The sequence below is a fragment of the Loxodonta africana genome, chromosome 4, assembly GCF_030014295.1.
Source record: "Loxodonta africana isolate mLoxAfr1 chromosome 4, mLoxAfr1.hap2, whole genome shotgun sequence".
NCBI lineage: Eukaryota > Metazoa > Chordata > Mammalia > Proboscidea > Elephantidae > Loxodonta > Loxodonta africana.
This window is the reverse complement of record NC_087345.1, coordinates 17,167,414-17,455,771: the sequence shown is the minus strand read 5'-3', so window position 1 is coordinate 17,455,771 and position 288,358 is coordinate 17,167,414. Positions and strand designations below refer to the sequence as shown.

Here is a 288,358-nt window from a genome sequence, read left to right as displayed (position 1 = left end):
CTGAGTACAACCGAACACTTCGACTTCAAAGGCAAGAGTAGCAGGTGTGGGGATCTGGCGACCATGGTTTCAGGGGACATCTAGGTCAATTGCCATAACAAAATGTATGAAGAAAACGTTCTGCATCCCACTTTGGTGAGTGGCTTCTGGGTCTTAAACGCTAGCAAGCGGCCATCTTGTTGTTGTTGTTGTTAGGTGCCATCGAGTCATTTCCGATGCATAGTGAACCTGTGCACAACAGAACGAAACACTGCCTGGTCCTGCGCCATCCTTACAATCGTTGTTATGCTTGAGCTCATTGTTGCAGCCGCTGTGTCAATCCACCTCGTTGAGGGTCTTCCTCTTTTCCGCTGACCCTGTTCTCTGTCAAGCATCATGTCCTTCTCCAGGGACTGATCCCTTCTGACAACATGTCCGAAGTATGTAAGATGCAGTCTCGCCATCCTTGCCTCTAAGGAGCATTCTGGCTGCACTGCTTCCAAGACAAATTTGTTCGTTCTTTTACCAGTCTTTTACCAGTCCATGGTATGTTCAATATTCTTCACCAACACCACAATTCAAAGGTGTCAACTCTTCTTCGGTCTTCCTTATTCATCATCCAGCTTTCACATGCATATGATGTGATTGAAAATACCATGGCTTGGGTCAGGTGCACCTTAGTCTTCAGGGTGACATCTTTGCCCTTCAACACTTTGAAGAGGTCCTTTGCAGCAGATTTGCCCAATGCAATGCATCTTTTGATGTCTTGACTGATGCTTCCATGGCTGGTGATTGTGGATCCAAGTAAAATGAAATCCTTGACAACCTCAATCTTTTCTCCGTTTATCATGATGTTGCTCATTGGTCCAGTTGCGAGGATTTTTGTTTTCTTTATGTTGAGGTGCAATCCATACTGAAGGCTGTGGTCTTTCATCTTCATTAGTAAGTGCTTCAGGTCCTCTTCACTTTCAGCAAGGAAGGTTGTGTCATCTGCATATCCCAGGTTGTTAATGAGTCTTCCTCCAATCCTGATGCCCCATTCTTCTTCATATGGTCCAGCTTCTCGTGTTATCTGCTCAGCATACAGGTTGAATAGGTATGGGGAAAGAATACAACCCTGACGCACGCCTTTCCTGACTTTAAACCAATCGGTATCCCCTTGTTCTGTCCGAACAACTGCCTCTTGATCCATGTAAAGCTTCCTCATGAGCACAGCTGAGGAATTGGAAAGAAGTGAAACTCTATGGCTGTCTGGGAATGAAAAGAAGGGAGAAAGGAAGACTCTCAGGAGCTCTTGGTAGGGAAGGGGAGACCTTGATCCACTTGTCTATCTACAAGATGGGGATGAGTAGGGAGACTAGGCTTTTGAGTAAAACACACTGTAAAATACCACCTGCTAGTAAAACTCACCCCTCCTTGACTTCAGGGGCTGACCAAGGAGGCTTGCTGCTCCTCCTCCCAAAAAGAGATACTAGGAAGGGAGGTGGTCCAGGGGTTAAAGGTCCTACTCCTCTGCTGCCCCCCACGGGGATGAGCAGGAAGGACCTGCAAAGACCTCGATTAGGACCCTAATCGACAATTCCGCCTGGTGCCATGCCCCTTATGTACCCTGTCCCCAAGCCATGGATGATGGCTGTAAGGCCCCCCTTGGACCAATCAGAGTCTCTCCCCAGGAAATGTGAAATCAGAATGAAAACTCTCCCCCAGGCAGAATGCCATGGATCTGAGGCCTGGAGGGATGCTCGGCTCCTGCTGCTGAGATCCCTAATGCTTTCAAGGCCCCTGCCCTTCCCAAAGCCTGTTCTTAAAAGTGTGTGTGCATATGTGCACACACAAGTGTGTGTATTCATAATTCTTTAATTCTGTGAGCTTTCTTTCTGGATCATTCCAATACCCAAAACTACCCCTATTCTTGAATCAGCCATAGTGTTGCCCAATTAGGGTCTGTACCCTGGAGTGGATGAGCCAATGAAACGTACTCCAACTCAGAGAGAGAAAGTTTATTAGGAGGTGACACCAACGGGATGTCCAACGGAAACGGGCTGTCTTCATGGAGTCCCAAAAGGCAATTTCTATATCAGAGCTCATATGTCATCTTTGCAAAGGTTACATAGTGTCTTCAGGCACATAGCCCACAGATGGTTGGATGAGTATACATCACAAGACATTTAAAAGAAACTCTTTACAAGACTGAAGATATGCATGCCAGACATCTGGACTCTAATCTTTATGTTTGTATGTCAGAAGTTACAGATGGATGAACTGAACAAAACAAAGGCTTTAATAAAAGCATATGGAAAGGAGAAGACCGGCAGAAAAAAAGAAAAAACAACTTATACAGGCAAAAAAAAAAAAAAACTTATAGGTTACTTAGATTATCATTATGGCATTTGTTATGTGAAGCTCTCAATCGCCCATTTTGAAAAGGAGAAAATATGTCAAGGAATATTAGGGTCACATATTCCCCCCTTTTGAAGCTCTGATGACCACATACGTCTATCCCGAGTTTACACCTAGTCCCTTAGATCAGAATATTTCAAGCAAAAGGATTGGGCCTTCTGTCTGTGACAGGTTTGAGCCATCCGCTGGATGGTCTGATTCGGGAGGGAGAATGCCATCCCGCATGTAGGCATGAACTGGAGACAGCAACAGATTAATAGGTCTATAACAACCACTCCAATTCCGCTAATGAATAAGGTCCTTAGCCAAGAAAGATTGGGCAGCCAAGAGGTCAGACAAGAAAAATCAAATCTTTCATGAATCTTTATTTTTTGTAGCTCATTTTGTATATAATTCGCCATTTGCTCAATGAGTTCAGAGTTATCACCAAGGTAGAAATGACACATTCCTTTGAATTCCTGACACCTGTGGTTGTGTCATAGAAGCAGGTAGTCCAAGGTGGCTCTACTTTCTAAAACAGCTTTCCTGACTTGTCCTAGTGCCTGGGTAATAGCATTTATGGCTTGTGATGTGGCATTCCACAATTTTGTAGTGAGGCAAGCCAGATATTCTACTAAACCTGGGATACCAACCAAGAGTGCACTATAGGAGATATATTCAACTTCACTTAAAAAGCACAGATTGTCATGACAGGCTGCATCTAAGACAAGTTTCGTAGTGATCCTCTTTTGAAGGAATCTCTTTTTTTTTTTTTTTTTTTAATTTTTATTAAGCTTCAAGTGAACATTTACCATTCCAATCAGTCTGTCATATGTAGGTTTACATACATCTTACTCCCTTCTCCCACTTGCTCTCCCCCTATTGAGTCAGCCCTTACAGTCTCTCGTTTCGTGCCAATTTTACCTTCTTCCCTCTCTCTCTATCTTCCCATCCCCCCTCCAGTCAAGAGTTGCCAACACACTCTCCTGTGTCCACCTGATTTAATTAGCTCACTCTTCATCAGTATCTCTCTCCCCCCCACTGACCAGTCCTTTTCATGCCTGATGATTTGTCTTCGGGGATGGTTCCTGTCCTGTGCCATCAGAAGTTCTGGGGAGCATTGTCTCTGGGATTCCTCTAGTCGCAATCATACCATTAGGTGTGGTCTTTTAATGAGAATTTGGGGTCTGCATCCCATTGGTCTCCTGCTCCCTCAGGAGTTGTCTGTTGTGTTCCCTGACAGGGCAGACATCGATTGTGGCCGGGCACCAACTAGTTCTTCTGGTCTCAGGATATTGTAGGTCTCTGGTTCAAGTGGCCCTTTCTGTCTCTTGGGTTCTTAGTTGTCGTGTGACCTTGGTGTTCTTCCTTTGCCTTTGCTCCCGGTGGGTTGAGACCAATGAATGTATTTTAGATGGCTGCTTGTTGGCATTTAGGACCCCAGGTGCCACAATTCAAAGTGGGATGCAGAGTGTTTTCATAATAGAATTGTTTTGCCCATTGATTTAGAAGTCCTCTCAAACCAAGTTCCCCAGACCCCAGCCCCTGCTTCGCTGACCTTTGAAGCTTTCATTTTATCTCGGAAACCTCTTTACTTTTAATCCTGTCCAATTAGGCTGACCTTCCATGTTTTGAGTGTTGTCTTTCCCTTCACCCAAAGCAGTTCCCATCTACAGATTGATCAATAAAAAGCCCTCTCCCTCCCTCCCTCCCTCCCTCCCCCCTTTGTAACCACAAAAGTATGTGTTCTTTTCCGTTTTTTCTATTTCTCAAGATCTTATAATAGTGGTCTTATACAATATTTGTCCTTTTGCAACTGACTCATTTCGCTCAGCATAATGCCTTCCAGATTCCTCCATGTTATGAAGTGTTTCAGAGATTCGTCACTGTTCTTTATCGATGCGTAGTATTCCATTGTGTGAATATACCACAATTTATTTACCCATTCGTCCGTTGATGGACATCTTGGTTGCTTCCAGCTTTTTGCTATTGTAAACAGAGCTGCAATAAACATGGGTGTGCATATATCTGTTTGTGTGAAGGGTCTTGTATTTTTAGGGTATATTCCGAGGAGTGGGATTTCTGGGTTGTATGGTAGTTCTATTTCTAACTGTTTAAGATAACGCCAGATGGATTTCCAAAGTGGTTGTACCATTTTACAACCCCACCAGCAGTGTATGAGAGTTCCAGTCTCTCCGCAGCCTCTCCAACATTTATTATTTTGTGTTTTTTGAATTAATGCCAGTCTAGTTGGTGTCAGATGGAATCTCATCGTAGTTTTAATTTGCATTTCTCTAATGACTAATGATCGAGAGCATTTTCGCATGTATCTGTTGGCTGCCTGAATATCTTCCTTAGTGAAATGTGTGTTCATATCCTTTGCCCACTTCTTGATTGGGTTGTTTGTCTTTTTGTGGTTGAGTTTTGACAGAATCATGTAGATTTTAGAGATCAGGCGCTGGTCTGAGATGTCATAGCTGAATATTCTTTCCCAGTCTGTAGGTGGTCTTTTTACTCTTTTGGTGAAGTCTTTAGATGAGCATAGGTGTTTGATTTTTAGGAGCTCCCAGTTATCTGGTTTCTCTTCATCATTTTTGGCAATGTTTTGTATTCTGTTTATGCCCTGTATTAGGGCTCCTAGGGTAGATCCTATTTTTTCTTCCATGATTTTTATCGTTCTAGTCTTTATGTTTAGGTCTTTGATCCACTTGGAGTTAGTTTTTGTGCATGGTGTGAGGTATGGGTCCTGTTTCATTCTTTTGCAAATGGATATCCAGTTATGCCAGCACCATTTGTTAAAAAGACTATTATTTCCCCAATTGACTGACACTGGTCCTTTGTCAAATATCAGCTGCTCATAAATGGATGGATTTATATCTGGATTCTCAATTCTGTTCCATTGGTCTATGTGCCTGTTGTTGTACCAGTACCAGGCTGTTTTGACTACTGTAGCTATATAATAGGTTCTGAAATCAGGTAGGGTGAGGCCTCCCACTTTCTTCTTCTTTTTCAGTAATGTTTTGCTTATCCGGGGGTTCTTTCCTTTCCATATGAAATTAGTGATTTGTTTCTCTATTCCCTTAAAGTATGACATTGGTATTTGGATTGGAAGTGCGTTGTATGTATAAATGGCTTTTGGTAGAATAGACATTTTTACTATGTTAAGTCTTCCTATCCATGAGCAGGGTATGTTTTTCCATTTAAGTGTGTCCTTTTGAATTTCTTGTAGCAGAGTTTTATAGTTTTCTTTGTATAGGTCTTTTACATCCTTGGTAAGATTTATTCCTAAGTATTTTATCTTCTTGGGGGCTACTGTGAATGGTATTGATTTGGTTATTTCCTCTTCGGTGTTCTTTTTGTTGATGTAGAGGAATCCAAGTGATTTTTGTATGTTTATTTTATATCCTGAGACTCTTCCAAACTCTTCTATTAGTTTCAGTAGTTTTCTGGAGGATTTCTTAGGGTTTTCCATGTATACGATCATGTCATCTGCAAATAGTGATAGCTTTACTTCCTCCTTACCAATCTGGATACCCTTTATTTCTTTGTCTAGCCTAATTTCTCTGGCTAGGACTTCAAGTACGATGTTGAATAAGAGTGGTGATAAAGGGCATCCTTGTCTGGTTCCCGTTCTCAAGGGAAATGCTTTCAGGTTCTCTCCATTTAGAGTGATATTGGCCGTCGGCTTTGCATAGATGCCCTTTATTATGTTGAGGAATTTTCCTTCAATTCCTATTTTGGTGAGAGTTTTTATCATAAATGGGTGTTGGACTTTGTCAAATGCCTTTTCTGCATCAATTGATAAGATCATGTGGTTTTTGTCTTTTGTTTTATTTATGTGATGGATTACATTAATGGTTTTTCTGATATTAAACCAGCCTTGCATACCTGGTATAAATCCCACTTGATCAGGGTGAATTATTTTTTTGATGTGTTGTTGGATTCTATTGGCTAGAATTTTATTAAGGATTTTTGCATCTATGTTCATGAGGGATATAGGTCTAAAATTTTCTTTTTTTGTAATGTCTTTACCTGGTTTTGGTATCAGGGAGATGGTAGCTTCATAGAATGAGTTGGGTAGTATTGCGTCTTTTTCTATACTTTGAAATACCTTCAATAGTAATGGTGTTAAGTCTTCCCTGAAGGTTTGGTAGAACTCTGCAGTGAAGCCATCTGGGCCAGGACTTTTTTTTGTTGGGAGTTTTTTGATTACCGTTTCAATCTCTTTTTTTGTTATGGGTCTATTTAGTTGTTCTACTTCTGAATGTGTTAGTTTAGGTAAGTAGTATTGTTCCAAGAATTTATCCATTTCTTCTAGGTTTTCAAATTTGTTAGAGTACAATTTTATGTAGTAATCTGATATGATTCTTTTGATTTCATTTGGTTCTGTTGTGATGTGGTCCTTCTCGTTTCTTATTCGGGTTATTTGTTTCCTTTCCTGTTTTTCTTTAGTCAGTCTAGCCAATGGTTTATCAATTTTGTTAATTTTTTCAAAGAACCAGCTTTTGGCTTTGTTAATTCTTTCAATTGTTTTTCTGTTCTCTAATTCATTTAGTTCAGCTCTAATTTTTATTATTTGTTTTCTTCGGGTGCCTGATGGATTCTTTTGTTGCTCACTTTCTATTTGCTCAAGTTGTCGGGACAGTTCTCTGATTTTGTCTCTTTCTTCTTTTTGTATGTGTGCATTTATCGATATAAATTGGCCTCTGAGCACTGCTTTTGCTGTGTCCCAGAGGTTTTGATAGGAAGTATTTTCATTCTCGTTGCTTTCTAAGAATTTCCTTATTCCCTCCTTGATGTCTTCTATAACCCAGTCTTTTTTCAGGAGGGTATTGTTCATTTTCCAAGTATTTGATTTCTTTTCCCTAGTTTTTCTGTTATTGATTTCTAGCTTCATTGCCTTGTGGTCTGAGAAGATGCTTTGTAATATTTCGATGTTTTGGATTCTGGAAAGATTTGTTTTATGCCCTAATATGTGGTCTATTCTAGAGAATGTTCCATGTGCGCTAGAAAAAAAAGTATATTTTGCAGCAGTTGGGTGGAGAGTTCTGTATAAGTCAATGAGGTCAAGTTGGTTGATTGTTGTAAGTAGGTCTTCCGTGTCTCTATTGAGCTTCTTACTGGATGTCCTGTCCTTCTCCGAAAGTGGTGTGTTGAAGTCTCCTACTATATATGTGGAGGTGTCTATCTCACTTTTCAATTCTGCTAAAATTTGATTTATGTATCTTGCAGCCCTGTCATTAGGTGCGTAAATATTTAATATGGTTATGTCTTCCTGATCAATTGTCCCTTTTATCATTATATAGTGTCCTTCTTTATCCTTTGTGGCGGATTTAAGTCTAAAGTCTATTTTGTCAGAAATTAATATTGCTACTCCTCTTCTTTTTTGCTTATTGTTTGCTTGATATATTTTTTTCCATCCTTTGAGTTTTAGTTTGTTTGTGTCTCTAAGTCTAAGGTGTGTCTCTTGTAGGCAGCATATAGATGGATCGTGTTTTTTTATCCAGTCCGTGACTCTCTGTCTCTTTATTGGTGCATTTAGTCCATTTACATTCAGCGTAATTATAGATAAGTAAGTTTTTAGTGCTGTCATTTTGATGCCTTTTCATGTGTGTTGTTGGCCATTTCATTTTTCCACATGCTTTTTTGTGCTGAGACGTTTTTCTTAGTAGCTTGTGAGATCCTCATTTTCATAATGTTTAACTTTGTGTTTATTGAGTCGTTACGTTTTTCTTGGCTTTTTTCTTGAGTTATGGGATTGATATTCCTTTTTGTGGTTACCTTTTTATTTACCCCTATTTTTCTAAGTAAAAACCTAACTTGTATCCTTCTATTTCGCCTTGTATCACTCTCCATCTGGCAGTTCAATGCCTCCTATATTTAGTCCCTCTTTTTGATTATTTTGATCGTTTATCTATTGTTTTCCATGATTTCCTGTTGTGTGTATTATTTTGTTTATTTATTTATTTTTTAGAATTAGTCTTAATTTGTTTGTTTTTGTGCTTTCCCTGTTTGAGTTGCGTTGATATCAGTACGTTCTGTTTTGTGACCTTGTATTGTGCTGGTACCTGATATTATTGGTCATCCGGCCAAACAATCTCCTTTAGCATTTCTTGCAGTCTTGGTTTAGTTTTTGCAAATTCTCTAAACTTGTGTTTATCTGTAAATATCTTAATTTCTCCTTCATATTTCAGAGAGAGTTTTGCTGGATATATGATCCTTGGTTGGCAGTTTTTCTCGTTTAGTGCTCTGTATATGTCGTCCCATTCCCTTCTTGCCTGCATGGTTTCTGCTGAGTAGTCTGAACTTATTCTTATTGATTCTCCCTTGAAGGAAACCTTTCTTTTCTCCCTGGCTGCTTTTAAAATTTTCTGTTTGTCTTTGGTTTTGGCAAGTTTGATGATGATGTGTCTTGGTGTTTTTCTTTTTGGATCAATCTTAAATGGGGTTCGATGAGCATCTTGGATAGATATCCTTTCTTCTTTCATGACGTCAGGGAAGTTTTGTGTCAGGAGTTCTTCAACTATTTTCTCTGTGTTTTCTGTCCCCCCTCCCTGTTCTGGGACTCCAATTACTCGCAAGTTATCCTTCTTGATAGAGTCCCACATGATTCTTAGGGTTTCTTCATTTTTTTTAATTCTTTTATCTGATTTTTTTTCAGCTATGTTGGTGTTGTTTCCCTGGTCCTCCAGAAGTCCCAGTCTACATTCTAATTGCTCGAGTCTGCTCCTCTGACTTTCTATTGCGTTGTCAAATTCTGTAATTTTATTGTTAATCTTTTGGATTTCTACATGCTGTCTCTCTATGGATTCTTGCAACTTGTTAATTTTTCCACTATGTTCTTGAATAATCTTTTTGAGTTCTTCAACAGTTTTATCAGTGTGTTCCTTGGCTTTTTCTGCATTTATCCTAATTTCATTTGTGATATCTTTAAGCATTCTGTAAATTAGTTTTTTATATTCTGTATCTGATAATTCCAGGATTGTATCTTCATTTGGGAAAGATTTTGATTCTTTTGTTTGGGGGGTTGGAGAAGCCGTCATGGTCTGTTTCTTTATGTGGTTTGATATGGACTGCTGTCTCCGAGCCATCACTGGGAAACTAGATTTTCCAAGTAGTCAGCTGGTGCGCTGGCTCCTAGTTCTGAAAACAGTCGCTGTCTGCCCGTATTTGTTCGTTTTCCGTCTCTAAGTCTGTGCTTGTTGTTCAGAGTTCGTAGATTGTTATGTATGTGATCGATTCCCTTGTTTTTCCGAGTCTTTGTTGCAAGAGGGATCCGCGGTAGCGTCCACCTAGTCCGCCATCTTGGCCCCCCGCCAGGAATCTCTTTTGAGGTGAGGTCATACCTAAGGGCCCCATTGAACAGGGCCCATTGGTAGCATTAGCACAGATACGAGAATACACATAGTTCTGTAGAGTAGGAACCAACCCGAAGGGAGCTTAACTTCAGCAGTTGCATACGTCACTCTGTCAATGAAACCACAATTCATATGGTTGTTTTCCTTAATCAATAGCTTGACACCTCAAGAACATCACACAATTACAGGCATTAGTTACAAGGAAACCTGAACAGTATACATCTCTCTGTCTCTGAATCTTCTAACAAGCCTCCAACTACAAATATCAGAATATTGTAACTCTTTCTTTATGTGTTTAAAAATGGTGATATTTCTCAAAGTCTCTACAGGAATACAAACCCTATTGAGACAGAATCTGAGGGCAGAGTTGGCATGTAATCTCCCATCCAGACAGAAATCTGTAATGTTTAACACTTCTCTAGCAATATAGATCCAAAAACTTCATTCTTTAAACAAGGGATCAGGGGGAGTGTCTATTTCAGGCATAGGGATTCTCTGTGTGGAAGTCTCTCCAGTACCTAATAGTAATCCCAACCAAGCTAGTATCACAGACATTTTTACTTCTTAACCCTAGAAAGTCTTAACTTCAGGCCATTGATGGGTTGGGCTTTCCACTCCCTCTTGTCACTATAGGTTGGATAAGGCTTGAGTCAGGAATGATAGATCCACAGGCACCTCAGCCCAGAAGGCCAAACTCGTTGCCATGATAAGAGCCTTGGAACTGGCAGAAGGTAAGAGAATCATGGCCATATGAGTGGTGAGTAGTAGGTTGTAAAGGGAGGCCCTTCCATGTCTGAAAAAGCACCTGATCACTGGGCTGGTCCAAAGTAAATTTGTCAGCCTCTTTTAAGATAATGCTAGCTGTGGCAACCACTCAAAGGTAGGCCTGCCAGACTTTTGAGACTGTGTCCAGATTTTTAGAGAAATAGGTGACAGGGCATCTCCATGGTCCCAACAACTGTGATGATACAACAATGGCTACTCATCTTCTTTCATCAACGTATAATTCAAAGGGTTTTTGATAATCGGGTGGCCCTAGGGCTGGGGCCTTCATCAACTGGGATTTTAAGTCACTAACGGCTCATTGACAGTCAGAAGTCCATTAGAAAGGATCTCTCTCTGCGCCCTGAGTAGCCTGATAGAAAGGTTGTGCCAAGACTCCAAATGTAGAAATCGAGATGCTACAGAAACCCTCCATTCCTAGAAATCCGCTGAGTAGTTTACATGTCTTAGGAGGGGCTAGGTGGCAGATGGTTTCTATCCTTTCAGGTAGTAAGTGCCTTTGTACTTGGCAGATGAAGACTCACTTCCTATTAGGAGGTCATCCATGTATTGCAGGACCACCCCTTGGTTGAGGAAAGGTAGCTACTCTAGGTCTTGGGCCAGTGCTGGTGCAAAAATAGTGGGGGAATTCTTAAGCCCCTGGAGTAGCACAGTCCAACAGAACTGTTTCTTTCCTTTTTCCATGTCCCATTTGAAAACAAAGATCAGCTGGCTCTCAGCAGCCAGTGGGATACAAAAGAAAGCATCTTTCAAGTCCAAAACAGTCAAGTGAGTACAGGAAGGTGGGAGGGTCGTTAGTAAGTTATATGGGTTTGGAACTAGTAGGTGTAGGGTCTTTACAACTTTGTTAACAGCCCACAGATCCTGAACAAAATGATACTTACCAGTTGACACCTTCTTCACTGGCAGAACAGGAGTGTTGAATGCAGACTGACACTCTTGCAACAGGCCTCACTCCATGTATCAAGTGATTACTCCCTGCAGTCCCAGATGAGCGTCAACTCTAAGCAGATACTGTTTAATCCAAGGAGGCATGACATTTGGTAACAGCCCCACGACCACAGGGATGACAGTCCAAGCCCATCCTGGTCGAATACTGGCCCAAACCCACCGGGCTACAGCATCAACCGCTCTTTGAATCATGGGTGAGACAGACGGTGGGGGTAGCACCAGCTGGTTGAGGGCTAAGAGAGCTGCTTGCACCTTCCAGGCATTTGCTGGCGGCGCTGTCAGGAAAAAGCCTTTTTCATCAAAACAGATTTCGACATGCCCTTTACTCAGAAAATCCCGTCCCAAGAGGGTGACCAGGCATTCTGGCATGTATAGAAACAGATGGAAAAGCTTAGTTTCACCTATTTCACAGTCTATTTGTTGTTAAAAAAAAGGTTGAGTCACCTCTTTTCCAGTTACCTTGACAGCTTGTGTACTGCTGGTCGAGGAAGTCCCTTTAGGCTTCCAGGTAAGTACCGAGAATGCTGCCCAGATATCAATTAAAAAGTCTACTGGTTGTCCTTGTACCATAACTTTTACCAGGGGATCAGTATGAGGGAAGTTACAAGTTGTCTCCACGGTCCCTGTCATTCAGAGTCTTCTTCCTGGTCTTTCATAACTCCTTGAAAAATCTCCCCCCACCCCTTTAAATCTAGCCAGGCCCTTTTCCATCCTTTCTTTTGGGGCACTCATTTTTCCAGTGTCCCTCCTCAGAAAACGCACATTGGTTTTTCTTTAGTTGGGGCCCATCTTTACTTTGCTCTCGTCATCTTCTTCTAGACCATCCGAGAGCAGTGGCTAACAGATTGGCTCATTTCTTCGTATCTTGGCCTTTTGCTTTCTTTTTCTCAGCTTTTTTAACCTGATCTCTGTTGATGAAGACCTGAAATGCAATTTCAACTAGTTGAGTTTGAGATAGGATCTCTAGTCCTCCTCCCACCTTCTGTAATTTTCTTCAGGTGTCAGGAACACTCTGCCCAATAAAAGTCATACTGATCAGATGACCATTCTGGGGCATTTCAGGATCAGCATTTGTATCCATACAGAATCCCACCATGAGCTGTTCCAGAAAGGCCGATGGGTTTTCTTCTACCGCTGAATGATCTCTTTGATCTTACTGAAGTTCATCTGTCTAGGTGCCCCATGTTTTAGCCCATACTGAAGGAATCCTCAGTAAGCTATGAGGCTCTGTCTGTCTGCCGCTATATTCTTGTCCCACACTGGCTCCTTAGCCAGTACCGTTTCATGCCCTGGTGTATTTTCTTCTTCACTGTATATTCTTCTGTCTTTTCTTTTGCTTTTTCTGAGACCATCCATCTTTATTCGGGTGCAAGGGGTGCATCTAATAAAGCCTGACAATCTGCCCATGTAGGACGGTGGGTAGAAAAAATGTGAAAAAAAAATGTTCAGTCACAGCATGTGGCTCTCTGACTGATACTCTGGAAGGTTGTGTTTCCAACGTTACAAATTCAAAGCCGGGAACAGATTATGGACCCACATCATCTGAGGCGGCCCTTCTGCAGCAGAGACTGGCACCTTCTAGAGTACATAAAGCCCTCCTGGTGGGCCTAGGCTGAATTGTACCACACTCCTAGTATGGAGTGAGTGGAGAGACCTTATCTGTCCCACCTCCTTGACCCTCCTTCAATGCCTTCCCATTCTCATCCTCTGATACCTACTGGGGAGGGATCACGAATACGTGCAAAGGGGGCTTTTTGAGGTGGGGGAATAAGAAGAGCATCCAATGGTTATTCATCCCTTTATTCATCTTCATCTTTGGTCTGCATAAGAGAGGCTAAATCAGAAGATTTATCCTTTTTATCATGCCATAACATCGTAAAACCTTCTAAATACAGCTTTTCATCTCACTTGTTAGATCAAGTACAAAACAGATCGAACTGCAGAATAGTGTCCAAATCCTGGGAACTATTCATAGGCCATCTGATCCCATCAAGGAGTTGGTACTGAGGCCACACTTGATTACACAAAATTTTAAGACATCTCTTGGTTAAGAGGTCCCCTCCAAAATAAGTCCAGTTAGAAAGAATAAGGCCTAGTGAACTCTCGGCTACAATCTTACTTCCCTGGGTACTCACTGGCAATAGGAGCCACACGGGACTCTCAACCAACCTCACGGGTCCTAGTCACCCATTCTTGGATGGAGTCTATGGGAGCCAACACCCCTATGGCTTTTATAGATGATCTTATACCTGAAGCCCAAACAACTACCATAACACAGCTGAACTTTCTCCCTCTGTCCAGAGCTTGCCGCTGTGGAGTCATCTCCTGTCACTGGACATCCAGGCCACCACAGGTTGAGAGACCTCCACAATCCAAGGAAGGGTACATCTTGTCTCTTCCCAGGTCCTTCCTGGGAGCTCAGTCCTTAGGGAGATGGAACCAGGAGCACGGTAATTCCAGCTCCACACTGGGCACCAAAATTTGTTACCCAATTAGGGTCCATGCCCTGGAGCTCTTGAGCCAATGAAACATACTCTAAGTCAGAAAGAGAGAGAAAGTTTCTTAGGAGGTGACACCAAGGGACCATCCAACAGCAACATTGGCTGTCTTCATGAAGTCCTGAAAAGCAATTTCTACATCAAAGCTTATATATCATCTTTGCAAAGGTTACATAGTGTCTTCAGGCACAGAGCCCACAGATGGTCGGATGAGTATACATCACAAGACAATTACAAGAAACTCTTTATCAGACTAATGATATGCATGCCAGACATCTGCACTCTAACCTTTATGTCTGTACATCGAAAATTACAGATGACCGAACTGTATAAAACAAAGTCATTAATAAAAGCATATGGAAAGCAGAAGACGGGCAAAAAAAAAAAAAACTTATACAAGCAAAAAAATAAGTAAATAACTTATAGGTTACCTAGAGTATCATTTTGGCATTAGTCATGTCAAGTTCTCAATCACCCATTTTGAAAAGGAAAAAATCTGTCACAGAATATTAGGGTCACAATAGGATGTTTTGGTTTTTTCTAGTATTTGCTCTTGTCTTTGTTTTATTTTGTAATTGTTGATTTGCTCACAACCAAAGGATCATAATTAACAGAGAAATTGGCACCGAAGAGTCGGCTCCAGACGACAGACCCTCAAGAGAATTTGTATACTATGAATTGATTTTCTGGCAGAGGTGCAGGACAAGGCAGTGGTGAAACTCCTTTCCTCAGCTTTCTGGGTAGCAGGGGCTGTCAAGCAGTGAAAAGGGAATGAGGAGCGCTGGGACAGGAGTAAGATGGTTGCTTCTAGGGCTATTAACAAATGCCTGGCTGAAATCTTCAAAATTCCCGTCAAGACATGGAATACATTCTGGCTGTTTATGTTTTCAGCTGAAAGACTCCCCTATAAAAACCGGATTCAGAAATTGATTCACATGATGAACTCAGCCTTCACTAGACCTGTTAAGTGAAAATTAGGGCACTGATGGGGAAGGAGTATTCATTTCCTATTGCAGCTATAACAAATTACCACAAACTTTTTTGTTGTTGTTGTTAGCTGCCATCAAGTCATCGCCGAGTCATAACGATCCCATACAAAATGGAACAAAGTGCTGCCCAGTCCTGCATCATTCCCATGATTAGTTGGGGATGTGACCGCTCTGATCCATAGGGTTTTCACTGGCTGATTTTCTGAAACAGAGTCCCAGGCCTTTCTTCCGAGTCTGTCTTAGTCTGGAAGCCCCACTGAAACCCATTCAGCATCGTAGCAACACACAAGCCTCTACTGATAGACGGGGTGGTGACTGCACATGAGATGTGTTGGCTGGGAATCCAACCCAGGCCTCCAACAAGAAAGGGAAAAATTCTACCATTGAACAACCAATGCCTTATACCACAAACTTAGTGACTTAAAACAACACAAATTGATTCTTTTAGGCTTCTAGAGGCCCAAAGTCCTAAAATTAAGGTATTTGCAGGACTGTGTTCCTTCTGGAGACTCTAGAGAAGAATGTCTTTCCTTGCCCTTTCCAGCTTATAAAGGCCACCCACATTCCTTAGCTTGTGGTACCTTCCTCCATCCCGTAGCATGGCATCTACCAACCTCTCTTCTTCCATCTTCACCTTACCTTATCCAGTCGATTGTAACTTATAGCAACCCTACAGGACAGAGTAGAACTGCCCAATAGGGTTTCCAAGGCTGTAACTCTTTAGGGAAGCAAGCCAACTACCACATCTTTCTCCCACAGAGCGACTAGTGGGTTTGAACTGCTGGCCTTTTGGTTAGCAGCCGAACACTCCAACCACTGTGCCACCAGGACTCCTCAATCACCCACGGGGGGAGCCAAATCAAGAACATGTCCTTGTTTTAACATTCCTCTTTCACTACTTCAATTCCTCAGCCCTTCACTCCTGCATCCAGGGATCACTTCCCAAATAAACCATCTGCATGTGAGCCTTACTTCCAGCTCTGCCCTCTGGGAAACACAGACTACAACTGGCTATTTCAGGCTCATGGAGGCTTATGGGTTTCTGTGCAAAGGCTAATGGGAAACCATTGAAGAGGTGGAGGCAGGTGCTTGATGAGATCTATATTCTTTAAGGGTCATTCTGGTCCAGTGTGGAGAATGGGCAGCAGGCAGGGATGGTCCCAAGTGTGTAATCACAGGGAGGCTATTCTAGAAGCTCTGAAAAGAGTCTAGGTGAAATGTGAGTGTAGCCTGGATGAGGATATTTGCTGCCTGGCTGTCTCTCTCTATCCCTTCATCTTTGACCCTCCCTCACACGTGCACACAGGCTATTTGGATTCCTAATTAGACTCATGTGCTGTGTGTGTCGATCCTGGGCCCTGACTGCTGGACCAAAAACACACCTGTAGTCAGCCCAAGTCAGACATGCACAAGCTTCTCCAGGGTCCCCCAGTGGGGCTTGCTGGGTGCTGGGCCTGAGGGAAATGACTGGATGGGAGAGTGGAAACCCAGGGAGTGAGCAGGAGCAGCATGGAGGACTTGCTCCCTGAGATCATGGAAGGCAGGCTCATGGGGAAAGAAAGTCAGGCATCCAGGGCCCAAGTGGAGCAATCAATCAACAGAGCAAGAGATCAGCACATTTGCCAATATTTATTGAACCAAAGTCTATAGAAGCCAAGATGGGGAGAGCCAGAAGGATCTGAAATCGTGTCTTCTCCAAACCTCCTCCTCACAACTGATGAGGAAATTGAGGCTTAGAGAGATTGTGTATCTTCATTCCAAGCTGGCTGTTCTACATGACATACCACAAGGTTCCTTGGAATGCTCCTGTCATCTATGTTCACACTTTTTTTTAAAAACAACCATTGTCCCAACATAGCATTTGGAGTTTCTTTGGAACTTCATTGGTTCTTCAGGGCATTCTTGCCCCAAAAAGTGTTCGTGACTTGACAAATGCTCCACTCACTCTGTTGTCACCACCACCATCACCATCATCATTATCATCATGATCAAGAAGTCACTGCCTGACTGAGATAAACCCCCAGAAAGACAAGTGTGAGTAGATACTGGAAAGATAGGGCTAGAGACCACCACCTGGGAAAGTCTTCACTCTTGCTAGGACATCAAACCATGGGGAGGGTCAATAATGGAGCCACGCTACCTCTCTATATTCCAACAATTCTAACTCTGGCTTTCTCCCATTTCCAACTCTTTAATTTTCTCATTGCTTGTTCCCTCATGTCTCCCTCTCCACTCATGCTCCCGATGTCTCTTGTAGTACAAAATAAACTTTTTCTTACCATTCCTCTCACTCTATAGTCCCCTCTCCTCTCTTATTTCTGCCACAGCTTACACGCCTTCTCTTTTTTTATTATTATTATTTTTGTTGTTGTTGAGAATATACCCAGCAAAATATACACCAATCCAACAATTTCTACATGTAGAATTTGGTGGCATTGATTACATTCTTCAAGTTGTGCAACGATTCTCGCCTTCCTTTTCCGAGTTGTTCCTCCCCCACTGGCATAAACTCACTGCCCCCTAAGGTTCCTGTCTAATCTTTTGAGTTACTGTTATCTATTTGATCCCATATACATTTTTTTTTTTTTTTTTTACATAGATCTTAAAAGAGCACAATGCTTAAGGCAGACAACCTTTACTAGTTAAGCTAAACTATTGTGTGGTTTTAAGAAGACTTGAGGGAATATTTTTTGGTTTGAGGTTTAAAGATTATTTCAGGGCAATAATTTTGGGGCTTCATTCAGCCTCCATGGCTCCATTTCCTGCCTTGTCTTGAACCTACTTTCCATCTGCATTAACACTTCCCTTGCTGTACTCAGCTACAGAAAGGCCAAATTCCTTAACACTCAGTTGTGTAAAAAATCTCTCCCTCTTTTTCCCTTGAACAAAATGCTTGCACACTGGTGACAGCCTCCCCTGCTCCCAGCACTGTTAAGGGGGCATTGGGTCAGTCCCTACTGCAGATTCTTATGGATCTGGGTGAGCTTTTCTAACTTCCTCTCCAGATCCTGAGCCTGCTTCCTCAGCTCTTCAGCTGACTCCGCCTTCGCCCCCTCGTGTAAGTGCTTTGACTCTTGCACAAGGCTGACCACATCCATCAGAAGGGAGACACCTGTGGTGGCCATACCCATGACCCGGGCTCCTTTGGTCATTGCCAGAGTGGTGCCTCCAAAGGCTTTCTGCACCTGCTTACTCCTCCAGATCGAGATGTTCCCAGTGGTCATTAGAAGCCTGGCACTGGCTACTAGGCGAGGGTTGGCTTTGGCTAGCTTTATGGCACGGACAGTCTTCCCGATGTTTGACAGTACTTCGATGCAATGCTTCGTGATGGAAACAAATGGTGGTAGCACACCTTTCACAAGATCTGCACAATCGCCAGTTGCCACCAGTTTCCTGGCTTTGGCTTTTGCTGAGAAACTGTTTGAGTAGTCCACGATGCTGGTGGAAGCACTGGTGATAGCAGCCGCTGTTCCAAGCCCCATCCCGGTTGCTGAGAGTGCCAGACTGACCCCTGCTGTTACGGGTGCCAGGCCGAAGCCAATGAAGGTCAGGATGCCAGAGATGATGCCGGTGGAATTTGCCACCACATGGGAGATGGTGCAGTCTCTGTGTATCTTGTCAACCTTGTCTGCAAGGGCGTGAAGCTGTCTTATACGTGACTCAAGCTCCATTTTCACCTGAGGAAACTTGTCCAAAAACCTGTCTCTATCCTGCTGTTCTTTTTGAAGCATGTCTTTGTCTTCTGTGGCTTTGTCTATTCTGAGCTTGTTCAGAGCTTCATATAGTGCATCTGCCTCATCCCTGCAACAACGAAGATCACATAATTAAGACAGTTTGCTTAGCTGTAAAATGCGTATGATAAGATCTATCCTCCATAAATCATAGAGATTTTACTAAAAATCAAATGGAAAAGAATTCTACAACTGCAAAGAATTTTTCTTCCAATTGTAGCGCATGTTTTGTACGTCATAGGTGCTCCATAGAATGTATTCAATAACGGAATGAATAAGCAGATATCATCTTTGGATGCTGTGGCAGAGTAGGTAAAGATGTTTTCTCACTCAAAGGCAGGTCAAAACCTTTGTGAAAGGGTCAGTCCCAGCACCGCCTGCCGCCTTTCCTGTGACCCATGAATGGACCTTGTGATTAGGACCAGCTGTGTTGGCCTGGCTTTTTGGATGAGATGAGAGTGTGGGCTGACACCTTTTCTGGGTCGTTTTGATCCACACACATCCCACAGCAGGTAATGGCCTATTAACACATTGGTCTCCTCCTGCCCTGAACTCATGTTAACTTTCCCAGGAACAGCTTAGCTAAGTGTGTGCATTATATGGCACCTGGCCGACCCCACTGCTCTATCTGTTCCCTGTGGGGAAGAAACGGGGTCATTCTCCTACATCACAAGGGGGTGCCTGCAGACCATCTCCTTGTGTTAGCTGAGGAAAGAGACCCTCTGGCCATGGGGGACCAACACCCACTATGGAAGCTGACCTTGCTCTGTCTCTTCTCTACATGAGTAAAATATTGTTCCATCCAGTGCCCGTGTGGGAGACATGTCTTCCTTGGAAACCCCAACACCTGCATTGTACCTGTTGACAAGGAAGCGGAAGCCCGGGCTATGAACCATCAGGGCCTTACTCTCAGATGCCACCAGCCTCACACCCTAACTGATGACTGCTTAACACGTGTGCACTCCAAGGTAATGAACAATTTTGAGGAACTTTCAACAATGCCAGAGACTTGAAAAGCCAAATACATGAATTCTTCAGCCTACAAAAACCTGCATTTGGACAAACTGGAGGAGGAAATATTTTCCTCTCAGGTGGGAACTTACAAGGACAAGTAGGGGCAAGTGTCTCAAATTACCAAAATTTGTAAGCTGCCCACTCTGAAAGTTGTCACAAAGTCATACTGCCTTACTGCTGGTCAGGGTCTACCCTATGTCTGGTAGAACCAAACCCATTTCCATTGAGCTGATTCCGACTCACAGTGACTGCATAGTACAGATAGAACTGCCCCACAGGGTTTCTAGCCATGGAGTTCACCTGGACAAGTCCGCCTCGATCAGGAATCTCTCCCAGGCTTGGTCTTCAGCCGGCAGGAGTTGCAGCTCCTCCTGGCTCAGACTGTTCTTGAGATACTCAATGGCATCCTCAATGAAGCCTTGGCTCTCTAGATGGAAAGAAACAGAATATGGTTAGAGGAAATGGTAGCAGAACATAAATCATCCTGAGCAGCTGTCACCTGGGGTACTTTCGATAGAGTCACCTGGGAAGTATCTTGGCACTTTGTGGATGAACCAGTCATTGTCAGCTCAGAGCAATCAGAAAACAAGACTTCCAGCCTTCTGAAAATGCAAGAATTCCACTGATAGCTTCCATTTACCTTGTGCCTACTGTGTGGCAAGCGCTTTATATCAGTGTCTTCCAAATGTGAGTTGCAACCTATCAGTGGGTCATGAAATTAGTTTACCGGGTCAAGGGCAGCATTTTACAAAGAAAATGGAATGAAAATTATCAATATTTTGACTAAAAGGTCAGCAGTTCGAATCCCCCAGGCGCTCCTTGGAAACTCTATGGGGCAGTTCTACTCTGTCCTATAGGGTCACTGTGAGTTGGAATCGACTCCACGGCAGTGAGTGGGTTAAGGAGAAGTATTGTTTTTGTGAATTATTTCATATGTAATTTGTTGTTGTTGTCTTGCACTTTCGAGTTGTTTCTGACTCATGGTGACACCCATGTGTTACAGAGTAAAACTCGGCTGTAATCAGTATGGAAGCAGTTCACCAGGCCTTTCCTCTGCAGTGCCACTGTGTGGGTTTGAACTGTCAACATTTCAGTTACCAGCCAAACACAAATGGCTTACACCACCCAGGGACCTTATATGTGTATACGTGTGTGTGTGTGTAATGGGTCTAAGCAGCACCCTATAGTCAAACACATTAATGTTTAATTAATTAATTCAGCAGTGAAACAAATATTCACTAAACCAAAAAAACAAATCCGTTACTGTCCATTCCGAATCACAGTGACCCTGTAGGACAGATTAGGACTGCCCCATAGCATTTCCAAGGCTATAATCTGTACAGAAGCAGACTGCCACATCTTTCTCCCCCAGAGCAACTGGTGGTTTCAAATTATCGACCTTTTGATTAGCAGCGAGCTCTTCTAAACCACTGGAGCAAACACTGTAATGAATAGAAGTAGCCTGAGGTTAGTTCCGGTCAGGAGATTCGTCCAAATGAGCCACCACAGAGATGTCTGGTTTTTCAAGCTTTGGGGGATTACGGAATTGCAGATAAGGGACTGGGGCCAGAGGCACACTAAGGAGGTGCAGGGCTGCAGGCTGCACAGGGTGACACCGTGAGAGCGAATGACACCAAAATGATTGTTTATGAAATTTTTGTGCAGTGTTTCAGCAGAAATTAATTACTTTTTATAAAAATGTCCCTGCAGCTAGTTATAACAAAACATTTTTCGTAAAGCCAGCTTACATGCATCAGTATACCTAAAAGGATAGAATTCTACGCAAACTTACTTTTCTAACCTTCTAATATGCTCTGGTCAGAGCTGTCATTACAACCCAACTACACTGACGCTTTGAATCACGTGGTTTCATCTGCATGTGCTATGAACACATGCTGTTGTTTCATTGCTGCTGGTGGGTATTTTTTGTTTTGTGGGGGGGTTTTCTTTGCACTTTAGATAAAAGTTAACAGAGCAACCTAGTTTCTCATTAAACAATTAGCACACATATTGTTTTGTGACATTGGTTGCCACCCCCAGGACATGTCAACACTCTCCCTTCTCCACCTTGGGTTCCACATTACCAGCTGTCTTAGTCATCTAGTCCTGCTGTAACAGAAATACCACAAGTGGATGGCTTTAACAAAGGGAAATTTATTCTCTCACAGTCTAGTCGGTTAGAAGTCCAAATTCAGGGCATCAGCTCCAGGGCAAGGCTTTCTCTCTCTGTCGCCTCTGGAGGAAGGTCCCTCTCGTCAATCTTTCCCTGGACTAGGAGCTTCTCCAAGCAGGAACTCTGGGTCCAAAGGACATGCTCTGCTCCTGGTGCTTCTTTCTCGGTAGTATGATTTCCTAACTCTCTGCTTGCTTCCCCTTTCTCCTTTTTTTTTTTTTTTTTTTAATTTGTATTGTGTTTTTAAGTGAAAGTTTACAAATCAAGTCAGTCTCTCATACAAAAATTTATATACACCTTGCTATATACTCCTAATTGCTCTCCCCCTAATGAGACAGCCCGCTCCTTCCCTCCACTGTCTCTTTTCGTGACCATTCCGCCAGCTTCTGACTGCCTCAGCCATCTCATCTCCCTTCCAGATAGGAGATGCCAACATAGTCTCAAGTGTCTACTTGATCCAAGAGACTCATTCTTCACCAGCATCTTTTTCTATCCCATTGTCCAGTCTAATCCCTGCCTGAAGAGTTGGTTTTGGGAATGGTTCCTTTCTTGGGCTAACAGAAGCCCTGGGGGCATGACCACCAGAGTCCTTCTAGTCTCAGTCAGACCATTAACTCTGGTCTTTTTTACAAGAATTTGGGGTCTGCATCCCACTGCTCTCCTGCTCCCTCATGGGTTCTCTCTTGTGTTCCCTGTCAGGGCAGTCATCAGTTGTAGCCGGGCACCATCTAGTTCTTCTGGTCTCAGGCTGATGGAGTTTCCGGTATATGTGGCTTTTCCTGTCCCTTGGGCTCATCTTTACCACTTGTCTTTGGTGTTCTTCATTCTCCTTTGCTCCAGGTGGGTTAAGACGAATTGATGCATCTTAGATGGTCACTTGCTAGCATTTAAGACCCCAGACACCACTCTCCAAAGTAGGATTCAGAATGTTTTCTTAATAGATTTTATTATGCCAATTGACTTAGATGTCCCCAGAAACCATGGTCCGCAAACTCCCGCCACTCCTACACTGGATTTCAAAGCATTCAGTTTATTCTGGAAACTTCTTTGCTTTTGGTTTAGTCCAGTTGTGCTGACCTCTCCTGTATTGTGAGTTGGCTTTCCCTTCACCTAAAGTAGTTCTTATCTACTATCTAATTAGTAAATATCCCTCTCCCTTCCTCCCTCCCTCCCCACCTCGTAACCATCAAAGCATATTTTCTTCTCTGTTTAAACTATTTCTCGAGTTCTTATAACAGTGGTCTTATTCGATATTTATCTTTCTACATCTGACTAGTTTCACTCAGCATAATCCCTTCCAGATTCTTCCATGTTATGAAATGTTTCACAGATTCATCACTGTTCTTTATTGATGGGTAGTATTCTATTGTATGAATATACCATAATTTATTTATCCATTTGTCTGTTGATGGGCACCTTGGTTGCTTCCATCTTTTTGCTATTGTAAATAGTGCTGCATATATCTGTTCGTGTAAAGGCTCTTATTTCTCTAGGATATATTCCAAGGAGTAGGGTTACTGGATCATATGGTAGTTCTACTTCTAGCTTTTTAAGGAAGTGCCAAATCGATTTCCAAAGTGGTTCTATCTTTCCTTTTATCTCTTGTAAGATAAAAGGTGGTGGAGCCCACACTCCAGAAAAACTCCCTTTACGTTGCATCAGGGATGTGACCTTAGTAAAAAAGGGTGTTACAATTCCACCCTAATCCTCTTTAACGTAAAATTACAATCACAAAATGGAGGATAACCACACAATACTGGAAATCATGGCCCAGCCAAATTGTTACACACGTTTTTGGGGGGACACACTTCAATCCATGACATCAGCTTTCCTATCCCCTCCTTCTTGCCCCTGGGCTGGTGTGACCATTTAGTCTCATTTTGTTTTATGGGCCTGACTAAACTTTGGCTCCCCTGCATGTGTGTCAATTTGTTGTACTGTGGGAGCTTGCATGTTGCTGTGGTGCTGGAACCTATGCCACCGGTAGGTGTTCAGATACCAGCAAGGTCACCCAAGGAGAACAGGTTGCAGCTGACCTTCCAGACTAAGACATACCAGGAAGAAGGACCTGGCAGTCTACTTCTGAAATAAACTAGCCAGTGAAAACCTTAGGAATAGCAGTAGAACATTGTCTGATAGTGCCAGAAGATGAGCCCCGATGTTGGAAGGCACTCAAAAGATGACTAAGGAAGAGTTGCCTCCTCAAAGTAGATTTGGCCTTTACGTCATGGATGGAGTCAAGCTTTCGGGACCTTCATCTGTTGATGTGGCATGACTCAAAATGAGAAGAAACAGCTGCAAACATCCATTAATAATTGGAACCTGGAATGTACAAAGTATGAATCTAGGAAAATTGGAAACCATCAGAAACAAACTGGAATGCATAAACATTGATATCCTAGACATTAGTGAACTGAAATGGACTGGTATTGGCCATTTTGAATCAGACAATCATATAGTCTACTATGCCAGGAATGACAACTTGAACAGGAATGGTGTAGCATTCATTGTCAAAAAGAACGTTTCAAGATCTATCTTGAAGTACAACGCTGTCAGCGATGGGATAATGTCCATATGCTTACAAGGAAGACCAGTTAATATGACTATGATTCAAATTTATGAACCAACCACCAAGGCCAAAGGTAAAGAAATTGAAGATTTTTACCAGCTTCTGCAGTCTGAAATTGATGGAACATGCAATCAGGATGCATTGATAATGACTGGTGATTGGAATGCAAAAGTTGGAAACAGTGAAGAAGGCTCGGTAGTTGGAAAATATGGCCTTGGTGATAGAAACAATGCTGGAGATGGCATGATAGAATTTTGCAAGACCATCAATTTCTTCATTGCAAATACCCTTTTTCACCAACATAAACAGCGACTACACATGGACCTCATCAGATGGAACACACAGGAATCAAACCCACTACATCTGTGGAAAGAGATGATGGAAAAACTCAAATCATCAGTCAGAACAAGGCCAGGGGCCGACCGTGGAACAGACCATCAAATGCGCATATGCACGTTCAAGCTGAAACTGAAGAAAATCAGAGCAAGTCCACAAGAGCCAAAATACGAACTTGAGTATATCCCACCTGAATTTAGAGACCATCTCAAGAATATATTTGATGTTTTGAACACTAATAACCAAAGACCAGACAAATTGTGCAATGACATCAAGTACATCATACCTGAAGAAAGAGGTCATTGAAAACACAGGAAAGAAAGAAAAGACCAAGGCGGATATCAGAGGAGACTATGAAACTTGCTCTTGAACATCGAGCAGCTAAAGCAAAAGGATGAAATGATAAAGTAAAAGAACTGAACAGAAGAGTTGAAAGGGCGGCTAGAGAAGACAAAGTAAAGTACTATAATGACATGTGCAAAGAGCTGGAGATAGAAAACAAAAATGGAAGAACATGCTCGGTGTTTCTCAAGCTGAAAGAACTGAAGAAAAAATTCAAGCCTCGAGTTGCAATAGTGAAGGATTCTATGGGGAAAATATTAAATGACGGAGGAAACATCAAAAGAACTGGAAGGAATATACAGAGTCATCATACCTAAAAGAGTTAGTCAATGTTCAACCATTTCAAGAGGCAGCACATGATCAGGAACCGATGGTACCGAAGGAAGAAGTCCAAGCTGCACTGAAGGCACGGCAGAAAAGGCTCCAGGAACTGACGGACTATCACCTGAAATGTTTCAACAAACAGATGTAGCACTGGAAGTGTTCACTCATCTACGCCAAGAAATATGGAAGGCAGCTTCCTGGCCAACAGACTGGAAGAGATCCATATTTATGCCTATTCCCAAGAAAGGTGATCCAACCCAATACGGATATTATTGAACAAACTCATTAATATCTCACGCAAGCAAAATTTTGCAGAAGATCATTCAAAAGCCACCTGTAGCTGTATATCGACAGGGAACTGCAAGAAATTCAGGCAGGATTCAGAAGAGGACGTGGAACCAGAGATATCGTTGCTGATGTCAGATGGATCCTGGCTGAAAGCAGAGAATACCACAAGGATGTTTACCTGTGTTTTATTGACTGTGCAAAGGCATCCGACTGTGTGGATCATAACAAATTATGGATAACATTGAAAAGAATGGGAATTTCAGAACACTTAATTGTGCTCATGAGGAACCTGTACATAGATCAAGAGGGAATTGTTCAGACAGAACAAGGGGATACTGAGTGGTTTAAAGTCAGGAAAGGTGTGTGTCAGGGTTGTGTCCTTTCACCATATCTAATTAATCTGTATGCTGAGCAAATAATCCGAGAAGCTGGGCTATATGAAGAAGAATGAGGCATCAGGATTGGAGGAAGACTCATTAACAACCTGCGATATGCAGATGACACAACCTTGCTTGCTGAAAGTGAAGAGGACTTGAAGCACTTACTGATGAAGATCAAAGACCACAGCCTTCGGTATGGATTACACCTCAACATAAAGAAAACAAAAATCCTCACAACTGGTGTCACGGATTGAATTATGTCCTCCCCCAAAAAACATATGTATCATCTTGGTTAGGTCATGATTCCCAGTATTGTGTGGTTGTCCTCCATTTTTTTTATTGTAATTTTATGTAAAGAGGATTAGGGTTGGATTGTAAGGCCACCATTGCTCAGGTCACCTCCCTGATGCAACGTAAAGGGAGTTTCCCAGGGGTGTGTCCTGCACCACCTTTTATCTTAAGAAATAAAAGGAAAGAGAAGAAAGCAGAGAGTTGGGGGCCTCATACCGCCAAGAAAGAAGCACCAGGAGCAGACCTGGGGTCTCTGCGCCTGAGGATCTCATCGACCATGGGAAGATTAAGGACAAGGACCTTCTTCCAGAGCCAACAGAGATAGAAAGCCTTCCCCTGGAGCTGACCCCTTGAATTTGAACTTTTACCTACTTTACCGTGAGGAAATAAATTTCTCTTTGTTAAAGCCACCCACTTGTGGTATTTCTGTTATAGCAGCACTAGAGGGCAAAGACAACTGGACCAATAAACAACATCATGATAAACAGAGAAAAGATTGAAGTTGTCAAGGATTTCATTTTACTTGGATCCACAATCAACACCCATGGAAGCAGCAGTCAAGAAATCGAAAGACTCATCGCGTTGGGCAAATCTGCTGCAGAGGACCTCTTTAAAGCATTGGAAAGCAAAGATGTCATCTTGAAGACTAAGGTGCGCCTGACCCAAGCCATGGTATTTTCAATCGTATCATACGCATGTGAAAGCTGGACAATGAATAAGGAGGACTGAAGATGAACCGATGCCTTTGAATTTGGTGTTGGCGAAGAATATTGACTATACCATGGACTGCCAAAAGAATGAACAAATCTGCCTTGGAGAAGTACGACCAGAATGCTCCTTAGATGCAAGGATTACATACTTTGGACATGTTGTCAGGAGGGATCAGTCCCTGGAGAAGGACATCGTGCTTGGTAAAATACAGGGTCAGTGGAAAAGAGGAAAACCCTCAACAAGATGGATTGACACAGTGGCTGAAACAATGGGCTCAAGCATAACAATGACTGTAAGGATGGTGCAGGACGGGTCAGGGTTTCATTCTGTTGTGCATAGGGTTGCTATGAGTAGGAAGCAATTTGACATCACCTAACAACAACACATCAACAGCAGCAACAACACAATCTTTGGCTAAAGGGTGAACTTCAGGAGTGTTTACTGGCGGTGTTTTTACAGTGCTGTTTTTGTCAAAACTTCTGGTGTTTTAGCTACAATATTGTAGTAATTAGCATGCAGGGAGGAGGGCTGACATCATGAGTTACCGCACTGGGAGTTACTGCACTGGGTGACACCAACCCTAGTGACACCTCTGACTGGGGACCATATATATGTATGTGTGTGCTGACACATCTATAAAATGTGTTGCCTACTATGTTCACACAACCCAGACGCTATTCTTATTTCACAGAAAAAGAATGTGAGACACAGAGAGAGAAAGCCAGTGCCCAGAGCCAGCAAGCAGAGGGCTTCAGATTGGAATCCAAGGCTGCCTGGCAAGCATTTCTTTGACGTGACTTTGAAGTCTTATGTTTTAAAATTTCCTGGGATTTCTACATTCACCTCTATAGTGTAGCTGTGGAGTTTTTATTTTAAACAACATTTCAAACTACACATGATTGAGGACAACCACCATACAAGGAGATACTACCACTGACCATGTGTGGCCCTGAAGGATGGTATATGGGGAGGGCAGTCCCTCCTTCAATAAAAGCAAATCTGAAAGTTCCTAGATGGGCATTAGAGGGAGTTTTCAGGTTAGGGTTGTGGACTGGACCCTCGACCCTGATCTTTTTCATCTCTCCATATTACCTCTCTCTCCTCCAGGCAGGCTCGGGGACACTGTTCCCCATAAGCACCTAGGAACCCAAGTGGCCCACAAGGTTTAAACCAGGCTTTATGCAACAAGAGATCATCTTGTTTCCACCAGTGAAAAAAGTTGCCATCAAGTCAGTTCTGACTCAAGGCAACCCCAATATGTATCAGAATAGAACTGCGCTCCATAGGGTTTCAATGGCTGATTCTTTGGGAGTAGATTGCAAACCTTTTGGTTAGCAGCTGAGCACATTAACTGTTGATTCTCAGCCAGCCCTTGTCTTTCGTCAAGGATCCCAGGGACGTCTGGGGAGCTCCTGGCTCCTAATCTTTCCACCCCTCCCTTATTCTTCAACATAACTGAGACACAGTTTGCTCTAAAGAGCAGTTCCTGAGAGAATCTGATTTGGTGCCAAGGCAGTTCGGGGAGGGGGAGGAAAGCAGTCCTAAAGAAACAGGCTTGAGGAACTTCATGCTGACTTGGGAATCAGGAGTGGTTTTCTTGTTTCTTTTTCCTGCTTTATTGAAGGGAGAGAGGAAATTAGGGCTCAGATGAAAGGAACCCACATCTCTGTATCTGTGTATTTATAGGCGAGAGCCAAGTCTCTGCGGGGGGTGGAATCATTTGAGATTATTAGGATGAGACCTTACCCAAGGATTTCACACCTGGGAAACAGGTGCTTGTAATTGGGAGCACAGGGCAGGTGTCCTAACACAGCCACACTGATGTTGGGGGTGGTTCCCACCTGGAATAACAGGTTCCAAGTAGAGGGGACAGGAACGAGCACTTAGTGAGGACCTATTGTGTGGCAGGCACTGCCCCAGGCCGTGGGCACACATCGTACTTGATCTTCAGAGAAGAACAGGGAAAGATTATTGTCATTTGACAGGTGAGGTTAGGTAAGGAGCTCCAGATAACATCAATGGAATGTGGTTTTGCCAGTTGAGTGGATTCCGAGTCCCTCACTGTTCCTGCGGACCCACCCACACAGAGAAGTTGGGCTGGCAGCAGGGCAAGAGCTGGAGGAGACGGCCTCTGTTTGTAAAGTCCACGGTCAGCCACGAGCAGAGAGAGAGGTTGCCATGAATGGAAGCTTAGGCTAGGTGAGAGGGCAGAAGGCGCTCGAGGTTGCTGGTCTACCTCATCTCCTCTCCCCTATTGCCTCCCCCACCCACTTCCTTGTGGGCTGTCCTTACCTTGCTTTGATGGGTGGCTGGAATAGGGAGAAAGTGAGCACCTTGGCCAGGCCACCCTTAGGAGAGGACCAGGAAGGAGATGCCCCCACAGACTGTGGCGAGGCTCCACTTGGTCTCTCCTGGGACTCAGAGGCAAGCTCATCCAAGCCCCTTCTTAATTTTGATTTCTCTGTAGGTTAACTCACCTTTGGAGGTGCCACCCTCAATTCCAGGTGCCAAGAAGAGGAAAAATGCCTACCTGAGCTGAGTCCATGGGGTTCTGGTTTCATGGTGGCAGCAGTGGACTCTGAGTTTTTCTTACAGCTGACCAGTCTGTGTCCAGGCTGGAAGGAGGCTTCGCTTTACCCTTGGGGAGGAGAAAACAACTTAAAGGATGGAATGTGAGCCAGCCTTGGCAACAGGGACCAGTGAGGGGCCAAGTCTCCAGCGATTTCCTTTGGGATGGCAGCAAGTGTAGAAGTAAAACCGAATTGACCACAAGTGTTTGTCTACAGGGCTCAGCCAGGTGCTATTTAAAGTAAGTTAGTCAGCCTCATTCCAGCTCCCTCTGCCCTCCCAAGCCAAGTCAGTGAGTCCTGTTGGGTTACAAGGAGAAGATACTCAGATTCCATGTGTGTCAGAGATTCACATCCCCAGATGCCACAGAGCAGAGGTTCTCAGCGAAGCATCTCCCACCAGATGTCTGGAGGTCATGTTCCTCAGGCAGGGTAAAGAGGTTAAGATAGTGTGTTCCTGCCAAGTAATCTTTAGTGACCTCCCAGGACCAAGTTCAAGGAACCCTGGTGGTGCAACAGTTAAGCGCTGGGCTGTAGTTTGAACCCACCAACTATACCAGGGGAGAAAAGACCTGACAATCTGCTCTCATAAAGATTACTGCCTAGAAAACCATTTAGGGCAGCTCTACTTTGTCATATTGGGTCATTATGAGTCATAATTGACCTGTCAGCACCTAAAAACAATGACGGGACCAAGTATAAACTCATTAGCCTGGCCACAGGCCCTCCTGACCTGTTCCACCTCCTCTCTTCCCCACCTTATCTAGACTCCCCACCTCCTTGCACCTGTAGATGCCTTTGCTCCTGCTGTTTCCTCCACCTCGAATGCCTTCATCACCTTTCCTGCCATGTGGAAGCTCACCCAGTCTTAGAGGGACAGCACAAAAGCACCTCCTTCCCTTCTGGCTTTCCCCAGCCCTGTTCCCACTGCGTGTGGTGCTCTCCTAGTTGTAGTCCTATCTGTGTAATGGTTCTGGAGGCGACAATCTCCTCCATTCAACTCTGAGCATCCCAGGACAGGGCCTGCTGTATTTTCTGCTGCACCCTCCTGTGCCGGTGTCTACCGAGGTACCCCCACCCACCCAACCATTACCTGGGTAAAAATCACATGGGTGGGAATCATTAACTAGTTTCCTCCATCAAGTTGACTCTGACTCATCATGACCCCATGTGTTTCAGAGTAGAACTGTGCTCCATAAGGTTTTCAATGGCTGGCTTTTCAGAAGTAGATCACCAGGCCTTTCTTCCAAAGCACCTCTAGATGGACTCGAATCTCGACCTTTTGGTTATCAGCCAAGATTGTTGACTGCACTACCCAGAGGTTCCATGGGAGGCATTACTTGGACACAAAAGCAGACAGCCTCTCCACGACACAGCACAACCCCAGTGTGACTCACTGTGGATTAATTCCAATGGTTTTCCTTTTCTATCTTGACAAGATATTTCTGTCAGAGAACAGGTAAGACTATGACTCAGAATCCATACAAATTACCTCACCTCACTGATCTAATGTACTTTTTTTATACACTGATGTAATGTATTCTTTTTTTATAAAATAGTTTTGTTGTTTTTATTGAGAATATATACAGCAAAACATACACCAATCCACTGGTTCTACATGTACAATTCAGTGACGCTGATTACATTCTTGCTCTGCTTTTCTGAGTTGTTCCTCCCCCATTGACATAAACTCACTGCCCCCTAAGTTTCCTATTTAATCTTTAAAGTTGCTCTTATCAGTTTGATCCCATACACATAGATCTTAAAAGAGCACAGTGCTCAAGGAGGAGAACCTGTACTAGTTAAGCTGAACTATTGCATGCTTTTAAGAATAGTCGAGGGGATATTTTTGGTTTAAGATTTAAAGATTTTCTCAGGGAAATATTTTTGGTTTGTCCAGCCTCCATGGCTCCAGAAAATCTGGATTCCCTGAGAAATTTTTTTTTTTATATTTTTTTGTGAGGCGGAGCCAAGATGGTGGAGTAGTCAGATGCTTCCAGTGATCCCTCTTACAACAAAGACCTGGAAAAACAAGTGAAATGATTATATTTAGGACAAGCTAGGAGCCCTGAACATCAAAGGCAAAGTTAGAAAATGGACTGGTTGGCAGGGGGAGGGAGAGACAGCTTAGAAACAGAGAGAAGTTGCTGGCCCTGAAGTGCAGGGAACTCTCAGGCACCATTCCCTGAACCAACCACGGCAGGGCTGGTGGTAGCGTTTTGGACTCAGTTTCCTCAGGGAGAAACAGCCAGACACACAGCCTTCTCAAACCTCTGGAACCAAAGAAGAACGACGCTCTCAGCAAAAGCTAAATACTTGCGTGTATTTTACCACGCCTCCAGCTCCCAAACCAGCTTCAGTGGCTGTTGATTTCCCTGGACCTGAGATTGGGCCTGCTGAGCGTCCTGAGCCATTCTGCCGGCCTTGGAGAAGGAATAAATTCACAGCTGGGAGAAAAAAATAATCTGCCAGATCCACTAAGTTGGGGAGCTCAGGACAGAAGCGGCTCCTGCCCAGACATAAACAGTCCATGGTCTTTGAGTACTTTTCCCCCTGCATGGACCTGAGTGGGCCTATTTCAGGGGAATAGGCCCTTGTTGGCAGACTGCAACTGTTTCAGCTGTGCAGTGGAGAGAGGGGTGTTTGATGTTTGACACCACTTTTCCTATTAAAAAGTGTTCTCACCTACCCCCATCAGGGGCCTTAGGACCGGTGGCTCCACCCACATCACCTAGCCACCTGCGACAGGGGTCCAAGGATGAGTGATGCCTCCCAGTCCTTACAACCAAAATCATTGGGTGCCCACGGCCCATCTGCAGAACCCACCTACCTGTGCGCTATAGGGAACAGGGACTCACTTTCCTCACAGACACTCGGGGGACAGTTGTCTGACCCTGCCTTGTTCACACTGTGACTGTCTGCTGCTACCAGATACCTGTGCCTACACCAATCACCTTGCCCCTCTAGGACTGTACAACATAGCCTGTACCACACACTTACTGACCAACTACCTGGACACCTGAGCTGATTCCATACAAGAAAAGTGAATGGACTCCTAGGTTCATATACCTGATAATAGCTCTAGCCTTCTGGTGACAGGACGTTAGAGCTTCAAAGTCAAAAGTAATCAAACTAGCTCACTCAAGCAGCCTATTTGGGCATATCAAAACAAAACCAAGCAAGAAGCTAGGATACAGTAAGCAAACAAAATAAACTAATAACTTATAGATGGCTAAGAGACAACAGTCAATATCCAATGACATAAAGAAGCAGACAATGATCACTTCAACAAGCTCTCAAAACAAAGAGTCAAGAGATCTTCTGGATGAAGATGTCTTCCTGGAATTACCAGATGCAGAATACAAAAGATTAATATACAGAACTCTTCAAGACATCAGGAACGAGATCAAGAAGAAGATCAGGCAATATGCAGAACAATCCAAGAAACTCAAAGATAAAGCAATTGAAGAAATTTAAAGGGTTATTCAAGAACATAATGAAAAATTTAATAAGCTGCAAGAATCCATAAAGAGACAGCAATCAGAAATTCAGAAGATTAACAACAAAATTACAGAATTAGACAACTCAATAGAAAGTCAGAGGAGCAGGATTGAGCAAGTAGAAGGCAGAACTGGGGAGATTGAAGACAAAGCAATTGGCACCAATATATTTGAGAAAAAATCAGATAAAAGAATTAAAAAAATGAAGAAACCTTAAGAATCATGTGGGACTCTATCAAGAGAAATAACCTATGAGTGATTGGAGTACCAGAACAGGGAGGGATAATAGAAAATAGAGAATTGTTGAAGATTTGTTGGCAGAAAATTTCCCTGATATGAAAGATGAGAAGATATCTATCCAAGATGCTCACCGAACTCCACGTAAGGTAGATTTTTAAAAGAAAGTCACCAAGACATATTATAATGAAACTTGCCAAAACCAAAGATAGAGAATTTTAAGAGCAGCTAGGGTTAAACAAAAAGTCACCTACAAAGGACAGTCAATAAGAATAAGTTCAGACTACTCGGCAGAAACCTTGCAAGCAAGAAGGCAATAGGATGACTTACATAAAGCATTGAAGGAGAAAAATTGCAAGCCAAGAATCATATATCCAGCAATACTCTCTCTCAAATATGAAGGCTAAATTAGGACATTTCCAGATAAACAGAAGTTTAGGGAATTCATAAAAACCAAACCAAAACTCCAAGAAATACTAAAGGGAGTTCTCTGGTTAGAAAATCAGTAATATCAGCAATCAACCCAAGACTAGAACACAGGACAGAGCAACCAGATGTCAACCCAGATAGGGAAATCACAAAAATAAATCAAGATTAAAAAAACGCTCAAACTAGGGAAACAGCGATGCATCACGTAAAAGAAGACAACATTAAAACAACAAAGAGGGTCTAAGAAATGTAGTTACAGATCTTTCATATGGAGAGGAAGACAAAGTGATATAAAGAAATAAAAGTGAGGTTTAAACTTAGAAAAATAGGGGTAAATATTAAGGTAACCACAAAGGAGACTAACAATCCTACTCACTAAAATAAAATACAGGAAAAAAATTAAAATATTTTATTGTGTTTTAGGTGAAAGTTTACAGAGCAAATTAGGTTTCCCGCTAACAATTTTTATACAAATCGTCCCATGACATTGGTTACAATTTTTACAATGTGTCAGCATTGTCAAGATTTTCGTTCTGTTTGTTCTGTTTCCATTGATCTAGCTTCTCTTCTCCTCTGTCATGGATTGAATTGTTGCCCTGAAAATACGTGTCAAATTGTTAGTCCATGATTCCAGGTATTGTGTGATTGTCCACCATTTTGTGATCTAATGTGGTAAATCCTACCTCTACGATGTTGATGAGGTGGGACGAATGGCAGTTATGTTAATGAGTCAGGACTCAGTCTAAAAGATAAGGTTGTACCTTGAGTCAATCTCTTTTGAGATATAAAAGAGAGAAGTAAGCAGAGGGACAGGAGGACCTCATACGACCAAGAATGTAGAACCAGGAGCACTGTCCTTTGGACCTGGGGTCCCTGTGCTGAGAAGCTCCTAGAGCAGGGGAATATTGATGACAGGGACCTTTCCCAAGAGCCGACAGAGAGAGAAAGGCTTCCCCTGGAACTAGCACCACGAACTCAGACTTCTAGCCTTCTAGACTGTGAAAGAGTAAGTCGCTCTCTGGTAAACCCATCCACTTGTGGTATTTCTGTTATAGCAGCACTAGAAAACTAAGACACGCTCCTTGGTTCTCTGCTTTTGGCTAAATGTTGACCATTTGGTCTCATGTAGTTTGTTGTCTAACGGAGCACATTACTCGTGGGTGATACTGTTTATTTTATAAGCCAATCTATTATTTCGCTGAAGGGTGACTCACTGAAATAGCTGCAATTCCAAGTTCAAAAGTTATCTTAGGGCGATACTCTCAGGGGTTTCTCTCTCTAGTCTCTATCAATTCAGTAGATCTGGCCTTTTTAAGGAATTTGAGTTTTGTCCTATTTTTTAATTCTATTCTACTGGGGACCTTCTATACTGTTCCTCATCAGAATGGTAGGTATTGGTAGCTAGGCACCATCTAGTTCTTCTGGTCCCCTGTTTGAAAAGGTTGTGGTTCACATGGGATATTAGTCCTGTGGATTAGTTTCTTCTTTGAACCTTTGATTTCCATCTTATTCTTTTGCTCCACTACAGTAAGGACCAACAGTTGTGTCTTAGGTGGCCAGCCGGTCACAAGCTTTTAAAACCCCACATGCTACCCACAAAACTCAGTTGTAGAATATTATCTTTGGGAAGTATGTTATGCCCATTGACTAACTGTTCACAGAGAGTATGGTCCCAAGGCCCTTCAGCCAGTAAACTAATCCTGTGAGTTGTTTGGATATGACTAGGAAGACTCCGCAACTGTGCCCCCATGTGGTTTGCTATAAATGTATGGATTCTATGAGAATTTGAAATTCTGTTCTGAATTTTCCCCCTGGATCTAATGTACTTTTTATTTTCTTTTTATTATTGTACTTTAGATGAAGGTTTACAGAAAAAACTAGCTTCTCATTAAGCACTTAGTACACATATTGTTTTATGACATTGATTACCAACCCCACGACATGTCAACACTCTCCCCTTCTCCACCTTGGGTTCCCTATTACAAGCTTTCCTGTTCCCTCCTGAGTTTTAGTCCTTGCCCCTGGGCTGGTGTGCCCCTTTAGTTTTGTTTTGTTTTGTTTTATGGGCCTGTCTAATCTTTGGCTGAAGAGTGAACCTCTGGAGTAACTTCTCTACTGAGCTAAAAGGGTGTCCGGGGCCATACTCTTGGGTTTCTCCAGTCTCTGTCAGTCTTTTTTTGTGAGTTAGAATTTCGTTCTACATTTTTCCCAGCTCTGTCCAGGACCCTCTATTGCGATCCCTGTCAGAGCAGTCAGTGGTGGTAACCGGGCACCAGCGAGCTGTGCTGGACTCAGTCTGTGGTACTTGTGGTCCATTAGTCCTTTGGACTAATCTTTCCCTGTGTCTTTGGTTTCCTTCATTCTCCCTTGCTCCAGACAAGACGAGACCAGTGGAATATCTTAGATGGTCACTCACAAGCTTTTAAGACCCCAGATGCTACTCACCAAAGTAGAACGTAGAGTGTTTTCCTTATAAACTATGTTATGCCAATTGAGCTAGAAGTTCCCCAAGACCATGGTCCCCACAGCCTCAGCCCAGTAATTTGGTCCCTCAGGGACTTTGGATATGTCTATGGAGTTTCCGTGACCTTGCCTTGGACAAGTTATGCTGGCTTCCCCAGTATTGCATACTGTCTTATCCTTCACCAAAGTTACCACTTATCTGTCATCTATTTAGTGTTTTTCCATCCTCACCTCTCCCCTCCCTCGTGACCATCAAAGATTGTTTCTTTTTGTGTGTAAACCTTTTCATCAGTTTTTATAGTAGTGGTCTCATACAATGTTTGTCCGTTTGTGACTGACTTATTTCACTCAGCATAATGCCCTCCAGATTCATCCGTGTTGTGAGATGCTTCGAAGATTCATCATTGTTCCTTATCATTGTGTATGGACCATAGTTTGTTTATCCATTCATCTGTTGATGCGCATCTGGGTTGTTACCATCTTTTTGCTATTGTGAACAATACTGCAATGAACATGGGTGTGCATATCTATTCGTGTGACATCTCTTATTTCTCTAGGATATAGTCCCAAGAGTGGGTTTGCTGGATCATATGGTATTTCTATTTCTAGCTTTCTAAGGAAGCACCATATATGGTTTTCCAAAATAGTTGTACCATTTTACATGCCCACCAGCAGTGCATAAGAGTTCCAATCTCCCCACAGCCTCTCCAAAATTTGTTATTTTCTGTTGTTTTGATTCGTGCCAGTAATGCCAGAGTAAGATGGGATCTCATTGTGGTTTCAATTTGCATTTCTCTAATGGCTAGTGATGGCAAGAATCTCCTAATGTGTCTGTTAGCCGCTTGAATATCTTCTTTGGTGAAGTGTCTCTTCGTTTTCCTTGCCCATTTTTTAGTTGGATTGTTTGTCTTTTTGTTGTAGAGGTGTTGGATTTTCCTGTAGGCTTTAGAGATTAGACCTTCGTTGGATTTGCCATAGCCCCAAATTTTTTCCCAGTTTGTAGGTTCTCTGTGTACTCTTTTGGTGAAGTCTTTTGATGAGCACAAGTGTTTAATTTTTAGAAAATCCCAATTATCTAGCTTATCTTCTGGTGTTTGTGTGTTGTTAGTTATGGTTTGTATCCTGTTAATGCCATGTATTAGGGTCTCTGACATTGATTCTATTTTTTCTTCTATGATCTTTATAGTTTTCATTTCATATTTAGGTCTTTGATCCATTTTGAATTTGCTTTTGTGTATGGTGTGAGGTACGAGTCCCTTTTTTTTTTTTTTTGCAGATGGACATCCAGTTTTGCCACCACCATTTGTTAAAAAGACCATCTTTTCCCCATTTGAAGGACTTTGGGCCCTTGTGGAAGATCAGGTGACTTAAGTGGTGGATTTACATCTGGGTTCTCAATTCTGTTCCATTGGTCAATGTATCTGTCGTCGTACCAGTACCAGGCTGTTTTGACTACCATAGCTATATACCTCAGTAGTCAGCCGAGGTCAGGCAGTGCGAGTCCTCCTACTTTACACTTCTTCTTCAGTAGTGCTTTACTTATCCAGGGCCTCTTCCCTTTCCGCTCTAATGTACTTTTTAGAGTTCTATCATGAGTCACTATAACTCAGACTCAACTCCCTGGCAACCAACAACAGACGACATTTTTTTCTGAGTGTTTTTTCATTTGTTTCCTTGTGTCTCCTTCCTCCAGCCGTAATATTTTTATATCAGGAGGAAGAGGAAGAGAGAATTGTGGAAAGACAGGGGTCTCAGCTAAAATTTGAATATTCAAATATTCCAAAGCCTCACTGAAGCCTTAGAGCCCAGGTCCAGGTGGGGACTTGGGCCCCTTCAGTCTCATTCCATTCTCCGTCACTAATTGCTTGCAGGAACTTTTTGAGGGAGAGGGTGGAAATCCTTTCCTACTGCACTGGAGGCTCCTTTGAAGGCATGAAACAAGTCTTGTTCCTTTTTGGTTCCAGTAGGTGCTCACTAAATATGTCCTATATTAAAAAAAAAAAAAAACTTCTACTAGAAAGAATTAAAGGGATTCAAGATTGAAACATAAACCAGAAAGAAAAAGCTTACAAATGTGCTGGAAGAAACAATAAAAATAATGTTGAGTTGGGAAAACATTTCTAATCAAGGCACAAATCCCACAAGCCATAAACGGAAAGTGTGACAGATCTGAGCTCTTCAAAATAAAAATTGCAAAGGATACCATAAACAAAACCAGAATACAATAAACTAAGAGAAAACACTGGCAATACTCATAGTAGACTCTACGCAACCAAAACCAAACCCGCTGCCGTCGTGTCGATTCCGACGCATAGCAACCCTATAGGACAGAGTAGAACTGCCCCCGTAGAGTTTCCAAGGAGCCTCTGGTGGATTTAAACCGCCGACCTTTTGGTTAGCAGCCATATCTCTTAACCACTATGCCACCAGGTTTTCCAATCTGTGCAAAGATCCTGCAAATCAACATGGCAAAAACTGATACCAATTTTTAAAAAGCAGGTAAGAGATATAAATTGAAAATTCTCAGAAGAAACACAAATGAATACTAAACATAGGAATATGCATTTCCACTTGAAATTCAAAAAACACAAGTTAATACAGACACATTTTTGAAACCTAAAAGGACTCACGATATCCAGTTGGCAAGGGGGTAGGTGGCACTCCCTCAGCCCGTGTAGACGGGAGTGTAAAATGTTTCAGAGTTTTGGAGGATAGCCTAGCAATGCCCAAAAATCCTACTCTCTGGCCCAACAACCCACCCCCCTCCCCCGGTCTCTAAGCTACAGAGACCACAGGCTAAGTGTGCCCGCACATGGATTTTAGGATGTTTAGTGCAACATTGTATTTAGCACCAAAAGAGAGGGAAATAACTAAAAGCCCATTCCTAAGGGAACAGATGAGGAACGCTGGTGGTGAAATGCTTAAGCACTGGGCTGCTAAACCAAAGGTTGGCGGTTCAAATCCACCAGCCACTCAGCAGGAGAAAGATGCGGCAGTCTGTTTCCCTAAAGATGACAGCCTAGGAAACCCTATGCGGCAGTTCCTCTCTGTCATATAGGGCCACTGTGAGTCGGAATCGGCTAGAGGATACACGGCAACAAGGTACATTAGGGGCCATTCATACTAGGGAAAACTCTGAGCCATTGAAAAGAATGAGGAGGAAAAAGAAGCTACACATAATAAGATTCCCTTAGTAGTCTGCAGGAGGCCCTGGGTAGCACAAATGATTAAATGCTCAGCTGCTGGCCGAAAGGTTGGAGGTTCAAGCCAACACAGAGGTGCCTTCGAAGAAAAGCCTGGTGATCTACCTCTGAAAAACCAGCCATTGAAGACTCTACAGAGCACAGTTCTACTCTGACACACATGGGGTTACCCTAAGTCAGTATCAACTCAAGGGCAAGTGGAAACCGGGAGCAGCCTGACACAGAGAGGTGAAAATTCTAGACTCCACAGAGCTAGGTCTCCCCAGTGGGGTATGGGAGGAGGAGAGGGGCAGAGAAGTGAGAGGGGGAGGGGGAGGGGAGGTGAAGGGGAGCCATATGCAAGGTTTAAGTTTTTTTATTTCGTTGTCAACATTTAAAACTTAGAAATATTTATATCAAATAATCTATGATTTTAAGAATCTCTTAAAATGAGAGATCTGGTAAATTAGGCCCACACTTTACCCAGCAACCCTTATCGGATTTGAGGGTGCTTCCATTTCACCCCAGGTCCCCATAAACCCTGATTTCCCCTCACTCCCACTGCCCAGGCATTGCCAGAAGTCTCCTGGGGGGTCACCAGAGCACAGAACTCTAACCCCATTTATAAGGTGAAGAAACTGAGGCCCAGAGAGGGAAAGTGATTCACCCACGCTCACACAGCTCTTGGTGGCCTGAATGGAAGGCCAACACCAGGCCTTCTGACTCCGGGATTTAAGACAAATTTTCTAAAGACGAAAGTGAAAGTTTATTCCACCCTCACAGAGGTCCTTACCTCTGGTAACAGCTTGGTCTCTGCCTTCCGGGTTTGTCTCTGCTTCTACAAACACACAGATCTAAGCACACACTCCAAAGGTTATACTCACTCATGTGGAGTTTGGTCTTTGATTTAAAGGTCACAAAGACGGGATCGCACTGGGGATACCATTCCACAGCACGCGCTCCTCACATCCTATGTCTGGGCTGTCTTTTGAATTCGGACACGCAGGACTTCCTCTCTCTTCTCCCGTCATCCTGCAGTCCTGAACAGGGGGCTGGTGGGGTTCAGGAGCTGGAGTCCTGCCATTTCTCTGCTTAGCCTCTATCATGTAGGCAAGGCACCCTGGCCCAGTCACTGCCCTCTCAGGGCCTCAGTTTCCCCTAAAGAGCCAGGCACAGAGCAGGTTCTCAGACAGTGTAGGTGGAACAACCTCCGGATTCCTTGTACCTCCAAAGAAGTCCTTTGCCCCCACCAGGCCTCAGTAGCAGCACGCTGGGGGCAGCCTCAGGGCTTAGCTCACCACCCCTTTTCCACCTCCTCTGCTTGCTCCAAAGTGCCCAAAGGGTCAAACACACCAGCACCTACCTTCATCCTGTGGTCACCTGGCCATGTCTCAGGCAGCTAGGAACACATGCTAAGAGCCCAGGAGAGCTTTGTAACCCATCTAAGCCATCCTTCCCCGCTCCCCCCACTGCTCAGGGACATAGAGGGCAGGAGGGGGGCAGACAAACCTGGGTTCAAATCCAGATGTTGCTAGGACTTAGCTGTGTGACCTTGGGCCCTTTCCCTAGCCTCTATGAGCTTTGGTTTTTCCTTCTCTATAAAAGGATGAAGATAATCCTTTTCTTATGGAGTTGTTGTGAGGATGAGATGGGGGGCTATAACCCTCACCCTCTCACCCTACCCCCAACTTACCAAGGAATCTTCCTATTGTCAAATAAATACGAGTAAGATCAAGCTGTTCTTAGGTGTGTGGACCCGGATGCCAGCCTGAGGGCCAGAGTAGTTGTGTAGTCACCAGACACATCCTCTCTGCCTCCAGATATACTCGAGAATCCAAAAATGAAACCAAAAGCCACACCCTCAGAGCAGCTCAGGACAAACAAACACATTAGAAAGCAAACCTGCGGGTAACACCGCCTTCAACCCAGGCCTGACATTGCAGGCCCTTCCAGACTCAGCCCATTCTGCCTTGCTTCCTGGGGATCTGTGAGGTTTTCAGGAAGGAGCGACACCCTGGAGCCAGGCCCAGCCTTGCCACTAACTGGCTGTGCTGGCTGTAGCAAATGACTCTCCCTGCCCCCTGTGGACTCACCCCCAGCCCCACCCTCCTGCACCCCTCACTCAGCATCCCTGCCTATTCAGCTCTGGGTCACCAGCGCTCAGCACCGTCCCGCACATACCAGGTGCTCCCTACATTCCTGTTGGATTGCTGTCCTTGAATGCCATGGCCCTGAAGCTCCGAGATGTTTGTAAATGCAGGTCCCACCTGCCAGGAGTACCTACTTTTGGTTAGTTACCATCGAGTCAATTTCAATGCTTGGAGACCCCGTGCGTGCAGAGTAGAACTGCCCTATAAGGTTTTCAAGGGTGTGGCCTTTCAGAAGGAGATCACCAGGCCTGTCTTCTGAGATGCCTTTTGGTAGGTTTAAACCACCAACCTAATGGCTAGTAGTTGAGCACTTAACCCTATGCAACACCCAGGGCCTCCTCCAGCCTGGAAAAACCATGCCCATCCTTCAAAGCCCAGTCAGGCATCACCTCCTCTGAAAAGTCCTCCAGCACCCTCCCTGTCACTCTGCACCATGGCACCCTGGGGGGACACTTTAAGTCCAGCTTCATGGACTGTGTCCTGCACCTAACCCTTTAAGTCACGTGTCTCTCTAGACTAGTTCTTGATGGCAGGGACCACATCTGGTTCCCAAGGCACATCCTGGGTGGTCAAGCAGTTTGGATGGACCCAGAAATGTGTGGGTATATCCACAGAGAAAACTGCTGTTTTCTGTCCCGGTTCATTTCCACTTGACAACAGAGCTTCTTCACACCAACAGAGATGCTTTACAGGAAGGTCATTTTCCTAGCAATTCAGACAGTCCTGAAAGCATCAAACAAACCTGTCTTCTTGCCTGGTTCCCACTGACAGAGGGCTAACTGTGAGCAGGGCCCCGTGCAGGCCCATTACAAGCATTTTCTTGTTTAATGCTCACACCAATGCTAGGAGTTATCCCCATTTTACAATCAATGAAATTGAGAAGAAGAGGTCCATGGCTAATAAATCATGAAGGTGGAATTGCTATCTGACTTCTCTGCTTTGTCCAGCAAAGAGGCAAAGTCCACCCCCCAGGGTGGATTTCTCAACAAGCAAGGTTAAGCACGGGCTTACTTGTGCTTACTTACTAATCTATAGTGAACAATTTCACATTTTTCACCTCATCAAAGATTCTGCTTCTAGGTATGACTGGCATCTGTCTCTCTCCCAGCCCCACAGCACCTTCCTACAGATTCAAAGCCTCTTTTCAAACACGATACCTGACATGGATAGATTACCCCGTGAGCCAAGCTAAGTACCAACCACTTATCTGTCAGCTTGTCATACTGTGGTGGCTTTCATGTTGTGACACTGGAAGCTATGCCACTGATATTTCAAATACCAGCAGGGTCATCCATGGTGGACAGGTTTCAGAGAGCTTCCAGGCTAAGACAGACTGGGAAGAAAAGCCTGGCAGTCTACTTCTGAAAAAACTGGCCAGTGAAACCTTACGAATAGTGGCAGAACACTGTCTGATATCGTGCCAGGAGAAGAGCCCAAAAGATGACCAGGGAAGAGCTGCTTCCTCAAAGGAGGGTTAAACTTAATGATATGGGTAGGGTCAAGCTTTCAGAACCTTCATCTGCTGTTGTGGCAAGACTCAAAATAAGAAGAGACAGCTACAAACATCCACTAATGATCTAAACGCGGAATGTACAAAGTATGAATCTAGGAAAATTGGAAGTCCTCAAAAATGAAATGAAACCCATAAGCATTGATATCCTAGGCATTAGTGAGCTGAAATGGACTGGTAACATCCATTTTGAATCAGACAATCATACGGTCTACTATCCCGGGAATGACGAATTGAAGAGGGATGGTGTTGCATTCATCGTCAAAAAGAACATTTCAAGACCTATCCTGAAGTACAGCGTTGTCAGTGATAGGATAATATCCATACTTTACAAGGAAGACCAGTTAATATGATCACTATTCAAATTTACACACCAACCACTAAGGCCAAAGATGAAGAAATTGAAGCTTTTCACCAACTTCTGCAGTCTGAAGTTGATTAACCATGCAATAAAGATGCATTGATAATTGCTGGTGATTGGAACGTGAATGTTGGAAGAGAGGAAAACCCATAGATGGAAAACATGGCCTTGGTGATAGAAAGACACCAGAGGTCACATGATAGAATTTTGCAAGACCAACAACTTCTTCATTGCAAATACCTTTTTCAACAATGTAAACAGTGACTACACATGTGGACCTCGCCAGTAGGAATACACAGGAATCAAATCAACTACATCTGTGGAAAGAGATGATGGAAAGGCTCAATATTATCAGTCAGAACATGGTCAGGGGCCAACTGTGGAACAGACCATCAATTGCTCATATATAATTTCAAGCTGAAGCTGAAGAAAATTAGAGCAAGTCCATGAGAGCCAAAGTACGACCTTGACCCAATTGAATTTAGAGACCATCTCCGGAATAGATTTGATGCAATGAACACTAATGACTGAAGACTAGATGAGTTGTGGAATGACAACAAGGACATCATATATGAAGAAAGCAAGAGGTCATTAAAAAGACAGGAAAGAAAGAAAAGAGCAAAATCGATGTCGGAAGAGACTCAAAGTTGCTCTAGAACAAGGAGTATCTAAAGCGAATGTAAAAAATGATGAAATAAAAGAGCTGAAGAGAAGATTTCAAAGGGCAGCTCAAAAAAGACAAAGTATTATAATGAAATGTGCAAAGACCTGGAGATAGAAAACTGAAAGGGAAGAATACACTTGGCTTTTCTCAAGCTGAAAGAACTGAAGAAATACTGGAAGAATCTACAGGGAAAATATTATATGACCAGGAAGCATCAAAAGAAAATGGAAAGAATACACAGTCACTGTACCAAAAAGAATTGGTTGACATTCAACCATTTCAGGAAGTAGCATGTGATCAACAACCAATGGTACTGAACGAAGCGGTCCAAGCTACACAGAAGGCATTGGCGAAAAAAACCCTCCAGGGATTGACCGACTACCAACTGAGGTATTTCAACAAACGGATCCAGCGCCGAAAGCACTCACTCATCTATGCCAAGAAATTTGGAAGGCAGCTACCTGGCTGACAGACTGGAAGAGATCCATATTTGTGCCCATTCCGAAGAAAGGTGATCCAACGAAATGAGGAAATCATTAAACGATATCATTAATATCACACACAAGTAAAATTTTGCTGAAGATCATTCAAAAGCATTTCCAGCAGTACATTGACAGGGAGCTGCCAGAAATTCAGGCCAGTTTCAGAAGAGGACGTGGAACCAGGATATCGTTGCTGATGTCAGATGGATCCTGGCTGAAAGCAGAGAATACCAGAAGGATGTTTACCTGTGTTTCACTGACTATGCAAAGGCATCCGACTGTGTGGATCATAATGAATTATGAAGAACATCATGAAGAACGGGAATTCCAGAACACTGAATTGTGCTCGTGAGGAACCTGTACATGGACCAAGAGGAAGTCAGTTAAACAGAACAAGGGGATACTGATTGGTTTAAAATCATGACATGTGTGCGTCAGGGTTGTATCCTTTCACCATACTTACTCAATCTGTATGCTGAGCCAATTACCCGAGAAGCTGGACTGTATGAAGAACAGGGCATCAGGATTAGAGGAAGACTCATTAACAACCTGCATAATGCAGATGACACCACCTTGCTTGCCGAAAGTAAAGAGAACCTGACGCACTTATGATGAAGTTCAAAGACTACGGCTTTCAGTCTGCATTGGACCTCAACATAAACAAAAATCCTCGCAACTGGACCAATTAGCAACATCATAATAAATGGAGAAAAGATTGAAGTTGTCAAGGATTTCATTTTACTAGGCCCTACAATCAACACCCATATAAGTAGCTGTTAGGAAATCAAACTTCATGTTGCAGTGGGCAGATGTGCTGCAAAAGTCCTCTTTAAAGTGTTAAAAAGCAAAGATATCACCTTGAGGACTAAGGTGTGTCTAACCTAAGCCATCATATTTTCAATTGCCTCATATGCATGGGAAAACCGGACAATGAAAAAAGAAGACTGAAGAATTGATGCCTTTGAATTATGGTGTTGGTGACAAATATTGAATATACCTTGGGCTGTCAGAAGAATGAACAAATCTGTATTGGAAGAAGTACAGCCAGAATGTTCCTTAAAAGCGAGGATGGCAAGACATCACCTCACATACTTTGGACATGTTATCAGGAGAAGGAGGACATGTTTAGTATAGTACAGGGTCAGCGAAAAAGAGGAAACCCCTCAACGAGATGAGCTGACACAGTGGCTGCAACAATGGGCTCCAACATAGCAATGATTGTGAGGATGGCACAGGACTGGGCAATGTTTCATTCTGTTGTTCGTAGGGTCACTATGCGTCAGAACCAACTCACCTACATGTGTACCACCGAAAACTCTATGTCCATTGAGGTGGAAACGAGGGGAAGGGACTGAATTGCACACCTGGGCCCCCGTGTTTGGAACAGGGAGCATTTAGGGCAGCAAGAGCTTGGAGCTGACTGTGCCTGGGAGGACCTAAGACCACCTGAGAATGCTCAAACATCTTGGGGGAGGCATTGACTTCCCACCAGTAGCAAGTAGGAGGATGGGTTTCAGCCGGTCTTGTCTGTATCCTAAAGGGCCACAGACACCGGGCTATGTGACACAGCAGGCATTGTGCTGGCTGGGTGGCTGACGCTGGCCCCACAGTCTGTCACTGTCCTGGGCACTGCCCCACAGTGTAAACCCCTCTGCACCAATCTGAGGAGCAGTCAGGAGGAGTTGCTACATCAACCATCCCTGGGTACAATGGTGGACTGCAGAGGCACAAAGAGCTGTGCCAAAGACAGAGCAGCCTCTCCTGGGGTTCCCCACTGGCTCTGGGGCCAAGAGTCTAGCACAAACCATAGGTTTGGGCAGGCCCCTAGGGAACATTCTTGGGGGCTGAGGATGGTCAAGATGGTGGCAAAATGCTTTAAGGTCATCTAGGGGATCTTGTTAAAACACAAGTGCAGATTCAGAGGGCTTGGGGTGGGGCCCCAAATTGTTTCTAACCAGCTCTCACAGGCAGCCGATGCTGCTGGTCCAGGCACCACACTTGGAGTAGCCAGGGTCTAGTGCACTTTACCTGACAGATAAGGAAGCTGGCCAGAGAGACAGTGACGTGTCCAGGGTGACAGGGCAAGGAGGACCACATTAAGCAAATGGTCCCCGGGGCACGTGTCTAATTGTTTTGCCAAAAGTGGACCCCCTTCTTAAGCTGGTCCCCAGAAAAACCACTCCCGCTCCCCTGGGCTCCCACCGCTGCTGTCCTCGGTCCTCAGGACAAAGGAGTTTCTCACTCCATGGAGACAATGAGTGGACAAGACATGAAGAGTGTACATTCCTCCTTGTCTTGCTACTTTTCAGATCGTGGTAGTTGCTGTCGAGTCAGATGCGCTCATCCCGACTTTATAACAGAACTAAAGCTGCTCGGTCCTGTGTTATTTCCATGACCACCGGTACATTTGGGTCCACTGCTGTGGCTATTGTGTGATGCCTTGCACCCTAGGGTGCTCACCTTCCAGCACTGTATTGGACAATGTTCTGTTATGATCCATATGGTTTTCATTGGCTAATTTTTGGCAGCAGAGCACCAGGCCTTTCTTCCTAGTCTGGAAGTCTGCTGAAACCTGCCTACCATGAATGACCCTGCTGGTATTTGAAATACAGGGCATAGCTTCCAGCATCATAGCAACACGCAAGCCACCACAGTGTGACACACCGACGGGTGGTGGGCTCAACAAATCACATAGTGACAAATACTTGTGGAGAGTTTTGCAGCTGGCATTTTTTTCAGCCAGCTCTGCCTCTATCCTCCCAATGAACCTGAGGAGGTAGCAGGGCCAGGATCATTATATAGGTAACATGGTATGGGTATGGGCCCCTTTGGGTACCAGGCACCAGGCTGGGTGCTTCGTTCGCCCTTGTCACCTACTCCTCCCCACAACCTAAGTGACAGCTGCTCTTTTCCCATCTTACACATACAGTAGTGAGACAGAGGGTGGGCAACTTGTCCAAGTCCACCTGGGAGGACAGAGAGCCGGCATTCCAGCTTCAGGGTCCCTGAGCCTCTCCCTTAACCTTGGACCCTGCTGAGGAATATACTCAGAGAAGCAATGCCCTTGCCCAAACACAAATTCCAACTCATAGCGACCCTAAAGGTCAGAATAAAACTGCCCCGTGCTGTTTCCAAGGAGCAGCTGGTGAACTTGAAGTGCAAGCTCTCAACCACTGCGCCACCATCGCTCCCCCCTTGCCCAAGGAAGGACACAGAAAATGGCAGAGGTGGGACCCAGGCCAGGAGCGCCTGATGGCTGCTTATTACGTATGTACGTGTGAATGCTCGGACGGATGTATGGGTGGACTGGCTGGGAGGGAGGGTTAAGAGACAGCTGTGTGTTAACAAGAATTTTAGTGTATAAATTGCTGGAACATGTTACCAATGAGAGATTTAAGATGCATTTTGGAAAGGATGCACCAGTTAGTTCTCTAAATTAAAAATGAATACGCTGAGTTTGCTGAAATTGTTTGAAAATGTCTTCTGTTTCTGAAATCGTACCTCTGGGACACTCTACTAAGGATGTTATTAAAACAAAAGTTTCGATATACGTTGTCTCCAGTAAGTGACACTGTTATCGGTGTAAACTGAATTCATTAGTTAAAAACATTAATCTTGACATACACGGATATATTCCAAGTGTCCACACTGCATTTAATATAGGGAATCACTCTTTTCCTCATAACTTCGTTTAAGTTCAATTGTGGAAAGACAAAAAGTTGAATGTATGGCAGTTATATCAATCATGTGGCGCAGTAGTCAAGAGCTACAGCTGCTAACAAAAGGTCAGCAGTTCGAATCCACCAAGCACTCCCTGTGGGGCAGCTCTCCTCTGCCCTTCCTGTAGAGTCACCAGGACTCCAAAGCAACAGGTCTGGGTTTTTTAGTTTATAGGCATATTCAGTGAGCACGTGGTTTTTTTTTTTCCCTATATGATGATGTTTTGGTTATTTTTGTTGAAATGTAATTTTTTGCCTGTGAATCTAAAACGGAAAGAAAAACTGGGCTTGTGAAACAACAAACAGCTGGGTGGCCAATGTCCCAAAAGATGAAGGCAGCTGTCCCTCTGCACCAGCACAGTTCACAGTGATGGGGAGACCCACAGTGGATGGTGAGACATTGAGAAAAGGGGAAAGTTCTTCAAAAGGCACTATGGCACTTTTCTAGCCAGAAAACCCTAAGTGACATGAAAAGGGAGAAGCACACAGCCCTCCAGTGCCCGGCCCCACCTATCTTTCTAGGGGCTGAAGTGGAACCTGCTCAGAGGCGGCCCAGGGTTGCTGTTGGAGGCCTGGGGTGCACTGGAGAAGCTCTGTCCTGCCAGGGGGATGTGATAGTCCCTAGAAACCTTGACGGCCAAATGAGGCAGCCCAGGGGCACCCACATGCAGCCTGCTGTTCCCGAGCACTCCTTAATTCAGGTGGACGACACATCCCTTCTCAGAGAAAGGTCTTCCCTCCCTCCCCTCCTTCTGGCCTCTGCAGAACACCTGTCTTCTACTGCCTTGTACTCTCAGCATCTGGCAAGGGGCCTGGTTTAAGCTCGGCACTTGGGAAAGGGATAATTGAATAAACAAAAGCTTTGGCAGCTGTGTGAAGTGCCTCCCACTCCAGCAGTCACTGACTCCCTCCTTCCTGCTTCTACAGCACTGGGGAAGCACCTCCACAGGGCAGGCATTGCATTGTTTGATGATTAAGGGAGCTCCTGGAAGTCAATACTTGGAAATCACTAGCGTCTCTATCCCTAGTGCCAGCTCAATGTCGAACACATAGTAGGTGCTCCATAATGGAACTAAACCAAGAGGTTTACTTAAGACACTCTTGTTATATAGTGACCCCACCTGACAGTGTAGAGCTATTCCTAGGGTTTTCTAAGCTGTATCTTTACAGAAGCAGATCATCAGGTCTTTTCTCCCACAGAGCTGCTGGGTAGGCTCGAACCGCCAGCCTTTGGTTAGCAGCTCAGCGCTTAACTACTGTGCCACCAGGGCTCCACAATAGGCACATGGAAAGAAATACAAGGCTAGGTTACTAATGTTGGGGAAAAGAAAGGGACTATAGTGTGGTAGCTGTCCACTTTCGAGTGGTGCCTGCAGAGCCATCCCTAAACCAGGCCCAGGTTTTCTCTTCTTCAGTCAACATAAAGAACTCTCCATGAGGCTATAGGTCCAGACTGGGTGATGGAGGGTAATGTGACAGGAGTGGAGACCATGGGCATTTGGGCCACTTCTTCGTTCAACTGACTTGTGCCTTCAGGTCCGGCTCAGGCCCGATCTCATATATACCACTTCCATTTAATGACGGAGTGCTGCTGCGCACGTCCAAATTTATGACTCTGGGGGTCAGACAACGCCCAGTTCATGATGGCCAGTTCAGGCCAAATAGTGACTTGGTGGCCCAAGGTTAAGCACTGAGTCTCTACTAAGGCCCAGTAACAAGCCAAAAGCTGTTTCTCAAAAGAAGAGTAGTTATCTGCAGAGGATGGCAGGGCTTTGCTCCAGAATCCTAAGGGTCTGGGCTGTGATTCACCAACAGGGTCCTGCCAAAGACTCCAAACAGCATCTCTATCTGCCACTGACACTTCAAGCACCATTGGATCAGCCGGATCATGTGGCCCAAGTGGCAGAGCGGCTTGCACAGCACCCTGAACCGGTTGTAGAGCCTTCTCTTTTGCTGGGCTCCACTCAAAATTAGCGTTAGCAACTTTTCAAGTCTCTTGATAAATAAGCTGGAGTAGCACACCCAAATGAGGAGTATGTTGCCTCTAAAATCCAAAGAGTCCTCGCAGATGTCGTGCCTCCTTTTTAGTTGTGGGAGCAGCCAGATGCAATAACGTATCCTTCCCTTTAGAAGGAATATCTCGACATGCCCCACACCACTGGACCCCTAGAAATTTCCCTGAGGTGGAAGATGCCTGAATTCTTGTGGGATTAATTTCCCATTGTCTACCACAAAAATGTTTTACCAATAAGCCCAGAGTCCTTGACACTTCTTCCTTACTAGGTCCAATCAGCATAATGTCATCTATGTAATGGACCAGTGTGACATCTTGTGGAAGGAAAAAGTGATCAAGGTCCCTTCAGACTAAATTATGACATAGGGCTAGAGTTGATGTAGCCCTGAGACAGGCAAGTGAAGGTACATGGCTGGCCTTGCCAGCTGAAGGCAAACTGCTTTTGATGGTCCTTCAAAACAGGTGAGGAGAAAAAGCCATTAGCCAGATTGATAGCTGCACACCAGGTACCAGGAGATGTGTTAATTTGCTCAAACAATGAAACCACATCTGGAACAACAGCTGCAGTTGGAGTCGCCACCTGGTTAAGTTTTTGATCAGCCGTGGTCATTCTCCAAGATCCATCTGTTTTTTGCACAGGCCAAATAGACCAGTTGAGTGGGGATATGGTGGGAATCACCACCCCTGCATCCTTCGTGTCCTTAACTGTGACAGTAATCTCTGCAATCCCTCCAGGAATGTGGTATTGCTTTGGTTTACTATTTTCCTAGGTCTAATGGCTTCCTCTTGGCTTTTCCTACCATAATAGCCCTTACTCTATTTGTCAGGGATCCAATGTGGGGGCTCTGCCAGTTGCTGAGTGTATCTATTCCGATTATGCTTTCTGGAACTGGGGAAATCACTACAGGATGGATTCACGGACCCACTGGACCTGCTGTGAGATGGACATGAGCCAAGACTCCATTAATAGCCTGACCTCCATATGCACCCACTCTGAGTGGTGGGCCACAGTGATGTTTTGGGTCTCCTAGAATTAGTGTCAGTTCAGGGCCCGTATTCAGTAATCCCCCAAATTCTGATTATTTCCTTTTCACCAGTGAACAGTCACTCTCGTAAAAGGCCATACATCCCTTTGGGGAAGGTGGGGAGAAAGATTAAGAGTCAAAAATTTTGGCCATATATTGGAGTTTTTCCTCAAGTGGACCCAGCCTCCCCTTCATTCAAGGGGTTGTGAGTCTTTAAACTTGATTAGATCTGGGAATTGATTGAGGGACCCTGACTCTGTTCTGGCGATTCAAGTTAGGCTGCTGCTCACCTGACCCAGAATTCATCCCTTTGTACAGATCAAGTAAATATTTAGTAGATTTCCTATCTATTTCACTCTTAGGGACACCATGACTAAGTAGCAAAGGCCATAAGTCCATACGAGTAAGACTACTCTGATTACTGCTTTGACTCCGTGGTCCATTACTGTAACCACACCCACCTTGTCTTTGTCGATTGAGTGCAGCCACTTGGCCCCCTACTACCAAGGAGTCCAATCAGCCCCATTGTAGTTAGGTGTCTTAATTCAGTTAGGGCAGTTCCCACTGTCAAATTTCATTTACATAAAATAGCAATCACAGCTGTCTTCAAGGATGCTGCAGCTCCCTTCACAAATTTCTTCCTCACAGTTGTGGTAAAAGGTGTGTCCTCTGGGCTCCATGTGTGGGTCTGTGGGTCTAACCTGATAAATCCACTCTAGGATGCAATTTCCCTAAGCCTTTGGATACCTTCTACAGTACACCAAGGCAGGTCTGGTACTTCAACTTGATTTAGTGTAGGCCACCTCTTAATCCATGCTTCAGCAACCCAACCAAGTAAACTATTAGATCCTTTCCTAACTTCTCAAGCTGAAACACTGAATGAAGAATCTGTGCTTAGTGGACCCATATCAGTAAGCTCAGACTGATCATCCATCTTTATGTTCCTTTTACCATTACCCAACACACATAATAGCCATCCCCACACATGTTCCCCAGGTTTCTGTTTGTACATATTAGAAAAGTCAAGCAGTTTTTGGAGTGTAGCATACCTCCTCCTGGGTCACACTTTGTACTTCACCTTTTTGGGCTTGCTAGGACTTAAGTCTAGTTATAGGTCTAGAAGCCAGAATCGGCAGTGCGGAATTGTTTTGAGAACATTCAGCATTGTCTTGTAAAACATCAGCCCCAGGCAATGCCCCAGGCAGTGACTCAGGCAAGGGCTCTTTAAGGCAGCTGGGCTGGGGCTAATCTCATTAGATGGGAGTGGAGGGGCTAATGGTTTTTCTGAGAGGGTGATTTAGCAGACAAACATGAAGTAACCTCTTCAGATGGGAGTGGTTCTTCTGGCAGGAGTGATTCAACAGAATTTAGGGGCCCAATGTCTCCAGCTTTCTGATTATCTCTCCATATGTCCCCATCCCAAGTTTCAGAATCAACTTCTTCCCAATCAATGCCCTTATTTTAACTTCAGATGCCTCTCGAGGCTAGCAATTCAGCTGGCATTGTGAATCAACCACTCTTACAATAATGCTCTGGGTTTGGTTTTCAGCAATTTCAGCTCCGTTACCAGAAGAAATAAGGCTTTCTTTCAAAGCACAAGTGGAAGCCTTAAGGTTGTTTATGCAGAACTTGAGCTTTGACTCTGAAGCCCTGAGCTCATCACTTTCGTTCACCAGTTTGTCTAGCGAAAGTAGGACCAACCAACCGGCCTCCTCATACTTCTCATTCTGGCAAAACTGTAAAAAGATATCACACATGTGTTCACCCAGAGCCTCACCTTTCACCAATACCTGATCTACTGGTGGTGATATTTTTCGTAATTGTATCACCACCTCATGCCATGGATTAGCAGGGCCCTCTTTACTGCTGGAAGCAGCATCGTCAACATCTTTAAGACTAACCAGATTGAGTACCAATTTCAAAAACTCAACTTTATGATTTTGTTTCTCTAGAACCACTCTAGGTTTCAAATATCTTAGGCTGGGTTCTCTAGAGAAGCAAAACCAGTAAAGCGTGTAAATATATACATAGAGAGAGATTTATATCAAGGAAACGGCTCATGCGATTGTAGAGGTTGGAATGTCCTAAGTCCTTGGATCATGATACAGGCTTCTCTTGATTCACGTAGCCTCAGGGGTTGGCGAACCCAAGATCTGCATGTCAGAGAGCAGGGCTCCTGCTCTCAGGCCTTGAAGATGGATGAATTCCAATATCTGCCAATAAGCTTATAACTCAAGTCCCAAGAGCCAGGGATCAGACGAACAGGAGGCAGCTGCAAGATCCAAGCTCAAGATCTGCAGATAAGCTGATAGCTCAAGTTCCAAGAGCCAGAGGTCAGACAAAGAGGAGGCAGCTGCAGGATCCAGAGTAAGCAAAAAAGCCAGAACGTCTACTTGTATTTGGATGCAGGCCACACCCTCAAGGAAGCTCCCTTCAACTGATTGGCTGCTCATGGGAGTAATCACATATAAACAGTGAGAATTATGACCCAACCAAGTTGACATACAATCTTAACCATCACAGTAGGCAAGGGGAAGCTTTGATCTACTTGTCTATTCACAAGGTGGGTTTGAGGAGGAAGTCTGGGATTTTGAGAAAAACATACTATGAAATACCACTCACTAGTAAAACTCAGCCCTCCATGACTTCAGGGGCCGACCCAGTAGGTTCCCGGCTCCTCCTCCCATAAGGAGATACTAGGAAGGAAGGTGATCCAGGGTGAAAGCTCTTACTCCTCCACTGACCCCCATGGGGATGAGGAGAAACCCCTTGCAAAGGCCTCGATGAGGATCCTCATTGACAATTCTCCCTAGTGCCATGCCCCTTATGTACTTGGGCCCTGAGACATGGATGATGGCTATGAGGCCCCACTTGGACCAATCAGAATTTTTCCTCAGAGACTGTGAATCCAGAAGTAAAACTCTTCCAGGCAGAACACTGTGGATTTGAGGCCTGGAGGGATGTTTGGCACCTGCTGCTAAGCTCCCTAATAGTTTCCAGACCCCTGACCTTCCCAAAGTCTGTTCTTAAAAGTAGGTGTGCACACGTGTGTGTGTGTGCACATGCACGCATGTGTGCACACATGTATTTGTAATTATTTAGTTCCGTGAGGTTTCTCTCTGGATCATTCTAACAACTACCTGTATTCTTGAATTAACCATAGTGTTGCCTGATTAGGGTCTGTGCCCTGGAACAGTCAAGCCAATGAAACGTACTCCAAGTCAGAAAGAGAAACTTTATTAGGAAGTGACACCAATGGGCTGTCCAACAGTAATGTTGACCGTCTTCCTGGAGTCCTGAAAAGCAATTTCTACATCACAGCTCATATATCATTTTTGCAAAGTTTACATATTGTCTTCAGGTACGTAGCCCACAGATGGTCAGATGAGTATAGATCACAAGACAATTAAAAGAAACTTTTTATCAGACTGAAGATATGCATGCTGGACATCTGGACTCCAATCTTTATAAATCAGAAGTTACAGATGTCTGAACTGTACAAAACAAAGTCATTAATAAAAGCATACAGAAAGGAGAAGACAGGTAAAACAAAACAGAAAACTTATAGAGGCAAAAATAAATAAATAACCAATAATCTCATAGGTTACTTATACTATCATTATGGAGTTAGTTATGTCGAGCTCTCAATCACCCGTTTTGAAAAGGAGAAAACATGTTGCAGAGTATTAGAGTCACAATAGGATGTTTTGTTTTTGTTCTAATATTTGCTTTTGTTTTTGTTTTATTTTCTTATTGTTGCTTTGCTCACACCAAAGGATCTTAACAGAGAAATTGGCACCAAAGAGTTGGCTGCAGACAACAGAACCTCAAGAGGATTTGTACACTAGGAATTGATTTTCTGTTGGAGGTGCAGGGCAAGGCAGTGGTTAAACCCCTTTCCTCAGCTTTCTGGGTAGCAGGGGCTGTTAAGCAGTGAAAAGGGAATAAGGAATGCTGGGATGGGAGTAGGATGGTTCCTTCTAAGGCTGCTGACAAATGCTTGGCTGAAATCCTCAAAATTCCCCTCAAGACATGAAATAAATTCTGGCTGTTTAGGTTTTCAGCTGAAAGACTCTCCTATAAAAACCAGATTTAGAGATCGATGAACTCAGCCTTCACTAGATCTGTTAAGTGAAAATTAGGGCACTGATGGGGAAGGATTATTCATTTCCTATTGCAGCTATAACAAATTACCACAAACTTTGTTTTTTTTTTTTTGTTGTTGTTGTAGCTGTTACCAAAAAACCCCAAACTCGTTGCTGTCGAGTCGATTCTGACTCATAGTGACCCTATAGGACAGGGTATAACTGCCCCATAGTTGTAGTTAGCTGCCACTAAGCTGGCCCCAACTCACAGCAATCCCATAAACAATGAAACAAAACGCTGCCCGGTCCTGCACCATACCCATGACTGGTTAGGAATGTGACCACTGTGATCCACAGGGTTTTCATTGGCTGATTCACTGAAGCAGAGTGCCAGGCCTTTCTTCCTAGTCTGTCTTAGCCTGTCTTCCTAGTCTGTGTGGAAGCTCCACTGAAACCTGTTCAGCATTGTAGCAACACACAAGCCTTTACTGATACGGGGCGGTGACTGCACATGAGATGCACTGGCTGGGAATCCAACCCAGGTCTCGCACATGGAAGGGGAGAATTCTGCCACTCAACCACCAATGCCTTATTCCACAAACTTAGTGGCTTAAGACAACATAAATTTATCCTTTTATACTCCTAGAGGCCAAAAGTCCTAAAATTAAGGTATTTGCAGGACTGTGTTCCTTCTGGAGTTTGTATGGGGAGAATGCCTTTTCTTGCCCTTTCCAGCTTCTAGAGGCCACCATATTCTTTGGCTTGTGGTACTTTCCTCCATCTTCAAAGCCTCTGCTTCCATCACCACATTTCCCTTTCTTTACTCTGACCTTCCCATTTCCTTCTTACAAGGACCCTGTGATTACATTGGATTCATCTGGATAATTCCTAAGAGTCTCTCCATCTCAAAATTCTTAGTTTAGTCTCTTTTTCCATGTAAGATAACATAACTACAGGTTCTGAGGATTCAGACCTGGGCATCTTTGGGGAACCATTATTCAGTATAGAATTGCACCACAAGGGCAAAATATGTGCAAAATATCAAGACAGGAGCCTAATGGAACAAAAGTAAAATTGACATCATGCTGAGGACCTTTCACTCTATGACATAATTTTAGGACTGTGATGGTTAAGATTGTGTGTCATCTTGGCTAGGCCATGGTTCTCAGTGTTTTGGCAAGTGTATAATGTTGTGATCGCTTCCATGTTGAGATCTGATATGTCATCGCCCACATGATGAGATCTGCCTCAAGTATCCAATTAGCTGAAAGGGATTTTCCTTGGTTTTTTATATGGTCTGCATCAAATATAAGTAGACATTCTGGCAATATTCAGGGTCTTTTTGCTCAAGCTGCGTCCTATAGCTGGCTCCTGTTTGTCTGAACTCCAGTTCTTGGGACTTGCCCTACCAACTTACTTGTGGTCTTGCAGGGCAGTCTTGGCATTCATTCTGCAGTCTTCCCAGCCTGTGAGCAAAAGCCCTGTTCTCTGACCTGCCATTCTTGGGTTCCCCAGCCCCTGCAGCTACGTAAATCAGGAGAAACCTCTATCCTGACCCACAGACTTGGGTTGTTCCAGCCTTTACAATCGAGTGAGCCATTTCCTTGATATAATTCTCTCTCTCTCTATATATATATATATATTTATACGCTTTACTGATTTTGCTTCTCTAGAGCACCCAGTCTAACACAAGGATTTAGTTGAAGGGGAATATTTGGATTTGACTTGAGTTGGGAAAGTTATGAGCACATTTGCTATTGTAAATGGGGCAGTTGAATCTAAGACAGGTTAAGGAGACTCATTTTTGTTTCTACGAGAAGAATGGTGCATAGCAGCATATAGTAAGTACAAATTCAGGTGGCTACTTGAACTGAGACTTTCCCCTCAGGGTTTATGTTCCTATTATCCATTCCTCTTCCTGGTCCTTGGCCTGGCTGATTGGCCCAAGAATATAATCAACTGACCCAAGCTATTCTATCTCCTGGGAATTTGAAATTTTAATCAAATACACTAAGATTCAAGGTGGATTCAATGTGTTTGAACGTAGGCCAAATTATGGCAGGGCACTTGAGAGGCAGACTGTATGTTCCTGATGTTGGATCTGCCCTGGTTCCTGTCCTTCCCCAGTTGTGTAGATTTAGTGCTTCCTTCCACTCTCTGCAATATCCTTGCTCCATTCCAATATATTCCATTTTTTGCCTGTGTTAGCCAGACTCACTCTCTGTTGCTTGCGGACAAAAGAATCTCAGCTGATGGAAGAATTGCAGTAGAATAGTGTCAAATACACTTTCAGCAGCATGAAATTCAACTCTAGAGATTCAGAGGGGGAAAGGATTCATGGATTACTAAACAACTCAGTTACTAATTGCTCAGTGCCTGAAACTCTCAAGGCCCAGGTAAAATCTATGAAAGGATGTTGCTTATCAAAGGATTGATGAAGAATTGACAAAGAAGTAAGGCACATTTTTCAGGTGATCAGGCAAGTGGATGGCCATGGCTATGTTGACTTCTTCAGGAAGAAATTAAAGAAATTTTCGAAGGCTTCAGGGAAACATCTACTGATAGAGAGCTAGAGGGACTGAGAAAAGTCCTCCAAAGGATTCCACAGACAAAAGGGAATAAACGATTACTGAAATGGCAAATTTCTGTTACAATTATATTTACCACAATCGAAACAGGACAAAATAAGGCACCAAATGCACTTTATGAGTGGCTTAGATTCTCCAGGACGATTTTGCATGGCTTGTGTCTCTTTTGTCCTGCCCTGGGCTCCAGAAATGGGAATCGACTCAGCACCCACATGCTCCACAACATAGAAATACAGAGCATTAATGCCCGTTGGAGGTGGGAGCAGTGGTTAAATGCTTCCTCTTTCCTCGCTGGAGAGGACAATTCTGAGGACATCCTCAGAAGGTCCTGACAGACTCAGGCACCAATCGCCCACAAAATCCCACTGCTGTCCAGTCAATTTCAACTCACAGCAAACCTACCGACAGAGTAGAACTGTCCCATAGGGTTTCCAAGGCTGTAAATCTTTATGGAAGCAAGGGAATTGCCACATCTCTGTCCCACAGAGAGGCTAGTGGGTTCAAATCACGAACCTTTTGGTTAGCAGCCAAGTGCTTTAACCACTGTGCCACCAGAGCTCCTCAATCACCCACATGGGTAACCAAATCAAGAACATATCCTTGCAGTAACATCCCTTTTTTCTTGCTTCGCTTCCTCAACCTCTCACTCCTGCATCCAGGGATCACTTCCCAAATAAACCAGCCTTACCTCTGGCTCTGCCTTCTAGGAAACACAGACTACAACTGGCTACTTTAGGCTCAGGAAGTCTTATGGGTTTCTGTGAAAAGGCTAATGGGAAACCATTGAAGAGGTGGAGAGAGGTGCTTGATGAGATCTGCATTCTTTAAGGGTCATTCTGACCCAGTGTGGACAATGAGTATCAGGCAGGGATGGTGACATTGTGTAATCACAGGAATACTATTCTAGAAGCTCTTAAAGGGTCTAGGTGAAATGTAAGCATAGCCTGGTTGAGGATATTTGCTGTCTGGCTGTCTTTCTCTGTCCTTCCATCTCTGACCCTACCTCACACGTGCACACAGACCCTTCTGATTCCTCTGTAGACTCACGTGCTGTGTGCCCTGACTGCTGGACTAAAAACAAGCCTGTGTTCAGCCCAAGTCAGACATGCACAAGTCTCTCCAGTGTCCCACAGTGAGGCCTGCTGAATGCCAGGACCTGAAGAAAATGACTGGGTGGGAGACTGGGAGCCCACGGTGCTAACAGGAGCAGCATGGGGTGCTTGCTCCCTGAGTTCCTAGAAGGCAGGCTCGTGGGGAAGGGAAGCCAGGCAACCAGAGCCCAAGTGAGGCAATCAGTCAAACACGAAAGAGCTCAGGGCATCCATGAATAATTATTGAACCAAAGTCTGTAGAAGCCAAGATGGGGAGAGCAGGAAGGGTCTGAGACAGTGTCTTCTCCAACCCTGCTGCTCCCAACTGATGAAGAAATTGAGGCTCTGAGAGGCTGTTTATCTTGATTGCAAGCTGGTTGATCTCCATGACATACTACAAGGCTCCTTGGCATGTTCATGGCACCTACTTTCACATTCTTTTCAAATCAACCGCTATTCCAACATAGCATTTTGAATTTCTTTGTAACTTTATTGGTCCTTTCAGTACACTCTTGCCCCAAAAAGGGCTGGTGACTTGCCAAATGCTCCACTCACTCTGTTGTCACTACCACCACCATCATCATTATCATCATCATGATCAAAAAGTCCCTGCCTGACTGAGATAAACCTGCTGAAAGACAAGGGGAGTTGATACTGGAAAGATAGGGCTAGAGACCACCACCTGGGAGCCTTCACACTTGCTAGGACATGAAACCATCAGGAGGGTCAATAATAAACCACTGCTACCTCTCCTATATTCCAACAATTCTAACTCTGGCTTTCTCCCATTTCCAACTCTTTAATTTTCTCATTGTTTGTTCCTGCACGTCTCCCTCTCCACTCAGGCGCCCAATGTTTTCTTTAGTCCAAAATACACTGTTTCTTCCCATTCGCCTCACTGTCTAGTCCCCTCTCCTCTCTTATTTCAGCTGTAGCTTACTTGCCTTAACTTCTTTTTAAATGTTTATTATTTCTGTTGTTGAGAATATACACAGCAGACCATACACCAGTCCAACAGTTTCTACACGTAGAATTCAATGACATTGATTATATTCTTCGAGTTGTGCACCCATCCTCACCTCCCTTTTCCGAGTTGTTCCTCCCCCACTGACATAAATTCACTGCCCCCTAAAGTTCCTATCTAATCATTTGAGTTACGACTGTCAGTCTGATCCCATGTAGATAGATCTTAAAAGAGCACAATGCTTAAGGCAGACAACCTTTACTAGTTAAGCTAAACTATTGGATGGTTTTAATGAGACTTGAGGGGATATTTTTGCTTTAAGGTTTAAAGATCATCTAAGGGCAGTAATTCTGAGGGTTCATTCAGCCTCCATGGCTCCATTTCCTGCCTTGTCTCGAACCCACTTTCCATCTGCATTAACACTTCTCTTGCTGTACTCAGACACAGAAAGGCCAAATTCCTCAATACTCAGTTGCATAAACTATCTCTCCCTCTTTTTCTTTTGAATAAAATGCTTCCACACTGGTGACAGCTTCCGCTGCTCCCAACACTGTTAGGGGGCATTGAGTCAGCCCCTACTACAGATTCTTATGGATCTGGGTGAGTTTCTCTAACTTCCTCTCCAGATCCTGAGCCTGCTTCCTCAGCTCTTCAGCTGACTCCACCTTCACCCCCTCGTTTAACTGCTTTGACTCTTGCACAAGGCTGACCACATCCACCAGAAGGGAGACACCTGTGGTGGTCATACCTATGACCCGGGCTCCTTCAGTCATTGCCACAGCTGTTCCTACAAAGATTTTTCACACCTGCTTACCCTTCTTGATCAAGGGGCAAACGGCTTTCATGACACAGATGGGAATGGCTACTGTGAATTCGAATACATTGGTTTTCTGCTTCCTGGTGTATGACAAGACTTTGTTGCAAATCTTTCTGATAGAAACATGTGGTGGAAGCACAGCCTTCACACCACCTACACAATCACCAGTTGACACCAGTTTGCTGGCTTTGGCTTCTGCTGACAACCTGGTTGAGTGGTCCACAATGCTGGTGGAAATACCGCTGATAGCAGCCGATGCTCCCAGCCCCACTCCAGTTGCCCAGACTGCCAGACTGGCCCCTGCTGTTACAGGTGCCAGAGCCAAGCCAAGGATAGTCAGGACACCAGAGACAATGCAGGTGGAATTGGCCATCACGTGGGAGATGGTGCAATCCCTGTGTATCTTGTCGACCTTGTCTGCTAGGCAGTGAAGCTCTCTTATACACTCCTCAAGCTCCATTTTCACCTGAGAAAATTCACCCAAAAACTTGTCTCTATTCTGCTGTTCTTTTTGAAGCGTGTCTTTGTCTTCCATGGCTGTGTGTATTCTGAGCTTGTTCAGAGCTTCATGTAGTACATCTGCCTCATCCCTGTAACAACGAAGATCAAGTAATTAAGAAAGACAGTTTGCTTAGCTGTAAAATGGGTTTGATAAGATCTACCCTCACTAAATCATAGAGCTTTTACTATAAATCAAACTGAAAAGAATTCTACAAATGCAAAGAATTTTTCTTTCAAAGTTAACACATGTTTTGTACATCACAGATGCTCCATAGTACGTATTCAATAAGGGAACAAATAAGTAGAAATCATCTTAAGATGCTGCTTCATTGTAGGCAAAGATGTTTTTTCCACTCTAGGGCAGGTCAACACCTTTGTGAAAGGGTCAGTCCCAGCACTGCCTGCAGCCTTTCCTGTAACCCGTCAATAGACCTTGTGATTAGGACCAGCTGTGTTGGCCTGGCTTTTTGGATGAGATGAGAGTGTGGGCTGACACCTTTTCTGGGTCATTTTGATCCACACACATCCCATAGCAGATAATGGCCTATTAACACATTGGTCCCCTCCTGCCCTGAACTCATGTTAAAATTCCCAGGAACAGCTTAGCTAAGTGTATAGGTTATATGGCACCTGGCAACCCCATTGCTTCCTTGGGAAGAAACGGGATCGTTCTCTTGCATCACAAGAGGGCTGCGTGCAGACCATCATCTCCTTGTGTCAGCTGAGGGTTGAGACCCACTGGTCATGGAGCATCGATGCCCACTATGGAAGCTGACACTGCTCCGCCTCTTCTCCGTGTGAGTGAAGTGTTATTCCATCCTGTGTGTGAGGCATGTCTCTCTTGGAAACCCCAACACCTGTATTGCCCCAATTGACTGGGAAGCAGGAGCCCAAGCTATGAACCCTGTCTCCATTCTGACTCTGCACCCCAACTTTATCGACTCCTGAGCCAGAAGCCAGCACCCCCAACCTTCAGGGCCTTACTCTCAGATGCCGCTAGCCTAACTCACACCTTACCTGATGGTGGCTTAACACATGTGCACTCCAAGGCAAGGAGCAATTTTATAGAACCTCTTAAACACGCCAGAAACTTGAAGAGCCAAATACATGGATTGTTTAGCCTGCAAAGACCTGCATTTGGACAAAGAGGAGGAGGAAGTATTTTCCTCTCTGCTGGGGACTTGAGAGAACGAGTAGAGGCAAGCCCCTCAAACTACAAAAATTTGGTAACCAACCACTCTGACTTTGGAAGTCATCACAAAAACATACTGCCTCCCTGCTGGTCAGGGGCTACCTTATGTCAAATAGAACCAAATCCATTTTCATTGAGCCAATTCCGACACATAACAACCCTATAGGACAGACTAGAGCTGTCCCATAGGATTTCCAAAGCTGTAATCTTTACAAAAACAGACAGCCACATCTTTCTCCCATGGAGCAGCTGATGAGTGTGAACTGCCAACCTTTTTGTTAGCAGGCAAGCACTTAACAATAGTGTCAACAGGTCTCCTTACATCCAATAGAAGAGGGTCCCAAATGGCAGTCGAGAACCCCTCAGCTCCCAGAAGAGTGTGAAGGAAACAACCACCCACAGCCCTCGAAGTCAAATCAGGGAGGGGAGAAATGTTCCCTCCCACTCAACTGTCCTCTGCCAGGCCCACAGCCTCCTTAAGTTTGTGCCCTAGACACCTCACTCACATTGCCCTGGACCCGCCCTGCTGCCCAAGCCTTCTTACCCCTCCTACACCCCCGGCTTTGACCCTGTGTCCAGGCCTCCCTGGGCCTTTGGACAGGATGAACCGAGGTTCCCCAACTTTGACCTGCCATTCACTCCAAGCCTTCACCAAAATCCTATAAGACTGATTCCTATTCCCATTGCACAGTAACAAATCCAAGTCTCTAAGATACAACATAACTTGTCCAGAGCTACAGAGCTGGGTGGGGCCAGAGTCAGGATCCCACCCTGCTCTGTCCAACTCTGCCCCAGCCTCTCTGCCTTGTGGCCCAGGAGAAGGATCCTGTAGTGTCTTTATAATGGCTTGGATGGGGAGAAACAGAAGTCTAGCCTGACCTCCCAGGAACACAAGTTGATCATGTCAGAATTTTTCTCAGTTGCCCCAGAGGAAGTCATGCTTGACTCTTTCATTGTGGAAGAAGATCGTAGGGACCTGTCTCTTCCCAGCAACTTTGTAATTGAGCATGTACTATGTGTGAGTCATTATCCTGAGCACTTTACATGTATTATCTTATTCTCCTCACAATCAAGCTCAGCAGATAAAGAAATTGGTGGATAGTGGTGAAGTCTCTTGCCCAATGTCACACAACACTCAGATGGCGGAAATGATCCAGCTCCACGCAGGTTTCATCTCTTCTCAAGCCGAGACCCTTCACTGCCAGTGAATACCAAACCAAACCAAGGCTGTTGCCGTCGAGTTGATTCTGACCTATAGCAACCCTACAGGACAGAGTAGAACTGCCCCATAGGGTTTCCAAAGAGCAGCTGGTGGATTTGAACTGCCAACAGAACTTTTGATTAGCAGCTCTATCACTTAACCACTGAGTCATCAGGGCTGTGCCGGTGAATGGCACGGAGGAAATGGTCCTCATGGATTGCTGAGAAGGGATATCTTCAACCCCAACCACAGGAGATTGCCTGGAGGATGTGTGTCTGCCAGGAGGCAACAAGCCCAGCAGAAAGATCGGGGTGCCATTCCTTGGACACTGTGCAGGTTACCTGGACAAGTCTGCCTCAACCAGGAATCTCTCCCAGGCTCGGTCTTCAGCCAGCAGGAGTTGCAGCTCCTCCTTGTCTCAAACTGTTCTTGAGATATTCAATATCATCCTCACTGATGCCTTGGCTCTCTAGTTGGAAAGAAACAGAATATGGTTAGAGGAAATGGTGGCATATCATAAATTGCATTATTATAAGGTGTTAAACGTACATCTTTCAGAGTAGCTGTCACCTGGGGTAATTTTGATAGTTACCTGGGAAGTGTCTTGGCACTTTGTAAAGGAACCAGTCATTGTCAACTCAGAGTAATCCGAAAACAAGCCTTCCAGCCTTCTGAAAGTGGGGGAATTCCACTGATAGCTTCCATTTACCACGTGCCTATTGTGTGGCAAGTGCTTTATATCAGTGTTTTCAAAATGTGAGTGGCAACCTATTAGTGGGTCATGAAATCAGTTTATTGGGTCAAGGGCAGCATTTTACAAAGAAAATGGAATGGTGAATATCAATGTTTTGAACATAGTAAGGACATGTGTTGTTTTGTGAAATATTTCATATATAATGTGTTGTTGTTGTTGTTGTTGTCTTGTGCCATCCAGTCGATTCCGGCTCATGGTGACCCCCATGTGTTACAGACTAGAACTTGGCTGTAATCATAACAAAAGCAGTTCACCAGGCCTTTCTTCCACAGTGCCACTCTGCAGGTTTGAAATGCTCCTACCCTTTCTGTTATGAGTCCAGCACAAACGGTTTGTACCACCCAGGGACCTTATATATGTATATATATGTAAGTGTGTGTGTGTTTGTGTGTGTATAAAATGGGTCTAAGCAGCACCCTATAATTAAACACATTACTATTTAATTAATTAATTCAGTAGGGAGAGGAATATTCACACTAAAGCACAAAACCAAATCCGTTCCTGTCAAGTCAATTCTGACTCATAGTGACTATACAGGATGGAGTAGGACTGCCCCATTGTGTTTCCAAGGCTGCAATCTTTCCGGAAGCAGACCGCTGCATCTTTTTCCCTCAGAGCAGCTGGTGGTTTCCAGTCGTCCACCTTCCGATTAGCAGTGAGCTATAAACTACTGGGACAAATACTGTAATGAGTAGAAGTAGTCTGAGGTTAGTTCAGTTCAGGATTTCTGTCCAAATGAGCCACCAAAGAGATGTGTGGTTTTTCAAGGTTTGGGGAATTACGGAATTGCAGGTAAGGGACTGGGGCCAGTGGTGTCACTAGGGAGGTGCGGGGAGCGGGGGGGAGAACCCATGGCATGACACCGTCAGAGGGGATGACACCAAAATGAAAAACGTTTGTGCAATGTTTCAGCAGAAATTTATTACCTTTTATAAAAATATCCCTGAAGCAATATAACAACAAAACATTTTTATGTAAGCCCAGCTTAAGTGCATCAATATACCTAAAAGGCTGGAACTCTATTCTGATTTACTTTTTTAACCTTCTAATATGCTCTGGTCAGAGGTGTCGTTAGGACCCAATTACAATGAGGCTTCGAATCGTGTGGTTTTGTTTGCATGTGCTACAATCACACGTTGTTGTTTTTGTTGCTTCCGGTGTTTTTTTTTTTTTTATTGTACATTAGAAGAAGATTTACAGAGCAAACTAATTTCTCATTAAACCATTAATACACGTATTGTTTTATGACATTGGTTGCCAACCCCACGACACGTCAACACTCTCCCCTTCTCCACCTTGGGTTCCCCGTTACCAGCTTTCCTGTCCCCTCCTGCCTTCTGGGCCTTGTCCCTGGGCTGGTGTGCCCATTTAGTCTGGTTTCATTCATGGGCCTGTCTAATCTATGGCTGAAGGGTGAACTTCAGGAGTGTTTGCTGCCGGTGGTTTTACGGTATTGATTTTGTCAAAATTCCTGGTGTTTTAGCTACAATATCGTAGTAATTAGCATGCGTGAGGGGGGTGAGTGACACCAACCCTAGTGACTCCACTGACTGGGGACCATATATATGCATGTGTGTGCTGACACCTCTATAAAATGTGCTGCCTACTATGTTCGCACAAGCCAGGTGCTGTTCTTATTTCCCAGAAGAAGAAGGTGAGACACAGAGAGGGAAAGCCTGCGACCAGAGCCAGCAAGCAGAGGGCTTCGGATTGGAATCCCGGCTGCCTGGCAGGCATTTTTCTGACATGACTTTGAAACCTTATGTTTTAAATTTTCCTGTGATTTCTTCATTCAGCTCTGTAGTGTACCTGTGGGGTTTTTACTTTAAAACAACATTTCAAACTACACACCATTGAGGACAACCACAATACAAGGAGATCCTCCCGCTGACCATGTGTGGCCCCTGCAGGATGGCATAGGGGAAGGGCGGTCCCTCCTTTAATAAAAGCAAATCCAAAAGTTCCGAGATGGGCGGTGGAGGGAGATTTCAGGTTGGGGTTGTGGACTGGACCCTTGACCCTGATCCGTGTAATCTCTCCATATTACCTCTCTCTCCTCCAGGCTGGTCTTGGGGACACTGAGTGACCCACAAGGTTTAAACCAGGCTTTATGCAACAAGAGATCATCTTGTTTCCACCAGTGATAAAACAGTTGCCATCGAGTCGATTCCAACTCAAGGCAACCACAATACGTGTCAGAAAACTGTGCTCCATAGGGTTTTCAAAGACTGATTCTTTGGAAGTAGATTGCCAGGCTTTTCTTCCAAGGCACCTCTGGGTGTACTTGAACTGTCAACCTTTTGGTCAGCAGCCAAGCATACTAACTGTTGATTCTCAGGAATCTGCCATTCCTAACCCTTCGTCAAGGATCCCAGGGATATCTGGGGAACTCCAGGCTCCTAATCTTTCTACCCCTTCCTTATTCTTCAACCTAACTAAATGAAACACAAATTGTGGTTCCTGAGAGAATTTGATTTGTTTCCAAGGCAGTTCAGTGATGGGGAGGAAAACAGTCCTAAGGAAACAGGAGCAGGAGACCTCATGTCGATTTGGGGATGAGGGGCTGTTTTGTTGTTTCTTTCTGCTGCTTCACTGGAGAGAGGAAATCAGGGCTTAGACGGGAGGAAACCACATCTCTGTATCTGTGTATTTCTAGGTGAGAGCCAAGGATCGCTTCCCAAATAAACCACCTGCATATGAGCCTTGCCTCCAGCTCTGCCTTCTGGGAAACAGACTACAACTGGCTACTTTAGACTCATGGAGGCTTATGGCTTTCTGTGCAAAGGGTGACGGCAAACCATTGAAGAGGTGGAGGCAGGTGCTTGATGAGATCTATGTTCTTTAAGGGTCATTCTGGCCCATTGTGGAGAATGGGCAGTGGGCAGAGACAGTGATCACCTTACAAGAGTCTAGGTAAAATGTGAGGGTAGCCTAGATGAGACTGTTTGCTATCTGGCTGTTTCTCTCAGTCCTTCCATCTCTGACCCTCTCTCACATGTGCACACAGGCCCATCTAATTCCTGATTAGACTCATATGCTGTGTGTTGATCCTGGGCCATGACTGTTGGACCAAAAGCACACCTGTGTTCAGCCCAAGTCAAACATGCACAAGCTTCTCCAGGGTCTCCCAGTGGGGCCTGCTGGGTACTGGGGCCTGAGGGAAATGACTGGGTGGGAGACTGGGAGCCCAAGGGCAAGCAGGAACAGTATGGGGAACTTGCTCCCTGAGACCCTGGAAGGCAGGCTCTTGGGGAAGGGAAATCAGGCATTCGGGGGCCAAGTGAGGAAATCAGTCAACACAGCAAGAGCTCAGGGCATCAATCAATATCTATTGATCCAAAGTCTATAGAAGCCAAGGCGGAGCCAAGATGGCGGACTAGGCAGACACTACCTCGGATCCCTCTTACAACAAAGACACGGAAAAACAAGTGAATCGATCACATACATAACAATCTACGAACCCTGAACAACAAACACAGATTTAGAGATGGAGAACGAACTAATACGGGGAAGCAGCGATTGTTTCCAGAGCCTGGAGCCAGCGTACCAGTCAGGTACGGCACAAGCACAGAGAGCTGCTCCACCACCCTGAACTAACCCCGGGAGGGGGACCAGCCGGTTCCACGGGCGGCGTGGGACGCAGCCGGTAGGAGAAGTCCCCGGGAGGCAGTGACTGGTCTTGGAGCAGGAAGAGCAGCGTCCCAGCCGGGGAACCGTCCTGCAGGGATTTGGACTGGACGCAGGTACAGCATAAACACGGAGAGTTGCTCCACCCCCCTGAACTAACCCCGGGAAGGGGACCAGCCGGGTCGCGCGGGCGGCGTGGGACGCAGCCGGTAGGAGAAGTTCCCGGGAGGCAGCGACTGGTATTCAAGCGGGGAGAACAGCGTCCCAGCCAGGACACTCGGTCACGGCACAAGCACGGGGAGCTGCTCCACCCATCTGAACTAACCCCGGGAGGAGGCCCAACTGGCTCTCAGGTGCGGCACGGCCACGCGGCTGGAGGGACGAGAAGTCCCCGGGAGGCAGCGACTGATTTTGGAGTCGAGAGTGCACCGTCCCAGTAGGAGAGCCTTGACGCTGGGCATGGGGCTGGAAGCGGAGGATCTGACCGTGACTCCAGCGGGCCAGACCCCCCGGGGGCAATCTCCACACAGCCAGCACACATAGGCGACGCGCCCCGCGGGAATCTCAGATATAATAGTCATTCCAAGCAAGACAAGCAACTCTGGCTATATTCTGAGGTGCTACTCTCCTATCTCTCTGTTCCCTCCCCCACCCTCCCCAGGCGGCTTCATTAACATCTGAATAGCCTGAGCCAGAGGGAGAACTCTGATAGGGATCTGACTGCATTTTTTTTTAGCGGATTTTCTGGAAAAACTAGTTTCCCAGTGATGGCTCAGAGACAGCAGTCCATATCAAACCACTTAAAGAAGCAGACCATGACAGCTTCTCCAACCCCCCAAACAAAAGAATCAAAATCTTTCCCAAATGAAGATACAATCTTGGAATTATCAGATACAGAATATAAAAAACTAATTTACAGAATGCTTAATGATATCACAAATGAAATTAGGATAACTGCAGAAAAAGCCAAGGAACACACTGATAAAACTATTGAAGAACTCAAAAAGATTATTCAAGAACATACTGGAAAAATTAATAAGTTGCAAGAATCCATAGAGAGACAACATGTAGAAATCCAAAAGATTAACAATAAAATTACAGAATTAGACAATGCACTAGGAAGTCAGAGGAGCAGACTCGAGCAATTAGAATGCAGACTGGGACATCTGGAGGACCAGGGAATCAACACCAACATAGCTGAAAAAAAATCAGATAAAAGAATTTAAAAAAATGAAAAAACCCTAAGAATTATGTGGGACTCTATCAAGAAGGATAACCTGCGGGTGATTGGAGTCCCAGAACAGGGAGGGGGGACAGAAAACACAGAGAAAATAGTTGAAGAACTCCTGACAGAAAACTTCCCTGACATCATGAAAGACGAAAGGATATCTATCCAAGATGCTCATCGAACCCCATTTAAGATTGATACAAAAAGAAAAACACCAAGACACATTATCATCAAACTCACCAAAACCAAAGATAAACAGAAAATTTTAAAAGCAGCCAGGGAGAATAGAAAGGTTTCCTTCAAGGGAGAATCAATAAGAATATGTTCTGACTACTCAGCAGAAACCATGCAGGCAAGAAGGGAATGGGACGACATATACAGAACACTGAAGGAGAAAAACTGCCAGCCAAGGATCATATATCCAGCAAAACTCGCTCTGAAATATGAAGGCGAAATTAAGATATTTACAGACAAACACAAGTTTAGAGAATTTGCAAAAACCAAACCAAAGCTACAAGAAATACTAAAGGATATTGTTTGGTCAGAGAGCCAATAATATCAGATATCAGCACAACACAAGGTCACAAAACAGAACGTCCTGATATCAACTCAAATAGGGAAATCACAAAAACAAACAAATTAAGATTAATTAAAAAAAAAAATACACATAACAGGGAATCATGGAAGTCAATAGGTAAAAGATCACAATAATCAAAAAGAGGGACTAAATACAGGAGGCATTGAACTGCCATATGGAGAGTGATACAAGGCGATATGGAACAATACAAGTTAGGTTTTTACTTAGAAAAATAGGGGTAAATAATAAGGTAACCACAAAAAGGTATAACAACTCTATAGCTCAAGATAAAAGCCAAGAAAAACGTAACGACTCAACTAACAAAAGGTCAAACACTATGAAAATGAGGATCTCACAATTTACTAAGAAAAACGCCTCAGCACAAAAAAGTATGCAGAAAAATGAAATTGTCAACAACACACATAAAAAGGCATCAAAATGACAGCACTAAAAACTTATTTATCTATAATTACCCTGAATGTAAATGGACTAAATGCACCAATAAAGAGACAGAGAGTCACAGACTGGATAAAGAAACACGATCCATCTATATGCTGCCTACAAGAGACACACCTTAGACTTAGAGACACAAACAAACTAAAACTCAAAGGATGGAAAAAAGTATATCAAGCAAACAATAAGCAAAAAAGAAGAGGAGTAGCAATATTAATTTCTGACAAAATAGACTTTAGACTTAAATCCACCACAAAGGATAAAGAAGGACACTATATAATGATAAAAGGGACAATTGATCAGGAAGACATAACCATATTAAATATTTATGCACCCCATGACAGGGCTGCAAGATACATAAATCAAATTTTAACAGAATTGAAAAGTGAGATAGATACCTCCACAATTATAGTAGGAGACTTCAACACACCACTTTCGGAGAAGGACAGGACATCCAGTAAGAAGCTCAACAGAGACACGGAAGATCTAATTACAACAATCAACCAACTTGACCTCATTGACTTATACAGAACTCTCCACCCAACTGCTGCAAAGTATACTTTTTTTTCTAGCACGCATGGAACATTCTCTAGAATAGACCACATATTAGGTCATAAAACAAACCTTTGCAGAGTCCAAAACATCGAAATATTACAAAGCATCTTCTCAAAGTCTATAGAAGCCAAGATGGGGAGAGCCAGAAGGATGTGAAATCCTGTTTTCTCCAACACTCCCTCTCCCAACTTATGAGGAAATTGAGGCTCAGAGAGGTTGTGTATCTTGATTCCAAGCCGGTTGATCTCCATGACATGCTTCAAGGTTCCTTGGCATACTCCGGCAACTACTTTCACATTTTTTTCAAATCAACCACTGCTCCAACACAGCACTTGGCATTTCTCTGGAGCTTCATCGGTCCTTCGGTGCACTCTTGCCCCCAAAAGGGCTGGTGACTTGCCAAATGCTCCACTCACTCTGTTGTCACCACCACCACCATCATCATCACCATCATCATCCCCATGATCAAGAAGTCACTGCCTGACTAACATAAAGCTACTGAAAGACAAGGATGAGTTGATACTGGAAAGATAGGGCTAGAGACTACCACCTGGGAAAGTCTTCACTCTTCCCAGGACATCAGACCATGGGCATCATCAGTAATGGAGCCACTGCTACTTCTCCTGTGTTCCAACAGTTCAACTCTGGTTTTCTCCCATGTCCTACTCTTTCATTTTCTCATTGCTTGTTCCTGCATGCCGCCCTCCCACTCATGCTCCCGATGTCTTCTTTAGTACAAAATGAACTGTTTCTTACTATTCTTTCTCTCTAGTCCCTTCTCCTTTCTTATTTCAGCCCCAGCTTACCTGTCTTCTCTTTTTTAAATTTTTATTGTTTTTGTTGTTATTGAGAATATACGCAGCAAAACACACACCAATCCAACAGTTCCTATCTACATATAGAATTCAGTGACATTGATTACATTCTTGGAGTTGTGCAAACATTCTCCCCTTCCTTTTTCTGAGTTGTTCCTCCCCCATTGACATAAACTCACTGCCCCATATGTTTCCTATCTAATCTTTCAAGTTACTATTGTCATTTTGATCCCATGTAGATAGATCTTAAAAGAGCACAATGCTCAAGGCAGACAACCTTTACGAGTTAAGCTAAGCTATTACATGGTTTTAAGAAGAATTGAGGGGATATGTTTGGTTTAAGGTTTAAAGATTATCTTAGGGCAATAATTTTGGGGCTTCATCTAGCCTTCATGGGTCCATTTCCTGCCTTGTCTTAAACCCACAATCCATCTGCATTAACCCTTCCCTTGCCATATTCAGCTACAGAGAGGCCAAATTCCTTAATACTCAGTTGCATAAACTATCTCTCTCTCTTTGTCCCTTGAATAAAATGCTTCCACACTGGTGACAGCCTTCCCTGCTCTCAGCACTGCTCTGGGGGTCCTTGAGTCAGTCCCTACTAAAGACTTATAGATCTGGGTGAGCTCCTCTAACTTCCCCTCCAGCTCCCAAGTGTGCATCCTTATCTCTTCAGCTGACTGTTTTCGCCCCCTCATACAAGTGCTTTGAGTCTTTCACCAGGTTGACCGCACCCAACGGAAGGAAGACGTCTCTGGAGGCCCTACCCATGACTTGGGCTCCTGTCTTCACGAGATGCCTGGCATTGGCTACTGGCTGAGGGTTGCCCAGCCTGATGTCAAGGATAGCTCTCCCAATGTTTGCTAAGACTTCCATGCTAATCTCTGTGATGGGAACAGATGGTAGCCTAGGCTTCACAATACCTTCACAAACATCAGTTGACATCAGCTTGCTTGCTTTGGCTATTGCCGATGACTCAGCTGAGCTTTCCATGAAGCTGGTGGAAACACTAGTGATAGCAGCCACTGTTCCGAGCCCCACTGCTGCTGGAAGTGCCAGACTGGCCCCTGTTGTTGCGGGTGCCAAAGCCAAGCCAAGCAAGCCCAGGATGCTAGAGAAGATGCCGGTGAAACTGGCCACCACCTGGAAGATGGTGCAGTCTCTGTGTTCCCTCTCACTGTTGTCTACAATTCTATGAAGCTCTTCTATATGCTCCTCAAGCTCCATTTTCACCCAAGGAAATTCATCCAAAAACCTCTCTATATCCTGCTATTCTTTGTCTTCTGCAGCTATGTCTATCCTGAGCTTGTTCAGAGCTTACTGTAGTACAACTCCCTCATTCCTGTAACAATGAAGAGCAAGTAATTAAGAAAAACAGTTTCCTTAGCTGTAAAATGGATTTGGTAAGATCTATCCTCCACAAATCATACAGCTTTTACTATAAATCAAATGGAAAGAATTCTACAATGCAAAGATTTTTCTTTCAATGTTACTCATGTTTGAACATTATAGATGCTCCATAGTACTTATTCAATAAGGGAATAAATAGGCAAAAATCATCTTAAGATGCTGTTTCATGGTAGGTTAAGATGTTTTCTCACTCAGGGTGGGTGACCACCTCTTTGAAAGGGTCAGTCCCAGCACAGCCTGTTCCCTTTCCCTGTGTCACATGAATGGACCTTGTAATTAGGACCAGCTGTGCTGGCCTGGCTTTTTGGATGAGACGAGAATATGGGCTAATTCCTTTTCTGGGCCATCTTGACGCAAACACTTCCCATACCAGATAATGGCCTAATAACGCATTGGTCCGCTCCTGCCCTGAACTCATGTTAATATTCCCAGGAACGACATCAGCTAGGTGTGTGCATTACATAGCACCTGGCCAACCCCACTGCTCCATCTGTTCCCTGTGGGGAAGAAACCGGATCCTTCTCCTGCATCACAGGAGGGGTGCATGCAGATCAGCTCCTTGTGTCAGCTGAGCAGAGAGATGCACTGACCATGAGCGACCGATGCCCATTATGGAAGCTGACGTTGTTCTGTCTTTTTTCTATGTGAGTAAAGTGTTGTCCCATCCAGTGCCTGTGGGGGAGGCTTGTCTTCCTTGGAAACATGCCCCTACTGACGGGCATTCAGGAGCCCCGGCAATGAACCCTGGCTCTACTCTGACTCTGTACCCCACCTATACTGACTCCCAAGCCACCAGCCAGTACCCTCAACGTTCAGGGCCTACTCTCAGATGCCACTAGGCTCACACCTTAGCTGGTGATGGCTTAACACGTGTGCACTCCAAAGCAATGAGCAATTTTATAGAACCTCTTAAAGATGCCAGAGACTTGAAGAACCAAATACATGAATCGTTAAGCCTACAAAGACCTGCATTTGGACAGACTTGAGAAGGAGGTATTTTTGTCTCCAGTGGGAACTTGGGAGGACAAGTAGGGGCGAGTTCCTCAAATTACAAAAGTTTGGTAGCCACCCACTCGGACTTGTTACAAAATCATACTGACTTCCTGTTCATCAGGGGTGACTGTATGTCGAATAGAACCAAACCCATTTCCATCAAGCTAATTTTGACTCATAGTGACCCTACAGGACAGAGTAGAACTGCCCCACAGGGTTTCCAAAGAGCAGCTGGTGGATTTGAACTGATGACCGACCTTTTGGTTAGCAGCCGTATCACTTAACCACTGAATTCATCAGGGCTCCGCCAGTGAATGGCATGGAGGAAATGTCCCTCATGGATTGCTGAGAAGGGATATCCTCAACCCCACAGGAGATTGCCTGGAGGATGCGTGTCTGCCAGGAGGCAACTGGCCCAGCGGGAAGAATGGGGTGCCGTTCCTGGGGCACCGTGGAGGTTACCTGGACAAGCCAGCCTTATTCAGGAATCTCTCCCAGGCTTGGTCTTCAGCCAGCAGGAGTTGCAGCTCCTCTTGCCTCAAACTGTTCTCTAGATACTCAATGACTTCCTCAATGAAGCCTTGGCTCTCTAGTTGGAAAGAAACAGAACATGGTTAGAGGAAATGGTGGCAGATCATAAATTGCATTGATTATATAAGGTGGTTATATATACATCTTCCTGAGTAGCTGTCACTTGGGGTACTTCTGATAAAGTCACCTGGGAAGTGTCTTGGAACTTTGTGGACAAAAGAATCATTGTCAGCTCAGGGCAATCAGAAAACGAGCCTTCCAGCACCAGAAAGTGAGAGAATTCCACTGATAGTTCCCATTTACCCTGTCCCTATTGTGTGGCAAGCACTTTATATCAGTGTCTTCAAAATGTGAGTTGCAGAGAGGCGGAGCCAAGATGGCGGACTAGACAGATGCTTCCAGCGTGCCCTCTTTACAACAAAGACCCCAAAAAACAAGTGAAACGAGTATATTTGTGACAAGCTGGGAGCCCTGAGCTTCAAAGGCAAGCTTAGAAAATGAACTGAGTGGGAGGGGGAGGAAGAGACCATTCAGAAATGGAGAGGAGTTACTGGACCTGAATAGCAGGGAGCCCTCAGGCACCATTCCCAAAGCAGTGGCTGGTGGGCTGGTACTAGCATTCCGCTGCAATTTCCTCAGGGAGAAGCAGCCAGCCACACAGCACACTCACACCTCCGGGAACCTGAGGAGAATGGTGCTCTTGGCAAAAGCTAAGTACTTGCATATGTTTTAACGCCCCCCCCACCCCCAAACGGGCTTCTGCAGCTGAATTCTCTGGGCTTGAGATAAGCTCTGTTGAGCGCCTAGAGCCATCGTCCCAGCCTTGGAAAGGAAAATAATTGCATTTAGGGGAAAAGATAACTTGCTAGCTCCACTAACTGGGGGAGCTCAGGACAGAAGCGGCTCCTGTCCAGGCATGAACCGCCTGTGGACCTTGAGCACCTTTCCCTTCTGCATGGACCTGTGTGGGCCTATTTCGGGAGAATAGGCCCTTGTTGGCAAACTCCAACCATTTAGGCTGTGCCGCAAAGAGGTGGGTGTTTGATGTTTGACATTGCTTTCCCTATTAAACAAGGTCCTCACCTACCCACATCAGGGACCTAAGGACTGGTAGCTCCAAGCAGGTCACCCAGCCACCTGCAACAGGGGTCCAAAGAAAACTGGTACCTCCCAGTCCTTACAACCAAAAACTTTGGGTGCCCATGGTCCCTCTGCAGAACCCATCCACCTGCATGCTCTAGAGAACAGGGACACACTTTCCTCAGAGACACTCAGGGGTCGGTTCTAAGCCCCCTGCCTTGTTCAGAGTGTGACCTCCTACTGCAATCAGATACCAGTATATACGCCAACCACCCCTGCCCCCCTAAGACTGTAGGACAGAGCCTGTACCACACACTTGATCATCAGCTACCTGGAAACCTGAGCTGAATTCATACGAGAAAATTGAGTGCACTCCTAGACTGATATACCTGATAACAGCTCTAGACATCTGGGGACAGGACACCAGAGCTCCAAAGGCAAAAATAATCAAGCAACCTCACTCAAGCTACCCGTAGGGGTATAACAAAACAAAACAAAGCGAGAAGCTATGACACAGTAAGCAAGCATAAACTAATACAATAACTTATAGATGGCTTGGAGACAACAGTCAATATCGAGTCACATAAAGAAACAGACCATAATCACCTCAATGGGCTCTCGAAGCAAAGAATCCAGGGATCTTCTAGATGAAAGTGCATTCCTGGAATTACCAGATGCAGAATACAAAAGTTTAATGTACAGAACCCTTCAAGACATCAGGAAGAAAATGAGACAATACACAGAACAAACCAAGGAACACACAGATAAAGTAATTGAAGAAATTAGAAAGACTATTCAGGAATATAATGAAAAATTTGATAAGCTGGAAAAATCCATAGACAGACAGCAATAAGAAATTCAGAAGATTAACAATAAAATTACAGAATTAGATAACTCAATAGAAAGTCAGAGGAGCAGAATTCAGCAAGCAGAAGCTAGAATTTCTGAACTCAAAGATAAATCACTTGGCACTAATATATTTCAAGAAAAATCAGGTAAAAGAATTTAAAAAAATGAAGGAAACTTAAGAATCAAGTGGGACTCTATTAAGAGAAATAACCTACAAGTGATTGGAGTACCAGAACAGGGAGGCATAACAGAAAATACAGAGAGAATTGTTGAAGATTTGTTGGCAGAAAACTTCCCTGATATTCTGAAAGATAAGATATCTATCCCAGATGCTCATTGAACTCCACACAAGGTAGATGTTAAAAGAAAGTCTGTTAAAAGAAAGTCACCAAGACATATTATAATCAAACTTGCCAAAACCAAAGATAAAGAGAGAATTATAAGAGCAGCAAGAGAGAAATGAAAAGTCAGCTACAAAGAAAAGCCGATAAGAATAAGCTCAGACTACTCGGTAGAAACCATGAAGGCAAGAAGGCAATGGGATGACATATTTTAAAAATTGAAGGAAAAAAAAATGCCTGCCAAGAATCATATATCCATCAAAACTGTCTCTTAAATATGAAGGTGAAATTAAGACATTTCCAGATAAATACAAGTTGAGGGAATTCATAAAAACCAAACCAAAATGACAAGAAATGCTAAAGGGAGTTCTTTGGTTAGAAAATCAATAATATCAGATATCAACCCAGGACTAGAACACTGGGCAGGGCAACCAGAAGTCAACCCAGACAGGGAAATCCAAACAAACAAAGCAAGATTTAAAAAAAAAAAAAAAAAAAAGCTCAAAACAGGGTAACAGTGATGTTATTATATAAAAGAAGACATTAGAATAAGAAAGAGGGACTAAGAAATGTAAACATACACCTTCCATATGGAGAGGAAGATATGGCAATACAAAGAAATAAAAGTTCGGTTTAAATTTGGAAAAATAGGGGTAAATAATAAGGTAACCACAAAGGAGACAAACTATCCTACTCATCAAAATAAAATACAAGAAAAAAATAGAGACTCAGCAGAAACAAAATCAACAACAACAAATATGAGGAAAGGACAATATATAAAGATAATTACTCAGCACATAAAATTAAGTGGGAAAAAGAAACTGTCAACAACACACCAAAAAAGACATCAAAATGATAGCACTAAATTCATACCTATCCATAACTACCCTGAATGTAAATGGACTAAATGCACCAATGAAGAGACAGAGAGTGGCAGAATGGATTAAAAAACAAGATCCGTCCATCTGCTGCTTACAAGAGACACACCTTAGACTTAGAGACACAAACAAACTAAAACTCAAAGGGTGGAAAAAAATATATCAAGCAAACCACAATCAAAAAAGAGCAGGAGTGGCAATATTAATTTCTGACAAAATAGACTTTAAAGTTAAATCCATCAGAAAGGATAAGGAAGGACACTATATAATGATTAAAGGGATGATACACCAAGAAGATATAACCATATTAAATATTTATGCACCCAGCGACAGGGCTGCAAGATACATAAAACAAACTCTACCAGCATTGAAAAGTGAGATAGACGGCTCCACAATAATAGTAGGAGACTTCAACACACCACTTTCGGTGAGCGACAGGACATCCAGAAAGAAGCTCAATAAAGACACGGAAGATCTAAATGCCACAATCAACCAACTTGACATCATAGACATATACAGAACACTCCACCCAACAGCAACCAAGTATACTTTCTTTTCTAGTGCACACGGAACATTCTCTAGAATAGACCATGTATTAGGTCATAAAGCAAGCCTTAGCAGAATCCAAAACATTGAAATATTACAAAGCATCTTCTCTGACCATAAGGCCATAAAAGTGGAAATCAATAATAGGAAAAGCAGGGAAAAGAAATCAAACACTTGGAAACTGAACAATACCCTGCTCAAAAAAGACTGGATTATATAGATGACATTAAGGATGGAATAAAGAAATTCATAGACTCCAATGAGAATGAAAACACTTCCTATCAGAACCTTTGGGACGCAGCAAAAGCAGTGCTCAGAGGCCAATTTATATCAATAAATGCACACATCCAAAAAAGGAGAAAGGGCCAAAATCAAAGAATTATCCCTACGACTTGAACAAATAGAAAGAGAGCAACGAAAGAAACCCACAGGCACCAGAAGAAAATATATAATAAAAATTAGAACTGAACTAAATGAAATAGGAAACAGAAAAAGAATTGAAAGAGTTAACAAGACCAAAAGCTGGTTTTTTGAAAAAATCAACAAAATTGATAAACCACTGGCCAAACTGACAAAAAGTGTGAGTTGCAACCTATCAGCAGGTCAGGAAATGAGTTTATTGGATCAAGGGCAGCATTTTACAAAGAGAATGGAATGGAAAATATCAATGTTTTGAATATAATAAGGACGAGTATGGTTTTTGTGAATGATTTCATACGTAATTTGTCGTTGTTGTCTTGTATCATCGAGTAGATTCTGCTACATATTGATCCCCACATGTTACAGAGGAGAACTTGGCTATAATCTGTAAGGAAGCAGTTCACCGGGCCTTTCTTCTGCAGTGCCCTGTGTGGGTTTGAACCGCCAACCTTTTGGTTACCAGCCCAGCACAAGTGGTTTACATATGCACATATATGTACATATGTGTGCATGTGTGTGGGTGTGTATGTCTATAATTGTTGTAAGGAGCATCCTGTAATCATACACATTTTTAATTTATTAAATTAATTAATTCGGCAGTGAAACCAATATTCACACTAAATCAAAAAACCGAATCCATAACTGTCAAATCAATTTCAACTCATAGCGACCCTATAGGACAGAGTAGGACTGCCCCATGCGGTTTCCAAGGCTACAATCTTTATGGAAGCAGACTGCCACGTGTTTCTCCCTCAGAGTAGCTGGTGGTTTCGAATCATCCACCTTCCTATTAGCAGGGAGCTCTAAACCACTGGGGCAAATACTGTAAGGAACAGAAGTGGTCCAAGGTTAGTTCAGGTCAGTGTTTCTGTCCAAGCGAGCCACCAAAGACATGCACAGTTTTTAAAGGTTTGGGGGATTATGGAATCGCAAACAAGCGACAGGGGCCAGTGACGTCACTAGAGAGGTATGGGGGTTCAGACCCCACGGGGTGACAATGTCAGAAGGGATGACACAAAAACGACTGTTTATAAAAATTTTTGTGCAGTGTTTCAGCAGAGATTTATTGCATTGTATACGAATATCCCTGCCATTATTATAACAACAAAACATTTTTTCGTAAAGCCAGTTTACATGAATCAATATACATAAAGGGTAAGAATTCTATGCAGATTTACTTTGCTAACCTTCTAAAATGCTCTGGTCGGGGCTGTCATTTTAACCCAATTACAATGATGCTTCGAATCATGTGGTTTCATGTGCATGCACGCTCATCCAACTCCCTTCTCAATTCTTGATTCCTCTGTAGGTTAACTCAGCTTTGGAGGGCCAATCTCAACTGCACGTCCTAGGAAAAGGAAGGACTACCTGAGCTGAGTCCATCGGGTTCTGGGTTCATGGTGCCAGCAGTGGTCTCTCGGAGTTTCTCCTTACAGCTGACCAGTCTGTGTCCAGGCTGGAAGGAGGCTTTGCTTTACCCTTGGGAGTGCGAGGAGAAAACAACTTATAGGATGGAATGTGAGCCAGCCATGGCAACAGGGATCACCTAGGGGCCAGATCTCCAGCAATTCCCTCCAGGATGGCAGCGATCCCCTCCAAGAGATAGAAATGAAACGGACTTGAGCCAAAGTGTTTGTCTACAGGGCTTGGCCAGGTGCTATTTAAAAAAACTTACTTAGCCTCATTCCAGCTCCCTGCCCTCCCAAGCCAAGTCAGCGAGTCCTGTTGGGGTACAAGAAGATACTCAGACCCCATGTGTTTCCCCAGATGCCACAGGACAGGATCCCAGCAAAGCCTCTCCCTCTAGATGTCTGGAGGTCATGTTCCTCAGGCAGGGTAAAGAGGTTTGGATAGTGTGTTCCTACCAAGTAATCGTTAATGACCTCCCAGGACCAAGTTCAAGGAGCCCTGATGGTGCAACGGTTAAGCACTGGCCTCCTAATGGAAAGATCGGCACTTCCAACCCACTAGCCGCTCCATGGGAGAAAAGACCTGACAATCTCTCCTGTAAAGATTACAGCCTAGAAAACTCTATGGGGCAGTCGATTCTGTCTCATTGGGTAACTATGAGTCGGAATCGACTCAGCGGACCTAACAACAACGACGGGACCGAGCTCAAACTCATTAGCCTGGCCACAGGCCCCCTGACCTGGTTCCACCTCCTCTCTTGCCCACCTTATCACTCACCACTCCCTGTCTCCACCTACGCCTGGTGCCAGTCACATTCGAGGACTCTCAGTCCCCTTGCACCTTTAGATGCCTTTGCTCCCGCTGTTTCCTAAGACCAGACAAGTTGTGGAATGACATCAAGGGCATCATACATGGAGAAAGCAAGAGGTCATTAAAAAGACAGGAGAGAAAGAAAAGACCTAAATGGATGTCAAAAGAGACTCTGAAATTGCTATTGAATGTCAAGTAGCTAGAGCAAAAGGAAAAAATGATAAAGTAAAAAGCTGAACACAGGATTTCAAAGGGCGGCTCAAGAAGACAAAGTATTATGATGACACGTGCAAAGACCTGGAGATAGAAAACCAAAAGAGAAGGAATCGCTCAGCATTTCTCAAGCTGAAAAAATTCAAGCTTTGAGTTGGAATACTGAAGGAGTCTACCAGGCAAATATTAAACGACATAGGAAGCATCAAAAGAAGATGGAAGAACACACAGAACCACTGTACCAAAAAGAATTCGTCGACACTCAACCATTTCAAGAGGTTCCATATAATCAGGAACCAATGGTATTGAAGGAAGAAGTCCAAGCTGCACTTGTGGCACTGGCGATAAGCAAGGCTCCAGGACTTGACAGAATACCAATTCAGGTGTTTCACCAAATGGATGGCACACTGGAAGTGCTCACTCATCTATGCGAAGAAATTTGGAAGACTGCTACCGGGCCGACCGACTGGAAGAGATCCATATTTATGTCTATTCCCAAGGAAGGTGAGCAATCTAATTCAGAAATTATTGAACAATATCATTAATATCACTCACAAGTAAAATTTTGCTGAAGATCATTCAAAAATGGCTGCAGCAGTATATGGACAGGGAACTGCCAGAAATTCAAGACAGATTTAGAAGAGGATGTGGAACCAGGGATATCATTGCTGATGTCAGATGGATCCTGGCTGAAAGCAGAGACTACCAGAAAAATGTTTACCTGCGTTTTATTGACTATGCGAAGGCATCAGACTGTGTGGATTATAACAAATTATGGATAAGATTGTGAAGAATGGGAATTCCAGAACACTTAATTGTGTTCATGAGGAATCTGTACATGGATCAGGAGGCAGTCATTCGAATAGAACAAGGGGAAACTGCACAGTTTAAAGTCAGGAAAGGTGTGCATCAGGGTTGATTCCTTTCACCACACCTATTCAATCTGTATACTGAGTGAATAGTCCAAGAAGTTGGACTATATGAAGAAGAACAGGGCATCAGGATTGGAGGAAAACTCATTAACAACCTGCGTTAGGCAGATGACACAACCTTGTTTGCTGAAAGTGAAGAGGACTTGAAGCTCTTACTGTTGATAATCAAAGACCACAGTCTTCAGCATGGATTACACCTCAACATAAAGAAAACAAAAATCCTCACAACTGGACCAATAAATAACGCCCTGATAGATGAAAAAAGATTGAGCTTGTCAAGGAATTCATTTTATTTGTATCCACAATCATCAGCCATGGAAGCAGCAGTCAAGAAATCAAAAGGCTCATTGCACTGGGCAAATGGGCTGCAAAAGACCTCTTAAAGTGTTGAAAAGCAAAGATATCACCTTGAGGACTAAGGTGGGCCTGACCCAAGCTTTAGTGTTTTCAATCTCTTCTTATGCCTGGGAAAACTGGACAATGAATAAGGAAGAGAGAAGAAGTTTGACACCTTTGAACTCTGGTGTTGGCGAAGAATATTGAATATACCACGGACTGCCAAAAGAATGAATAAACCTGTCTTGGAAGAAGTGCAACCAGAATGCTCCTTAGAAGCAAGGATGGGGAGACTATGTCTCACATACTTTGAACATGTTATCTGGAGGCAGCAGTCCCTGGAATAGGACATCACGCTTGGTAAAATAGAGAGTCTGCGGAAAAGAGGAAGACCCTCAACCAGGTGGATTGACCAGCGGCTGCAGCAATGGGCTCAAGAATAGCAACAATTATGAGGATGGCTCAGGACCTGGCAGTGTTTCGTTCTGTTGTGTATAGGATCGCCATGAGTCAGAACCGGCTAACAACGGCAACAACAAAAAGATGCGTGATGTCCAACCGGCGAGGGTGTGTGTGCACTCCCTCATTACTTGTAAACAGAAGTGTAAAATGTTTCAGAGTTTTGGAGGACAACCTGGCAATGGTCCAATATCCTAACACCTGCCTATTCTCTGCTCCAGCAACCCACTCCTAGGTCTCTAAGCTACAGAGACCATAGCCTACCGGTGCCAGCACATGGATTCTAGGATGTTTAGTGCAGCATTGTATTTAGCACCAAAACTGAGAGAAATAAGTAAGTGCCCATTCCTAAGGGAGTAGATGAGGAACGCTGGTGGTACAATGCTTGTGCACTGGGTGGCTGAGCCAAAAGTCAGTGGTTCAAACCCACCAGCCGCTCCACAGCAGAAAGATGCGGCAGCCTGTTTCCCTAAAGATTACCACCTAGGAAACCCTATGGGGTAGTTCCACTCTGTCATATAGAGCCACTGTGAGTCGAAATTGGCTAGAAGACACACGGCAACAGGCAACAGATAGGTACATTAGGGTCCATTCATACTAGGGAATACTCTGAGACATTAAAAAGAATGAGGAGGAAAAAGAAGCTGCATATAATAAGATACCCTTAGTAGCCTGTAGGAGTCCCCGGGTGGTGCAAATGGTTAAAACCTCAGCTGCTAACCGAAAAGGTTGGAGGTTCAAGTCAACACAGAGGTCCCTCATAAGAAAGACCTGTTACTCTACAAATGAAAAATCAGCCATGGAAAACCCTATGGAGTCCAGTTCTACAGTGATACACGTGGGGTTGCCCTAAGTCACTATCAGCTCTAGGGCATGTGGACACTGGGAATAGCCTGTAACAGGGAAGTGAAAATACAAGACTTCACAGAGTTAGGCCTCTCCAGTGGGTCGTGGGTGGGAGGAGAAGAGCAAGGGAGGAAGGTGGGCAGAAGGAGGGGAAGACAAGGGAGCCCTATGCAATGTTTAAATTTTTTTATTCGGTGTCAATATTTAAAACTTAGAAACTTTTATACCAAATAATCTATAATTCTGAGACTCTCTTAAAATGAGAGATCTGGTAAATTAGGCCCACACTTCACCCAGCAACCCTCACCTGGATCTGAGGGTGCTTCCAGTTCACCCCAGTCCACCATGACCTCTACTTCCCCCTCACTCCCACTGCCCAGGCATTACCAGAAATCTGCTACAGGGTCAACAGAGCAGAGAACTCTAACCTCATTTATCAGGTGAAGAAACTGAGGCCCAGAGAGGGAAAGTGATTTACCCAGGCTCGCACAGCTCTCAGTGGACTGAGTGGAGGCCCCCACCAGGCCTTCTGACTCTAAGATTTAAGACAAAATTTCTAAAGATGAAAGTGAAGGCCTATTCTATCCCCACAGACACCATTACCTCTGATAACAGCTTAGACTGTGCCTTCCGGGTTTGACTCTGCTTCTACAAACACACAAATCTAAGCACACATTCCAAAGGTTATATACTCACACACATGCAGTTTTGTCTTTTTATTGAAAGATCACAAAGCCAGGATGGTGCTGGGGATACCATTCCACAACATGACCCCCTCACTTCTTATGTCTGGACCATCTTTTGCTTCCGGAGACACCGGGCTTCCTCTCTCTTCTCCCATCATCCTGCAGTCCTGAATAGGAAGCCAGTGGAGTGCAGGGTCTGGAGTCCTGCCATCTCCCTGCGCCGCCTCTCATCATGTGGGCAAGGAACTCTGGCCCAGTCACTACCCTCTCAGGGCCTCAGTTTCCCCCAAAGAGCCATTCACAGAGCAGGTTCTCCGATAGGATAGGTGGTACAACCTCTGGACTCCTTGTACTTCCAATGAAGTCCTTTGCCCCATCAGGCCTCAGCAGCAGCACACTGGGGGCATCCTCAGGGCTTGGCTCACCACACCTTCTCCACCTTCTCTGCTTCCTCCAAAGTTCCCAAAAAGGTCAGACACGTCACCACCTACCTTCCATCTGGGGTCACCTGGCCAGGTATCAGGCAGGTGGGAACTCTTGCTGAGCCCAAGGGAACTTTGTAATCCATCTGAGCCATCCTTCACCACTGCTCAGGTGCACAGGGGGAAGGAGGGAGAAGACAAACCTGAGTTCAAATCCAGAAGGTGCCACAACTTAGCTGTGTGACCTCAGGCCCATTATCTCTCTGAGTTTTGATTTTTTCCTCCTTTATAAATGCACCCACATGTCTGTCAGTTTGTCGTACTGTGGGGGCTTGTGTGTTGCTGTGATGCTGGAAGCTATGCCACCGGTATTCAGATATCAGCAGGGTCACCCATGGAGGACAGGTCTCAGCTGAGCTTCCAGATTAAGACAGACTAGGAAGAAGGAACCATCAGTCTACCTCTGAAAAGCATTCATTGTCAAAAAGAATGTCTCAAGATCTATCCTGAAGTACGACACTGTCAGTGATAGGATAATATCCATACACCTACAAGGAAGACCAGTTAATACGACTATGATTCAAATTTATGCAACCACTAGCGCCAAAGGTGAAGAAATAGAAGACTTTTATCAGCTGCTGTAGTCTGAAATTGATCAAACGTGCAATCAAGATGCATTGATAATTACTGGCATTTGGAATGCAAAAGTTGGAAACAAAGAAGGATCAGTAGTTGGAAAATATGGCCTTAGTGATAGAAACAATGCCGGAAATCGAATGATAGAATTTTGCAAGACCAACGACTTCATGGCAAATACCTTCTTTCACCAACATAAACGGCAACCATACACATGGACCTCGCCAGATGGAACATAGAGAAATCAAAACGACTACATCTGTGGAAAGAGACGATGGAAAAGCTCAATATCATCAGTCAGAACAAGGCCAGGGGCCGACTGTGGAACAGACCATCAATTGCTCATATGCAAGTTCAAGCCGAAACTGAAGAAAATCAGAGCAAGTCCACGAGAGCCAAAATATGACCATGAGTTTATCCCACCTGAATTTAGAGACCATCTCAAGAATAGATTTGATGCATTGAACACTAGGGACCGAAGACCAGATAAGTTGTGGAATGACATCAAGGACAACATCCATGAAGAAAGCAAGAGGTCACTGAAAAGACAGGAAAGAAAGAAAAGACCAAGATGGATGTCAGAGGAGATTCTGAAACTTGCTTTTGAGTGTCGAGCAGCTAAAGCAAAAGGAAGAATCGATGAAGTAAAAAAACTAAAGAGAAGATTTCAAAGGGCCTCTCGAGAATACAAAGTAAAGTATTATAATGACACGTGCAGAGAGCTGGAGATGGAAAACCAAAAGGGAAGAACACGCTCGGCATTTCTCAAGCTGAAAGAACTGAAGAAAAAATTCAAGCCTCGAGTTGCAATAGTGAAGGATTCCATGGGGAAAATATTAAGTGACACAGGAAGCATCAAAAGAAGATGGAAGAAATACTCAGAGTCATGATACCAAAAAGAATTAGTCAATATTCAACCGTTTCAAGAGGTGGCACATAACCAGGAACCGATGGTACTGAAGGAAGAAGTCCAAGCTGCTCTGAAGGCATTGGAGAAAAACAAGGCTCTAGGAATTGATGGAACGTCAATTGAGATGTTTCAACAAACAGATGCAGCACTGGAGGTGCTCACTCGTCTATGCCAAGAAATATGGAAGACAACTTCCTGGCCAACTGACTGGAAGAGATCCATACTTATGCCTATTCCCAAGAAAGGTGATCCAACTGAATGTGGAAATTATAGAACAATATCATTAATATCACACACAAGCAAAATTTTGCTGAAGATCATTCAAAAACGGCTGTGGCAGTATATCAACAGGGAACTGCCAGAAATTCGGGCTGTTTTAAGAAGAGGACATGGAACTAGGGATATCATTGCTGATGTCAGATGGATCCCGGCTGAAAGCAGAGAGTACCAGAAGGATGTTTACCTGTGTTTTATTGACTATGCAAAGGCATTCGACTGTGTGGATCATAACAAACTATGGATAACCCTGTGAAGAATGGGAATTCCAACACTTAATTGTGCTCATGAAGAACCTTTACATGGATCAAGAGGCAGTTGTTTGGACAGAAAAAGGGGATACTGATTGGTTTAAAGTCAGGAAAGGTGTGCATCAGGGTTGTATTCTTTCACCATACCTATTTAATCTGTATGCTGAACAAATAATATGACAAGATGGAGTATATGAAGAAGAATGGGGCATCGGGATTGGAGGAAGACTCATTAACAACCTGCCTTATGCAGATGACACAACCTTGCTTGCTCAAAGTGAAGAGGACCTGAAGCACTTACTAATGAAGATGAAAGACCACAGCTTTCAGTATGGATTACACCGCAACATAAAGAAAACAAAAATCCTCACAACTGGACCAATGAGCAACATCATGATAAACAGAGAAAAGACTGAAGTTGTCAAGGATTTCATTTTACTTGGATCCACAATCACCAGCCACGGAAGCAGCAGTCAAGAAATCAAAAGATGCATTGCATTGGGCAAATCTGCTGCAAAGGACCTCTTCAAAGTGTTGAAGAGCAAAGATGTCACCCTGAAGACTAAGGTGCGCCTGACCCAAGCCATGGTATTTTCAATCACATCATATACATGTGAAAGCTGGACAATGAATAAGGAAGACCTAAGAAGAGTTGACGCCTTTGAATTGTGGTGTTGGCGAAGAATATTGAATATACCATAGACTGCCAAAAAAAGAACAAATCTGTCTTGGAAGAAGTGCAGCCAGAATGCTCCTTAGAGGCAAGAATGGCAAGACTGCGTCTTACATACTTTGGACATGTTGTCAGAAGGGATCAGTCCCTGGAGAAGGACATCATGCTTGGCAGAGTACAGGGTCAGCAGAAAAGAGGAAGATCCTTGACGGGGGGGATTGACACAGTGGCTGCAACAATGAGCTCAAGCATAACAACCATTGTAAGGATGGCGCAGGACCGGGCAGTGTTTCATTCTGTTGTGCATAGCGTCGCTATGAGTCAGAACCAACTCGACAGCACCTAACAACAAGAACAACATAAAAGGATGATGATAATCCTTTTCTTACAGAGTTGTTGTAAGGGTTAGATAGGGGGCCATAAACCTCCCCTCTCACCCTAACCCCAACTTACCAAGGAATCGTCCCCTTGCCAAAAGTAAGATCCGGCTGTTCCTGGGTGTGTAGGCCCGAACGCTAGCCTGAGGGCCCGAGTGCTGGTGCAATCACCAGGCACATTCTCTCTGCTTCCATACATACTGGCGAACCGGAAAAGGAAACTGAAAGCCACAACCTCAGAGCAGCTCAGCAAAAACAAACATATTAAAAACACGCCTTTCAAACATTCTGCATCCCACTTTGGAGAGTGGCCTCTGGGGTCTTAAACACTAGCAAGCGGCTATCTAAGATGCATCAATGAGTCTCAACACACCTGGATCAAAGGAGAGGGAAGAACACCAAGGACACAAGGTTATTACGAGCCCAAGAGACAGAAAGGGCCACATGAACCAGAGACTACATCAGCCTGAGACCAGAAGAACTAGATGGTGCCTGGCTACTACCCATGACTGCCGTGACAGGGAACACAACAGAGAACCCCTGAGGGAGCAGGAGAGCAGTGGGATGCAGACCCCAAATTCTCATAAAAAGACCAGACTTAATGGTCTGACTGAGACTGGAAGTACTCCAGTGGTCATGGCCCCCAGACCTTCTGTTGGCCCAAGACAGGAACCATTCCCGTAGCCAACTCTTCAGACATGGATTGGACTGGTTAATGGGTTGGAGAGGGATGCTGGTGAGGAGTGAGCTTCTTGGATCAGGTGGACACTTGAGACTATGTTGGTTATCTCCTGCCTGGAGGGGAGATGGGAGGGTAGAGCGAGTTAGAAGCTGGCGAAATGGATATGAAAGGAGAGAATGGAGGAAGGGAGGGAGCGGGCTGTCTCATTGAGGGGAGAGTAATTGGGAGTATGTAGCAAGGTATATATGAGTTTTTGTGTGAGAGATTGACTTGATTTGTAACCTTTCACTTAAAGCACAATAAAAACTATTTAAGAAAAAGAAAAAACACCTGTCAGCAGCACTACCCTCAGCCCAGCACTACCCCCTTGCCTGACCACTGAGAGGAGCAAACCCAGGCCTGACATTCCAGGCCCTTCTAGACTCAGCCCATCCTGCTTGGCTTCCTGGGAATCTGTGGGTCTTCCGGAAGGAGCGGCACTCCGGAGCTAGGCCCAACTTGCCACTAACTGGCTGTGCAGGCTGTAGCAAATGACTCCCCTGCCCCTTGTGGACTCATCCCCAGTCCCACTCGCCTGCGCCCCTTCACCAGCATCCCTGCCTATTCACATCTTGGTCACAAGCTCTCAGCACCATCCCGCACATACATACCAGATGCTCCCTGCGTTCATGTTGGATTGCTGCCATGCCCCTGAAAAAAAGCTTCTAAATATTTGTGAAGTCCATCTGCAGGAGTATCTGTTTCTCTTGCTGTTAGTTACCATTGAGTCAACTGCGACTCATGGAGACCCTGTTTGTGCAGAGTAGACCTGCCCCATAGGCTTTTCAAAGGTGTCACCTTTCAGAAGCAGATCATGAGGCTGTCTTCTGAGCTGCCTCTGAGTGGATTTCAACTGCCAGCCTTTCAGCTAGTACTCAAGCACTTAACCGTGTGCACCACCCAAGGACTCCTGCAGCCTATAAAACCATGCCAATCCTTCTAAGCCCAGACAGGCATCACCTCCTCTGAGAAGTCCTCCAACATCCTCCCTGGCAGAGTCCACTGCCAGAGGATCTCCCTTTATCTTTTACCCTCAAACTCTGACTTCTGATTTTTGTCTCCGGTGAGGGATTCAGCCTCAAGAACCATAAGACCTGGTGTTGGTCTATGGTGAGGGGCCCGGCCCCAACATGTGTGAGACCTGTTAAATCAGGAGTGCTTAATAGACACTCTTCAAAGATTGAGTTGAAATGCCACTGCCTGGACCTGCACAATCCAGGAGTCTCACGAATGGAGTGATTCCCCCTCGATTGAGACCTGGTATAGTCTGCAGTGAGGGACTTAACCCCATCACCCGTGAGACTTGGTGTAGTCTGTGGACCTGGTAATTGGTTTTTCTTTCTTCTCTCTCTTCTTCTCTAGTTCACTTCCCTCTCCATCTTATTTTCCCTTTGATTAAGTACCGGCTGGTGGGTGAGGGCCCTGGTGTTTTGCCCAGTTAGTGCATCTCTAATCTCCCATTATTTTTTCCTTCCTGTGTCCCCACTTATGAGGGCCCCAAGTCTGTGATTACTTTTGTAGGGTTTCAAATTTTAACTGTCACCCAGTTCAGTCCCATTATTGCATTTGTGATCACAAGGAAAGACTCTTGGTGACTATATAATTTGGACAGATGTATGAGTGTGTGGTGGCTATCATTTTTGTGTGTCTGGATGTTGCCTGTCTCTGGTTGGTGCACCCTGCTTCTGGGGAGTGGATGTAGACATCTCTGTGTGTTTAGACTGGGAGATAGAAGCCCCTCCGTCTGGTACTGGGGATAGGAGATATCTGGAGGACTGAAGTGGAGATTCAGATATTGCTAGTAATGTGTTAGACCTCACTAAGATAATCTTCTTTCACCATACCTATTCAAACTGTATGCTGAGCAGATAACACGAGAAGCTGGACTACGTGAAGAAGAACGGGGCATCAGGATTGGAGGAAGACTCATTAACAACCTGCGTTATGCAGATGACACACCCTTGCTTGCTGAAAGTGAAAAGGACTTGAAGCACTTACTAATGAAGATCAAAGACCACAGCTTTCAGTATGGATTACACCGCAACATAAAGAAAACAAAAATCCTCACAACTGGACCAATGAGCAACATCATGATAAACGGAGAAATGATTGAAGTTGTCAAGGATTTCATTTTACTTGGATCCACAATCAACAGCCATGGAAGCAGCAGTCAAGCAATCAAAAGATGCATTGCATTGGGCAAATCTGCTGCAAAGGACCTCTTTAAAGTGTTGAAGTGCAAAGATGTCATCTTGAAGGCTAAGGTGCACCTGACCCAAGCCATGGTATTTTCAATCACATCATATGCATGTGAAAGCTGGACAGTGAATAAGGAAGACCGAAGAAGAATTGATGCCTTTGAATTGTGGTGTTGGTGAAGAATATTGAATATACCATGGACTGCCAGAAGGAAAAAGTGCAACCAGAATGCTCCTTAGAAGCAAGGATGGTGAGAATGCATCTTACATACTTTGGACATGTTGTCAGGAGGGATCAGTCCCTGGAGAAGGACATCATGCTTGGCAGAGTATAGGGTCAGCAGAAAAGAGGAAGACCTTCAATAAAGTGGATTGACACAGTGGCTGCAACAATGAGCTCAAGTGTAACAATGATTGTAAGGATGGTGCGGGGCTGGACAGTGTTTTGTTCTGTTGTGCATAGGGTCACTATGAGTCGGAACTGGCTCGACGGCACCTAACAACAACAACAAGAAGATCGTCTTCATTCCTCCTTTCCCTTTCTGGCTTGTCTGGTCTGAGCGCTCTCGGTTTGTCTGTACCTCTTATGTGTGACTGGGACTGTCTGGGAGGCTGAGACTGCAAGATTATCTCCATTGCCTCTGTGGCTTACGTGTAATTTATGTGTAATGCATAGAAATTAATTGGTGAAAAGTAATTCAGGTTAAATTGGAACATACTTATACAGACTCCTGAGAATTTATTGATTGGGCTGAAGAAAGAGATGCACAGGGAGAGCAGATTTTCACTCTAGACTGGGCTTTGAATCACAATACAGAGAACACTCCAAGCAGAGTGTTAAGACTTTAAAAAGGGGTTCTCTCCCAGAGCTGAGAAAACTCTTGGCTGCAGGGTGAAAGACAAACTCCTCTTGCACTAAAAGAAAGAGCCAGTGGTATCGACTACCCATAAAAATAAACAGCCAGGTTCTTAGGAACAGTTAAATTGGACACAACGAAAAATCAAGGGAACGTATCAGGAGAGTCACCCCTAGGGTGCATTCTTAAACATTGGCAATTCTTATGATCAATTTAAGAAATAAAAAAAACTTCAGAAAAAGGAGGAAGTATAGGGTTAAAAAAAACCTCTCGGCTAATCAAACTGACCTGCCAAGTTTACTCTGAGGTTCAAGAAAAAAAAGACTTACAGACCTAACTGCAGCCTTGCAGGCTAAAGGCCATCCCCCAAGAAAACAAAGAAAAAGAGGGTGATCAAGGCCACAGGAACCAAGAAGGCTCCACACCCCTTAGAAAGAAAGAGACCAGTGCAGCCAGTGTAAAGAAAAAAAGTTAATTTTGTCTTAAGGTAAAAGTTACAGTTCCAAGAACAGTAAAAGGGAAAGAAATCAGTTATCTTCTGTCTTTCAAAAATGTCTGATTAAACTTTAATGATTTAATTTTACGAGATTTTTAAGAGCTTTAATGTTAAATTGCATGTAAAAGAAAGAATAAGGTTTCTTGCTGTTAAAATAACAAAAATTTCTTTAATTACTGAGTTGAAGGGTTAGTCTCTTCTTTGTGTAATCTGGCTTCAAAAAGAGATGTTTGGTCTGTCATTAGAATGAGATTCCTGAGTCAGAAACCAAGCCACGTGGCTTCAGAAAAAAAGAAAAAAAAAAACTAAGGTTTTTACTTTAAGACTTTTGGTTAAATAACTAAAGTATTGTTTCTTGGTAACTTATGATAAACTTCTGACAAGTTGGGAAACCACAAAATTTTTATAAAGGAAAAGTGCTAAAAAGATTTACTTAGCGTGTTATAAATCACATGGAATGTGTTGTTAAAACCAAGAGGAGTGACTGATTCTTTCTCTTTGGGTTAAAATTTGTATGTTAGTATTTCCTTTTGTGTTTTTGCCTAATATTAGACAGCAAACACATAATATTATGTCATAATTTTATTACTATTTATTGATAACTTAGTTGCAAATTTACTTGTTTTGACTCTAACATCATTAAAGCCAATGGTTTGATTAGGAATTCACATCATTTACCTATAAAGTTATTTTTATTACTCTTCAGGTATTTAGAGACTTAATAATCTTGGTATATTCTTAATATGTCCTGACTATATAATATTATGTCTCAAAATTATAATGTATTATATCTAAAGCTCTTTAAAAATATGGTTAACACTCTTTTGTGGTTATGAGAGGGGGGAGAGAGGGAGGGTGAGAAAGGGGTATTCACTAATTAGATAGTAGATAAGAACTACTTTAGATGAAGGGAAAGACAACACACAATACACACAATACAGGGGAGGTCAGCACAACTGGACTAAACCAAAAGCAAAGAAGTTTTCTGAATAAACTGAATGCTTCGAAGACCAGCGTAGCAGGAGCAGGGGTTTGGGGACCATGGTTTCAGGGGACATCTAAGTCAATTGGCATAATAAAATCTATTAAGAAAACATTCTGAATCCTACTTTGGAGAGTGGTGTCTGGGGTCTTAAATGCTAGCAAGTGACCATCTAAGATGCATCCATTAGTCTTAACCCACCTAGAGCAAAGGAGAATGAAGAACACCAAGGACATATGGTAAAGATGAGCCCAAGAGACAGAAAAGGCCACATATACCAGAGACTCCATCAGCCTGAGACCAGAAGAACTAGATGGTGCCCGGCTACAACTGATGACTGCCCTGACAGAGAACACAACAGAGAAACTCTGAGGGAGGAGGAGAACAGTGGGATGCAGATCCCAAATTCTCAAAAAAAGACCAGACTTAATGGTCTGACTGAGACTGGAGGTACCCTGGAGGTCATGGCGCCCAGACCTTCTGTTAGCCCAAGACAGGAACCATTCCCAAAGCCAACTCTTCAGACATGGATTGGGCTGGACAATGGGTTGGAGATGGATGCTGGTGAGGAGTGAGCCTCTTGGATCAGGTGAACACTTGAGACTATGTTGGCATCTCCTGCCTGCAGGGGAGATGGGAGGGTAGAGGGGGTTAGAAGCTGGTGAAGTAGACACAAAAAGAGAGAGTGGATGGAGGGAGCGGGCTGTGTCATTAGGGGGAGAGTAATTGGGAGTATGTAGCAAGGTGTATATAAGCTTTTGTGTGAGAGACTGACTTGATCTGTAAACTTTCACTTAAAGCACAATAAAATTATTTTTAAAAATATGGTTAATGATTATATTTAGAAATATTTTTACCTAAAGCTTTTTTTAACTGATTTTATTTGGCCTTTACATTATGCTTGTAGTTAATTTCTATCAGGTCTTTCTCTTTTAAGAGTTATGTTTATAAATTAATTATGGCCATATTAAGTTTTGTCATCTGCAGATAAGTTTTCATTTTACCGATTTTCTAAAAACATTTGACCAGAATATCTCAACAAAAAGGATGAACTATATTGGACTTATGAAAGGGACCATGGCTAGACTCAATCAAGATTTCCAGAACTGCTATGCAGAAGTCAATGGGTTCGCAGACTGCGATCGATCCAGAATCACCTGGGACAGAAATTAACTACGTGAAACCGAGTGAACGAAAAGATACTATGAGTTTTATGTGAGAATATTGCTAATGTTTTAAAGCCTTTCATTCTAAAAATGAGAAATGCTTTAAGGTCCTACTTTCTAAATATGAGAAACCATTTTCCTCCTTTTTTTTATGTGGTTAGGATCCATGCCCTGGAGCAGTGGAGCCAATGAAATGTACTCTAAATCAGAAAGAGTGAAAAGGTTTGTTTAGGAGATGCGTACATCACCTGGGACCCAGCAGCAGCACAGGCTGTCTCTGTGGAGTCCAGGGAACGATTTTGCATTAGAGCTTATTGGGGTTCTATAAGAGTTAGAAATGTCTTTGTAGCCTCCAGATGGCTGGAAGAGTTTTTCATGGCAGAATAGTGACAAGAGACTCTTTTTCGGACTGAAAAAACACATGCCAGAACATCTCTTTTTCAGGCTAAGGGCAGGAATATCAGACACCTAGGCTCTAATCTCCACTTGGGGGGTTGTAAGTCACAGGCAGACAGAACAAAACAAAGTTGTTTGCATCAGACTGAAACAAAGAACAAAGTCATTAACCAGGGCATGTGAAGGAGGAGGCGGGCAGAGGAAAAGGAAAAACTTACAGGCTTATCATGGCCTTAGTTATGTCAGCCTCTCAGTTCCCCATTTGGGGGAAAAAAAAAATGCTGGGGAGTATTAGAGTCACACTCCTTTCTCCTAAATTAGCTAACTACTGGGTTTAGATGTTGTAACTCTTAAATTAGAAGTTCCTGCTGGTAAACTTAACAAAGTTATAAATCTCATCACCAGAGAAGTGTCTGAAATTTAAGCTATGATTTTACAAATTAGAATAGCATTAGATTTCCTATTAACTCTCTCAAGAAATAGTTTGTGCCTTAATAGATAAACATTGATTATCTTGCTAATCATGTATTCTTTAATTAAAACTTATTTGTCACATGTAAATTTTTAGGTACGTTCTGTTTTCTCTAAGGCAAACTTTGTGTGCCTTATGGATTTATGTTTTTTGTGTGTGTGATAGATTCAACTAAACTAATTTAGATGATCCTTTTCCAACTGACAGTTAATTCACGTGAGTAATATCTTTTTTAGAGTTCTGACAAATGTGTGAGACAATGCACTTTGAGAACCTTAAGATTACCTTTACATATTCATAGTAATGATGCTAGTAAATATCAAAAAGGGAATGCAAAATTCTCGCCCACTGAAAAACTAGTCAGAAGAAAGCCCATTGGTCCAATGCTCAGAGTGCGGTTGGTATTTTAATCCCTACTTATAATATAGTTCAATTGAAAAAAAAAAATCTTTAACAAATATCCCAATTAAAAAATGGGCAAAGGATATGAATAGGCACTTCACTAAAGAAGACATTCAGGCAGCTAACAGATACATTAAGAAATGCTCACAATCATTAACCGTTAGAGAAATGCAAATCAAAACTGCAATGAGATTCCATCTCATTCCAACAAGGCTGGCATTAATCCAAAAAACACAAAATAATAAATGTTGGAGAGGCTGTGGAGAGACAGGAACACTTATATACTGCTGGTGGGAATGTAAAATGGTACAACCACTTTGGAAATCCAGTTGGCACTTCCTCAAAAAACTAGAAATAGAACTACCATGCGATCCAGTAATCCTACTTCTTGGAATATATCCTAGAGAAGTAAGAGCCTTTACTCGAACAGATATATGCACACCCATGTTCATTGCACCAGTGTTTACAATAGCAAAAAGGTGGAAGCAACCAAGGTGCCCATCAATGGATGAATGGATAAATAAATTATGGTATATTCACAGAATGGAATACTACGCATCAATAAAGAACAAGGATGAATCCGTGAAGCATTTCATAACTTGGAGGAATCTGGAAGGCATTATGCTGAGTGAAATCAGTCAGTTGCAAAAGGACAAATATTGTATGAGACCACTATTATAAGAACTCAAGAAATAGTTTAAACAGAAGAAAATATTCTTTGATGGTTACGAGAGTAGGGAGGTAGGAAGGGAGGGAGACAGGTATTCACTAATTAAATAGTAGACAAGAACTATTTTAGGTGAAGGGAAAGGCAACACACAATATGGGAGAGGTCAGCACAGCTGGACTAAACCAAAAGCAAAGAGTACAACCGAACACTTCGACTTCAAAGGCAAGAGTAGCAGGTGTGGGGATCTGGCGACCATGGTTTCAGGGGACATCTAGGTCAATTGCCATAACAAAATGTATGAAGAAAACGTTCTGCATCCCACTTTGGTGAGTGGCTTCTGGGTCTTAAACGCTAGCAAGCGACCATCTTGTTGTTGTTGTTGTTAGGTGCCATCGAGTCATTTCCGATGCATAGTGAACCTGTGCACAACAGAACGAAACACTGCCTGGTCCTGCGCCATCCTTACAATCGTTATGCTTGAGCTCATTGTTGCAGCCGCTGTGTCAATCCACCTCGTTGAGGGTCTTCCTCTTTTCCGCTGACCCTGTTCTCTGTCAAGCATCATGTCCTTCTCCAGGGACTGATGCCTTCTGACAACATGTCCGAAGTATGTAAGATGCAGTCTCGCCATCCTTGCCTCTAAGGAGCATTCTGGCTGCACTGCTTCCAAGACAAATTTGTTCGTTCTTTTACCAGTCTTTTACCAGTCCATGGTATGTTCAATATTCTTCACCAACACCACAATTCAAAGGTGTCAACTCTTCTTCGGTCTTCCTTATTCATCATCCAGCTTTCACATGCATATGATGTGATTGAAAATACCATGGCTTGGGTCAGGTGCACCTTAGTCTTCAGGGTGACATCTTTGCCCTTCAACACTTTGAAGAGGTCCTTTGCAGCAGATTTGCCCAATGCAATGCATCTTTTGATGTCTTGACTGATGCTTCCATGGCTGGTGATTGTGGATCCAAGTAAAATGAAATCCTTGACAACCTCAATCTTTTCTCCGTTTATCATGATGTTGCTCATTGGTCCAGTTGCGAGGATTTTTGTTTTCTTTATGTTGAGGTGCAATCCATACTGAAGGCTGTGGTCTTTCATCTTCATTAGTAAGTGCTTCAGGTCCTCTTCACTTTCAGCAAGGAAGGTTGTGTCATCTGCATATCCCAGGTTGTTAATGAGTCTTCCTCCAATCCTGATGCCCCATTCTTCTTCATATAGTCCAGCTTCTCGTGTTATCTGCTCAGCATACAGGTTGAATAGGTATGGGGAAAGAATACAACCCTGACGCACGCCTTTCCTGACTTTAAACCAATCGGTATCCCCTTGTTCTGTCCGAACAACTGCCTCTTGATCCATGTAAAGCTTCCTCATGAGCACAGCTGAGGAATTGGAAAGAAGTGAAACTCTATGGCTGTCTGGGAATGAAAAGAAGGGAGAAAGGAAGACTCTCAGGAGCTCTTGGTAGGGAAGGGGAGACCTTGATCCACTTGTCTATCTACAAGATGGGGATGAGTAGGGAGACTAGGCTTTTGAGTAAAACACGCTGTAAAATACCACCTACTAGTAAAACTCATCCCTCCTTGACTTCAGGGGCTGACCAAGGAGGCTTGCTGCTCCTCCTCCCAAAAAGAGATACTAGGAAGGGAGGTGGTCCAGGGGTTAAAGCTCCTACTCCTCTGCTGCCCCCCACGGGGATGAGCAGGAAGGACCTGCAAAGACCTCGATTAGGACCCTAATCGACAATTCCGCCTGGTGCCATGCCCCTTATGTACCCTGTCCCCAAGCCATGGATGATGGCTGTAAGGCCCCCCTTGGACCAATCAGAGTCTCTCCCCAGGAAATGTGAAATCAGAATGAAAACTCTCCCCCAGGCAGAATGCCATGGATCTGAGGCCTGGAGGGATGCTCGGCTCCTGCTGCTGAGATCCCTAATGCTTTCAAGGCCCCTGCCCTTCCCAAAGCCTGTTCTTAAAAGTGTGTGTGCATATGTGCACACACAAGTGTGTGTATTCATAATTCTTTAATTCTGTGAGCTTTCTTTCTGGATCATTCCAATACCCAAAACTACCCCTATTCTTGAATCAGCCATAGTGTTGCCCAATTAGGGTCTGTACCCTGGAGTGGATGAGCCAATGAAACGTACTCCAACTCAGAGAGAGAAAGTTTATTAGGAGGTGACACCAACGGGATGTCCAACGGAAACGGGCTGTCTTCATGGAGTCCCAAAAGGCAATTTCTATATCAGAGCTCATATGTCATCTTTGCAAAGGTTACATAGTGTCTTCAGGCACATAGCCCACAGATGGTTGGATGAGTATACATCACAAGACATTTAAAAGAAGCTGTTTACAAGACTGAAGATATGCATGCCAGACATCTGGACTCTAATCTTTATGTTTGTATGTCAGAAGTTACAGATGGATGAACTGAACAAAACAAAGGCTTTAATAAAAGCATATGGAAAGGAGAAGACCGGCAGAAAAAAAGAAAAAACAACTTATACAGGCAAAAAAAAAAAAAAAAACTTATAGGTTACTTAGATTATCATTACGGCATTTGTTATGTGAAGCTCTCAATCGCCCATTTTGAAAAGGAGAAAATATGTCAAGGAATATTAGGGTCACATATTCCCCCCTTTTGAAGCTCTGATGACCACATACATCTATCCCGAGTTTACACCTAGTCCCTTAGATCAGAATATTTCAAGCAAAAGGATTGGGCCTTCTGTCTGTGACAGGTTTGAGCCATCCGCTGGATGGTCTGATTCGGGAGGGAGAATGCCATCCCGCATGTAGGCATGAACTGGAGACAGCAACAGATTAATAGGTCTATAACAACCACTCCAATTCCGCTAATGAATAAGGTCCTTAGCCAAGAAAGATTGGGCAGCCAAGAGGTCAGACAAGAAAAATCAAATCTTTCATGAATCTTTATTTTTTGTAGCTCATTTTGTATATAATTCGCCATTTGCTCAATGAGTTCAGAGTTATCACCAAGGTAGAAATGACACATTCCTTTGAATTCCTGACACCTGTGGTTGTGTCATAGAAGCAGGTAGTCCAAGGTGGCTCTATTTTCTAAAACAGCTTTCCTGACTTGTCCTAGTGCCTGGGTAATAGCATCTATGGCTTGTGATGTGGCATTCCACAATTTTGTAGTGAGGCAAGCCAGATATTCTACTAAACCTGGGATACCAACCAAGAGTGCACTATAGGAGATATATTCAACTTCACTTAAAAAGCACAGATTGTCATGACAGGTTGCATCTAAGACAAGTTTCGTAGTGATCCTGTTTTGAAGGAATCTCTTTTGAGGTGAGGTCATACCTAAGGGCCCCATTGAACAGGGCCCATTGGTAGCATTAGCACAGATATGAGAATACGCATAGTTCTGTAGAGTAGGAACCAACCCGAAGGGAGCTTAACATCAGCAGTTGCATACGTCACTCTGTCAACGAAACCACAATTCATATGGTTGTTTTCCTTAATCAATAGCTTGACACCTCAAGAACATCACACAATTAGAGGCATTAGTTACAAGGAAACCTGAACAGTATACATCTCTCTGTCTCTGAATCTTGTAACAAGCCTCCAACTACAAATATCAGAATATTGTAACTCTTTCTTTATGTGTTTAAAAATGGTGAAATTTCTCAAAGTCTCTACAGGAATACAAACCCTATTGAGACAGAATCTGAGGGCAGAGTTGGCATGTAATCTCCCATCCAGACAGAAATCTGTAATGTTTAACACTTCTCTAGCAATATAGATCCAAAAACTTCATTCTTTAAACAAGGGATCAGGGGGAGTGTCTATTTCAGGCATAGGGATTCCCTGTGTGGAAGTCTCTCTAGTACCTAATAGTAATCCCATCCAAGCTAGTATCACAGACATTTTTACTTCTTAACCTTAGAAAGTCTTAACTTCAGGCCATCGATGGGTTGGGCTTTCCACTCCCTCTTGTCACTATAGGTTGGATAAGGCTTGAGTCAGGAATGATAGATCCACAGGCACCTCAGCCCAGAAGGCCAAACTCGTTGCCATGATAAGAGCCTTGGAACTGGCAGAAGGTAAGAGAATCATGGCCATATGAGTGGTGAGTAGTAGGTTGTAAAGGGAGGCCCTTCCATGTCTGAAAAAGCACCTGATCACTGGGCTGGTCCAAAGTAAATTTGTCAGCCTCTTTTAAGATAATGCTAGCTGTGGCAACCACTCAAAGGTAGGCCTGCCAGACTTTTGAGACTGTGTCCAGATTTTTAGAGAAATAGGTGACAGGGCATCTCCATGGTCCCAACAACTGTGATGATACAACAATGGCTACTCATCTTCTTTCATCAACGTATAATTCAAAGGGTTTTTGATAATCGGGTGGCACTAGGGCTGGGGCCTTCATCAACTGGGATTTTAAGTCACTAACGGCTCATTGACAGTCAGGAGTCCATTAGAAAGGATCTCTCTCTGCGCCCTGAGTAGCCTGATAGAAAGGTTGTGCCAAGACTCCAAATGTAGAAATCGAGATGCTACAGAAACCCTCCATTCCTAGAAATCCGCTGAGTAGTTTACATGTCTTAGGAGGGGCTAGGTGGCAGATGGTTTCTATCCTTTCAGGTAGTAAGTGCCTTTGTACTTGGCAGATGAAGACTCACTTCCTATTAGGAGGTCATCCATGTATTGCAGGACCACCCCTTGGTTGAGGAAAGGTAGCTACTCTAGGTCTTGGGCCAGTGCTGGTGCAAAAATAGTGGGGGAATTCTTAAGCCCTTGGAGTAGCACAGTCCAACAGAACTGTTTCTTTCCTTTTTCCATATCCCATTTGAAAACAAAGATCAGCTGGCTCTCAGCAGCCAGTGGGATACAAAAGAAAGCATCTTTCAAGTCCAAAACAGTCAAGTGAGTACAGGAAGGTGGGAGGGTCGTTAGTAAGTTATATGGGTTTGGAACTAGTAGGTGTAGGGTCTTTACAACTTTGTTAACAGCCCACAGATCATGAACAAAATGATACTTACCAGTTGACACCTTCTTCACTGGCAGAACAGGAGTGTTGAATGCAGACTGACACTCTTGCAACAGGCCTCACTCCATGTATCAAGTGATTACTCCCTGCAGTCCCAGAAGAGCGTCAACTCTAAGCAGATACTGTTTAATCCAAGGAGGCATGACATTTGGTAACAGCCCCACGACCACAGGGATGACAGACCAAGCCCATCCTGGTCGAATACTGGCCCAAACCCACCGGGCTACAGCATCAACCACTCTTTGAATCATGGGTGAGACAGACGGTGGGGGTAGCACCAGCTGGTTGAGGGCTAAGAGAGCTGCTTGCACCTTCCAGGCATTTGCTGGCCGCGCTGTCAGGAAAAAGCCTTTTTCATCAAAACAGATTTCGACATGTCCTTTACTCAGAAAATCCCGTCCCAAGAGGGCGACCAGGCATTCTGGCATGTATAGAAACAGATGGAAAAGCTTAGTTTCACCTATTTCACAGTCTATTTGTTGTTAAAAAAAAAGGTTGAGTCACCTCTTTTCCAGTTACCTTGACAGCTTGTGTACTGCTGGTCGAGGAAGTCCCTTTAGGCTTCCAGGTAAGTACCGAGAATGCTGCCCAAATATCAATTAAAAAGTCTACTGGTTGTCCTTGTACCATAACTTTTACCAGGGGATCAGTATGAGGGAAGTTACAAGTTGTCTCCACGGTCCCTGTCATTCAGAGTCTTCTTCCTGGTCTTTCATAACTCCTTGAAAAATCTCCCCCCACCCCTTTAAATCTAGCCAGGCCCTTTTCCATCCTTTCTTTTGGGGCACTCATTTTTCCAGTGTCCCTCCTCAGAAAACGCACATTGGTTTTTCTTTAGTTGGGGCCCATCTTTACTTTGCTCTCGTCATCTTCTTCTAGACCATCCGAGAGCAGTGGCTAACAGATTGGCTCATTTCTTCGTATCTTGGCCTTTTGCTTTCTTTTTCTCAGCTTTTTTAACCTGATCTCTGTTGATGAAGACCTGAAATGCAATTTCAACTAGTTGAGTTCGAGATAGGATCTCTAGTCCTCCTCCCACCTTCTGTAATTTTCTTCAGGTGTCAGGAACACTCTGCCCAATAAAAGTCATACTGATCAGATGACCATTCTGGGGCATTTCAGGATCAGCATTTGTATCCATACAGAATCCCACCATGAGCTGTTCCAGAAAGGCCGATGGGTTTTCTTCTACCGCTGAATGATCTCTTTGATCTTACTGAAGTTCATCTGTCTAGGTGCCCCATGTTTTAGCCCATACTGAAGGAATCCTCAGTAAGCTATGAGGCTCTGTCTGTCTGCCGCTGTATTCTTGTCCCACACTGGCTCCTTAGCCAGTACCGTTTCATGCCCTGGTGTATTTTCTTCTTCACTGTATATTCTTCTGTCTTTTCTTTTGCTTTTTCTGAGACCATCCATCTTTATTTGGGCGCAAGGCATGCATCTAATAAAGCCTGACAATCTGCCCATGTAGGACGGTGGGTAGAAAAAATGTGAAAAAAAAATGTTCAGTCACAGCATGTGGCTCTCTGACTGATACTCTGGAAGGTTGTGTTTCCAACGTTACAAATTCAAAGCCGGGAACAGATTATGGACCCACATCATCTGAGGTGGCCCTTCTGCAGCAGAGACTGGCACCTTCTAGAGGACATAAAGCCCTCCTGGTGGGCCTAGGCTGAATTGTACCACAATCCTAGTATAGAGTGAGTGGAGAGACCTTATCTGTCCCACCTCCTTGACCCTCCTTCAATGCCTTCCCATTCTCATCCTCTGATACCTACTGGGGAGGGATCACGAATACGTGCAAAGGGGGCTTTTTGAGGTGGGGGAATAAGAAGAGCATCCAATGGTTATTCATCCCTTTATTCATCTTCATCTTTGGTCTGCATAAGAGAGGCTAAATCAGAAGATTTATCCTTTTTATCATGCCATAACATCGTAAAACCTTCTAAATACAGCTTTTCATCTCACTTGTTAGTTCAAGTACAAAACAGATCAAACTGCAGAATAGTGTCCAAATCCTGGGAACCATTCATAGGCCATCTGATCCCATCAGGGAGTTGGTACTGAGGCCACACTTGATTACACAAAATTTTAAGACGTCTCTTGGTTAAGAGATCCCCTCCAAAATAAGTCCAGTTAGAAAGAATAAGGCCTAGTGAACTCTCGGCTACAATCTTACTTCCCTGGGTACTCACTGGCAATAGGAGCCACACGGGACTCTCAACCAACCTCACGGGTCCTAGTCACCCATTCTTGGATGGAGTCTATGGGAGCCAACACCCCTATGGCTTTTATAGATGATCTTATACCCGAAGCCCAAACAACTACCATAACACAGCTGAACTTTCTCCCTCTGTCCAGAGCTTGCCGCTGTGGAGTCATCTCCTGTCACTGGACATCCAGGCCACCACAGGTTGCGAGACCTCCACAATCCAAGGAAGGGTACATCTTGTCTCTTCCCAGGTCCTTCCTGGGGACTCTGTCCTTAGGGAGATGGAACCAGGAGCACAGTAATTCCAGCTCCACACTGGGCACCAAAATTTGTTACCCAATTAGGGTCCATGCCCTGGAGCTCTTGAGCCAATGAAACATACGCCAAGTCAGAAAGAGAGAGAAAGTTTATTAGGAGGTGACACCAAAGGACCATCCAACAGCAACATTGGCTGTCTTTATGAAGTCCTGAAAAGCAATTTCTACATCAAAGCTTATATATCATCTTTGCAAAGGTTACATAGTGTCTTCAGGCACATAGCCCACAGATGGTCAGATGAGTATACATCACAAGACAATTACAAGAAACTCTTTATCAGACTAATGATATGCATGCCAGACATCTGCACTCTAACCTTTATGTCTGTACATCGGAAATTACAGATGACCGAACTGTATAAAACAAAGTCATTAATAAAAGCATACGGAAAGCAGAAGACGGGCAAAAAAAAAAAAAAAACTTATACAAGCAAAAAAATAAGTAAATAACTTATAGGTTACCTAGAGTATCATTTTGGCATTAGTCATGTCAAGTTCTCAATCACCCATTTTGAAAAGGAAAAAATCTGTCACAGAATATTAGGGTCACAATAGGATGTTTTGGTTTTTTCTAGTATTTGCTCTTGTCTTTGTTTTATTTTGTAATTGTTGATTTGCTCACAACCAAAGGATCATAATTAACAGAGAAATTGGCACCGAAGAGTTGGCTCCAGACGACAGACCCTCAAGAGAATTTGTATACTATGAATTGATTTTCTGGCAGAGGTGCAGGACAAGGCAGTGGTGAAACTCCTTTCCTCAGCTTTCTGGGTAGCGGCCAAGCAGTGAAAAGGGAATGAGGAGCGCTGGGACAGGAGTAAGATGGTTGCTTCTAGGGCTATTAACAAATGCCTGGCTGAAATCTTCAAAATTCCAGTCAAGACATGGAATAAATTCTGGCTGCTCATGTTTTCAGCTGAAAGACTCCCCTGTAAAAACCAGATTCAGAGATTGATTCACATGATGAACTCAGCCTTCACTAGACCTGTTAAGTGAAAATTAGGGCACTGATGGGGAAGGAGTATTCACTTCCTATTGCAGCTATAACAAATTACCACAAACTTTTTTGTTGTTGTTGTTACCTGCCATCAAGTCATCGCCGAGTGATAACGATCCCATACAAAATGGAACAAAGTGCTGCCCAGTCCTGCATCATTCCCATGATTAGTTGGGGATGTGACCGCTCTGATCCATAGGGTTTTCATTGGCTGATTTTCTGAAACAGAGTGCCAGGCCTTTCTTCCGAGTCTGTATTAGTCTGGAAGCCCCACTGAAACCCATTCAGCATCGTAGCAACACACAAGCCTCTACTGATAGACGGGGTGGTGACTGCACATGAGATGTGTTGGCTGGGAATCCAACCCAGGCCTCCAACAAGAAAGGGAAAAATTCTACCATTGAACAACCAATACCTCATACCACAAACTTAGTGACTTAAAACAACACAAATTGATTCTTTTAGGCTTCTAGAGGCCCAAAGTCCTAAAATTAAGGTATTTGCAGGACTGTGTTCCTTCTGGAGACTCTAGAGAAGAATGTCTTTCCTTGCCCTTTCCAGCTTATAAAGGCCACCCACATTCCTTAGCTTGTGGTACCTTCCTCCATCCCGTAGCATGGCATCTACCAACCTCTCTTCTTCCATCTTCACCTTACCTTATCCAGTCGATCGTAACTTATAGCAACCCTACAGGACAGAGTAGAACTGCCCAATAGGGTTTCCAAGGCTGTAACTCTTTAGGGAAGCAAGCCAACTACCACATCTTTCTTCCACAGAGCGACTAGTGGGTTTGAACTGCTGGCCTTTTGGTTAGCAGCCGAACACTCCAACCACTGTGCCACCAGGACTCCTCAATCACCCACAGGGGGAGCCAAATCAAGAACATGTCCTTGTTTTAACATTCCTCTTTCACTACTTCAATTCCTCAGCCCTTCACTCCTGCATCCAGGGATCACTTCCCAAATAAACCATCTGCATGTGAGCCTTACTTCCAGCTCTGCCCTCTGGGAAACACAGACTACAACTGGCTATTTTAGGCTCATGGAGACTTATGGGTTTCTGTGCAAAGGCTAATGGGAAACCATTGAAGAGGTGGAGGCAGGTGCTTGATGAGATCTATATTCTTTAACGGTCATTCTGGCCCAGTGTGGAGAATGGGCAGCAGGCAGGGATGGTCCCAAGTGTGTAATCACAGGAAGGCTATTCTAGAAGCTCTGAAAAGAGTCTAGGTGAAATGTGAGAGTAGCCTGGATGAGGATATTTGCTGCCTGGCTGTCTCTCTCTATCCCTGCATCTTTGACCCTCCCTCACACGTGCACACAGGCCATTTGGATTCCTAATTAGACTCATGTGCTGTGTGTGTGGATCCTGGGCCCTGACTGCTGGGCCAAAAACACACCTGTAGTCAGCCCAAGTCAGACATGCACAAGCTTCTCCAGGGTCCCCCAGTGGGGCTTGCTGGGTGCTGGGCCTGAGGGAAATGACTGGATGGGAGAGTGGAAACCCAGGGAGTGAGCAGGAACAGCATGGAGGACTTGCTCCCTGAGATCATGGAAGGCAGGCTCATGGGGAAAGAAAGTCAGGCATCCAGGGCCCAAGTGGAGCAATCAATCAACAGAGCAAGAGATCAGCACATTTGCCAATATTTATTGAACCAAAGTCTATAGAAGCCAAGATGGGGAGAGCCAGAAGGATCTGAAATCGTGTCTTCTCCAAACCTCCTCCTCACAACTGATGAGGAAATTGAGGCTTAGAGAGATTGTGTATCTTCATTCCAAGCTGGCTGTTCTACATGACATACCACAAGGTTCCTTGGAATGCTCCTGTCATCTATGTTCACACTTTTTTTTAAAAACAACCATTGTCCCAACATAGCATTTGGAGTTTCTTTGGAACTTCATTGGTTCTTCAGGGCATTCTTGCCCCAAAAAGTGTTCGTGACTTGACAAATGCTCCACTCACTCTGTTGTCACCACCACCATCACCATCATCATTATCATCATGATCAAGAAGTCACTGCCTGACTGAGATAAACCCCCAGAAAGACAAGTGTGAGTAGATACTGGAAAGATAGGGCTAGAGACCACCACCTGGGAAAGTCTTCACTCTTGCTAGGACATCAAACCATGGGGAGGGTCAATAATGGAGCCACACTACCTCTCTATATTCCAACAATTCTAACTCTGGCTTTCTCCCATTTCCAACTCTTTAGTTTTCTCATTGCTTGTTCCCTCATGTCTCCCTCTCCACTCATGCTCCCGATGTCTCTTTTAGTACAAAATAAACTTTTTCTTACCATTCCTCTCACTCTATAGTCCCCTCTCCTCTCTTATTTTTGCCACAGCTTACACGCCTTCTCTTTTTTATTATTATTATTTTTGTTGTTGTTGAGAATATACCCAGCAAAATATACACCAATCCAACAATTTCTACATGTAGAATTTGGTGGCATTGATTACATTCTTCAAGTTGTGCAACCATTCTCGCCTTCCTTTTCCGAGTTGTTCCTCCCCCACTGGCATAGACTCACTGCCCCCTAAGGTTCCTGTCTAATCTTTTGAGTTACTGTTATCTATTTGATCCCATATACATAGATCTTAAAAGAGCACAATGCTTAAGGCAGACAACCTTTACTAGTTAAGCTAAACTATTGTGTGGTTTTAAGAAGACTTGAGGGAATATTTTTTGGTTTGAGGTTTAAAGATTATTTCAGGGCAATAATTTTGGGGCTTCATTCAGCCTCCATGGCTCCATTTCCTGCCTTGTCTTGAACCTACTTTCCATCTGCATTAACACTTCCCTTGCTGTACTCAGCTACAGAAAGGCCAAATTCCTTAACACTCAGTTGTGTAAAAAATCTCTCCCTCTTTTTCCCTTGAACAAAATGCTTGCACACTGGTGACAGCCTCCCCTGCTCCCAGCACTGTTAAGGGTGCACTGAGTCAGTCCCTACTGCAGATTCTTATGGATCTGGGTGAGCTCTTCTAACTTCCTCTCCAGATCCCGAGCCTGCTTCCTCAGCTCTTCGGCTGACTCCGTCTTCACCCCCTCGTGTAAGTGCTTTGACTCTTGCACAAGGCTGACCACATCCATCAGAAGGGAGACACCTGTGGTGGCCATACCCATGACCCGGGCTCCTTTGGTCATTGCCAGAGTGGTGCCTCCAAAGGCTTTCTGCACCTGCTTACTCCTCCGGATCGAGATATTCCCAGTGGTCATTAGACGTCTGGCACTGGCTACTAGGCGAGGGTTGGCTTTGGCTCGCTTGATGGCACGGACAGTCTTCCCAATGTTTGGCAGTACTTCGACGCAATGCTTCGTGATGGAAACAAATGGTGGTAGCATACCTTTCACAAGATCTGCACAATCGCCAGTTGCCACCAGTTCCCTTGCTTTGGCTTTTGCTGAGAAACTGTTTGAGTAGTCCACGATGCTGGTGGAAACACTGGTGATAGCAGCCGCTGTTCCAAGCCCCATCCCAGTTGCTGAGAGTGCCAGACTGACCCCTGCTGTTATGGGTGCCAGGCCGAAGCCAAGGAAGGTCAGGATGCCAGAGATGATGCCGGTGGAATTTGCCACCACATGGGAGATGGTGCAGTCTCTGTGTATCTTGTCAACCTTGTCTGCAAGGGCGTGAAGCTGTCTTATACGTGACTCAAGCTCCATTTTCACTTGAGGAAACTTGTCCAAAAACCTGTCTCTATCCTGCTGTTCTTTTTGAAGCATGTCTTTGTCTTCTGTGGCTTTGTCTATTCTGAGCTTGTTCAGAGCTTCATATAGTGCATCTGCCTCATCCCTGCAACAATGAAGATCACATAATTAAGACAGTTTGCTTAGCTGTAAAATGCGTATGATAAGATCTATCCTCCATAAATCATAGAGATTTTACTAAAAATCAAATGGAAAAGAATTCTACAACTGCAAAGAATTTTTCTTCCAATTGTAGCGCATGTTTTGTACGTCATAGGTGCTCCATAGAATGTATTCAATAAAGGAATGAATAAGCAGATATCATCTTTGGATGCTGTGGCAGAGTAGGTAAAGATGTTTTCTCACTCAAAGGCAGGTCAAAACCTTTGTGAAAGGGTCAGTCCCAGCACCGCCTGCCGCCTTTCCTGTGACCCATGAATGGACCTTGTGATTAGGACCAGCTGTGTTGGCCCGGCTTTTTGGATGAGATGAGAGTGTGGGCTGACACCTTTTCTGGGTCGTTTTGATCCACACACATCCCACAGCAGATAATGGCCTATTAACACATTGGTCTCCTCCTGCCCTGAACTCATGTTAACTTTCCCAGGAACAGCTTAGCTAAGTGTGTGCATTATATGGCACCTGGCCGACCCCACTGCTCTATCTGTTCCCTGTGGGGAGAAACGGGGTCATTCTCCTACATCACAAGGGGGTGCCTGCAGACCATCTCCTTGTGGTAGCTGAGGAAAGAGACCCTCTGGCCATGGGGGACCGACACCCACTATGGAAGCTGACCTTGCTCTGTCTCTTCTCTACATGAGTAAAATATTGTTCCATCCAGTGCCCGTGTGGGAGACATGTTTTCCTTGGAAACCCCAACACCTGCATTGTACCTGTTGACAAGGAAGCGGAAGCCCGGGCTATGAACCATCAGGGCCTTACTCTCAGATGCCACCAGCCTCACACCCTAACTGATGACTGCTTAACACGTGTGCACTCCAAGGTAATGAACAATTTTGAGGAACTTTCAACAATGCCAGAGACTTGAAAAGCCAAATACATGAATTCTTAAGCCTACAAAAACTTGCATTTGGACAAACTGGAGGAGGAAATATTTTCCTCTCAGGTGGGAACTTACAAGGACAAGTAGGGGCAAGTGTCTCAAATTACCAAAATTTGTAAGCCGCCCACTCTGAAGGTTGTCACAAAGTCATACTGCCTTACTGCTGGTCAGGGTCTACCCTATGTCTGATAGAACCAAACCCATTTCCATCAAGCTGATTCCGACTCACAGTGACTGCATAGTACGGATAGAACTGCCCCACAGGTTTTCTAGCCATGGAGTTCACCTGGACAAGTCCGCCTCGATCAGGAATCTCTCCCAGGCTTGGTCTTCAGCCAGCAGGAGTTGCAGCTCCTCCTGGCTCAGACTGTTCTTGAGATACTCAATGGCATCCTCAATGAAGCCTTGGCTCTCTAGATGGAAAGAAACAGAATATGGTTAGAGGAAATGGTGGCAGAACATAAATCTTCCTGAGCAGCTGTCGCCTGGGGTACTTTCTATAGAGTCACCTGGAAAGTATCTTGGCACTTTGTGGATGAACCAGTCATTGTCAGCTCAGAGCAATCAGAAAACAAGACTTCCAGCCTTCTGAAAATGCAAGAATTCCACTGATAGCTTCCATTTACCATGTGCCTACTGTGTGGCAAGGGCTTTATATCAGTGTCTTCAAAATGTGAGTTGCAACCTATCAGTGGGTCATGAAATTAGTTTACCGGGTCAAGGGTAGCATTTTACAAAGTAAATGGAATGAAAATTATCAATATTTTGACTAAAAGGTCAGCAGTTCGAATCCCCCAGGCGCTCCTTGGAAACTCTATGGCGCAGTTCTACTCTGTCCTATAGGGTCACTGTGAGTTGGAATCGACTCCACAGCAGTGAGTGGGTTAAGGAAAAGTATTGTTTTTGTGAATTATTTCATATGTAATTTGTTGTTGTTGTCTTGCACCTTCGAGTTGTTTCTGACTCATGGTGACACCCATGTGTTACAGAGTAAAACTCAGTTGTAATCGGTATAGAAGCAGTTCACCAGGCCTTTCCTCTGCAGTGCCACTGTGTGGGTTTGAACTGTCAACATTTCAGTTACCAGCCAAACACAAATAGCTTACACCACCCAGGGACCTTATATGTGTGTATGTGTGTGTGTGTGTGTAATGGGTCTAAGCAGCACCCTATAGTCAAACACATTAATGTTTAATTAATTAATTCAGCAGTGAAACAAATATTCACTAAACCAAAAAAACAAATCCGTTACTGTCCATTCCGAATCACAGTGACCCTGTAGGACAGACTAGGACTGCCCCATAGGGTTTCCAAGGCTATAATCTTTACAGAAGCAGACTGCCACATCTTTCTCCCCCAGAGCAACTGGTGGTTTCAAATTATCGACCTTTTGATTAGCAGCGAGCTCTTCTAAACCACTGGAGCAAACACTGTAATGAATAGAAGTAGCCTGAGGTTAGTTCCGGTCAGGAGATTTGTCCAAATGAGCCACCACAGAGATGTCTGGTTTTTCAAGGTTTGGGGGATTACAGAATTGCAGATAAGGGACTGGGGCCAGCCGCACACTAAGGAGATGCAGGGCTGCAGGCTGCACAGGGTGACACCGTGAGAGCGAATGACACCAAAATGATTGTTTATGAAATTTTTGTGCAGTGTTTCAGCAGAAATTAATTACTTTTTATAAAAATATCCCTGCAGCTAGTTATAACAAAACATTTTTCGTAAAGCCAGCTTACATGCATCAGTATACCTAAAAGGATAGAATTCTATGCAAACTTACTTTTCTAACCTTCTAATATGCTCTGGTCAGAGCTGTCATTACAACCCAACTACACTGACGCTTTGAATCACGTGGTTTCATCTGCATGTGCTATGAACACATGCTGTTGTTTCATTGCTGCTGGTGGGTATTTTTTGTTTTGTGGGGGGGTTTTCTTTGCACTTTAGATAAAAGTTTACAGAGCAACCTAGTTTCTCATTAAACAATTAGCACACATATTGTTTTGTGACATTGGTTGCCACCCCCAGGACATGTCAACCTTCTCCCTTCTCCACCTTGGGTTCCATATTACCAGCTGTCTTAGTCATCTAGTCCTGCTATAACAGAAATACCACAAGTGGATGGCTTTAACAAAGGGAAATTTATTCTCTCACAGTCTAGTAGGCTAGAAGTCCAAATTCAGGGCGTCGGCTCCAGGGGAAGGCTTTCTCTCTCTATCGCCTCTGGAGGAAGGTCTCTCTCGTCAATCTTTCCCTGGACTAGGAGCTTCTCCAAGCAGGAACCCTGGATCCAAAGGACATGCTCTGCTCCTGGTGCTTCTTTCTCGGTGGTATGATTTCCTAACTCTCTGCTTGCTTCCCCTTTCTCCTTTTTTTTTTTTTTTTTAATTTGTATTGTGCTTTAAGTGAAAATTTACAAATCAAGTCAGTCTCTCATACAAAAATTTATATAAAACCTTGCTATATACTCCTAGTTGCTCTCCCCCTAATGAGACAGCCCGCTCCTTCCCTCCACTGTCTCTTTTCGTGACCATTCCGACTGCTTCTGACTGCCTCTGCCCTCTCATCTCCCTTCCAGATAGGAGATGCCAACATAGTCTCAAGGGTCTACTTGATCCAAGAAACTCATTCTTCACCAGCATCTTTTTCTATCCCATTGTCCAGTCTAATCCCTGCCTGAAGAGTTGGTTTTGGGAATGGTTCCTGTCTTGGGCTAACAGAAGGCCTGGGGTCCATGACCACCAGGGTCCTTCTAGTCTCAGTCAGACCATTAAATTTGGTCTTATTTACAAGAATTTGGGATCTGCATCCCACTGCTCTCCTGCTCCCTCAGGGGTTCTCTGTTGTGTTCCCTGTCAGGGCAGTCATCAGTTGTAGCCGGGCACCATCTAGTTCTTCTGGTCTCAGGCTGATGGAGTCTCTGGTATATGTGGCTTTTTCTGTCCCTTGGGCTCATCTTTACCACTTGTCTTTGGTGTTCTTCATTCTCCTTTGCTCCAGGTGGGTTAAGACGAATTGATGCATCTTAGATGGTCACTTGCTAGCATTTAAGACCCCAGACACCACTCTCCAAAGTAGGATTCAGGATGTTTTCTTAATAGATTTTATTACGCCAATTGACTTAGATGTCCCCAGAAACCATGGTCCCTAAACTCCCGCCACTCCTACGCTGGATTTCAAAGCATTCAGTTTATTCTGGAAACTTCTTTGCTTTTGGTTTAGTCCAGTTGTGCTGACCTCTCCTGTATTGTGAGTTGGCTTTCCCTTCACCTAAAGTAGTTCTTACCTACTATCTAATTAGTAAATACCCCTCTCCCTTCCTCCCTCCCTCCCCACCTCGTAACCATCAAAGCATATTTTCTTCTCTGTTTAAACTATTTCTCGAGTTCTTATAACAGTGGTCTTATTCGATATTTATCTTTCTACATCTGACTAGTTTCACTCAGCATAATCCCTTCCAGATTCTTCCATGTTATGAAATCTTTCACAGATTCATCACTGTTCTTTATCGATGGATAGTATTCCATTGTATGAATATACCATAATTTATTTATCCATTTGTCTGTTGATGGGCACCTTGGTTGCTTCCATCTTTTTGCTATTGTGAACAGTGCTGCATATATCTGTTCGTGGAAAGGCTCTTATTTCTCTAGGATATATTCCAAGGAGTAGGGTTACTGGATCATATGGTAGTTCTACTTCTAGCTTTTTAAGAAAGTGCCAATTCGATTTCCAAAGTGGTTCTATCTTTCCTTTTATCTCTTGTAAGATAAAAGGTGGTGGTGCCCACACTCCAGAAAAACTCCCTTTACGTTGCATCAGGGATGTGACCTTAGTAAGGGTGTTACAATTCCACCCTAATCCTCTTTAACATAAAATTACAATCACAAAATGGAGGACAACCACACAATACTGGAAATCATGGCCCAGCCAAATTGTTACACACGTTTTTGGGGGGACACACTTCAATCCATGACATCAGCTTTCCTATCCCCTCCTTCTTGCCCCTGGGCTGGTGTGACCATTTAGTCTCATTTTGTTTTATGGGCCTGACTAAACGTTGGCTCCCCTGCATGTGTGTCAATTTGTTGTACTGCGGGAGCTTGCATGTTGCTGTGGTGCTGGAACCTATGCCACCGGTAGGTGTTCAGATACCAGCAAGGTCACCCATGGAGAACAGGTTGCAGCTGACCTTCCAGACTAAGACATACCAGGAAGAAGGACCTGGCAGTCTACTTCTGAAATGAACTAGCCAGTGAAAACCTTAGGAATAGCAGTAGAACATTGTCTGATAGTGCCAGAAGATGAGCCCCGATGTTGGAAGGCACTCAAAAGATGACTAAGGAAGAGTTGCCTCCTCAAGGTAGATTTGGCCTTTACATCATGGATGGAGTAAAGCTTTCGGGACCTTCATCTGTTGATGTGGCATGACTCAAAATGAGAAGAAACAGCTGCAAAACATCCATTAATAATTGGAACCTGGAATGTACAAAGTATGAATCTAGGAAAATTGGAAACCATCAGAAACAAACTGGAATGCATAAACGTTGACATCCTAGACATTAGTGAACTGAAATGGACTGGTATTGGCCATTTTGAATCAGACAATCATATAGTCTACTATGCCAGGAATGACAACTTGAACAGGAATGGTGTAGCATTCATTGTCAAAAAGAACGTTTCAAGATCTATCTTGAAATATAACGCTGTCAGTGATGGGATAATATCCATATGCTTACAAGGAAGACCAGTTAATATGACTATGATTCAAATTTACGAACCAACCACCAAGGCCAAAGGTAAAGAAATTGAAGATTTTTACCAGCTTCTGCAGTCTGAAATTGATGGAACATGCAATCAGGATGCATTGATAATGACTGGTGATTGGAACGCAAAAGTTGGAAACAGTGAAGAAGGCTCGGTAGTTGGAAAATATGGCCTCGGTGATAGAAACAATGCTGGAGATTGCATGACAGAATTTTGCAAGACCATCAATTTCTTCATTGCAAATACCCTTTTTCACCAACATAAACAGCGACTATACACATGGACCTCATCAGATGGAACACACAGGAATCAAACCCACTACATCTGTGGAAAGAGATGATGGAAAAGCTCAAATCATCAGTCAGAACAAGGCCAGGGGCCGACCGTGGAACAGACCATCAAATGCGCATATGCACGTTCAAGCTGAAACTGAAGAAAATCAGAGCAAGTCCACAAGAGCCAAAATACGAACTTGAGTATATCCCACCTGAATTTAGAGACCATCTCAAGAATATATTTGATGTTTTGAACACTAATAACCAAAGACCAGACAAATTGTGCAATGACATCAAGTACATCATACCTGAAGAAAGAGGTCATTGAAAACACAGGAAAGAAAGAAAAGACCAAGGCGGATATCAGAGGAGACTATGAAACTTGCTCTTGAACATCGAGCAGCTAAAGCAAAAGGATGAAATGATAAAGTAAAAGAACTGAACAGAAGAGTTGAAAGGGCGGCTAGAGAAGACAAAGTAAAGTACTATAATGACATGTGCAAAGAGCTGGAGATAGAAAACAAAAATGGAAGAACATGCTCGGTGTTTCTCAAGCTGAAAGAACTGAAGAAAAAATTCAAGCCTCGAGTTGCAATAGTGAAGGATTCTATGGGGAAAATATTAAATGACGGAGGAAACATCAAAAGAACTGGAAGGAATATACAGAGTCATCATACCTAAAAGAGTTAGTCAATGTTCAACCATTTCAAGAGGCAGCATATGATCAGGAACCGATGGTACCGAAGGAAGAAGTTCAAGCTGCACTGAAAGCACTGCAGAAAAGGCTCCAGGAACTGACGGACTATCACCTGAAACGTTTCAACAAACAGATGTAGCACTGGAAGTGTTCACTCATCTATGCCAAGAAATATGGAAGGCAGCTTCCTGGCCAACAGACTGGAAGAGATCCATATTTATGCCTATTCCCAAGAAAGGTGATCCAACCCAATACGGATATTATTGAACAAAATCATTAATATCACACACAAGCAAAATTTTGCAGAAGATCATTCAAAAGCCACCTGCAGCTGTATATCGACAGGGAACTGCCAGAAATTCAAGCTGGATTCAGAAGAGGACGTGGAACCAGAGATATCATTGCTGATGTCAGATGGATCCTGGCTGAAAGCAGAGAATACCAGAAGGGTGTTTACCTGTGTTTTATTGACTACGCAAAGGCATCCGACTGTGTGGATCATAACAAATTATGGATAACATTGAAAAGAATGGGAATTTCAGAACACTTAATTGTGCTCGTGAGGAACCTGTACATAGATCAAGAGGGAATTGTTCGGACAGAACAAGGGGATACTGAGTGGTTTAAAGTCAGGAAAGGTGTGCGTCAGGGTTGTGTCCTTTCACCGTATCTAATCAATCTGTATGCTGAGCAAATAATCCGAGAAGCTGGGCTATATGAAGAAGAATGAGGCATTGGTATTGGAGGAAGACTTGTTAACAACTTGTGTTATGCAGATAACACAACCTTGCTTGCTGAAAGTGAAGAGGACTTGAAGCACTTACTCATGAAGATTAAAGACCACAGCCTTTGGTATGGATTACACCTCAACATAAAGAAAACAAAAATCCTCACAACTGGTGTCACGGATTGAATTATGTCCTCCCCCAAAAAACATGTGTATCATCTTGGTTATGTCATGATTCCCAGTATTGTGTGGTTGTCCTCCATTTTTTTTATTGTAATTTTATGTTAAGAGGATTAGGTTTGGATTGTAAGGCCACCATTGCTCAGGTCACCTCCCTGATGCAACATAAAGGGAGTTTCCCAGGAGTGTGTCCTGCACCACCTTTTATCTTAAGAAATAAAAGGAAAGAGAAGAAAGCAGAGAGTTGGGGGCCTCATACCGCCAAGAAAGCAGCACCAGGAGCAGACCTGGGGTCTCTGCACCTGAGGATCTCATCGACCATGGGAAGATTAAGGACAAGGACCTTCTTCCAGAGCCAACAGAGATAGAAAGCCTTCCCCTGGAGCTGACCCCTTGAATTTGAACGTTTAGCCTACTTTACCGTGAGGAAATAAATTTCTCTATGTTAAAGCCACCCACTTGTGGTATTTCTGTTATAGCAGCACTAGAGGGCAAAGACAACTGGACCAATAAACAACATCATGATAAACAGAGAAAAGATTGAAGTTGTCAAGGATTTCATTTTACTTGGATCCACAATCAACACCCATGGAAGCAGCAGTCAAGAAATCGAAAGACTCATCGCGTTGGGCAAATCTGCTGCAAAGGACCTCTTTAAAGCATGGAAAAGCAAAGATGTCACCTTGAAGACTAAGGTGCACCTGACCCAAGCCATGGTATTTTCAATCGTATCATATGCATGTGAAAGCTGGACAATGAATAAGGAGGACTGAAGACGAACTGATGCCTTTGAATTTGGTGTTGGCGAAGAATATTGACTATACCATGGACTGCCAAAAGAATGAACAAATCTGCCTTGGAGAAGTATGACCAGAATGCTCCTTAGATGCAAGGATTACATACTTTGGACATGTTGTCAGGAGGGATCAGTCCCTGGAGAAGGACATCGTGCTTGGTAAAGTACAGGGTCAGTGGAAAAGAGGAAAACCCTCAACAAGATGGATTGACACAGTGGCTGCAACAATGGGCTCAAGCATAACAAAGACTGTAAGGATGGTGCAGGACGGGTCAGGGTTTCATTCTGTTGTGCATAGGGTTGCTATGACTAGGAAGCAATTTGACATCACCTAACAACAACACAACAACAGCAGCAACAACACAATCTTTGGCTAAAGGGTGAACTTCAGGAGTGTTTACTGGCGGTGTTTTTACAGTGCTGTTTTTGTCAAAACTTCTGGTGTTTTAGCTACAATATTGTAGTAATTAGCATGCAGGGAGGGGGGGTGACATCATGAGTTACCGCACTGGGAGTTACTGCACTGGGTGACACCAACCCTAGTGACACCTCTGACTGGAGACCATATATATGTATGTGTGTGCTGACACATCTATAAAATGTGTTGCCTACTATGTTCACACAAGCCAGGGACTGTTCTTATTTCACAGAAAAAGAATGTGAGACACAGAGAGAGAAAGCCAGTGTCCAGAGCCAGCAAGCAGAGGGCTTCAGATTGGAATCCAAGGCTGCCTGGCAAGCATTTCTTTGACGTGACTTTGAAGTCTTATGTTTTAAAATTTCCTGGGATTTCTTCATTCACCTCTATAGTGTAGCTGTGGAGTTTTTATTTTAAACAACATTTCAAACTACACATGATTGAGGACAACCACCATACAAGGAGATACTACCACTGACCATGTGTGCCCCTGAAGGATGGTATATGGGGAGGGCAGTCCCTCCTTCAATAAAAGCAAATCTGAAAGTTCCTAGATGGGCATTAGAGGGAGTTTTCAGGTTAGGGTTGTGGACTGGACCCTCGACCCTGATCTTTTTGATCTCTCCATATTACCTCTCTCTCCTCCAGGCAGGCTCGGGGACACTGTTCCCCATAAGCACCTAGGAACCCAAGTGGCCCACAAGGTTTAAACCAGGCTTTATGCAACAAGAGATCATCTTGTTTCCACCAGTGAAAAAAGTTGCCATCAAGTCAGTTCTGACTCAAGGCAACCCCAATATGTATCAGAATAGAACTGCGCTCCATAGGGTTTCAATGGCTGATTCTTTGGGAGTAGATTGCCAGGCTTTTCTTCTAAGGCACCTCTGGGTGAACTCAAACTACCAACCTTTTGGTTAGCAGCTGAGCACATTAACTGTTGATTCTCAGCCAGCCCTTGTCTTTCATCAAGGATCCCAGGGATGTCTGGGGAGCTCCTGGCTCCTAATCTTTCCACCCCTCCCTTATTCTTCAACATAACTAAGTGAGACACAGTTTGCTCTAAAGAGCAGTTCCTGAGAGAATCTGATTTGGTGCCAAGGCAGTTCGGGGAGGGGGAGGAAAGCAGTCCTAAAGAAACAGGCTTGAGGAACCTCATGTTGACTTGGGAATGAGGACTGGTTTTCTTGTTTCTTTTTCCTGCTTTATTGAAGGGAGAGAGGAAATTAGGGCTCAGATGAGAGGAACCCACATCTCTGTATCTGTGTATTTATAGGCGAGAGCCAAGTCTCTGCGGGGGGTGGAATCATTTGAGATTATTAGGATGAGACCTTACCCAAGGATTTCACACCTGGGAAACAGGTGTTTGTAATTGGGAGCACAGGGCAGGTGTCCTAACACAGCCACACTGATGTTGGGGGTGGTTCCCACCTGGAATAACAGGTTCCAAGTAGAGGGGACAGGAACGAGCACTTAGTGAGGACCTATTGTGTGGCAGGCACTGCCCCAGGCCGTGGGCACACATCGTACTTGATCTTCAGAGAAGAACAGGGAAAGATTATTGTCATTTGACAGGTGAGGTTAGGTAAGGAGCTCCAGGTAACATAAATGGAATGTGGTTTTGCCAGTTGAGTGGATTCCGAGTCCCTCACTGTTCCTGCGGACCCACCCACACAGAGAAGTTGGGCTGGCAGCAGGGCAAGAGCTGGAGGAGACGGCCTCTGTTTGTAAAGTCCACAGTCAGCCAAGAGCAGAGAGAGAGGTTGCCATGAATGGAAGCTTAGGCTAGGTGAGAGGGCAGAAGGCGCTCGAGGTTGCTGGTCTACCTCATCTCCTCTCCCCTATTGCCTCCCCTACCCACTTCCTTGTGGGCTGTCCTTACCTTGCTTTGATGGGTGGCTGGAATAGGGAGAAAGTGAGCACCTTGGCCAGGCCACCCTTAGGAGAGGACCAGGAAGGAGATGCCCCCACAGACTGTGGCGAGGCTCCACTTGGTCTCTCTTGGGACTCAGAGGCAAGCTCATCCAAGCCCCTTCTTAATTTTGATTTCTCTGTAGGTTAACTCACCTTTGGAGGTGCCACCCTCAATTCCAGGTGCCAAGAAAAGGAAAAATGCCTACCTGAGCTGAGTCCATGGGGTTCTAGTTTCATGGTGGCAGCAGTGGACTCTGAGTTTTTTCTTACAGCTGACCAGTCTGTGTCCAGGCTGGAAGGAGGCTTCGCTTTACCCTTGGGGAGGAGAAAACAACTTAAAGGATGGAATGTGAGCCAGCCTTGGCAACAGGGACCAGTGAGGGGCCAAGTCTCCAGCGATTTCCTTTGGGATGGCAGCAAGTGTAGAAGTAAAACCGAATTGACCACAAGTGTTTGTCTACAGGGCTCAGCCAGGTGCTATTTAAAGTAAGTTAGTCAGCCTCATTCCAGCTCCCTCTGCCCTCCCAAGCCAAGTCAGTAAGTCCTGCTGGGTTACAAGGAGAAGATACTCAGATTCCATGTGTGTCAGAGATTCACATCCGCAGATGCCACAGAGCAGAGGTTCTCAGCGAAGCATCTCCCACCAGATGTCTGGAGGTCATGTTCCTCAGGCAGGGTAAAGAGGTTAAGATAGTGTGTTCCTGCCAAGTAATCTTTAATGACCTCCCAGGACCAAGTTCAAGGAACCCTGGTGGTGCAACAGTTAAGCACTGGGCTATAGTTTGAACCCACCAACTATACCAGGGGAGAAAAGACCTGACAATCTGCTCTCGTAAAGATTACTGCCTAGAAAACCATTTAGGGCAGCTCTACTTTGTCATATTGGGTCACTATGAGTCATAATTGAGTTGTCAGCACCTAAGAACAATGACGGGACCAAGTATAAACTCATTAGCCTGGCCACAGGCCCTCCTGACCTGTTCCACCTCCTCTCTTCCCCACCTTATCACTCACCACTCCCTGATTCCACCTATGCCTGCCAACAGTCACATTCAAGGACTCCCCACCTCCTTGCACCCGTAGATGCCTTTGCTCCTGCTGTTTCCTCCACCTCGAACGCCTTCATCACCTTTCCTGCCATGTGGAAGCTCACCCAGTCTTAGAGGGACAGCACAAAAGCACCTCCTTCCCTGCTGGCTTTCCCCAGCCCTGTTCCCACTGCGTATGGTACTCTCCTGGTTGTAGTCCTATCTGTGTAATGGTTCTGGAGGCGACAATCTCCTCCATTCAACTCTGAGCATCCCAGAACAGGGCCTGCTGTATTTTCTGCTGCACCCTCCTGTGCCGGTGTCTACCGAGGTAAAAAAAAAAAAACCATTACCTGGGTAAAATCAGATGGATGGGAGGCATTAACTAGTTTCCTCCATCAAGTTGACTCTGACTCATCATGACCCCATGTGTTTCAGAGTAGAACTGTGCTCCATAAGGTTTTCAATGGCTGGCTTTTCAGAAGTAGATCACCAGGCCCTTCTTCCAAAGCACCTCTGGATGGACTCGAATCTCCGACCTTTTGGTTATCAGCCAAGATTGTTGGCTGTTTGCACCACCCAGAGGTTCCATGGGAGGCATTACTTGGACACAAAAGCAGACAGCCTCTCCACGACACAGCGCAACCCCAGTGTGACTCACTGTGGATTAATTCCAATGGTTTTCCTTTTCTATCTTGACAAGATATTTCTGTCAGAGAACAGGTAAGACTATGACTCAGAATCCATACAAATTACCTCACCTCACTGATCTAATGTACTTTTTTTATACACTGATGTAATGTATTCTTTTTTTATAAAATATTTTTGTTGTTTTTACTGAGAATATATACAGCAAAACATACACCAATCCACTGGTTCTACATGTACAATTCAGTGACGCTGATTACATTCTTGCTCTGCTTTTCTGAGTTGTTCCTCCCCCATTGACATAAACTCACTGCCCCCTCAGTTTCCTATTTAATCTTTCAAGTTGCTCTTATCAGTTTGATCCCATACACATAGATCTTAAAAGAGCACAGTGCTCAAGGAGGAGAACCTGTACTAGTTAAGCTGAACTATTGTATGCTTTTAAGAATAGTCGAGGGGATATTTTTGGTTTAAGATTTAAAGATTTTCTCAGGGAAATATTTTTGGTTTGTCCAGCCTCCATGGCTCCAGAAAATCTGGATTCCCTGAGAAATTTTTTTTTTTTATTTTTTTTTGTGAGGCGGAGCCAAGATGGTGGAGTAGTCAGATGCTTCCAGTGATCCCTCTTACAACAAAGACCTGGAAAAACAAGTGAAATGATTATATTTAGGACAAGCTAGGAGCCCTGAACATCAAAGGTAAAGTTCGAAAATGGACTGGGTGGCAGGGGGAGGGAGAGACAGCTTAGAAACAGAGAGAAGTTGCTGGCCCTGAAGTGCAGGGAACTCTCAGGCACCATTCCCTGAACCAACCACGGCAGGGCTGGTGGTAGCGTTTTGGACTCAGTTTCCTCAGGGGGAAACAGCCAGACACACAGCCTTCTCAAACCTCTGGAACCAAAGAAGAACGACGCTCTCAGCAAAAGCTAAATACTTGTGTGTATTTTACCACGCCTCCAGCTCCCAAACCAGCTTCAGTGGCTGTTGATTTCCCTGGGCCTGAGATGGGGCCTGCTGAGCGTCCTGAGCCATTCTGCCGGCCTTGGAGAAGGAATAAATTCACAACTGGGAGAAAAAGATAATCTGCCAGATCCACTAAGTTGGGGAGCTCAGGACAGAAGCGGCTCCTGCCCAGACATAAACAGTCCATGGTCTTTGAGTACTTTTCCCCCTGCATGGACCTGGGTGGGCCTATTTCAGGGGAATAGGCCCTTGTTGGCAGACTGCAACTGTTTCAGCTGTGCAGTGGAGAGAGGGGTGTTTGATGTTTGACACCACTTTTCCTATTAAAAAGGGTTCTCACCTACCCCCATCAGGGGCCTTAGGACCGGTGGCTCCACCCACATCACCTAGCCACCTGCGACAGGGGTCCAAGGATGAGTGATGCCTCCCAGTCCTTACAACCAAAATCATTGGGTGCCCACGGCCCATCTGCAGAACCCACCTACCTGTGCGCTATAGGGAACAGGGACTCACTTTCCTCACAGACACTCGGGGGACAGTTGTCTGACCCTGCCTTGTTCACACTGTGACTGCCTGCTGCTACCAGATACCTGTGCCTACACCAATCACCTTGCCCCTCTAAGACTGTACAACATAGCCTGTACCACACACTTACTGACCAACTACCTGGACATCTGAGCTGATTCCATACAAGAAAAGTGAATGGACTCCTAGGTTCATATACCTGATAATAGCTCTAGCCTTCTGGTGACAGGACGTTAGAGCTTCAAAGTCAAAAGTAATCAAACTAGCTCACTCAAGCAGCCTATTTGGGCATATCAAAACAAAACCAAGCAAGAAGCTAGGATACAGTAAGCAAACAAAATAAACTAATAACTTATAGATGGCTCAGAGAAAACAGTCAATATCCAATGACATAAAGAAGCAGACAATGATCACTTCAACAAGCTCTCAAAACAAAGAGTCAAGAGATCTTCTGGATGAAGATGTCTTCCTGGAATTACCAGATGCAGAATACAAAAGATTAATATACAGAACTCTTCAAGACATCAGGAACGAGATCAAGAAGAAGATCAGGCAATATGCAGAACAATCCAAGAAACTCAAAGATAAAGCAATTGAAGAAATTTAAAGGGTTATTCAAGAACATAATGAAAAATTTAATAAGCTGCAAGAATCCATAAAGAGACAGCAATCAGAAATTCAGAAGATTAACAACAAAATTACAGAATTAGACAACTCAATAGAAAGTCAGAGGAGCAGGATTGAGCAAGTAGAAGGCAGAACTGGGGAGATTGAAGACAAAGCAGTTGGCACCAATATATTTGAGGAAAAATCAGATAAAAGAATTTAAAAAAATGAAGAAACCTTAAGAATCATGTGGGACTCTATCAAGAGAAATAACCTATGAGTGATTGGAGTACCAGAACAGGGAGGGATAATAGAAAATAGAGAATTGTTAAAGATTTGTTGGCAGAAAATTTCCCTGATATCATGAAAGATGAGAAGATATCTATCCAAGATGCTCACCAAACTCCACGTAAGGTAGATTTTAAAAAGAAAGTCACCAAGACATATTATAATGAAACTTGCCAAAACCAAAGATAGAGAATTTTAAGAGCAGCTAGGGTTAAACAAAAAGTCACCTACAAAGGACAGTCAATAAGAATAAGTTCAGACTACTCAGCAGAAACCTTGCAAGCAAGAAGGCAACAGGATGACTTACATAATGCATTGAAGGAAAAAAATTGCAAGCCAAGAATCATATATCCAGCAATACTGTCTCTCAAATATGAAGGCTAAATTAGGACATTTCCAGATAAACAGAAGTTTAGGGAATTCATAAAAACCAAACCAAAACTCTAAGAAATACTAAAGGGAGTTCTCTGGTTAGAAAATCAATAATATCAGAAATCAACCCAAGACTAGAACACAGGACAGAGCAACCAGATGTCAACCCAGATAGGGAAATCACAAAAATAAATCAAGATTAAAAAAACGCTCAAACTAGGGAAACAGCGATGCATTACGTAAAAGAAAAAAAAAGAAGACAACATTAAAACAACAAAGAGGGTCTAAGAAATGTAGTAATAGATCTTTCATATGGAGAGGAAGACAAAGTGATATAAAGAAATAAAAGTGAGGTTTAAACTTAGAAAAATAGGGGTAAATATTAAGGTAACCACAAAGGAGACTAACAATCCTACTCACTAAAATAAAATACAGGAAAAAAATTAAAATATTTTATTGTGTTTTAGGTGAAAGTTTACAGAGCAAATTAGGTTTCCCGCTAACAATTTTTATACAAATCGTCCCATGACATTGGTTACAATTTTTACAATGTGTCAGCATTGTCAAGATTTTCGTTCTGTTTGTTCTGTTTCCATTGATCTAGCTTCTCTTCTCCTCTGTCATGGATTGAATTGTTGCCCTGAAAATACGTGCCAAATTGTTAGTCCATGATTCCAGGTATTGTGTGATTGTCCACCATTTTGTGATCTAATGTGGTAAATCCTACCTCTACGATGTTGATGAGGTGGGATGAATGGCAGTTATGTTAATGAGTCAGGACTCAGTCTAAAAGATAAGGTTGTACCTTGAGTCAATCTCTTTTGAGATATAAAAGAGAGAAGTAAGCAGAGGGACAGGAGGACCTCATACGACCAAGAATGTAGAACCAGGAGCACTGTCCTTTGGACCTGGGGTCCCTGTGCTGAGAAGCTCCTAGAGCAGGGGAATATTGATGACAGGGACCTTTCCCAAGAGCCAACAGAGAGAGAAAGGCTTCCCCTGGAACTAGCACCACGAACTCAGACTTCTAGCCTTCTAGACTGTGAAAGAGTAAGTCGCTCTCTGGTAAACCCATCCACTTGTGGTATTTCTGTTATAGCAGCACTAGAAAACTAAGACACGCTCCTTGGTTCTCTGCTTTTGGCTAAATGTTGACCATTTGGTCTCATGTAGTTTGTTGTCTAACGGAGCACATTACTCGTGGGTGATACTGTTTATTTTATAAGCCAATCTATTATTTCGCTGAAGGGTGACTCACTGAAATAGCTGCAATTCCAAGTTCAAAAGTTATCTTAGGGCGATACTCTCAGGGGTTTCTCTCTCTAGTCTCTATCAATTCAGTAGATCTGGCCTTTTTAAGGAATTTGAGTTTTGTCCTATTTTTTAATTCTATTCTACTGGGGACCTTCTATACTGTTCCTCATCAGAATGGTAGGTATTGGTAGCTAGGCACCATCTAGTTCTTCTGGTCCCCTGTTTGAAAAGGTTGTGGTTCACATGGGATATTAGTCCTGTGGATTAGTTTCTTCTTTGAACCTTTGATTTCCATCTTATTCTTTTGCTCCACTACAGTAAGGACCAACAGTTGTGGCCGGCCGGTCACAAGCTTTTAAAACCCCACATGCTACCCACAAAACTCAGTTGTAGAATATTATCTTTGGGAACTATGTTATGCCCATTGACTAACTGTTCACAGAGAGTATGGTCCCAAGGCCCTTCAGCCAGTAAACTAATCCTGTGAGTTGTTTGGATATGACCAGGAAGACTCCGCAACTGTGCCCCCGATGTGGTTTGCTATAAATGTATGGATTCTATGAGAATTTGAAATTCTGTTCTGAATTTTCCCCCTGGATCTAATGTACTTTTTATTTTCTTCTTATTATTGTACTTTAGATGAAGGTTTCCAGAAAAAACTAGCTTCTCATTAAGCACTTAGTACACATATTGTTTTATGACATTGATTACCAACCTCATGACATGTCAACACTCTCCCCTTCTCCACCTTGGGTTCCCTATTACAAGCTTTCCTGTCCCCTCCTGAGTTTTAGTCCTTGCCCCTGGGCTGGTGTGCCCCTTTAGTTTTGTTTTGTTTTTGGCTGAAGAGTGAACCTCTGGAGTAACTTCTCTACTGAGCTAAAAGGGTGTCCGGGGCCATACTCTTGGGTTTCTCCAGTCTCTGTCAGTCTTTTTTTGTGAGTTAGAATTTCGTTCTACATTTTTCCCAGCTCTGTCCAGGACCCTCTATTGCGATCCCTGTCAGAGCAGTCAGTGGTGGTAACCGGGCACCAGCGAGCTGTGCTGGACTCAGTCTGTGGTACTTGTGGTCCATTAGTCCTTTGGACTAATCTTTCCCTGTGTCTTTGGTTTCCTTCATTCTCCCTTGCTCCAGACAAGACGAGACCAGTGGAATATCTTAGATGGTCACTCACAAGCGTTTAAGACCCCAGATGCTACTCACCAAAGTAGAACGTAGAGTGTTTTCCTTATAAACTATGTTATGCCAATTGAGCTAGAAGTTCCCCAAGACCATGGTCCCCACAGCCTCAGCCCAGTAATTTGGTCCCTCAGGGACTTTGGATATGTCTATGGAGTTTCCGTGACCTTGCCTTGGACAAGTTATGCTGGCTTCCCCAGTATTGCGTACTGTCTTATCCTTCACCAAAGTTACCACTTATCTGTCGTCTATTTAGTGTTTTTCCATCCTCACCTCTCCCCTCCCTCGTGACCATCAAAGATTGTTTCTTTTTGTGTGTAAACCTTTTCATCAGTTTTTATAGTAGTGGTCTCATACAATGTTTGTCCGTTTGTGACTGACTTATTTCACTCAGCATAATGCCCTCCAGATTCATCCGTGTTGTGAGATGCTTCGAAGATTCATCATTGTTCCTTATCATTGTGTATGGACCATAGTTTGTTTATCCATTCATCTGTTGATGCGCATCTGGGTTGTTACCATCTTTTTGCTATTGTGAACAATACTGCAATGAACATGGGTGTGCATATCTATTCGTGTGACATCTCTTATTTCTCTAGGATATAGTCCCAAGAGTGGGTTTGCTGGATCATATGGTATTTCTATTTCTAGCTTTCTAAGGAAGCACCATATATGGTTTTCCAAAATAGTTGTACCATTTTACATGCCCACCAGCAGTGCATAAGAGTTCCAATCTCCCCACAGCCTCTCCAAAATTTGTTATTTTCTGTTGTTTTGATTCGTGCCAGTAATGCCAGAGTAAGATGGGATCTCATTGTGGTTTCAATTTGCATTTCTCTAATGGCTAGTGATGGCAAGAATCTCCTAATGTGTCTGTTAGCCGCTTGAATATCTTCTTTGGTGAAGTGTCTCTTCGTTTTCCTTGCCCATTTTTTAGTTGGATTGTTTGTCTTTTTGTTGTAGAGGTGTTGGATTTTCCTGTAGGCTTTAGAGATTAGACCTTCGTTGGATTTGCCATAGCCCCAAATTTTTTCCCAGTTTGTAGGTTCTCTGTGTACTCTTTTGGTGAAGTCTTTTGATGAGCACAAGTGTTTAATTTTTAGAAAATCCCAATTATCTAGCTTATCTTCTGGTGTTTGTGTGTTGTTAGTTATGGTTTGTATCCTGTTAATGCCATGTATTAGGGTCTCTGACATTGATCCTATTTTTTCTTCTATGATCTTTATAGTTTTCATTTCATATTTAGGTCTTTGATCCATTTTGAATTTGCTTTTGTGTATGGTGTGAGGTACGAGTCCCTTTTTTTTTTTTTTTTTTTTTGCAGATGGACATCCAGTTTTGCCACCACCATTTGTTAAAAAGACCATCTTTTCCCCATTTGAAGGACTTTGGGCCCTTGTGGAAGATCAGGTGACTTAAGTGGTGGATTTACATCTGGGTTCTCAATTCTGTTCCATTGGTCAACGTATCTGTCGTCGTACCAGTACCAGGCTGTTTTGACTACCATAGCTATAGAGTAGTCAGCCGAGGTCAGGCAGTGCGAGTCCTCCTACTTTACACTTCTTCTTCAGTAGTGCTTTACTTATCCAGGGCCTCTTCCCTTTCCGTTCTAATGTACTTTTTAGAGTTCTATCATGAGTCACTATAACTCAGAATCAACTCCCTGGCAACCAACAACAGACGACATTTTTTTCTGAGTGTTTTTTCATTTGTTTCCTTGTGTCTCCTTCCTCCAGCCGTAATATTTTTATATCAGGAGGAAGAGAGAATTGTGGAAAGACAGGGGTCTCAGCTAAAATTTGAATATTCAAATATTCCAAAGCCTCACTGAAGCCTTAGAGCCCAGGTCCAGGTGGGGACTTGGGCCCCTTCAGTCTCATTCCATTCTCCTTCACTAATTGCTTGCAGGAACTTTTTGAGGGAGAGGGTGGAAATCCTTTCCTACTGCACTGGAGGCTCCTTTGAAGGCATGAAACAAGTCTTGTTCCTTTTTGGTTCCAGTAGGTGCTCACTAAATATGTCTTATATTAAAAAAAAAAAAAAAAAACCTTCTACTAGAAAGAATTAAAGGGATTCAAGATTGAAACATAAACCAGAAAGAAAAAGCTTACAAATGTACTGGAAGAAACAATAAAAATAATGTTGAGTTGGGAAAACATTTCTCATCAAGGCACAAATCCCACAAGCCATAAACGGAAAGTGTGACAGATCTGAGCTCTTCAAAATAAAAATTGCAAAGGATACCATAAACAAAACCAGAATACAATAAACTAAGAGAAAACACTGGCAATACTCATAGTAGACTCTACGCAACCAAAACCAAACCCACTGCCGTCGTGTCGATTCCAACGCATAGCGACCCTATAGGACAGAGTAGAACTGCCCCCGTAGAGTTTCCAAGGAGCCTCTGGTGGATTTAAACCGCCGACCTTTTGGTTAGCAGCCATATCTCTTAACGAAAGTCTATTCTACCCTCACAGGCGTCCTTATCTCTGGTAACAGCTTGGTCTCTGCCTTCCGGGTTTGTCTCTGCTTCTACAAACACACAGATCTAAGCACACACTCCAAAGGTTATACTCACTCATGTGGAGTTTGGTCTTTGATTTAAAGGTCACAAAGACGGGATCGCACTGTGGATACCATTCCACAACACGCCCTCCTCACATCCTATGTCTGGGCTGTCTTTTGAGTTCAGACACACAGGACTTCCTCTCTCTTCTCCTGTCATCCTGCAGTCCCGAACAGGGGGCTGGTGGGGTTCAGGAGCTGGAGTCCTGCCATCTCCCTGCTTAGCCTCTATCATGTAGGCAAGGCACCCTGGCCCAGTCACTGCCCTCTCAGGGCCTCAGTTTCCCCTGAAGAGCCAGGCACAGAGCAGGTTCTCAGACAGTGTAGGTGGAACAACCTCCGGATTCTTTGTACCTCCAAAGAAGTCCTTTGCCCCCAACAGGCCTCAGTAGCAGCATGCTGGGGGCAGCCTCAGGGCTTAGCTCACCACCCCTTTTCCACCTCCTCTGCTTGCTCCAAAGTGCCCAAAGGGTCAAACACACCAGCACCTACCTTCATCCTGTGGTCACCTGGCCATGTCTCAGGCAGCTAGGAACACATGCTAAGAGCCCAGGAGAGCTTTGTAACCCATTTAAGCCATCCTTCCCCCTTCCCCCCACTGCTCAGGGACAGGAGGGGGCAGACAAACCTGGGTTCAAATCCAGATGTTGCTAGGACTTAGCTGTGTGACCTTGGGCCCTTTACCTAGCCTCTCTGAGCTTTGATTTTTCCTTCTCTATAAAAGGATGAAGATAATCCTTTTCGTATGGAGTTGTTGTGAGAATGAGATGGGGGCTATAACCCTCGCCCTCTCACCCTACCCCCAACTTACCAAGGAATCTTCCTGTTGTCAAATAAATATGAGTAAGATCAAGCTGTTCTTAGGTGTGTGGACCCGGACGCCTGAGGGCCGAAGTAGTTGTGTAGTCACCAGACACATCCTCTCTGCCTCCAGATATACTCGAGAATCCAAAAATGAAACCAAAAGCCACACCCTCAGAGCAGCTCAGGACAAACACATTAGAAAGCAAACCTGCGGGCAGCACCACCTTCAACCCAGTCCTGACATTCCAGGCCCTTGCAGACTCAGCCCATTCTGCCTTGCTTCCTGGAGATCTGTGAGGTCTTCAGGAAGGAGCGGTGCCCCGGAGCCAGGCCCAGCCTTGCCACTAACTGGCTGTGCTGGCTGTAGCAAATGACTCCCACTGCCCCCTGTGGACTCACCGCACCCCACCCTCCTGCGCCCCTCACCCAGCATCCCTGCCTATTCAGCTCTGGGTCACCAGCGCTCAGCACCGTCCCGCACATACCAGGTGCTCCCTACATTCCTGTTGGATTGCTGTCCTTGAATATCATGGCCCTGAAGCTCCGAGATGTTTGTAAATGCAGGTCCCACCTGCCAGGAGTACCTACTTTTATTTAGTTACCGTCGAGTCAATTTCAATGTGTGGAGACCCCATGCGTGCAGAGTAGAACTGCCCTATAAGGTTTTCAAGGGTGTGGCCTTTCAGAAGGAGATCACCAGGCCTGTCTTCTGAGATGCCTTTTGGTAGGTTTGAACCACCAACCTTACGGCTAGTAGTTGAGCACTTAACCCTATGCAACACCCAGGGAGGGCCTCCTCCAGCCTGGAAGAACCATGCCCATCCCTCAAAGCCCAGTCAGGCATCACCTCTTCTGAGAAGTCCTCCAGCATCCTCCCTGTCACTCTGCACCATGGCACTCTGGGGGGACACTTTAAGTCCAGCTTTATCGACTGTGTCCTGCACCTAACCCTTTAAGTCACTTGTCTCCCTAGACTAGTTCTTGATGGCAGGGACCACATCTGGTTCCCAAGGCACATCCTGGGTGGTCAAGCAGTTTGGATGGACCCAGAAATGTGTGGGTATAACCACAGAGAAAACTTCTGTTTTCTGTCCCCGTTCATTTCCACTTGACAACAGAGCTTCTTCACACCAACGGAGATGCTTTACAGGAAGGTCATTTTCCTAGCAATTCAGACAGTCCTGAAAGCATCAAACAAACCTGTCTTCTTGCCTGGTTCACACTGACAGAGGGCTAACTGTGAGCAGGGCCCCGTGCAGGCCCATTACAAGCATTTTCTTGTTTAATGCTCACACCAATGCTAGGAGTTATCCCCATTTTACAATCAATGAAATTGAGAAGAAGAGGTCCATGGCTAATAAATCATGAAGGTGGAATTGCTATCTGACTTCTCTGCTTTGTCCAGCAAAGAGGCAAAGTCCACCCCCCAGGGTGGATTTCTCAATAAGCAAGGTTAAGCACGGGCTTACTTGTGCTTACTTACTAATCTATAGTGAACAATTTCACATTTTTCACCTCATCAAAGATTCTGCTTCTAGGTATGACCGGCATCTGTCTCTCTCCCAGCCCCACAGCCCCTTCCTACGATTCAAAGCCTCTTTTCAAACACAATACCTGATATGGATAGATTACCCCGTGAGCCAAGCTAAGTACCAACCACTTATCTGTCAGCTTGTCATACTGTGGTGGCTTTCATGTTGTGACACTGGAAGCTATGCCACTGATATTTCAAATACCAGCAGGGTCATCCATGGTGGACAGGTTTCAGTGAGCTTCCAGGCTAAGACAGACTAGGAAGAAAAGCCTGGCAGTCTACTTCTGAAAAAACTGGCCAGTGAAACCTTATGAATAGTGGCAGAACACTGTCTGATATAGTGCCAGGAGAAGAGCCCAAAAGATGACCAGGGAAGAGCTGCTTCCTCAAAGGAGGGTTAACCTTAATGATATGGGTAGGGTCAAGCTTTCAGAACCTTCATCTGCTGATGTGGCAAGACTCAAAATAAGAAGAGACAGCTACAAACATCCACTAATAATCTAAACGTGGAATGTACAAAGTATGAATCTAGGAAAATTGGAAGTCCTCAAAAATGAAATGAAACACATAAACATTGATATCCTAGGCATTAGTGAGCTGAAATGGACTGGTAACATCCATTTTGAATCAGATAATCATACGGTCTACTATCCCGGGAATGATGAATTGAAGAGGGATGGTGTTGCATTCATCGTCAAAAAGAACATTTCAAGACCTGTCCTGAAGTACAGCGTTGTCAGTGATAGGATAACATCCATACTTTACAAGGAAGACCAGTTAATATGATCACTATTCAAATTTACACACCAACCACTAAGGCCAAAGATGAAGAAATTGAAGCTTTTCACCAACTTCTGCAGTCTGAAGTTGATTAACCATGCAATAAAGATGCATTGATAATTGCTGGTGATTGGAATGTGAATGTTGGAAGAGAGGAAAACCCATAGATGGAAAACATGGCCTTGGTGATAGAAAGACACCAGAGGTCACATGATAGAATTTTGCAAGACCAACAACTTCTTCACTGCAAATACCTTTTTCAACAATGTAAACAGTGACTACACATGTGGACCTCGCCAGTAGGAATACACAGGAATCAAATCAACTACATCTGTGGAAAGAGATGATGGAAAGGTTCAACATCATCAGTCAGAACATGGTCAGGGGCCAACTGTGGAACAGACCATCAATTGCTCATATATAATTTCAAGCTGAAGCTGAAAAAAATTAGAGCAAGTCCATGAGAGCCAAAGTACGACCTTGACCCAACTGAATTTAGAGACCATCTCCAGAATAGATTTGATGCAATGAACACTAAGGACTGAAGACTAGATGAGTTGTGGAATGACAACAAGGACATCATATATGAAGAAAGCAAGAGGTCATTAAAAAGACAGGAAAGAAAGAAGAGAGCAAAATGGATGTCGGAAGAGACTCAAAGTTGCTCTAGAACACAGAGTATCTAAAGCGAATGTAAAAAATGATGAAATAAAAGAGCTGAAGAGAAGATTTCAAAGGGCAGCTCAAAAAAGACAAAGTATTATAATGAAATGTGCAAAGACCTGGAGATAGAAAACTGAAAGGGAAGAATACACTTGGCTTTTCTCAAGCTGAAAGAACTGAAGAAATACTGGAAGAATCTACAGGGAAAATATTATATGACCAGGAAGCATCAAAAGAAAATGGAAAGGAGGCGGAGCCAAGATGGCAGACTAGGCAGACGCTACCTCGGATCCCTCTTACAACAAAGACACGGAAAAACAAGTGAATCAATCACATACATAACCATTTACGAACCCTGAACAACAAACACAGATTTAGAGACGGAGAACGAACTAATACGGGGAAGCAGCGATTGTTTCCAGAGCCTGGAGCCAGCGTACCAGTCAGGTACGGCACGAGCACAGAGAGCTGCTCCACCACCCTGAACTAACCCCGGGAGGGGGACCAGCCGGTTCCACGGGCGGCGTGGGACGCAGCCGGTAGGAGAAGTCCCCGGGAGGCAGTGACTGGTCTTGGAGCAGAAAGAGCAGCGTCCGAGCCGGGGAACCGTCCCGCAGGGATTTGGACTGGACACAGGTACAGCATAAACACGGAGAGTTGCTCCACCCCCCTGAACTAACCCCGGGAAGGGGACCAGCCGGGTCGCGCGGGCGGCGTGGGACACAGCCGGTAAGAGAAGTCCCTGGGAGGCAGCGACTGGTATTGGAGTGGGGAGAACAGCGTCCCTGCCAGGACACTCGGTCACGGCACAAGCACAGGGAGCTGCTCCACCCATCTGAACTAACCCCGGGAGGAGGCCCAACTGGTTCTCTGAGGAGGCACGGCTACGCGGCTGGAGGGATGAGAAGTCCCCAGGAGGCAGCGACTGATTTCGGAGTCGAGAGTGCACCATCCCAGTAGGGGAGCCTTGACGCTGGGCATGGGGCTGGAAGCGGAGGATCTGACCGTGACTCCAGCGGGCCAGACCCCCCAGGGGCAATCTCCACACAGCCAGCACACATAGGCGACGCGCCCCGCGGGAATCTCAGATATAATAGTCATTCCAAGCAAGACAAGCAACTCTGGCTATATTCTGAGGTGCTACTCTCCTATCTCTCTGTTCCCTCCCCCACCCTCCCCAGGCAGCTTCATTAACATCTGAATAGCCTGAACCAGAGGGAGAACTCTGATAGGGATCTGACTGCATTTTTTTTTAGCGGATTTTCTGGAAAAACTAGTTTCCCAGTGATGGCTCGGAGACAACAATCCATATCAAACCACTTAAAGAAGCAGACCATGACAGCTTCTCCAACCCCCCAAACAAAAGAATCAAAATCTTCCCCAAATGAAGACACAATTTTGGAATTATCAGATACAGAATATAAAAAACTAATTTACAGAATGCTTAATGATATCACAAATGAAATTAGGATAACTGCAGAAAAAGCCAAGGAACACACTGATAAAACTGTTGAAGAACTCAAAAAGATTATTCAAGAACATACTGGAAAAATTAATAAGTTGCAAGAATCCATAGAGAGACAGAATGTAGAAATCCAAAAGATTAACAATAAAATAACAGAATTAGACAACGCACTAGGAAGTCAGAGGAGCAGACTCGAGCAATTAGAATGTAGACTGGGACATCTGGAGGACCAGGGAATCAACACCAACATAGCTGAAAAAAAATCAGATAAAAGAATTTAAAAAAATGAAGAAACCCTAAGAATTATGTGGGACTCTATCAAGAAGGATAACCTGTGGGTGATTGGAGTCCCAGAACAGGGAGGGGGGGACAGAAAACACAGAGAAAATAGTTGAAGAACTCCTGACAGAAAACTTCCCTGACATCATGAAAGACGAAAGGATATCTATCCAAGATGCTCATCGAACCCCATTTAAGATTGATACAAAAAGAAAAACACCAAGACATATTATCATCAAACTCACCAAAACCAAAGATAAACAGAAAATTTTAAAAGCAGCCAGGGAGAAAAGAAAGGTTTCCTTCAAGGGAGAATCAATAAGAATATGTTCTGACTACTCAGCAGAAACCATGCAGGCAAGAAGGGAATGGGACAACATACACAGAACACTGAAGGAGAAAAACTGCCAGCCAAGGATCATATATCCAGCAAAACTCGCTCTGAAATATGAAGGCGAAATTAAGATATTTACAGACAAACACAAGTTTAGAGAATTTGCAAAAGCCAAACCAAAACTACAAGAAATACTAAAGGATATTGTTTGGTCAGAGAACCAATAATATCAGATATCAGCACAACACAAGGTCACAAAACAGAACGTCCTGATATCAACTCAAATAGGGAAATCACAAAAACAAACAAATTAAGATTAATTAAAAAAAAAATACACATAACAGGGAATCATGGAAGTCAATAGGTAAAAGATCACAATAATCAAAAAGAGGGACTAAATACAGGAGGCATTGAACTGCCATATGGAGAGTGATACAAGGCGATATAGAACAATACGAGTTAGGTTTTTACTTAGAAAAATAGGGGTAAATAAGGTAACCACAAAAATGTATAACAACTCTATAACTCAAGATAAAAACCAAGAAAAACATAACGACTCAACTAACATAAAGTCAAGCACTATGAAAATGAGGATCTCACAATTTACTAAGAAAAACACCTCAGCACAAAAAAGTATGTGGAAAAATGAAATTGTCAACAATACACATAAAAAGGCATCAAAATGACAGCACTAAAAACTTATTTATCTATAATTACCCTGAATGTAAATGGACTAAATGCACCAATAAAGAGACAGAGAGTCACAGACTGGATAAAGAAACATTATCCATCTATATGCTGCCTACAAGAGACACACCTTAGACTTAGAGACACAAACAAACTAAAACTCAAAGGATGGAAAAAAATATATCAAGCAAACAATAAGCAAAAAAGAAGAGGAGTAGCAATATTAATTTCTGACAAAATAGACTTTAGACTTAAATCCACCACAAAGGATAAAGAAGGACACTATATAATGATAAAAGGGACAATTGATCAGGAAGACATAACCATATTAAATATTTATGCACCCAATGACAGGGCTGCAAGATACATAAATCAAATTTTAACAGAATTGAAAAGTGAGATAGATACCTCCACAATTATAGTAGGAGACTTCAACACACCACTTTCGGAGAAGGACAGGACATCCAGTAAGAAGCTCAACAGAGACACGGAAGATCTAATTACAACAATCAACCAACTTGACCTCATTGACTTATACAGAACTCTCCACCCAACTGCTGCAAAATATACTTTTTTTTCTAGCGCACATGGAACATTCTCTAGAATAGACCACATATTAGGTCATAAAACAAACCTTTGCAGAGTCCAAAACGTCGAAATATTACAAAGCATCTTCTCAGACCACAAGGCAATAAAACTAGAGATCAATAACAGAAAAACTAGGGAAAAGAAATCAAATACTTGGAAAATGAACAATACCCTCCTGAAAAAAGACTGGATAATAGAAGACATCAAGGAGGGAATAAGGAAATTCATAGAAAGCAACGAGAATGAAAATACTTCCTATCAAAACCTCTGGGACACAGCAAAAGCAGTGCTCAGAGGCCAATTTATATCAATAAATGCACACATACAAAAAGAAGAAAGAGCCAAAATCAGAGAACTGTCCCGACAACTTGAACAAATAGAAAGTGAGCAACAAAAGAATCCATCAGGCACCAGAAGAAAACAAATAATAAAAATTAGAGCTGAACTAAATGAATTAGAGAACAGAAAAACAATTGAAAGAATTAACAAAGCCAAAAGCTGGTTCTTTGAAAAAATTAACAAAATTGATAAACCATTGGCTAGACTGACTAAAGAAATACAGGAAAGGAAACAAATAACCCGAATAAGAAATGAGAAGGACCACATCACAACAGACCCAAATGAAATTAAAAGAATCATTTCAGATTATTATGAAAAATTGTACTCTAACAAATTTGCAAACCTAGAAGAAATGGATGAATTCCTGGAAAAACACTACCTACCTAAACTAACACATTCAGAAGTAGAACAACTAAATAGACCCATAACAAAAAAAGAGATTGAAACAGTAATCAAAAAACTCCCAACAAAAAAAAGCCCTGGCCCAGACGGCTTCACTGCAGAGTTCTACCAAACTTTCAGAGAAGAGTTAACACCACTACTACTAAAGGTATTCCAAAGCATAGAAAATGACGGAATACTACCCAACTCATTCTATGAAGCCACCATCTCCCTGATACCAAAACCAGGTAAAGACATTACAAAAAAAGAAAATTATAGACCTATATCCCTCATGAACATTGACGCAAAAATCCTCAACAAAATTCTAGCCAATAGAATCCAACAACACATCAAAAAAATAATTCACCCTAATCAAGTGGGATTTATACCAGGTATGCAAGGCTGGTTTAAAATCAGAAAAATCATTAATGTAATCCACCACATAAATAAAACAAAAGACAAAAACCACATGATCTTATCAATTGATGCAGAAAAGGCATTTGACAAAGTCCAACACCCATTCATGATAAAAACTCTTACCAAAATAGGAATTGAAGGAAAATTCCTCAACATAATAAAGGGCATCTATGCAAAGCCAACAGCCAATATCACTCTAAATGGAGAGAACCTGAAAGCATTTCCCTGGAGAACGGGAACCAGACAAGGATGCCCTTTATCACCGCTCTTATTCAACATCGTGGTGGAAGTCTTAGCCAGGGCAATTAGGCTAGACAAAGAAATAAAAGGTATCCGGATTGGCAAGGAAGAAGTAAAGTTATCACTATTTGCAGATGACATGATTATATACACAGAAAACCCTAAGGAATCCTCCAGAAAACTACTGAAACTAATAGAAGAGTTTGGCAGAGTCTCAGGTTATAAAATAAACATACAAAAATCACTTGGATTCCTCTACATCAACAAAAAGAACACCGAAGAGGAAATAACCAAATCAATACCATTCACAGTAGCCCCCAAGAAGATAAGATACTTAGGAATAAATCTTACCAAGGATGTAAAAGACCTATACAAAGAAAACTACAAAGCTCTACTACAAGAAATTCAAAAGGACATACTTAAGTGGAAAAACATACCCTGCTCATGGATAGGAAGACTTAACATAGTAAAAATGTCTATTCTACCAAAAGCCATCTATACATTTAACGCACTTCCGATCCAAATTCCAATGTCATATTTTAAGGGGATAGAGAAACAAATCACCAATTTCATATGGAAGGGAAAGAAGCCCCGGATAAGCAAAGCACTACTGAAAAAGAAGAAGAAAGTGGGAGGCCTCACCTTACCTGACTTCAGAACCTATTATACAGCCACAGTAGTCAAAACAGCCTGGTATTGGTACAACAACAGACACATAGACCAATGGAACAGAATTGAGAACCCAGACATAGATCCATCCACGTATGAGCAGCTGATATTTGACAAAGGACCAGTGTCAATTAATTGGGGAAAAGATAGCCTTTTTAACAAATGGTGCTGGCATAACTGGATATCCATTTGCAAAAAAATGAAACAGGACCCATACCTCACACCATGCACAAAAACTAACTCCAAGTGGATCAAAGACCTAAACATAAAGACTAAAACGATAAAGATCATGGAAGAAAAAATTGGGACAACCCTAGGAGCCCTAATACAAGGTATAAACAGAATACAAAACATTACCAAAAATGATGAAGAGAAACCAGATACCTGGGAGCTCCTAAAAATCAAACACCTATGCTCATCTAGAGACTTCTCCAAAAGAGTAAAAAGACCACCTACAGATTGGGAAAGAATTTTCAGCTATGACATCTCCGACCAGCGCCTGATCTCTAAAATCTACATGATTCTGTCAAAACTCAACCACAAAAAGACAAACAACCCAATCAAGAAGTGGGCAAAGGATATGAACACACATTTCACTAAAGAAGATATTCAGGCAGCCAACAGATACATGAGAAAATGCTCTCGATCATTAGCCATTAGAGAAATGCAAATTCAAACTACGATGAGATTCCATCTCACACCAGCAAGGCTGGCATTAATCCAAAAAACACAAAATAATAAATGTTGGAGAGGCTGCGGAGAGATTGGAACTCTCATACACTGCTGGTGGGAATGTAAAATGGTACAACCACTTTGGAAATCTATCTGGCGTTATCTTAAACAGTTAGAAATAGAACTACCATACAACCCAGAAATCCCACTCCTCGGAATATACCCTAGAGATACAAGAGCCTTCATACAAACAGATATATGCACACCCATGTTTATTGCAGCTCTGTTTACAATAGCAAAAAGTTCGAAGCAACCAAGGTGTCCATCAACGGATGAATGGGTAAATAAATTGTGGTATATTCACACAATGGAATACTACGCATCGATAAAGAACAGTGACGAATCTGTGAAACATTTCATAACATGGAGGAACCTGGAAGGCATTATGCTGAGCGAAATCAGTCAGAGGCAAAAGGACAAATATTGTATAAGACCACTATTATAAGATCTTGAGAAATAGTAAACCTGAGAAGAACACATACTTTTGTGGTTACGAGAGGGGGAGGAAGGGAGGGTGGGAAAGGGTTTTTTATTGATTAATCAGTAGATAAGAACTGCTTTAGGTGAAGGGAAAGACAACACTCAATACATGGAAGGTCAGCTCAATTGGACTGGACCAAAAGCAAAGAAGTTTCCGGGATAAAATGAATGCTTCAAAGGTCAGGGGAGCAAGGGCGGGGGTCTGGGGAACATGGTTTGCGGGGACTTCTAAGTCAATTGGCAAAATAATTCTATTATGAAATCATTCTGCATCCCACTTTGAAATGTGGCGTCTGGGGTCTTAAATGCTAACAAGCGGCCATCTAAGATGCAGCAATTGGTCTCAACCCACCTGGAGCAAAGGAAAATGAAGAACACCAAGGCCACACGACAACTAAGAGCCCAAGAGACAGAAAGGGCCACATGAAGCAGAGACCTACATCATCCTGAGACCAGAAGAACTAGTTGGTGCCCGGCCACAATCAATGACTGCCCTGACAGAGAGCACAGCAGAGGACCCCTGAGGGAGCAGGAGATCAGTGGCATACAGACCCCAAATTCTCATAAAAAGACCAAACTTAATGGTCTGACTGAGACTAGAGGAATCCTGGCGGCCATGCTCCCCAGACCTTCAGTTGACACAGAACAGGAACCATCCCCGAAGACAACTCATCAGAAATGAAAGGGACTGGTCAGTGGGTGGGAGAGAGACGCTGATGAAGAGTGAGCTAATTATATCAGGTGGACACTTGAGATTGTGTTGGCAACTCTTGTCTGGAGGGGGGATGGGAGGATAGAGAGAGAGGGAAGCCAGCAAAATTGTCAAGAAAGGAGAGACTGAAAGGGCTGACTCAAGAGGGGGAGAGCAAGTGGGAGTAGGGAGTGAGATGTATGTAAACTTATATGTGACAGACTGATTGGATTTGTAAACGTTCACTTGAAGCTTAATAAAAGTTATTAAAAATAAAAAGAAAAAATAAAAAAAGAAAATGGAAAGAATACACAGTCACTGTACCAAAAAGAATTGGTTGACATTCAACCATTTCAGGAAGTAGCATGTGATCAACAACCAATGGTACTGAAGGAAGCGGTCCAAGCTACACAGAAGGCATTGGCGAAAAAAACCCTCCAGGGATTGACCGACTACCAACTGAGGTATTTCAACAAACGGATCCAGCGCCGAAAGCACTCACTCATCTATGCCAAGAAATTTGGAAGGCAGCTACCTGGCTAACAGACTGGAAGAGATCCATATTTGTGCCCATTCCGAAGAAAGGTGATCCAACGAAATGAGGAAATCATTAAACGATATCATTATTATCACACACAAGTAAAATTTTGCTGAAGATCATTCAAAAGCATTTCCAGCAGTACATTGACAGGGAGCTGCCAGAAATTCAGGCCAGTTTCAGAAGAGGACGTGGAACCAGGATATCGTTGCTGATGTCAGATGGATCCTGGCTGAAAGCAGAGAATACCAGAAGGATGTTTACCTGTGTTTTACTGACTGTGCAAAGGCATCCGACTATGTGGATCATAACGAATTATGAAGAACATCATGAAGAACGGGAATTCCAGAACACTGAATTGTGCTCGTGAGGAACCTGTACATGGACCGAGAGGAAGTCATTTAGACAGAACAAGGGGATACTGATTGGTTTAAAATCATGACATGTGTGCGTCAGGGTTGTATCCTTTCACCATACTTACTCAATCTGTATGCTGAGCCACTTACCCGAGAAGCTGGACTCTATGAAGAACAGGGCATCAGGATTAGAGGAAGACTCATTAACAACCTGCATAATGCAGATGACACCACCTTGCTTGCCGAAAGTAAAGAGAACCTGACGCACTTATGATGAAGTTCAAAGACTACGGCTTTCAGTCTGCATTGGACCTCAACATAAACAAAAATCCTCGCAACTGGACCAATTAGCAACATCATAATAAACGGAGAAAAGATTGAAGTTGTCAAGGATTTCATTTTACTTGGCCCTACAATCAACGCCCATATAAGTAGCTGTTAGGAAATCAAACTTCATGTTGCGGTGGGCAGGTGTGCTGCAAAAGTCCTCTTTAAAGTGTTAAAAAGCAAAGGTATCACCTTGAGGACTAAGGTGTGTCTAACCTAAGCCATCATATTTTCAATTGCCTCATATGCATGGGAAAACCGGACAACGAAAAAGGAAGACTGAAGAATTGATGCCTTTGAATTATGGTGTTGGTGACAAATATTGAATATACCTTGGGCTGTCAGAAGAATGAACAAATCTGTATTGGAAGAAGTACAGCCAGAATGTTCCTTAAAAGCGAGGATGGCAAGACATCACCTCACATACTTTGGACATGTTATCAGGAGAAGGAGGACATGTTTAGTAAAGTACAGGGTCAGCGAAAAAGAGGAAACCCCTCAACGAGATGAGTTGACACAGTGGCTGCAACAATGGGCTCCAACATAGCAATGATTGTGAGGATGGCACAGGACTGGGCAATGTTTCATTCTGTTGTTCGTAGGGTCACTATGCGTCAGAACCAACTCACCTACATGCGTACCACCTGAAAACTCTATGTCCATTGAGGTGGAAACGAGGGGAAGGGACTGAATTGCACACCTGGGCCCACGTGTTTGCAACAGGGAGCATTTAGGGCAGCAAGAGCTTGGAGCTGACTGTGCCTGGGAGGACCTAAGACCACCTGAGAATGCTCAAACATCTTGGGGGAGGCATTGACTTCCCACCAGTAGCAAGTAGGAGGATGGGTTTCAGCCGGTCTTGTCTGTATCCTAAAGGGCCACAGACACCGGGCTATGTGACACAGCAGGCATTGTGCTGGCTGGGTGGCTGACGCTGGCCCCACAGTCTGTCACTGTCCTGGGCACTGCCCCACAGTGTAAACCCCTCTGCACCAATCTGAGGAGCAGTCAGGAGGAGTTGCTACATCAACCATCCCTGGGTACAATGGTGGACTGCAGAGGCACAAAGAGCTGTGCCAAAGACAGAGCAGCCTCTCCTGGGGTTCCCCACTGGCTCTGGGGCCAAGAGTCTAGCACAAACCATAGGTTTGGGCAGGCCCCTAGGGAACATTCTTGGGGGCTGAGGATGGTCAAGATGGTGGCAAAATGCTTTAAGGTCATCTAGGGGATCTTGTTAAAACACAAGTGCAGATTCAGAGGGCTTGGGGTGGGGCCCCAAATTGTTTCTAACCAGCTCTCACAGGCAGCCGATGCTGCTGGTCCAGGCACCACACTTGGAGTAGCCAGGGTCTAGTGCACTTTACCTGACAGATAAGGAAGCTGGCCAGAGAGACAGTGACGTGTCCAGGGTGACAGGGCAAGGAGGACCACATTAAGCAAATGGTCCCCGGGGCACGTGTCTAATTGTTTTGCCAAAAGTGGACCCCCTTCTTAAGCTGGTCCCCAGAAAAACCACTCCCGCTCCCCTGGGCTCCCACCGCTGCTGTCCTCGGTCCTCAGGACAAAGGAGTTTCTCACTCCATGGAGACAATGAGTGGACAAGACATGAAGAGTGTACATTCCTCCTTGTCTTGCTACTTTTCAGATCGTGGTAGTTGCTGTCGAGTCAGATGCGCTCATCCCGACTTTATAACAGAACTAAAGCTGCTCGGTCCTGTGTTATTTCCATGACCACCGGTACATTTGGGTCCACTGCTGTGGCTATTGTGTGATGCCTTGCACCCTAGGGTGCTCACCTTCCAGCACTGTATTGGACAATGTTCTGTTATGACCCATATGGTTTTCATTGGCTAATTTTTGGCAGCAGAGCACCAGGCCTTTCTTCCTAGTCTGGAAGTCTGCTGAAACCTGCCTACCATGAATGACCCTGCTGGTATTTGAAATACAGGGCATAGCTTCCAGCATCATAGCAACACGCAAGCCACCACAGTGTGACACACCGACGGGTGGTGGGCTCAACAAATCACATAGTGACAAATACTTGTGGAGAGTTTTGCAGCTGGCATTTTTTTCAGCCAGCTCTGCCTCTATCCTCCCAATGAACCTGAGGAGGTAGCAGGGCCAGGATCATTATATAGGTAACATGGTATGGGTATGGGCCCCTTTGGGTACCAGGCACCAGGCTGGGTGCTTCGTTTGCCCTTGTCACCTACTCCCCCCCACAACCTAAGTGACAGCTGCTATTTTCCCATTTTACACATACAGTAGTGAGACAGAGGGTGGGCAACTTGTCCAAGTCCACCTGGGAGGACAGAGAGCTGGCATTCCAGCTTCAGGGTCCCTGAGCCTCTCCCTTAACCTTGGACCCTGCTGAGGAATATACTCAGAGAAGCAATGCCCTTGCCCAAACACAAATTCCAACTCATAGCGACCCTAAAGGACAGAGTAAAACTGCCCCGTGGTGTTTCCAAAGAGCAGCTGGTGAACTTGAACTGCAAGCTCTCAACCACTGCGCCACCATCGCTCCCCCCTTGCCCAAGGACGGACACAGAAAATGGCAGAGGTGGGACCCAGGCCAGGAGCGCCTGATGGCTGCTTATTACGTATGTACGTGTGAATGCTCGGACGGATGTATGGGTGGACTGGCTGGGAGGGAGGGTTAAGAGACAGCTGTGTGTTAACAAGAATTTTAGTGTATAAATTGCTGGAACATGTTACCAATGAGAGATTTAAGATGCATTTTGGAAAGGATGCACCAGTTAGTTCTCTAAATTAAAAATGAATACGCTGAGTTTGCTGAAATTGTTTGAAAATGTCTTCTGTTTCTGAAATCGTACCTCTGGGACACTCTACTAAGGATATTATTAAAACAAAAGTTTCGATATACATTGTCTCCAGTAAGTGGCACTGTTATTGGTGTAAACTGAATTCATTAGTTAAAAACATTAATCTTGACATACACGGATATATTCTAAGTGTCCACACTGCATTTAATATAGGGAATCACTCTTTTCCTCATAACTTCGTTTAAGTTCAATTGTGGAAAGACAAAAAGTTGAATGTATGGCAATTATATCAATCATGTGGCGCAGTAGTCAAGAGCTACAGCTGCTAACAAAAGGTCAGCAGTTCGAATCCACCAAGCACTCCCTGTGGGGCAGCTCTCCTCTGCCCTTCCTGTAGAGTCACCAGGACTCCAAAGCAACAGGTCTGGGTTTTTTAGTTTATAGGCATATTCAGTGAGCATGTGGTTTTTTTTTTCCTATATGATGATGTTTTGGTTATTTTTGTTGAAACGTAATCTTTTGCCTGTGAATCTAAAACGGGAAGAAAAACTGGGCTTGTGAAACAACAGCTGGGTGGCCAATGTCCCAAAAGATGAAGGCAGCTGTCCCTCTGCACCAGCACAGTTCACAGTGATGGGGAGACCCACAGTGGATGGTGAGACATTGAGGAAAGGGGAAAGTTCTTCAAAAGGCACTATGGCACTTTTCTAGCCAGAAAACCCTAAGTGACATGAAAAGGGAGAAGCACACAGCCCTCCAGTGCCCGGCCCCACCTATCTTTCTAGGGGCTGAAGTGGAACCTGCTCAGAGGCGGCCCAGGGTTGCTGTTGGAGGCCTGAGGTGCACTGGAGAAGCTCTGTCCTGCCAGGGGGATGTGATAGTCCCTAGAAACCTTGACGGCCAAATGAGGCAGCCCAGGGGCACCCGCGTGCAGCCTGCTGTTCCCATGCACTCCTTAATTCAGGTGGACGACACATCCCTTCTCAGAGAAAGGTCTTCCCTCCCTCCCCTCCTTCTGGCCTCTGCAGAACACCTGTCTTCTACTGCCTTGTACTCTCAGCATCTGGCAAGGGGCCTGGTTTAAGCTCGGCACTTGGGAAAGGATGATTGAATAAACAAAAGCTTTGGCAGCTGTGTGAAGTGCCTCCCACTCCAGCAGTCACTGACTCCCTCCTTCCTGCTTCTACAGCACTCGGGGGGCAACTCCACAGGACAGGCATTGCATTGTTTGATGATTAAGGGAGCTCCTGGAAGTCAGTGCTTGGGTCTCATTGACCTCTCTATCCCTAGTGCCAGCTCAATGTCAAGCACATAGTAGGTGCCCAATAACTGAACTTAACCAAGACGTTTATGTAAAACACTCTCGCTGTTATATACGGACCACATCTGACAGAGCAGAGATATGCCATAGGGTTTTCTAGGCTATAATCTCTATAGAAGCAGATCACCAGGTCTTTTCTTCTGCAGAGCCACTAGGTGGGTTCAAATCGCCAGCCTTTGGTTAGCAGCTGAGTGTTTAACCATTGTGCCACCAGGGCTCCTAGCATCCTTAAATCTGGCCAGCCTTTCTGTCTCTTCCACGTGACTGGCCAACCCCACCCGAGCCAATGCCCCAGCCACATGGAAGGTACTGGAAGCACCTGGACGCTGCACCGTGTCGGGGCCTGCTGCAGAAGCAAGGCGCGGCCCCTTGCAGGCCTGCCCCCTCCGCAGACGGACAATGGGACACGCGCGCATAGCAGATGGTACTCTTTATTGTGACGCTCAGTGGGAAACATCTGTAAACCAGCTTACTGTAGCAGTGAGAGCTGCAACTCATGCTAAGGCACTTTCATTATATAAAAAAATGGGGGGGTGGGAGTGCCATTCACTCCTTGTGACAGCAACTGGGACCTGAATTCAGAGCTTTGTAGGCATTTGTAGCTTTCCTGTATCTTCATGATTCATTGTTTCTTTTTTTTTTTTTTAGAAAAAAAAAAAAAATGCCTTCTTTGCCATAGTTAAGTCTAAATGCAGCATATACAACAACAGTTAAGAATACAGGTAAGTTCAGCGACCAGTGTAGACCAGCGTAGGACAAGCTACTCTCTTCTAAACATGGTTCCAAAGGAAAGGCAGTGATCAAGACTTGGAATTTTATCATTTATGACCAGAGGAGGGAGGAAAGAAAACCCCTTTTTATTTTTCCTTTTAAAATAGATCTGTGCAGATAGACGACAGGCTTTTGAACTACACTGAGTCAATGGTGCAGGTCAGCTGCCTCAGCCCAGTCCTGGAGCAGGTACGAAGCTGCGGGAGGGCCCGCTGGCCCTCGCTACCGCTCTGGCTGTCAGACTCGGGACAAGTCCCTTAACCATTAAATATATTTGGTCCCCGAGAGTACTGGGAAAAGCCGCCGGAAGGCTGCTGGCCGTCCCAACTGGGCCCCGATGCCCTGTCTGCTCGGCCCCACAGCCCGGCTGTGGCATGGACAGGCTGTTCTCGGCAAAGGCAGGGATCATCATTGCACTTGAGACATTTTGGAATCAGGAAGGGAGCAGAGGACAGTGGCGCTGCCTGGGAGGAGTTCGCCACCTCCCCCACCCCAGCATTCCGTGCCCGGCACAGAAGTGGAGCCCCCGAGGCCTACTCTTGCTGAACCACCCAGAACCCCCTGGAGTGGGGGGGCCCGAAGAGGCAGCAGGTGTGTGAGGTCACCACGTGTGATTGCCAACAGCAGAGAGGAGAGGAAGACGGGGAGCGGAAGGTGTCAACTCTAACGGGGTGTCAGGCTATCAAAACTCCTTTAGTCAGAAGAAAAATAGATTCATAGAAAACGCTCTGGCCCATCCCCAGGGGCCTGCCCTCCTTGACTCGCCATCTTGTGCCTTTTGGCAAGAGAGGGTTGGAGAGCCTGCTGGTCACTCTTTCCCAGGCCTGGGCCCTGGACCCTGGACCCTGACTCTTTGGTATAAGATTCTGAGAGGAGGGGCAGGAGGGGAGCTGAAGGAACTGCAGCAAAAAAAACCAAATGCCCTCGACAGGCCAGGGGGCAGGCGGGCGGACATCTGCAGGCCTGAGGTCTCCTGGCCTGGTAGGGACTGGGAGTTTAGGGGGGGCACGGTCACAGTAGTCCCCAGAAGATGGAGAGGGGGTGCTGCGGGGTGAAGAAGGGGAGGCGAAGTCGTCTGTCTGTCCATTTCGGCAGCAGGAAGAGAGGAGGCTTATTCAGCAGCTTTGGACTCGCCCCCATCGGCTTTGCCATCCAGCTCCTCGTCCGAGCAATCACCAGTACCCTTCCGGGCCATTCGGCGGGGCACGACGAAAGGCAGGTCCCCACGCCTGGAGGAACAGGAGCCGAGGGTCAGCAGGGTTAGGTGGGGTGGGAGTCAGGGGTGGGTGTACAACACGGCGCACACATTGCAAAGTGAGTTTGGGACAGAAACTAGGCACCTAACTTCTCCCCAGAGGGAGATGCGACATTGAGCCTCTGGGGAAAGCAGATAACCAAATTTCCTGCAAAACATCCAGGGATCAGACGTTTTAACACAAAACACTAGCATCAGAACAGTCAAGAAAACAGCATTGAATCAAAGGGGGAAAGTCACAAGGGTAGAGCGTTGCCTTCTGCAAATGCTGTCTTCTGCTCACACTTATTACTAAACAGCTGACGGCAAGAGAGACCAGGCACAGCAGTCTATACGGTGCACAAGGATTAACAGTAAATACTGACCACAATGTCTGGTCTTGTTGCTTTATGCTAAAAAAAAAAAAAAAAAAAAAGACTCCTGTGCAAATGAGGTAAGAAATGAGAATTCCAGAGAAAAAGGCACTCTGCCTCATCTTGGGCTACACTTCGGAAACCCTAACGCCCCCTTCAGCAATACGAAGATGCCTGTTAGTTTTTACAAGCGTTCCAAGATTACACTTGCATATTTACTAGCCACCAGGGGCTATATAACCAAAAGGTCGGCAGTTCGAATCCACTAAGTGCTCCTTAAAAACTCTATGGGGCAGTTCTACTCTGTCTTATAGGGTCACTGTGAGTTAGAACTGACTCAACAGCAACAGGTTTGCATTTTTTTGGTTTAGGGGCTATGTGCCAGGGGCTGGACCAGGTTGCCTTCATCAACTTCTAATTCAAAACACCCAGCATTGAAAAGTACTCATCACGCTTAGAGCAGTGACAGGAACAGACTTTTAAGATAGGCTGGGAATACAGGCAGTCCCCGGATTACTAACAAGTTCCAATCCTAAATCTGTCTTTAAGTTGAATTTGTACGTATGTCGGAGCAGTTAGATATGGTTTGTATCTAACGTCATTTAGTCAAATGTTCCTCCTAGCATATAGTCTACAGTGTATCTTTCTACGAATACAATGAAGTACTTCCAGGTACACTAGAACAGCTTTAACATAATGATACAATAGTGATAATAACAATATTATGACGCCCATCGCAAAGTAGCGCCTGTTTGCTATTACAGACCATTGTACATACCCAGAATTTTTAATATACTCAGCTTTATGGGGGCTGGTTTGTAACTAGAGGTTAGACATAAGCCTGAAGAAGTTCATAACCCGGGGACTGCCTGTAATTACCGACAGAGTTTACTGTTTACTGAAAAGCTGGGCTAAGGCCCAGGAGGGCGTCCAAGTCATGCAAGGCAGAAGCCCCGATGAAGGGGTCCAGATGGCTCTGTGGCCGACATTCTGTCACTGCCTTCCCCACCGGCACCTGGCTTAGAGAAGACGCCCGTCACAGGTGCTGAAGGTCCTGGTGTGCTTTTCGGAACAAATGAGCTTTTTAAGGGGAAATCATAAGGCAAAGGGGCCAAAGAGAGGCTGAATGTCAAGGTCGGGCAGGCTCACCTGAGCTTGTTCTTGAGGGAGCTGACCTCGCGGTTCATGGCATCGGCCGTCTCAGTGGCATCCTCCAGCTCGCGCTGCAGTTTCCGGCGGGAGGCATTGGCCCGCTGGGCCTCCTCCTCAGCTTCCTCCAGCTGCCGCTTGAGCTGCTTCAGGCGGGTGGACGCCTTGTCAGCCTGCAGAGACACGTGGCCATTGGCCCTCGTTAGAGGCTCTGGGTGGGCCCCTCTCCCACTGCCGGGAGGTGGGTCCCCACAGCTCAGCCCTCGAGCACACCTGGTCCTTGAACTGCTCGGCGTTCCTCCGTTCGTCATCCACCTGCAGCATGACGTCCTTTAGCTTCTTCTCCGCCCGACGCACCTGTTTGCAGGCCGCTTGGCGCTCCCTGTGCAGCAGACACGGCGCTCAGAGGGCACACAACTTCCAGACCCTCCTGCAGGAGTCCTGCCTACAAGTCCTAAGCTGGACCACCCATTACCCAGGGGCCTTGATGTGAAGGGTGACAGTCTTTACTGAACACCCACTATGTGCTTTGAAAATCTATTGTGTGCTTTCGCTCTTAGCAGAGGCACTGCGATTCTTCCCATTTTACAGAGGACGAAACTGGGGCTCAGGGAAGGGAAGTGGCACCTCGCAAGGAGCATAAGCTCAGAAAAGGGAAAGCTGAGATTTGGGAAACTTCAGTCTTGCTGGGCCCATAAGATTGCTGCCCACCTAGGCAGAAACCCTTACCCCCCTTGACTCAGCCCTCACAGCTAGTCACCAAACTTCCCAGCTTTCGGGTGGGCTGTGGGGTCCTATTCAAACCCCATAGGGTCCCCCTGAGGGCCCTGTCAGGATGGAGGGAAACAGCCACTTGGACTCAGGCTGGTTTCTGTCCTGGCTCCTGACCTAGCTCTGGGGACAGCATCCCAGCAGGGCCCGAGGGTGGGTCCAGGCCCTGGGCATCTATAGCTTGGGTGGGCTGGGGTAGGGGCATATACTTGGTCTCGTTGTCCAGCTGCTCCTCCAGCTGTGTGATCTTGGCCTCTAGGGCGGCGATGGCGGCCTTGTACTTGGACTTGACGGTGCCCTCCATCTCCTGCAGCTTGACCTTGAGCTCCTTGTTCTGGCGCTCCATCTGCTGCCGTGCGTTTTCATTCTTCTGGGCTTGGCTGCGCTCCAGGTTCAGGTCGGTGTTAAGCTGATCGATCTGCACAAAGGAGGGCCCGTGACTCCAGGAAGACCGGCTGGAGATAGCCGGGACACAGCTGGAGGGCATGAAGATGGCAGTAGGGTCCCAAGAGCTAGATAACACCATGTGCTAGATAACACCAGGCCCAGGGGTGAAAGTCCCGGCTCTCCCAGAAAAAGATGCTACCCTTACTAAGGATCCGGCAACTCAACTCCTGAGAGAGAAACTGTGGAGGACCTTTAAAGGTACCAGGACATCTTACCCTTAAGCCATCAGCGAGCAGCTGGCACTCAGGCCTCTACTTGTGCCAGCTGCTGTCTGTGAGGCCTACCCCCATCTCAGAAGTGGGCCTGGGCCCCATGTGAGAGGAGGCTGGCTAGCCTGGTTCCCTACCTGCAGGTTCGTCTTCTTCAGCCGGTCGTTCACCAGCTCCGTGTTACTCTGCTCCTCGTCTAGCTCCTCCTCCAGCTGGGCAATGCGGGCCTCCAGGCGCCGCTTCTCCTCCAACGCCAGGGCTCTGGGCAGGGGGAAGACGTGTGAGGGCCTGTCCGGCAGTGGGTGCTGCCCCCACCACCCACCTCTGTATTCAGAAGCACATGCCGTCCACGGCTCACCCTTTGCCACTGCTGTTGGCGATCTCGTCAGCCAGCTCGTCCCGCTCCTGCTGGGCCTGGCGCTTGGCACGCTCAGCAGCTGCCAGTTCCTGCCAAGAGGACCCAGAGTGTGATGGTCAGGACAGCCCACTGCCCCAAGAGCCGTTCTCCTGAATCCTGGCCCTCTCCTCTCAGACCCCTTCCTTTCCAGGCCTGCCTCCCCAACGCCAAGCTGTCCTCATGAACCCCCTTGGCTGACAGGGATAATTCTTCCCTCAGAATTCATAGCTTAGGCACCACATGTTTGCAAAGACCCCTGTATCTGAGTGCCAAGCAAGCCAGGAGCCAGGAATGCAGAGATGAGAAAGAAATGGCCCTGGGGATATGGCATGGACAGAGACACCCTGCCTACTGGTCCCTCTGTGTTCCGGGTAGACCCAAAGTTGAGAGGGACAGCGGCGTGAGGGCTTTGGAAGCCTGAGCAAACACTCCGCAGCCATTAGGGCCACCCTGTAGAAGAGACCTTTAAGCCTCAGGACATGTTCTCAAGATGTGTGGTGAGAGACCAAGGTGGCCAGGAGATTCCCTGTGTGACCATCTGTGGAAGGAGGCCCCCTGGCGGGCAGGGACCACACAGCAGGGGGTGGAGATTACCACAAAACCTTGTTTTAGGCCAGGAGTCCATTTCAGGCCAGGAATCCTGAGTCCATTCCCAAACAGTCACATTTTAATTCACACACACATTTTAATCACACCAGGAAGCCATGCTACTTAATGAAACCCTGGAGGCAACTCCTCTGTAAAGCAGTAACCACTCTCTGCCAACTCATTTCTGGAGTCTGGCTAGTCTGTTAGGAGCCCTGCCCGGGGCTCAGGCTGGCTGGCTGGAGACCTTGAGTGCCACCTGCTGGCCAAAGGGAGGCCAACCCTGAGCTACCTCCCGCAGACCTGAACACCCCTTCTGGAGATTCTAAGCCTCCTCCTGCAGCCCTAAGCCCCTTCCTACAGCCCCTGACCCCCCTCCTGCAGACCCTGTGACCCAATTCTGTAGCTCTGAACACCCTCCTGAGCACCTTCTCCTGTAGCCCCTGGCCCCCAATTCTGTACCCTTGAACCCTCTCCTCAGCACCTCCTCCTGTAGCCCCTGGCCCACCTCCTGCAGCTGAATCATCTCGGCCTCCATGCTCTTCAGCTTCTTCTCGTTCTCCTTGGCCTGCGCCAGGATCTCCTCCCGGGAGGCACGCGTGTCCTCCAGCTCACGCATGTAGTCCTTCATCTGGGCCTGGGGGTGGGGGACAGCTTGCCACCACCACCCGTGTCCACCCGCTCCACGGCCCCCCCGACCCATCCCGGAGCAAAGGGGGCACGGGGACGCCTTGCCAACAGGAACATGCAGCTGGTTTTTCGCCTGACGCTGTATTTCACCAGCTTAACAAAAATAGTAACTAAAGACAAAACACCTTTTTACCCTGTACCATCGTCAGGCTCTTTTTCATCATTGGGATTCATGAAGCGTACTTCTGACAGTCTAACCAGTGAGTACGTGTGCGTATTACCCCAAACTGCTTTTTGTCTTTAACTCCCTACACCTCCCTCTGATGTGAATACAGTAGCCGGTGCTGCTCCCAACGCACACCTGCTACTCCAAGGCCACGCTCCACAGCAGCAAATATGTTCCTTTTCTTAGTTTCCTGCTTAACTCTGAAGAGCTTTGTCAAACGTTTTTTTTATTTTTTATTTTTGCAGCCACGGTGCACCAGTTACAAAATGCCATTAGCAATTAGGTATCTATGGCCCTGCAATCTTGTACACAATACATTTTTAAATTTATCCCACTTGTTGCCGGTGTAGTGGTTACAATGTGACACCTCAGGACCGGCTGTTAGTCTTCAATTTTGCATGAGGCAGAAATGTCCCCAGTGTGCGTTCCAGGCTCTCTGCTACATCCCCAGGGAACCACCGATTCAGTCATTTGTCCAGGAAGGCTGGACCGTGTCCTACTGGCCTGGGTCACCACCTGATTTATTCTGGAAGTCTGCCAGTTAAGTGACCATCTTCTCTGACTCCATGGCATTCCTGGTTCTATATTTATTTGTTTGTCTATTTAATGTACTCAGAGTCATCAATCTTACTGCAAACCTTATTGTAATCTTATTGCAGAAAACCTGCATATCTTGTTTCCACTCAATCTGTGGGCCTCTGAGTCCTCCATTTGTGAAGCGGGGCTAAGGACACCCAAGATCTTCCTCAGAGAGGGGAAAGTGGGCAATCCCAGCACACACCAGTCACCGACTGGTGTCCAAGCCCAGGGCTGACCCAGCACCTCCTGTGGGCAGCTAGACCCAGTCTGGTCCAGCCTGATCTCACCTGCAGCTTCCGAAGCTGCTTGATGGCTTCATCTCGGTTCTTGTTGGCTGAGTCAATGTGGGCCTCCAGGTCCTTCAAGTCCATCTCCAGCTTCTTCCGCGCAGCCATGGCCATTGACCGCTGCTTCCTCTCATCCTCCAGCTCTGCCTCCATCTCGCGCACCTGTGGAGAAAGGCCAACGGCTCAGGAGGCTGGGCTCAGCCCAGGCCTTGAGGTTCATAGGGCCTCTAAAAGCCAAGGAAGGTGACTGACCATAAAAGCCTCAGTACAGCCAGTGGCTGACGCCCCTGGGACAGAGAAAGGGGAAGAAACAGTATGTGTACAACAAGGCATGTAGAAGCAGGAGAGGAAAGGATGCCCACCAGGATCCAGCGACAGGGAAGGCCTGTCCAAGGGCAGCACGCACCTGTCGAATCAGCTGCTTCTTCTTCTCCTCGCTCTGCTCGTCGCGGCCCTGGAGGTCCCGCTCGAACTGGGCCTTCATGGCCTGCAGGTTCACCTCCAGCCGCAGCTTGGCATCCTCTGTGGCCTGCAGCTCGTCCTCCAGCTCCTCCAGCTGGGTCTTCATTTCCTCCACCTGCTGCTCCAGGGCCCGCTTGGACTTCTCCAGTTCATGGACCTGCCACCAAGAACACGGTCAGACCAGAGGGACTGGCAGGTACCCGAGGTCCACTCACACCTCTCGGTCCCCACTCCCCAACCAAGCTGGACACTCACGCTCTTGCCGACATCGTCCTTGGAGCTCATGAGGTCCTCCATCTCTGTGCGGAACTGCTTGTTGAGCCGCTCCAGCTCCGCCTTCTGCTCTGAGGTCTCCTCCAGGGCCCGGGCCAGCGACAGCGCCTTGGTCTCCTTCTCTCGGGCCTCTGCCTCGGCCCGGTCACGCTCCTCTGCATACTTGGCAGAGATGGTCTTCTCCTCTGCCAGGAGCTGGGACACAGGTGGGATGCTGTTATGGACTGAACTGTGTCCCCCCAAAATATGTACTGAAATCCGAACCCCTTCCTGTGGATGTGCTCTTGTTTGTGTAGGGTGGGTCTTAAACCTAATGTCTTCTGAGTTACAAAAAGGTCAGAAGAGACAGAGACACACACACGGGAAGACAGACACACAGAAAGATATATCTACAAACCCAAAGGCTCTAAAGATTGCCAGCAGCTACTAGAAGCAGAAATAGACCAACAAGGACCTCCCCCTAGAACCACATCCTAAATTCAGACTTCTCACCCTCTGAACTGAGAAAATAAATTTCTGTTCCTTAAAGCCATCCACTTGTGGATGTTACGGCCACTCTAGCTTACAAAGACAGGTGCCAGGAGGCTCAGAGCAATGGATTCTTAGAAAGAGCTGAGCCTGCCAACCACAGGCAGCATGAAGGGCTGATCCACCCCGACTTGGGAATGAGGACTCCCCCCACCAATGCTGGGACTGAGAGGAGGAGGACCCAAAGAGAAGCCCAAGCTGCCTGGGTGGCTTGACGGCACACACTGGTTCAAAAAATGGCACACACTGTCCAGTGTGTTCCGTGACCAGTCAGGGGTAGGGACTTTCTCCACGACGTCATAGTAAAGTCAGTTTAATTTCTGTCGATGAATAATAACATCGTATGTCACACAGCCCCCCTTCCACGAGGGCCTGGAGGAAGCGTTTCTCTGGCTCTCAGAGCCTAGAAATGCTGTGGATCTCCTGAACAACTGGCTGGTGTTTATCCTGAAGACAGCGTGAATTCACTGCTTAGGAGCCCATTCTCATCGGTGGCCCTCCTCTAACGTTGGCTTGAAATTCCTCTGGTGTCCATCCTCTGCATGGGCCCACCCCTGGCTGTACCTTCTTTTTACACCTTTTCAGGCCCTTTGCCCCAATGTTTCAATTATTACGGGTTGGCAGGCTTTTTCTTCAAGCACCCAATAGTAAGTATTTTAGGATTTGCAGGCCTTACGGACTCTGCAGCAACTACTCAGCTCGGCCACTGCAGCACAAAAGCTGCCGCAGACAACAGGTGAACAAAGGAACACAGCTGTGTTCCAATAAAGCTTGACAAAAAGGGCTTTGGCCTGCAGGCTGTAGTTTGCCCACCCCTGATTTATTCTTTTTCTATCCTGCCCCTGTCTGTGTCCCTGGGAGCTGCTTCAGATCTTCCGGAATAAGGAAGAGGTATAAACAAACAGAAAGATGTAATAATGCTAAAACGGGTTCATTATAGAAAATATTAAAAAAAAAAAAAAAAAAAATCAGGGAAAAAGTCACTCCTAAGGCTAGCAAATTAAAATGCCCTATTCCAGAAGAAGGAACTAGACTCCAGGTCTAATGGCCTCCATGAACTACTGACTCCTTTGCCATGCAACCAGAACTGAATGGTGCCTGGCTACCATTACTGAATGGTTTGATCAAGGACTCAGTAGCTGGAGCCTGATCGAAATAGGAAAAAAGGTGGGAGAGAATTTCAGATTCTTATGGAAACCAGACTTAACTGGGTCCAGTGAGACTAGAGGACCCCCGAGATAATCTTTAAACCTTGAACTGAAACTATTCTCTGAAATCATCTTTAAACCAAACAACAGTTTAGCTCAATTAGTATAGAATGTTTACCCTGAGCACTGCACTCTTTTAAGAATTATCTGTATTTCATCAAACTGACCACAGCAACTCTAAAGTATGGATGAGAAGTCTGGAGGCAATGACTCTGAGTTAATGGTGGTGAAACAATCTGGGAAGAGGAAGCAAGAATGGCGACACGACATGCAGAATGTAACCAGTGTCCCTGAATTGTACGTGTAGAAACTTAAACGAGTGTATGTTTTGCTATGTATATCTTCACCAAAACAGACAAACAAAAAAGATGCCCTATTCCCACTGCTTTCCTTCCAGGCCCCCAACAAGCAGGACAGCAAGGGGACCTTTGAGAGCCAAGTCCCCCCAAAGCCTCCCCACTGGGCTAGGTCTGCCGCGGCAAACCCCAGGCTCCACTCCTCTTACGGTGGCCTCTGCCTTAGGCCGCGTCACTACAAAGGAGGGGAGAGGAGAAGGACAGAGCTGAGCCACCACGCACCTGGTCAAACTTCTTCTGCTTCTTCTCCAGGTTGGAGACACTCTGCCGCTGGTGGTCTAGGTCCACCAGCAGGTCGTCCAGCTCCTGCTGCAGCCGTGTCTTGGTCTTCTCCAGCTTGTCATAGGCGGCCACCTTCTCCTCGAAACGCTGGCTCAGGCCCTCCAGGTCCTTCTGGAGCTTCCTCTTGGCTTCCTCTGCAGTCTCCAGGCACCCCACACCATCCTCCATCTTCTTCTTCATGTCGGTCACCTGGGAAAGGAGACACCCAAGATGGCACCTGTTCAGGTAACACGCCCGTCCCTGGAGGCTGGCTTCCTACACTGTGAAGAGGGGACCAGGGTGCTGGCCCAGTTATGGCAATGACTCCCCGAGTCACTTCCCTCTTCAATGAGGAGCAGGAAAACGAAGCTTCTGCAAAGGGGCATCTACCTCACACACGGAGCCCAGGGAAAGGCTCCAGTCGTGGGTCAGTTTTGGAAGGACTGTCAGTAATAATCCACACCAAGCCTCTCATTTTATAAAGACTGAGGCCCAGAGATGGGGGCCACCTCCCTTACTGTTCCCCAGGAAGCAGGGATGGGGCTCCCCCGGGATGCTTGTCTGCTGCAGGCAGGAGAAGACCACAGGTATCCATCCTGCAGCCCCTTCTTGTACCTGGAGAAAAACCTACACCCTCGTGGACATGCTGGTTATGCCTATGGAGCCTTTGAACGGACTGTTAACCCATCCTGAGTGGGTTCAGATCCTCTGACCTGACACATTGAAGTCCCAAGTTAGGATCTTAATATTGATCTTTTGACAGGCTTCTCCTCCCAATAACATCACAATATGCATAAAGGATATACGATCAGAGTCCCGAGTGGTACAGAAAGGGTTAAATGCTCAACCACTAGCCTAAAGGTTGGCAATTCGTACCCACCCGGGAGGGCCTCAGAAGACAGGCCTGGCAATCTGCTTCCAAAAGGTCACAGCCCCATGGAGCAGTTCTATTCTGCACACATGGGGTCACCATGAGTCAGAATTGATTTGACTGCCAACTAACAACAACGACATGCAAGATTCCCATGTAAATCAATTCTAGAAAAATGCAGTTGTCACAGTATTTTAACAACACTATGGCACAGTGATCTACATGCTTCTTCAGGAACAAATCTTATCATGAGCTCAGCAACAGGTTGGGGGAGGACAGTTCTGAAGCAGTGACACACAGGGATGTTCCCACAGCCCTGACGTAACAGTGACCGGTGACTTCTGCTGACGACAGGTACTGTTGCTACTCCATAGCTTACATCCACAATGGAGACAACGCTGAGCTGCAGCAAGTTAGTGAGTCCCTGAACTCTACCTGTGGGCCCAGGCTAAGAGGCCCTGATCTGCAAGCACAAGGCTGCACTCTTGTGAGGAGGTGCCCAGCCAGAGGGAAGCATGGTGGTCCCGATGGACAGGGAGATGCCTCCGGTGCCTGGGCTAGCAGCCAGCTGGAAGCTCCCAGCCTGCAGTCCCTGACCCATTTCCTGAGCCCCCAGGCCGACAGACCCTGGGGCGTGTCATGGGGTAGCACCGCACCTGGGCGTGCAGGGTGGCGATCTGCTTCTCGAGGTTCTGCTTGGCCTCCTCCTCCTCCTCCAGCTGTTCCTTGAAGGAGTTCTTCTCGTCCTCCATCTGCTTCAGCTTGGTGCTGAGGCTCAGCTTCTGCCGGTTCTCCTCCTGCAGCAGCTCCTACTCCCAAGACGAGAGGAGGCGTGGATGCTCAGGGGACACTGGGTTGGGGGACACAATGTCAAAGCCCCACAGCACTCACGCCCTCAGCAGGAGGAAAGAGCAAGTCTGCTCTGATTTAGGGAAAAGCCTCACAAAGGCCTGGCAGGGAGCCACCCAGAGACCCTGGATGAGGAGGGAGGTCATGAGATGAGCTGTCATGGAAACCTGGGGTCTGGCAACTGAGGCCAGAGCACAGGGTCCCCCAGGAAAGGCCCAGCAGAGGGCATCCAGCACTGCCCTGTACCTGAGTGTCCTGTAGCTGGGACTCCAGAGCAGAGAAGTCCTTCGTCAGCTTGCTAGACTTGCTGTCGGACTGGTTGAGAAGGCCTGTGACATTGTCCAGCTCAACCTGCACAGGAGCGGGAGAGACACAGGACCATGAACTTGACCATAACTGCATCTGGCCTCACCTCAGCAAAGTGGGCCTAAGTCACTAGCTGAAGCACAAGGCCTCATCTGAGTTGGAGGCAAGAGAGAAAGCAAGAGGCAGCCCTGGAGATCTGGGCCAGGTCAGGGGAGCTGCTGAGGGGCTGCACCCAGCCTGGGTCCCGGTGGAGCCTTACCTGCAGCTTGGAGACCTTGTCGGCCAGCTCCATGCGCACTCTCTCGCCCTCGTTGAACTTCACCTGGAGCTCCTGCAGCTGGGCCTCCACTTTCTTCCGCTTGTGCTCGGAGTCCCCTTTGCCCTGCATCAGGACCTTCACCTCGTTGGCCAGCTCCCCTCGCTCATTCTCCAGGGTCTGCTTCGCCTTCTCAAGGTTGGCTTTCACCTGGTGGGGAAGGAAGCCAGGAGGTAGAAAAGAGACCTGTGCCCTGATACGAGGCTGGCCCTTCTAATGGCACTGGAAGAACAGCCATGTTCAGATCCAGAAACTGCTATCTGCCAACGGCAAGATCGATGTTGGGCATGTTCAAGGGATGGTGTGGTTCCAAAGAGCTGTGGACTTGGAGGGCTCGGCCTGACCTGCACTCTCAGCCACTGACCTCCCCACCTCTAAAATAACCCCTGCCCAAGCCTCCCCTGCTGGGGCGGGGCGGGGAGTGGAAATTTTCCAGTGTAAGACTGTTTGGGATTGAACAGTGTCCCCACAAAATATGTACTGAAAATCTTAATCCCTATACCTGTGGATATAATCCCATTTGGGAACGGGGCTTTTTTCCATTATATTAGTGAGGCCTTATCAGTGTAAGTCGTGTCTTAAACCAATCACTCTTGAGATATGAGAACAACAGATTAGGTAAGAAGCCAGGGAGCACAGACAGGAAGACAGATGCCGTGCCACATGAAGACTGTCAAGGACCAGAGGAATAGAAGCTGAAAGAGACAAGGACCCTCTTCCCTAGAGTAGTGCTCTGAAGTTGGACTTCTAGCCTCCTAAATCTGTGAGAAAATAAATTTCTGTTCACTCAAGCCACCCATCTGTGGTATTTGTTATAGCAGCGAGCTCCAAGAAACTAAGACAAAGGCGTTGTTGCTGATGTTATGACTTTAGTAGTATTAACATAGGATGAGGGAAATGATAACTGTTTTGGGCTTCTAGTAAAGCCTCTGAATGTTCTCTTCAAAGTAATGATGTAATGTGCTCTCAAAAACAAAACAGAATTTACAAAACAAATGCAATAATCCCATTCTAGTCTGCACTGATGAAGCCACAGGGTCACTGACAAGGTAAACTGGACCCTGAGTGAACAGAAAAGCACACGGGCTGAAAACAGCTGAAGAACAAAGGCAGGCTTTAACCTCCACAGAAGAAGACTGATATCAAAGGGAGACAAATAGACAAGGCATGTTTCTAAAGATATTCTATAGGTTGCCATATGGGAGCAGCTGCTAACAACCATGGCTGTGAGTTGGACGCCCCGAGGAGGCAGAACTTGTCCTGTCAAGGGATTCCTCACTATCAGCTGCCTGAGTGAGAAACCAGCTGGGATGCCACCAGGGCTTTCCAAGAAGACCCTGGTCAACCACTTGTTGGGGTGTTCTAGAGAAATCCCAGGCTTCAGAAAAGGGACCACTACGGCCCTCTGACACTTAGTTTCAGGGTTGCTCTGATTCCTTGAAACTTTCTGGTCTAGCAGGTTGAAAACAATAATAATGATAATAATCATATATTAACAACTTATGAAACCCTTATAATCTAACCGGTTTATATGTATTGTCAACTCATCTAATCCTCACCTAATGATATGAGCTAGAACCATCATTATCCTCTTTTACAGATGGGGAAACTGAGGCACAAGTTGCCCAAGTCACAGAGTCGCTAAGGGGTGAGGCCGGGACTCAGACCCAGACGGACTGATGCTGGAGCTGCTCTGCTCTCCAGGGCTTATAAAAAGTCCACACGGCCCTCAGGGGGACCCTCCCCTTAAAGCAGCCCAGCCCTCCCTGCAGCCACGGAGCAGTTCACGCACCCGTTTCGTCTGTTCCAACTGCTCTGCCAGCTCCTCCACGGCCTGTGAGTGCTTCTGCCTCATCTCCTGGATCTGGGCCTCGTGGGTCTTGGCCTCCTCCTCGAGGGTCTTCTTCAGGATGTTCACTTCCTGTTCACGTTTAGACCTGGACAGAGACATGCCCTCAAAATGGAGGCCAAAGACCCTGGAGTGATGCTGCCCCCCAGGGCTCTTCCCTGGCTGCACGGACAGGTACAGCAAGGGGTATGGGCTGCCCCAGGAAGCTTTTCTGCCCATTGGCCTCCCTCCTCAGCTATTATGCTACACTCCAAGTTCAAGTACTTTGTGGAGGCCTTCGGTATCCTTTCAACATTAAATCCCACATTTGTCGCACCCCAAGCTGTGAAGTGGGTTTGTAACCGGGTCTCCTACTCAGTAGAGAGAAGCTACTGAGGAACCATCACATTCCACGTTCTCTCTTACATAACAGTAATGCCACTGTGTGTGTGGTCCAGGCCAAGGCCTCCCCTTTCCTGGACCACGCCCTCCACAAACCATCCTCTGTGATTTGGCCAGTCAAGCCCATGACATACCTGAGCTCCTGCTGGGCAGCGGTGGAATCCAAGGTGTCCTCTAACTCTGTTTTCAGAGCCTCCAACTCTTCCCCAAGGTCCCGCTTCTGCTTCTCGGCTTTGTTCCTAGAAGCACGCTCAGACTCTAGGTCTTCCTGGAGTTCAGAAATCTGAGATTCCAGCTCCCTAATCTTCTTCAGGGCCATGTTCTTCTGGGCAGCTTCTTCCTCCACTCTGTCAAAAAGATCAACAACATCAGTATGAGGCCATTTTTACCTTGAAGAGCAGCATTTGCAGAAGGCTGTTAGAGAGGTACAGCCAAACCTGCTTCAAGTAGGCATAATCATAGCACTTAGGAGCTCCTCTCAGCAAAAACACCTGAAGCATCCAAAATACTTAAGGGCAATACCACTTGAAGAACTGGGAAACTTCATAGAGGAATCAATTTATTCTCCAAAGTAAGATTCAGAATTTTCAACATCAAAAGTAATTCCAATGTGAAATGAGAAAAAAAGGGGGGCAGGAAATACAATGCTATGGTCTGTGATGACGGCAACCAAGTAAAAATATAAATGTAGACCTATAGTCAAGAAATTTAAAAAGCCAAAAAGTGAATTCTTCCAGGAAAGGAAAGGGGTGTCGTGGTTGGGTGATACAGTTTTGGATGACTTTTTTAATTACAAACAATTAAATATGCAAAGACAAAGGAGCCCTAGGTTGTGTTTTTAATGGATAAGAAATGTTTTGCCATGAACGTGGCTTTCAAGGCAGTAACAAAGTGTGCTTGCAGCTCGCTGACACACCAAGAACCACAGCATGAACCACGTGTGGTAATACCACACCTGCTGGCCACCTCACCACTGGCTGGTGGTCTGGCCCCTCACCTGGCCAGGGCAGCCTGGAGCTCCTCCTCTTTCTTAGCCAGCTGCATCTTGAGCTCGGCAATCTGAGCCTGGAGCTCAGCAATCTGGTCATTGAGGTCCGTGGAGTCTCCCTCCAGCTTCCGGCGGGTCTTCTCCAGCTCTTGACGCTGCTTCTCTTCTCTTCGAAGGCGCTCTGAGAAGGAAGGAGGGAAAAAAGATGGGAGAGTTTAGTTTTTAATCATTTATATAAAATATTAAGTATACCACTACTGTACAACATGTAAGATATAAAAAAATGAGATACATAAACACTCATACCCAACACCTAAAATAAGGAAAACAACATCACCATTAACTTCCAAGTCCTGTATCTCTCTTCAAGTCTCCCCTTGACCTTGCCTGTGTTTCAGAAGGCCAGTTCCTGCCCATCACCCGCTTACCTTCCAAGTCAGTAATCATCGCCTCGTGTTTGTTCTTCAGCTTGGCGAGGCTCTTTGATTTTTCCTCCTCCTCTGTAAGGTTGGTGGTGAACTCAGCTATTCTGTCTTCCAGCAACTTTTTCTCCTGGGGGGGTTGGAAGAGATAAGAGTTTAGCATTAATTGAGCAAAGAACACCACAACTCTCCTCAAAGCATGGTACTCCCAGAAATTTAGAATTGAACGGAGAGGCAGGGCCTGAAACACTTGATCCAGTTCATTAGGATTTCCTGGACCAAAAGGGTAATTTTGAAAGAGCACTGCTGCTAGCTGCCGTCAAGTCGGCCTGACTCATGGCGACCCCACACACAACAAACCAAAATGCTGCCCAGTCCTGCACCATATTCATGATTGGTTGTGGATTGGACTGTTGTGATTCACACAGTTTTTACTGGCTGACTTTTGGAAGTAGATCAGAAGGCCTTTGTTCCTGGTTTATCTTAGTCTGGAAGCTCTGCTGAAACCTGTTCAGCATCACAGCAACACACAAGACTCCACTAACGGATGAGTGGTAATTGCACCTGAGGTGCACTGGCTGAGAATTAAACCAGGGCCTTCTGCATGGAAGGTGAGAATCTCACAACTAAGCCAGCAACGCCCCCTCAGAAGACGGCTAGCTCTCCTGAAATAACCAGATAAGCTTCCTTAGGATCTGAACACAGTTAAGGCCCAAATAGACAAAGCCTTCCCTTGACCTGTATTGTTACCCTATGGGCTCAGGTGAGAAAGACTTCAGGGTGCCAGCTAGCGCTGGTGAGGGAATTCTGGCACTGTCCCTTTATGAGGCACCACAATGGTGCTTACTTGTGTTACCTCCCACTCATCCACCATGTTAGCTGTGACTCCTCCCCATTCCTCACGCCCTTGAAACGCCCTCCAAAGAGTCCCCTGGGCTATTCTTCTCACTTTGTGGAGTCCTTGCTCAGTAGGGCCCCCCCATGACACCTACCACACAGCTAGCCTATGAAGAATCACACTACCACCTCACGGCATCCTCAGACGGGCATCATTCCAACCTCCTCGCCCTCTGGAGATCCAGGACAGCATCTTGGCCCTGTCCTTCCTTCTCCTCCAACATGTCTCTTTTATCTGCTCACTGGGCCAGATGCTGACAGGATACAACCCAGTCCCCAGAAGAAACAGCCAGTCACCTCAGAGATGGCTAAAGGAGCACTACACAATCAGCACCAAGCCATCACGGTTCCTGGTGAGCACCACTGGTGCCTGGCACGTACAACGCCACAGGTGGCTGATGGTAACGGCTGAGGCGTGGCTCTAGAAAGTCTCAGGTCTCAAAAAGTTCTTGAAAGTCTTTACCACAGAGGAGAAACATCAAAACCTTTCCCTTACACCTCATTCATTTATGAGAAAAAAAAAAAAACCCAAACTAGTTGCTGTCCAGTTGGTTCTCTCATGGCGACCCCATCTGTTTCAGAGTAGAACTGAGCTCCCTACGGTTTTCAATGGCTGTGACCTTTTGGAAGCAGTCTGCCAGAGCTTTCTCCTCAGGAAGCCCTGGGTAGACTTGAATCTTCAACCTTTCTGTTAATAACCAAGCATTTAATCATTCACGCCACCCAGGGCCTCCATTTATGAGAAACAATCCTTCAAATAGGACCCCAGTTCTCAGAAGCCATGGGACCCCCAGGAAGAAGAGCCTGCTACAGAGCAGGCAACTCAGTGCTGTGGACAGAAGAGCCCGGAAGGTCCAGCCGTGAGCCTGAAGCACGACACTGCAGGGTAACCACTCAATTCCCACCATGCATCTCATACCACTGCGAGCACTGCCCTGACCTCCCACCACCAGGCAGCAGTGCACTCAGGGCCCCACCTTGGCCAGTTTGCAGTTCTGGTCTTCCATGATGATCTGGTCTTCTTCCAGCTTCTTCAGCTTGGCCTCGGTGGTCACCTTCTCCAGCTGCAGCTTCTGGCGGGCACTCTCCTCCTCCTCCAGCTGCTCCTCCAGTTCCTACCCCCAAACCAGAGACACTGTGAGGAACGGCAGGCTCCCAACCCAGAGGCCTGGATGAAATGTGGCCCAGTCGCTACTTCTGGAACCAGGTATTTAAAATCAGGGTCCGAAGGGACAAGACCCCTGGTCCACTTTCTGGTCACTTGTTCTGAAGGGCTTCCTTAACGAGATTCCCACCAGTGACATGGGCAGGGAGCAGAGCCCAGCCCAGCCCCTTGCTGACTGCCTCCCACTCTCCAGGCCAGCCAGAGCGCGGACTGACAGGAGGGAGGTTAAACAAGTTGCGATGCTCCATGGGGCAGTGCTCATCTGAGGTGTACATGTCAGAAATAAGCACCAAAACAAGAGACCCGCAAGTGGACAAAAAGATGAGGAGCTGGCTCACTAGGAAAACCTTGACTTCTGTGTTCTCTGGCTCTGGTGCCCCCTCGACCATTTCCGTGGTACCCGGCCCTGCCCTGGGGTTACCTGGATGTTCTGCTGCATCTTCTTCTTCTCCACCTGCAGGTGCTGGCAGCGCTCCTCCTCCTCCTCCACCCTGGCCTCGAGGTCATGGCAAATCTCTTCTAGCTCCTGCTTCTTGGCCGTCAGGCGGGCCCGGAGCTCCTCAGCCTCGGCACACAGCTCTGTCTCTGCCTGGAGCTGCTCCTGCAGCTGCAGCTTCTCTGCCATGAGCTACAAGGACACACGGAAAATGCCAGCTCCTCGTCACCACCGCACACCACCCCAGGACTGACCTCCCTAGCTCAGGGCCCTGCTGGGAGAGGAACGTGCTGACCAACAGATGAAGGCTGACTTCCACCTAGAGAGGGCCTAAGCTCCCAGGTACTTTCTAAACATCGTGTCCTTTATCTGTCACAACTGCCCCAGAAGCAACATGGTCCTTAGGAAATGGGCTGATAGAGATCAAGTGGGATGGCTCGGGCTTGAAACCAAGACTCATGATCTTTCCATCCCATCTCCCAACAGGGTCTGTAAAATTAATGACTGATTTCCTAGACTTATCAGTCGAAACATTTCCTTCAACTCCAGAGATGCCTTGCTCTTTGATGCCCGGCAGGTGGCAGCACTAGGAGCAGCAGCACAGAAACCCACCTGGGACTGGAGTGTCTCCATCTCAGTGAGTCTGTTCTCGGCTGCCAGCTGCTTCTCTCGGACCTTTACCAGCTCCTCCTCCTTGGCCATCATCTCCTCCTCCTGCCGGCTCACCTGCAGCAGCGGCTTGACCTAGAAGATGGGACGAAGGTTGAGGTGTTGGCTGGAAGACGCCCGTCCCCGCTGTGAGGCTTCACCCCACCTCTGGAAAAACAAGGTCACAACAGGGATGGGGCAGAGAGGTTCACTGTGGGCAGCAGGCGCAAACTGGCACAGTCTTTCTGGATATCTATTTGGTGGTGTGTGCTACAGGCCTCTGACCCACTGATGACACCTCGGGGAAACTATCCCGACACGTGACAACGTTCCAAAGATTCAGCAATGACTTAAAGACCCATCGCTGGAAAAACAGCCACGTACATGATGAACCATTCTCTAGAGAACAACACATGGTGACTTTTAAGAAATGATGTGTGTGAAGGAATTTTAAACAGAAAGTGCAGAACCCAAGACTGTTTATACAAGTGAGATCTCAGCTGCCTGAGCATGTATGTGGTTTATACAGCTGAGATTTAGAGGCAGCGGGGGAAAAAAAAGGTTAGGAATAAATATTGGAACATCTACTGCTGTCAGCTTGGGGTGAAAGGATTATAGGTGAATTTTTTCTTTTCTTTTTTTTTTTTTTTTTATGCTTTTGCTAGCCTAACTTTTTGAAATAACTCCAAGAACAGCCTGAACCTTAGTAATAGATTTTTTTTTTTTTAAGGCCAGGGAGGACCCTCCAGCCATGTGCAGACTACGAACCAGTGTCTCACGGCTTCTTGGAGGCCCATGCTGCTGCCCTATGTGAGGCTGCAGTGTACTGGGCCTTGACATCTAGGGAACTGCTCCCTGAGCCATGCCCACCACAGCCCAAGAGCAGGCACGGCCTGTCTACCCAGAACAAATGCCACAGTTCCCAGCCCTCCTGATGGCTAGGGGGCAGGGCAATTGTGGGCTGAGCATGACTGGCCGGGACAGGCCAAGGCAGGGTGCCCACCCCGAGGGCAGCAGACCCCACACCGAGGCGAGTCCGAGGCCTGCCCATCCCCAACTGGGGACAGCTGAGAGCATGCAGACCCCCTGGCTGGACAGGACAAAGACAGGCCCTGCCAGGACCTACCTTGGTGAAGAGCCGCCACCACTGCCAGTTCCGCAGCTTGAGGTAGGCAGCACAGTTTCTCTGTAGGACCTTCATGGCCGTCAGCTGCTGCTGCCGCTTGGCAAAGGCCCTGCGGGGACGGGGGAGGAAGGCAAGCTTAGCGCCTGGTGGGGGTGGCAAGGGGCTCTCAACTCACTGAAAAGACTCTCCAGGGGACCTGCTCTTGGCTGTGGCAATTCAAGAAAGAAGTGCAGGGGCAGGAGGCTGGCCTTGGGTTCAAGTGCTGCTCTTCCCACTTAGGAACTGTGTGACCCCGAGCAACCTGCTGACTCTCAGAGGGAGACAGGCCTAGGCCTCCCACACCACTGGGCTTCACTAGTGGCTAGTCCACAGCATGAGGCCTTTGTGAGCACACGGCAGAGCCTTAACAAGTGTGAGGAGCAATTACCATTACCAGGCCTTTAGTCGATCTAGGTGCAAGGCAACTTTTGACTCCAGCGTCCCAACCTTCATGCCATTCACTAACTGATGTTTTGCAAAAGGGGGTGTTATGGACTGAATTGTGTTCCCTCACCCCAAAAAATGTGTTGTAAATCACTGCCCCTAAACCTGTGGCTGTCATCCCATTTAGGGACAAGGTTTCCTTGTTATCCTAATGAGGCCACAACAGCATAGGTTGTGCCTTAAACCAATCACTTTTGATATACAAAAGAGCAGATTAGGCCCGGAAGAAAGCAAGTAAGAAAGGGAGAAGACAGATGCCCCCGGAGAAGAATGCTACAAGAAGCTAAGACAAGAATCTTCCCCCAGTGCTAACAGAGAAGTCTTCCCCTGGAGCCAACACCCTGAATTCAGACTTCTAGCCTCCTGAACTGTGAGAAAATTAATTCCTACTCTTTAATGCCACCACGAGTGGTATTTCTTTTACAGCAGCACTAAGACACTAAGATGGTGGGTGTTTAGGAACCAGTAGGGGGGGGTTTTGGATACACGTGGGCTCATGCTGTCTCCCAGGGCTCATGCTCTGTCTCCCACCGCGACTGCCATCCTACAGCAGGTGAGCCCGACTCCCAAGGGTACTGCCCGGAGCTGGAGGATGGCACCCTGCCCCAGGAGCAAGGACACTTTGGGCACAGCCAGGGTCGGGTGCTGTCCCCACACAAGGCACACAGTGAGGAGCACTCTGCGATGGCACTACCCACACTCCCTCCCAGCCATCACTTTAAACCTGTCGGAAATGCTGGTTTATATCCCTTAGAGGCACAAATACAGGAAGCAGAGGGGACAAGAGGAGCCGCAGGGCCTTCTTCAGGCAGATACCTGCCGGGCATTCAGGTTTCCCAGACCTCAGCCTCCCAGGTGCTCTCAGGCCAGGAGGGTGGAGGATGGAGACAAGCAGGGCTACCTCGGGAACTCACTTTCTGGCCAGGTATCCCCTACAGCAGGCCTGGAAGCCAATGATGACATCCGTGATCTTCAGGTCCCGCTCCTCCTCCAGGTGGGCCAACACGCCAGCCCGGAAGAAGACTTTGCTCTGGCCGATGCGGTACAGGTTGCTGTCCAGCTCCAAGGCCTTGATCTAGGTGGGAGGACAGCAGGCTGTTGGCCACGCACCACTATGGGGGCCTCAAGAAGAAGCATCCAAGAAGTGGGCTCCAGCCAGGGGGAGTGGGGAGATGGCTCGAGTGGGTTTTCATTCCGCCTTGGCCAGTGAGTCACTGTGCAGCCCTCATTCATTCTCTGAGCATTCAGAGTACCTACTGTCTGCCCAGCACACACTAGGGCTGGGAGGAGGAGAGAGAGAGATGCAGACCCCAGGGGCTCTGGGCCAGCCTCCTGTGCTGCTGCAAGCCGCCCTGCCGACCACACTGTAGTGTGCAGAGGAGACATGAGCAAGAAGGCACTACGAGGCTCCACGGGGCCACGGCTCTGGTCTCCTGCACATGGCCCAGGGCCCACATGCCACCCACACTGTATGGCACCTGAGAGAGCAGCCTCAAGGCAGCATCAGAGTCAGAGCTGGAGCACTGAAAGGGGCCACACAGCACCAATCAAAACGGCATGCATCCAATTACACAGACAAGGGCCACCCAACCAGAGAGGGCGAGACGGCCACCCCACTTACCATAAGCACGCATGCCTGCTTCCCGTCCATGAAGCCCTTAGGGATGGAATTCGGAGTCAGGATCTCGTATCTGAGGAAGAAGAGAGAAGCCTGGTCATTGCGCCCCTGGCTTACCTTGCATCGTGAAAGCCCCATGTTGCCTGGAATGTATGTAAGCAATTCGGATCATCCATCCAGTGCTATGAATGGAGAAGCCTTTTCACAAATTCCCCTAAGGGGAAAAGCCATTCGGCAAATCCCACCCAGCTCTCTTCCTGGTTAGATGGCACGAGGAACGCTTGGTATCTCCCGGAAAATGAACAGAAGCTCCTGTTGGACTGGTTATATCACTCAAGGGGGAGCTTTACGTTGGGCTCTAAAAGAAACACAAACTGGTACCCAGGAGTCCATTCTGACTCATGGAGATGCCATGTGTGTCAGAGCAGAACTGTGCTCCATAGGGTTTTCAGTGGCTTATTTTTTGGAAGTAGATCACCAGGCCCTTCTTCCGAGGTGCCTCTAGATAGGCTCGAACTGCAACCTCTCGCTTAGCAGCCAAACATGGTAACTAACCATTTGTACCACCCAAACCAAAAATAAAGAAAGAAAGAAAGCTCTGCCGTTGTGTTGATTTTGACTCCTAGTGACAGAGCAGAACTGCCCCAAAGGGTTTCCAAGGAGCGACTGGTGGATTCAAACAGCCAACTTTTTGGTTAGCAGCCAAGCCCTTAATCACTGTACCACCAGGGCTCCTAATTGCCCAGGAGTCTCCTCTGCAACCTGTGATGGTCACATTCACATTCTCCCTGGGAGCCTCAGGGAGCTGCTTACCAATGAGAGGTCTACAAAATAAAGGGCTGCACCGTGACAGCAACCGGCACCACACACAGTCACCAGACAAATAGGACAGTGTCCCCAACATCTCTGCAGCCATGGCAAGACCTGCCGTGTTTTGCACCCTCAGTGCCCATAAGCTCCCTTAGCGCTCAAGTCTCTGGCTGATTTTTTTAAATTTCTCTTCATAGCTCCTCTACCGCAGCAAATACACCAGGCCCTCGCTGTCACTAGGAGTGAAAGCCAATTGCGATTATCTTCGTTGCAACAGGGAAACCCCTTCTCATGCAGAGGGTGGGGCAGAGAAGAAGGGAGGGAAGGGCCAGCCAGACATCGGCTCGTGAGGACCGGGGAAACAGCCACCTCATCCCAAGTCACTGGCAGGATCCGCCACCTCGGAGCCCCCGCCACGCGCAGCCGGTCCCAGAAGGGGCAGCTGCAGCTTGGGCTCACCTCTGCCGGAATTCCTGGAAAACTACTCTGTTGGGGAAGCCCTGGCGGCAGATCCGGATGCCCTCCAGGACCCCATTGCAGCGCAGCTGGTCCAGCACGAGATGGGGGTCTAGCTTGCCAGCCTAAAGGGGAGAGAACGCATGCATGGTGTCTCATTCTTGGGCCCACAAATCGATAGAGACAGGCAAAAGCCAAAGGGAGCCACTGCAGCCACAGGGTTAGGTCTGGGAGAGGCTACATATGAGACAACGGAACCAACCGCAAACCCACAGCCTATCTGCTGAGAGAGCCATCAGCCAGCACGGAGGGACTTAACGCTGGGCTCTTGTGTGCAGCGGGAGAAGAATCATTTCTGCTTGGGGGGACGGGCAAGACCCAAACACCACCGTGCGGGCCCTACCTTCTTCTCATGGTTGGGGATGATGCAGCGGACGAAGTTGGGGTTGGTGTTCCTCAACGTGGCCATCAGCTTGGCCAGCTGCTCCTTGTACAGCTGCCCCACTGTGCGGAACATGCCCTTCCGTGTCTTGAAGGCCCCGGGCAGCGCCGTCTCCGACATGCCGGCCACCTGGTCCAGGCCGATGATGCGGTCCACTGCAGAGACGACAAAGAAGCATGTGAGCACCAGCTCACCCAGCGCAGGGCAGAGCAGGCGGGAGGGACAGACGGACATGTGGACAGGAAAAGAGGAGAGACAGTACAGAACAGCAGGACCCTTTCTGCTTGAACTCTACACACATGCTAAGATCACCCCCAAATGTTGAGCAAATCTGACCATATGAGCAGGACTCCAGAAAGGGGGAAAGACTGCAAAGCCACCAAGGCTTGTTTCAAAGGGGGCAGTGTATCTGGGAAGGCTAACTTCCCAGCCTGACAGCTAACTCCAGCCCACTTTGGAAGCTCCTATTCCCAAAGAGATACAATCAAGCCAACAATATGCTTTGGAATAGACAACAGTTCCACTAGCCTGGCTTTGACCCCCCCGCAAAAAAAAAAGAAACCCAACCCACTACTGTCAATTATGACTCATGGTGACCCCAAGTGTGTTGGAGTAGAGCTGTGTTCCATACAGTTTTCAATGGCTGTGGCCTTTTGGAAGTGAATTGCCAGGGCTTTCTTCTGCAGTCCATCTGGGTAGGTTCAAACTGCCAACCTTTAGGTTGGTGGTCGAGTGTAAACCATTTGTACAATCAGGACTCCCCAGCCCTGACTCTGAAGTGTGAAAACTTGACTACAGAATTATGCTATAGTCCTATGGTCCCAGGTGGAAAAAAAATCAGTATCCTGAATTCATACCAGCTTTTTCCTAAGAACACTGGGCTAGGAGTCAGAAGGTGGGAGCACTAAAGCTACCTTGTGATTGTCTACAGGACTCTGGACACTTCTCCCTCTAGCTGGACTCACCCCAGGCAGCAGCCATCTCTAAATGTTGTTAGAAATAGAGAGCACCCAAGAACTGCTCCTGGCAACAAACATCCCAGAGCTGAAGACGTCGTCACACTCCTGCGTGTTGCTTCCTCTCCTAGCTCACAGGTCTGCAGCATCCACACCAACCCATAAAGGGAGCAGCCCCATCACTCTGGCTTGTGTCCAGCAGCAATGAAACAGAGGGCCTCCTCCAAGGCAAAAGCCAGCAAGCAAACAAAACCAATGAAGGCAGCAATTTGAGACCAGTTTTAAGCCAGAACTAACATTAAGTTTGAAGCCTTCCCCTGTTGGTGGTAAAGTTAAAGAATTCTGTGACAAAGCCTGTTTCCCATCCTTGTGACCAGACCCCTACGGCTAATTTTAAGGCAGCAAAACAGGCAGAAGCTCGAAGTGGGGATGGAAGCTCTGAGCCAGCCAATTAAAATGTGAGATATTTTGGACCTCACACGCCCACCACCCGGCTAATCCAAACTGGCTCCCCAAGATTCCTGGGAGTGGGTAGCTCAGGTGGGAAGGTTGAAGGTGGTCCCGTGATAACCGGTCATTTTAGGTGAGCACGTCCTACACCCAGGAGGTGTGGCCCAGTCACAGCAGGCCCTTGCTGAGAGCTTGCTTAGTTAACGCACAAACGCAGGTTTAGCTTTTAGGCGCACATACAGATGGCAGTTTGCACGACATCTAAATCTCATGCCAAGACATTGTGCCATTCGAGCAGTGAGACACCACCTTCAGAGGACAGAGCTCTGAGGAGGACGTGGGCTTTGAAACAATTTCTTTCCTTATAAGACACACAGCACGAAGTCCCCAAATATCCAAACACAGCCCCCCCATTTTCCTGTTTTTTGTAGGCCTGCAATGGGTACAGCAGGGAGGAGCCTGCCCCAAAGCCCAGGGGCAGATCAGGGAGGAGGGGCAGTCAGGCAGGGGAGATGGGGTGCAGGGGGAAGGGGGGGCCTCAGCAGAAGCGATTCTTGCACAGCTCAGGATGCACCACACACGCGAGACCCCACTGGGGGCGGCCAGTCACCTGATTCTAGGTGGAGAATAGGAAAGCGCTGATAGAAATAGGCTCTCTGAGTGCTCTGCATCTCTGCAACAGAGAGGTTAAAGCAAAACCAGGCAAAGAAAAGGAGAAACCGACAGAAACCATTAAAAAGAAAAACTCCAAAGCGACCAGCTTGCCAAGGGGTAGAAGGTGGAAATGCAAGAAAGCCCATGGACCGGAAACCTGAGCAGAGGGCTCCGGCCACCTGGTCACGTCCCACACTGGGGAAGGGCCACGGGGTCTGCAGCCGGGCCAGTGGAAAGGGCTGCTGTGCACATCCTCAGGGCCCTGCCTCCCCCCGCTTTTTGGTTCAAGGAGCCTTCCTCTCTCGTGGGAGTGACTAAGGACAGTCACCACCTGGCTTGTTTGAAATGAGAAGCAGGCAAGAGGGGCGCCCCTTGCTCTGTGGCTAGACCCACAGCCGAGGTGGGGAGGCAGAGGGCAAAGGGCGTACCATCCTTCCACAGCTCCGAGACGAACTTGTCGGAGGACTGGTGGAGCAGCGTGGCAACGTTGTCATTCAGGGGGTCCATGTTCTTCATCAGCCACTCGTCAGCCTTGTAGTCCACCTGGAAGAGCCCGAGGGGTGAGCCGGGGCTACCCTGGAGATGGACACTCTCACGAGCCGACCCCGCGAGCAGAAAAGTTAACAAACATGAACACTCTTGGAAATGATGCACGGTACAGGCACCGGCGTATCAACAAGCACGTTCTCTGAGGTGTGACATATGAAAGCCAAACGTTAAAAACAACCCGATAACCCAAGAATAGGGGCCTGACTAAGTAAAGGGATTTGTGGCTATACAATATAGTGCTCCGTTTTTATTTATTCACTTCTATTTTAAGTAGTATAAATGCAAACAAAAATCCTAGAAGGACAGGTACTAAAATATTAATATTTCCTTTAGAGTAACAGAATATAAGTCATTTTTGCCTCTCTCATTTCAGAACGTCCAAGTTTTCTCTAATGAGAACATATTATTATCTTTTTTAAAATATATTCTTAATAACATGAGTAATACCACTTTACGTCTTCATTATAAAAGGTCCCAAAACAATACAAACAGAGCAGCAGGCCCCCTGGACTCCTTTTCCTAACCCAAACCGCAGCCCAGAAGTAACCAGCACTCAGAGCCAGCCGGCCGGAGTCTTCCAGCCCCTTTCTGTACATTTACATACATGTGGCACTGCTGTTCATAACGAAGCATGTAATGCTGGTTTCTTTTCCCTAGAGCCAGAGTATGCCTGATGTGAAATGAAAAGCCCACAGAGCTGTGTGCTCCTTCTGCTTCAAACAGCAGCCGCTCCTTGTCCCTTTGCGTCGTGGCATCGCGGTCTGGTATGTGGAGACCCCATAGCAAATTTCATCACACATTCCCCACTATGGGCTTTTAGGGCGTTTCCAGTTTTCTGCCGCTATAAACGGACTACGATAAAAACCCTCACATGAGCGTCTGTGCATGTGTATTTCTCAAAGATGGAAGCGGAGCTGCAGGCTCACATGGTAATACATCAGATAATTGTGTAAACAGTCTGTGTTATTATTGTTTTAATGGGTGGATGCTATGGGCTGAATTATGTCCCCTCAACAGATACGCTGGGGTCTTAATCCCAGATACCCATGAATGCGACCTTGTTTGGAAATGGGGTCTTTGCAGACGTTATCAAATTAAGATTAGGCCCTAATCCAATGACGAGTGTCCTTATAAATAGGGAAATTTGGGAGCGGAGGGACAGAGGGAGAAGGCCACGTGACAACGGAGGCAGAGACTAGAATGAGACAGCTACAAGGAACGCCAGCAACCATCAGAGGGTGGAAGAGACGAGGAAGGATCTTCCTTAGGGCCTTCGGACTCCCAGCCTCCAGAGCTGTGACGGAATAAATGTTGTTTTCAGCCACCCAGTCTGTGGCACTTTGTCACAGCCAACGTGGGAAACTAACGGATTTGTTTTGTGTCGAGAGGTGCTTCAGCGGCTGGGTTGAGTACAAGACCGGGCAGTGCGGGGACACTGCACAGGGGCACTGGGCAGGGACTGTGGGGTGGCTTTGACCACCATGGACCCAGGAGACTGGGCCCCGCCCTGGCTAGCACATGTTCAGCTGCAATTAATTGTTAGGTACTTCACTTAAGGCACACAGAATGTGCTGCAAAAAACCAGCTTAAACCAAGTGTGTGTCTCTACGGTCCTGGGACACCTGCTCAGTTAAGCTAACACCCCAGGAACAAGCAGGCTGGGCAGATGTGTGCAGTCAAGTGCTGAGAGCAGTTCTACCACTCTCTGGCCGTGTGACCTTGGCATTAACAGCTAACACCTAGAGCAGTGGCTCCAAACGGGGCTGACTATACCCCCTCCCATAGGGAACATGTGGCAACGTCTGGAGACATTTTTGGTTGTCACAACTAGGGAGTGGGGCGCTACTGGCACCTGGCTGGTAAAGCCCAGGGATGCTGCTGACCATCACACACTGCACAGGACAGCCCCCACCACAAAGAATTAACTGGCCCATAATGTCAGTAATGCTGAGGTTGAGTAGTGCTGTCCCAGACCACTGACACAGGCCAAGCACTGGGCCCCACAGCTCATTTAGTACATGTCAACCTGTGAAGTGGAGGTGGAGTCACCCCATTTTCCAGGAAGGTTAACTAACTGGCTCAAGGCCACACAACCCGTGAGTAGTGGAGCTCTAACTCCAGAGCTCGTGCCTTCAGTACAGATCTCACTTCCACCAACAGTAACACAACTCCACAACAGCCGGACTGACCATGGTGGAGAGCTGTTGGAAGCATCTAACAAAACGTAGTATGTGAAGGTGCTTCACAAGGTGCAGGAGCTGTCATTACTGTCACTCGCCACATTAGGAGATGAATCACTGGGCAAGAAGAGCGCTTGGCCACACCCTCCCGGGTCGCCTGGCTCTGTCCTGGAGAGAATCAACTCCACCATTCCTCACCTTGCCAGCATAGTGAATGATGCAGAAATCGGCTTTGTCCTTCAGCTGCTTGGGCTTCTGGAACTTGGGGTGGGTGCCCTGCTCCTGCACCACCTTCTCCACGAAGCTCTTGTCGGTGGCTTTGGGGAACCAGCACTCCTCATCCAGCAGGGCCAGGATGCCTGGGGGGCCTGCCTAGAAGAAGCAAAGCATCAGGACCGGGTGAGCATGCCACGGGAACCACTCCCCTGCCCACTTAAGGAAGTTGAAGCTGGCTTAACCAGACAATCAGAAGGTGGTGGGCTGCATTCGCCCCCAAGATAAAAAGACGCACTCTGGAAAACACTCAATGTAAGAATTCTAGTTTAAAAAGAAGCCTCTTCGGTCTAAACTGTGGCTGATACACACTTGACCCAATGGCCCACAGCATGGTTCTCCACCCAGTGGCCCAACATAGTGACGGTTCTCTACTCAATGGTCCAACACAGCGGGGTTCTCCACCCAATGGCCCAACACAGCAGGCTTCTCCACTCAATGATCCAACACAGTAAGGTTCTCCACCCAATGACCCAACACAATGGGGTTCTAAACTCAATGACCCAGCACAGCAGAATCTCCACCTTTAGTGAACTGAAAATCACCTGGTGGGTCTAATGGCAAGTGCAGATACACTGGCCCGCACAGGCGTGTCTGGGGTCTGCCCAGGAAGCTGCCCTCAACAGGTATCCCCAACATAGGAGCCCAGTGCCTCACTCTGAAGACATTGCCCTCCACCCTCCAAGCCTGCACAGCTATATGATGAAAAATGAGATTTAGAACAAGCCTCCTGAGGAGAAGAAAGAGCCCAAAGACCTTCGGTACCCAGAACGTGTAAGACGAGAAAGTCAATTCAGACACTGCGGCCAGACTGTCTGACAACACTTGAAGCCAGATGGGCTCCTGTTTGTTGGAAAGGTCAATTGATTAAAAAAAAAAAAATCCCAAAAGTACATCGTCTCATAGTGAGATTTTGGATCATTTCAACCACCACCCTCTTCTTCGTAAAACTCTCACAAGGAACAAACTTTTTCCTAGACCTACTGATTAATTAACATTTTGATGCAGCTCTGGCGTATACATTCTCAAGCAGCTCAGGATCCTGGGAAGAACATGAGTTCAGTGCAATTAACTATAATCAAGAGGGAAATCAGAAATAAAAACAGCTCAAAACAAAAAAAACCAAACCCACTGCCATTGAGTCAATTTCAACTCACAGCAACCCCTATAGGCCACAGGAGAGCTGCCCCATAGGGTTTCCAAGGAGTGGCCAGTGGATTCAAACTGCCAACCTTTTGGTTAGCAGCCAAGCTCTTAACCAATGCACCTCTAGGGCTCCAGAAACAGCTCAAAGGAAAGAAAAAAAACAGCTCAGGCTCCATTAAAGAACAGCCCCCCAAACTTAAGGCACACACAGGTGACCCAAACGCCACCTGGCAAGAGCTTTAAATGTGAACTGACAAGCAAATGGGAAAGAATTTCTGGCTACAGCCACCCTCAAAGAGCTAATGCTGGGGGGACAGAGGCTCCAATGACTTGGTCATCCTGAGAGGGAACAGCTGAGCTTTGAAAGGTACACCTGGGAGACAGCCAACCTCAAGGCCACACAACACACAGTCTCCGCTACAGAGCAAGAGTCTGGGGACAGGACTTTACTATATAATATCATGCCTGTTTCTTTAGGACAAAGCATGCTTATGGAGGCCAACCTCAGGCAGATGCCAAGTGGTCCCTGCTCAGCCACTGCCACATGCCACCTGGTTGGCAGCTGGGCCAGGCCAGCCTGCAGCTGCAGCCCAGCGTGTCTCCTCTGAGGGGCTGCCAGGCCCCCCAGGCACCAGATCTAAGCTCCTGAGCCAACTCCTCCAGGTGGCACCGGACAGGAGGAGGAACTAGACAGAGCCAGTGCTGAGGAGTGGGATCCCCAGGAAGGAAGCGCGAGAGGCCGGGGCTGGCGCCCTGGCGAGCTTGGCTCTTACTGGCTTCTCAATGAGGTCGATGCAGGGCTGCAGGTCCAGCCCGAAGTCGATGAAGTTCCACTCGATGCCCTCGCGCTGGTACTCCTCCTGCTCCAGGATGAACATGGTGTGGTTGAAGAGCTGCTGCAGCTTCTCGTTGGTGTAGTTGATGCAGAGCTGCTCGAAGGAGTTCAGCTGGGAGGAGAAGAAACCATGTCAGAGAGACACCAACCCTCCAGGTAAGAGGCCAGGAGCCCCAGGGGAAGGGGAGTGGGGCAGGTGTTCAAGGGCCACCTGGGGCACTTCTGACCCTGGGTGGTGGGGCGGCCATCCCTCATCACAACCAGCTGCAAGGGCTCTTCGCTGTTCGGGGCCGTGGACTTCTCTAGCAATCTGGGAAGGCCTTTCTCAGAACAATGTTTTTAAATGTATAAGGTATAGATGATAAAGGAAAGGAGCAATACTGAAATACAACTATCAAAATACCAGGCTCTTTATTAACAAGAACAGCGAACTTATTAACTTCCATAGTTCCCAGGATGGGAAGAAGTGATGTGGCAAGACCACTGCACAGACTGGAATGTGACAGGAAAGATCTGAGTTCTTTCCTATCACTGCTGGGACAACTGTGGTCTGCTGCAGCTTGCTCGCTTCACAATTGAAAGAAATGCTAAGTTTCAGTCCGAGGTTAGTGAAAAAAATGAAGACATAAATTTTCTTCCAACCAAGTTCATGGGTGATTCCTCTGAAATCTACAGGGGGCCCAGGTTAAGAACCTCGGGTCTACGGTAATTACCAGGTATTCCCACCAGACCTCAAAGTCCTTGTGGGCAGGGATGGTGCCTTGTCCCAGTGCACGAGAACTATTTGCTGGAAGAATTAATAAATGGGAGTCTCTCCCCCATGAAGCCTCTAAGAACATGAACTACAAGGGGCCATTCTCTGCAGCATTTCTGGTTGGCAACCTGCACTCTTGTTTAGCTTAAAATAATACACCCAGTGGATGTCTCCACCCGCAAAAGCAGATGGCCGACTCTGAGTGCTGCGGGACCGGGGACGAGAGAGGACGCCCGGCCCCAGGAGAAGGCAGCAAGAGGCTCAGGAGGCGGCCAAGGTGGGTTGCAAAGGGAGGAGGCTCACATCGAAGATCTCGAAGCCGGCGATGTCCAGGATTCCGATGAACGAGGCGCCCTGCCTCTTGGTCTTGTCCAGAGCCTTGTTGATGCGCAGCACCAGCCAACGGAACATCCGCTCGTAGGTGGCCTTGGCCAAGGCCTCGATGGCAAAGTCAGCCTGGGGAGCAGGAACACCAGCGGGAGGGAGGCAGGGGGATCAGATACAAACAGCCTTCCTTAAAACTCTCCTGCCTTTTATCCATAACCATCATTTCCCTTTTGGGGCCCTTCCCAGAGAAACAACCCCAGATATGGGAAAAAAGCTTCATGCACAAATATGTTCACTACAGTGAACTGAAACAAACTAAATATCCAATAATATGGGTGTAGTAAACTTGTAGACAGCTGCGAAGATCTTTTTTTTTCTTTTAAATAAAATGGCTGGACATCCTGAAGTGTTTACAGAATAAATGATAAGACGTCTGAGATTTGCTTCAAAAAAATCAAATCAGTTGCCACCGGGTCAATTCCAACTTATGGAGACCCCATGTGTTTCAGGGTAGAACTGTACCCCACAGAGTTTTCAATGGCTGTGACCTTTCAGGAGTAGCCAGGCCCTCCTTCCAAGGCACCTCTGAGTGGATGTGAACCACCAACCTTTCAGTTGGTAGCTGAGTGCTTAACCATTTACACTACTCAAGATGAAAGATGGACGACACTGGCTATGAGCTGACAACTGTTGAAGCAGCACGGTGGGGAGATGAGGTTTGTGACACCAGTCTCTCCACTTCTGTTTTATATGCGTTTGAAAAAGCTCCCTAATATAAAACCAGGGTGATGCTTAAGTTATTAAAAAAAGAAAAAAGTACCTATAGAAAAAAAGGACTTGCAGAAAACAGAAAAGTTGCCCAAAAATAATCACTCCCAAATAAGACTGTGGCAATTTTTTTCCTTCTCTAATTTCCACATTTTCTGAATTTTCTTAAGTACGTATGAACTATTTTCATAATGAAAAATTAAATATTCTTTCATTATTAAAAAAATGAGCAGTCGAAGACTAGTATACCTGCTGTCTTCTGAAGACAGTGGTCTTGTCTTCTGTGGGGGTGGGTCTGCACCCAGCCACCTGCAGGCTCTCAGCCACCCAGTGTATGGTGTGCGGATGTTATTCATTAGAAAAAGGATTAATCGACGTGAAGTTCAAAATGTTTTTAAGTGCTAGGACTGGCGCCTTAAAAACTCCTATCACCCGTGTCACATAGGAGACCAGAAACTCCCAACAACAGAGGGGGAAATCGGTCAGCAGCGCAGGTAGGGGCCCCAGCTGTGGCAGAGGGGGGTCGCGTTAGTCTGGCACAAATGAGGCAAAGCCTTCAGCTTCTCTCACCACATGCGACAGGACAGCAGGTGGTGAGGAACAGCCGCTTTGCAGGGCTTTGAAGATGACAGGCCGCTGACCTGGCACCAGAACGAGACGTGCTGTTAGAAAGACCAAGCTCTCGCCTCATCCCACTCCCTCAATGACAATCAGTGCAAGGCGGCCTAGAGACGTCCTTATCGTTCTGCCACTGGCACTTCCTAGACACATGGACTAAGCCCCGTGACTTTTCGGGGGCTCAATTTCATCATTCAGATGGTTAAAAGTCCTTGGATAGTGCAAACAGTTAACACGCTGGGCTGCTAACCAAAAGGCTGGAGGCACCTTGGAAGAAAGGCCTGGCGATCTACTTCTAAAAAAATCAGTCACTGAAAACCCTACGTATGGAGCACAGTGCTATTCTGACACACACACAGGGTCGCCATAAGTCAGAAATGGCAACTGGTTAAACACCACCTAGCTGCCTGGGAAAAGGAGCCCTGGTGGCACAGTGGTTAAGTGCTTGGCTGCTAACTGAAAAGTCACTAGTTCGAACCCACCAGTCACTCTGTGGAAAAAAAATGTGGCAGTCTGCTTGTGTGAAGATTACAGCCTTAGAAACGCTAAGGGGCAGTCCGCTCTGTCCTAAAGGAATTGACTCAACGGCAACAGGTTTGGTTTTATAGCAGTCTGGGTTGTTGTGAGGACTGACGAAGGAAACCCAGATGAAAGCGCCTAACACAGGTGTGGCACAGAGCAGCCTCAACCCCCGCTGTACCCCTCGTTAAAGGAGTCTCCCCAACCCCACCCACGCTGGCCACAGGGCACACCAACCTGTTCTTTTGTTTGTGCCTTCTGGACATAATCCCTTCCCACCTTGATGCGCGGGGTGAGAATTCCTCGGGTGAAATCAGTCACATTGATGCCCAAAAGGTGGGACACTTTTTGGGCAGCTAGTATTTTTCAAAAGAGGAGAAATTTTCATTAAAAACTAGAGAACAAGCCCTCTGCTCACCTGGGAGCAGAGGAAGAACACTGGACACTCACTCCCAGGACAGCTGAATCCAGGTCCCTCTCAACAGGGCCATGGAAGACCAGACATGCCCCAAACCCAGGGCTGGGTGCAGGTTAGCAGGTGTGGTGGCCTCCACCTCCCCTGAGCCCCAAGGGACAGAGAGGAAAGCACTCTACCTGAAGGCTCTGCATCAGCTGTTCTGCACACCCTCGGCCACATACTAATGGGGTCCCCACCCAAAGACAGGGCTGAGAGGAGACACCCCATCCCTATCAGGGGGTGCAACAGTACATGGCCCCAAAGGAACATCTCTTACAACCATACACCACACATTAATTTTCTTTGAAAGATCGTAAGAAGGGATCGTAAGGTGGGAACAGCTTAAATGAGGTCATTCACTCCACCAAGGAAATAGTAGCGGCCAAGTCAGATGCAGGAAAGAAAGTATTTCACGGCCCCAAAGTACCCATGGCAAAACTTGCACTAAGTTGGAAACACAGCAGAAATCGTTGCCTAAGAGGAGTGGTTTGGTCTCAGAATGAACGAGGGAACCCTGGTACATATACGACCATGAGTTTTTCTAATTCATTTCAACATTTATGCTGTAAGAAAAGCAGGGCTGTGTTTATGTGTGCTTTACATCTGTACAAAAAATACAGAACAATATGTAGCTATAAAAACACATAAAATTAAAGGAGGGGGCGAGGGTCCCTCTTTTATCAGAGCATCTGGGGTTTCCTAAGCAAACCAAAGCCCAGGTTCCTGTCCCACATCAGAGATGAGAAGACGCCGGGAGGTACCTGTGTTGTCGGGCATGGATGCCTGGTCGGTGTTGCGCTCCTTCTTGAAGGCGATGTTGCCAAGCTGAAGAACCCCTGAGATCACACGCAGCAAGCCTTTGGGGAGCAAGCAGGGGCAGCTCAGAACCAGACTCAGGGTGGAATGTCCCCTGGGTGGGGCTGGTCACTTACCCAGGCAGTCCTTGAGCAAGCCAAACCAAGTGAGACTCCCATACTCCCCGGAGCCATGGGGGTACCAGGGTCTTGGTCTAATGGCACACTCTGCCAGCTGGGCATCTCACTCCTGGGCCCCTGGTAGACCTCAGCTTGGACAGTCCCGCCACTTAGGCACGAGCTGTTAACACTCCCAAGTCTATACCAACGATGCGACTCTAGCCTAGAAGTCTACTGCCTATTTTGTAAATAAAGTTTTATTAGAACACAGCCACACCCATTCATTTACACGTTGTCTATGGCTGCTTTTGTACTACAAGAGCAGACTTGAGCAATCAGGACAGAGACCTTATGGCTTGCAAAGCCTAAATATACTGTCTGGCCCTTTACAGAAAAAGTTTACCGACCCTGCCAACCAGGCAAGTCACACTGCTCCAATTTGGCTACCCATTCACAGTAAACAGCTTGCTGGTTTGCTGAATGAGAAGCCCGTGTTTAGTGGGTGTCAGAAGGGACGTAGTCATGGGGAGGATATGGTCCCCACACTGTAAGACCTTCATAGTCTAGGAGGATGTATAGACATATAAGCAGAACATGGGCAGATGACTGCTACTGTAGGTCAGCCGAGGAAGATAAAGTAAGATCAAAACCACTAGTGCCCATGAACCTGACCTCACAGGCTGGTACCACCAACTGGCTGGGAATGGCCCTAGGAGCGCTGACTTAGCCAAAGCAGGGTGGTGCAAATACCTCCCTCTTTGATGCAACAACCTGTAGCCCAGATGTCAGACCCAGAATTGAGACAAGGCCAGTGTCTTCACCCCACCCAGTATGGCTCCATCTCTAAGCCTCACTCCACTCTATGTCCCCTGCCCCACAGGAGAGACAGAGAACAAGCTATACTCTCTCTACCCCCCAATCTCTTCTGGCCAAAACTTAAAGTGGGCTCCAGAATACCAACCCCTCTTCAACCCCCTCTAGGGCATGGTCCCCACTGCCATTCATTTCAGAGTTCCCCAACACAAAGAACCCAGCCCAGTCCCTTCCACATGCGGGACACAGAACAAATTCTCCACTGCAGCAAAGAGCTAGGATTATAATGGCAGATCCAAACCCTGGAGAGGCTGCTGGTCCCTGGCAGGTAAGTGCCTGTCCTTTGGTGCCTTCTGTGTAGATGCCTGTGGGACCACCAGGACTAATAACCCTGAAACTCATACTCAAGGCCTTCTTCCCGGCCTCTACAGGGGCTCCCCCAGAGTCAGGGCCAACACAAAGTTCTCCCCAGGCCCGTCAGCTGCCCTGATGGCCCCGATGGGGAATGACCCACCTCCCGCCCCTCACCCACAGGAGGGCCAGCCCTGTACCCATTTGCTCGTCTTCCGGGATGCCCATGATCCTCATGGCCTCCATGGTCTCCTGGAACATGTCCTTGTCCTGCTGCCCGGGGATGGTGACATGCCCATTGGACAGGAAGCGGTATTTGTTATACGGCTCCAACAGGAGGTCAGCTGTAAGGGGTGGAGGGCAGGAGTGGGTCAGTGGGATGTCAAAACCAGAGGCCACAGGCAACACTGACCTCAAAGGTTTGGGACACTAGGAAATAGGTCCCACACCCTCAGGTACCCTAGAAAGTGTGCTGACTTTCCTTCACGGGTGAAAATCTAACACTCAGGTCGACAGAAGAGCGTCAAGGTGAGACATGTCTACACATGAGACTCACTTTCTTGGGCACGGTCAGAAGCAAGACCAAGTCCTTAGGATGGCACGCAGAACAGAAGACCTTTATGCTTCTCCTCCCCAAGCCCGAGGCCCAAGTTTCCATTTCCCAAACAGAGTTCATGGCCCAGTTCTGGCAGGAGCCCTGGCACCTGGCAACCTGAGCGTCCAGCTGCTGGGACAGCTACTCACTCTTCAGGTGCTCTCCAGCCCCAGAGAGGAGATAGTAGAAGATGTGGAAGGTGCGCTCCTCCTTGGCCTGGCGGATGGCACGGGATTTCTCCAAAAGATCTTTGCAAACATTAAGGAGTTGTACACACTGGTGAAAAGGAACCCTGTCCACTGTCTTCTTAGCCCTGGCTACAGGAACTGAACCTCATCGGGGAGAAAGAACAGCACAATGTGGCAAACAGAGCAAAATCTGATGACCTTGGTCCTCTCCTCTAAGCGGTATCGCTTATCCAAGCAAGAAGCTAGTCTGTTTACAGGGCCGCCTTCTACAAGGGAATACAGATGAGACTGTGCATACAAGCATAAGCCTACGATGCTGGCCTTAGGGGGAATAAAGCCACATCTACCTAACCCCCACCCCCCTTTGAGAAACCCTATTGGACAATCTTCAGTAGTTCCGTCATGTTCTAAGCAGAATCTTATGCTACTAATAAAGAAAGACCCAAACCCTGAGCTAGTCTTCAATGAGCTTATGCTGGGAATCTTTCCCACTCCACAGGCAAGGTGTCCTAACAGGCCATAAAGGGGAAATTGTTGAAATTAGGAAGTAGCTTCTTCTCCACCAAGCCCACTTCCTTCTCCTCCAGACCCAGACTCATTAGAATCAACCACAAGGATACAGGTCTCAATGTTGGCTCCCACGATGTAGCCATTGACATCAAAGTTGATACGAATGAATTTGCCCTAAAAAGATAGAAAGATTAGAAGCCCCCTGCATTAGGGACCAAAGAAGAAGTTAGCAACCCCTACCTCCAGCAGGTACAGCGTGTCAGTCAGGGGTCCCATTTCCCCACCCTGCACTGGCAGCCAGGACATAGAGGTGCTATGCTGCTTGGACCCTGGAGACAAGGATGAGCACAAGGCTGCCTCAGTTCCTCCATGGAGAGGAAGGAGGGGAAAGCCAGTTATCTGGAAGTGTTCCTCACTGCCTGATCTGATCCTGGGTACCAAGTGGCTATTGATTACAATGGAACAATCAGGGGTACAGTCAGAACACTCCTGCTCCCTTTTACAAAGGAGGTTGAGGAAGCTACTTAGGCCACCTTCATTAAGAGGAGGAGGGCAGGTCCACACCTCCTGGGACCAACCCAGCCTACCCCACACCACAGGACCAAGTACCTTGGATGAGAGCACCCAGCTCTGGCCCCGCCGCCCACTACTCACAAAGCGTGAGGAGTTGTCGTTCTTCACGGTCTTGGCATTCCCAAAGGCCTCCAGGATGGGGTTGGCCTGCAGCAGCTGCCGCTCCAGCTCACCCTAGAGAGGAACCCAGGGGGCAGTGAAGGTGGGACAGTGGCCTGGGCAGTGGCCTGGCCTCACCAGGTGCAGGCATGGCGGCAGAGCCATCTATACGTCCAGCATGCCAGGAACACAAGCTTCCAGACTGCGCTCTGGCAGCCCACCACGCCAAACCCAACCTGTCCCTGTACCACTCAAGAATGACCTCTACACTGGACCTTTGGAGACCTCAACTGGTTTGAACTTATTGACATGGACTTCACCAACCTCAGGAGGAAACGGAGAGAACTCACGAGGCTCTAGGCAGTCTGGAAGCAGAGGGTCAGACCTGACCTTTGAGGACTGCATTTTAAAGCAGCACACGAGCTAAGAACAAGTATGTGGCACCATTGTTTCTCTGGGACAGGTTCTGCGTGCAGGGTACCCTGGCCTCCCTCCACCCATCTGCCTCTCATCTCCACTACAGCCCCCCGCCCTTTTCATAGGACAAGAAGAGGGACCCAATCCACAGAAGACATAAGCACCTCTGGCTTCATTTTCCTTATGGGCTCCTGCCTGCCACCCCTCCCCTCAACCTACCCTACCACATCAGGGAGGTGAGCATGGATCAACAAAGCCCACTCCCGGTTCATAGGTATCTATTGCTAACACCAACCCATCCTACTTGTGGTCTCACGGCGCTCTGTGCTTTTCAAAACACACTTGTGGGCCTTCTTGTCCTGGATCCTGACGAAACTCGGAGAAGGCCAAAGTAGCCCCATTTCACAGATGAGGAAACTGAGGTTGAAGGAGGGTAAATGATTTGCCCACGGTCATCCAGCTATCAACCAGCAGAGTGGGCCGTCGAATCCAGGTCTTCTAACTAAGCCTCTCATCACTGATACAACCCCCCAGCCCTACCTGGGGGTTCTACCTTGTAGGGTTAGATCAAATTTGGGAGTAGCCACCAACCACCTCACTGGGCCAGGTACTGATCCTGGCTGAGGAAAACATGGGTCTCGTTCGTCTCAAAACCTGGGCGCCCTCTGGGAGAAAGAATATCTCACCAGGACCAGGCGGGGCTTTGTATTTACTAGCAAGGCTGGAACGGAGCCAGGGTTTTATGGGAATAAAGGCTGCTCAGAGTGATGGAAAGGAAAACTGGTAGCAGCAGGAGGTCCTGGGACAGTCCAGACTACAGCCTTCCACACCCTGCTCAGATAAGACCTGTCTGCAGACACCAAGGACACAATGAGTCTAATGAGCAGAAGGGCCCAGGCAATGAGCAGAAGGGCCCAGGCAAACCCTCCTCCCTAACAGCCTCGAGGCCAGGGCTCCTTCCAGAGCCAGAGAAACCTTCCATTCCCAGATGAGACAGCTAAATGCAGGAGCTTCTCTGGTGCCCTGGCCCTGGACGAGCATCAGCAGGGCCAGGCCAAGAGACAGGGCCAACCCACAGTGTAGGGCTCTCTGTGGGCACTTGGCACGGTGGAAGCAGAACACCAGGCTCCCACCCACGGCTTCGGGCGGGCCTGGGATGGCTGCCTGAAGCAGCCCATGGAGCCCAATTTGGATGAGCGCTGCTCTCTCCCGCCCCCAGAATGTTCCCCTTAAAGCACAGGCCAGGCTGCCAGATTGGCCGCACCACTTCCATTTCCGCAGACAGAGCATGGTCCCCACCAAACCCTGCCGCCAGCCTCTCTCTACTCAGGAGCAACCATTCAGAGTCCCAGGCCTCGCTCCCTGCTGACGACAGGGATGGCTACCTGGAAGGTTTTCTTTATGGAAATCTCACTAACAGAGAAGAGACTTCTATTTTTCAACGAATTTTGCATAACATGAAGTGATGAGGTTTGGAATCACCCATCCAATTTCTGGAGGGCTTTGCTGGGTAGTGCTTCTGCCAATGGGCTCCAACAAATGCATAAAAAACAGAACTTGGAGTAAGAAAAAGGCTCAAAGGGCATTATCCAGATGACGAAGGTCTAACTGGAAAGTCCCTTCAACCAAGCCCACAGGCCCCAAGTCCCGAAGCTCTGCTTCACTGACATGCAGCCCCGGTTGAAGCCTAGCCTCCCCACAGCAAGGCAGGGTTTGGAACTTCCTGCACGGAGGTCTTGGGATGAGGAGCTGGGTCACAGCAAGTGAGAGGGCAAGCTCTCACCTACAGTATGCCACAACAAGCTTCAGAATAGTCAATTAATCTGTTGCCATTGAGTCCATTCCGACTCATGGCAACCCCATGTGTGTCTGAGTAGAACTGTGCTCCACAGGGTTATCAATGGCTGTGGTCCTTTGGAATTAGATCCCCAGGCCTTTCTTTCTTTGGGGTAGGTCCAAACCACCAATCTTTTGGTGATTAGCCAAGTGCTTAACTATTTGCACCATCCAGGAACTCCCTGGTAAACCAAGTTCAAGAGTGTTTTTCTGCCCCAGCTACATATGGAAAATCACAGGACAGCTTCAGGTGAGGAAATCAATGAGACTGGTCAATGGCCTTCAAAACCGAGGGCCTGGACAGTAATTTGGAAGCCAAAGGCAATGTAGCCAATCACTCTAGTTGGACTTAGAGGCAGGGGCAATGTGCCCGTAATATACCTTAGTCTGAGAAAGAGTGACAAGTTTGCTCCTTGCACCCACCCCTACATGACATCATCGCTGAGTGCTCGGGGCTGCCTCTCCCTCTACGCTGGACCCCCAGACATACAGCACATGGGTCTATTTTACTGTTCCGTAACTATGGTCCTGTCTCCTATCCTCCAGGGCAAGGAATCCAATGTTACCCACCAGACAACCAGGCTCATATTCAGCATTCGATGAGTAGTTGGAAAATTAAATTTACTGTAAACTCGAGAAGTGGAAAACCACAGCTACAGAACTACTAACCTCACAGCTCTGTTTTAAAAATAAATCTCCTAAAAAGAATGGAAAATGAGGGATGTGAGGAGAGAGGGAAAAGGAAACGTTATTAGTTTCTAAATACAGGAAGTCCCAGGATTACAAATGAGTTCCATTCCTAGGTCTGTCTTTAAGTCAAATTTGTACCTAAGTCGGAGCAGTTAGGTTCAGTTCGGATCTAATGTCAGTTAGTCAAACGTTTGTCTTAGTGCACAGTATACAGTGTACCTTTCCATGCACACAAAGCATTGGAGAAACACTTCCGGATACACTAAAACATCTAACGGAACAATACAGTAGCGATAGAATAACAATGTTTTGCTGCGTGCCGCCAAGTATGCCTGTTTATTATTACAAACCATTGTGTGTACCTGGAATTTTTAACATAATAGGTTTTACAGGGGTTGATTTGTAAGTACAGGTCAGACATTCGTAACCCAGGGACTGCCTATATTACTCCCAACGCCCCATGGAAAAAGATTCCGGATGCCCTGTGAAGTTTGGCCCAGGAAAAGTTACTCTTGGTTCCATTCCAGAAGACTGGGCTCATTAGGACAGTCTGCAGGACACACCCAGATCAGCATGCAAAGAGACACACACCCTACTTACTTAGAGACGCTGCACACAGCAAGCCAGTAAGGTGGAGCCACCCTGATGGCTGGAGGGGACCCCACTGGCACTTAGATTTCATACCAAGAATCCAGTGCCGTCAAAGTTTAAAAGTATGTGCTTGAGAGAAAGAGAGAGGGTACCACACCATCATGCTTAAGACTGGTCATCCTCAGTTGCAGGGAAGCCCAATGTGGGCCCTCCCAGCACATCTGCTGACCAGCACAGGATGGCAGGTGAGAGGCAGGCAGCCTTCTGTCTCTGGTCTGGAACTCTGAGCCTTTGGGGCTCCAGAAGAGCCCACCTCCATCCCACCACGCCGAGGTCAGGTTCCCTGTGTGCGGTGGGAAATTCTGGCCACGGCCGGGTTTCTGAGAACAGCTAGGTGGTGAGGCCACACAGAGATTTTGCAGTAGTTGTCATTTCAGAGTGCACGATAGGTCACTGTGTGTCACACCCAGCCCCTTTCAAGAGAGTGAGCTGAGCCTACAGGAAGAATTCTAGCTGCAGAAAGTGACAATGGTGGAGTGAAAAGCTGCTCAGGAAAAAATAACCAACTCAAGGGCACACGATGGGCAGAACACGCATTCCCGGTGCAGAACGTGCAGTAAACGTGCAGCTCACCTAGCGAGGACACTGCTGAGGCCGACAATCCACCAAGAGGGAGAGGGAGAAAAATGGACATGAGACAACTTTCCAGCTGCCCCTTCTCTCTGCCCTGGGGGCTGTCCACCCAGAGACACTGCAGAGCAGGGAAAGGAAGCAGGGAGTCACACGCAGGCCCGCTGAGGCCCTGCAAGTCTCCATCAACTGGAGAACCAAGTCTTCGAATCTCTTCTTCTGGCTTCCCAGGTAGACACCGATACTGCACACACAGCAAACTCCCGAGTGCTGCCATGCAAACCCTGGGTTGGGTCATCTCCGGTTTCCATGGCAACTCCAAAATTTAGGAGGCCAGGGGAAAAATGGGCTTGCTACCACTGACTCCCTCTGGAGACAGCCAAGCTGCAGCCTTGACGGAAGTGGGCCCAGGCTGCTTCATTCCCCAGAGCACGTTCATTTTAACCCGAAGCCATGAATCATTAAACGCTCTTCCTCACGCAGCTCAGACACTTCCTAGATTATCCCACCGAAGGTCCAGAGAGCAATGGTGGGGAGGAAGGCCCGGGCACTCACCTGGTCCTTCTTGCTCTTGTGTGAGGAGGCCACATAAGCCAGGTACTGAATGACCTTCTTGGTGTTCTCTGTCTTGCCAGCTCCAGACTCACCCCTGCCAAGAGATTTCCAGAAAGTTCCCAGATTATTCCAATTCTTTAGATCTGTCCCTTTCCACTGCACACTCTACTGCCCGCCATTCTGCAGGGCACCAACAAGGAGCCCAACACCCAGTGGCAGAAAGGGGGGCAGCCAAAGGAATGCTAAGCTCTGGAACCCTCTGTGGGTATGTTTCCCATGGCCCTCCAGAGGCCTGACAGAAGTGAACTTTTATCCACTGTTGCCCTGGTCACTTGGCAGCCTTTGCATCCAAGTGTTTTAGGAATCAGTTGTAAGCAGCTGTTGACTTAGGGGTCAAAGGCACTGATACATGTTCCCTTGAAGCTTCACTTGGAGGAATGTTCACACCACTAATGCCCTCAGCCATGGGGTTTATGTGTCTTCTTGTACAGTTCAGAGGGTGAGGGGGACAGGACCCAGTATTGACATGAGACCAGGTAAAGAAAGCCACTATTCAGAGTCAGGAGGAATGCATTCTACTCAGGAGTTACAGAACGGCCAATCCACTCCCAAATGGGCTTAGCTGCGAAGACTCTGGGTTTTCTCTCTGCTGTAAATCCCACCCCCATCTCCCCACAGGCTCCTTTGAGGAAGCCGGATTAAATCTTTGGCCATGAAATAAAGCTGGTCCGTCTGCGGGGCCCAGTGAGCAACAAACATGTAACCTTAAGTCCTGTCCCTTGGGGAAGGGGAGGGGGGTCTTGGACCTGGGACTGGAAGTTGCTACCCAGGTGTCACTAGGAGCCTCAAGAATAAGAACAGACCAGGGTGAAGCGAGGTCCCATCATCCAGACGTTAAAGAGACACTTACGTGCACAAAATGGACTGATCCTCTCGGTCTGAAACAAAAGAAACATCAGGGAGGCATTAAAATTAACTCCAGCCAGATACAAAAGCCTTCCCCCCTTTTGGCTTCTGATGAGAAAGCGGACCATTTCCCGAGAGAGAGAAGGACAAAGCCTCGAACGCTGCCCTGTGGGGAACCCGCACAAGCCCGGTCAGCCCACACGCCATCAAGCAAGGAGGGGCTGCCCCCAGGCCCAAGGCTCAGACAGCCCCCCTTGCTGCCACCCCGCCCCCATAAAGCCTGTCCCAGCACTACCACTCCCGCCTTAGAGAAGACTGATCTATGGAAAACTCCCCAGGAGCCTACTTTACCGAGAATTAAGATGAGGCCTGCCCTGGCGTTAACAACTGGGGGTGCCGGCTTTAGAAATACGGCGTGAGGCAGCTGTTTTAAATATTGCACCCCAGTAAAGAAGAAGCACTGTTTAAGAAGCTGGTGGGAAGGATGGTGTAGACAAGGCCTGGGGTAAAATGCTGGCTCCAGGTTGCACGAGCTGTGTGAGACCTTGGACAGTCTTCTCTGAGCCTCGGTCTCCTCCTCCGTGATATGGGGTAACAACCAAGCCAACTGACGTCCAGTCGACTCAGACTCATGGTGGTCCCATGTGTGTCCGAGTAGAACTATGTGCCATAGAGTTTCCAATGGCTGACTTTTCAGCAGTAAAGGGCCAGGCCTTTCTTCTGAGGCATATGTTAGCTGAGCACTTAGCCATTTGCACCACCCAGAAAAACCCAAACCAAACCCATTTCCGTGAGTTGATTCCGACTCATAGTGACCCTATAGGACAGAAGAGAACTGCCTTGTGGGGTTTCCAGGGTGCCGCTGGTGGATTTGAAATGCTGACCTTTTGGTTAGCAGCCAGGCTCTTAACCGCTGCACCACCAGAGCTGCAGGCATCACCCAGAGACCCATGTAGATAACACATGTGAAGCACGGTGCCTTGCACATAGAAGATGCTCAGAAATGAGGCAGCTTGAAAAGAACAGAAGCTCGTCCGGATGACAGATTTTGACTAGCTTCTGTGACACCTCGGTCTCTAAACAGGTCAGAAACGTCCAGCAACGACCCCAACTGTGGGGCCAGAGTAAGAACATGAACAGCCTGCTTCCCTTGGGTGTGGGGCGGAACGTATGCCCCACACTTTGAAAGCTAACCCCAGTGGGATCACTCTGATGCTCTGGCCTGACTCAGTTCAGTGCTGGGGATCCAATTATAAGCCACAGCTGAAAACACAAATTCTTTTTCTCTTTTCATTCCACCCCACATACCGCTTGTTGCCGCACATCTCACCGGCCTCCAAAGTCCTATCGGCCTGCCTCCGGAACCAGCCTATTTACTGACGTTTGGAGTTTCGGCGATACGTTTGATTCTTCAGTGTCAGCTTCCTTATCCACGAAGCAGATAGGCTGCTAACTCCCTTGCAGGTTTAGTTTGAAGAATAAAAATGGTACATGAAGTGGACCTGGCATGGAACCCCGTCAAAAGACTGCAGCACCCCACCCATGATGATGCTGTCTGCTCATGTCCCCATCAGGGGCGCTGTCCTTGCGTGGAGAACTATTGTTGTGTGTTATCGAGTCATTCTGACTGTTAGTGACCCCAGGTGAGAGTAGAACTGCCCCCCATAGGGTTTCCTACGCTGTAACCTTTATGGAAGCAGATTGAAGACAGGTCTTTCTCCTGCAGAGCCACTGGGTAGGTTTGAACTGTCAACCTTTCAATTAGCAGCTGAGCTCATAACCACCGTGCCACCAGGGCTCCTGGAGGACCATGAGTAGTTGGCAATAGTAGTAGTATTAGCAGTGGACAGAAACACGGACATAGCGGGTTCTGAGGGACACAGGCTGGCTCCCACTGGCCAGCCTCAGCCTATAGGACTGGCCACTGGGAGAAGGAGTCGGGAGGGTGAGGAATGGCTTTCCTGTGAGCATGGCCTGGGGAGACATTCAATACCAGCAGACTCTGAGTGGTTAGGTCACCTGCCTCTTCACAGGTGAGTTTCTCAGGGCACCTGAGCTCAGCCACAGGCAGGGCTGGGCATTTATCTCACCCTGATCCCTGCCCTGGTCTGCCCTGTCTGCAGCCTCCCGCCCATGGAATAAATATCAATAAGGTGGGTAAGGTGCAGAGGGTGTGGTGACACATGTTCACACAAACACACCCCGAAGCTGCTCACCAATGGTGGAGCCAGTCAGAGAGCAGGCCCTTGAGGGCAGCCTTCCTTGTCTTGTCTCATCTTTCAAGGCTGCCCAGCACAGGCTGAGATCGAAGCTGAGAGGAGCCTCGATAAGATAGGCAGTGCTTGGAGGCAAGGCTGGGGAAGGCAGAAAGCAACTTCCATCCCTCTTGGGAATGTGCAGCAACCAATAAGTGCTGGGAACACTCCTGTAACCCAGGCCCTCGCCCTCCCCTCCTGCTTCCCTCTGTGTCTCCCAGCTGTGGGCATGTTTAGTCACGGTAGCCGGCAAGAATGTACCTGTGTGCGGGCAAGGCCAGGCCAGGCCAGTCGGGAGGCAGCACTGGGCCAGCACTACCATAAAAGGAAGCGTTCCCCGTCCCTCCCAGAGCTTCCCTGAGCCCAGGCCTGGGATGGCTGGAATTCCTCTGACTGTGTGAGGAGGAGTCAGATGCTGCTGAACAACAGGAAGCAGAGCCCCCAGACACATGCACAGGCACACACACAGCCACGCATGGACATGCACGTATATACAGGCTCGTACACGCCAATGCATATGGACACAGGCATGCGTACACAGACACGTGCACACAGCTGCATGTACGTGGACACACACAGGCACGTGCATGCACGCACACCTGCATCTACACACACAGATACACATTTACATGAGTGCAGAGGAGTGCGTACACAGGCACATGCGTGCACACAGGCATGTGCAATACAGACATGCACAGACATATCTGGATATACACGCAAACACGTATGTGTAAACGTGCACGCACATAGGTACACAACAAGCACACACACTGGAGTACAGACCTGCACACACTCCAAATTCCCAAATTCCAGACCCAAACTCACTATCTAGCCTCCATGTTACCCCAGCTCCCAGCTCCTTCACTCCTCTGACCTTTCACCTCTAGCGCCCGAAGTGGGGTCACCACTGCCAATCCGTTGCTGTTGAGTCGATTCTAACTCACAGCGACCCTATAGGACAGAGAACTGCCCCATAGGGTTTCCAAGGATGTAAATCTTTAGGGAAGCAGACTGCCACCAGCCTTTTGGTTGGCAGCCCAGCGCTTAACCATTGCACCATCCTAAAAGAAACACCCAGAAACTGTAATGTTCCACTAGAAAGAAACCTGCATTTGCTTTGGCAGAAAACACTCATATGGGCAAATGCTTTTGGGGAGGAAAACTGATGAGAGGCCCTTCTCATTTTTTGTGTGCCATCCCCCTCCCCCGCCACTTACCGCCCCACATCCACCTGGCTGGAACAAATGACCAGTAAAGGCCTCTTCAATTCTTACAGCCAGACTTAGTCCGTTATCTTGTGCTGGCTTCACACTAACCTTACAAGACAGGTAAGGCAGGTGTTACTACCCCTGTTTTGCATATGTCCCTTCTCAGGGCAGCTCTTCCAGGTTTGTTCCTGAGCTCAGAAGCACCTCTTTTGGGTGTGGCCCGCTGAGAAGTCTCAGAAACCCGTCAGCTCTCTGTCTGACTCAGTTTACTCCCTATTCCAGTGCATTCTGGGAGGGACGCTCTTTAACACTCTTGCCATAAGCCCTTCAGCACACTTTTTCATCCCCAAGAATGAGGACACACCTGGAAGTCCAGCCCAATCTACCTGTTTTGATTCAAGTCCGTATTTGGGCCTATATGGACCACAGGCTTATTTGAAAACGCCCTTCCTTCCTCCACACTAGAGTAGACAGAAACAGGCAGACACACAAACGCACACACACACCCTATGACCCAGAGCCTGGGGAGTGCAGAGCCAAGAGGAACCCTGTCCTGAGAACCTGGTTCCCTGCTGTGAAGCTAACTTGGGGTCTCGAGCCCCTTCTGCCCCTGTGGTAGAGGTGGGGCAGGAGCAGACTTCTGCAATTCCCCCTCGGTGATTTTCAAGCTTTTTTAAAAAGCAGCAGCACCCCTTCTCAGAAAAAACTTCCCCAAATTCCCAACATGAAAAACAAGATAAAAACCAGAGCTGCCTGAGGAGGGGATGAAGGAAACAGGGCTCCTTGGGGCACAGTGTGAAAACCACTGGTCCCACCTTATGTGTGTGGAGCAGCCACATAGATGAGAAAGGCACTGGCTGCAGGCTCTGAAGCCCCACTTCCCCTCGGGACGCCTGGAGCACTCGCCTCTCTGGGACTCAGAGTCCTGTTTGTAAAATGAAAGGGGGAGGCCGCTCCCTCACAGGCTAGCTCTGAGGTTTAGATGAAATGATGGACGAGAAAACACTTGGCAGCAGGGGCACCTGGGAAATGCCTGTCCGTACTTACAGAGCCCAGACACCCCACCACCCCACCCCCACCCCACAACCCCCACCCCCAGCACTCCACTTTGCACACCTCCCTGAGAACAACAACAAAAACAGTTACATATTCCATGAAGATGAATCCTTGGGTGGCGCAAACGTTAACTGCACTCGGCTGCTAACCGAAAGGTTTGATGGAGGTTCATGTCCACCCGGAGGCACCTCGAAAGAAAGGTCTAACAATCTACTTCCAAAAAACCAGCCATTGAAAACCCTATGGAGCACAGTTCTCTGACACACAGGAGGTTGCCATGAGTAGGACCTGATTCAATGTGGCAGCTGCTTTTTTTTTTACTCAGTGACAGAGGATTCTCTCCCGATTTTTTTTAAAACTCAAGAACAGCCCGGAGGCTGTGCCCAGGTGGTGAGGCAGGGACAGAAACAACCTCCCCGAGTTGAGGCGGGCAGCCCAGAGTGGACAGGTGTTTCCAGCCACTTTGAAGGCCCCGGCTCGGTGGGCAGAGGGGGACCCCTGCACACACGTATTCCATCCCATTAGAGACTTATGCTATGGGCCTTATCGCTCACTTCCTCTGTGAGCAAAGCTGCAGGCTGAGTCTTGTCCATAAAAGGCCACGCTGCTCACACAGGGGTGACATCAGCCCCAAGAGGAAGTGCAGGGAGAAGAGAACCGGCCAGCAGCTGCCGCTGGCTGGGACTGAGTCATCAGAACCCTCGCTGAGACAGCACCTCCCCCAGGGGCTAGCTCAGAGCTGCTCTACAAGGGCACACCTGGAAGGGCACTCTGCCCGTGGGATTCGTCTCCAGGGAATCCAGTTTCTTGACAACCGACCAAGACATGGATATGGATCAAGAGAAAAAAAAGGAAAGGGCAGTGTTTCAGGTTGGGCAAGATGCCCTTGTGGGGTGAGAGAAACTGGATGATCCGTGACAAACGGGCCCCAAATGTGCCACTACCAAGAGGCCCATGCAACTGATTTTCCACGTACATTCCAGAACAGACCACGGGAGGGGCTCGCTGTACGGAGCTGCTCCGCCTCGGCCCCCAGTCAGCACACTGAACGCCTGCTCCTTGTTGCCTGGGATATGGAGTCTCGGGCTGCCTTGGGCAAACTTCCAGGCTCCAAAGCTACCTCTCCCCATGGCCCTCCTGGGGGCAGCATAAGGGTCTCAATGGGCCCAAGTGCAAATGCTGCAACATCTACGGGGTCCAAGCTCAGAACTCAAGGGCTGGGAAGGCCTTAGAGGGCACCTGGCTTGATCATCTCGCTTCATAGCAAGATGCTGTGATTGGGAGAAACCCAATGATGTGATCAAAGTCACACAAGCTGGGCTGAAACTGCAGGCCTCTGGCATCTTAGTCCTTCCTCAAAGGCTCCCCTTCAAGAGCTCCTTAGGGGCAGGCACTGAGGACCCCCGCAGTTCTACTCTGTGCTGCAAAGGAAGGGGCATCACATCCTCACTTAAATCCACAGGGACCCTCTCAAGCTCATCTCTTTGTTTCTCCCAAAGCCAGCCCGATTCACAAGCATGAGTCATAAGCTCTTGAGAAGGAACAGAAGAAGGGAGCAAAAAAAGGTGCAAGGTCCTGGTGGTGTCAGCAGAGGCTGCAGATGGAGGCTGAGCCAAGCGTGTGCCTTTGATGTCACGAAGCCCCCTGCAGCTTGCGAGCCAGCCTGGCAGTTGGTGGGCAAAGGACGTCCCTGCTCATGGTGCCCAAACACAATGTGGTAATCAGCAAATGTTCTTTCCGAGACACCAAGGTAGTCCCAGTCTCAGGAGACACTCAACTGGCAGCAAACTGTGCCCACAGCCCCCATACACCCTCAGTAACACCCTGGTTTGAACTGCACCGAGGCAGCCCAGGTCCCCAGTTACGGGAGGGAGAGAATGAGAAGCCCTTCCTACCAGGAACCCCTGATAATAGGACTGCTCTTCACTCTCATTATGTCAGAGAACAAGGGAGAACCCAGACAAGTTCTCTCTTCACCAAAATGCATCCAGCAGAATACAGGTAAGCTTCCAGCACACAGGTAAAAGCTTCCAGCACACAGGTAAGCTTTCAGCACACAGGTAAGCTTTCAGCACGCAGGCAAACCTGCCAGAGCAGCCACTGGCTGTTCAGATCTCCTGTTCCCATGGGTGGGGCCAGGAGAGAGAACGTTCTCCTGCTGAGAGGCAGCTCGAACAGGTTCGTCAGGCTGGAGGGAAAGGCAAAAGTCACAGAGGTGTCCACCTGTGACCACTGACCACCCAGGGCAAATGTCGCCAGGACTCTCCAGGGACTCAGCGTCCAGGATCCATTCTGCCTTGCCCTCACTAACATTCCCCTTGGGGGAAGGAAAGGCAGGGGCAGGATGAGGTCCTTGCCAAATCCTGAAGGAGAACTGCTCAGATAGGGAATAAGCCACAGTCACAGTTCTATAGAGGGCTGGGCACGCAGGGAGCAAGTGAGGGGAGGAAGAAGAGGAAAGGACAAGGGAACAAAAACAGAAAGCAAGATGGACACAGCCAGGCCACACTCATGACAAACCTGGTAGGAGCACAAACAGCCCTGCAAGGGCAGCAACTGGCCTGTGAAGCTCCCCTTCAGATGGGATAATCACGCTTGTTCGAGAAAAATGGGACCGTCAAACACCAAGAAACGAACAGTAGATGCTTTGCTGAAGAACCCAGTGGTTCCCAATGAAAGGCACACGTTAGCGACTTTTAGGCCAGAACCTGCTTGGCTCACTCTCCCTTGGCTTTCAGGTCGACCTTTTCCCCGCCATATTGTGGACTAGCTTCCGTTTGAGAAACAAGATCATCGAGTCACGATGCCTGACTAGAACGGCATCCCGGGCCCCCAGTCAGTCCCAGATTTTATTATAAAGGTCAACACTGAGCCAACAGCCTTGGTCAAGACCAAAGGAATGTTCCCGGAGCCACCTACAGAATCTTGACCTTTATACCTGAAAACCATCAGCTCTTTTTCTCTCTCTTTAGTTTTAGGGAATTTCTTTTGCTTTCACCTAATAGCTGAATTCCAGAAATCAGGAAGGTGAAGGAAAGCAATCCTTTTCTCTGAACGTATCAGTATTCAGCTCTGACATGGGAACACAGTCCTATTGGAGCCTCAGAGCCAGAACTTGAGAGAACATGACAAACTGGGTGGTGAGCAGCCTCACTAAGCAGCCAAAGGGGAATTGAAACCCAAACCCATTGCCATCTAGTTGATTGTGAATCATAGCAACCCTATAGGACAGAGCAGAACTGCCCCATAGGGTTTCCAAGGCTGTAATCTTTACAGAAGCAGGCTGTCACATCCTTGTCCCATGGAGCAGCTGGTGGATTTGAACCACTGACCAGTGGTTAAGCAGCAGAGCGCTTAACCACTACACCACCAGGGCAAAGGTTAGAAGCCCAGAGGGGCTTAGTGATGAGGGACTTTACAGGTCAGTCTTGGCTGTTAATCTGTTTGTTTGTTTGGGGTGGTGACACAGAGACGGTGGGCCACGTTGTCAGTCACCCCTAAAGTTTCAGGTCCCAGGGAGCACTTCTTTCTTATCTCTCATTTCAACCAGCAGAGCAGAGTATGCTAGGCCTGTGGGGTTCGATTAAAAAAAAAAACACAAGCCTAAAACTGAATCCTTGGAAAGGATCCACTACCCACACAGTCCTCTTCTAGAAGGAACATTTTATAGAAATGAGACTGTCTCAGTTATCCAGCACTGCTCTAACAGAAATACCACAAGGGGGTGGCTTTAACACAGAGAAATTTATTTTCTCCAAGTTTAGGTGGCTAGAAGTCTGAATTCAGAGCACTGGCTCTAGGGCAAGGCTTTCTCTCTTTGTTGGCTTTGGAGAAAGGTCCTTGTCTCTTCAGTTTCTGCTTCCTGGTATCTTAAAGATCTCCATGTGTCCTGGCACTTATCTTACCCCATCTCTCCTCTGCTGGCTTGTTTAATATCTTTTGTATCTCAAAAAAGATAGACTCAAGATACACTCCTGCCTCATTAACATAGCAAAGACAACCCATTCCCAAATGGGATGATGACCACAGTCATAGAGGTTAGGATTTACAACACATATTTTAGGGGGACACAATTCAACCCATAACAGAAACTGGCAGGCGCAGCCACACTATAATCAAGCAGCCTCATTCTAGGGCCAAGCTGGCCTTCGGAGTGGCAGAGCAGAGCAGCCTTCTCGGACCAGATGGAAGGTAGTCTCCCTCATTCCCTGCTCCAGTGTCTGGGTGGTGGCCCCAGGCTCCCCCTGCACAACAAGACTGGACTGTTGTGATGCACAGGATTTTCATTGGCTGATGTTTGAAGGTAGGTTGCCAGGCCTTTCTTCCTAGTTCATCTTAGTCCAGAATCTCTGCTGAAACCTGTTCAGCAGCACAGCAACACACAAGCCTCCACCAACAGACAGGTGGTAGCTGTGCACTGGCCAGCAATCGAACCCAGGTCTCCCTCATAGAAGGCAAGAATCCTACCACTGAACCACCACTACCCCTATCACCAGTATAAACCCCAGTGCTGTCGAGTCGATTCAACAGAAAGTCAGCAAAGTGTTGTTGAAGGCCCTTTTCCGGAGCATCCATGAACCGAGGCCAAGTTTCCCAGAGCCCTCAGTACTACCTGCTCCGGCTCCCCGGACAAGACCAGACAAGTCGGAGCTGTGTGCTCTGCAGTGGTGGCTGCAGGGGAAGATGGCTTTGACACGCTGCTTCCTGTGTGTGCTGCTACTGAGAGCTTAGCTCCTGGAGCACTCTTTGCTAAGATTAAAAAGCCCGGCTGGAGGAAGCATTTGGTTCTCACCTTCATTAAACAAGGGGAAGCAAGGATGAAAGAAATGAGTGAATTTGAAGTTACACGTTAGGCAGGGCCAGTTAAGTCAAGAAATGAAGTTCTCAGGCTCCTTTTGTTACGTCCTAAAGAGCACTGATCACAAGCTAGCAGTGAATTGCCTCTCGTTTAATTCTTACAATAACTCTGCAAGGTAAATTCTATCACGCCCAAAATGCAGACGAGAAAAGGCACAGTCAGACTACGTGGCCTTGCTCCACCCACATCACAGTTAGTGACAGAGCCCAGATTCCAACTCAAGCTCGTCCAAACCCAGCACTCACTCCTGCAAACCACACTTGTTCACAAAGCAAGATTCCCCTAAAGCTAAGGCTGAGATATGCCCAGAAATCCCCATTTCTCGTAACCATCACCACTATTTATTTCTAAAACTTTTTCATCACCCCAATAGAAACTCTGTACCCCTTAAGGCAAACCTCCCCGTTTTCCCCTCGCTCCAGCCCTGGGCGACGATGCATCTACCCTCTGTCTCTCTACATATGCTTCTCTATTTTACACAAAGGGATCCTACAGTATCTGTCCTGTGGTGTCCGCCTCCAACAAATGACCTATGTAGTAAATGCAACGCCATTTCAGAAAGCCCCTTCCCTACCTGAGCAGCCCCTAGCTCCTGGGGTGTCCCTTCTGTGCGCTGGCAGTCTTAGGTACCGCCCTCTCTATACTAGGCAGCAAGTGACCACCTCCAGGCAGGGCCATCACGTGCTGCCTTTATCCTCTCTGCAGAGTGCCTGGCACACAGTAGGCGCTCAGCAAGTGCAGGGGCATAGCTGTGTGCAGCAACAGAGCCCATGCCCCCCTTAGTGAGCGCCACCAGCCCCACAGACACACGCAGCACACGCAGGGCCGGCCTCCGGTGCAGACAGTAGGGCCCCCACGTGCATGGCTGGCTGGCAGGCCTCCACAGCCTCCTGGCGGCACGTTCCGGCTTAAGTGGAGCCATCACATCTGTGGCTTCCTGCTGCTCTCGTTCCTCCTCGCCTGCCCTGGTTTCTGCTCAAAATCACACTTGACTCTTGCCTTGAAGCACTTCCCTAGAGTCTGACCAACAGGGTGCCTCAGCGTGACATCTAGCCAGGGAGGGGGACCTGGGTGGGGGGCTGGGAAGGGGCCCTGTCTGCCCCTACTCTCCACCTAACCATCTAGCCAGAGAGAAGAATGCCTTCAAAACTCAGCCAGGGGCTGTTCATGGTGCTGGAATGACTTGGAAAAGGACAGAGAGAATGGGTCCACAACTTGAAGAGTGTTGTCAACGTCACTGAATTGTATGTGTAGAAACTTTTGAGGTGGCAGATGCTTTGGTAGGTCTGTTTTCCACACAATTAAAAAAAATTTTTTTTTTCTTTAAATACCCAGAGGGGACACTCTGCTTCTGTTCACTTAAGGGTGATGGTTGAACAACATAATGAACATAGTTCATGTCACTGAGCGACATATGAAGATTGCTGAAACTGCAAATATTTGGTTACGTATATATTTTCCACAATCAAAAATTAATTTAAAAACCACCCAGGGAAAACGAGGGGAAGCAGTAGCCTGTGGACCACGCCCCTGGGGTGGGCACACGGTGGGGGAGGGTCAGGAGATCCCAGCTTCTGGACCAATTCCCTGAGTGCCCTGGGACAGGTCAGGTAGCATTTCTGGGCCTGTCCCTTTGTCTGTGAATTAGAGGAACCATGACAGATGTGAGGACAAGTGCTAACATTAGACCCCTAACTGTTTACCCTGAAAGGTTAGTCAACCACTGAGAGAAGTGTGGACACTCACTGGCCACTGTGAGCAACAGCTCACAACCAACCACTTCTCCTCAAGCTTCCGCTGAGCAGCAGGGGGGAAAGGAGGAGGGGAACAGCACAGAGCATAGAGTTAAATAGTTCTTGGATTAGTTGAGACCCGGAATGAAAGCAGACCCTGCCCCCCTCCCTCAGAAATGCTGGGAGCTCATTAAAATACCAGAAACTCACTGTGAGTGAACAAAACCTGGCATTCTAACTAATTAACATAGAAGGGTTTTTTTCCACTCTTGCTGGGGAGATAGCTGTGCTCAAGCTAGATTCTTCGACTTGTAGGTTCTCCTGTTAAAATACACACCCTTTTACCCACAGGGGAGATCCAGAGGTCCTGCCCCCTGAGGAAACCAGGGGTGCCATTTTCCAACCCAGTCACACCCCTCATAGACCATAAGCCCCTTCTGCCTGAATTCCCCAAGGCAGCTCCTTGTACCTGAGACCCGTCCCTTCCCCTAAAAGCTGACGTCTGCCTAGCAAAGGTCAGCACAGAGGAAGCTCATCCTGCCCGGGCTCAGAGAGTTCCAAGTCTTCGGCGCCTTCACAGCATTCCAAGCACCAGCCCAATGCCCAAGGCAGGAAGACCCACTCCCAGCCACGACGACAAAAAATTAACCAAACGGGAAAGCTAGGGCTGGAAGGATGAACGGACTATGTCACCACAACTTTAATTAAACCCAAGGCTGGGGATTAAAACAACAAACAAAACTGTGCTGGGCACGTCTGGGCTGCGCCGTAACCATTTATTGACAAATACCTGCCAGCCTTTCCAAAAACACTCTACCTCCACAGTGCCTGCCCCAGCCACCCCAGGCCTCGCGGCCACATGTTCCTCTGAACTCCCAAGACACGTGCCATCTGTTCCACTCATGCTGGCCCCAGGTGTAGGTAAAAACCTGTGCTGTTATGTAGCTACAGCCACAGGTCTGTCTCCTAACATGTCTGTCCACCTGGACCGCCAGGGTCTCCAGTGCCAGGGAAAGACACCAAACCTCTCAGTATTCTGGCACTTTCTATCTCTTACTGCCATGGCCTAATGGGGGAGGGGGGGCACCGCATGCTGCCACACCCTATCCTGTGCCAGATGGCACTAATCTATCCCAGCATTCTTTGGCACTGAGTCTCAAATCTTTGCCGACACAGGGCTCCAGGCTGCCACTACTGGGCAATGAAGATTGACATTCAGAGTAAAATCAATCTGCAGTGCTTAGTCCAGTGGTTCTCAGCTGGGGACAATTTTGCCCCCCAAATAACACATGGCAAAGTCTGGAGACATTTGTGGCATCTAGTGGGTGGAGGCCAAGATGCTGCTAACCATCCCACAACGCACAAGGCAGCTCCCTAAGAACAAGGAATGATCGGACGCTCAATGTCAAAAGTCAGAGGGTCGCCAAGAGTAGGAATCAACTCAACGGCAACAGGTTTGCTTTGTTTTTTTAATGTCGAAACTCTGGCTTAGTCTGACATATAGACAATGTGATCATACAGATAATTCATCATGCAAACAGGAATGCATTTGAAAGTGAAAGAGAAACACTATTAATAACTCCAGGACAAGAGGCATACATCAGGGCTGTACGGGCAAACCAGGCATTCAAGAGAAGAAAGACAAAGGGTCAAAGAGCCCATCTCACACGAGTTCCCAGACAAAGCCACCCACACGCCACCTGGGAGAATAAGTGCTGCTATGGCATAAGCCACAGGCAGCTCAGTAAGGAAGTCTTTTTCTAGTTCTTGGTTAAAGAAAAGGTAGAAAAGGAACTACCTGGCTGTGCCTTTTAAGATGTGAGTGACAGAGACCAAACCCATTTCCCCCAAAACAGGTGGGCAGCCTTCACTCGACAGAGAGGAGCTGATTTCAACAGCCTGCAAACCCCAGGACTTCACTGGCAATACCAGACTCAGGGCAAGAACCAAAGGCTCCTTATGGGGGCTCTCTTTCCTGGTGAACCATCTTGTTATATGATGGGCAGCATCCCTTATCAACGTCTTCCCTGTACCCAAAACGAGAAACTTGCTGCTAACTGCTTTGCAGGTCCACTGGGTATAAGAAGGAACTTCTCAACAGCTTACAAATGTCCTCCGTCCATCAACATGGGCCTAAAGAGCTGCAACAAGTCCAACAAGAAGCCAAAGGCGAAGTGAGACTCTCTCACACTGAGGGGCAGAAAGCATGTGGACCCTTTGCCTACGTAAACTGGTAAAAAGAAAGAGCGAGGACTTCAGGTTCCCCATGCCCACAAATGGGAAACTCTGGTCTCCAAAAGAGGAAAACGCCTACCCATTTGCCCTTATAATTTGGGGCAGCTCCTCAGCTCCAATCAAGGCCTTTGTGTTCCAGCCAAGGCTTCTTGGTCAATGCAGTGGAAACCTCCAGCCCTCTACACAATCGGTTTTGTTCAGTTATCCCCACTCTATGGAGCTGACTTTGCCCCCGCCCTCCAATTCTGTTGTTGTTGTTGAACAAATAATGGACAAATCTCTTTGGAAAGGAGTCCCACGCTCGTCTGAAGAAAGACTGGAAGTTTAGTTCCAAAGACTCTACCTCCTGTGCTCTGCTTTTTGTCATTATTCTTGTCATAATAGCATACCTAACATTGAAAAGGAAACCCTGGTGGCGTAGTGGCTAAGAGCTACGGCTGCTAACCAAAACGTCGGCAGTTGGAACCCACCAGGTATTCCTTGGAAACCCTATGGGGCAGTTCTACTCTGTCCTTTAGTGTTGCTATGAGTCAAAATTGACTTGATGGCAGCAGCTTTGGTTTGGTTTTTGGAACGGTAAAGAAAGCCCACTTTCTTGAAAAATTGCTTGCTAGAAAATTGTTCCAATCCAGGATCCAAGTGTGGGAACATGCCCTTATTCAGTAGTTCAGATTTCAAGAAGACTCCAGGGTGCACTTCTTGCACTAGGCCAATTAAGAGCCAGGAGAAAACTGATGCATAACCTCTAGAGACACAGACTCAGACTGCTCTGGAATCTCATGGAATGTTCTTCCACCAGACTGCTGTAGCCAGCACTTTGAAATAGATTTCCAACTTTAAAACTAAAGGGCTGGCTTCCTCAAGGAATTCTGATAGACATAACCATAAGCCAAAGGTTAGGCCCAACTTCTATATCCGACATACATCATCAAGCTTGACAATGAAATACCTTTTCCACAGCATGTGCAGATGGGATGGGACAGACCACATGTAGTTGGCCATTTCAAACCACTAAACGGGGGTAAAGTTGTGAATACAACAAGATGCATTACCTACACTGCCTAGAATAAACGCCTAGATCGACTACGAAGTTTAAAGAAAAAAGGATGCATGTGTAATAGGTCATGAAAACCCACTACTAATACAAGATATGAGAATATGGCCCTGCATGGAAGTTGGATTTGAGTTAGAATTACATTAAATGTTGACCATATGCCAGGTACCAAGCTAAGCCCTAAGAATATAAAAACAACATGGGCCCTGTCCCTATCTACGTGACAACAAACACGTAAACACCAAAGTCAAACAAAGCATCGCTAGAGCGCTGATGGAAATCTGGCTCAGTTACTCTCCCTTGAGGACAGTGATGCTTCAGTCTTTAAAAAAAGAGGCCACTTATGAAATTTTTTTATGCTGCTAGGGAGTTTAAGTGTCATCCTGGTGGCAATGGGAAGCCTTTTCAAGATTTTTCAAGATTTCATACCAGGGGTTTGATCAGATTTACATTCCAGAAAGATGATCCTCTGGTGGAAGTAGGGGGGAGGGGGGCTCCATTAAAAGTGAAGGTTAAGAAGCCATTAAAAAAAAAAAAAAAAACCGCTGCCATCAAGTCGATTCCGACTTACAGCAACCCTATAGGACACAGCAGAACTGCCCCATAGGGTTTCCAAGAAGTGGCTGGTGGTTTCGAACTGCCAACCTTTTGGTTAGCAGCCAGAGCCCTTAACCACTGTGCCACCAGGGCTTCAAAGCAATAGTGCAGGCAAAGAAATTGTGGAGGCTGAAACTAAGGCCATGGTTGTGGGGTCAAAAAGCGGGGGATCGGAAATACTGAAAGGGATAAAATCTACAGGAAGTGTCGACTGACTTGGGGAAAGGGGAGAGAGGAGTAGAAGTTGGCCCTTGGCTTCCAGGCCTGGTGGCTGGGTGAGTGGAGAAAAGGCAGCATGGGGGAGGCAGCTGCGAGTGAATGGCTGGCGGCTATCAGCTGAGGGTGCTGGTCACAGCCTGAAAGCGATGGTGAAGTACTACAAGTGCGTAAGGCCACTGTCCCGAAGAATACTCAAGGAGTCCCTGAGTGATGCGATCGGTTGAGCACAGCTGAAAGGTCGGTTGTTCAAACCCACCCAGAGGCAACTCCGAAGACAGGCCTTGCAATCTGCTTCTGCAAGGCCACAGCCTTGAGAGCCCTGTGCCACAGTTCTACTCTGTACACATGAGGTAGCTGTGAGTCGGGATAACTCAAAAGCAGCTAATGACCACAACAGCAGCCAGGTCCTAGAATACAACAGACAACATCAGGGGAATACTCAGAGAGGACCAGCGGGCTGAGGACGAGACACCAAGGGCACCAACAGGTGGGGCAGGGAGGGTGCTAAGAGAGCCAAGTAGTTGGGGAAGAGAGAGATTAGAGGAACCAGAGAGAGGGCCCCAGGAAGTAAAGAGTTTCAGAAGGGAGTGGTCAAGATTGTCCAATGCTGGAGAGAGGTTAGGTAAGATGAGCACTCAGGAGTACAAATGTACCAAGAAGGAAGTGAGGGGTGACCTTTGCCTGACAGTCTGGAGAAGTGGGTGGGCCAGATACGCAGGGCCAGGAGCGGTGCTGGCAGGCAGAAGGGAGGGGGTGAGCACACTCTTCCTCCAAAAAGCTTCACTGTCATGGGACAGAGTGAGCACAGAGACAAGGCAGAGGGAGATGAGTGCCCAGGAGAGGTTCTGTGCTCATTTCTTAAAGGTGGAAAACTCAAGCATGTTTCCAGTCAATGAGGAAGGAGCAAGAGAGGGAGAGGTGAAAACAATGGAGGAAGGGGAGCAACTGGTAGAGGAAGAGACTGGGGAGAGAGTAGGGAGGGCTGGCATGAGAAACTGGGAAAATAGGAAGTGTATTTTTTAAAGCTTCTAGAACCATCTATCAACACACAAACATACCCTTTGGGTAGCCATTGGCTTTGGCTCTCATAACAACAGTTTCAGACCTCCATGGTGCACCCCATCACCAGGGCTATCAGGGCTGACCCAGCCACTAGATCAACATGACACTGAGAGTGAATCAGCCCCTACTGAGGGCCCAATGAGGCCACAGGAAGCAGGTGAACGAGGCATGGTGAAGACTCAGACAACTAGGAGGGCCTCTGCCCCAGGACACTCACCTTGCATCATACTCCTGTAGGCAGTGTCTGTGATGGCGTAGATGTGGGGGGGCATCTCATGCCTCTTCTTGCCCTTGTACATTTCCACGATCTCTTCGGAGTAGATGGGCAGGTTCTTGTAAGGATTGATGACCACACAGAACAGGCCTGAGTAGGTCTAAAGAAAAGAGTGGCAAAGAGGAAGGGATTAGGAAGTCTGATTCTCAACGGTGTGAAAACTAGGTGGCGAAGTCCCTGCAGCTTCAAAGTCCCTCGACTCAGCCTGAGCACGGAAGCACTGCCAGGCCCCCTCGTTGTCTCTGGCCCTGCTCCAGCAGACCTGCTGCAGGTGAGGGGCACACCAGCATCATCTCTCTGTCCTTTCCATTCAGGCCCTCCCTCAGCTGCACTGCGTGTGTGTCGATGGGGGGTGAGCCTCGGGCAAGACCTGGTGCAGGCTTCGAGTACAGTACAAGTCCAGTTACAAAGCTGGTATCCAAGGACAACGAGAGACGTGTTTGTCACCGTGAGAGAGGCACAAAGAGAAAAGGATGCAGCTACAGCACAGCGGACCGTGCAGAAACCCAGATTATTCTGCACCGAACGATTCTCAGAGACGTTGGACCCGAAACCATTCTAGCCTTGGGAAAACCCACTGTGCCCCGAAAGCAGTCCTATCTTTTATGGGCTAGACGAACACTGACAGAACATTTCCTCTCTGGAACCTTTTAAAGTCATTCACATGAAAAGCTTTCAAAAACTTAAAAGACCACTTTCATGTCCCCCCGCCACTCAAGCCTTCTCCAAGGCTCCTCTCTGGAGGGCACCCAATCAGTCAATATCCTTAACATGAAGCACCCTAAAAGATACCCACTACTCCAAGTCTGACTTGACCAAGTTAAAATCAGACCCTAGAGTCAGACGCCCTGGGTTCAAATCCCAGAGAAGGCAAGTTTCTTAGCCTCTCTCTCCCTCCATTTCTCAATCTATACAATGGAACAGGCAAGTCTCTAACTCACTGAGCAGCTGTGAGGATTAAAGAAGATAAAGTGCTTGACACAGCACCCAGCCAGCCTTGAAGAGCAGCTAGAAGAGCCCAACCTATTGCCACTGAGTCAATTCTCACTCACAGCGACCCTATAGGGCAGAAAACTGCCTCACAGGGTTTCCAAGGCTGCAATCTTTACTGGAGGAGAGCGCTATATCTTTCTCCCACGGAGCAGCTGGTGAGTTCAAATCACTGACTATTTGGTTAGCAGCCAAGTGTTTTAACTACTATGCCACCAAGGCTCCTTCCAAGAAGGCCAGGAAAGCATTTTCTAAAGGCAACAGTTTATACGGAGGTCAGTCCACATTAAGGCAAAATCTACATTAACTTGGGGCTACTTATTCTTTTTCTGCTATTTTTTTTTCATGATCCACCTCACCTACCAAAAAATAACTTTTTTTTTAATAGCTGGGAGAGACCTCCAAGACTACCCATGCTGGTGATAGGGGCTCATTTGGGGGCGCAGCCCTCTTTAAGTACCTGGACTGAGCCAAGCGCGCTTCCCGGGAAAGCGTGCCACAGGCCCAGAAGTCTGGCTAGGTGAGGCTTCGCCACTCCACAAGTCACACACACTTGCATTTCTCAGTCTGTTAAGTGACAGCTGAAGGTCCCAAGGCAGACAATGGCAGAGCTGGGGGGGCCCAGACCCACGTCTCATGACCTCCAATCCAGACCTCCTTGCTCATGGAGGCCAGTTCTCAGAGTTCATTACAGCCTTTTGTTTTCCTCACTGGAGTCCCTGGTGGCGCAAACAGTGAAGTGCTTGGCTGCTAACCAAATGGTTGGAGGTTCGAGTCCATCCAGAGGTACCTCGGAAGAAAGGCCTGATGATCTACTTCCAAAAAATCAGCCACTGAAAACTCTGTGGAGCACAGTTCTACTCTGACACACGTGAGGTCACCATTTGTCAAAGTCAACTCGGTGGTAACTGGTTTTACCCCCTCACTGTTGACTGTTTTCCCCATAGCAGCAAATATCTAATCCACAGATATCTGAGGGGCTACGCCAGGGTGCCAACTCAGCCCCTTCTAACCCTGCCCCTCTACTCCCACCAAAACTGAGGATGGGTCTTCTGGTTGAACCCAGAGACAAGGTCCACGCAGGGACCAATCACAAAGACTGAGACCCTCCCCAGGCGACAGCCACAGGCCCCAGCACTCGGAATTTACAAGCAGAAGTTAGACTGAAGGCAGAATTTCTGAGGGACTCCCATACCACATACAGGTCTGCATTCCAAAGACCAGCTGAGGTTGGAAATGAACAAGTGTGTCTGGCTGCCTCTTCTGTTTGGAGGAGAGGATGCAGGGCCTTCGATTTCCTTTATTCCTGGGTTAACCAGTCATTTGTTTTCCCTCCAACTACTCTTTTCACCAGGGACCAGGGAAGCTCTGAAGCAGAGGTCCAAATGCGGTATTGCCAACCTGCAGGCTCAGGCAGGAAGACAGGAGCAAAGCAGGAGGCTTTTCTGGTCTTTCCTCCACGTGAGTGTCAGTCGAGTGGGGGAGACAAGATAGCAGGCCAGGGAGCAGTGAGGTCATCCCAGGAGCTTGAAAACAACCGAGCTTTGTTCCTGAAGTTTGAGAAAACCCACACTCCAGGAAATTCAGCCCAATAAAAGCAAAGGACACCAGGCCACACATTTATGAAGGGCCACAGAGCCAGATGTTTTGAAACAGCTGTCAGTGACAACAGAGGGCATGAGGGGTTGGGACAAGTCTCTCTAACAGCTGAGGGGACAGACGGTCCCTCAAAGGGCTCTACGTGGGGTTCAGGATTCCTTGGCTAATGCCATCAGAGCAGGGAATTTGATTACAGGAAGGCCTGTGGAATCAGTCCTGCAGCCCACGTGGGCTCTGCGGCCGCTCTCGCGGAACAGTCTCAGAGGCCCAGACACACAGCAAGCAGCTCTGCTCCCACGCGCCACGTTAGGGCGCTGCTCCATTCACAGGCCACAGAGGCTCTTTGTGCCCAGCCGCCCCCTCGCCCAGGGCCGCACCCCTGCAGAAAAGGACAGACCAGCTGCTGCACAGAATCAGCCACGCCGCCCACCACGCCAGGCAGACGCTGCACACAAAAGCTCCATCCAAGGTGGCAACTGGAACCTCTGTGTGCAAAGAAGAGGCCCCGGGTGGTGCAAAGAATTAACGCGCTTGCTGGTAACTGAAATGTTGGAGGTTCGAGTCAAGCCAGAGGCGCCTCAGGGGAAAGGCCTGGCAATCTGCTGCTCAAAAATCGGCCATCGGAAACCCCATGGAGCACAGCTCCACTGACACACACTGGGTCAACATGAGTTGGAGCCGATTTGACAGCAACTGGGGAGCTGGGGGTGTGCAAACAGGGTGACAGGGAGTGAGATGGCCTGTCAGTCAGCCGAAGCTTTAACCTTATCCCAACTCTGCACCTGCTGGGGCTCCATGAGGATCATTCAGAGACCATCAACTTCCCCACCTCAGGAGCTGGCCGGAGGCAGGGGAAACTGCACACGGAAGATTACAGCAAAAGAGCAAAACCAGGAGCTAATGCCTCCAGCTAGAGCTCTGGAGAGAAAACTCAAGGACTACCCAGCGGCCCTGCCTATGGAGTAAACCCTCCACGTGTTGCCTTCAGAGGAAAGAGGAAGCAACTACCGTGGAATGCACTTTAATAACTAATATCCCCTCTCTGTGTGGGGGGATGACCGTTTGCAGCTGGCTAACAGAGTTAAATGCGTGTCATTCGTATGCTCAGTGAGCCTCTATAGGACCACATTGAACAGAGACCGGTGAACGGCCGAGCAGAGACACAGGGGTTACCTTAGACTTGTAATAAAGAGCAGCGGCTACATGAGTGAGCAGCAGAGCTGGGATTTAAGCCAAGTCTCGAAGGCTCCAGCTTCCAGGCCCTGAATCACTCTGCTTTCCTGGGCAGAGACCGTCCTAGCTTAGTGGCAGCACAGCAGAATAGGTATAACATGAGCTATAAAGCCAGCCAAGAGGAGCGTCCTGCTCCCAGACAACAGGACTGTGGCTCCCATCTCACCCCTGCAGGCAGGCATGCTTCCTTAAAGGCCCTTTGTTTTACTGCAAGTCACTTACTCTGCATTTCCATGGTTAATACTCCCAGGGATGGGGGTTTTTCCTTGGGTCCAGTACACTAGTCTCATCAGGAAACACAGAGACTGGGTTGAGAGTTAGGAAATCCAAATTCCAGGCTCAGCCCGGTCATCATCTAGCTGTGTGACCCTGGGTGAATGCCTTGCCATCTCTGGGCCTTAATTCTTCCCACTTGGCATGTTGGAAGTCTGAACTAAGCTAGTCTCTAAGAGTCTGGGTAGCCTGTTCCACCTATCTACTTGTTACTGGGTCCTTGGCTAATCAGCCTCATCCTCAAAAGGTGGTCATCAACAGCAGGAAAGAGAGGACCTGTTATCGTGGACTGATTCAGCATGAGCGAGGTAACGCAGCCCTCACACATAGCCTGGCCCACTCAGGGCTTCTGGGCAATCCAAAATGGCACATGGCTCAACAAAGGGCTTCAGCAGAATGCAGGGCACTCAGAAACACCAGGTCCATGGAATAAGGTAAGTGTCCTGAGCAATTGTGTATGGAAGTCACTCCAAAGCTGTAGAGAAAATGGAATGGCAGACCCTTTGAGAACTGCTCACCATCCCCGAAACGGGATGAGCCCAGTTTCTCCTTATATTACACATGTGACCACGAGCAAACCCCTGAGTCTGAGACCTGGCCTTCCCAACTGTAAAATGAAAGGACTGCAACAAATAATCACTCAGGGTTTTTTTTTTTCCCCTCCAGCTCAGAAAAAAATTTCAAAAACTGTTTATCCAGCCCCAAGACTAAGAAGTCCAAGATGGATATAACAGCATATTTGAATAAATAGCTATTTTAGGAATAATAAAAGCCAGTTATTTCTTCCCTACAAGGGACAGAACTAGAAGGAAATATCTTTGAATTGAACGGAAGGACTCTGGGGTCGGCAGTAGAAAGAGCTTTTTCTGCCCAGAGGGCCAAAGAGCTTGGAGCCTATTACGGGGGTAAGGGTGAATGCCCGCTTCCTAATGGTTTCCAAAACGGCGATGAGCTGTCTTCCTACTACATAGCTCCTGTCCTGGACCTTTGTACACACTGTCCTCTGGACTCTAAATACACTTTCCTTTTTCAAGCCTGCATGGAACTGCCACCAAAGAGCTGGATGGATTGACTCCAGTCTTACTCCTGGTGCTCATCTCTGCTTAAATCATACTTCCCAGGAATGCAAGTCTCTATGAAGAACAAGATGGCAGAGACACCAAAAAGGGATAAGGCAAAGTGGTGAGCAGAGACCAGGTGGTGCAGAAGGAACAAGGTGGGAACCCAGGAAATGGCATCCCCTACTTTATAAGGAATCTACCACACTGGCCTGAACCTTCATATCTCGCCCATGATTCAAGGTGGAGACCAAGGCCAGCTGGTGGGCATCCCTAGACATGTCATGCTTGTCTCCCTACGCTGGGTTTACAACAGGCTTCCTGTTCACTACCACAGTAAAACCTGCGAAAGCCGGAACCTATGTACGGTGGAAACCTGTCAGAAGGAAAACTCAAATATTTTCCACTAAAACAAGTGATAGAAAAGTAACAAGACTGCACCCTGACAAGGCTGGAAAACTTGTGAGACCGGGAAAAACAAGGCAGTCCCTGTCGAGTTTCGGCTCTCACAGGTTTCACTGTATCCCGTGCTTTTCGCTATGCAGGGAACAAAAGTAATGCTATGCAGGGCATTCCACCATGGTGCTCAGGCACCAAAGTTCAAGGATGTCACCCAGCATTGCTTAAAGCCTCCTTCTCCACCAGAGAGCCGGGGCCCAGGGGGAGAGCCCCTTGTTGGCGAGGGAGCCACTTACGTAGATGAGCCCTGAGTAGTAGCGTTCCTTGAGGTTGTGCAGCACCGAGGCCTCGTTGAGGCACGTGAGCTCCGCCATGTCCTCCACTTTGGAGAACTTGGGTGGGTTCATCTTCTGGATGTCATCCTTGTTCACCTTCACCTTCTTCCCATTCTCCACCAGCTCCACAATGGCCTCCTCGCCTACCTCCTCCTTGAGGCTGGCGGGCTCAAAGCCACTCTTGTCGGAAGGCACCCACACCAGCTTCTTGGCAGCCCAGTCGGCCTGGGCCAGTGGGTTATTGATTAAGTTTTTATCCACATAGAGATACTTATCAGCAGCTTGCTGCGCCATGGTGACTTACAGCCAGGTCCTAAGGGAGAAGAAAAGGAAAGAGGCATTAGATACAACTCCATCAGCCACACAAGAACTGCTGACGCCCCCATCTCCGCACGTGGTACAGCATCACAGTACAGTAAGACTACATAACCAGCCCGCACAAGCTGCCAGCATTTTCCTGCTTCCCACTTTTGGGAGGAAGATGTAACTCACTGAAACAATACATTAATACCAGGGATTTTGTCTTTAAGAAATGACTGGTAAGGTATACCCTAGGATCAACACACAACTGAGCGAATGTATAAACTATTGTGCCAAATCATAAGCAGAATACAGTCTCAAAGACAGATGGAATTATAGTCACCAGGTTAACTGCTAAGGCAGAAAAGTGAACCAGACAAATTGAGGAAGACTTTCAATAAAAACAGGTTTCTAATTCACCAAAAAACACAACTGACTACCACCATACATCATGGGAGTTTCCGGTTTTAAAAACATTGTCTCATTTCATGGAGTCAACTAAGACATGAGAAGAAACAAAACACCAATCTATGCGCCAGCTGCCACCAGATTGAAATTCCATCTTGATAATATAGTTCAAAGAGAACAGGCAAGGAAGTCAGGCTGCCGAGGCCACCCCTGAGTACAGTAAGAGTGCTCCACTTCCAGAGCACTAACGTGAAAAGGCAACCCTCACAATTTGTGGGCCGCCCGCACAGAAGCCCATGTGCGTTTCCGTTTTTCAAAACTTGTTTACAGAATAATGATGATGAAATAATAATCTCTTACATCTGTGGGGTTTTATAGCTTCTGAAATGCCATCACACACATTTCGCTATCTCAAAAGAGCTTCGCGTAGCCACCCTGTAAGGTAGGAAAGGTGTGTATTGTCCCCATTTTACAGATGAGGGAACAGAGTTCCTAGAGCTAAGGGACTTGTCCGCAGCCACCCAGGAAGAAGAGCGGGGCCAGGACTGTGGCCTTTCCATTGGCACGGTCGTTCTCACTCAGGAGGTTCTTCTGAGGCTGCCACGGCCTGAAAACGCTGCTGCTTTGAGCGAACCAACAGGAGGGCTTAGAAAGCCTGGTCTCAGACCCGGCCAGGCCACCAGCCACCAGAGGAACCAACTGGACACTCACCGCCCAGCTCACGCACAGAAAGGCTTTACCCAGGTGAGGTCAGGCTCCCCGATAAGCCACCCCCTCGCCCCCAGGAAACCATGAGGGTCCCAGGTCCAAATCCAGTGCCACCCAGGCTTCCAGATTCCAACGGGGACAAAAATGCCAAGGAGACAGGTGGCCTGGGAGGAAAATAACAAAAGGAAAAGTCTAATCAGCCAGAGGAGGGGCTGCCCAGGCCTTCTCTGGGCTCATTAAATGGCTTCCAGATCACGCTGAGGGGTGCCTCTGGCTTCACTCCAGGAGGGGCTGTTTTCCAGGAAACCTGCTGGCTCCTCCAGACAGGAGGGAGAGCGAGGCCCAGGAGCACAGCAGCCTCACCAGCGCCCCCAGCTGGTGGCTTGGTTTGCACTCCCAGCACAAACAAGCCCCGCAGGCCCTCATAGGGTGGGGGCCTCAGAGCATCCTCCAGCTCTGCCAGGACCACCCCCTGGGAGGGGGCGGGCCCCAAAGTTGTCCACAAGAACCAAGGCAGAAGCCCATGGCTGCGAACCACTATGACTAGTCACCATCTTTCATGTGGGTCTAGCAAAGGGCAGTACCCAGGGCCCAGCCAGCTCGGCTTCAGCTGTCCTCACTTCCACTCTGGCTTGTCCAATCACACAAATCAAAGGCTTCTCCTCCACCCAAGTAAATGCTCAGTGTCCTCTGCCTCCCTGCCACCCATGTGATTCCCATGCAGTCAGCCTCCCCGAAGTCCCAGCAGCCAGGTTCCCACGAGACCAGCCTTCCCAACATGAGACCAGCCTTCCCAACACGTTGCTCCTCTGCTCAACAGCCTGCAACGATCACAGTACAGGATCTCCCAGGCTGCTGCTTTTGCAGACTCCAAACCCGTCCAGGGTAATAAATAAGACAACTCTCCGTCAGTACATAGAGGGAGATTCACTTGAACCCCATACCCCAAAAGGCTACCTGCTCTGGTGAAGAGTCCCACTGAGCCAGTGAAGACACCCAAGGATACCACATGCCCTTTAGAAGACCCAGACCAAGAGAAGGAGGGGTAGGGGACAGTTATGAACACCTGCCTCTGAACATCACGCTCAGTTAATTTACAATCGCATTTGACTATCAATCGCCCAGGAAAATAGGTTTTCCTATCCCCAACTTATAAATAAGCCAGAATGCTCCTTAGAAGTGAGGACAGTGAGACTACGTCTTGCGTACTTTGGACTTGTTATCAGGAGGGATCAGTCCCTGGAGAAGGACATCATGCTTGGTAGAGGGTCAGATATAAAGAGGAAAACCCTCAACAGGATGAATTGACACAGTGACTGCAACAATGGGCTCAAGCATAGCAACAATTGTGAGAATGGTGCAGGACCGGGAAGCTTTTCGTTCTGTTGTACACAGGGTCGCTATGAGCCAGAGCCAACTCAACTGCACCTAAGGACAAGAACAACAACTTGAAAATGAGGAAGCAGCCTCAGAGAGGCAAGTCGCTTGCCCAGAGCCGCCCAGCCCCGTTGAGGAGTGGGCATTCTCACTCAGATCCATGCCTGGACTCCTCCAGCACACATACGCCTGGGTCCCTCAGAGAAGTCAGGCTGGCGTTGGAGCTGGGCAGTAAGTGCTGAGAAGCCAAGGCATGGGGATAGCGGGCGGTGCGGTCCAGAGCATTCAACAAATATTCACTGTGTCTTATCTGCCAGAGAGGGAGGCTGGGGCATGGAGTGCTCCCAGCTGTGACTGCAAAGCCTGTTGCGCTCAATGCTCCCTCCCTCCACCTCTACCGTCACCAACAAGCAGCCCACCAGCGATGGCAGAACAACTTCTGCCCTAACCAGAAATATCCCCTGAAGTCTTCTTTAAACCAAACACCATTCTAGCAACACCAAGCCCAGCACAACCAATAGCAAGACTTGCTTCTGTCTGAAGTGAACCTATCTGGGAGCTGGTTCCACAGCCACACACGGGCCTCCTTCAGGCTGCAAGACCAGGCACTCTGCCCATCCCAGAAATCTGGGTAAACGCCAGCCCTTTCACCCATGGCTCCCTTCACCCATGGTTCCCTTCACCAACGGCTCCCTTCACCCATGGCTCGGGTGTTCAGGGCCACAAACATCACAGTGGCTAGCAGGGAAAGGGGAGAATTCCGCCCACCCACAGCCCTCGACTGTAGGCCTAGGTGGGAGGCGAAGGCAGTTACAAGCCGGCACTGTCCACTCCTGATGGCTACAGAGCCTGGTGACCAAGCTAGGCTCTGTATTTAAGAAGAGGGAGCACACTGCATCCCCCTAAGGGCCTCTCTGCCTCCAAAGACCAGGGGAGCCAAGGCTCCCTCAGAAGCAGGCCTGTGAGGAGGCCCCACAGCCTCTGCACCCACCTCCAGGAAGACTTCTCATTAGACGAGGCTGGGCCTGCCTTGCCAGGCCAAGGACGCAGCTATTTGGTTTCAGGACCTATGCTGGAATGACGTGGGCTAGCAGCAGTGCCAAGATCAATACATGGGTTAGGTCGGTGGGGAGAGCCGCAGAGGTCATGCTAAACAATGGGATTTCTACTAAAGCCTCCCTCCCCCGCCCCAGACTGGACAAGAACATCCACATTCAGTGATTCAGGGGCCACAGGGCTCAGCTGAGCTCGTTGCCACCTGTGTCAGGAAAGCAGGCTCCTGGGACCCTGGCAGCTGCTGAAGTGGGCAGAAGCAGGCAGGTTAATGCTTACCTTTCAAGGCTACAGGTGGGTTCAGCCACCACTGAAGAGAGCTAAGAGCATACTCAAAAGGATACTAGGGGAGTCATGGAGGCTGAATGAACCCCCAAACCAAAACGACAGTTTAGCTTAATTAGTAAACAATGTCTGCTTTAAGTATTGTGGGTTTTTTTCTTAATTGTACTTTAGATGAAGGTTTACACAACAAACTAGCTTCTCATTAAACAGTTAGTGCACATATTGTTTTACGACATTGGTTACCAACCCAACAAGACGTCAACACTTTCCCTTCTGGACCTTGGGTTCCCAATCTACCAGCTTTCCTGTCCCCTTCTGTCTTCTAGTCCTTGCCTCTGGGCTGGTGTGCCCCTTTAGTCTCATTCTGTTTTATGGGCATGTCTAATCTATGGCTGAGGGGTGAACCTCAGGAGTGACTTCATTACTCAGCTGAAAGGGTGTCTGGGGGCCATACTCTCAGGGTTTCTCCAGTCTCTGTCAGGCCAGTAAGTTTGGTCTTTTTTTGAGTTAGAATTTTGTTCTACATTTTTCTCCAGTTGAGCACTGTGCTCTTTTAAAGAACTATATGGGATCAAACAGACATCAACTCGAAAGGTTAGATAGGAAGCTTAGGGGGCATGAGTTTATGTGAATGGTGGTCGAACAATTGGGAAAAGGAGGGCGAGAATGGTTGCCCAACCTGAAGAATGTAATCAGTGCCACTGAACCGTACAAGCAGAAATTGTTGAATTGGTGTATGTTTTGCTGTGTATATCTTCAACAACAATAAAAAGATTAAAAAAAAAAAAAACATAAAACAAAGTAACTGCACAATAAAAAATTTAAATAAGGGGAACTATCAAAAGGATATTAGGAATGCCTTGAAGGTCAGCGGAACAAGGGCGGGGGTTTGGGGACCATGAGTTAAGGGGACTTCTAAGTCAATTGGCAAAATAATTCTACTATGAAAACATTCTGCATCCCACTTTGAAATGTGGCGTCTGGGGTCTTAAATGCTAACAAGAGGCCATCTAAGATGCATCAATTGGTCTCAACCCACCTGGATCAAAGGAGAATGAAGAACACCAAGGTCACATGACAACTATGAGCCCAAGAGACAGAAAGGGCCACATGAACCAGAGACCTACATCAACCTGAGACCAGAAGAACTAGATGGTGCCCGGCCACAATCGACGACTGCCCTGACACGGAGCGCAACAGAGAACCCCTGAAGGAGCAGGAGATAGTGGGATGCAGACCCCAAATTCTCACAAAAAGACCATACTTAATGGTCTGACTGAGACTAGAGGAATCCCGGTGGTCATGGTCCCCAAACCTTCTGTTGGCACAGGACAGGAACCATACCCCAAGACAACTCATCAGACATGGAAGGGACTGGACGGTGGGTAGGAGAGAGATGCTGATGAAGAGTGAGCTATTTATATCAGGTGGACACTCGAGACTGTGTTGGCATCGCCTGTCTGGAGGGGGGATGGGAGGGTAGAGAGGGTTGGAAGATGGCAAAATTGTCACGAAAGGAGAGACTGGAAGGGCTGACTCATTAGGGGGAGAGAAAGTGGGAGTATGGAGTAAGGTGTATATAAACTTATATGTGACAGACTGACTTGATTTGTAAACGTTCACTTGAAGCTCAATAAAAATAAAAAAATAAAAAAAGGACATTAGGGAGGCAACCTGCTAAACGCAACAGCTGCGTCTCCTGCCCTGTCCTGGGACCACGCTAAACAGGCTTTTGGAAAGGTTTTTAAACTGCACATAATATAAAGCATTTCAAAGTGAAAGAAAAATATCTCCCTAGATTCCTGACATCTCCCCCCCACAAAAAAATCAAGCTTTTCCTTCTAGTCCTGGTTCGTAGAAACACATGATCTTTATTACATGCAGCGTGCAGTTCCACATGTTGTATCTTCCCAACTTGCTGTGACCCTTTCCCCCAGTGCTATAGCCTGATGATCATTTTCAATGGCTACATAATACTCCAAAGAGGTTTTTTAAATCCACACTTATTGGGTTTTTTTCCTCTTATCAGGTTTTTTTCACTTTTCATTTAGAGTACAGTCATGCATCGTTTAACATTCACGATACGTTCTGTGAAATAGGACATTATGGGATTTGGACAGTATGTGAAACACCATGTTATATACAGCTAGTCCCCAGATTACGAATGAGTTCCATTCCTAAATCTGTTTTTAAATCGAATTTGTATGTTAAGTCGGAACAGTTAGGTACAGTTCATACCCAATGTCGGTTAGTCAAATGTTTGTCTTAATACATAGATACTTTTCTATGCATAAAAAACATTAAAGAAACACTTCCAGATATACGAAAATCTCTTTAACATACTAACACAGTAATAATAATAATGTTTTGATGCACGTGGCAAAGCAGCGCCTGTTTGTTATTAGGAACCAGCGTATGTACCTCAAATTTTTAATATAATAGGCTTTAGGGGGGGTTGGTTCGTAACTAAGCATCAGACACTCTTAACCTGGGGGCTGCCTGTACTTGGCAAAGCTATATGCGATACTGTAGTGTATCTATATTGACTAAACAGCCACCGGGAAGCTGCTGCATTTGCTACCTCCAGTTACATCCATTAGGTCCTGTTCTTCAATTGAGATTTCTGAAGTCTATTATAACCCTATGAGACCACAGACGTGTGTACGATCGAAAGGTGCCTCAACGGACGTTATGCGGCACATGATGGTACCACCTTGAGATAAATTCCCAGAACCTGGGTTACTGGTACAAAGGGACATTCCAACATTTGTATGGCCCTGATGTGGATTACCAAACGGTTTTCCAAAGGGGTGGATCCAGTGTCCGCTGCCATTTGAGCAGGGTATACAAGTGACAGCTTGGTGCAACTACACCAGAGCCCTGCATCATTTTACAAATTTATTAAATAATTTAACAACTATGAAATTACAACCATTTCACTTTTTTTTTTAACTACTGTTGTTGCTGTCAGTTGCCATCACGTCCATTCCGACTCATGGTGAGCCCATGTGTGCAGGGTAGAATGCCTCTACAGGGTTTTCAAGGCTGTGACCCTTCAAAAGCAAATCACCAAGCTTGTCTTCCAAGGCGCCTTTGGGTGGATTTGAACTGCCAACCTTTCGGTTAGTAGTTGAGCACTTAACCGTTTGTGCCATGAGGGAAAGTCACCTTTCTAAAACAACATATAGTTATCTATGTTTGTAAGAAAGACTTTTATTTTATGGCTCAGATCTGGGAACCATACAAAGTCCTGGGAGTCTGCAGGGCATCAACAGGCAAGCAAGGAGTTAACTTTCTCCCTAAGGAGAAGGAAACCCGCTTAACCCCATGGTGATTGGACTAGGGCCCAGGCTGTCCGCAGCCCTTCCACGCCCTGCTTCCTGCTGTGCCATTCCAACTCCAGGAAACCCAAGTAGTTGCCTTTTTAGGCCATAATCGAGCAGGACACAACTGGAGGCTAAATTAGGACTCTCAGGAAATGATGAAATTGAAAGTAAATAGGTTGACCAAAAACCTCTGCTTCAACCCAAAAAATCATTCCTCGATTATTTGCCTTCTCCCCTTGCACCCAAGCATCCACGGGGACCTTTTACTCCTCCCTGTTTTCCCAAAGAGTCCTCTCCCTCCCTCCTTTTCTCTTTTTATTGTTTGTGTGTCTGTTTGGAAAACAAACTGCTGGCCTCTTAAAGCAGACTACATCCCACTAAGATGGATCACTGGCCCCAAAACCATGAGCCTCTCCATTCCTCGACAACTAGCGTTCAAGTAGAGCCTCCCAGGGCCAAGTTTTAGACCAGGCGTCTTCAAGTCATCACCCTCAAAGAGCTCTCCCATCCTGAGGGCCTGTTAATTCTCACTCAACCCTCACAATAATTTTATAATGTCTATATCACCACATTCACTTTATAGACGAGGGAAATGAGGCTCAGGCAGGCACACGGGCCAGGTTCAAACTCAGACTCAAGTGGCTTCCACTTAACTGCCTTTCCCACGAGCTATGGGAAGAAAACCAATTGAGAACCTCCTAGTTAAACAGATGATGCTTACGCCAACCCAAGGCCATACACCCCGTCTCCTCGGCCTGGCTCTCACGAGGCAATCTGCACATTTCCACCTTAAATCGCTGAAGCTACAGGAAAGGTGAGTGTTTGAGCACCACCTCAGCCAGGTGGAACAATGAGACAGCTGTTAATGTCTCTGAGCCTGGGCTGCCAGGAGTTGGACAAACCAATCACCAACAGCCCTCATCGCGCCCAGGTTCCAGCTCAGCGATCTTGGCAGCCACAACCCTGACGCCGGAAGCCCTGTTCCAGCTGAACCACTGATGTATGGGGGCAGGCCCCTCTCTTTCTATTATTCCATCCCCACCCCCACCCCAGAGAACACATAAACATGTCTCTTGCCTTTCCCCCCACAGCCATTGGCTCTGAACAAATGAAAACTATCAAGGTGCCTGAATTCCACTGTAAAGGAAGGTTCTGTGAAATGAGGGGAGTCCCTGGTGGCACCAAAGGTTAGGTGCTGAGCTACTAATCGAAACGTTGATGGTTCGAATCCACCCAGAGGTTCCTTAGAAGAAAGGCGTGGAGATCTGTATCTGAAAGGACACTGCCGTGAAAACTCTATGGCGTGCAGTTCTACTCTGAAACACATGGGGTCGCTAGGAGTCAGAACTGACTCCACAGCAACTGGCAGATACAGTATATATATATGAAAAGCAGTGAAAGCAGCTGCTATAATAATACAGAAATTTTCAAACCCATGACATCGATCTATTCAACCAACTGGTACACATCGAGGATCTACGTGCCAAAGTTCGTGGCAAAGGCATAAAGGACCCAAGGAGTTTATAACACAGTGGGGTGACGGGACAGACACACATACAACTAGTGAGAGTGCCAATCGGGACAATATGGCGCAGAGTGGACAGAAAGCAAGCTCCTCGGTTGGCTTCTGTCCTGTGCACTGCTGTATCCCACACCCACAGAGTAGCCCCTCGATAGACAGACTTGCCGTCTGAATGCATGAAGAGCAATCACCTGCCCTGTGACCCTGGGCACACGCCACCTCTTTGGGCCTCAGCTGTAAATGCACATATTTCATGGCACCCTCTTTATCTCACAGGGCTGTTAAAGTCAACATATACTCACTATATGAATAACCCAGCTCCGAAAGGCTGACGTGCGTAATGACAACTCAGGACATCTGTCATTGTGGAAGGTTCACTGCAATGGGGAAGACCCGTGTAAACAACCATTTTAACTCCAGACCCCATGAAGGAAGCCTGGGGAGGAACAGGCAACCTGCTACAGGACCAAAGAGGAAGAAACATTCGGATGAAAACTTGGAAGCTCCAGGGTAAGTTTCATGGTGGAGGTGACACTTAATCTGGGTAGATGTTGATGAGGCAGGGAAGAGATGGTGGAAAAGTATTCCAGACCAAGGGAGGAAAGTGAAAGCTGAGATGTGGAAAGAGGGTGCGATATTTCATCAACTGTAAAATGATACAGTCAATTAAGGCAAGGTTTCTCAGCCTCGCCACTACTGACATCTTGGGCTGGATAATTTCTTAGTTGTGGGGCTGTCCTGTGCATTGTAGGATGTTTAGCAGCATCCCAGGCCTCTACCCACGAGATGCCAGTAGCATCCCCCCAAGTTGTAACAATCAAAATACCTCTAGACACTGCCAAATGTCCCCTGTTGTTGTTGGGTGCCACTGGGTCTCACAGCAACCCCATGTGACAGAGTAGAACTGCCCTACAGGGTTCTCTTGGCTGTAACCTTTACAGAAGCAGATCACCAGGTCTTTCTCCTGCGGGGTCACTGGGTGAGTTCGAACCTTTTGGTTAGTGCTGAGCTAACAGCTGTTTGCGCCACAATGTCGCCTGGGAGACAAACAGCCCCTCAGTTGAGAATCACTGATTTCAGGGATTAGGATGAGCAAGTGTGAGTGAACATACCACGGGCTGCCAGAAGAACGAACAAATCTGTCTTGGCAGAAGTACAGCCCGAATGCTCCTTAGAACCAAGGATGACAAGAAGTCCAACATACTTTGGACGTGTTATCAGGAGGGACCAGTCCCTGGAGAAGGACATCATGCTTGGTAGAGCGTCAGCAAAAAAGAGGAAGACCCTCACTGAGATGGATTGACACAGTGGCTGCAACAGTGGGCTCAAGCATAACGATTGTGAGGGTGGCGCAGGACCCAGCAGTGTTTAGTTCTGTTGTACGCATGGTCACTATGAGTCGGAACTGAGTCGACAGCACCTAACAACATGAGTAAGTATGGCACCATGAAAGCAGACTTCTGCTACATAAATTCTATCCCAACTTTGAGGGGCACGGGCCAAATCTCCTTCATAAAACTTAAAGTCCCCAGGGCAAAAAGATATCCCGGACCCAAATAATGTCCCACTTATGGCACTGTCACCAAGGAATGACTTTCCCTTGCAATATGCTGTATTTTAAGGGCTCTGACCTGTACTCATCTGCTTGCTTGTGAAGATGCCTAAATGTTAAATTGAAACAAATCAACAAAAATCGGGCAAAGGATTTAGGCAGGGCATGAATCTCCTTCAGAGCCTCCAGCATGCAGTTCCAAACATGATTCATAAGCAAAATTCACCAGCAGCAAAAGGACCAGTGATAAGACAGGTGGCAGCCACATCTCAGAGGTGGCTCCTTGCCTGTGCGAGTTCACCCCATACTGGGAAGTCCATCAAATGCTGTTTACTGAGTAGTTCTGGCGAATCAGGTTTAGACCCAGGAATAGATGGTTTTCACCAACGTGGCGGCCAAGCCCAGGTCTCTCCCCTGAATGCCCTCATATACATACCAGCACCTACCTGACGACTAGACAGCTCCACCTGGTGGGCCCACAAGCACCATCAAACTTGAGCCCCCAGCCCCCATCTCCCCGAACCTGCATCCTCTTCTGGGTCTCCAACTCTGGGAAAGACACTGTCCATCTGGTCACCCAAGGTAGTCACTCTAAGCTCCTCCTCAATTGATTTCAACCCTATCACCAGTGCCCTCCTCCAGTCCAGGCCCACGTCACCTCCTCCCTGGGGTACTACAACTGCCTGCTTACTAGACCCCCTGCCTCTTTCACCTCCTTCAAATCAATCCTCCTCACTGCCCTCAGGGTTACCCAGCAGCTCAAATATGTGTTCACACTACTTCCTACGTTATTGGCAACACTTGCCAGCTCACAATGTCTCACTGGCTCCACACCTTCTCCAGAATAATATCTGACATCTTTGCGTGGTAAGCAGACTCCTTGGGACCCCACCCCTTCGTCTCCTGCTACCCTCCCTTTCGGCCAGTTGTTCCGAACTACTCACGATTCCCTGTCCACATTCCATTCTACTCACACCTCCAGCTGTGCAGAGAAGCCGGTGTCATCTGTACCAGGAGCCCGCTCTCAAATCTAAGCTCAAACATTACCTCCTCTGCGAAAAAACCAAACCTGATCCCGTCGAGTCAATTCCGACTCATAGCAACCCTATAGGACTGAGCAGAACTGCACCATGGGGTTTCCAAGGAGCAGCTGGTGGATTCGAACTGCTGACCTTATTAGTTAGCTGACAAGCTCTGAACTACTGCGCCACCAGGGCTCCTCTGCAAAAAAAGCCCTCCCTAATTGCCACAAAGAGACTTCCCGTATATCCCTGTCCTCTGTGCTCTGTACTGTCTCCACAGCAGTAACCAAAGAGTTGGCCTGTAATTATCTGTAGTTTTATTTGTGGGCATGGACCAGGTTTCATTTATCTCAATTGCAAATGTCTAGCACAATGCCTGACCCAGAGCAGATGTTCACCTGAAGAACAAATGAATGAAGAACAAGGCAAAGATAAGGAAGACACAATGAAGAAGCTTTCAAAGAGACTGAAAATCCTCTTGAGCTGTGCAGAGGGCCAGAGTTGGAGAGCTGAAGTGAACAGGGAGACCCAAGTCAAAAGCAAGCACTAGGGTCACAGCCAACTAATTTGTTATGAAAACCATGCCATTCCTGGACTAATTTTCATATTTCCAAAACGAAGATCATTTAATGGCCCCCAAGAAGCTAAATAAACAGTTGAATAAACCATCTCAGTTTTCTGGAACCTTCCAGTGCCCTATGATTAACCAAAGTGGAGGCACTTACCTCCACGGCCAGATCAAAACATCAGAAGGGACCCAGGCTGGCGTGGCCTTTGCCCTGGTTGGAATGCCACAAAAAGGCCAGGGGTCCCCCTTCCTGCCTCTCCCGGAGCACTTGGTCTGTATCTGCTAAACAAGTGCTGGAGACACCATCTCAGAATGGAAAGGGAGGACTTGGGAAAGCCACAGCCACTGGGGGCACCAATCCTGAAAATCTCAAGATAAATGCTTGTAATTCACCATGATGGAATGTAACAGACTCGGCTTTGGAGTCAGACAGACCAGGGTTTGAATCCCACATCCTCCCACTAATGATCGTAGAATCTTGAAGCTGCTAGCACCTCAATGTCTGATCTTTGAAATAAGGAAGAATACCACCATCAGAGAAGTTGGCACTCAAGTTCCCGGGAAAGAACCCAACACTTAATACTGGTCTCCCATGCACTATCTTATCCTCCTGACCTAACTCCCCTCCTTCCTACGAATGACACCTGGGGCCTATGAAAAGTTCCCAGAAGTAGAGTGACTTTCTGCGGGTTACACCAGTCCACAGAGGACAAAATATCACAGTACAGCAACCCCGACTACACTGACACGCAGGGGGGAAGGGGTTTCATAGCCTAGGAAGCCTGGACACGCTGCCTACCCCGCCACCTCCTGCAGAGCCACAAAGCACACCAAAGGTTCTGTGAAGCCTTCACTAAGGAAATCTGCTTTTTGTCAGCTGCCATCAAGTCCATTCCAACTCATGGAGACCCCACGTGTGCTGAGAACTTTCGGAAACAGATCACCAGGCCTGCGTTCCTAGGTACCTCTAAGTGGTTCTGAACCAACCTTTCAGCTAGTAGTCAAATGCTTAACTGTTTGCACCACCCAGGGACACCCCAGTTAGCCTTTGTTGTTGTTGTCAGGTGCCATCGAGTCAGTTCCAACTCACAGCGACTCTACATACAACGGAATGAAAAACTGCCCAGTCCTGCGCCATCCTCACAACTGTTGCTATGCTTGAGCCCACTGTTGCAGCCACTGTGTCAATCCATCTCATTGAGCGCCTTCCTCTTTTTCGCTGACCCTCTACTATACCAAGCATGAGGTCCTTCTCCAGGTACTGGTTCCTCCTGGTAACATGTCCAAAGTACATGAGACAACTCTTACCATCCTTGCTTCTAAGGAGCATTCTGGTTGTACTTCTTTCAAGGCCGATTTGTTCATTCTTCTAGCAATTCATGTGCAATTAGCCATAGTGCCCATGAATATCCTGCAAGAAGCATTTCTTGAATGCTGGTCTAAAACATGCCAGTGATGTGGGAGGTCCCAGACGTGGGGCAGAACCAGCTGTGTAACCCTGCAGAAGGCACCCAACCTCCCTGGACCTCAGCTTCCCCACCTGCAAGCTGTCTACCAGCTCGGCTGGGGCTGCTATCAGGTGCAAACAAGATGATGGACATGCACTCCAGCCTCCCTGAACGAACAGGAGGATGACTAGAGCAGTTATCTACAGTGAAGGTCATCAAAGTGGCCACTCTGCCACCCAAGGCCAACCTTCCCGCAGGCTGGAAACAGCCCCCCACCATGGGCACTTACATGCTCCAGGCTATGAGGAAGGGGGACTCTCCCAGCTGCCCAGACCCAGAAGGTATGAAGCTGCTAAGGAATGAGAAGACAGTGAAGGTCCCCCTCCCCCCACCTCAGGAATGCTGTTTGCTTGCAGAAGAAGCTGGGACTTGTTTCCATTAGCACTGTTCCAACCCAGGCCTGTGTTGATGCTTAGCAGATAAGAAAACCAGACCAGGGAAAGGCCAGAAAGGAATTTAGCACCAGAGTCCCAGGACCCACCCCCTCAGCCTTTCCCTCCCCACAAGGCCACACAAGGGGCTTCCCAGGGCTCCTGTGAGCAGAGGGAGTGCTGTGAGATGTTCACATTGCCAAGGCAGAGCCTGTCGCCCTTTCGGCTTGGCCTTGTACCCAACAGACCCAGGCCATCAAATATGACCCAGAATCTTGTGCAAGCTTTCCTGGGCACAGACATGTATAAGGAATGGGGGACAGGTAGCAAAGGGGGCAGCTCTGAGATGAGACAGGCAGCTGATCGGGATCTTATCTGCCAAGTATAGGAATGTGGACTTTATTCCAGGGACAAGGGGAAGCCACTAGAGGGTTGGGGGAGGGTGGATGACATCATCAGATGTGTATTTTAACAAAATCACCCTTCCTGACCTCAACTGAAGGGGCAAATTTGACTGAGGAGTCAGTGGTTGCAAGGTACCCAGGACCAGCAACGCAGAAGCACCCTACCTGGGAGGAAGGAAGGCTCCATGCCTGGAGGAGGTAGCGTGCCTAGACAGCCCAAGAGAGGGACAGATGAAACCACACATTCACCCTCTGATCTACTGCAACAGCTGGCTCGGGGAAAGTCTTGGGGTGCACAGTTCTCCTGTAGTCATTTCCTCCCCAAGGAGTGGCCAGCAATCCAGAGCCCCAGGGCCGGTGTTTCCAAGGCGTCTGGGCACAGCTCTCACACACCGTGAGTCACACAGACTACCCCACAGACTACTCAGTAGACTGTCGGACTGGGTTCCCTCCACCGATACACCATCCCGACGACCTCAGGGCTACAGAGACGGGGGCTTTGGGGCCTCAGCTCAGAAAGTTTCTTAATGAGTTAATGAGTCAGTCAACCAGTCACTCAGAACGGAGGGTGAGTAGAACCTGAAGGCAGCCCATCGGCTGCAAGGTGGGCACGCAAAGCGCAGCCTAGAGAGATGCACAAGCCCCCACAGCTTTTAGACCCAAGTCCTCCAGCCAATGCCTCCCAACTCTCTTTCCAGCCCCACCTCTCTATCTCCAGGCCAGACACCCTTGCTCCAGCCTCTCGCAAGTCTGCTCCCCCTTTGTTCGAGCTATCTCCCCAGGAGACAGGCCAGGAATTCCTTTGTTCCATTCCCTACTGACAGAGCCTCCAAACCAGACAGGAGCCACCCCAAGCAGGAAGCCTTTCCAAACACCTTGGTGTCAATTACTCACCTCCCTCTTCTCCCCACTAGGCAGACTACAACACTACCTGCCTTAGCCAGAACCACTGCTTATCCACTGCCTATCTCCCCCCTTGTCCCCACAACCCTTTGGAGGCAGGAACAGCGCCCCTACCCCTTACTCAAGGGCCGACTGAGCCCAGGGTATTGCATGGAGAGGGCCTCCAATTGATGCCTGTGGAAATGCACTCAACTGTTCGACATGGTCACATTGCACATTGCATCTTCTGGGTAACCCGGATGTCCCAAGATCTAACCATTTGAGAGGCAACCCTCTAACGCCCTTCGTATACTAGGGAAAGAAGGAAGGGAGGCAGGACACAACAGCAGCAGGGCTAATTAGCTCTCATGCTGCGGTAAAAGGCCTGGCAGGCAGTGGTGGACCCTTGACTTTGCTTTCAATTGGTTCACTATTTGCATAGTGAGATCACACCTGTGTCTCACCTACTTGGTAATGCACTTTGACACTGCCACCCAGAAGAAACTGCAAAAGGAAACAAGTCATTTCAGGTATGGGGGCATCACCTCCCAAACAGCAAGGCACACTGTCCCCTCAGACGCCACCCCAGGTTTGACAAGACTGACAAGAGCACCCTTTGGCTACTTTTGTTTGGAACTGTGCACGGCGCACACCAACCGTGCCCTCCCCCAGATACCAACCATCTCCTGAACCTGCTAGAAGCTATACACACTCACACAACACGCACACACACACGCACGCACACACACGTCAACCTTCAGATGCCTGCAGCGAAGTTATTCGTTCCCTTTGGTTCTGCTGATAGAACGGTTTTCCTTTCCTCAGGCATTTGAGCATAGTCTGCTGAAACCCAAAGGAGAAAAATAACCATGCTCAGAAGCTTTAATTACACGGCCGCTGTCTCCGTGGGAAAGTGCAGCATGCTGGTTTTCTGAGTCCACATCGCGACTGTTGAGAAACGCAACCCGAGAGGAGAAATTGAAGGCAGCTCTCGAAGGCCACGCAGCCCAGAACCCACCAGGTCTTCAGCAGCTTGTTATTCTCGGAGTGACATTAAAAAAAAAAACACGTAGCCACTTTCACCAACAGCCATCCCAGCTCTATTCCTGCTGGGCTGAGAGCTGTAAGGCAGAGATGATCCCAGCCCATCGCTGGGATCTCACCACCTGGCATACAACCAGTTGCCCTGGAGTCAGCTCCAAGTCATGGCAGCCCCATGCGTCAGAGCAGAACTGTGCTCCATAGGGCTTTCACGGCTGTGACCATTCAGAAGCAGACGGCCAGGCCTTTCTTCCGAGGTGCCTCTGGATGGACTCAAACCTCCAACCTTTCAGTTAGCAGCAGATCACATTAGTCACCTCCATCCCCAGGGACTCCTGCCTGGCACGTCAGGAACCCAAACCAAACCTGCTGCCGTCAAGTTGATTACGACTCATATTTAATTAAAAAAAAAAAAAAAAAATCAAACCCATTGCCACTGAGTCGGTTCCGACTCATACAGTAGGGGCTAAACAAATACCTGGTGACCTAAAGTAACAGGGGACATTCCAGTTTTTTAAAAGGTCCAAAGCCCAGGGATCGAATCCAATAAAATCCCTACCACCCGTTCTCAAGTGCCTAATGTTCAGTCCAATAATTACACATCTTATTTTCCAAACATGAGTATAACTATCGTGTGGTTTGTTTCCCTCTTCAGTAGGCAAGATGGAAAAGGCCTGGAAAGTTCCAAGGCTTCTCTGTTGCTGCCCAGGATCGATATCACTGGCTCAGTCCTCTCACCCCAAGGCCCCTGCATGACCAACTCCTCTCCTCAGTGCCGGCTACACCTGACGTACACATTTTTATATCATTTTTATGAGCCACGGGACTGGCCAGAGGTGAACAGCAATCTCCCGGCATTGATCAAGTGGTCATTTAAGTTGGCTTCGACAATGAGCCTCGTGTTGAAAGAGAGGGAGACCCTCCAAATGGCGATAACTTATTCATGACTTTAAGAAAAAGCATCTTAGAAAGAGCCAGGTGGACTGGAGATGGAATTCCAGACCCACCACTTAACTCAGGAACTCCGCCAGGTTACTCAGCCTCGGAGTGTCGGTTTCCCCAGTCACACAATGGAGATGACACTGGCTCCCTCACAGGACAGCTGTGAGGTGAGTGAGAGGAAGACTGTCGCACAGCCCCCGGCAGGTCTAGCTGACAGCCCCAGCTCTATCCACAGCAGCTTTCCAGTCCGGGCCCCAGCTCTGCAATGTGGCTCTTTAATGCGGCCCTCACTCTGTAATGGAGCTCCGGCTCTGTAATGCGCTCAGAGCACTAAGGCTCACAGGACCATTGAGAGGATAAAAATGAGCCAACTCAGGAGCAGCACTTGGTGGCCCCCTCCCCCAACAGTCCTTCCTCTTCCCTCAAGAAGGTCTGTGCCGCCACTGGCCTCATAATGAGTCAGGCACAAACGTGGCCCTCACACAGCTCAATTCGGGGGTTTGAAGTCACATCCTGCCTAGTCGAACTCAACATGATTTATTCCACTCCAGGAATGCGGCTCATTTCCCAGAATTTTGTAAAGAACTTTGGTTAAAGAGTTTGATCTTGCAACAGGCTCCATTTACAGGCCTGGCTGGAAGGGCTGAAGAGACCTAGCTCTGCTTGGCCCTGGAAGTGGGAACCACACAAATTCAAGGCTGAAAGAGGCCTCCAGGGCATCTCTTCTTGGGCGCTCAAACTTTTTTTTAATTTCAAACTACAGTTAAAAAAAATTAAAAAGCTTTTCACAATCTAGTATACAAACAGACAGGAGTAAGTCCAACAAAAAAACCTTCTCGAAATGATACATTTGAGCAACTTTATTTCATTTCTAAACATATTGGTCACAACTTATTAAGTTTCACCGCCTGCCAATTAATTTTCATGGATAGTTTGAAAAACACCACCTGACCCAACACTCATTAGGTGGATAAGGCTCAGACCAGGTCAGCAACTTGCCCAGGATCACACAGCTAGTTAAGCCAAGGAGACACTCAGGTCCAAACAAAGAGAGGGTCTAGGGGAGAGTCCAACTTCAGGCAGGTAAAACAGGAGCCGTAGCATCCCACACACCTGATATTTGTAAGACACATTCACCTCACACCCTTTCCAGCATTTAATCCTGACAACCTTGACCAAGCCGAGATTGCCCCCCAAAACTGCCCCCCCCAGAGAAACACAGTTGCCGGTGAGTTGATCCCGACTCGCGCCAATGCCATGTGTGACAGAGTACAACTGTGCTCCATAGGGGTTTCAGTGGCTATGATCTTTCACAAGTAAATCACCAGGCCTTTCTTCCAAGGTGCCTCTGTTGTTGTTAGGTGCCAGCCAACCCCACGTACGACAGAGGGAAACGCTGCTAAGCCCTGCACCATCCTCGCAATCTGTTATGTCTGAGCCCAGTGTTGCAGCCACTGTGCCTCAGGGGGATTCAAATCACCAGCCTTATAGTTAAAGCCAAGCACGCAGGGCTTCTCAGACCCCTCTTAAAAAAGAGAACAAATCAGAGGCTCAGAGACGTAAAGTGGCTTGCCTAAAGATGGGGGCTTAGACAACATCCTTAGAGGACCAGGAGTCCAGATGGACAAGCACAAGGACAGAAAGAAGATGCCAGTTTCCTCAGTATCCAAAATCAAATCCAGCTCCAATGGAAACACTGCCACTCAAGTCTTCACCCCCAGTGCCACATCAAAGAGACACTCAAGATGTGATATTAAAGGTTTATTACAAGAAAGGTCAGATGGGAGAGGAAGGTCGTTACCCTGCACTGCCAGGATCAGGGAAGATGCTCTCCAGGTATTTAAATCTGTGGGGTATAACCCAATCTCTACAGTAAACAGACCCTCCGGCTGATCATAGTCCAGACTCCATATCTGCTTACACACACACCTACACACACACACTCTTTCGCTCAACAAGAAATCCAGGGTTTCTATTTCTCTAGATCAGCAGCTCTTAACCTACTTTCGGCCATCAAAGAGCCCTCTGAGAATTTGATGAAGACTGTGAATGAACCCTTTGGAGTCCCTGGGTGGTGAAAATGGTTCACGTGCTCGGCCCCGAACCAAAAGGTTGGAGGTTCAACCTCTTCAGAGGTGCCTCAGAATAAAGGCCTGGTGATCTAAACAAACAAACAAAAAAAAGAACCCTACGGCGCACAGTCCTACTGTGATGTACGCGGGGTCACCATAAGTTAGAACTGGCTCAACAGCAGCTGGTTTTCCGGTCAACCCTTTGCCTATCATTTTAGGGGGTCTGAAGTCTAGCTCATAGACTTTTTAGGAGACCCCTGATTACAAACATAAACTCCAGACCTAGAAAAAAAAAGGTAAGTGGCCTTCTCCACCAAGGCAACAGGAACGAAAACTTGAAGAGGATTCTCTTCCATAATTACCCTCCCAGGGATTAAGCAGGAACTAAGGGAGAGGTGTGGAGCCCTGGTGGCGCACTGGTTAAGAGCTACGGCTGCTAACCAAGAGGTAGGCAGTTCAAATCTGTCCTACAGGGTCACTCTGTGTCGGAATTGATTCAACGTCAACAGGTTTGGCGGTTTTTTGCTTGTTTAAGGGAAAGGTTTAGGAAGCAAAGCTTTGGTTAGGCCAATCCAACTGTGAGAGTCTGCATGGTACAGGGAGGATTCCGGACGGTGGGAATGGAGAGGCCATTTCCACTGGCTGCTTTGGATTACCCTGGACTCCAGGAACAAGTAAACTTAAACCGAAGGACTAGTGAATGGAAAAGTCTCTCTCCCTCTGTTTCCATCGCTTGGTCCTGTTCTAAATTAAGTCAGCACCGTGCCAGTCCTGGGCAGCAGGCTGTGTGGGGGCAGAGCCAAGCTTCTCAGAGATGCTGGGGTAAACAAGCAGCGCCCCCAGAGCCTCTTGCCTCCCCAAGAAAAATAACCCAAATACAAGCCCTGAAGTGAAGATAAATCCCACTTATTTCACACTTTAAAGAAAAACTGGCTTGCAGTTCCTGGAGCAGGTTGCAGTAGCACCCTGGACAGGAATGCTGGCTGGCCCCGGCTGTCCTTGAGCGGGGAGCCTGGCCAGGAGGGATGACCTCACCCCGTCCTTCCCCAGAAACCTGGCCTCTGCTTACTTTACCACCTGCCAAGAATTGCTCCTTTGGCCGAGCCACAGTGTGGTTCCAAAGTGGCCAGGGCTGAGCCTACAGGTGTAAGAAGAGAAGACGCAGCGGCCCCTGTCCTGGCGAGCTGCCAGGTTTGGGCCATATCGCCCACCCTGGGCTGAGCCACACACATATGCACACACAGAAGCCTGCACACACACACCAGAGGACGCTGGGATCACGGTGGAAGGTCACACAGGCATCAGGCTGCCCTGGATGTTAGTGCTGAACTCACCACTCACTGGCTGAGGGAATCTGGGTGAGTTACTTAAACGTTCTGAACCTCCCTTCCTTCATCTGTAAAATGGGAATTACAAAGCCCATCTACAGGGCTGTTATGACAATGAAATAATAACCAGTTCTTGGCTGCTAACCAAAAGGTCAACAGATTGAATCCATCAGCTGCTCCTTGGAAACCCTCTGGGGCAGTTCTACTCCATCCCGTAGGGTCGCTGGGAGTCAGAATCGACTCAATGGCAATGGGTTAACGTGTAAAAGCTAGTTCTGAGTGCTTTTCATGTATGATCTTACTTAACCCACACAACAACCCTAAGATAGGCTCTATCTGTATCCTGTTTTCCAGATGAGGAAACTGAGGCCCAGAATGTTAAGTGACTTGCTCAATGGCACAAAGGTAGCAGCTGTTGGTGTCTGTACCCTGGGGGTCTCACCCCAGCTCCAGGGTCTTTGCACCTAACCATTGGACTTCCCTGCCTATGAAGATACGAGGCAGCAAATGCACAGTAAATATCTACCAATATTCACAAGAGACCCTGATAAGCAGCAGTTATCAATACGATCAGGAAGGGAAAAGATGGAGGTAACCTAAGATCTCCCTGTCACAATAGTTGAAGTAGTAAAACTGCCCACCACCCCCAGGTCAGTCTTACCTTCCCTTCCAGACTCCTTTTAACCTGAGTTCTCTAAAGAAGTGAGGAAGAGGTAAAGGAGTGGTTTGTCTCCTGCCCTCACCCTTCCCAGTTGTCCTGGGTTCAAACTGAACAGCCAGGAATGTAATGAGCCTGTGGCTGTCAGTGACTCCCAGCCACAACCAATGTGGAATGTCCCAGGTCCACAAGCACAAAGGCTAGCGGTAAGGCCCCCGGAAGAAACCTTGAATCCTGCCCCCAGCCTCCCCCTCATCATTGCTAATGTCCCCAGTAGAGTGTCACATTCTTCAGATTCTTGTCTGAAGCCAGAAGGAAGGAAGGGGGGAGGGGACAATGAAAGCCTTGGGCTTGCTTTAAAGGGTTAGAGAGCCATTCTTGTCCACTCTTTTGTGCGCTGGTCCTCCCAGGTGCATGTCAGCGCGAAGGTTCGCTCTACCACCCAGAAGCACCCGCCCCCCAGTGTCCCCAGAGTGGAGTCTCCTCACTTTGAGAACACCAAGTCATCAGGAAACACCACCTCTCCCGTGTCACACAGCTGGGAAGGAGGAGGGGGAAGGCTCGTTGATAGAGCTCCAGTCTCAACATCAGAGACCACTATCTCTTTCTCCCTCTCTGACAGGAGGCTTTAAGCACTGGCCAGAGACACAGCAGATGGCCTAGGTAGAGTTGGCAGAAGGCACAGAGAGAGTTGGAGGTGAGAAGGCACAGGTGTGAATGCCATGGACTGCAGAGTGCATAATTCATCACATTGTGAGGCATTTTTCCTCAGCACTTGGCAAGGTACATCCCACCTCCTCCTCACCCTGGCAAATGCGGCCAACAGTCAGTGGGCGGCCGGCTCTGGACAGAAGGCAGCTGAGAATGCTGGTGGGCTACAGAAGAAAAAGGCGGTGTTGGGAGGCTGAGGAGGGAAGAAAAGCGCAGGCTCCCCATAGGAGCCAGGCTGAGCAGAGATCTCAGATCTATCACCACCCACATGCCCGCCCTCATCTCCTGGCGACGTCTCCATAGGACCAAATCAAGAAAACCCAAACCCACTGCCGAATGGTCAATTCCAACTCATAGCAACCCTATAGGACAGAGTAGAGCTACCCCACAGTTGCCAAGGAATGCCTGGTGGATTCGAACTGCTGACCTCTTGGTTAGGAGCTGTAGCACTTAACCACTATGCCACCAGGGTTTCTTTCCATAGGATGGGGGGGCTATATATATGTATGTGCTGTTGTTACCCAAGTAAACAACCATAGTCACTTGGCAAAGGACTCGGGTAATGATTACTACATACACTTGTCTTGGTGTTTCAGGGTCTTTCCTCCACGGCACCCAGCCTCTACTCAGTCAACGTCTTCTTGGTTTGAGAAACAGGTTCAGGTCCAGAAAGTGGACTAGGTATCCTAACTACTTTGGGGAGGCGGGGGTATTTTATGTCTGGCACAATAAAGCCAGCGAGGCACTGGGGCCTCAACAACCACTGCTGCTTTAAGGTTATGTACAAAGGCTACAAAACCGCCATTTCATAAATCTTACCCACATAATGGTTTGGGCGGGATGAGAAAGCAGGAGAAGCAGTGGTAGCAGAGATGGAACAGACTGGCCTGAAAATCAAAGAGCTTGCTACTTGGGGCAAGTCACACTCGGGTTTTTGGAGTCTCAATTTTCCCAGCTATAAAATGGGGACACACATACCGTGCCCTCACTTGATTGTGAGACTTTAATTGCCATAGCTTGAATGTAACTTCCGACTTTCCAAAGGGGTGGAAAAAACAGATTAAAGTAGATTTTTTAAATAGATAAAAAAATAGACTAGGTATCGTAACTACTTTGGGGAGGTGGGGAAAGACTGGATAACCATATATAAATAACACAGCTAAACTTTATTAGTGCCAGAATCTTCCATGGTAGCTTCTATTATTTTACTTCTCTTATTTTCCTCAAACCAAAGATGAGGAAACTGAGGCACAGAAAGGTAGCATGCTTTGCTTAAGGTCAAAGAACTGGCAAATGGGAGAATCAAGATCAGGAGAGACAGTCTGCTTTCAGTGTCCTTGCCTATTTACGTCAGCCCCCGACTCACGGCAATCCCAGGCACAATGGGACTGGATTGCTGCGATCCATAGGGGATGTGATCCATACGGTTTTCAATGGCTGATTTTTTGGAAGTAGATAACCAGGACTTTCTTCCTAGTGTGTCTTAGTCTGGAAGCTCTGCTGAAACCTGTTCAGTATCATAGCAACATGCAAGCCTCCACTGAGAGATGGAGGACTGAGCATGACGTGCACTGGCTGGGAATTGAACCCACATCTTCTGTATGGAGAGCACGAATTCTACCACCAAATCACCACTGTCCCTCGTTTATGTAAGTACTTGGGTCATCCACATCACCATGGCCAATCCTCAGAACCCAAAGAAATAAATCACCGACCTAAGATCTCACAGAGCTAAGTGAGGTGCTGGATGCTAAACCCAGGTGTGTTCAATCTCGTGTGTTTTGGAGGCATTCAGGTCTGAAGGCATTCACCCATCTCTCAAGCATTCACTAAGTGCCCACCATGGGCAAGGCATAGGTGCAAGGGTCCCGGTCGCAACCCTGCACAGAGAAGTGCTCAGGCAGGACCAGCGTAGAGTGGGAGTGCGGGCACAGCCAAGCACTCAGCAAAGCAAGCTTCAAGTAGCTGCCATCCATCACCTTAGCCAGGAACTGGGACTGCAAGTTCATAGTCTTGCACAAGTAGTCTACAACTGTTGCTCCCTGTTAGTGTACACGAGCCCTGGTGGTGCAGCAGGAATAAGAGCTCGGCTGCTAACCAAAATGTTGGCAGCCTGAATCCACCAGCCACTCCCTGGAAAGCCAATGGGGCAGTTCTACTCTGTCCTATAGGGTCGCTATGAGTCAGAACTGACTCGATGGCAATGGGTTTGGTTTTTGGATTTTGGTCAGTGTATAAACAACACTGACAGCTCCTCAGAGGGGAGAAGCCAACTCTAAGAACACCTGGGCCATGACAAAAACATGCCGACACTGGGCAGGTATGCAATCATCCCTGGAGGAAGACAGATAACTGGAGCTGGAAGCAGCCAGGCACCCCCGTTACTGGGCGGCTCCAAGTGCCAGTTACTAAGGTGCTTTGATCAGAAGCAAAACTGAAACTCGGGAGCAGAAACAATGAAAGTGGGGGAAGGAAAAGGGGCTCTGGTGAACCAGGGGCAGGAAGGGGAGCAGACAGGGGGCGGGGCGGGGGGAACCTGGTGATTAACTCCTGTTGGGGGTCCACCGTGAACTCAGCACTGTACTCAGGGCCTGCCATACCTTATCTCCTCAAAGAACACTGAGAAAACTACTGACCACTCTGACAGGGATCACAATAGAGGGTCCCAGGCAGAGCAGGAGAAAAACGCAGAACAAAAATCAAATTCACAAAAAAAGGCCAGACTTACTGGTCTGAGGGTGGTGACTAGAGGAACCTCTGAGGCTATGGCTTCCCAGACACCCTGCTAACTCAGAACAGAAGCCACTCCTGAAGTCCACCTTTCAGCCAAAGATTAGACAGGTCTATAAAACAAACGGTAACACATTCTTGTTTATTCTTAGTTCAATCAAGTATGCAAGACCAATTGGGCAACACCTGCTCAAAAGCAAAGACAACGAGGCAGGAAGGAACAGAAAAACTGGATGAATGGACACTGAGAACCCAGGGTGAAAAGAGAAAGGGGGAGAGTGTTGACACATTGCAGGGATTGCAACTAATGTCACAATGCAATTTGTGTATAAATTCTTTAATGAAAAACTAATTTGCACCATAAACTTTCCCCTAAAATGCAATAAATTTAAAAAAAAAGAACACCAAGACATGAATTTTATAAACCATCTTTTATAGATGAGGTAACTGGGGCTTAAAGTGGTTAAGCGACAGCTGGTGACCCAGAGAAGCACCCTGGAGGGCTGGGCCCATTCCCTCGGTTCCTTTGAGTCTCCTACAAGATGTCCCTGGATCACAGAGACCTTCACTGACCCTGCTCCCCACTTCCTTCTCCCCTTGTCCCTTGTTCTGGTCTCCAGAGTGCTCGCCACCATCTTGACTGAACACAGTGAACTTGTTTGTTTGATGGCTGCCTGGCCCCCTGACTAGAACGTAAACTGCAGGCGCTTTGGTCTGTTTTTACCCAGTGATGGAGCCTAGCACCTGGAACAGTCTCGAGCACGCAGCCAGCATCTGATACATATCTAACGAACAAATAAACTGAGTGAAAACAGGATTTAAACCCAGCAGCTGCTTCCAAAGTCACCCACTCCCATCCCCACACCCTGCTTCCTCCTTCTGCTTTTTATCTCTCTATTCCTACCACCTTCTCCAATATGACAGTAAAGGATTAAAAAAGTGTAAATTGAAAGATAATCTCTAGCTTATAATCACCACCAAACTGTACTGTATGCAAACAAGGTGACAGGAGACATAAAAAAAAAAAAACACAAAAGGTCTCACCTTCACACCCATGAGCGCTATAATCCAAGTGCTAGAACCCCAGAACTAGGACTTGGGAGGATTACTAATTTTAAGTCAGTACATAAAAAAAAAAAAAACAAAACAAGGTTTAGGGTTTTTTTTTTTTTTTTTTTGGCATGTATATTTAATTGGGGGTGCAGATTAGGGCCATGTTAAAAGCTCTCCTAGTCAAACTTCAAGCCTAAGAAGCCTGGAACCGATCTAAACGCCAGCTGCTGGCTGGAGAGGGGAAGCAACCAGGTGGCAAAACCAGAAACTCACACAGGACCATTAAAGTGTCCCAGGGACCAAGCCTGTGGCCCCGCCCCCAGCCTTCTCCAGTCCCACAGTGGGTGTGTGGGTGGGTGGGTGACAACAAGCCTCTGTCTCCTTCTCCAACAACAAACTACTTGACTTCTGCTCTCTAGGAAGACAACAAGTTGGGGTCAGAGTCACTTGATTGGAGAGCTGGGGCTGGGGGAAGAGGGAGAAGTCAGGGCACCCCAGTGAACAAACAGGAAGTGGTTGATGTGGAATGAAAGAAAATACAAGAGCCAAGACAGCTCCTGCATGCCTTGAGGACCATCCATCTCCTCCTCCCATGTCCACCCAGCCCACCACCAAATATATGGCCTTCTAAAAATGCCCATCTGCACTAAAGCAGCCACAGGACTCCTGAAGATTCCTCTTGGCAACAAAAGTAAACTGTTGCTACAATTCACTCCCTACCTTGGGGGAGGAGGGAGACACAGCAAAGCCCCAGTGGCCTGCTGCCAGGGGCCCTGGGACATCTGAAGACCACCTCTTCCCCCCACACCCTCACCCACCTCCCTGTTGACAGTGTTCCCTGGGATCTTTGTCCCTTACTTCCTCCCAGCACGTTTTCTGGCTCAGGCCTTGTAGCTGCGGGGGGAAGAGGGGACAGAAAAAAATAGACCCCTGGCTGGCACATATATTTGGGAGTGCGTGTAAAGGGTGGCGGGGGAGGGGGCTGGGGTGAAGGGTGGGAAACAACCCAGCAGGGGGAAGACTTTCCTCCAAAGGGACATCTCCCAGTTCTATGCTAGGTTCCTAGGTTTTATCACCTCTAATGACAAAGCAGTTTTACCTGTTTCCCAACAACTCAAATCGGGCAACTGAGCTGCCACTAGCTCTGCAGCCCATCTCTGTCACAACCCATGGCACCAAAGGGAGGGGATTTTTTCCTGAGCCGAGACTGTGCACTCTTGGGAGCAGGGCCTGCAGCATCTCATTTACCTGTATCCTGACCACCTAGCCCAGCACAGGTGCTCAGGATGTATTTGCTGGATGAATTTCCAGAAGACTCCACAAAGCTCGTGGAACTTTCTGGCAACATAAACAGTGGTTCTTCTCTCAGTGAAGGAGCCCTGTTGGCTCAGTGGTTAAGCACTCAACTGCAAACCAAAAGGTCTGCAGTTTGAACCCACTAGCCGCTCTGCGGAAGAAAGATGTGGCAGTCTGCTTCCGTAGAGATTACAGCCTTGGAAATTCTCATGAGGCAGTTCTACTCTGTTCTATAGGGTCGCTATGAGTCCGACTCGATGGCAAAGAATCTTGATTTCTCCTCAGTGGACCATAACATGGCCATTTAAACAACTGTAGAAGCTGTTGCAACAGAGAAAAGTTGATAGCGCTAAGTCAGAATCCACATCAATCTCTGTGGCCTGCTTACAATTGTGTAAAATATGCATGTATATGGACAGGAGGAAACCCTGGTAGCATAGTGGTTCAGAGCTACGGCTGCTAACCAAAAACATCAGCGGTTTGAATCCACCAGGCGCTCCTTGGAAACCATATGGGGCAGTTCTACTCTGTCCTATAGGGTCACTATAGGGTCGCTATGAGTCGGAATCGACTTGACGGCAACAGGTTCTGGTATGGATGGCAAACCCGGAAAAATGCAAACAGTAGACGGGGAGCAGGGCACGTCGGCTTCTTGCTGGTTTTGTTGCTATAATGTTTGCTCTATAAATGAGCCCTTTTTTTTTTTCCTTTACTTTAAAAGGAGAACTGATTCCAGTAGCCATTTTGCCTCTCCATGCTCCATGAACAATCTCATCCCAAGTCCCTTAGCTGGGACAACTTGCTGACCACACAACCAGAGCCACGGGAAGACCCGCCAGCAGCCATGGAGGGGTAATGATCTGGGGATTCTGCACTCCCACATCTCCCAGGACGTGGCACAGGGAAGCAGGCCTGGCTGGGCTATCACCATGTATGAGGCTGGGCTGGGAGCTTCTAAGGAGGAAAGGAAATCCCTCACCAGCCCTGGGTGACTCAGGGGCCCTGGCAGCCCTGAATCACCACTGAACAAAGCTCCCACTGGAGCCTAGGTAGCTGAGCAAGGCCCCAGCCCTGTTCCCTGGACCCACAGTGCCACACCCCTACATTGTGATTTGCTTGGGTGCCGCCTCCTCCAGGGAGCCTGCTCAGACTGCCCTGTACTTCCAGCACTCTGTATCTGGTGGGACATCATCGGCTCCTGGAGACCAGGACCCCATTTCCTTCACCTCAATATTCCCAATACTTGGCCCAGTGCCTGGCACATAAAGTAAGCTCTGGCAGTGGTTAATGAGAGGCTAAGGATTTGATGGATGGGCGGATGCAGGGAGAAATGTAAGTGGGTTGTTCTGGAGAAGAGCCCACCAGTCAGGATGGAGGCAGGCCCTCGTCTGGCTGGCTGGCTCCCCAGGGAATGCTGCCCACAGCAGGCAGGCTCAGTGAGGGCCTGGACTAAGGCCTGTCTGGCCTCGGTCTCTTCACCTGCCCTCCTTCATGGTCAACATGTGAAAAACGGCCCGTTGGGGCCAAAGGTGAAGTCAGTAGCCAAGGCAACACTATCGAACTGGCAACCTCGCTCCCAGTAGCCAAAAACACTGTGGAGCGTGAGGCCCTGTTCTGCCGAGGCCCAAAGCTCTGCTCTTTTAATTAATTCTTGGCCACTGGTAAGCAAAAGGCTTCAGGGCCAGCCTAGTCCCTCAGTGCCAAGTGAAGAAACACAAGTCCAGTAGGGAAAAGCACCTACAAGGTCACCCAAGGGTTCTGAGTCACAGTGCCCAAGCCTAAATCCTAGCTCAGTATTCTTATCTGTAAAATGGGGAAAATTTCCTGCCTCATGGGAATGTGGTAAGAACTAAATGAGATAATTCATGCAGAAACACCAGCAGTGTCTGGTACTTAGCAAGCACTCAATAAAATGTAACTATTATTATTATTGTTGCTTTTACTGTTACTATTATCATCAGTAGGGCTGCGATTTCATCCCAGACCTCCTGATTCCCAGAACAATGTCCTTCTACCAGAGCGTCTTCCTTCCTTCCTCACTCACCTCCCCTGTCTTCCCTCTTTCTCCTCCCAGGCAATTCTAGCCAACAGGGGCCTGGCTCAAGAAGTCCCCAGTCACTCAGGTACAGGGGCCTGCCTCATGTCACAAGTCTTTCTCTCGATGTCCCAATTCCCTGCTCAGACAGGGTTTTTGGAGGACAGGGACCAACTCTCTGCCATCCCTGCTGAACTCCCACAGTGCTCAGCACTGTACAGACCACAAACCAGGAGGCTCAGGAAGTCTTTGTTGACTTCATGAGGAAATCTGGGGGCAATTCCCTCATACCCAGGAGCTCTGGTGACACAGTAGTTAAGCGTTCAGCTGCTAACCATAAGGTCAGTGGTTCAAACACACCAGCCGCTCTGCAGGAGGAAGAGGTGCCAGTCTGCTTCCATAAAGATTTACAGCCTTGGGAACTCTATGGGGCAGTACTACTCTATCCTACAGGGTCACTATGAGTTGGATTCAGCTTGATCCCAATGGGTTTCATTTGGTTTAGTTTGGTTCCCTCGTACCCAGTAGTTAGTTCTTAAACGTTAAAAAAAAAATAAAAATAAAAATTTTAATATGCCTCCCTATCACCACCTTTTTCAACATGGAGATTTCAAGACAAGTACCCAGCACCAGTTTCTTGTAAGTTGGAGAGATCCCCAAAAGACAGTCAAAAACTTTTGGCTATCGGGGTTCCAATTCCTCAGACTCAGATGGAAAAGTAAGTACCAGACCCAAACCCCATTCGTACAACCAGGACAAACAGCTGTGCTAGGCAAGGACCAGGCTGGGGCTGGGGACACAGTGATGAAAAAGGCCCCGCCTCTGCCCTCCAGCTCCTTGCAGTCCAGGGAGCTCTAAAATCTTCTCCTCCATTCCGGCCCAGTTAGATTAGGTCACCCAAACTGTTCCAAATGCCTCGTTCTTTATGTTTATCAGACAGGAAGCTGCCTTCTCCAGTCCAGTGACTTAATGCAAAACACAGGAAACACGGCGGCTTTTGAATATAGACAATGCTAAATAAAGGCGCCTCCACTGCTTTGTAACAACCTTTTTTTTAAATGCTTGAACCAGTTCAGATCACTGCAACAAGTCGAACTGTGTTGTATGGTGAGGAGCATGCAAAATGTGCAGGTCTCAGAAACCCCAGTGTCGATGCCCGGGGAGCCTTCTGGCAGGTTCCTCAGTCAACTTAGTCATTGACCTTATTATCAACGGACAGGCTTGCTGAACAAATTTAGACTCTTTAAAATTTGGACATAAATCTCCTACCACCTGAGGACAGATGATGTAGATAACGTGAAGTCGAGGACGAAGCAGCAGAAGCGGAAGAGGAGGAGGAAGGCTGGACTACTGTACACACATTTATAATCCTCACAACCATCCTAAAAAGGCAGGCATCTCCATGTTGTAGATGAGGAAACTGAGGTTCAAAGAGGCACATTACTCGGCCTAGAGCCTAACGGATCCGCTCTGCCTGATCCCAGCGCCCTTGGTGTGCTTCCTCTACTGAGGAGTTTTGTATAGAAAATGCAGTCACTCAAGGGAGACCCGCTCAGGAGTGTCCAGCTAGTTAGCACCCCAGGTAAGTTACATGACTTAAAGTTACTAGACATCAGGCCTGGCTAAATGGCAGTGGAGAGCCAGGGTAGCTTTCTAAATGGCCCTCCATGTTCCCTGGCACTTCCCCATGTGAAATACTGATTGCTGAACTGTGGGAACCTTCAGCCTAAGTGGCCCTGTCCAACTGGAAGACATTCAGAAAAGCCAAAAACACCTCCCTCCCCATTCCTTAACCCTGTGCCTCCCCCAACTCCCCCTAAAAAGAAAAAGACAAAGGGAGTAGAAGAATAGACTCTTGAGGAAAGATCAGAGGCGCTGAGTATGTGTTGCTTGGCTAAACTGTACATAAAGGCGAAGAAAGGGGTGATAACAGTTTAAAAACATTTTAAATAAGGCCACAGGATTTAGAGAAAGGCGTGGCGTTGAGTGAAACCAGGGACCAGCACACTTTCTACCAACTCACAGCATATGTTTGGGCAAACCACTCCTATTCTAACTGGAAAAAAAGGAAACAAAAAGTATCCCGAAGAGTCCTTCCAGTTCAGGCATTCTATAATCCTAAATCAATTCAGTAAGGAGTTTTTTGGTGGTGGTGTTTATTTTCCTATTATGTGGGGCATCATTTAGAATTAAGGTTAAAAATGAAAGGGGAAAGGAAAAAAAAACCAACCCTAAGGCTCAAGTTCTCAAAATGTAAATGTCCTTGTGATTAATGACAAGTTGTAAAAACAAAGAGATTAGATTATAGCTCCCTCAGCACATTAAAAAGTGCACAGAATAAGTCAGTTACAAAAACGGCAAATGCTGTAGGATCCCACTTACATGAAATGTCTAGAGTAGGCAAGTGTATACAGACAAAAGCTTATTGGTGGTTACCAGGGGCAGGAGCAAAGAGGAACTGACTGCTTAGGGGACACTGAGCTTCTGTTAAGGGTGATGAGAAAATGTGGAAAAGGATAATGCTGATGGCTGAACAACATGAAGAATGCAATGAATGTCACCGAACTGTACATGTGAAGAATGTTGAAATGGCATGTTTTGTTACACAGATATTTACCACAATACAAAAAATTGATTTTTTTAAAGTCCGCAGAGATAACATGCTGGCCCATGGGGCAAGAGGGACCTGCCTGAGAGAGGCCCCTTCCTCCTCTGAGTAAAAACCAAAAAAAATTTTTAAAAACCCATTGACATCGAGTCGATTCCGACTCCTAGAGATCCCACAGGACAGGGCAGAACTGCCCCATAGGGTTTCCAAGGAGCTGCTGGTGGATTCAAACTGCCGACCTTTTGGTTAGCAGCCAAACTCTTAACCACTGCACCACCAGGGCTGAAAAAGCACCCTGGTAAATACCAGTCCTCTGACAAGTACCAAGGAAGTGACTTGTAAATGGGAAAGATCGGCTCCACTACAGCTTCTCTACAGGCCTCGGCCCAACCTGTGCTGGCAGGAAGCCACACCCTTTGGCAGCAACTTCCGGAAGGTGCCACAAGCCTACCTCAAGCCACAGCATGCAGGTTCCTGGGCGATGAGAAGCAAATGGGGCTAGAGATGGAGACAGCTGCTACAGGCACAACTTACAAACTGGGAGGTCAGACTGGGGAGAAACTCAGGAATCGCCTCAACCTCAGCCAAAGGCCAAGTGAGGGCTCCTCTGGGCCTACATGCCCAGGCGCAGTGAGCTCTGTCCCATTCCGGGCACTGAATCATCTCTGGCTTGAGAAACTAGTCCTCAGAATGGGGGCCTGAGTAATTCCAGCAGAGGCTGACCTTACATCTTGAAGAGACACACATCAGACCCAAGAGGGCAGCTCTCCTTGTTCCCCCCAAGTAGCTGTTGCCGTCTGAGCATAAAGGACGAGTGCTGGCAGAGGGACAGGTACAAGTTGGGCACCCAGCCTTCCAACCATCCCCCCATGTGGTAGCAGGCTCAGTTCAGACCCTGACTCGTGTTATCACTCCTGATTCATGACATTCCTCCCAGAGGCCCCGAGGCTGCCTTGCAGGGACCCCGCCAGGGTCTCTGACCAGATCTTCCTTCTAGTTGACGTGGACAACGCAGGAAAGGACAGTGGGTGGTTTGGAGCCAGGGGGATTGAGGGAAGCCTGACAAAAGGGTATCACGAAATAACTTTCCAGACCCACATGAAAGCTTCCTTTCTCTTACACAAAGTTGCTATTGAGTTGACTCCAACTCATGGCAAACTCAGGTGTGCAAAGTAGAACTGCTCCATAAGGTTTTCATGGCTGTGACCTTTCAGGAGCAAATTGCCAGGCCTTTCTTCCAAGGCACCTCTGGGTAAATTTCAACCACCAATCTTTTCGTTAGTAGCCAAGCACTTAACTGTTTGCACAACCCAGGTATTCCTTCCCAGTTTCATAAAGAAAACCAAATGAAATTATCTACCATTTCCTAGGATATGAGGGAAAGGAACAGAAGATGTTTAAGGGTCACTCTGGTGATGCTGTGATGTCAGGGAGAAGAGCACTCCAATCACAAGAAGCCAGTTGAGCCCATTTTTAAGACCCTCCTTCTGTGCACACAGCAGGCATTAGATACACAGCCAGTGAGAGAGGAAAGAAATCTGAAACCTAGAGCAAAGCATTTTAGAGTTGAGATCTCCCAGATTAGCCAACCAGTCCCCTTATACAGATAAGAAATTTAAATTTTTTTAAATATATGACCATCTAAAGGCAATACATATGGAAGAGAATATAGTGAAAAGTAACCCTCACCCCCAACCCTGCCCCCTGGGCCCTGGTTTCTAGATGCACCCCTTATTACCAGCGTCTCAGAATCTTTCCAGAAATATTCCATGCACAGATGCAGAGGTGATATACCCAGTTTTACACAGAAGGAAGCATAGCATAACCATAAACTTAACTTTAAACCTAGACCTAGCCCTAACTGTAACCCTAGACCTAACACGAGCAGTAGTTTTAGGCTCACGGTTTTTGGGTTTTTTTTTTTATTATTATTTAGTATTTTTCACTCATAACATATCATGGAGTGCATGCCCTATTGGTAGGCATAGATTGGCCTCAGTTTTTTAATGGTTGCAAGGATTGCCACTGTACCGTGATTTTTTTTTTGCCTCTTCTGATGGACAGTTAGCTTGTCTCCTGCCTTTTGCCATGACAAGCAATAGTCTCACATATTTCTTTCCTTTTGCACATTTGCATTTATCCATGAGGTAAATTCCTAAAATGCCATCACGAGAGATATGCTTTAACAGATATTGCCAAACCACCTTCTAAAAAGAGCCATACAATTTAAACACCCACCAATAAGGTACAAGAGTGCTTGAGAAACTGGGCAGCTCGACAAACTAAAAATTAGCTCATTTTTCAGTTTCCCAGGCACACTCATACGTAACTGAGGGCACATAAGCTGGTGTGTATATATATACATATCTTTGTAGGGCGATATGGCACTTTCTACTAAAATCAAACTTTCCCTCGACCATAGCCAAAGCTGGAAGCCAGGTCTCTAGACGCTCAAGAACAGTGTTCTTTTTCACACCACCCCTTGGCCATTCATTGTCTAGATCACAAGAAACCACGTTTGAGAACACAAACTGCAGTCAGTTTGCACACAGTCTGCCCTGGGCCGAGGGCCTGTACTGAGGCTACTCGGCACAGCTCATCACCAAGCACATTCAACAGCGCCAGCAAATGGGCCCAAGGACCATTTATGTTTTTACCACTTTGGCTTCACAGCCCACGAGCACTGCACACACACATACACACGCACACACACAAGCACACCTTTTTAGAAGGAGAAAGAGCATTGAGCCAGAAGCCAGAAAACGAGTTTGCATTACTCCTCTCTGGGACCCCATTTCCTCACCTTGACAACCCCCGGTTCATCCAAGAGTTGTTACTGGTGTTTTTAAAATCACTTTTGCATAGCCACTGTATATCATGCTCTTTACATACACTGTAGTCCCTGGGCAGTACAAACTGTTAACGTGCTTGGCTACTAACTGAGCGGTAGAAGTTCAAAGGCCTAGCCATCTACTTCTAAAAAATCAGCCAGTGAAAACCCTATGGAGCACCGTTCTACTCTGATACACATGAGCTTGCCATGAGACGGAGGTGACTTTTAAGCAACTGGTTTACCTTATTTCTTTTAACTGAAGCTCAGGAGGTTATATGACTTGCTTGAGGCCACAAAAGTGGCCAGGTCAGGATTTGAACTCAGGTCAGCCTATTACCAAAGCTCGCAATCTTTCCACAACCTCCTCCCCTCTACTTCCCAGCTCTAAAAATGGGATTCTGTAAGCCACCAGGACTACTTCCCAGGGGGCAGCCAGGGCTTCCTTCTGTTGTCATTGGAGGACTTGAGCCCAGGGGCTCAGCGCACCAAGGGTTAAGGCCGAGAGGCAGTGGCTCTCTGGAGTTGCACAAAGGGAAAATGCACTTCCTGCCCCGGGCAGAGATGCTGTTTTATGCTCAGCAAATTAGGATGTTTGTTTAATTAAGAGGACACACAGATTTTGTTCTTCTAAATATTTTTGGAACATGATGCTTGGGAAGAAGCTGTCAAGGCATGGATTTTTTTTTTCCTCCCCTTTGCTTTGGGTTTCTGTTTCTCCTCCTCCAAGGGCAGGGGCTGGGCTCAGAGGAAAACTACGGCCAACCCCTCCTCTCCTTTTGAAATAAAGATGTCAAGCTGGTCAAGCCTGCCTTAAGTACTTTACTGGAGGATTAGTGAGAAGAGGAAGTGAAGAAAGCTGGGCCATCCTGGCTTCTAGCAATACCCTACCAAGCGATACAACAATGGTGCTTTTTTTTTTTTTTTTTTTTGAGTGTGTTTCGCCAGTTGAAGAGCTAACAGATCCTTGTTTTGTTTTTTCTAGAGCAAGCGCAGGCAAAAGACAAGCTACATCAACATGTGCCCTTCATCCTACAAGAGAGAGGTTGTAGCCCCTCAGGTTAAAAAGTTTAAAAATAAAAAACAAGAAAGGCAGGGCCCCAACCCTCTCAAACAAGCAGACCTCCAAATAATGTGCCTCTCTGGCTGCCTTTCTACCACAGGCTGGAGAACTCCCCAGACAGAACCCGCCAACCTTGGCTCTCGGGCACCTGGATCTGCCCACAGGTGCTGCCAGGACTTGCTGAGCATGGAGAATGGACCGCTTCAGTGTCACTGGGCCTGGCCATCCTGGAGCATGGAGGCTCTCAAATTACACTGAGCAATGCTGACATTTTTAATTACCTCCCAACTATCCACTAAATGACTCCTCACTTTCCAACACCACATGCGTGCCTCAGTTTGCCAATCCTGCGATGTGTTTCTGGCTCGCAGCAGCTTCCCAGCTCCCAGACAGAAGTGGCTCCTCTCCGCCTTGGAATTCCTCGAGTCCTTTGTCTATGGCATTCTTGGGACACTGATCACAGGCTGGCTTTGTATTTCAGTCATCCTTCCACTGTTTCCACCCAAGACTGTAAGTGTCCCAAGGGCAGAGGCCTCCTCCAGGGGCCCCCAAGATCTCTGCTAGGTGGGCTGGCTCCCTCTCCCACTTCCATGACTCACAGTACCTTTCTGGGGTCCCTGTCATCTCTGCCTCATATTAAAGTCATCGACAGATTTATCCCATGTGCTAAAGGAAGGGGCCAGGTCTTACTCAACCTTGCACCCCCACCACCTGGCAGAGTCCTTGGCACAAAGAAGCCACTTAAATATTTGCTCCATTACACATCTGTGTACCCTCCCCCCCACCATAGCATCCTCACATGTAAACTGACTAATATTAATCGAGTGATTACCTAAACAGGCCTTAAAGCAGCCTTCCTCCTTACCAAGAAGGGACTAAGCCATCCAGTGAGGTTAGCACATCGGGCTTAGACAGTGAGCCAGAAAAGGCCGCAGTGTTGCGCCGAGAAGGAGCTAAGGCTCATCCTCGTCAACAGTTACTTTGAAATCCTGTTAAACCCAGAACAGGATGCAGTGAACCGACAAGAGGCTGGGCCTCTCAGATGCCCCGCGGAGCAGGACCTGGGACTTCCCAGGAGCCTTCTCCCCACGCCCCTGGGTGGGGTCACAGGCTCAGCCCTGGCACTCACCCTGCCCCCAACCTGGAGGCAGCCTGCAAGCTAGTCCTGGAGGTGACTCTGTCTCAGCGTTAAACCACGAGGCTCTCCAGAGGGTCGGGGGCTCGCGAACCTGCCCTGGACGTGGCCCAGGGACAGAATGCGTGAGGATCCCTGCACCGGGAACGAGGGGAGTTAGGAACCCCTGGACTGGCCCACACAGAAAAGATGCGCTAGCCCGGGCCTAGTCCCAAAGCAGCAGGTTCCAGCCCCGGCCCCTGGTCAGGCGGGGTGCCGCGTGCGCAATCAGGTGCACGCCTGGGAGGCCCCGACAGCTGCAGGCATTCTCAGGTAACAGAGTCAAAAGAGAGGGGCTGGAGGGGCGGCCTTTCCTGCGTCGCGGCCCTGTCCCGCCAGGTCCCCTTTTGCACGCACCTCTTCCCACCCTCCTCGCCCGCAGACTCCGCCGGGCGAATGAGGAAGTCAGGAGCGAGGGCGGAAACCAAGCCGAGTGCAATGTCTGCGGCAGGAATTGTCCCATTCTGACTCAGGAGGCCGCCTTGACAGCTGCCAAACGGTCCCCGCCTGCCCGTTACCTCTGTTTCGAAAACGCCTGGAAACTTCCAAAAGAGCCTCTGCCAGAAGTCCACGCTGCCCCGAGCCCCCCGCCTCACTCGCGCTCGCTCGGCTGGGTCCGAGGTGCAGGGCTCCTCCGAAGGGGTTAAAAAGTTTGGCCGACTTGGGCACTTAGGAGGCGCGGACAGGGCGCGCGCCCCCGCAGCCAGGGAGGTCGGGGCTTCCCGCGCGCCCCGTCCGGGGAATGTGCCCAGGCGGGTAGGGGACAGGGTGCCCGGAGCCCCGGCCCCGAAGCCTTCGCCCGCCCCCGGAAGCCTCGCCGTCCCGAGCGCCCGCGCAGGGGTCCCGTGCCCCTCCGGGGAGGATGCGGTGCCCGGGCCTGGGGCCCGCGGAGATGCCGCCCGCCCGCGCCGCTCGCCGGCCGCGCCGAGGCCGAGAACCACACGCTGGCCCGCTCGCCCCTGACGCGGCGCGTCCCGTCGCCGCCGCCCCCGCCCGCCAGTCCGCCTGCCCGGGGCGGGACCTGCCGGTGGGGCGAGCTCACCTGAACCTGGATCTGCCCCGGGGAACAAGCGCTGCTGCTTCTGAGAGGGCTTTTTTGAGCGCTCGAGCGGCGGCGGGTGGGGCGAGCGTGCCAGGCGGGAGCGGCAGCAGGTCAGCCTCGTTCAGCCTTCCGTGCCCTGCCCAGGAACCGCGGTGATCTGCGCGCCTCACCGCACCCAGCTCTGCTCCTCGCCGCCTTCCCGCCCCGCCCTCGCAGCCGCCTGTTCCTGGTCTTGATGGACGGACAGCTTGGCCTATGGGAAGAGGGGTGGGCGGGGCCAGGGGAGCCAGGGGGCGGGCATTCGTCCTCTTCATCCGCCTCCACCTCCACCCGCTGCACCTTCCCCCGCGCTTCCTAGGCGGGAGCCCCGCCCAGAGGGCGGGTCCAGCTGCAAACAGGTTTGGGAGGAGGAGGATTGACGTAGCCAAGGTCCAATCAAGAGGAGGAGGCTCGGGCGCGGAGGACTTGGCCTGGGTTTGGTGCATTGCCTATGCTGGGGCGAGGCCGGCGGGAGCGGGCAGGGAAGGTTGGGGGTGTTGACACCGGCCCCGCGAGCTGTGTTTTTCCTATCCCATGTCATCCTGCCAGAAAAACAGATATTAAAGACCATATATGGGAAAAATGCTGTTTTACATAATTATGGGGGCGGGCGTGGACTCAGCCCCGGATTCCGTTGCGGGCGTCCTGAGTTCGATTCCTGGCCCTATCTATTTTCAGCCGGCTTCACTTCTGTGAGCCTCCCGACCTTTGCTCAGGCAGGAAATGCCCTTCCAAGACCCTTTTTACCTGATTTTAACTCGCACACATTCCTTCAGGTGCTTGTTACAAATACTTTGGTTTTTTTTTTAGGTAGGCAAGTCATGCTTTTTTTAGGGGGAGGGGAGTTACTGACACTACAAGAAGATAAAGTCACTTTTTATTTCTTTTTGTTAATTTTTTTTATTTCTTATACATATCTTTTAATCCATCTGGAATTTATTTTGATTTTGGAATGAGGAAGAAATGCATTTTTTTAATAGCCAGTTCTCCAAACACCATTTTCTCCGCTAATTTCAGGTACCACCTTCATTATATACTAAATTCATATATACCTGAAGCTGATTTTAAATTTTATCTATTGATCTTTCTGTATATTCCCATGCTAGTTACACAATGCTTTTAATGATGGTACCTTTATAATATAGTTTATATCCGAGAGGGCGAATTTCTCCTCATTATTCTTTCTTTTTGGAATTCCCTTACTATTTGCATTAAACTGGTCTTCCAAAAGAACTTAAAGGAAAAAAACGTATTCTAAAGGCTAAAGAAAACTGGAAAAACATTTTGCAACTCTGTGACAAAGAATAACTATCAATAATAGGTAGAGAGCTCTCTCCAGTCAATGAGAAAGCCCCCAAATAAAATACACCCAAATTAAAATGGGCAGAAACAGGACCAAGCTATTAAAAAAAAAAAATGTGCATTTATGTGTCCCCAACAATTATGAAAAAATTAATCAAAAGAACAAAAACAGCACGGAGTGACATTTGTCACCTATGAAATTAGAAAGAAAAAAGATAAAAATGCCCACTGTTGGCCAGGTTTGAAGATACAGGCCAGAAAGTAAATTGATCAAAAATTCTGAGAATACATCCTAAGAAAATAATGGAAGAAGTGCACAGACTGGGTTAAAAAGTTCTTCATTGCAACATTGTTTATAGTCACTATTAGAAATAACTTAAATGTCCAATAATAAAACATTGATTCAATGAATTCTGATATACCCATATGTTGAAAAACACTCAGCAAGTCATTAAAATTCTTGGTTTTAAAATGTATTGGTTTTGTGACAGACTGATTGGAATGGTAAATGTTCACTTGAAGCTTAATAAAAATTAATTAAAAAAAAATGTATTGGTTTAAGTGAGGAAGAATAAATTAGACAATGCTATTGTAGCAGGATTTCATTCATTTTTGTGTGATGTTTGTATGTGTGTGTTGTATGAGTGTGTATCTCGGGTGTGTGTGTGTGTCAGAGAGAATGAAGTTTAAAAGGCATTATAACAAAGTGTAAACAGATGTTATGTCTTGGTAGCAGAATTATAGCTGATTTTTTCTTTTGCTTATCTGTATTTCTAACGCATATATCACTTGCATAATTAAAAAGAAGAAGACTCATTTCAATGTCACCTCTTCAAAGATGCCTTTCCTGACCCTCCACGTTAGGTTAGATGCCCTCCTGTATGTTCTCACACCAACTTTCATTTACTTCTCACATAGCAGGTACACACTAGATTTTAATTGTCCATTTACTTGTTTCCTCTGTCCAGGCTAAAGCTGCCGGAGGGTTCTGGCTTATTTGGCTCCTTGGACCCAGAGCTAACACAAGGCCTGGCATAAAATGGTCTTCTGTGAATGCTGGAGCTAGACTCAGTGAGAGTGAGCCTGTTTCCTTATCTGTAAAATGGGTATAATCAGGGGGCTTTGCCTAACCCACTGGACTGTTGAAAGGAGCGTAGGAGACCATGGACCTGAAAACATTTTGCAAATTGCTAAGTAGTGTGCACTTACAACAGAGCATTCTTGATAATAATCATTTCCGTTTTCCTCAGGCCCACATCTAACTAAGGAAGTCCTCTGCCTTGCTATTCAGCCTAACACTATCATCTATCACCCAGCAACTTGCACCCTTCACCGTTTTCACTCATGGAATATTTTAGAAAAACATTTCATCTATTTTGTCTGAGTCTTAAAATAATACTGTTTGGAATAGAAAATACTAAAAAGAAAGAAAAGAAAAATCACCCATAATCTCCCCTGCCATAGCGACTATTAACAAACCTTTTTCCTTCCTTCAAATACACTCTCAGGAGTATGCATATACACACTTACTGATGTATATATTTTTTAGTAAAATTAAAAGATCCACACATATATAACCCACTACCGTCGAGTCGTTTCCGACTCATAGTGACCCTACAGGACAAAGTAGAACTGCCCCATAGAGTTTCCAAGGAGCGCCTGGCGGATTTGAACTGCCAACCTCTTGGTTAGCAGCCACAGCACTTAACCACTACGCCACCAGGGTTTCCCCACACATATATAGCCACCTGATTTATTACAAAGGTGCGACTGCAAATAGGTGGAGAAAAGATGGTCTTTTTTAATAAATGGTATAGGTCAGTTGAAGAAAATGAATCTTGACCCTCTACCTCACACCCAACATGAAAGTAATTTAGAATTGACCAAAGACCTAAATGTGAAAAGTAAACAAAACTTCTAGAAGAAAGCGTAGGAGAATATCTTCATGATCACGAAGTAGGCAAAAGCTTCTTAAGCAAGATATGAAAAGCACTAAACATAAGAAAAGATGGTTAAATTGAACTTCAATAAAATTAAGAACTTCTGTTCATCAAGAGACACATTTAAGAGAGTGAAAAGTCAAATCACAGACTGAAAGAAAACAGTTGCAATACACATACCTAACAACAAAACCCCGTCCCCACAAAAAAAAAAACCAAACCCATTGCCTTCGAGTCAATTCAGACTTATAGTAACCCTATGGAATAGAGGTTATAGGGTTTCCAAGGAGCACCTGGTGAATTCGAACTGCTGAACTTTTGGTTAGAACTCGTAGCTCTTAACCACTATGCCACCAGGGACATGTACACAGAATTTATCAAGAACATCTATTTTAAGAGAAATATACCAATTTTTCTTTGAACAGGTAAAAGATTCAAATGGGTACACCATAAAAGAGGATATCCAAATAAGCAATAAGCATATGAAAAAGTGGTCAACATCATTAACCCACCCAACCCAGTGCCGTCAAGTCGATTCCGACTCATAGCGACCCTATAGGACAGAGTAGAACTGGCGTAGTGGTTAAGTGCTATGGCTGCTAACCAAAGGGTCAGCAGTTCAAATCCGCCAGGCGCTCTTGGAAACTGAACATCATTAGTCATCATGAAATGCAAATTAAACCACAATAAGATACTGCTGTCTCCCTACCCCCACCAAAGTGACTCAAATTAAAACACCAAGTGTTGTCAAGGATGAGGAGCAACTACTCTCATACATTGCTTGTGGGAGTGTAAATTGGTGCAACCACTTTGGAAAAAGTGCTTGGCTCTATCTACTCAAGTGCATATTACGTGTATACCCCATGACTCAGCAATGCCATTCTTGGATATATGCCCAACAGAAATGAGTGCTTAGATCCAACAAAGACGTGTACTGAAATGTTCATAGCTGCTTAAAATGGCCAAAAAGTAGGGGAGTGGGGTGCAGGGAGTCCACCAACGCAGAATGGTTAATTGACTATACGCCTACAGGGGAATATTACACAGCAATAAAACAAGCAAACGATTATTGCATGTTCAGACTCAGATTGACCAAATGTTCATCACCTGATGATTGGATAAACAAAATGTGGCACGTTCATGTAATGGAATGATGGAATGTTATTTGGCAATAGAAAGGAATAAAGTACTGATGTGTGCTACACTATGGATGAACCTCAAACACAAGCGAGAGAAGCCAGTTAAAAAAGGCCATGTATTGTATGATCCCATTTGTCTAAAATATCCAGAACAGGACGATCCACAGGACAGAGTAGATTAGTGGTTGTCAGGCACTGAGGGGAATGGAAAGGGGGAAGTGACTGCTGATGGGTGCAAGTTTTTGGGGAGGTGATGAAAATGTTCTGGAATTAGACAGTGGTGGTAGTTGCACAACTCTGTGAATAACTTAAAATCATTGAATTTTGTATTTTAAAAGGGTGAACTTTATGGTACATGAATTACATCTCAGTAAAACTGTTAGAGGAAAAAAAAGGTTGAATCTAACAGATATACTGTGTTGAGTAAAAGAGTTTAAAAACATGTCTTCATTATCTAGTGCTGCTATAACAGAAATACCACAAGTGGATGGCTTTAACAAAGGGAAATTTATTTCCTCACAGTAAAGTAGGCTAGAAGTCAAAATTCAGGATGTCAGCTGCAGCGGAAAGCTTTCACTCTCAGTGGGCTGTGGAGGAATGACCTTACGATGCCTCAGTCTTCCCTTGGTCTGGGAGCATCTCAGTACAGGAACTTCAGGTCCAAAGGACACGCTCTGCTCCCAGCACTGCTTTCTTGGTGGTATGAGGTCCCTCCGTCTCTTTGCTCACTTCTCTCTTTTATATCCCAAAAGAAACAGGCTCAAGACACAATCCAAGCCTATAAGTTGAGCCCTGCCTCATCAACAAAACTGCCGCCCATCCCCCTCATTAACATCGTAAAGGCAGGATCTACAAAAGATTGGAAAATCACTTTTGTCAGAAGAGGAAATGGTGGACAATCACCCAATACTGGGAATCAAGACCCAGACAAATTGATAACACACATTTTTGGGGGACGCAATTCAATCCATGACAACACAAAAATGTAGGTGCTGAAAAGACCAGGCTTAATGGTCTGACTGAGACTGGAAGGACCCTGGAGTTCATGGTCCCTGGACCATTTGTTAGCCCAACTCTCCAGACAGGGATTGGACAGGACTATAAGATAGATAATGATACGGGTGAGGAACGAGCTTCTTGACTCAAGTAGACACATGAGACTATGTGGGCAACTCCCGTCTGGAGGAGAGATGAGAAGAAAGAGGGGGACAGAAGCTGGTTGAATGGTCACGGGGAATACAGGGTAGAGAGGAGGAGTGTGCTGTCTCATTAGTAGGAGAGTACCTAGGAGTACACAGCAAGGTGTGTACAACTTTTTGTATGAGGGACTGACTTGATTTGTAAACTTTCACTTAAAGCACAATAAATGAATGAATTTTTTTTTTTTAAAGGGTAGTTACTGTATGATTCCATTTAACTGAAGTTCTAGCATCGGCAAGACCAGTCTCTAGCGACAGAAGTCAGAGAACATTCCCTCTGAAGGGAATTACTGATTGGGAGAGAGCCCAAGGGAGTCTTCTGGGGCGCTGGGAATGTTTTAGATCTTGATGCAGTTGGTGGTTATACCGGGTCTACACATATGTTTAACTTCCTTGAATTGTGCAATTAAAATTTGTGTGTTCTACTTACTGTAACTTATATTTTAATTTAAAAAAGCAAAACCCATTGCCATCAAGTCCATATCAACTCACAGAGACCCATAAGAACTGCCCCATAAGGTTTCCAACACTGTAATCTTTTCAGAAGCAGATTGCCACATTTTTCTCCCAAAGAATGGCTGGTGAGTTAGAACCACCGATCTTTTGGGTAGCAGCCAAGCACTTTGACCATCAGGATTCCTTCTTCAATAGAAAAGGAAAATGATAAAAATTGGAGCAAAATGTAAATTATTGATAAAGACAGATAAACAGGTGTATGGGAGTCCTTTGTACTGTTCTTGGAATTTTCTGTAAGTTTATAATTGCATAAAAATAAAAAGTTACAAATAACATAAACAAAGAAATAAAACTGAGATTACATTGTATATACAGTTTGTATTCCTGCCAATCATTTATCTCTGCAAGATGTTGGCAGCTCAATCTGTTTACAAATGTACTTTGGATTTCCCCTTCTTAAAAACAAACAAGCCGGTACTTTCTGACCCTGCTGTAGCTACAACTCTGGTCCTTCTTCCCTTCCCCAGATTTCTCCAGAAAGTGGTCTGCATTCAGGCCCTCAGAATTGCTCCCTCAGAGGTCAGCAAGCCAAATGCCTTTCTCAGGTCTAAGTTTTCTAGATGGCATTTGAAACAGCTCAACATTTCCCTTCCCCAGACTTTGGAGAAACTCCCCACAGGACCAGTCACCTTCCTTGTTCTCCCTTCACTGATTGCTCCCCAGGCCCGGGCCAAGGTGGTCAGCTGGAACACACAGGTTCAGCAACACCAGTTCCTTACAGGTGGTGTTCCTTCTGACTGGCCAGGGCCCTGCTACACCTGTTGTTAAATATTTTTAATATTTATTAAAGGCTCACATCTATTGAGTATCTTACCATGTGGCAGGCAGTGTGCTAAGTGCTTTATTTAAGCATTATCTCATTTAACCCTCACAATGACTCTGTGAGGATAAACCAAAACCCAACGCCATCGAGTCCATTACGACTCATAGCAACCCTATAGGACAGAGTAGAACTGCCCCATAGAGTTTGCAAGGGGAGCCTGGTGGATTCGAACTGCCGACCTATTTTTTTAGCAGCCATAACACTTAACCACTACGCCAACCAGGGTTTCCACTATAGATATGAAAATTATCCCCATTTTACAGGTGAGGAAACTGAGGCTCACAGAGGTTACGTGACCTGCCAAGTGCACACATCTACTAAAAGTGGCACAGCTAGAGCTCAAACGAGGTCTGCAGAACATTAGAGTCCATGTGCTAACTATTACACCATACTGCCCACCAATCCCAGCTCTCTTCTCTTCTCAGTCTGTACCTTCCTTCTTGGTTTTCTAGTCTGCTTCCCGGCTTTCATCTATTACACCCATGTGAATGACTTCCAGACCATATCTCTATCCCCAGCCTCATCCTGACCTTCAGGCTTTTTTTTTTTTAACCCACGTAAATTTTTAATGCAAAAATAATACGTCCTAGACTAGACTTAGAATATCTTTGGAAGACTGTATAAGAAAGCAATAATGCTGGTGTTCTCTTAGGAGGAGAACTGTGTGGCTGGAGTATAGGGGTAGGAAGGAAAGTTTTTATCGATATATCGCTTAAATTTAGACTCATGTGAATGTGTTATTTATTTAAAATAAATTAAATTTAAATATAAAAATACATGGTACAAATTAAATATAAAAAATAGACGTAAAATAATACTCATTTTTATATTAGAAAATGCAAGAAGGCATGAAGAAAAACATCTAAATCACCTATAGTCCTGTTACCTAAGTCCAAGATTTTTTGCATGTTTCCCCCATTACTGAAGTTCCACCTTCTCTGACCCAGCACACAATGTCTAGTGCTGAACTGCCCAGCGTCCCGGTTCTTACCAAACCTGTCCGTGTATACACCTGACTTCCTGCTCTGCTTATGTTTCCATCTTCTCCATGCAGCCAGGCTCAAGCCCAGAGGCCTCCCTTCTCCTCCCTCTCCCCTGGCTCCCAAGAGCCATCATTCCTTCCCACCACCATCTTGCCCAGCCTTCTTCTCCTCCCCTGCACATTCATCCCCCTCTGGCCCACGCCCTCACCCCCTCTCCTTCCTCCAGACCACAAACTTGCTTCCCAATGAGACTTCCTGCCCACCCCCGTCTCTTCCCACTCTCATCCATATTGCCAGCAACCCAAGAAGAATCGTCCTGAGACCCAGCTTTGCGCATCAGCTCAACACAGACTTCTTGAGCCCTTATTATGAGCCAGGCATGGTGCTAAGCACTTGCCATACAACACCTTGTTACAGCCTGGTAACAGTCCGTTGATGTGGCTGCTATTATTCTTCCCCATTTTACAGACGAGGAAACTGAGGCTCACACTAGGTCTGTCGAATTCTAATGACAACAATATTATTAACGGTTTATTACTCTCAACCCAATTCTTATCATTACTTTTATTCATTTTACAGATGCAAAAACTGAAGCGCAGAGTTAAGTAACTTGTTCCAGGGTATTCATTAAACAGGGGTAAGGATGGATTTTGAACCCAGATATTCTGGCTCCAAAAATTCCAAAAACCTCTCACTCTGTTGCACTATCTGAGCAGACCTGCCCTGGCCCTCAAAAAGCTTACGGTACCTTCTGCCTTTCACCTACCCGAGAATCTTTCCACTGCCTTCTGGGTGAAGACCAAACTCCTACTTGGTATCCCCCACCTCCATGCAATCATCTCCGATCCCCTGTTAAATTGTATCTCCCCCAGGTCAGGGACCTATATCCCAAACCCTTGTCTCTGAACCTACCCTTTCTGCGATGTGGCTGCAGTCACACCCCTGCTTACACACCCTCTCTGACATCTCCCCACTGGACTCCTACTCATCCTTGAATACCCTGAACCCACTGTTGTTGTTAGTTGTCGTGTAATCTGCTCTGACTCGTAAGGACATTATGTACAATAGAAAGAATGGTTGCTGGTCCTGCACCATCCTCACAACAGTTGGTATGTCTGAGCCCATTGCTGCAGCTTCTATCAATCCATTTCATTGAGGATCTCCCTCTTTTTTGCTGACCCTCTATTTTACCAAATGATTGGTCCTTCCCAATGATGTGTTCAAAGTTAGCAGATGAAGCCTCCCCAAGCTCATTTCTAAGGAGCATTCTGGCTGTACGTCCTCTGAGACTGATTCGTTTCTTCTTTGGGCCGTCCACTATATATTCAATATTCTTCGCCGACACCACAATTCAAATGTGTCAGCTCTTTGGCCTTTTTTTGTTGTCCACTAGAAAGTGATTTCTCCTCTAGTCAACATGTTTTTGGTTCTCTCAGACACCACCTCTCCTATTCTGCCCTGTGTCTGTCTTGGGCTGCCTGGATCAAAATCCGGACTCTGCCCCTTGCTGAACCTGTGTGCCTCAGTCTCCTCATTTATCAAATGGCGATGATGACAGCCCTTGCAAAGCTGGGTTGTTGTGAAGATTAAACGACTTAATAAACGCCAAGCACCGACGACAGTGCCTGGCACAGAGTAAGTGCTGGGTCTGTGTTGGCTATTAAGATGGTGATTACGCACCTTCCTATCTTATCTCCTCTAACAGGTTCATTTTTCATCCCCCAAGCAATGCCTGTGGGCTTACGATTTGCCAGTGTCTGTGGTAGGTGCTGGGATTCAGAAGCAGACAATCTGCAGTGTCTGCTCTGACGATGTTCAAGTGGGTACTAACAGAGCAGCCTGGTAAGTGCCACAGAGGTAGAAACACAGGGGCTGTAGGGGCGGGGGGTGGGGGGGCAAGTGAACGAGGAGGATAAGCACGTTCCAGGAAGAAACACCTGGGTGCAAGGCCCAGAGGAGCAGGAGACAACCTGGAGGGAATATGAGCAGCTCAGGGTCAGGGTGGGGAGCGTCAAGAAGGCAGAAGGCATAGGAAGGGGCAAGGACCAGCTGTGGGACATGCAGTCAGTCCTCAGACTAGCAGCATCGACCTCACCTGGGAGCTTGTCAGATATGAGGAGCCTCAAGACCCAGTGCAGCCCCTCTGATTCAGAATCTGCATTTTAGCAAGATCCCCAGGGAGTGCTCACCATATTAAAACCTGAAAAGCACTGGGCTACATCACCAGGAGGAGTCCTGGGTGGTGTAGATGGTTAATGTGCTGGGCTGCTAACCAAGAGGTTGGAGGTTCAAGTTCACCCAGAGGTGCCTAGAGAAAGCCCTGACAATCTACTCCCAAAATAAGAGCCATTGAAAACCCTATGGAACCTATTTCTACTCCAACACACATGTGGTCACCATGAGTCGGAATCAACTCAACGGCAGATGGCTTTAGATCATGAGGGGTCCTGTGGTCAAACCGAGGAGTTTCCACTCTAGTCAAGGGTCTCAGCTTGGGCTGCACATTAGAATCCCTGGGAGATTTTAATTAAATCAGAATCTCAGGTGGTGGGTCCTGACCACAGGTATTTGATACCACTTATTATTCATCATTGAGCATCAGTTATGTCCTCTATTGCAGGGACCAGGCCTGGAAGGGCATTCAGGGTCCCTCTCTCTAGCATAGACTCAACGAACACTCCATGAATCTAGTGCAATGTCCCCATTCCCAGTGGTCCCCGTCCAGGCCATAGCTCAAAGATTCACACTGCTACCTTTTTCTTGAGGCTTTGCATGTGGTAACTTCTTCAGGAAGGCTTTCTGGATCCTCCCACCTGATACAGAAGCTCCTCTGTGCTCTGTTTCACCCTAGGCTAACGTCTGTTATAACCCTTCTCATGCCATTAGCATACCTGCCTCCAGGGAAGGAGGCCCCTAGTAAGGACAAATCAGTGTTTTGTTTGTGCTTATGTTGCCGGTACCGGGCATGGAGCCTGGCACTTTGTAAGACCCTGAATGAATGTTTACAGAGTGAATGAACAAATGAGCTAATGAAAATTAAAATGAGAATGGAAGTGAAAACACTATACCAACGCAAGGGAAAGCGATCTTTGTGTGCCCCGTGGTATCTTACCACAGATGGATGCTGGAGAATAAATTAACAACCATCTTTTTTTTTTTTTTTAACAGCCTTATTGAGATATAACACACTTACCAGAAATCTCACCCTTTTAAAGTGTACAGTTCAGGAGTTTTTAGTATATTCACAAAATTTTGCAACTATCACCAGTTGCTGTCAAGTCGGCTCTGACTCATAGCGACCCCACGTGTGTCAGAGTAGAACTGTGCTTCATAGCGTTCTCAATAGTTGATTTTTCAAAAGTAGATCACCAGGTCTTTCTTCCAAGGCAATCTGGGTAGACTCGAATGGCCAACCTTTCAGTTAGCAGCTGAGCACGTTAACCACTCACACCACTCAGGGATTCTGTGCAAGCATTGCCACTATCTAATTCTAGAACATTTTCACCACCCCAAAAAAGAAACCCTGTACCAATTATTCCCCATTTTATCCTCCCCCCCAGCCCAGGGTGACCAGTAATCTACTTTTTGTGTCTATAGGTTTACCTATTCTAGGCATTTCATGTAAGTGGAATTATACAATATGTGGCCTTTTGTGTCTGGATTCTTTCACTTAGCATGATGTTTTCAAGGTTCATGCATGTTGCCACATGTATCAGCACTTCATTCTTTTTGTTTGCCAAGCAAAATACCACACTTACCCATTCGTGAAATGATAATAACCCATGGCCACGGAGTGGATTCCAACTCATAGCAACCCTGTAGAACAGAGTAGAACTGTCCCACAGAGTTTCCAAGGCTGTAATCTTTACAGAAGCAGACTGCCACATCTTTCTCCTGCAGAGCGGCTGGTGGGTTCGAACTGCTAACCTCTCGGTTAGCAGCCGAGCACTTTCACTACTGTGCCACCATGGCTTCTTCAGATGATAATGGCCATCCTTCTTCCAGGTACATAACATATAAACTTTGCAACAGCATTTTCACACCAGATCACATACCCTTAATGCTTACTGTGTGAGGAGGGTTGTGTTTATCTTCATTTTGCAGGTGAGTAATCTGAGGCTAAGACTGAGCAGTTGTGACTTGCTGGAGATCACGGAGTGGTTAATTGGCAGAGTCACAATTCCAAGCCATTTCTCTGCACTATCCTGCCTCCCTCCCCGATTCGGTTGTTGTCACATATCTCTTTCCCCCTCATAAACCCTATCTTTATGAGCCTTTTCTAGTGTCCCAGTGCCCTATTACCACCTGGCCTTGGACACACAGAGGCTTGGGTATGTGTTCAGGGAGGATGTCAAGACTTTAATTGATCTAAATTTACAAACCAGAAGTCTGCCTTCGTTTCAGTCTCAGTGCAGATGGGTCATTCCTGGGTCTTGGACGTGGGTGAGTGAGGGAGTAGCTAAGAGGAAACCCACAGTCCAGGAATCCATGGCCTCACTGTCCACCCTACAGAAAAGTGGCTCTCCCCCTGCCCCAGTGCCACTCAGACTTTCCTGTGGCCACTTCCTACTGCCCAACCCATCTTACCACACTCCTTCCTCTCCAACCACAGAAAACTTTAACCACACTTCTATTATAGCACTTGTCACACTGGGGCACACTTGTTTGTTTATACATCTGGTCCCCCAAACCTATGCACTGCAGACGTTAGGGGTCTCAACAACAACATCACCAAGATCCCAACCCAGATAGAGAAATCTAAAAGTAAAATAAAGCTACAGAACTCAAAACAGGGAACCAGAGATGCCAAGCAGTATGCAACAACTTCAAAACAAAAAGGGAGAACACATGGTACAGACATAGAACTTCTATGTGGAGAGAAAGTCAAGGCAATATCAAGAAATAAAGACTGTTTTAAACTTAGAAAGATAAAGGTAAACGTGAGAGTGACCAAAAAAGAAAGTTAATAAACCTACTCACTAAAATAAAGAAGAAAACCATAAAGACTCATCAACAATGAAGGAAATGAAAAGAAAATATATAAACAAGAAGAACTCAACACAGAAAATTAAGCAGAACAAAGAAAACATCAACACCACGACAAAAAGCATAACAAAGCGACAACAGTAAATTTGTACCTGTCAATAATCACACTAAATGTAAATGATTTAAATGTATCAGTCAAGAGACAGAGAGTGGCAGAATGGATACAAAAAACATGACCCATCAATACGTTGCTTACAAGAGACACAACTTAGACAGAAAGACATAAATAGGTTAAAAATCAAAGGATGGAAAAAAATATATCATGTAAACAGTAACCAAAAAAGAGCAGGAGTGGCAATATTAATCTCTAATAAAATAAACTTTAACTCAAAATCCACCATAAGAGACAAGGAGGAGCATCATATAATGATTAAAGGGACAATCCACCAAGAAGACATAACCATAATAAATATCTACACACCCAATGACAGAGCTCCAAAATACATAAAACCAACTCTAACAGCACTGAAAAGAGAAATGGACAATTTCATAGTAATAGTAGGAGACTTTAACACACCACCTTTGACGAAAGGCAGAACAAATCAAAAGAAAAACAAAGCTATAGAGGATCTAAATAACATGACTAACCAACTTGACTTCATAGGCGTATATAGAACATTCCACCCAACAGCAGCACAGTATACGCTCATCTCCAACATACATGGATCATACTCCAGAATAGACCATATTTTAAGCCTCAAAGCAAGCCTCATTAAATTAAAAAACATTGAAACAATACATAGCACCTTCTCTGACCACAATGTTGTAAAAACAGAAATCGATAACAGGAAGAACAGGGGGAAAAAATCAAATACATGGAAACTGAATAACACCTTGCTTAAAAACCATTGGGTAATAGAAGAAATTAAAAATGAAATTAAAACATTCCTAGAATCAAATGAGAATGAAAACATAACATACCAAAACCTGTGGGACACAGCAAAGAGCAGTGCTCAGATGAGAATTCATAGCAATAAACGCACACACCAAAAAAGAAGAAAGGACCAAAATCAATAGCTTAACCCTACAACTCAAACAAATAAAAAAAGAGCCTTGTAAGAAGCCCACGGTCACCAGAAAAAGGAAATAATGAAGATTAGAGCAGAAATGAATGAAATAGAAAACAGAAAAACAATAGAAAGAATCAACAAGACTAGAAGTTGGTTCTTTCGAGAAGATCAATAAAATAGACAAGCCACTGGCCAAACTGACAGAGGAAAAGGATGAGAACATGCAAATAACCAAAATAACAAGTGAGATGGGTGACATTACAACAGAACCTACTGAAGTAAAATGGATCATAACAGAATACTATGAAAAACTATATTCCAACAACTTTGAAAACTTTAAAAAAGAGACAGATTTCTGGAAATACCCTACCTCCCTAAAGTAACAAAAACTGAATTAGATAATTTAAACAGACCCATAACAAAAGAAGAAATTGAAGCAATCATAAAAAAACTCCCAACAAAAAAAGCCCCAGCCAAGACAGCTTCACCATAACCCATATCATACAGAAAAACTAACTCAAGATGGATCAAAGACCTAAACGTAAAATCTAAAACCATAAACATTCACAGAAGGGTTGACACCAATGCTACTCAAACTATTTTACAACATAAAAAAGAAAGGAATAGTCCCAACTTCTTTCTTTGCATGAAGCCAGAATAACCCTGATATCAAAAGTAGGGGAAGACACCACCAAAAAAGAAAATTATAGACTAATAGCTCTCGTGAATATAGACGCAAAAATTCTCAACATAATCTTAGCCAACAGAATTCAACAATATATCAAAAAAATAATACAACATGACAAAGTATGATTCATACCCATTATGCAAGGATGGTTTACCAGTAGAAAATCAATCAATGTAATTCATCACATAAATAAAACAAAGGAAAAGAATCATATGATCATCTTGATTGATGCAGAAAAGGCATTTGATAAAGCCCAACACCTATTCTTCTTTTTTTGTGTGTGTGTGCTTTAGGTAAAAGCTTACAGCTCAAGTTAATTCCTCATAAAAAATTTATATATATATTGTTATGTGACCCCCATAACGTGACAGCACATTCCCCCTTTCCACCCTGCATTTCCCGTGTCTGTTCAACCAGCTCATATCCCTTTCTGCCTTCTCATCCCACCTCCGGACAGAAGCTGTCCATTTAGTCTCATGTATCTATTTGAACTAAGAAGCACATTCTTCACAAGTATTATTTCATGTTTTATAGTCCAGTCTAATCTTTGTCTGAAGAGTTGGCTTCGGGAATGGTTTTAGTTCTGGGTTAACAGAGAGTCCAGGGGCCATGTCTTCTGGGCTTCCTCTAGTCTCAGTCAGACCATTAAGTCTGGTCTTTTCACATGAATTTGAGTTCTTCACCACACTTTTCTCCTGCTCCAACAGGGACTGTCTGTTGTGTTCTTTGTCAGGGTGGTCATCGGTGGTAGCCAGGCACGATCTAGTTCTTCTGGTCTCAGGCTGATGGGTCTCTGGTTTATATGGCCCTTTTGTCTCTTGGGCTAACACTTTCCTTGTGTCTTTGGTGTTCTTCATTCTCCTTTGTTCCATCCAGATAGGTTGGGACCAATTGATGCATCTTAGATGGCCACTCAAGAGCTTTTAAGACCCCAGGTGCCACTCTCCAAAGTGGGATGAGCAACACTTTTTAATAAATTTTGTTGCGCCAATTGATCTAGATGTCCCCTGACTCCTACCCCTGCTAGTCTGTCCCTCAAAGTGTTTGGCTGTGTTCAGGAGCTTTTGGGTTAATCCAGTTGTGCTGACTTCCCCTGTTTTGCCAATGCCCATTCCTGATTCAAAAAAAAAAAAAACTCAGCAAAATATGAATAGAAGAGACATCCCTAAACATAATTAAGGGCACATATACAAAACCAACAGCAAACATTATCTCTCATTATTCTCAAGCAAGCATTCTCCTCAAGAATGGGAACTGGACAAGGATGCCCTTTATCACCACTTTTATTCAATATTGTATTGAAGTCCTAGCTAGAGCAATAACTCAAGATAGGGAAATAAAGTTTATTCGAATTGTTAAGGAAGAAGTAAAACTATCCCTATTTGCAGATGACATGATCCTATACATAGAAAATCCCAGAGATTCCAAAAGAAAGCTACTGGAGCTGGTAGAAGGATTTAGCAAAGTGGTGGGGTATAAGATTAACATACAAAAATCAGTCGGATTCTTCTACACCAACCAAGAGAACTCCAAAAAGAAAATCAAGGCAGTTAGACCTTAGGGTGGCTCCTGGTGGCCATGGCCTTTACCCTGTACTCGCTGCTGCAGGCAGCCCTGCTCTGCGTCAATGCCATCGCCGTGTTGCACGAGGAGCGCTTCCTCAAGAACATAGGCTGGGGAACAGACCAGGGAATTGGGGGCTTCGGAGAAGAGCCAGGAATTAAATCTCAGCTAATGAACCTTATTCGATCTGTAAGAACCGTGATGAGAGTGCCACTGATACTAGTAAACTCAATTGTAATTTTATTACTTTTGTTATTTGGATGAAGACCAATGGGGGAAATGGAGACTGAGAAGAAGAGATGCCAGCAGAAGTTATTACTTCGGTCATTATTGGAAAATAGATATCTTAGCTGGCCAACCTTGCACTTGACAAAAACGTAACGCTGACAATAAAACAAGAGTTCTTGTTTATCTGATTTTTTTTTAATGTTGCACTTGTAGTTTCATTACAAAAAGATCAGATTAATATAACAAAGACGGTAACTACCCAGGATTGAAATACATTTGATAGCTGATTGTTAATAATAATAGTCCATGCTGTGGTAAAGGCTGGAAAGGTGCAAGACTGTCACATCTAAGTTTGCAGAGATTTTTCTATCTCATTACTCAGGGATGAATTTTTTTTTCAAATTTTTAAAGTTCCTTATGACTTAGCTGTGATGTAAGAGTGATTATCCCTGAGATACAGTTTAAAGGCATTTTTAAAAGTAATTACTACATACAAAATGATAAATAAGTAATTTAGATAATTTTATTTTGAAATTTTTGGTTAAATATTTTGAGTATAGCCTCAGCTATGAAAAATTTAAATTTACTATAACTGTTAGGGAGAAATACTCCCTGATTTCAGGGAGAATTCTAATTTTCTAAGTCAGTACGTCACATAATTTGATGATTGTGTTTTTGTTTTAAGTTCTTTTCATGAATTTATTAATTTTCCTGAATGATGAGATTAAACCAACATCTACATATTTTCACTGGTAGAAAAACCTGTGTAGAAAAGTCTGTGCCCTTTTACAATGATGACGTATTTTTTAAAGTCAGCATAAGTGTTAGCCCACAAGAGCAATCCTAAACAATCACAATTAAACTATGCTGTATAGGAAGATAATATTTATTGTGAAGCATTGACTTCCAAAAAAATTATCCCATGTTTCCATTTCTTGGTGGAGTAAGATATTATGGTGTGATTCTTAATTTTTCATTCTGCATGATAAAAGAGCATTTGTGCTGGATAAATTGTTTTTTTGCTTTATTTTTATGTCTTAGACCATCCTGTGAGGTTATTTGCTCATTCCATAATACAGTTTTATGAAAAAAGTTAAAACTATGTAAATAGTTTTTGTGGAAATCATCAGTTACAGTATTTTGAACAGCTGGAATGACATCTTTGTTTATAGGAGAACATTTATAAATAAAGTTGAATTTCCAAGTCAAGCATTTGTTTTTATATCTTAGTATATACCTGTCAGTGTTGATTGAATTAATCTCCGTTTTGTAACACATCTTATTTTTCTTTGCTATAAAATCTCTGAGCATATATTTAATGAAAAAAAGAAAAGAAAATCAGGAAAATGACACCATTTATAATAGCCCCTCAAAAGACAAAATACTTAGGAATAAGCCTAACTAAGATTGCTATGAGTCAGAATTGACTTGACAGCAACAAGTTAACAGGAGGGACGCAAAAGACATATACAAAGAAAATCACAAAAAGCTACTGCAAGAAACCAAACCAAAAAAAAAAAAAAAAACCCATTGCCATCAAGTCGATTCTGACTCATAGCGACTCTATAGGACAGAGTAGAACTGCCCCACAGAGTTTCCAAGAAGCACCTGGCAGATTTGAACTGCCAACCCTTTGGTTAGCAGTCGTAGCACTTAACCACTACGCCACCAGGGTTTCCTAAAGAGACCTACATAAATGGAAAAGCATACCATGTTCATGGATAGAAAGACTTAACTTGGTGAAAATGACAATATTACCCAAAGCGATCTACAGATATAATGCAATCCTGATCCAAAATCCAACAACATTCTTTAACAGGAAAAACTAATCATAAACTCTATATGGGAAGGAAAGAGACCCTGGGTAAGTAAAGCATTACTGAAGAACGAAGTTTGAGGCCTCACACTCACCAATCTCAGAACCTACTATACAGCCAGGGTAGTCAAAATAGCCTGGTACTGGAACAACAATACACACATAAACTACTGGAACAGAACTGAGAACCCAAAAATAAAACCATCCACCTATGGACAGTTAATCTTCAACACAGGGTCAAAATTCATTAAATAAGGAAGAGGTAGTCTCTTTAACAAATGGTGCTGGCAAAACTGGATATCCATTTGCAGAAAAATGAAATGGATCCATAACTCACACCACATACAAAAACTAACTCAAGATGGGTCAAAGACCTAAATGTAAAACCTAAAACCCCAAATATCATAGAAGAAAAACTATGGGCAAACCTAGGACCCATAATTTATTACATAAATAGACTATCAAACTTAAGCAAAAAAAGCACAAACAACAGAAGATAAACTAGATGATTGGGACCTTCTGAAAATCAAATACTTATGCTCATCAAAAGACTTCTCCAAAAGAGTAAGAAGAAAACCCACAGACTTGGGAAGAAGTTTTGGCTATGATATTTTTGTATCACAGGAACTGACGTTTAATAGGAGCTCAGCATTAGTGGAATGAATGGGTCTTCTTATGTTTTGATAACAGTGCCTACTATTTATTGCATGCTTTTTTTTTTTTAAGTACAAGCCATTTTATGCTGACAACAGCCCTGTGGTGTGGTGTCTAATTTCCGCTCACAGAGGAAGAATGCAAGGCTCAGAAAGGTAAAGTCCAGAAGCTCAAGGCCTCATGAACAGTAGGAGACAAAGCTGGGATTTAAAGATTTAAATCTAGATCTATCTGCCTCCCAAGATGCTGTTCTTCACCATGGGAGAAATTTAGAAACAGGCTTTTGGGAGTGAATCATTAAAAAAAAAAAAGAGAGCCCAAAGCTTCTCAAACTCTACTCTCCTGCGATCTCTATTATTAGGTCCCGCCTCAGGCCTCAAGAGAGAAAACCAGCTCAGAGAGGTTACGTGGCTCTCAAGGACACATAGCTTAGCAGAAAGAGCTGTATTCAAGGCCAGACCAGCTTGTTTCCAAGGCCAACCTTGCCTCAGTACCCCATATCACTGTATATTTATTCTACTCTGCATTGCCCAAATGGAAGATTCAATTTCTACTGAGAAGTTTTAAAAAAGTAAATGAATAAATAAAAGTGGTAGAGAAATTGGAACCATCATACATTGCTGGTGGGATTGTAAAACGTTACAGTCACAAAAACAGTTTGGTAGTTCCTCATAATATTAAACATAGAGTTACCATCTGACCCAGCAATTCCACTCCAAGTCATATACCAAGAGAAATGAAAACATAATGTGCACACAGAAACTTGTACATGAGTGTTCCTAGCAACATCATTAATAATAGCCAGAAATTAAAAAACCTATGGAAACTACCCAAAAGTCCCTTAACTGATGAATGAATAAATAATGCATGGTGTATATGTACAGTTGAATGCCCTTGCATAGTCGAAGGATATATACCTTGCTTGCTGAAAGTGAAGAGGACTTGGAGCAATTACTGATGAAGATCAAACACTACAGCCTGCAGGATGGATTACACCTCGACATAAAGAAAACAGAAATCCTCACAGCTGGACCAATAAGCAACACCATGATAAATGGAGAAAAGATTGAAGTTGTCAAGGATTTCATTCTCCTTGGGTCCACGATCAATGTCCACAGAAGCAGCACTCAAGAAATCAAACGAAGCATTGCATTAGGCAAACCTGCTGCAAAAGACGTCTTTAAAAAGTGTTAAAAAGCAAAGATGTCGCTTTAAAGACTAAGATGTGCGTGTCCTGAGCCATGGTATTTTCAATTGCCTCATAGGCACGCAAAAGCTGGACAATGAATAAGGAAGATCAAAGAAAAATTGACACATTGGAATTATGATGTTGGTGAAGAATATCGAATATACCTTGGATTGCCAGAAGAACAAATAAATCTATCTTGGAAGAAGTACAACAAGAATGCTCCTTAGAAACGAGGATGGCAAGACTTTGTCTCACATACTTTGAACACATTATCAGGAGGGACCGTTTCCTGGAGAAGGACATCATGCTTGGTAAAGTAAAAAAAAATAGTGAAAAAGAGATAGGTTGACACCATGGCTGTAACAATGGGGCTCAAGCATAGGACTGATTGTGAGGATGGCACAGGACCAGGCAATGTTTCATTCTTTTGTACACAGGGTCACTATGAGTTGGAACTGACTTAACGGCACATAACTACGACAATGTATGTATGTGTACAGTGGGATATTATTTGACAATAAGAGGGAGTGAAGGACTTATACATGCTGTAATACGGATGAATCTTTAAAATATGCTAAGTGATAGAAGCCAGTCAGAAAAGGTCATATATTGTATGATTCCATTTATAGGAAATGTCCAGAATGGGCAAATCCGCAGAGACAGAAAGTAGATTAGTGGTTGCCTGGGGCTGGGGGAAGGGGAGAATGGGGAGCAACTGCTCATGGATGTGGGGTTTCTTTTTGGGGCAATGAAAACGCTCTAGAATTAGATAGTGGTGATGGTCACACAATTCTGAAACCATAAGAAAACCACTGAATTTTATGTACTTTTTTTCTTGGTAATATTTTTTGTTTTTGGTGAAAGTTTATACAGCAAATTAGGTTCTCATTTAACGATTTCTGTATGTATTGTTCAGTGACATTGGTTACATTTTTCACAATGTACCGGCAATGACAACATTCTCATTGTTTCTATTCCGGTTGTTCTGTTTCCCTTAACCTAGCTTTCCTTTTACCTTCTCATATTTGGTCTAGGGAAAAATGCTTACGGTTTGGTTTCATTTAGAGGAGCACAGTACTCACAGGTGACACTTATTTATAGGCCAATCTGTCTTTTGGCTGAAAGGTGACCTCTGGGAGTAGTTTAAGCTCCAAGTTTTAAGGGTATCCCAGGGTAATAATCTTGGGGTTTCATCCAGTTTCTACTGGTCCAGTAAGTCTGGCGTTTTTTTTTTTTAGGAATTTAAGTTTCGTTCTTCATTTCTCTCCCATGCTATCTGGGGTTATTTATTGAGTTCCTGGTCAGAACGGTCGGTAGCAGTAGCAGGTCACCATCTAGTTCTTCTGATCTCAAAGTAGGCAAGGCCATTTGTACGTACATTTTAAATGAGTGAACTTTATGGCATGTGAATTATATCTCAGTAAAGTTGTTATAAAAAGAACAAAATGGAATGACCATTGCCTTTTTCAGCTTTCTGGAAGCAAGTATTTAAGGTGAGAGCCACCAGTCCGCTCATCCCATGCCTACACTGTGACAAGAGCCTGGCCTCCTCTCATGGTGTCCAACATGGCTTCTGCACCCAAGTGTGCACGTTTGGGGTGTCTCTCAGCCTCTCTTCCCCTTTGAGGTTGCATCTTTTAACATTTGGCTTCATATTACTTCTGTGTGGCAAAGAACTTCTGGTCATAATGTAACCCTTGCTGGGGTAGGGCCAGGCAGTGTGAAGTCCATTCCCACAGAAGAAAGTCACTGTCCAAAGCCATCTTAGCCAAGCCGGTGGCGATGGAGTCAGGTGACGTCACAGGATTTGAACGATTTGGAATCAGTACAGCTTCATCCCCAGTGCAAAGTGGCCAAGACAAGAGGCAAGCACCCTGCATCTGGTGTCCAAACTCCTGAGTTTGAAACTTAGTTCCGCCACGTACTAGCAGGGCAGTCTTGAGCAGTCTCTTAACCACCTGGAGCCTCCATTTGCTCATCTGAAAAAATGGGCGTGATGATTCCTCCCTCACAGGACTGTTGAGAAGCTCCTGACTGTTCAAACTGTAGTCCACCCACCCAACAGCATTACCTGGGTGCTCGTTTGAAATGCAGACTCTCAGGCCCCACCATAGACCTGCCAATCAGAATCTGCACTTTAATGTGATCCCAGGAGATTCAGTATGCACAGTAAAGTTTGAAATGCACTGGTGAAAACTAAATGAGATTGTTATTGTTGTTAACGGCCCTCAAGTTGGCCCCCAACTCATAGCAACCCCGTGCACAGCAGAACAGAACGCTGCCCAGTTCTGCCCCATCTCCATGATCTGTAGATCAGACCATTGGGATACACAGGGTTTTTAGTAGTCGATTTTCAGAATTAGATCACCAGGCCTTTCTTCCTAGTGCTTCTTAGTCTGGAAGCTCACCTGAAACCCACTCAGCATCTTAGTAATAAACAAGCTTCCACTGACAGATAGGTGGTGGCTGTGCTTAACGTGCATTTGGTTGGAAATTGAACTGAGGTCCCCTACGTGGAAGGCAAGACTTCACACACTGAACCCCTGAACCTGGCACAATGCCTGGCACATAATAGGTGCTAGACACATGGATGTTAAGGCGTTTTATTGTTACATAGAACAAAGTGCTGGGCTGGAGTCCTAATTCCACCACTTCCTGGCTGTGTGACCTTAGGCTAGTCACTTGACCATGCTGGCCCTCCTTTCTCCTCATCTGTTAAAAGGCAAAAAGGAGAAATGCCTTGTCTCTCTGACAAGATTGGTTTCATGAGGCTTATCTGATAAAACGTGGGGGAAAACACTTTACCAACAAGAGGGACCTCTATGTACAGGGTTATCTTGGCCAGTGGGGAGAGAGAGTGACTTGCAAGATTCGATGATTAAGGAAGGTCTGAGCATGGCCGAGGCACTAGACTGAGGGGCAAAGCCCACGGCAAGCTGAAGAGAGTGATTGGGGAAGCACTCCTCTTGCCCAAGAGGAGCCCCTCATCTCAAAGTCATTTAACCAAAGGAAATGAAGACAAAACCACAAAGTGCTGTTGGGCAAGATAGGGAGGTACCCAAACATGAGGCAAGAGTTGGCAGCTGAGCGCCTCCTTGTAAACAGAGGGCAAAAGCACCAAGCTGCTGGTAGCAAGGTTGCAGGGCAGAGGCGTCCCTCCTGTGAATGCCAATATCCAGGTTTAAGGTGGTCTCCTGGAGGCCGGAAATTCCTCCTCTGCTTATGGTCCGTCCATCAGTGGCTCCACAGCCTTCAGGAGGACAGGAGCAGCTGACTTTGATATAGCACGTAGGATGTGCCCGGTGCTTTCTGACATTTCCATATTTAATTCCTATAATCCTCACAACAGCCCTACAAGATCAGTCCCCTTTTATTCCTCATGTTACAAATGAGGCCACTGAAGCACAGAGAGGTTTAGTGACTTGCCCAAAATTGTAGTGCTAATAAGTGGCAGGGCCAGGCTTGGAGACCAGGCCATCTGGCTCCAGGGTCCAGCTTCTTAGCGACCCCTCTACTGCCTTGTATCCTGATGATAGAGGCAGTCGGAGCCTGGCCTGAGGGCCATATTGCAGAGGGGTTGGGGCAGGGTATAGTTAGTCACCTAGGGCTTTAACAATAAATAATAATAACAGTAGTATAAGAATGACTAACCCAGCAGTGCTTGTTAATGGCATCAGCCTAGCATGGGCACTGAAGGTCCGAGGGCCCAGGGCTCTCAGCTCTCAGCGCTGTCTGCCATTACCAGGACCATATCTTGCTGCCCTCCAGGGCTCTCTGGGCCCCTCCACGACTCCAGCAAGAGCCTGAAGACTCCCTCCTCGCAGAGCATGAGCTGCCACGCTTTCAGCAGAGTGGTCTCACACTGAAAGAATTACTGAGGACCTTGCAGGAAAGCTCAGACTAACTATGGCCACCTTATGTCCAGGTCTCACTGAGCAATTCCATGTTTGCTGCCCAATGGCTGCATCCCAAGAGGGACCCCCAGCACAAATGGCTCGGTGCCAGACTCTGCAGCTGGGGCTTTGCTCACGGAAGAGTCAAAGACAGCATTTTTCAAACATTTCTTTTCGACCCCAACCCACTCTAGAAAGAAAAGAAACAAAACTGTTGCCATTGAGTCTGTTCCAACTCACAGGCCATGACTTGCCAGGTCTTTCTTCCTAGTCTATCTTAGTCTGGAAGCTCTGCTGAAATCTCTTTAGCTACCTGGAGCCGTGCATGAGGTGCATTGGCCAGAAATTGAACCCAGGTGCCAGACATGGCAGGTGAGAATTCTGCCACTGAATTACCAATGCCCCAGTGTCACTCCCTGGGGTAACTTCTTTCCCTTGTTTTAATTTGCTTTACACCCTTGTCACCACCTGACAAATAATCCACAGTGTTGGTTTATCTATTTACTCTCTGTCTTCATTAAAATGTAAATTCCATGAGGGCCGAAAGTTATAAAGTTGGCTCCCTACTCTATCCTCAGTCCTAGAACAGTGGCTAGCACAAAGCAGGTGCTTAATAAATGTTTGTTGAATCAATAAATGACACTGGACAAAGGCCGTGGAGCTGTGCAGATTCTGACAAGTGCCATGGAAGTACAGAGGAGACAGATCAATTCTGACTGTGAATCAGGGACAGCTTCCTGGAGGAGGTGGCCTCTGCGTGATCCCTGAAGGCTGGGTAGAATTTCAAAGGTGGAGCTGCAAGGAAAGAGAGCATCCCTTACGGAGGGGATGGGGATGGTGAGGGGAAAAGTAGTTTGGGCACAGAGATCAAGCTACCTGGCTGTAGCTTTGGGCTCAGGGTTGAGGGGCAGGTGGGAAAGAGGGAAGGGCGGGTTGCAGAGGGCTTTCAATGCCAGGCTCAGAAGTCTGGAGTTTATCCTAGTCTCTGAGAGTGGTGTAAGAAGAACTATGCATGTATGTATATATTGTGGTTGTTAGTTGCTGTCAAGTCGGCTCTGACTCATGGTGACCTTATGTATAACAGAACAAAACGTTGCCAGGGACTACGCCATTTCATGATTGTTGGTATGTTTGAGTCCATTATTGTGGCTATTGTGTAATCAATTTCACTAAGGGTTTCCCTTGTTTTCGCTGACCCTCTACCAACCATCATACCCTTTTCTAGTGATTGGTATGTACGTGTGTGCATCCAAACCCAGACCCACTGCTGCGGAGCCAATTCCAACTCATAGCCACCCTACAGGACCGAGTAGAATTACCCACAGGGTATCCAAGGCTGTAGTTTTAAATCTTTATTGAAACAGATTGCCACATCTTTCTCCCGCACAGCGGCTGGTGGGTTCGAACTGCCAACCTTTTGCTTAGCAGCCAAATGCTTAAGCACTGCGCCACCAGGGCTCCTTGTGTACGCGTGCATATTATACATATTTATGTTTACATAAATTTTATTTGCTCATAAAAGGTTTACGATGAAAATCTCCGCCCCACTGTGTTTTGGCGCCTTGTTCCCACGGATTCTCACTCACTGGGCGGATGTGAGTGCTGGGGGCGCTTCGTGCCCTCTGAGCCGCAAGCCGCGAGTCCCGCGTCGCTCGGCGCAGCCAGGTGGCCCTTCCAACCCCCTGCCCGGAAGCCCCGCGCGCTCCGCCGGCGGACAGGTGCGTTGGATCGAGCCCGCCCACTTCCCTTCCCCGAGCCAATCGAGCATGTTATGCAAATCGCGCCTACTACGACAACCAATGGTTGGGCAGGTGCAACAAGTCGGCCAAGTTGTCATTGTGATTGAGCTCGGAGAGCCCTGCGTGCAACGTTTTCCGTGGCCCACGTGGGCGAAAGGAATCTCGAACCTGCGGGAGCTGGAGAAAAGAGGATGGTCGTAACGCAATGCTGCAGTGAGACCGGCGTCCCTGGGGTAACAGAAATTGAGGTCTGAAGGTTTGTTGGAGGTCGTTTCGCCCCAGCTCTGGACTGGGCCTCGTCTTCCCTCTGCATTATTCCTGATATGAGCTCATAGAGTCTTTGGTGAACACAGAGAAATCACTTCCTGAAGACGTGCCCCAGGTGACGAGGAAAAAGGACAGGGCTTCATCAGAAGGAGGAGATCCGAGATCTGGCCACCGGGCTAGGGAGGAAGCTTCGCTGAGAATCCAAAGTCGCTTCAAGTCCTGCCTCGACCTCTTGCTAGTTTGGGCAATCCACCTCAGCCTTCTAAGCCTCAGTTTCCTCAACTGGAAATGGAAACACTATCCTCCTAGGTATAGTGGGAGGATCGGTGGGATACCCATTGCCGTCGAGTTGATTCCGACTCATAGCGACCCTATAGGACAGAGTAGAACTGCCCCATATGGTTTCCAAGGAGTGCCTGGTGGATTCGAACTGCAGACCTTTTGGTTAGCAGCTGTAGCTCTTAACCATTATGCCACCAGGGTTTCCATCAGTGGGATACTCAAATAGAAAACAAAAGATTTCCATCTTTGCAAGCCGTAAGGCTTGACATAGAGTATCCCTTTGGGATTAGGTTCAAATCCTAGTTGTACCAGCTGTGGTGCACCCATAGGCAAGCCATTTACTCCTCTGAACCTCCCTTTCCTCAACTGTAAAATAACGGATTGTTCAGTTTAAACAAGGTTTACAAGGCACTTGGCACAGTGCTAGACCCACATGTGGTAGCTAGAGCCTTCGGACCACTCAGAACCTCAGTTTCATCATCTGTTATCTAGATACAACAATAATGTCTGCCCTGCCTGCCTCACAGAATTGTTATGAGTCTTAAATGACTTGTGACACATATTTTTAAATGGAAAAGCACTACACCACTGTTAATTAGGGATATCACCTGGCAGCCAGCAACTCAAAACATGACTTTGCTCTGGCTCTGCCTTTCATTTGCTGTGTGAACTTGGGCAAACTATTTTACTTCTCTGAGGTTGTTTCCTTCCCTGTAATATATTATCATCTTTATAGGATCATTGTGGACCATTGGTTAAATGGTGTATGTAAAAGCACCTGTTATACTTCCAGGACACAGCAGACTTCAATAAATGGTGCCTGTTATTACTAGGAAAAATTGGTGGTTTAGTGGTAGAATTCCCGCCTTCCATGCAGGAGACCTAGGTTTGATTCCCAGCCAATGGACCTCATGTATGGCCACTACCTGTCTGTCAGCGGAGGCTTCCATGTTGCTACGATGCTGAACAGGTTTCTGCAGAGCTGAAGATGAACTCGGAAGAAAGGCCTGGTAATCTACTTCTGAAAATTAACCAATGGAAATACTGTGGATCACAATGGTCAGAACCCCAACTGATTATGGGGATGGGGCAGGACCAGGGCAGCATACTACTCGTTGTTGACAGGTTGCCATGTGTCAGGGGCTGACTCAACCGCAGCTAAAAACAATGGCATTATCACTAGAAAAGTTTTTCTTTAAATTGCCTTGAATTCTCTTTCTTTTATAGCTTCTACTCATCCATACTAAGATTCTACTTCAACCCACATTTAGAAGACAGGATGATATAGGAAAACCTTCACCCTATGTCCGTTCAACTAGAAATATTCATTCAGCACTTACTGTGTGCCAGGTACTTTATCCCAGTGACTATCGGGATACATCTTTCGGAAAGAAAAAGAAAAAGGAATCCTTCAATTATTTTAGCTTTATAGTATATTTTAATATCTAAGAAGAAATCTCCCCTCTCATTAATCTTTTAGAATTTTCATTCTTGCAAATGAACTTCGAAATAATTTTGTCAAATTCTCCAAGTTTGGAAAGTGGGGAGAATATATACTAGATATAAACCAAAAAGGTTAGTGTCAGTAATATACAAAGCCTTCTTCCAAATCAATGAGAGAAAAAAAAAATACCCCATTTTAAAAAATGGGCTAAGGACATGAATGGACAACCTATGAATTTTAATCAAAGTGAACTAAAAATGACTTCATTATTTCATTAATTGGGTACCCTGAGAAAATTTGCAAACTCTCAGAATCTTGTAAAAACTCAAATGTTGCTGTTGCTATCATTTGTGACCTCCTTGCCCAAGGGAACATCCAGCTATCCTGACCACTGAAAGTCACAGAAAAAATTTATGGACATTGAGTAAATATGCAATATATAAATATTTTAAAAAACTTTTTTTTTTTTTTTATATAGTGTATGTATAAATCAGGGGTCAGCAAACCATAGGCCACAGGCCAAATCCAGTCTGCCACTTGTTTGTGTATAGCCCATGAGCAAAGAATCATTTTTATTTTTTTAAATGGTTAAAGAAAATGATATGAAATTCAGACGTCAGTGTCCTTGAATAGTTTCGTTGAAATACAGCCATGCTCATTAACTTACGTATTGACTCTGAAATTATAATGACAAAGCTGAGTACATGCGACAGAGGAGACCGTGTAGCCTACAAAGCCTGAAATATTTACTCCCTGGTCTTTAGCGGATATGTTTGCCGACCACTGGTATAGATTATCACTGGCATGATATATATATAAGAGACTCGGAGTTAACTCGAAGGGGTAGAGTCGAGAGGCTGGAGAACAAGAAGACTTACTTCTCATTGTATGTATATCTTTGTATCTTTTGAATTTCATATTATGGGAATGTTTTACCTTTTAAATAAATAAAATTCAAAATATAATTTAAATATAATAAAGTATATAAAATATAACAAACCGTAAGAAATAAAATCATGAAAATATAATGAGTAATAAAAATAAAATGTTAAAATAGCTTTTAATCTCCTGGGTAGAGGTCTTGCCTGGTGTCAGTTCAAATGCAAAGGGATAACCTGCTGTGCCCACATGCCCCAATTTACTGGGGAAAGTCAGAGTCACAGTTGTTTTCTAAGATCAACCAGGAAAATTTCCAAACCCCAAAGGTCACCTCTAGAAGGAATGGCCACCATTGGTGAAAACATTCTCAAAGCCACTCTGAAGTCATGGACTCTGGAAGGAGATGACCTGGGCTTAGAAGGTCTGGGATGGATTTCCCTCAGCCTCAGAGGTATTCTCGGACTCTGGGTGAGTCACTCCTCCCTATTGGGCTTGCCCTCCAACTCCCATGAGGACAAACACCTTATTAAGGAAGAACGACTCTCCCCGACCCTCATGCCTTACATGGGTATCCACCAGCCTGGGGCTGTCCAGCCATCTGACTCCCAGACTCCTCCATCTGACCATGGACACCCAGTCCTGCTCCTCCCCCAGAGTCTGGCCACCACCACTCTGTACTGGAGTCTCCCACCCAGTTGGAGAAGGAGAGAGAGAAGGGCATCCAGGTCCTACCGCACCTTCTGTCTTGTGTCCATAGTCACATCTGTTGGTTGTGACAGTGACCCCCCGGCTCAGGTTCTGCCTCCCAATCATCACAAGGCAGAGGGGAGAGACTGAAGTTTTGCACAGGGGAGCTGAGCAGCCTCATCTTGGGAGAGATGCACTTCGCTTTCACCACATCTCATTGGCCAGACTAGGCGTGTCCCGCCCAGTGAAAAGGGCCAGAGAAGGGCAGGGAAGTGGGTGGACTGTGAGCGAGCATGGCAGTGTTTGCCGAAATCTCTGTTCGGCCTTTCAGCCTACATTAGTTACTCTAGAACCAGAGGACAGCAGTGAGAGGGACCTTGGGAGTCATCTCAGCCAGTGAATTGCAAACGTAGAAACCCATCGGACTCCTCTGGGGTTGTCAAAAATGTAGAGTCCTTGGCCCCACCCAAACCTACCGAATCAGAACATCTAGAGCAGGGCTGTCTTAGTTCCCTGGTGCTGCCGTAACCGAAATATCACAAGTGCAGAAATTTATTTTCTCAAAGTTCTGGAGGCTAAAAGTCCAAATCCAGGTCTCGGCCATGTGAATTCCTTCTGTGAGCCTTTGTTCCTTGGTGTTCCTTGGCATTTGACTTCGTGTGCTTGTGTCTGTGTTTATTCTGGTCTCTTTATAATTCAGAAGTGATCAGATTTAGATTTAATTGCAAATTAAATCACAGGCCAATAGATTCAAACATGTGATTAAATTATAACAGCATATGGCTAGCATGAGAAGGTATGATTTAATCATAACAGCGACTGGACTAGTGCTTAGCCAAACGACCAGAAACCATAGCCTAGCCAAGTTGACACATAAAATTAACCATCACAAGGATCAAGGAATCTACATTTTTAAAAGCTGGCCATTGGTGAGTGGTGTCTGGTGTCTTAAACGCTAGCAAGTGGCCATCTAAAAGGCATCAATTGGTCTCAACCCACCTGGAGCAAAGGAGAATGAAGAATACCAAAGACACAAGGTAAATCTAAGCCCAAGAGACAGACAGGGCCACATAACCCAGAGACTACATCATCCTGAGATCAGAAGAACTAGACGGTCTCCGGCTATCACCTATGACTGCCCTGACAGGGAACACAACAGAGAGTCCCTGATGGAGCAGGAGAACAGTGGGATGCAGACCTCAAATTCTCGTAAAAAGCCCAGAGTTAATGGTCTGATCAAAACTGGAGGGACCCCAGGAGTCATGGCCCCCGGACCCTCTGTTAGCCCAAGACTGGAATCATTCCCAAAACCAACTCCTCAAACAGGGATTGGACTGGACTATAAGACAAAACGATACTGGTGAAGAGTGAGCTTCTTGGCTCAAGTAGACGCATGAGACTATGGGGGCAGCTCCTGTATGGAGGTGAGATGAGAAGGCGGGACGGGGGGACAGGAGCTGGTTGAATAAAAAAAAAAAAAAATGGACACGGGGAATAGAGAGTAGAGAGGAGGAGTGTGCTGGCACTTTAGGGGGAAAGCAGCTGGGGTTACACAGCAAGGTGTGTTTAGTTTTTATATGAGAGACTGACTTGATTTGTAAACTTTCACTGAAAGCACAATTAAAAAAAAAAAAAAAAACCTGGCCAGAGGATTCTAGGAAACCACTGATGGAGTCAAATTCCTTTCTGCACAGGAGGAAACTAAGGCCTAGAAAGGGACGGTGACTTCTTCAAGGCCATACTTGGAACATGGATCAGAATTCAGGCTTCCTGACCAGGGCTCTGAATACCTGTAGCTGTCACCTGTCCAGCATCAGATCCCTGCCTTCTGAAACAGCACCTCAATTTTCTTCCAGGTTTTTAGTCTCTTTCCCCATGTTCCAACAAACTAGACACCAGACTTTCCATGACTCAAGCCACAGGGTGGACTAATGGAAAAGACAAAAGTGTCACAGTCAGCCAGCCAAGGGTTTCACTCAGTCCCTCCCTGTGCTGCTGTGTGACTTTGGGCCACTGAGTTTGTCTCTCTGTGCCAGAGCTCCTCATATGTGGATACTCTCCTATCTGTCTCACAGGTGTGACTGAGGAGAAGGAGAAGGAATGGAAGTGAAAGGGCCTGTCTTAGTTCTCTAGTGCTCCTATAACAGAAATACCGCAAGTGGATGGCTTTAACAAAGAGAAGTTTATCCTCTCATTGTCTAGGAGGCTAGAAGTCCAGCTCCAGGGGAAGGCTTTCTTTCTCTACTGGCTCTGGGGGAAGGTCCTTGTCATCAATCTTTCCTTGGGTCTAGGAGTTTCTCAGTGCAGGGACCCTGGGTCCAAGGGACGTGCTCTGTTCCCAGCTCTTCTTCCTTGGTGGTATGAGGTCCTCCTCCTCTCTGCTCAGTTCTCTCTTTTATATCTCAAAAGAGATTGACCCAAAATACAACTTAATCCTGTAGCTCGAGTCCTGCCTCATTGACCTAACTGCCTCTAATCCAGTCTCATTAACATCATAGAGGTAAGATTGACAACACATAGGATAATCACATCAGATCACAAAATCGTGGACAACCAGACAATACTTGGAATCATAGGCTAGCCAAGTTGACACGCATTTTGGGGGGACACAATTCAATCCATAACAGGGCCTGACCCTCAGTAGGTACCCCATATATACTCGTTCTTCTCTTCTTCCATTAAGCCATGGCAGGGGCTGGGTGGTTGGTTCATACTTCCCAGGTCGTTACTGGTTTGAAAAGGACCAGAGAAACATAGTTGTCTAGGACTGGTGCTTCAGTTCATGTGACCAGGATGCAAGTCGTTAAGAAAAGGACACCCTCCCTTCAGTGTTTGTGGAAGGGCCTTTGCCCTCCTCTCTGGGCCTTGGGTGGAGGTCAGAGAGATGCCCAGAATGATAAATAAAGAAGGAAGAAAAAGAAAGCCAAGAAAGTGTTTACACTGAGATGAAAGTACATTGCTGAACGCTAACCACAAGGGCTTGTGTACAGAAACCACATGTCTGGGGATGCTCTGGAATGTTCCAAACTGCAAGGGTAAGAAAAGGCCCCTGGGCAGGGGCAGGCTGGGCTGAGCCCCCAGGAGGCAAGCCCAAGACTGTGACCCGAGGCAGCCCTCTCAGGCACCTTCATGTCCGTGGTCCCTCACACGGCCACTCCAAGTTGGTGGGCCTCCTGCCCACCCACTAACCCTGCCTTTCCGCTCTCTCTACAGGGTCCCCACTCATCTGGAGCACCACTGCCCACCCCATCCCCCACCTTTGTCTCACTAACTCCAACTCATCATATAAAACTGTGTTTAGACATCACCTCCCCTGGGAGTCCTTCGCTGACCCCACCCCACCACTCGGGATCTCAGAATCCCCTGCATTCATCTCTATGGCTGCAATTCCAAAAGGCATTGCAATTGTTTGAGTACTTGCTTGTCTCCGCTACAAAACTTCAAATGCTTGACGGCAGTATAGTGTAAGTGGTTAGGAGTCCCTGGGTGGCACACACAGTTAAGAGCTCGACTGCTAGCTGAAAGGTTGGCTGTTCGAACCCACCCAGAGATGACTCAGAAGAAAGGTGATTTGCTTCCAAAAGCTTACAGCTTTGAAAATCCTATGGGGCGCAGTCCCATGAGTTGGAGCTGACTCAAAGGCAACTATCAACCGTATAATGGTGACGGGCGTGGACTTAGGAGTCAAACTGCTGAGGTTTGAATCCTCGTTTCCCAGCTGTGTGTCTTTGGCTAAGTTAATTAGCCTCCTGTGCCTCAGCTGGCCTCTCTGTAAAATGGCGATGATGATAATAGTATCTGTCTCATGGAGATCCTGCCACACGCTGAGTATGTCTTTCCAATTATGCATTCCAGAGCTGGGGAAATAACCAGAAGATGGGGTTGGCCCACAGTGAAACAGACCTAAGCTAAAACTTCATTGATCACCTGACCTCCATAAGCCCCTTCTCTGACATTTTGGGTCTCCAGGAATTTCTGACAACTCAGAGCCAGTGTCCAGGAATCCCTGAGAAGCCTCTTTCCCTAATGCACAATCACCCTGGTAAATGACCATAGATTTCTTTGGAAAAAGTTGGCAGAAAGATTAACAGTGTAAAATTTTGACAGTTTAATAGGGTCGTTCCTCAAGGTGAACTGGCCTCCCCTCCTTCATTCAAGGGCTCTAATGGTTCTGGGTCTGTAAGCTGGCTTAAGTCTGGGAATGAATTTAGGGATCACGACTCTCTGTTCTAGTCATTCAAGTTAGACTTCTGTTCATTCAACCTAAAACTCCTCCACGTATACAGATCAAGTAAGTTGTTGACTAGCCAAGGCCATAAGTCTCTGCAAGTTTAAAACAAAAAAAAACCTGTTGCCATCGAGTCGATTCTGACTCATAGCAACCCTATAGGACCGGATAGAACAGTCCCTTAGGACTTCCAAGGGTGTAATCTTTATGGAAGCGGACTGCCACATCTTTCTCCTGTGGAGCAGCTGGTGGGAGGAAACACCGCCCTTTCAGTAGCAGCCAAGCAAGTTTACCACTGTGCTACCAGCACTCCTTTCTGCAAGTTTAAATGGATTTAAATAGACTGATCTATGTAAAGCATAGAGGGTAGCAGTGGTTCAGTGGTAGAATTCTCACCTTCTATGTGGGAGACCCAGGTTTGATTCCTGGCCCAGGTACCACACGCATAGCCACCACCTGTCTGTCAATGCAGACAGACTGTTTGTTGCTATGATGCTGAACAGGTTTCGGGGGGAGCTTCCAGACTGAGATGGAAGAGGAAGGAAGCCCCGGTGATCTGCTTCCAAAAATCAGCCAATGAAAACCCTTCGGAGCACGAAGAATAGCGCCTGGCACACAGCGAGCTCAGCATAAGTGCTTTCACCATTATCATTTTTCTTTCTACCCCTAGGACCTGACAGCAAGCAGACTCAAGAAAGGATTCCAAAGTGAGTGAATGAGCAGGCCCGTGATTTAGGAGCACCCGGGTCTCCACTGGAGACAAGCCACGTCCACCCTGTGGTTCACACAAGACTCATAATGCTGGGATATCCAACGTGGGCCTGTCCGAAGGGGGCTGAGGAGCTTGCTGACAAATAACTCTCCAGAAGGTAGAAGAGGGTCCAAGCCTGGAAGGCTGGTTTGAAGCCACTGAGCCAAGGCCAAAGGAGAGAATTCTGAGCACAGAGCAGAGCAGCCTGGGGTGTGATACTCAGTTTATCAACACTGGGCTTAGTCATTTGTTTGTCAGTCTATTTATTGGTTCTAATTTAGCTTCTAGGAGCCCTGGTGGCGCAGTTGTTAAGCTCTTGGCTGCTAACCCAAAGGTTGGCAGTCTGCTTCTGTAAAGATTACAGCCTCGGAAACCCATGGGGCAGTTCAACTCTGTCCTACATGGTCACTGTGAGTCAGAATTGACTCTACAGTAGTGGTTTTTTTTTGGTGGTTAAGGTCTAAGGACCTCCAGGTGCATGGAGTTGAGTTAGCATACCCTTAAAAAAAAACAGTTGCCGTTGAGTTGACTCCAACTCATGGTGACCCCTGTGTGTCAGAGTAAAACTGCTTCAGAGGGTTTCCAATGCTGATTTTTTGGAAGTAGATTGCCAGGCCTTTCTTCCAAGGCAACCCAGGATGGACTTGAACCTCCAACCTTTCTGTTAGCAGCTGAGTGATTAACCATTTACACCACCCACCAACAACCTTCACAGCATAGCAAGTTATCTTTGACTGCTTATGCAACACCCCTTATTATTTATGTTTCTCTTTTACCTGACTCTCGTTTGCCCTCTTCTCCCCAAATATGTGTGAATCTTGTAAAAAGTTTTCTCTTCAAGATTTCTTGTGTGTGTTATAATTTTCAGAAATTAAATCTCATCCTGGTTACTGCTTTGAGAGCTGTTTTCTACACATTTATATAGTTTGTTGTTTCTTGTTGCTGCTCTGAATTCCCTCCCATGGGTCCACTACATTTTGCCACCAACAACACTACAATGAACATCTTTGGCCATGTTCCCTCATGGATTTTTGTGAGAATTTCTCTGGGATGATTACTCAGGAGTGGGATTTCTTGGCCACAAGGCATGTCCAGACTTCATTTTGCCAAATACCACCCAACTGCTTTCCAGAATGTCTGTACCAATTCCTATGTCTATAGCAGCGAACGTCGAGCAGCTAAAGCAAAAGGAAGAATTAATGAAGTAAAAGAACTGAACAGAAGATTTCAAAGGGCAGCTCGAGAAGAAAAAGTAAAGCATTATAATGACATGTACAAAGAGCTGGAGATAGAAAACCAAAAGGGAAGAACACGCTCGGCGTTTCTCAAGCTGAAAGAACTGAAGAAAAAATTCAAGCCTCGAGTTGCAATAGTGAAGGATTCTGTGGGGAAAATATTAAATGACACAGGAAGCATCAAAAGAAGATGGAAGGAATACACAGAGTCATTATACCAAAAAGAATTAGTCGATGTTCAACCATTTCAAGAAGTAGCATATGATCAGGAACCGATGGTACTGAAGGAAGAAGTCCAAGCTGCTCTGAAGGCTTTGGCGAAAAACAAGGCTCCAGGAATTGATGGAATATCAATTGAGATGTTTCAACAAACGGATGCAGCACTGGAGGTGCTCACTTGTCTATGCCAAGAAATGTGGAAGAGAGCTTCCTGGCCAACTAACTGGAAGAGATCCATATTTATACCTGTTGCCAAGAAAGGTGATCCAACTGAATGTGGAAATTATAGAACAATATCATTAATATCACATGCAAGCAAAATTTTGCTGCAGATGATTCAAAAACGGCTGCAGCAGTATATCGACAGGGAACTGCCAGAAATTCAGGCTGGTTTAAGAAGAGGACATGGAACTAGGGATATCATTGCTGATGTCAGATGGATCCTGGCTGAAAGCAGAGAATACCAGAAGGATGTTTACCTGTGCTTTATTGATTATGCAAAGGCATTCAACTGTGTGGATCATAACAAACTATGGATAACACTGCGAAGAATGGGAATTCCAGAACACTTACTAGTGCTCATGAAGAACCTTTACATGGATCAAGAGGCAGTTGTTCAGACAGAACAAGGGGATACTGATTGGTTTAAAGTCAGGAAAGGTGTGCGTCGGGGTTTTATTCTTTCACCATACCTATTCAACCTGTATGCTGAACAGATAACACAAGAAGCTGGACTATATGAAGAAGAATGGGGCATCAGGATTGGAGGAAGACTCATTAACAACCTGTGTTATGCAGATGACACAACCTTGCTTGCCGAAAGTGAAGAGGACTTGAAGCACTTACTAATGAAGATCAAAGACCACAGCCTTCAGTATGGATTACACCTCAACATAAAGAAAACAAAAATCTTCACAACTGGACCAATGAGCAACATCATGATAAACGGAGAAAAGATTAAACTTGTCAAGGATTTGATTTTACTTGGATCCACAATCAACAGCCATGGAAGCAGCAGTCAAGAAATCAAAAGACACATTGCATTGGGTACATCTGCTGCAAAGGACCTCTTTAAAGTGTCGAAAAGCAAAGATGTCACGTTGAAGACTAAGGTGCGCCTGACCCAAGCCCTGGTATTTTCAATCGCATCATATGCATGTGAAAGCTGGACAATGAATAAGGAAGACCGAAGAAGAATTGATGCCTTTGAATTGTGGTGTTGGCAAAGAATATTGAATATACCATGGACCGCCAGAAGAATGAACAAATCTGTCTTGGAAGAAGTACAACCAGAATGTTCCTTAGAAGCAAGGATGGCGAGACTGCGTCTTACATACTTTGGACATGTTGTCAGGAGGGATCAGTCTCTGGAGAAAGATATTATGCTTGGCAAAGTACAGGGTCAGCAGAAAAGAGGAAGACCCTCAGCAAGGTGGATTGACACAGTGGCTTCAACAATGGGCTCAGGCACAACAACGATTGTAAGGATGGCGCAGGACTGGGCAGTGTTTCGTTCTGTCGTGCATAGGGTCGCTATGAGTCGGAACCAACTCGACGGCACCTAACAACAACAACAACAGCAGTGACTGAGGCTTTCCATCTGCCCACATTGTCACCAACACTTGGGAGTATCTACCTTTCTAATCTGTAATGGGCAGGAAGAGATATGTCATTGTTTTAACTGTTCAACATCTGTGTTTCCTACTGAATTGTAAGGTCCATGATGGCAGCAGGTCCGTGCTGAAGACATAGCTGTGTCCTCAGTGTACTGTTCAGGGCCTGCCACAAAGTTGTTGTTGTTAGGTGCCATCAAATGGATTTCAACTCATAGTGACCCGATGTGATAGAGTAGAACTGCCCCATAGCGTTTTCTAGGCTGTAATCTTTATGGGAGCAGATCACCAGCTTTTTCTCCTGGGGAGACACTG

At 46.3% G+C, this 288,358-nt stretch overlaps 4 protein-coding genes, 1 long non-coding RNA gene and 1 pseudogene across 13 annotated transcripts; 1 reads left to right on the top strand and 5 right to left on the bottom strand.

Annotated features, from left to right (window-relative positions):
* Window positions 1–17,535: 17,535 nt before the first annotated feature.
* On the bottom strand, window positions 17,536–41,361 carry LOC100673128 (apolipoprotein L3-like). 5 transcript variants are annotated; one of them, XM_023559954.2, is made up of 5 exons: window positions 41,168–41,361; window positions 40,268–40,632; window positions 29,627–29,734; window positions 19,983–20,109; window positions 17,536–18,738 (listed from the first exon to the last, which is right to left on the bottom strand). In XM_023559954.2, the coding sequence occupies exons 3-5, from the start codon at window positions 29,655–29,657 to the stop codon at window positions 17,892–17,894; spliced, it is 1,005 nt and encodes a 334-aa protein (XP_023415722.2). In that variant the 5' UTR covers window positions 29,658–29,734; window positions 40,268–40,632; window positions 41,168–41,361; the 3' UTR covers window positions 17,536–17,891. The 5 variants fall into 5 exon arrangements, with proteins under 5 accessions (XP_023415722.2, XP_023415723.2, XP_064139697.1 ...); XM_023559955.2 differs by having other exon boundaries at window positions 40,268–40,526; XM_064283627.1 differs by having other exon boundaries at window positions 40,268–40,312.
* A 12,734-nt stretch (window positions 41,362–54,095) lies between these two features.
* LOC135231289 (apolipoprotein L3-like) lies at window positions 54,096–62,198 on the bottom strand (annotated as a pseudogene).
* Window positions 62,199–81,781: 19,583 nt separating this feature from the next.
* Window positions 81,782–88,723, bottom strand: LOC135231168 (uncharacterized). Its single transcript, XR_010321698.1, has 3 exons — window positions 88,209–88,723; window positions 87,874–88,097; window positions 81,782–85,173 (listed from the first exon to the last, which is right to left on the bottom strand). It is a non-coding gene; the product is annotated as an uncharacterized LOC135231168 (long non-coding RNA).
* A 17,938-nt stretch (window positions 88,724–106,661) lies between these two features.
* On the bottom strand, window positions 106,662–129,987 carry LOC135231169 (apolipoprotein L2-like). Of its 4 annotated transcripts, none has more exons than XM_064283630.1 (4): window positions 129,801–129,987; window positions 119,765–119,873; window positions 110,074–110,200; window positions 106,662–108,830 (listed from the first exon to the last, which is right to left on the bottom strand). In XM_064283630.1, the coding sequence occupies exons 2-4, from the start codon at window positions 119,793–119,795 to the stop codon at window positions 107,984–107,986; spliced, it is 1,005 nt and encodes a 334-aa protein (XP_064139700.1). In that variant the 5' UTR covers window positions 119,796–119,873; window positions 129,801–129,987; the 3' UTR covers window positions 106,662–107,983. The 4 variants fall into 4 exon arrangements, with proteins under 4 accessions (XP_064139700.1, XP_064139699.1, XP_064139701.1 ...); XM_064283629.1 differs by lacking the exon at window positions 129,801–129,987 and adding an exon at window positions 129,003–129,611 and having other exon boundaries at window positions 119,765–124,627; XM_064283631.1 differs by lacking the exon at window positions 129,801–129,987 and adding an exon at window positions 129,003–129,611.
* Window positions 129,988–146,025: 16,038 nt separating this feature from the next.
* On the bottom strand, window positions 146,026–250,836 carry MYH9 (myosin heavy chain 9). 2 transcript variants are annotated; one of them, XM_064283622.1, is made up of 42 exons: window positions 250,672–250,836; window positions 212,764–213,115; window positions 206,859–207,015; window positions 190,369–190,396; window positions 189,459–189,552; window positions 184,722–184,814; window positions 184,178–184,241; window positions 183,519–183,617; window positions 182,975–183,118; window positions 181,458–181,553; window positions 180,477–180,595; window positions 178,311–178,463; window positions 177,192–177,365; window positions 175,198–175,371; window positions 172,699–172,813; window positions 170,172–170,365; window positions 169,772–169,893; window positions 168,506–168,575; window positions 167,799–167,959; window positions 166,402–166,510; window positions 165,240–165,371; window positions 164,613–164,819; window positions 164,004–164,141; window positions 162,136–162,259; window positions 161,717–161,888; window positions 160,854–161,066; window positions 160,282–160,426; window positions 158,433–158,639; window positions 158,114–158,218; window positions 157,675–157,827; window positions 156,109–156,357; window positions 153,777–153,989; window positions 153,466–153,678; window positions 153,060–153,221; window positions 151,846–151,974; window positions 150,714–150,802; window positions 150,493–150,616; window positions 149,909–150,117; window positions 149,202–149,310; window positions 148,929–149,101; window positions 147,792–147,818; window positions 146,026–147,400 (listed from the first exon to the last, which is right to left on the bottom strand). In XM_064283622.1, the coding sequence occupies exons 2-42, from the start codon at window positions 213,094–213,096 to the stop codon at window positions 147,283–147,285; spliced, it is 5,910 nt and encodes a 1,969-aa protein (XP_064139692.1). In that variant the 5' UTR covers window positions 213,097–213,115; window positions 250,672–250,836; the 3' UTR covers window positions 146,026–147,282. The 2 variants fall into 2 exon arrangements, with proteins under 2 accessions (XP_064139692.1, XP_064139693.1); XM_064283623.1 differs by lacking the exon at window positions 147,792–147,818.
* A 15,928-nt stretch (window positions 250,837–266,764) lies between these two features.
* On the top strand, window positions 266,765–268,683 carry LOC111747607 (immediate early response 3-interacting protein 1-like). Its single transcript, XM_064283621.1, has one exon. It carries the CDS (start codon window positions 266,935–266,937, stop codon window positions 267,181–267,183), a length of 249 nt encoding a protein of 82 aa, XP_064139691.1. The 5' UTR covers window positions 266,765–266,934; the 3' UTR covers window positions 267,184–268,683.
* The last annotated feature ends 19,675 nt before the right edge of the window (window positions 268,684–288,358 follow it).

Coding starts and splice junctions, on each gene's coding strand:
- LOC135231169 (XM_064283630.1), bottom strand. CDS start 119,795: ATGAAACTAGAACCCCATGGACTCAGCTCAG. Junction 110,201..119,764: donor ACCCCATGGACTCAGCTCAG/GTAGGCATTTTT, acceptor CTTTCCATCTAG/AGAGCCAAGGCTTCATTGAG. Junction 108,831..110,073: donor ATCGAGGCGGACTTGTCCAG/GTGAACTCCATG, acceptor TCATTGTTGCAG/GGATGAGGCAGATGCACTAT.
- LOC111747607 (XM_064283621.1), top strand. CDS start 266,935: ATGGCCTTTACCCTGTACTCGCTGCTGCAGGCAGCCCTGCTCTGCGTC.
- LOC100673128 (XM_023559954.2), bottom strand. CDS start 29,657: ATGAAACCAGAACCCCATGGACTCAGCTCAG. Junction 20,110..29,626: donor ACCCCATGGACTCAGCTCAG/GTAGGCATTTTT, acceptor CTTTCCATCTAG/AGAGCCAAGGCTTCATTGAG. Junction 18,739..19,982: donor ATCGAGGCGGACTTGTCCAG/GTGAACTCCATG, acceptor TCGTTGTTGCAG/GGATGAGGCAGATGCACTAT.
- MYH9 (XM_064283622.1), bottom strand. CDS start 213,096: ATGGCGCAGCAAGCTGCTGATAAGTATCTCTATGTGGATAAAAACTTA. Junction 166,511..167,798: donor AGGGGATACCTGGCCAGAAA/GTGAGTTCCCGA, acceptor CCGTCCCCGCAG/GGCCTTTGCCAAGCGGCAGC. Junction 147,819..148,928: donor TCCCTCAAGAACAAGCTCAG/GTGAGCCTGCCC, acceptor TTTTTTTTTTAG/CATAAAGCAACAAGACCAGA.